General features: G+C 41.0%; 2 protein-coding genes, 2 long non-coding RNA genes, 1 other non-coding gene and 1 pseudogene across 6 annotated transcripts; 3 read left to right on the forward strand and 3 right to left on the reverse strand.

Annotated features, from left to right (window-relative positions):
• Positions 1 to 42,404: 42,404 nt before the first annotated feature.
• Positions 42,405 to 42,542, forward strand: LOC116271154. The gene has a single exon (XR_004179591.1).
• Positions 42,543 to 52,897: 10,355 nt separating this feature from the next.
• Positions 52,898 to 60,687, reverse strand: LOC103878701. Its single transcript, XR_001896280.3, has 4 exons — positions 60,598 to 60,687; positions 60,235 to 60,412; positions 55,384 to 55,712; positions 52,898 to 54,097 (listed from the first exon to the last, which is right to left on the reverse strand). It is a non-coding gene; the product is annotated as an uncharacterized LOC103878701 (long non-coding RNA).
• A 77-nt stretch (positions 60,688 to 60,764) lies between these two features.
• NLK (nemo like kinase) lies at positions 60,765 to 218,561 on the forward strand. 2 transcript variants are annotated; one of them, XM_003912533.4, is made up of 11 exons: positions 60,765 to 62,345; positions 147,104 to 147,233; positions 157,054 to 157,109; positions 184,488 to 184,594; positions 186,874 to 186,959; positions 191,761 to 191,970; positions 195,645 to 195,746; positions 208,290 to 208,376; positions 213,169 to 213,367; positions 214,267 to 214,360; positions 216,777 to 218,561. In XM_003912533.4, exons 1-11 carry the CDS (start codon positions 61,888 to 61,890, stop codon positions 216,829 to 216,831), a joined length of 1,584 nt encoding a protein of 527 aa, XP_003912582.3. In that variant the 5' UTR covers positions 60,765 to 61,887; the 3' UTR covers positions 216,832 to 218,561. The 2 variants fall into 2 exon arrangements, with proteins under 2 accessions (XP_003912582.3, XP_009188196.2); XM_009189932.3 differs by lacking the exon at positions 208,290 to 208,376.
• On the reverse strand, positions 140,415 to 140,585 carry LOC116271028 (annotated as a pseudogene).
• Positions 218,562 to 276,602: 58,041 nt separating the features above from the next.
• On the reverse strand, positions 276,603 to 281,477 carry LOC101007402. Its single transcript, XR_004179375.1, has 2 exons — positions 279,917 to 281,477; positions 276,603 to 278,233 (listed from the first exon to the last, which is right to left on the reverse strand). It is a non-coding gene; the product is annotated as an uncharacterized LOC101007402 (long non-coding RNA).
• A 3,009-nt stretch (positions 281,478 to 284,486) lies between these two features.
• Positions 284,487 to 285,709, forward strand: LOC101007056 (leucine-rich repeat-containing protein 37A-like). The gene is given in 2 exon segments (XM_009189933.4): positions 284,487 to 285,437; positions 285,439 to 285,709. Coding segments are annotated over 2 exon segments (1,215 nt in total). The 5' UTR covers positions 284,487 to 284,493.
• Positions 285,710 to 288,358: the final 2,649 nt, after the last annotated feature.

Below are 288,358 nucleotides of genomic sequence, written 5' to 3' on the forward strand. Positions count from 1 at the left end.
GATGCTGCCACTTACTAGCTATGCCACTGGGCAAGCCCATTAAATGGAAAAGGAAAGATGCAAAAATTTGTTGAGGGCCAGGGTGTGGTAGCTCACACCTGTAATCACAGTGCTTTGCGAGGCCAAGGTGGAAAGATCGCTGAGGCCAGGAGTTCAAGACGAGCCTGGCAATATAGCAAGACCTGTCTCTACAAATAATAAACAAAAAATTAGCTGGGCATGGTGGCACATGCCTGTAATCTCAGCTGCTTGGGAAGCTGAGGCAGGAGGATCCCTTGAGCTCAAGAGTTTGAGGTTACGGTGAGCCATGACTGCACTACTGCACTCCAGCCTGGGTGACAGAGCAAGACCCTGTCCCTAAAAAAAAAAAATTTTGTAACATATTGAATGCCTTGTATAAGTTAGGATTTGTTTTACTTGTAAATGACTGAAACCCAACTCAAACAGGATTAAGCAAAAAAAAGACAGTTTATAGTTTCAGCAATCAAATGATCCTGGAACACTGGAACAGATCTTATAGGCTTCTGGCAAGGCTTGAGACCTTGTAGACTTCCAGGGGGCTGAGCAATGTCCTCAGGACCCATTTTTGCTCTCTCCACCTCTAGCCTCCACTTTTTCGGTGTTGGCTCCATTGCCATGTGGGCTTTCTACTTAGGGTAGAAAGGCGGCTGCCTAATCTCCAGTCGTGTGTACGTCATGCTGCATATACCGACTGTCAAGCTCCCATCCACTGGTAGGGAAAACCAGTCTCTTCCCCAAAACACTCACACAAATCCTAGGCTTCACTTTGGACCAATCTAGGTCACGAGTCGCACCCCTGAACCAACAGCTGTGGCTAGGGGAATCCAGAGCACTGGTCAGCCATGCTTGAGTCACTTGCTCACCCCCTGGAGTGAAAAATGAAGCCTGGTCCAGGGCTCATGAACTACAAATGCTGTGTGGAGTGGTTTCCCAAAGAAAAAGAAGGAACTATTACTGAAACAAGGTACAATGGGTAGCCAAAAACACAGCAAATGCCTGCCACACCTACTATCTGCCATGCTCTTGGTACTTTTTTTTTTTTTTTCATTAAACTCTTGCAACGGTGTAACTTAGCCTTTCAGAATCACAGTTTCCCCTTTTTAAAATGAAGATAATGATACCTAGTAAGACTAGCTACTACTTCTCTGGTACTTTCCAGGCACTGGGCTAAATGCTTTATGTATGCCAACTCATGTGATTATTTATATCATAAGATTATTGTTGGACATAAATTAAAATAGATGACATAAAATGTCCTAGGTGTAATACCTGATACATAATAGGTGATAAATGTTTAAATGCATTTTATTTTATCAGTCCTTCAAGGACAGTATTAAGCACCTAACAGGAGCTTATTTTAAAAGATGAACGAATTAATCTGTGTATGAAATTATTTCTGCATTTACTCATTTATACTCTACCTAGTTGCACAAACGATTTGATATACAGGATATACATTCAATAATATAGCACAATATAAACAGATAAATAAAATCAGGACCAAGGAATATGTGAATTAGAATAGAATAACAAGATAAGGGGAAAAATAAAATGCATTAAGGGATGTCATGGAATTAGTTTTTGAATTTGAGGCTTCGAGTTTCCTGGCAACCAAAGGGAAAAGTGAAAACCCATTGGTTTCTATCCTACAGTTCAAGAATGAAAAATAAAATCATTCCTCTGGGAAGATGATTTAATGAACTGGCTTTTGAGATAAAGGAATTCTTTTTGGGCAGTTGGGGTAGCGGAGACAGAAACAGCTACTGAAATACTCTATTTAAGGTAAAAACTGTAGTTTCTTTAGCACAGGAAGTAATTGGCAAGAAAGCACCTCATCTTTTGTGGGGCAAATGCCTGATGTACTTTTGATAACAGAATGAGGTGCCACTTTAGGCCTCTGATACAACAGTCAAATCCCTTGAGGTGAAATGCCTCCCACAGCCTTGGGAGGGACTTCCCTCCAACAGACGCCATCTTCAGAGGGGAGGCAGGAAGCTAGTCTCCAGAAAGTGGAAGACCCTGCAGATCTGACTTCCATTCTCAAGAAGAGACCCAGGAGCTATTCTCCCTGAGGCCTAAGGAGGAGAAACAAAGGGGGTTTCCACCTGGCAGCTCCCCTCGACAGGATAACTCCTCTCAGCTACAAGGTCCCTGCCTGCAGCCAGGAAAGAGTTAATTGCAGTGACCCAAATCTGCAGTCCCATTTTCAGCATGCTGAAAATTACTTTTTAATCCTGGCTTTTAGGGCTTGCCTGGGGAGCCATCTGCTGCACCCTCCCCCACCTCGGGCACACAGGATTACTCCCACCTGCCCGCCTAACGTGCTTTTGTGGGGCCTAATTCTGCTCCTGCCCTTCCAGATCATAGTAATTTGGAGGATGACAGTTTCATTTGTGGGGTAGGAAGAGAGCAAAGATTTTAAAGCAACAAAAAGCAAGGTCTTCCAGCCCAGATTAAATAGAAAACAATTTGAAAGGTCAGAATCCACAGAGGTGCAGGTCTGCGATGAACAGACCCCCAGCCTCAGACATGCCATGCCATCTGTTGCAGGCATCTGGGGCTGGGCAATGTAGCACTTGGTTTTTTTCTGGGTTCCAATACTTAGAGGCCAGAGGGTTCCAAAAGTGGGTGATGCGCCCATGACTCGGCTTGTTCCATCCAAGGAAACTGAACAGAAGTCCCTAAACCCCCACTGGAACAAGACCTAGAGATTATGCCCTAGTCTCTCAGTCCTTCAGCACCTCTCTAGACAAATTTAGGGAGGCCCCCTACTGTGTGCCATGGTCTGCACCCTCAAGGACCTAACTACGCAATGAAGGAGAGATGAGTCATAAAGAGTACCCAGTGGGATGTATGCTGTGATGGGGCCTTTGACCTGAGCCTTGAAGAATAAGCATTTACCAGATTGACAAGGTGAGACAGGACCTTCTAGAGAAAGGGAATTGGATGGACAGAAGCCAGAGACGGGATGGTGCTTCTGAGGAGGGTACAGCAAAAAAGGGTCTCACCTACATGGCTGGGGGAAGTTATCAGTTACATGGGTACAATCTCTGAGAAGTCAATCTAGCAATAATCTTTGAAATTACAAACACACATATCCTTTCACCCAGAAATTCCGCTTTCAAGAATTTAACTAGCAGATATACTCCCACATATGCAAAATAACATGCTTACAAAATGTTATTCAATGCAGCATTGTTTGCAATAGCAAAAGGTTGAAAATGACCTACATGTCCACCAACAGGCTGGTTAAATGAATTCTAGGACATTCATATAAAGAATACTCTGCAACGGGAAAAAGAATAAAGTAGTTCTTTATGTTCTGGTAGGAAATCATCTCCAAGAATGTTGTTAGTGATAAAAAGCAAGGGAAGTAACCAAATGCAATGTGTGGACCTTACTTGAATTTTGATTCAAACAAAACAGCATTTGTTGAGAGAGAGAGAAAAAAAAACCAAGGAAATCTGAATGCTGACTAGGTAGCTTATGGTATTAAAGAATTATTGTTTTCTTTTACATGTGTAGAGGTTGTGTTTTTTTTGCGGGGGGGTCATTTTGTTTTAGAAATATATGCTGAAGAATTAATAGATGAAATTGTATGATGCCTGGAATTTGCTTTAAAATAATCAGGGGGAGAGGGAGAGGAAGTGAAGATACAAAAAGATCGGCTGAGTGTGGATCATTGTTGAAGTGGGTTGATGGCTATATGGGGGTTCACACTGTTTTTTCTACTTTTGTATATGTGTGAAATTTTCCTACAATAAAAGGTTCTTAGAAAGCAAGGTGCAGACTGGTGTATTTAATATGCTGCCACCAAAACTAAAAAGAGCAGACTGGCCGGGCACGTTGCCTCATGCCTATAATCCCAGCACTTTGGGAGGCTGAAGTGGGTGGATCATGAGGTCAGGAGTTCGAGACCAGCCTAGCCAATATGGTGAAACCCTGTCTCTACTGAAAATACAAACATTAGTCGGGCATGGTGGTGTGTGTCTGTAGTCCCAGCTACTCAGGAGGCTGAGGCAGAAGAATCTCTTGAACCTGGGAGGCGGAGTTTGCAATGAGCCAAGATCACACCACTGCACTCCAGGCTGGGCAACAGAGTGAGACTCTGTCTCAAAAAAAAAAAAAAAAAAAAGAAGAGCAGACCCTCACCAAACAATTGTGTATATATATAATATGTATATAGTATGTGTGTGTATATACATCTTATGTATGCAACATATATACACATTATATATATAGTATATGCATATATAGTATGTGTATATATAGTATGTATACATATAGATATATTGTGTGTGTGTGTGTGTATGTGTGCATCTGTGTATGTTGAATGAATGAATGTCCTTCTGGGACCTATCAGGTTATTTAGGTCCTGTTTATACAGTTAAGTTTAAAAAATAAGTATTACATAATGTGAAAAATGCGGGAATACAAAGGAGGAAATGAATCATCTTTAAGGGGGAGAGGGGCTGGTTGAGGAATGTTGCTGGAGACGAGATGACGTCTGTGCCGCATCCTGAAGGGTGTCGAGGAGCTTGGCAGGTGAGGAGTGTGAGTGAGGAGTCAAGCATTTTATACTGAGGAAAGAACAAGAGCAAAGGTCAGAAAATTTAAAGAACAGATCATGTTTAACTAAAGACACTGCTTTTGTATTATTACCCAAATCATACTATTGTCTTATATAGAGAACTTTAGCCACGCCTCTTCAATTCAATTCAAAGGGATTTATACATCCACACATGCAAAAACAGTAGGAACAATATACTTGCCTATTTGCTTACATAGGTATAACAAATCTCTGAAAGAAAACATACACAGCTGCTAAAACTGTTTGCCTCCAGGAGGGTAGACTCATGGCTGGGGGACAAGAGTATGAAGGAAATTTTTTACTGTTTTATTTTTTGTATCTTTTGAATTTGGACCCAAGTAAATGTATTATCTTAAAAAAAAAAAAAAAGTCCAGGTGCAATGGCTCACGCCTGTAATCCCAACACTTTGAGAGGCTGAGGCAGGCGGATCACTTGAGGCCAGGAGTTTGAGACCAGCCTGGCCAATATGGCAAAACCCCATCTCTACTAAAAATACAAAAATTAGCTGGGCATGGCAGCACGCGCCTGTAATCCCAACTACTTGGGAAACTGAGGCAGGAGAATCACTTGAACCAGGAGGCAGAGGTTGCAGTGAGCAGAGATCATGCCACTGCACTCCAGCCTGGGCAAAAGAGTGAGACTGTCTCAGAAGAAGAAAAGGAAGGAGAAGGAGAAGAGGAAGGAGAAGGAGAAGGAGAAAGAGAAGGAGGAGGAGGAGGAGGAGGAGGAGGAGGAGAAGAAGAAGAAGAAGAAGAAGAAGAAGAAGAAGAAGAAGAAGAAGAAGCAGCAGCAGCGGCAGCTAAAATTTTAAAAAATAATAATAAGATTTGGAATTACAGAGAGCAAGGCTGAGTAGCTTGGGTAAGTTATTTACCCTCTATGTCTATGAATTTATTTTCCTATCCAGGGAATGGGGACAATGACATTAGTATCACCTCATGGGAGTGCTGTGGGATTAAGTGAAATAATGTATTAGATAAATGTATTAAATAATGTATCTAATTAAATACTAATGTACTACATTAAATAACGTAATAAATTATTCACAGAGGGCACCTTTATAAACACCAGCTGACATTAATGCGAAGCCAGGACTCAATCCGTGACTCTGATCCCGCATTCCAAGTTCTTCCCACTCTAAAGGTAATCCACCTGACTAGCCCTCAGGCTGAAGATAGCAAAAGGATCAGTGGGATCTCTCTGAAGCTTAGCAGCAATGGCCTCATGGGTCTTTATTGTCCATGGTCAGCTCTGCCAAGAAGCACATACAAACATTTCTCATCAGCTCATGGATATTTTCACTGGCCTTGTCTACTCCATGAAACAACATTTGGAGGTCAAATGGATGAAAGGTGTGGTCTTGCCTGCATGACTAGGATCAAGTGTTTCCCTCTGAGACACGTGATTCTTCCCAGAGCCGTTACCAGGCACCTAGGTCCAATAGCAGAGAGCCCTGGCCTAGAAGTAGGAAGGTTTGTGGCCCAGGCATGGGAGTCAAGAGATCTTAGACACTATTGGCAAGGCATATAGCCTAAAGTGTATACCTTAACCTCACTGAGGCTCAGTTTCCTCATCTGTAAAATGGGAATAAAAATACCTGCCCTAGCTATCTCTTAGGGATGATATGAATAATTAATGAAAGAGATATGTGAAATTAAATTTTCTAATTTAGACCCTAGACTATGGGATCTTCTTCAATCCATTCTACCCAGGCAGAGTCTTTGGTTCTACCAATATGTAAGTTTTAAAATGTGATCAAAGGAAAGCCAGAGCTATCACCTTCAGGTTCCTGAAACTGTCCTCCTCTCCTCTGTCAAAGAGATTATAGCACACACAGGTGGGTAGGGAGGATCCTAAGCACCATAAATACGTGTAGGCAATATCCATATCTCTCAAATGTTTGTCCTTGGTGAGAGCTGCAGCTGTCTTTTAGTATGGCTAAATGAAGTAGGGGAAAATCAGAAAAATGCAAATGAGATTCTTATTTTAGGCAAATCAATCTCAGCAATGCTCATATCTGATCAAGCTTATCTTTAGGACGATCATTAGGATAATGGATTAATGTGAAAGCTTATTTTTACCCTGTCTGCTCTCACTCTTTGAAGACCCTTCAAACCTCATCTTGATTCTGCCAGACACCCCAGGAGGAAGGGAACTGCTTACCAGTCAGTGTAGTCCCCAGCATTCGTTTTGGGGTGGACGCTGGCAATCATAGGGTCCAGCTCACCACAAGGTCAGCCAGTACCACACTGCCCCCACCTTTCATCACATGACCTGAGACAGCTGCAGCTACCCTTGGACTCCAGGGTTTTTTTTTTTTAGGAAGTCCCAGAAAGAGATGAGAAAGATATGGGGGATTTTCTTTACAAGGAGGTCTTTGAGGGACCTGAAGTGCGATAAAGAGATTAAGAGAATAAGCCTTGAAGTCAGGCAGTCCTGGTTGAATCCTAGCTCTCTTACTTACTTGCTATGTGAACCTAACTTCCATGAGCCTTGGTTTCCTCATCTGTAAAATGGAGATCATATTGCCATCTACTTAACTGGGGTGTTGTGAGATCTAAATGAGAATTATGTGCATGCAGCACTGAGTGAAGTATCTGACATGGGGTAAAAATGAGAGCTACTGAGCACTTAATAAAGCACTGTCCCAAGTTCTTTATATGTATTCATTTAATACCAGCAGCAACCTTATAGTATGGGTGTTATAGCCCTCTTCTTTAAAAACAAAACAAAACAAAAAAGGGGGGAAAGGAAAGCCTGAGAAGTTGAGTGACACAGCCAAGGGCCAAGATTTGAACCCATGGCTCTAGAGCCCAGTGCATCACTCATACCCTACAGCTCTTGCCAACTCACTGGCAAAAATGGAGAAGGGTCTTTTGCTGGCATAGAGGCTGGACTTGTAGTGAACCCCTCTAGAATTCTATGTAATTAGAAACAGAGGGCACCAGTTCAGGAAGGAAGAAGCAGGTAAAGGAGAAGGCACAGGGGCCCAGAGGTTTCACTAGGCAGGAAGGAGAGAGAGGCAGCAGGATCCTGTCCACAAGCAGCCATCCCAGAGCCACTTTCTAGAAGGACCAGCCCCTACACAGAGCCCCTGGCACTGCTGTCCAGAGCCTGAAGCCCAGCTAAGGCTTCTCTTCCCTGCATATTGAGAAGGGGGCTGGGGAAACATCCTGGGGCTCTGCGGAGATGAAAGTCACAGCACACCCTAAAAGCCTTTCTCATCTCAAGCATTCGATCACTGTATCAGAGCCATTTTGAGACAGGAAAGTGGGAGTCCACCTTGGGGCAATGACATTTGAGTCTGAGTCCAAAAATGTTTGCCTATAGACGTCAAGAAAAGCTCAGATTCTCAGAAACAACATAGCAATTAAGACAAAAGATTAAGAAATTCAGGCCTGTTTCAAGTTCTGGCTCTAACACTTACTAGGTGCATAACTTTGAGTGATCATCCTAACCTGGTGCCTCAGTTTTGTCTTCTGTAAAATAGGGCTAATAATACCTACCTCACAGGATTTAGGGAATTAAATAAGAAATATAAATATAGAGCCGAGATAGGGTCTAGCATAGAGTAAGTGGTTAATGAGTAGTAAGTACTTATCATTATATGTGGTGGTTTTAAATTCCTAAAAGACAAAAAGATATACATTCAGTTGACCGTGTGTGTGTGGAATGGGGAATGTGCATATACTTACAAATAAACATGCGTTTATAAGTATTTCCCCCAGCACATCCCTGAAAAACCAGTATATACTCGGACATTCCTTTAAATCAAAATCAAGTCTATTCCACTTCCTCCTCAGTCCAGTGAGGTGTGCAAGGCATCAGTTATTATCCCCAATTTAGAGATCAGGACCCCAAGAGACTTAGCAGCATCTAAGTAGCCTGCTCAAAGGTTCAAGGCTAATCCAATGTCTTCCCTATCTTTTCTTAGCCTTCCTGACAATTTGTGTTCACTGCCCCCTCTAATTCTCTGTCCAGGCTAAAAGATCGTGAATTCCACACCCCTCCCCGCAATGCAGCCTGATTATGGGAGGGAAATGCCTGAGAAGAGTGAAAGGAAAAAAGAAAGAAGATAGAGGGAAATGAGATAAAGGGACATGTGGCCTCATTCTTCACTGTCCCAAATTCCCTTTTCAAAGTCATAAACCTACACCCACCTCTTTCAATCGCCCCCTCCATTCTTGCCTCTGGCCCTGTGTCCCTGCCTTGTCTTCCCAAGGGCTGCAGCAATATTTCAAATGTTCCTCCTACAGCTGGGTGCCTGCACTGGTTTCTGGGCTCCTGGCATCCTGAAGCCCCACCCTGATGCTGGTTCCACACGTGCCTGTGCACATTCAGGGCTGTGAAGGGTCAGTGGTCCACGTGAAATTCCAGGAAGGAACAAGCCTTCAGGGGCACTGTCCTTGGCTGGTTCCTACAGCACTTCCTTCCTTGTACCCCACAGAGCCTTTGGCATGTAGTGTCACGTGTTCATCTAAGTACCACTGATGGTTTTGATTTTCCATCTGAAGAGTGCACAGAAGCTGGTCTTGGACAATAAAAGCAAAGGTGAAGGTGCCAGGGAGGAAGGATCAGTGTGAGGAGGGTATGGAATGGTGCATGCAAAGTACCAGCACAGCGCCTGGCACAGTATAGACTCCTCACACAGAGGGCTGTCCTCCCTGCCCCCAAGGAGATCTCAGAGGCCCCCCTCCTGCCAAAGCTGCATTTCAACTCCTCGCATACACTTGGGCTTCAGTCCATTACACATGGAAATTTGGCTTCATTGATATAAAGGGGCTAATTATCACATGAGACGTAATTACAAGACAGGAAATGGATTTATAGACGCCATCAGTGGGAGGGGAAGTTGCAGCGGCTGCTCGGACTGCTCTGTGCTCCTAAAGGGCTAAAGCTGTCCCCAGCGGACAGGATTCTTTGCTTTGCTGAGAAATGTGCTCCTAGAGAGGTCGGCAGTACTACAGATTTCTGGAAATCAAATCTAGTTCTGTCTCTGATTTTGTTCCACAATTGGCAATGTATTCCCACAGGATCTCTTCACATAATAAAAATCATACTTAAAATGTAGTTAGTCTTAAAGGAAATATTAAAAGAGAAAGATAAGTCATACAATAGATTCTAAAACTAGCCCAAAGGAGAAATGGTGGGTAGAAACTGTACAGCACTAGTACCTGCTTTTCTTTGAGGTTAGATGAACAGAAAGAGCTATATTTGCCAGACACGGTGGTGTGCACCTGTAGTCTCAGCTACCTGGGAAGCTGATCGCTTGAACCCAGGAGTTCAAGGCCAGCCTGGGCAGCACCCTTTCTAAAAGCAGGGGAAAAAGAGCTATATGCCTGCTAATTAACCTAATAAATAGTCCCTTATGATTTCATCTTTCACCTTAAAATCATATATCTTAATTTAGACACACATACACACACAGAAATGTAAACAGACAATAGGTATAAGTGAAAAGGCCCTTCGTCATTGATAACCAAAGATAAGAAATTAGTACTAGTTAATATTTAGGGAGCACACTCTGTGCCAAGTCTGCGCTTTGCCTGTCTTATTTGTTCATCTTCATAACAGTCCCATGAGGAGGGTGCAGTCATAATCCTCAATTGATAGCTAAGGAACTGACACTTAGGAAGGTCAACCAAGGTGGCCAAGTCCATACCATAAATGCCAGAACAAGGGTTTGCACACCACTTGTCTGAACACAGAACCTGGATTCTGAAGAACAATGATACAATTTCTCAAATTAACAACAATATATTCTCAAGAATCTTAAAAATAAAAATTTTTCAATTTAAAAAAAATTTAAGAAAAGAATCTTAAGACTATCACTCCCAGAGACCATGCATTTGACTCCTGATCACCTATCTTTACGAAATAATCGAAAATACAGAAAAAGCTTAATGCATAAAGATCTTCTGAGCCGAGTAACTTGATTATAATGGGGAGAAATTGGAAACTAAATGATTAGCAACGAGGGAGTGGTTACATAAATTACGGTACATCCATAAATGGAGTATTATTCAATAATTAAAATTGATGTCTCTAAAGAGTTTATAACAACGTGGGCAAAAGTTTATGCTTTGTGAAATAAAAATGGCAGGATTCAAATAGGTATGCGTTACAATCTCTACAAAAAAAAAATACGTAAAGAAGGACATCTAAAAGGAAACATACCAAAATGTCAGTTTGTCTTTTTTTAAGCATAATTACTACTTTAAGAAACCATATTCTGTCTTTTGTGACAGCTCTTTACTGTTTGCACTCTTAACTGTGTTCCCTAGGCCCTGCCCACGCCTGTGAGGACTTTATGGTGAGGTCTTGCTTATCTTTCCTCACAGATGTGCGTTTAAAAGAACCACTCTCATCATAATTTTACATTCCTGTAAGTGTAAGCGTTCACACAACGGGCTTCCCTTAAGCAGAAGATATCTATGCCAAAGTTGCTTCCTTTGTCCTGGCTGATGACATCAGGTACAGAAGACCAAGGAAAGGAATGCCTAAGGGGCAGGGCTATAGGTACTATTAGTCTCCTCCACACCTGAATGGTCACTGGTTCATTTATTCATGCACACGACAAACTTGTGCTGCGTGCCTACGATGTGTCAGGCAGCACCACTTTGGGTTCTGAAAATGTAGAAATAAAACACCCAGGTCAAGCATAGTGGCTCATGCCTGTAATCCCAATACTTTGGGAGCCTGAGGTGGGCGGATCACTTGAGGTCAGGAGTTCAAGACCAGCCTGGCCAAAAGAGTGAAACCTCGTCTCTACTGAAAATACAAAAATTAGCTGGGCATGATGGCACACACCTGCAATCCCAGCTACTCGGGAGGCTGAGGCAGGAGAATCACTTGAACCCAGGAGGCAGAGATTGCAGTGAGCAGAGATCATGCCACTGCATTCCACCCTGGGTGACAGAGTGAGACTATGCCTCAAGAAAAAAAAAAAAAAAACTGTCAAAAGTTTGCCACGTGGCTCTACAAGCATCTCTGCTGATCATCTAGGAAAATCCAAGGAAGCCAAGGCCAAAACAAGTAACTGAGACTGTGTGGCGAGTCATTGGCTGGAGAAAGAACTAGAAACCAAGTCAGGGTCAGGTGCACTGGCTCAAGCCTGTAATCCCAGCACTTTGGGAAGTCGAAACAAGGGGCATTGCTTGAGCTCAGGAGTTCAAGAGCAGCCTAGGCAGCATTGTGAGACCCCAATCTCTACAAAAAAGAAAAAATTAGCTGGGCATGGTAGTATGCGCCTGTAGTCCCGGCTATTTGGAAGGCTAAGGTGGGAGAATTGCTTGAACTTGAGAGGTTGAGGCTGCAGTGAGCCATGATTGTGCCACTGCATTCCAGCCTGGGTGACAGAGCAAGACCCTGTCTCAAAAAAAGAGAAAAAGAAGCCAAGTCACCCAGCACTTTGCAGTGGGCAGAAAGGGATATGAATTCTTCTTGCTGGTCTAAGATAGCAGCCTCTTTGTAAAAATAACAGTAATAATCAGTTCTGTTGGTAGTTTCTGGTGCCTGTGGTGGAATGACAAGGACACTAGCATAAGTGGCCTGTCTTCCATGGGCCAGGCTTGTGCCTAAGACTGGTCTTCCTAACACAGATGGTCCACCTGCGTGGTTGACAGGCTTGGTCCGTCTAGAAGCATCATGCTGCTCCTGTGCTTCCAACCCAGGAGACCGCGTCACACCCCCATACCACAGGAAGTTCCACCCCAGGGTAGAGTGAGAATTAGACAGACCTGGGTTCTACCCCCTACTCCACCACTTTCTGGCTGGGTGGCCTTGGGCAAGTTTGCTGCCTCTTCTGAGACATAAGGTCCTCAGGAGATTGGTTGTTGTGAGGAGGAAATGGGATAATGAGTGAAAAACCTAAAGCCACAGCATCACTGGAGGCAAGTTCAGCCTGCTCTTGGAATTGGTTCCCTCATTCTCCTCAGGCCAGGTCAGAGGCCTCCAGGCCACTGTCTCCAAAGACCCCTCTCAGACAAGAGCACTGACCCAAGGCTACTCTCGAGCAGTCTGCTCACCTGAATGGCCCATGAGAGACAGTCTGCCATTTTAGCCTCTAACACCCACTGCTTTCTGAAGCAACAAGGCCTACCTTATAAGACAGTGGAGAGAGATCTGCCAGCCTGGCAAGGCAGCTGGGACCCCAGATTCAGACCGCCAAGAGTCTTGGGCCTTCAGTAGTCAGGGTCCTGCGAGGAGACAGAAGCAAGAGCTCAAAGGCTCCCGTGATGCAGCCTTGACCCAGAAGAGGATTTCCCTGTGGAAAACTGCTGGAGTGCCACCACAAGGCTGTGGGACAATAGAGAAGGGCCCATGAGGAAGGAGTGGAGAGAAAGGGAGAGAAACAGAAGGTAAATCTCTGGAAGGATAGTTGGGGAGGAGATAAGTGTGTGGGCTTCAGGAACAGAGGAAAAAGGGTTTTGCTTGAGTGACCTTGGCCAAGTGTTTAAAATCTGTGTTTGTTTGGCTGCCAGAACGGAGGGAGTGACACTTCCTATTGTGCAAAAGGTATGCTCTGGGCCCAGAGATTCAGAGAGGTGTTCCTAAGGAAGGCCAGGCAGCTGACCAGACGGGCATTTCCTTTCATCAGCTCACCACAGTCCAGAATCTGTGCACGGCCTGGGAAGCTCCCAGACCTGGTTTATTGGCACATGGATGGTTCACTTCTCAGGAGTCAGTGTCCAAGAGCACAAGAACTTGAGCATAAATCCCAGAAGGCCAGGGAGCAGACTTAATTGGCACAATGGCTCAGGGAGTATGCTCCCACCCAGAGACTTGGCATCCCAGGGATCTATGGAAGTGTCTTGCTTGTGAAGCTTGGAATAAGAGTCTATGACTTGCTTTATTGATCTCAATCAGGGTCCCCTGTCTAAGTGGCTTGTGGACCTCTCACCATCCTTCCATAGCATTGCCACAGAAAGGCAGGTCTCCATTTGGTTAGCCTCCCTCTGTTCTCTTCAGTGTTTGGGCACCCCCAAGTTCTTTGGGTTTCCTTTTCCATCCTACCAGGCCAACCACTTGCCTTCTGTTCTCCCTGCCTTTCCCAAAAGAACGGACAGCAAATTGCTTGGTTTCCACTTTGTACTTACAATCCCTTTGGGAATGCCTCCCTGGTCACCTTGAATGGCATTGGAGGTAGCGGGGAGGGAGTCTCAAACTCTTAGGTCACATCTTCACAGGCTGATTTTTATTTCACTGCAAGTGGCTATTCTCACCCATTGTGTAAGGATCTAAAGAGTCTGGTTCTCAAACGGAAACTTTATTTTCCATATCTTCATCATCTGGGTAGGGGAGCCCTCATTATCATGTATGGGTAACATTTTCTTTACAGGGTGGAGGTGAGGATTAAATGAGGTAGTAGCATGTGTGTGTATTGGTATTTGAGTTCTTAGGCCAATGTCTCACAAATAACTCAATAAATCACCATCCTACATCTCCTACCCACTACATGACCAATATGTGAGAGGAGAAAAACAAACACAAGAGCCTCAGCATCTTAGTCTTCGCCAGGAATAAAGCTGGGCTATGGAATAGGAAGGAAGAGGACGCTGAGGAACAGACATACAGTTTTGATATTTTTCCCCATCCAAATCTCATGCTGAATTGTGATCCCCAGTGCTGGAGGTGGGACCTGGTGGGAGGTGTTTGGATTATGGGAGCGGATCCCTCATGACTTGGTGCTGTCTTTGTGATAGTGAGTGAGTTCTTGTGAGAGCTGGGCATTTAAAAGTGTACGGTACCACCCTCGCCACTCTCCCTTCTTGCTCCTGCTCCCCCTTTGCCTTCCACCATGATTGTAAGCTCCCTGAGGGCTTCCCAGAAGCCAAGGAGATTCCAGCCTCCCATAAAGCCTGCAGAACTGTGAGCCAATGAAACCTCTTTTCTTTATAAATTACTCAGTCTCAGGTATTTTTTTATAGCAATGCAAAAAAAAAAAAAAAGGCCTAACACAAACAGTTAGTGAAAGAGGGGAGCTACAGCTCAAATTTTCTCTAATAAACACAAGATCTTTATTGAGTCTCTCCTCCTGGGCTAGACACTGTATTACAGCACCTGCCCTTAAGAAACATAATGAGGTCTAGACACATCAAAAATCCAATTATGTAATCTAAGTGTCAAGGTCTGTGGATATAAAATGGGGTCCCATTAACTTTTATTGCCCACATGACAATGACCTGGGCTCCCACCTCATCCAACCTCCCTTACAAAAGGCATTTCCCAGTTATTTGGAGCAGTCCTCAAGGGCATATCTTATATACTCTTAAAACAATCCACCTACTTACAATCACCACACAGCATCCATCATATTCTCCTTCTTCTATTTCAGGTGCCCTGTCCCATGTCACAGCCCTGGTAACATTGGAGGGAGATTCTTAGATGCCCCTTCTGAAATCACCAGTGATCTTTGGAGGGTACCAGCTCCTGGTGCTCTCAATATCACCACTATCTAGAGCCCTAGCTCTGTGTCGGTGTCACATTTTGCCTCATGGGCCCCAAAGCAGCATTCTTTGAGCTCAGAGTCCATAAAGCATCTCACCAAGAAGATTCAGACCTGCCATTCTTCCCCTCTATGCCCCACTCCCTGCAAGCAACTTACCATGCCCTAACCCAGTGAGGGCGTATGTGGAAATAGCCAGCCAGATAACCTTTGCAGCTATTTGATCAACCATACCTACCAACCAGAACAGTAAAATGGTTATGCACCTGGTTTTGAAGACAAGCAGTCCTGGGTGCCAGAGGCAGCAGCTCTCCTGTTTGTTAGCTACTTGACTTAGGTATACCATATCTTATACTCTGAGCTGTTTCTTCATCTGTAAAATTGAGATAATCATGGTAGCGACTTGAGAGAGCAATTGTAATAATTAATTGACATAAATCGTGTGAAGCACTACTTCCCAAACTATTTCCCATTATAACCAGTGGAGGGCTCCTGTTAAATCTATGGGTTCCAGGGTTTTACACCAAGCCTAGTGAATCAGATCTTCAAGGAGGGGTTCAGAATCTGTATGTTGAATGAGTGTCCCAAGTGGTTCTTTTGAGCTTATGGGAAATGCTCAGTAAATAGTAGCTTTGCAAAGTCACAATTTACATTACTGGTATCTATAGTCAGTTTAACAATGATGTCACAATTTCCATCAAGAACAATAAGTACAATGTTTTACTTCTCGATAACAAAAGGGCCATTCTGAGATTTTTTTTTCTTAAAGCAGCAGTCTCCTCCAAAGGTAAATTAAGGTCTGTAAATTTAGATTCAGAAAATGATCTGCAAATATTATTTTATTTTATTATTGTTTCATTTTTTGAGACAGGGTCTCACTCTGTCACCCAGGCTCAACCTCCTCATTGCAGCCTCGACCTTCCAGGCTCCAGTGATCCTCCCTCCTCAGCCTCCTGAGTAGCTGGGACTACAGGCATGTGCCACCATGCCCGGCTAAGTCTTATATCTTTAGTAGAGACGGGGTTTTGCCATGTTGCTCAGGCTGGTCTCGAACTCCTGGGCTCAAGCAATCCTGCCTTGGCCTCCCAAAGTGCTGGGATTACAGGCATGAACAACCACACAGGCCCATAAATTTTAAATGAGTACTTATCCTGCTTTTACCTAATGTTTCAAAAACTTTAGGGACTGCTCACATACAGCTAGCCCTATTATATCATATTCTCTGTAGGGTCTTGTACATAATGATCATCTTCAGAATTATGTTAGGTTCACATACGTAATGTCAACACATGTACAATTTTCAAAATATACCAGACTCAAAAACATAACCCTTGCAAACCTTGGAAAGTGTTCATATACATTTTACTCAATTTTTTTCATCCTCTTAAGTCTTCCACCCAACTGTGATCAATCAAGGCTATCTTTATAATCATGGAATTTCTATGATCTTTTCTACAAAAACTTTCATCTCATTTCTGAAGCATCACTTCTCTTCTAATATTACCTAGTTTTCCAACTCATTACGCTGATACTTTCTCCTCAGTGTGAAATTACTGACATCAATGAGGTGTGAATTCACCCTCCTGGGTTCTGCTCCTGTACGAATTCTCTGGAGAACCATGAGTCATGACTTCTAGATGAGACGCTTCGCCCATTTTTGTTCATTAACTTCTTGAAGTAAGCTGTCTATAAGAGTTTCTCTATGTCAAATGAGGGTTGAGCTATATTTGAAGGTTTACCCATGTTTTGTAGACTACAAGCCTTTTTCATACGAATCTTCTGATGTTCCAATTCCCTTTTGAGGTGGTCTGTGGTATCTCCACTGGCCTTTTATTTGTGCATTTGTTTTTGAGAGGGGCTCACCAAATTGCCCTCCACAGCCCTACTTGGGGGGCTCTGCTGGCCCCTTCCACCCACCCAGATCACAGCAGAAACATGGAAGGCAAAACTTCCAACTTGGATCCCTTCCAGGAATAATAGTAATATCAACTATTCTGCATTCTCCTCAAAGCTCTATCTAAACCATCCCATTTAATCTTTAAAATGGCCCTTCAAAGTGGAGATTATTACAATACTCACTTTAAATGTTTGGTTCAAAGAACTTAAACAACTTGTTCAAGGTCGTTGAGCCAGTAAGTAGCAGAGCCTGATCCTTTGGACACTAACTATAGCTTCCAATCTCCATACAGTTGCCCTAATTCCCTCTCACCTTTCATCTTCTCCCTAGTGACCTAATGGGAGCCCCAATCTTGCCAAGAGAAAGTCCGTAGCCTTTAACAGTTTCAGCCCAGCTTGGCACCAAGACCTTGCCCAGTCCAGCTGGACTTGCATGACAGAAAGGCTTTATTCTCCAGCCCTGTGTTCCTCCACAGCCATTCTCTGACAGATGAGGTCATTCCTCATAGAATTACTTTCTGCCCCTCCAGCCATACTCCCCTAACTTCAGTGCCCCTCAACATGCTGTAGTCTCCCAGTTCCAATTATCATCACCAGGCTGAGTGGGCCCTTGGAGACACCTCTAGGCAGGAGAGGACTAAGTTAAAAGTCCAGGGCAGCAAAGATACTGTATTATCTATCTCTGCATAACAAATTACCCCAAAGTTTAATAGTTTAAAACAAAAAAAAGTTATTATCTCCCAGTTTCTATGGGCCAGGAATATGAATGAGTCTTAGCTGGATGCCTCTGGCTCAAGTTCTCTGAAGAGGCTATAATCAAGCTGTTGGCCAGAAACATGGTCTCATCTGAAGACTCAACTAGAGCTGAAGGCTCCAATCCCAAGCTTGCTCGCATGGTTGTCATCAGGCGTCCATTCTTTGTGAGCTATGAGGCTAAAGATCTTAGTTCCTTGTCACACCACATCGGCCTCCCCAAAAGACTACTCACAATATGGCAGCTTGCTTCCTCTACCACATGTGATTCAGGAAAGACAGCAAGAGAGAGCACACCCAGGGTGCAAATCACAGTCTTTTTATCACCTAATCTCAGAAGTGCCATTCTATCATGTCTACTGCATTTTATTTGCCAGAAGTGAATCATTAGTCACTTAGTGGAAGGAAATTACACGAGAGCACAAATACCAGGAGATGGAGATCATTGCCGGAGCAGGGGTTGCAGGATGGTCGGGACTTGGTAATCCTACTGCAGGGAAAGCCACTGAAAGCCCTCGGCCCAGTACTTGCATCTCAAGATGTCCAGAATAAGAGATCATGGCTGAGCATGATGGCTCACACCTGTAATCCCCACACTTTGGAAGTCCAAGGAGAGAGGATTGCTTAGGCCAGGAGCTCAAGACCAGCCTGGGCAATATAGCAAGACTCTGTCTCTACAAAAACATGCTTTTTAATTAACCAGGTTATAGTGGTTCATGCCTATAGTTCCAGCTACTTGGTAGGCTGAGGCCAGGGGATCTCTTGAGTCTAGGAGTTGGAGATTGTACTGAGCTATAATTGTACTATTGCACTCCTGTTAGGTGACAGAGAGGGAGACCCTGTCTCAAAACAAAAAAAGAAAAGAAAAGAAAACCAAAATAAGAGATCACGATCTCAGTAACTGAATCCTATGGAGAAGAAAGAATGGGGTTCTTTGTTTCCAGTCTTGGCTCTGCCACTATTTGATTTGCAAATCTGGCAGGTCACTTGGCCTCTCTGACCTTTGGTTTTCCTCCAAGGAAGGAACCCCTAGAGACAAAGATCTTGTCTGATTTACCTCTGTATATATCAAAGACCTCACAGAGCATTTGGCACACAGTCAGAGCTTAATGAATATTTGCTTAATTAATTACACTATGTTGAAAGGTTGTGAGGATCAAACAATACAGTTGAGTGTTGTAAGTCATCAGATCACAGAGACCTAGTGCTACAAAATCTTAACCATGTGAAGGTCTTATCGTGAAACAGAAATGGACTAAACCATGCTAAAGGGCAAAAAACTATTAGTTTGGTGCAAAAGTCATTGTGGTTTTGCATTGAAAGTGATGACAAAAGTTGTGATTACTTTTGCACGACCTAATACCATTCTCCCATCTCCCTGTGTCGGAAGCAAGGTTCTTCTCTTCCTTCCTCAAAATGGAATGGCCCTGAATTACCTGTTGTTTACATGATGGCTTTTCTTATCTCTTTTGTTTCAGACTATGCCTACTATAACGTTTTTTTTTAATCTAAAGTGTTTTATGACCCCCTCATGGAACCTAAGTTATCCTGTCTCATAAATAAAATGTAGACAACTTGAGGGCCCTCAAAGCATAGTGGTAGACTTAAGAATGAAGAAAATATCTAGAATTGAGGACAACATTAGTGGTACTATCCATTGTAGGGAAAGAAAGTCCCAGGAAGACAATGATTGGATGCATCTTCTCCTACTCTTCATCATGGGATCAGGGTTTTTGTGGGATGGAGGAGACAGAATAAAGGTGGAAAAGATAATAGTGGCAAAAACTTATCTATAATGTCTCTGTAAAGTCTCTTCTCCAATAATCTTGAGATGTCACATCATTTCCTCCTGTGTAACCTCTTGCTTCATAAGGACAATACATTTCCCAAATCTCTGCAAGCTGAATTCATTCCTCTGCATAACCTAAAAGGCCACAACTAAAGAGAAAAGCAACCCTGTACAAGTAAAGGAGACAAGAAGGGAATGTTCATGGAACCTGTGAGGCAGTGTGTATGAATGCAGGACCCACCTGCACCAGGTCACCTAAGGTACTTAGGTTAAAATTCAGATGCTCAGTCTTTACTCCAGCCCTGCTGAATCGAACTCTCTGGAGAAGAGGGAGGAATAAGAGTAGAAAATCTGTCCAGTGCTCTTTGTTGGGAAGGTGGGAAGAGTTGAGAAAGATCTGCGCATGGCAAGTTTCCAGCCAGGTAGAGTGTTATCCAAAGCAGACAGACTGGAGATGCAGGTCTGCCCTTGAAACCACTAAAGGTCAAGGTAGAGATGCTGAAATGAAGGTCATCTTTAAATTCTAAAGAGCAAGACTGAAAGCAAGAGACCATGCCAGTGGATCAGGAACTCAAAAGATTCTTTCATCAGTCAGGGGCAGGAGAAGGTGGAAGGCCCTAATAAGTGCTGGTAACAGAAAAGGATTGTTATTTGTCATGGTGGTCTGGTCCATGGGTGGGTCTGCCTAGCCTAAATGTTTTTCTTCAATTGTTGCACACCCAAGAGGAATGCTGTCCCGGCCCACCATTTCCCCTGCTGTCACCTTCCACGACTCTAACTCAGATTTGCTGAGATTGACAGAGCTGCCAGGGGAGCCAGCCCGGCTGTCTGGTGTGTGTAGTTAAAAATAATCTTTAGAGTTTGCTAAGCTGGCTTCTGAATATCTGTGGCTCTAATTAATGGGTGATCGTGATGCTGTTATTTGAATTTGAAAACTACTGCTTCCAGAATGCATTGTTGCCCCAGTTACTGTCTGCCAAGCCACCGTCTATTGTCCCCATCACCCGCTGGCCCCCACTCACCCAATCTGTCACCTCCAGGGACTAAAACCTGTGCTTGATCCACTGGATTCTGAGTCTTGGCCTGGTTACCAAAAGATACCCTGAAAAACAGCTTGAACGCAGAGAATAACGAGGGAGCTTCATCACAGCTTATTTTACTTATTTATTTTTCTCAGGGATTTCTCTGCTTCAGCCGCCTCAGGGGGCAGGTACAACAAAATGACAGAAATGAAAACACTGAGCCACATTAAAATGCTCTACCAGCAACAGCCAGATCCTGAGCCTTTGAGAATAAGCTGACAGCAAGTGCAGCTGTCCCTCTACTAGCGACACGAGTGTAGGCTGATTGATGGTTTTGGGCTTAAGCCCAGGAGTTTAATGATAATGATGATGGTGGTGATGATAATTATTATAATAATAACTAACTTTTATTGAGTGTTTTCTATGTGCCAGAAACTGTTCTATGCGTTGCGCATATATCTATCTGCATCTCTCTATATAATATCTACATATCTAAAATCTTATTTAATTCTTACTGCAGTTCTATGAGGTACGAAATATTATTATCCCATTTTACAGAGGAGGAAGCTGAGGCCCAGAGGATTTCAATAACTTGGTAAATGAGTTGTGGGGCTGGGACATGAATGGTTTCTCCTTCATCATTACTCAAGTCTTCCGCAGAAATATGATGAAATATATTGCAGAAAAACCACCTCTGGATCCCTACTGTTTGAATCCATTCCTGAGTTCACATACCAGTTCTGATATTTACTAATGGTGTGACCTTGGCCTCAGTCTTCTCAACTACAAAACGGGGAGTCAAATGCCTCCCTCATTGTTTCAGTTGGGTCCTTTTGAGTGTGAATTACAGAGTCATTCAATCAAGTCACCTCAGGAAAAGGGGAATTTATTGAAAAGATATATGTTGTACTAATATATTTTTTAGAACCACAGTATTTGAGTGCAAGAAATAGAAAACCAACTCAAACCAGCTTAATCCAAAAAGGAGGTTCCTTGGCTCACATAACTCAGAAGGATGAGATGAGGTGTGTGTGAGAGAGAGCTTCAGGCCTCTCTGGATTTGGGGCTCAAATGATGTGCCTGAGCAACTTTGTCACCCTTTCCATTTCTAAGTTCTGCTTCTCTATCTGTATTGGACTTGTTCCTTGCTGCTATAGTTGGGCTTCCTCCCTTGAGCCTGCAAAGATGACCACAAGCAATCCTAGCTTCCACGAGCCGGGAATAAGCAAGCGAAGAATCTAACCAAAGTCTTAGAGACAGTGCAGCCCTGCTGATACCTTAATTTTGGACTTCTAGCCTCCAGAACTGTGAGATAATAAATGCCTGTTGTTTTAAGCCCCCCAGTTTGTGGTACTTTGTTATAGCAGCCCTGGGAAGTTAACACAGTCCCCTTCTGTTTCCTCACCTTGGGAGGTGAGAGCTGGCAGGTGATCCAGCTTCGCTGTGTTGAACTTCATGTATGCGACCGTGGCATCTGCTCCTTTTTATGCCTGGCCACCTCTGCGCCCATAAACCTGTCACAGAGGGAGTCCTGAGACTCACGTCCACAGCATGGATGCGGACCCAAATAGTTCCTCAGCCTGGCATTCCTTAGCACAATTAAGTACCAACCAGATACAGAAGATTGCAACCCGCACGCCATGCTTGATTCTCAGTAGATAAGCAAGCTAAGTGTCCTCCCGGAGTGCAGTTCTGCCTCGCCCAGTCACAGATCTGCTATCATACTTTGCTCCTCAGGAGTCTTAAGATTTTTTGCATTAATGAGACTTTAATGGAGCAAAACACGTAGTGACATCTAATGGTGCGCAAGATAAACTGGGCCAGAGGACAAAAAAAAAAGCTTGGTAATAACCACATAAATTATTCTACAAAGCCCTACTTTAGAAATTCTTAACCCCTCAAACCCTTCCTATACCTTATTTTCCATATCCAAACAATTGCCAAAATCTGGCAATTCTACTTTTCAATGAGCATTTCAACAAGTAGTTGTTGAGTGCCCACTGTGTGCTGGAAATTGCTCTAGGAACTGGGGACAAAGAGGTTGAGCAGAACAGATAAAGCACTTGCTTACACAGGGCTTATATGCTAGTGGGGACCTGGCAAGAGAGAAAGTAAGCAAATAAATAAATAGATAAATACTTAATATGTCAGGTGGCTAGGTGCTATAAAGAAAAATAAAAGAAGATAAAAGGATAGTGAGGGATAAGGGGACATTTTCACATAGGACGGTCAAGGAAGGACCATATGATGAGGTGACATTTAAGCAGAGACCTGAACAAAGTGAGAGAGGGATTGCAAAGTGCTAGACCACGCAGATGTCTGGAGGAAGAGCATTCCAGGCAGAAGAAGTATAAGAGACCTGACATGGAAACAGGCATGTGTTGGAATAATGGCAGGGAGGCCAGTGTGGCTTGAATTTGATGATTGATGGGGAATGGTAGAGAATGAGATACGAGAGGTAGCTGGGGGCCAAATCACGTAGGGCCTTGGAGACAACTGTAAGATGGGTCATCCTCTGCATGAGATGAGAAGCCACTGGAAGGTTTGAGCAAATTCACTGCAGCCTCAAACTACCAGGCTCAAGCAATCCTCCCACCTCAGCCTCCTGAATAGCTGGGATTACAGGCACACACCACCACATCTGTCTATTTAAAAAAAATTTTTTGTAGAGATGGAGGCTTGCTATATCGTCCAGGCTATTCTCAAACTCCTGACCACAAATGATCCTGCCACCTCAGCCTCCCATAGTGCTGGTATTATAGGTGTGAGCCACTGCACCCAGCCAGTTTTATCTATATCTTGAGGGGCAGGAAAGTCCCTTAGTTGGCATCTGCCTGACATATAGAAAGTGTGCAGGCCAAGCATAATAATCATGCCTATAATTCCAGTGCTTTGAGAGGCCGAAGTGGGAGGAGAGCTTGAGGACAAGAGTTTGAGACCAGCCTGGGCAACACAGCAAGCCCCTGTCTCTATCAGAAAAAAGAAAATGAATAAAAGAATTAGTTGGATATGGTGCGTCCACCTGTGGTCCCAGCTACTTAGGAGTCTGGGGCAGGACGATCACTTGAGCCCTGGAGTTTGAGGATGCAGTGAGCACTAATTATGCCATTGCACTCCAGCCTGGGTGACAGAGAGAGAGACTGTCAAAACAAAACCCCACAAAACAAAAGTGCTCACAATGTTCATTATTAATATGATTAGTCGAATGCTTAAGTCCCTTCTTACAGAGTGCTGTTTAACTTTCAGCTCAACTCCGAAAAGCTGACTATGAGATTAAGTAGGGGCTCCCGACTCTTGGCCCACGCTCTTCTCCTTATCATCACCGACTGGGTCCTTTATGCAGACCACAATGGATTCACTACCAACAGAACCCACTCCACGCCGGTGCAGTGGCTCACGCCTGTAATCCCAACACCTTGCAGGGCTGAGGTGGGCAGATAACTTGAGTCCAAGAATTCGAGACAAGCCTGGGCAACATGGCAAAACTCCATCTCTACAAAAAATACAAAAAATTAGCTAAGTGTGGTGGGGCGCATGCCTGCGTTCCCAGCTACTCAGGAGGCTGAGGTGGGAGAATCATCTAAGCACAGGAGGTCAAGGTTGCAGGGAGCTGTGATCACGCCACTGTACTACTCCAGCCTGGGTGACAGAGTGACCCCCTGTCTCAAAAAAAAAAAAAAAAAAAAAAGAGAGAGAGAGAACTTACTCCTTGGATTAAACCATGCCCAGTTAAACCATGCCCAGGCTACTGACAATGACCATCAGGGTAATGTATAGGTCTCAGCAACAGTGCAGGAGGATGAGCAAGAGATGTGGCAAAGGTAACACTAATTATAATGATCACTTCTAAAGCCTGTGGCTCTGAGCTCCCACAGTAAAATCCTAGGTTCCCTACCCCTTCTCCCTCATCCTAAGGCCCTTCTTCTTCCTCCCTTCTTCCACCTTCCCCAGTCCCAGGAGAGTCCCTGAAGGGTCCACTGGCCTTTTCATTACAGAGATGAACATTACAGAAAGGACTTACGCAGAGGACACTGCCTGGAGGGACCAAGATCAGAGACTGAGTCCAAGAGCAGGAGCTGGGGTGACCAGCCCACTGTCAGTCATTCTCTCCTTTTCACTGAATTGGTCTGTATTTTGAGCATGATATTAAAAAAAAAATCCTTTGAATTTCCAAAGTGCTTTTACATCCATTATTCCAAAAGATGTGTAGAGTGTGTCTATTTTGCAGATGAAGCAGCTGTGCTTTGAGAGGGTAAGGCATTGCCAGAAGGTCACCCAGCTAATTACAAAGGATCTAGGGCCAAAAGATGGTTCCCCCCCTTGGACTTGAGTCTCCTGTTGGCTGCCATCACCAATGCTTCGCCAGCGAGAGTGACTCCCAGTCTCTTGGTGGAGGATGGGGGAGCTCCGATTCAGAATATGGAGAATTTTCCAGATGTCAACATTTTAGCCTTAACAAATTTATTGAAAACACATTTCTTCAAAATAATTTATTCCTAAACAGTTAAAGCAGGGGGAAAAGGCAGTTGTCAAAGAACGAATTGAACAGACAGGATAACAGACAGGTTAAGGGGAATAATTAGAGGCTTTTTCTCATTGTTCAACAGCTTCTTTTTCAGGCCTGTCAATCACTGTTTATCACACTTGAACCAAAACAATGATTTTTTTTTTTCCTCTCTGAGGCCAGGAGGACCTACTGGGGAGATAGTGACTAACACTGAGGCAGGATCAGTGTGTCATACAGATTGAGACTGCAGCAGCTTAAAATTGTTTATGGCAGCACAGAAACTAGGAGGACCATGCCAATGGGAAGGGCCCATGCCAGTAGCTACTATTACATCTGGCAGAAAGAGGTGCAAACATTTTCCTGAGTTCCTATTTGGGCAGGTATTCTTTATTTAAACTTCTCAACAAACTTGCCAGGTGGACACTTTTACTCCCATTTCATAGATAGAGATACTGAAGCTCTAGGTTGTTAAAAAGCTTGCACACACAAAAAGAAAAAGTGCACGGCTCCAGTGCTAACAGAACAGCACCATTCCAGAAGAGCTGTCCATGGACACAACTAGTATGGGTATTAGGATCCCAATAGCAGGCTGAGGTTCAGGCAAGTCCCTGTCCCACTGGGACCCTAGGGACTAAGAGCAACCAATCTGGCTCCAAATAAGCCATGAAGCAGAGGAAGACCTAATGCTTAACTTGGGGCACAGGGTTAGGGAGGGAGCTCACCCTTGGCAAAAGAGGTGCCTAAACTGGTTAGTGGCACAGTCATGTTCCAAAGCGCATCAAATGAAGTTCTGAGCCTTTGGATGAAGCTTAGCCACCTTGGAAGAAGTAAGCCTGACAAAGGGAAAGAATGAAGGGTGTTAAGTGGGTGCAGAGGGAGGAGCTTACCCAGGAGGATAAGAGAAGACTTCCTGGAGGAAGGGGTGGCCGAGTTGAGTGGTAGCTACGTATGTGAAAGTGGAGAAGAAGAAAAGAGAAAAGAATTCCCAGCAAAGAAGACAAGAAGCAAAGACACACATGTATCAAAAGCATCACAAAATGGGGAGAAAACTATAGTTGGATATAACTTGAGTGTTAAACTTGAAGCAAGAAGTGGCTATTAATAAGCCAATAGCTGATAATAGCTAACGTCTACTGAATGCCTACCACATTCCAGATTTTCTCAGAGTTTTACATATAGTATTCATTCATTCATTTCACAAATATATATTGAGTACTACAGGGATGGCTGTATGATGTGAGGGTGAAAACTTCCAGTGCACATTGAAAGTGTGGGGCCACTAGTTCAAAAGCAGGAAAAAGCTTTTTACCTCCTTCTGTGGTCTCTCTCCACTAGTCATGGTATTTTCCATTTGCTATTTAAGATTGCATTCCTGGAGCACAGGGATACCGGCAGGGCAAGTACAGACCCTCACAGCGACCCACTGCCCTGCCCTGAGACTTGGATCGTAGGCCACACATATGCCCAACTCTGACCCTCTTCTTGTCTATGCCCAAGGCCCCTCTGAAGCCTAAGGTGGCAGTTGCTGAGAAGGAATGAAAGAGGAGGTAGGTGAGAACCCATCTGGAAAAGGTGAAGGACAACAGAGGCAAAATCGCATGCAAATTGGAGCACCAACCTGTGGAGCATGCTCCAGTGTCCAATCAGACTCACTTACAAAACACAAATGTAAAGATCAAACTCTTGAGAATTTCAAGATGGCAACCACAGAGCATTAAACTCCAAGTGTAGGGCCCCCTATCTGAGCACGAGCCCCATGCACCTGCACTGGTTGCATGCCCTTGAGCCTATCACTGGAGTACCACCATGTGTTAACTTCTGCTCTGGACTCTAAGATACAGCAGTGAATAAGACAAAAACATCCTGCTGTCTTGCAACTTACATTTAAGTGAGGGGAGCAAATCAACAAAATTAATGAGGCAAATATATGGTATATTTAAGGGTCATAAGTACAATGGATGAAAATGATGCAAGAAGAGAGTATAGTCGTGCTGGAGAAGGTGCAGTTTTTAAGATGGAGGTCTAGAATAGGCTCATTGAGAAGATGACTGTTGAGCAAAGGTTTGAAGGAAGTGAGAGAATAAGCCAAGAGCACAGGTGGGGAAAGACTGTTCCAAGCAAATAAAAGAGCAAATGTGAAGGCCCTGAGTCAAGAGTATGCTGGCTTTGTTCAAGGAAGGCAGTATAGATAGAATGGGACAAGTGAAGGGTAAGAGATGCAATCAGAGAAGAAGCAGAGGTACAGATCATGTAGGGCCCTAAGGTCATTTTAGGGACTTGGGCATCTCTGAGTGAGATGAGAATCTGTGGAGGGTTTTAAGGAAGAAGTAATATAACCAGACATTTTAAAAGAGTTGCTCTGGCTGCTATGTGAAGAAGGGTTGACTGAGTTGAGTCTCAAATTCTGAATGGTAACAATACAAGTGAAAGTGAAGGATGAGGACAGGAGAAGTAGCATGAACTGGAGAGTATTGCAATAATCCTGGTGAGAGATGACAGAGATTTAGACCAGAGTGGCATCAGTGGCAGATGTGAAAAGTGATCTGATCTTTGCACGTATTGTATTTTGTTTTGGGGGGCGGCTTTTTTTGTTTTTGTTTGTTTTTGAGATGGAGTCTGGCTCTGTCACCCAGGCTGGAGTACAGTGGCATGATCTTGGCTCACTGCCAAGATCTTGAACCCGCTGCCCAGGTTCAAGCGATTCTCCTGCCTCAGCCTCCCGAGTAGCTGTAACTACAGGCGCACACCACCACACATGGCTAATTTTTGTATTTTTAGTGGAGAAGTGATTTCATTATGTTGGCTAGGCTTGTCTCAGTCTCCTGACCTTAACTGACCTCAGCCTCCCAAAGTGCTGGGATTACAGGCCTCAGCTACCACATCTGGCCCCATGTATTGTATTTTGAATCAATACATTTTCCCCCAAACTAGATATGGGATAAGAGAGGAAAAGAGGAATCAGAAGTTACTCCAGAAATTCTGGCCAGAGCAATTGGAAGAATGTTGTCATTAACTAAAATGAGGATGAATGTGGATGAATTCTCCTGGTTTCAGGAGAAAACTGGGAATCAGATTTCAGACAGGTTGGGTTTGAAATGCCTATGACACTCCAAACAGGGATATACAGTAGACAATTGCACGTGAGTCTGAAGTTTGGAGGTGAGGTATAGACTGGAGATAGAAATACGTGAGTAGTTAGTATAAAAATGGCATTTTTAAAACAATGAGACTGAATGACATCTCCAAGGATCTGAATGTATGCACAGAGAAAAAGTTTAAAGACAGCCCTGGGGTACTCCAACGTAAGAGTTTAAGACGAGGATGAACCAGAAAAGGAGATTGAAAAGGTGAGGTCAATGAGATGAAAGATAACCAGGAGGATGTGGTGTCTTCAAAGCCAAGTGAAGACAGTGTTTCAAGAAGAGGTTGATCCTCAGTGCAAAATGCTGCTGATGCATCGTTATGAGGAATGAACCACAGTAGATTCAGTGGTGTGGTGGGAGTGAAATCCTGGCTAAAGTAGATTTAAAAGAAAGTGAAACTGAACCAATTCATTATTTTGAAAATTAGCAAGCAAATGGGAAAAATACTCCCAACATCTATCCTCGTTTTCCTCAAGGTAACCAGAGTTAATGAGGAGAAGTTTCAGGTAGATGTATTCAGCTAGCAAATAATGAAGGAATGAAGGCCTACTGCAGTAGCTCATGCCTGTAATGCCAGCACCTTGGAAGCCCAGGAATTCAAGACCAGCCTGGGCAACCTGGTGCAACCCCGTCTCTACAAAAAATACAAAAATTAGCTGGGGATGGTGGTGCACCCATAGTCCCAGCTACTTAGGAGGCTGAGGTAGGAGGATCACCTGAGCCTAGGAGGGTAAGGCTGCAGTGAGCCATGTTCATGTCACTACACTCCAGTCTGGGCCACAAAATGAGACCCTGTCTCAAAAAAAAAAAAAAAAAAAAAGGAAGGAATGATAGAATATCATTTTTGCAACTCCTGATGAATGAATGGATCTTGACAACGCTCACCAATGGCACTACAAAAATAAATATTACTTCCAAATAACAAAGAGCCTGAATCTGATTAAGCCTCTAGTTCTGACTATCAATTTATAAAAACCACAGGGAGAGAGGAACCCATTTAGCAACACCACCGGGATGCAACAGGAAAATCCAGTCTGGGGGAAACTCTACAGGAAAAAAATGGTCTTGTTTCTTCAATAAAAACATTGCAAAAATGAAAAAAAGGATGAAGAGAGAAACCTATAAATTAAATGAGATTTAAAGGTACATCAACAAATTACAATGAATGATTCTTATTTATATCTTGATTCAAACAAACAACACTGAAAAAAAACCTGACGTTTGAAATAATTGAAAATTTGAACACTGACTGGATTCTTGATTATATTAAAGAATTACTGAGGCTAGGCACAGTGGCTCCTACCTGGAATCCCAGTACTTTGTGAGACTGAAGCAGGAAGATCACTTTAAACCGAGAATTCGAGACCTGCCCAGGCAACATAGGGAGACCTCCATCTCTACAAAAAAAAAAAAGTTTTAAAATTAACCAGGCCTGGTGGTGTGTGCCTGTAATCCCAGCTATTTGGGAGGCTGAGGTGGGAGGATTGCTTGAACCCAGGAAGTCAAGACTGCAGTAATCCAGTCACACCACTGTACTCCAGACTGGGTGACAGAGTAAGATTTCATTACTACAAAAAATAGGGAAAAAATTACTGTTGTTTTTTGGATATGATATAGTGTAAAGTTTTTTTTTTTTTTGTGAAAGAGCACCTATCTTTTAGAAGTATATGTTGAAATTTCTACAGATGAAATTGTATGCCTGAGATTCGTTGCAAAATAATCCAGGAGAAGAGGTGAGAGATAAAACATTAGCCATAAATTTATAAGTATTGAAAATCAGACGATGCGTACATGAAAATATACTAAGTCTTTCTATCTTTGATGTATGTTTTTTTGTTTGTTTTTGAGACAGAGTCTCACTCTGTCTCCCAGGCTGGAGTGCAGTGGTGTGATCTCAGCTCACTGCAGCCTCCTCCTTCTGAGTTTGAGCAATTCTTCTGCCTCAGCCTCTCAGGTAGCTGGTATTACAAGCACGTGCCACTACACCTGGCTAATTTTTGTATTTTTAGTAGAGATGGGGTTTCACCATGTTGGCCAGGCTGGTCTCAAACTCCTGACCTCAGATGAACTGCCCGCCTCAGCCCCCCAAAGTGTTGGGATTACAGGCACAAGCCACTGTGTCTGGCCTTCATGTATGTTTGAATCTTTCTATAATAAAACGTTTTAAAAATCCTTTCAAAGAGTTTTGCTGTAAAGGAGATCAAAGAAATGAGGCAGTAGCTGGTACTATGTAATCCTCAAGAACAACTCTTTGAAGAAGATACCATTTTTATTATTCTCATTCTATAGTTATGAAGACTAAGTTAAGTAACTTGTGCAGGGACACACAGTAAAGGCAGAGCTGGGATACAAAACCAGGTAGTTTGGTTCTAGAGCTCTCGCTCTTAACCACTGTACTATGTTCATTACATTAAGTGTGGGGAAATAACATGGTCAGCTTTGCATTTGGGATTATGCTGACAGACTTGTAGAGGACAAAATTGGAGGCAAGGGGACCAGCTAGGAGTCTACTGCAATAGTCTAGGCAGGAGATGATGGTCACCTCCACCACAGAAGTGGCAGTAGAAATGAGAGAAGTGGAAGAATTGCAAGGATATATGGAGGTAACACCGACCAGGAGAGCTTGGCAAGGCTAGAAGGACGAGAATGAGGGAAGAGTCAGTTATGGATGTCTGATTTATAGCTTGGGTCAGTGAAATCACTGAGACAGAAAGGACAAAAGGAAAACTAGGGTGAGGTAAGAAATGAATTCATTTGAGACTATTCAGTGCTGCCAGTGCTCCCTATTGGGGAAGATATCAGAATTGAGGTCACCTCCATTTATTGGCAGAGTTGGTCTCACCTTGTTAGTAACTACAAATGGTGGGTTCCTGGTTGAGGAGGAAGGTAAGCACTCTTTTCACCAGATGCCCCTCTCAGGCAGAGCAAAGGCCATGAAGTTAATGTAGTGCCTCCAGATTCTGGCCTAAATAACTCCTTCCTGAGTCAATTTCCTAGGGCCACCCTCTTTTCCAACCAATAAATATGGTGCTTGGCTTTAGCCCTAGGAAAATTGCACATGGTAAAAGGATAAATCTTGAAAGTTAGACATATTTCATATACAGAGGTTGAGATTTCAGGAGGATGTCCACTTACTAGTTATGGAACACTGGATAAATTTGCTTAACTTTTCTGAGTTTTTGTTTCCCCCATTTATGTATTTATTTACTTATTTATGTATTTATTTGAGATAAGTTCTTGCTCTGCCACCCAGGCTGGAGTGCAGTGGTGCAAACATGGTTCACTGCAGCCTCAACTTCCTGACCTCAAACGATCATTCTGCCTCAGCCTCCTGAGTAGCTGGGACTACAGGTGCACACCACCATGTCTGGCTAATTTTTAAACTTTTTCTAGAAATGGGGTCTTACTATGTTGCTCAGCTGATCTCAAACTCCTGGATCCAAGCGATCCTCCCACTTCAGCTGCCTAAAGTGCTGGGATTACAGGCATGAGCCGCCGCACCTGGTCAGTTTCCCAGTTTAAAATGAGGAGAGTGGCCGGGTGCAGTGGCTCATTCCTGTAATCCCAGCACTTTGGGAGGCTGAGGCAGGTGGATCACTTGAAGTCAGGAGTTTGAGACCAACCTGGCCAACATGGTGAAACCTCGTCTCTATTAAAAATACAAAAATTAGTTGGGCATGGTGGTGGGCACCTATAATCCCAGCTACTCAGGAGGCTGAGGCAGGAGAATCACTTGAACCAAGGAGGTGGAAGTTTCAGTGACTGGGATTGCACCACTGCACTCCAGCCTGGGTGACAAAGCAAGACTTGTCTCAAAATAAATAAATTAATTTAATTAAATAAGGATAGTGGACTGGGTGTGGTGGCTCATGCCTGTAATCTCAGCACTTTGAGAGGCTGAGGTAGGAGGATTACTTGAGACCAGAAGTTCAAGGCCACAGTGAGCTATGCACTCCAGACTGAGTGGCAGGGTGAGAGCCTATCTCCAAAAAGAAGAAGAAGAAGGAGGAGGAGGAGGAGGAGGAGAAGAAGAAGAAGAAGAAGAAGAAGAAGAAGAAGAAGAAGCAGCAGCAGCTGTATCTTAAAATTAAAGAGTGATTGGAAGTAAATAGTCTATCACGGCAGTTGGGTGCTCGGTAAATGCCAATTTTATACCTCATACCCTCTGTGACATTCTTGGGATGTGATATCTCCAACTCCTGATGGTGTTTGTGAGTCATATTCTATGTCTAGACAGAGCAAGGACAGCAGGTTTTGATGGCCTTACCTGATTCGAGTGCATTCCATCCTGATCCATGAATACCCTAAACCCCATTTGAAGCACATAAATTCACAAGGTAAGACTCTCCCAGGACTCCAAGATTGTTTCATGCACTGTTGCTGCCTGTAGCCTCACAGTGGCAACCGGCTGGGGTCGTCAGCACCACGTGTACGGACAGCTCCTCCCCCAGGACTTTCTTAACTCTAATTCCAGAACCTGGCCTCTGCCCATGGTTCTGATCAAGATTTCCCTGCCTTTCTTGCCCTTCTTGCCATAACTTTAAGTACTCAGGCCAGAGTCCACAGGTTTGGCATACCAGAAGGTACCTGAAGGCATCTGATTCCAAAACAAACCAGGTTAGACAACATTTTTAAAGCCTGCTCAGGTAAATACATTTTCTAAACCTGTATCACCAACTTTTTGGGAAAGGCTGCATTGTTATCTATTGAGGCTGATTCTGACACAAAGCTTATGTTTTGAAAACAGTATAACTTCGTAAAGTTTTTTAATGAGCCCCTTCTGGGTTGAAATTAATGTCTTTTATAGTTGCATTCTCCCTGGCTTTATTTTCCATGTCTTAGGAAAATGCTTATGTAGCTGCCTCAGCTTCCCACAAATTATCAAGGGAATTAGGGCACATTTTGGGTTGCTTGTTCTTTGGCCTTATTTTGAGAACATGTTACTTAAATAATTCTCTATCTTCTCCCCAAGACAGGTGTGGACTATGGGGGTAGGAGAATAATAACTGTTGCCATGGGGAGTAATTTTTGTTTTATTTAAGAGAACTAAACTGAAGCATACCTACACTAACAAATAGAGCAGACTCTCAAATTTTAACACAAAGCCAAAGTGTGTGTGTGTCTCTGTGTGTGTGTGTATATATATGTGTGTGTGTGTATTTTATTTTATATATATATATATATATATATATATATATATATATAGAGAGAGAGAGAGAGAGAGAGAGAGAGAGAGAGGATCTCACTCTGTCACCCAGGCTGGAGTGTAGTGACACCATCTTGGCTCACTGCAATCTCTGCTTCCCAGGTTCAAGTGATTCTCCTGCCTCAGCCTCCTGAGTAGCTGGGATTATAAGCATGCACCACCATGCCCAGCTAATTTTTGTATTTTTTTGGTAGAGAAGGGGTTTCACCATGTTGGCCAGGCTGGTCTCAAACTCCTGACCTCAAGTGATCTGCCTGCCTCAGTCTCCCAAACTGCTGGTGTTACAGGCATGAGCCATGGTGCCTGGCCACACATTCTTAAATTGGGGTCTTTCTTCTCTAAATTGGGTTGTGGGCTGACAAAGGTACTCTGGTATTAGGACACCTAGAGGAAAATTCCCATTTAAGAGTTCCTAAGAGTACTGAACTGACCCTACTTCTGGAAGGCGAGAAAATGAGCCAGCATTTACCGTATAACAATCATGTACACAAATCTCAAGTCACAAAGCTTTACAAATGCTATCTCAAGGAGCTGTTACAGCAACTCTGGGAGGAAGGTGTTACTATCACTGTTTCACAGATGGGAAGCTGAAGTTTGAGGAGGGGTCACAACTTACTTAAGACCACTCAGTTTGCAAGTGGCAGAGGCAAGATTTATGCTCATGTCAGTCTTAACACCAGACTATAGTGTTAAGCCACTGTCTGTGACATCAGAAACTCCAGTAGGGCAAAAGGCTCTGATGGCGTAATAGGGATTGAGTGAGGGGCCTGAAGTTGCTGATTCCAGGATGAATGTGGGAGTTTCAGGAGAATCCTCTACATCTGTGAGCCAATGCCTCTCTAAAGTTGTCTTAGAGGCACAGGCTGGTGCTAGGACAGCTGCATTAGAATCATCTGGTGGGCCTGTGAAGAATGCAAAGACCTGGATTCCATTTCCAAAGAGTCGAATCCAGTAGGTGATATGGTTTGGATGTTTGTTCCCGCCTAGTCTCATGTTGAAATGTGATTCCCAATGGTGGGAGGTGATTGGATCATGGAGGCAGATCCCTTATAAATGGCTTAGTATCATCCCCTTGGTGATAAGTGAGTTCTCACTGAGTTCATGTGAGATCTGGTTGTTTAAAAGAGTGGCACATCCTGCCTCTCTCTTTGTTGCTCTTGCTTTTGCCATGTGATGCACCTGCTTCCCCTTTGTCTTCCATCATAATTGGAAGCTTCCTAAGGCCCTCACTAGAAGCAGATTCTGGCACCATGCTTCCTGTAAAGAACCATGAGCCTATTAAACCTCTTTTCTTTATAAATTATCTGGCCTCAGATACTCCTTTATAGCTATACAAATGGACTAACACAGTAGGAGTGTAATAGAGCCCAGGAACATCAACATTAAAAGATTTCTAAGTGATTCTGATGCATAGATAGATTTAGGAACCACCACTGCCCTTGGCAACATTTATAATCCTCAGGGTTCCTCCTTCTCTCTTTAGTTGTAACACAATCCCCAGGGATTCAGAGCCAAGACAGTTCTGAAGGAGGAGCTATAGTCACCATAGAAGTGATCACACATGTGCCACTGCACTCCAGCCTGGGCAACAAGAGCAAAACTCTATCTCAAAAAAAAAAAAAAAAAAAAAGGGTGATCACACAGATTCAGACTGGTTAGAACAGAGTGATTCTCAATCAGAAGCAGTGGTGGCATGTGTCAGTACCAAGGACACTTTCTCAAACTCAACACACTCACCTCAGTGGAGAACCACTGCATTAGGACTGTTTGGTTCTCCTAGAAATTAGCTTATTGGGACATAAGAGATAACTGTTTGCTCAGGGATCAGTGTTAATCACTTCTGCATTATTACAGAGAAGCCACTGCTTTCTTCATCATATGGCACATCTTCCAGGAGGACTATCTCCAGGAATGCCTCGTGTTTTGTCCATTACAACTAAAGGGGGTTTGCACTTGGGGGTTCTTGTTAGACTTTTCTGGTTAGACATCTGATACTTCCTTCTTTGGGTTTTGAGTGGTCTGAGACATGTCAATAGCTTCCTGTACACTGAAGGAGGTCCGAGATCAAATGGCCTTGGGTATAAAAGCACATCCACGTGCTGTGTGAGTGGTGGGAACTATGGTGAACTGTCCAAGGGAGAGGCTACTTCTCAGTTTCAGTCTATTCTTGCCATGCAAAAATGCAGGATCAGTATTACCAGAGCTTCTGATATGAGAGAGAGAAAAGGAGACAAGGAGAGGGAGGGGGAGAGAGAGAGAGAGGCATAGAAAGAGAAGAGAGAGCAGGTACGAGGATTTCTAAATATTGGCTCAAATGAAAATTTAAAAATATGTGGGCCAAACAAAAGATTTATGTAGTTCACATCTGGCTATGTGTGCCAAAGAAATAAATTCCATTTTGGAAGCTGCAATTCCAAAGCACTTAGTCACCATGCTATGTTGATTTGGCCACCTCTCAGGGTGAACCTCTCAGTGTGGTCTTTGCTTTTAGGGAGAGAAATTGAGGGAGAAAGGTGGGATAAAGCCAGTTCTTACCATCACCAACAGGCTTTGGTAGATTGTTCTAAAGCAACTTACTGACACACTGACAGACTTAAATTTCCACTGCTGAAAACCACTCATATCTTACTGTTGTCCAAACCCAAAGAATCAAATGGCCAACTCAATGCTGTTAGAATTTTAATAGTAATACTAGTTCCTCTTCCTCTTGTCTTCCAAATCTCCCATGGAAAAATGATCATCTCTATTGACAAGCACTGCCATCTGCAATTGGAGTAATCTGAAGCTGGTATTGTACTCTGCTTATCTCATCAACCCAGATTTCAAGGAGTTGAGGGATTTGATCATTTATGAAGGGGATTCGACCTGCATTTCTACCCTCTACCACCACAAAGTAAATTGTGAAGTCATTCGCCCTTTTCTTCATTTCTAAAACCCGGTAGTGTCCATCTTTCCTGTTGCAAAGAAGTAGTAGAGAGGCAGAATCAGTCTGGAAGCGACAAATATTCTTTTTGCCTTGCAGCTCCTACTTCCACCAGTTCTCTTCTTTCCCACTCTCTGGTGGGTGAGAACTCTGGTGGGTAAATGTCTTTCCTGAGAAAGAAAGCCTCAACTAGGTGGGTGGTTCTGAAACAAAAATAGTGGCAAAGACTTGGCTGATGGAGAAGTATCCAAGGCAGTTTTGTGGGATCTTCCTGTCCCTTCAAAAGCAACTGGGCTCTGGATTCATATATTAAAGGGATAGTTCCTTTGGTAAGCATCTCTGTGTGTCAGATTCCTGCCCAGAGCCAGTAGCCCCACTGAAGTATATGATAGTTCTCACAAGGATGGGAATGGAGAAAGTTTTTCAGAATCGCCAGCAGAGATTATCCAAAGTATGCATGCTTGTCCACTCCACCCACCCCAATCCTCTGGTCTATCAGAATTAGCTTGGGGTGGGATTTTAACCATATAAAGTTCAGAAAAATCTTCATAGATGATTTTACTTCACTTGATTTAGTCCTAATCGAAAGCTACTGAACAGAGAATTATCCAGCCATTTGAGTTACTTTGGGAGTATTGTGGCTACCTGGAGTCTATAAATGAGGTGCCCATCAAAACACACATACACACACACACACACACACACAATGGGCCTTAAATAAGCTATGGATGGGATTAGACATATGCTTAGTCACCTGAAGGAGACAGGGGCAGCTCCTAGGTATAATTGAAGATATTATCAAGCCTAAAGAATGTGCCGAATTGAATGGATGATAGTGCAGAGGAAAGAGAAGGTTGGTCAGTCAAGAGAACATAGACAAAGGGAAGCCACTGAAGCAAGGACTGGTAGTGCCCATCCCTGAAGGAGCCTCAGCAATTAGACCTTAAGTATCATGAACCATTGGCAAAACCATCACTATCACAAAAAGGATGAGTCAGGCCACCTGAAGCTGATGTCAGTAGGCATCTATCAGCCTAATATCTCTGGTGCTAATTCCTTGCTTCTTCAAACAACCTTCTGGACCCCTCTCTTAAAGGAAGAGAAAACACTGGTCTATATTTCTGGTCCCCAAGACAACAGTCTTTCATGGTGAATAGCTTTTGATCAATCATGATTTGGCATCCCATAAAGCTTGATTCCAAGTCCCTGCTTGATATGGCCTAAGCTTACTCTTCAACCTTATCTTAAACCACTAAAGATGAAATTATATAATCTTCTTAAAAGGACTTTTTGTTTGTTTTGTTTTGTTTTTGTTTTTGAGAGGGAATCTCACTCTGTCTCCCAGGCTGGAGTGCAGTGGAGTAATCTTGGCTCACTGCAACCTCTGCCCCCTAAGCTCAAAGGTTCCTCCTACCTCAGCCTCCAAAGTAACTGGGACCACAGATGCGTGCCACCATGCCCAGCTAAGTTTTTGTATTTTTGGTAAAGACAGGGTTTCACCATGTTGCCCAGGCTGGTCTCAAACTCCTGAGCTCAAGCAGTCCAACTACCTTGGCCTTCCAAATGTTACAGGTGTGAGCCACCGCCCCAGACCTTCAAGGACTTTTTTTTTTTTTAAGATGAAATTCCCAAACATAAAATTAACCATTTTAAAGTGAACAATTTAGTGACATGTATCACATTCACAATGTGGGGAAACCACTACCTGTATCTTCAAAAACATTGCATCACCCCAAAAAGAAATCCCCTAGCTATTAAGCAGTTTCTCCCTATTCTCTCCTGCCATCAGCCTCTGGCAACCACCAATCTTCATTCTATCTCTTTGGATTTTCCTATTGTGAATATTTCATGTAAATGGAATCATGCAATAGATGACCTTTTGTGCTTGGCTCCTTTCATTTAGCATAATGTCTTCAAGGGTCATCCACATTGTAGTGTGTATCCGTACTTCATTTCTTTTCGTTGCTGAATAACATTCCATTGTATGGATATGCCACAATTTGTTTATACATTCATCCATTGATGGATATTTGGGCTGTTTCCACCTTTCAGCCATTGTAAATAGTGTTGTTGTGAACATGCATGTACATGTCTTTGAGTAGCAGACAAATACAGTCCTCATTTATATACTTCTTGGAATTGCTGGGTCATATGATAATTCTGTATTTAACTTTTTAAGGAACCAACAAACTGTTTTCCACCACGGCTGAACCATTTTACATTCCCACCAGCAATATAAGAGGGTTCCGATTACTTCACATCCTGATCAACACTTGCTATTATCTATCTTTTCTTAATTATAGCCCTCTTAGTAGGGTCATTCCCTAATAACTAATGATGCTTAGTATTTTTATGTGCTTGTTGGCCATTTGTACATTCTCTTTGGAGAAATGTCTATTCAAGATTTTTCCCATTTAAAAAATGTATTTATTTATTCTTAGAGCCTGGATCTTGCAATATTACCTAGTCTACACTTGAACTCCTAGGCTCAAGCGATTCTTCTCCTGAGTAGCTGGGGCTACAAGCACATGCGACCCTGCCCTGCACTTTTTGCCCGCTTTAAAGTTGGGTTGTTTGTCTTTTTATTGTTGAGTTGTAAGAGTTCTTTATATTCCAGATAGTAGACCCTTACCAAATATATAATTTACAAATATTTCCAACCATTCTGTAAGTTGTCTTTTTACTTTCTAAAAATATCCTTTGATGCACGAAAGTTTCCAATTTTGATGAAGTTCAATTTATTTATTTGTTTATTGCTCATAATTTTGGTGTTCTATGTAAGAATTCATTGCCAAATCCGAGCTCATGAAGATTTATCTTTGTTTTCTTCTAAGAGTTTTGTGGTTTTAACGCTTATATTTATGTTATTAAAGCATTTTAAGGCAATTTTTGCTTATGATATGAAGTAGGTATCCAACTTAATTTTTTTGTATGTGGTTATCCAATTGTCCCAGCACCATTTGTTGAAGAGATTATTCTTTCTATATTGTATGGACTTGGTGTTCTTGTCAAAAATCAGCACCATAAATGTGTGAGTTTATTTCTGGACTTTCAATTCTCTTCTATAGGTCTACCCTTATGCCAATACCACACAGTTTTAATTAGTGTACCTTTGTAGTAAGTTTTGAAATTGGGAAGTATGATTCTTCCAACATTGTTCTTTTCCTTCAATATCATTTTGGCTATTTTAGGTCCCTTGCAATTACATTTGAATTTGAAGATTGGCTTTTCCATTTCTGCAAAAAAAGTCATTAAAATTATGATAGGGATTGCATTGAGTATGTAAATCACTTTGGGCTGTACTGCCATCTAAATAATATTAAGTCTCTAACCTTTGAACAAGGAATGTCTTTCCGTTTCTATAGGTCTTCCTTAAATTTTTTCAGCAATGCTCTCATAGTTTCAGTGTACAAGTCTTTCATCACCTTGTTTAAACTTATTCCTGGGCATTATATATCTGGGGAGAATGCCAAAAAGGATCATTCTTACTGGTGTGCAGAGAATAGTCTTCACAGGAAAAAGATTAAAAGCAGCAAGATGCATTGGATATTCCTGGTGAGACATGATGATGCCTTGGGCAATACGTTAGTCTCAGGAATGGCAAGAAGAGGTTGAATTCAGGATAACTTTGGAAGGTACAGCCAAAAGACAAGACTGACTGAGATATGGGGAAATTCTGAGTCAAGAATCACTTCAAGGTTTTTGATCTAAAGCAACTTACTGACACACTGAGTAAGTAATTGGTGAATGATGGTGTCATTTACTGAGATGGAGAACACTGGACAAGGCACAAGGGAAAAGAGAACTTAATTTGGACAAATTGAGTTTGAATTGTCTGTTAGAGATGGTTATTGTTTATCACCATTTATAATTGCATATTCATTTGTTTATTTATTATCATTATTATTATTATTTGTAGTTTCGATGGCTAGAAATGTTTACTTTATTAACTGCTGTGTCCCTCAGTAGACAGCAAACTCCATGAGGGTAAGAACCAAATCTGTCTATTCACTGTTGTATCCTCATACCTAACACAATGGCTGGCACATAGTAAGTTATCACTAAATATTTTTTAACAAATCAAAATGCAAGGCCAGTCAGACATACTGGGTGCGTCTGTAGTCCCAGCTACTCAGGAGGCTGAGGTGGGAGGATCACCTGAGCATGAGAGGTCAAGGCTGCCAAGACTGTGCCACTGCAGTCTGGCCTGGGCAACAGAGTGAGACCCTGAAAAAAAAAGAAAAAAGCCAGGGCAGGTCCAGGTGGTCTTTCCTATATTCCTAACGTATAATACTACTTTCAGGTGTACATTCTTGTTCTTTACTTGTTACTGCATTTCCAGTACTTTTTATTTTTGTAAGAAGTGAGGTTCCTTTATTCAAAATTTGACAAATCATGAAATGCCTCTCACCCCATCTCCTTACTCCTTACACTTTACCTTTCCATCCATGTGATCTCTGGCACTATGCCATGACTTAACAAATGCCAAGAAATGTAAGAAGAAAAGACCTAGTACTTCTCAATAACAATAGCTAATATGTATTGAGTGCCAATTATGTGTCAGGCACTGTGTAAAATGCTCTGTATCATCTCATCCAATGTTTCGAACAAATGTATCAGCACAAAACCTGAAGTGTTGTTGCATCTTTTCAGTTTTAGGGTCATATGCTTTGGAATATGAGCTTGTCCACACCGTCAAAGGGAAGAGTTGAGATGGGTACATGAATTTACTTAAGTGAATATATATTAATGTCATTTTTTAGAAAGATGCTGGCTCTGCCAGCATAAATAAAGCCTTGGAGAATCTTGCAACTGGGCAAATGAGTAACTTTAAGGTACTCATAAAAAAAAAAAAAAATCCATCAGGCACAGCCTGGGCAACATGGCGAAAACTGCCTCTACAAAAAATACAAAAATTAGCCAGGTGTGGTGGTGCCCACCTGTGGTCCCAGCTATTCGGGAGGCTGAGGTGGGAGAATCAGCTGAGTCCAGGAAGCCAAGGCTGCAGCGAGCTCTGATTAATCGCACCACTGCACCCGAGCCTGGACAACACAGTGAGACTGTCTTAAGGAAAAAAATGCTGAGCACGGTGTCTCAACACCTGCAATCCCAGCACTTTGGAGGTCAATATGGGAGGATCGCTTGAGCCTAGGAGTTGGAGGCTGCAGTTAGCTATGATTACACCACTGCACTCCAGCCTGGGCAACAGAGTAAAACCCTGCCTGAAAAAAAAAATCCCAAATTTGAGAGACATTCTACAACATACCTTACCAGTACCTCTTAAAATCTTTAAGGTCATCAAGGACAGGAAAAGTCTGGGAGTGTCACAGATCAGAGGAGGCTAAAGTGACATAACAACTAAATGTAATGTGATATCCTGGCTGGGATCCTGGAACTGAAAAGGGACATTTTTTAAAACAGTGAAATTGGATAGTGTGTGGAGTTTAGTTAATATTAATATACCAGGGTGGAGTGGCTCATGCCTGTAGTACCAGCTACTCAGAAGGCTGAGGCAGGAGGATCGCTTGAGTCCAGGAGTTTGAACCCATCCTGGGCAATATAGCAAGACCCTGTTTCTGAAAGAAAAAAAAAAAAGAATATATATATATAAAAAACAATGTACCAATGTTGGTTCTTTAGTTGTGACAAAAGTACCTTAGTAATGTAAGATGTTAGCAATAGGGGAAACTTTGCAAGGGGTATATGGGAACTCCAATCTGTTTTCACAACTTTTTTGGGAATCTAAAACCCTTCTAAAATAAAAAGCTAATGAATAAAAAAGGGTACAGAGATCGGGGCCAGAGCAGAGATGACACATTTCAGATCTGTCATCCCATGCAGCGCCCCCGGGTGGACTTATCTATGTGACCTCCCTCCAAGTCTATTCATCCCTTAAAGAGGCATGTCCGAGATGTTGCCCTCTGCACAGTGCTGGGTGTCCAGGTCTGCATAACAGCTCTGGGGAGCTTTGCTGCTTCAGCGTCATCCCAAGGAGAAACCTTTGGGAGGGAAGCAGACATGGGTGTGAATTCAGGCAAAACACTTGAAACCTGGAGTGGAAGTTCAGTCTCTTAGAATTTTTTATTGGCAAGGACCTTAGGTGCTTGTCTCATTTTTGTGGATCGGGACACTGGGAGGCTCCCTTTTCTCCCGAGCCATGGCTGGAGGCCAAGACCACCCCTCGAGGATCATTGTCAGGACCACCACGAGCTGGACAGCCCCGTTTTCCTACCTCAGATGTGAAAAAGAAAAAAAAGGAGAGAAACTGGGGCCCAGTAAAATTGAGTAATGTATTTAAAGGCCATTTAGGGCTAGTCATGGTGACTCACACCTGTAATCCCAGCACTTCGGGAAGCTGAGGTGAGAGGACTGCTTGAGCCCAGAAGTTCAAAACCAGCCTGGGCAGCAGAGTGAGACCCTGTTTTAACAAAAAATAAAAAATCAGCCAGGTGTGGTGGCACATGCCTGTACTCCTAGCTGCTCAGGAGGCTGAGGCTGGAGGATCACTTGGAGCCCAAAAGGCCAAGGCTGCAGTAAGCCATGATCACATCAAAGAAACGGGCCCAGTAAAATTGAGTAATTTATTTAAAGGCCAGTTAGGGCCAGTCATGGTGACTCACACCTGTAATCCCAGCACTTCGGGAAGCTGAGGTGAGAGGACTGCTTGAGCCCAGAAGTTCAAAACCAGCCTGGGCAGCAGAGTGAGAACCTGTCTCAAAACAAATTAAAATAGACCAGTTAGTAGCTTCAGACACATTTCTCAACAATGTTAGTTTTTTCAATGTTAATGTAACATCTTCCCCTGCCTTTTAATGGATTCTTACTCAAAACCCTAATACATAGAACAGATAGGAAGAGAGCTGTTCTGTCTAAGGAAAGAGGTGGGAGCCTCAGTTCTATCTACACATTTACGTTTTACTACCTTCCAATAGGTTAGTAAAAGGATTCCATAGGGTTCCGAAGAGTTCTATAGGATTTCTGTGGAACTCTTGGAAGCAGAGTTTAAAATCTGTAGCACTTTAAGGCTGCATATTATTCCGGTATGGGGTTATTCTGCAATTTACATAACCAGTCCCCTATTGCTGGCCATTTTATTCAGTCAAACTCTCAATTTTATGAACATTCATCTCTGCACTTATTTCTATTTTATCATGATATGGAATTTTTGGGGTAAAGGTATTTTAATGCTTTCAAGACATACTAACGAATCACTCTCCAAAATGGCTATAAGAATTTACAGTCCCAGCAGCAGTATATTCACGAGTGGCCAATTTCCCTATAAAAAAATCAACACTGGATTTTAACAGTATTTTTCATTGGCCAATCTGATACAGAAAAAAATGGAATCTAAGTATTGTTCAAATTTGCATGTCTTTGATCATTACTATGGCTAAACTTTTGGGGTGAATTTTATTGGCTATTTAAATATTTTCATTTGTGTTCTTTGCCCATTTTTTTCTATTTGGATTTTTGTTGTTGTTATTGTTTTATAAAATTTATTCACAAACTAAGACTAAACTTTTTTTTTTTTTTTTTTTTTTTTTTTGAGACAGGGTCTTGCTCTGTCACCCAGGTGGGAGTGCAGTGGTGTCATCATAGCTCACTGCAGCCTTGAACTCCAGGGCTCAAGCCATCCTCCAGCCTTAGTGTCCTTAGTAGCTGGTACTACAGGTATGCACCACTATGCATGGCTTTTTTTTTCAGGGTCTCACTTTATTGTCCAGGCTGGTCTCAAACCGGGGCTAGGCTCAAGCAATCCTCCCACCTTGGCCTCCCAAAGTACTGGGGTTACAAGCATAAGCCATGGTGCCCAGCAACTCTTATCTATAAGTAAAGATTTCTGAGTGTTAAATTTGCCTTTTGCTTATCACATAACTTTTAAATATTTATTTCAAATCTAGCAATCTTTTTCTTTACAGTTTCTGCTGCAAGCTAAATTTTGTTATTATATTGAGAAATGTCTTCCCTACTCCAAACATTTTCTTTTAGTGGTAATTCCTCAGTGGTGGGGGGATGACTGGAGTGTAAAGGTACATACATCTAAAATAACTCCAGGACATCTAAAGGGCAGCTTCACTGCCCGAGCTCTAGCTGATGTCCTTTCTTCTCCCTGAAGCTTTCAGCATACTCCATTGCATGAAGATTTGGTCAGTCCAGATTACTGAGGAAGAATCCTGTAATATTTTGTGACATCTTTTGTTCATTTTTATTTAATTTCCACTCCTGTTCCTTGAACACAGCTTCTACAAATTTACTTGCCAGACACACCTCTAGATAATAAGATATAAAGTGAACAAAATGAAGACCCTGCCCTCATGGAGTTTATAGTTTGAGTAAAGGAGGACAGAAAATAAAAAAAAATAAGGATGTAAATATGTAGTTTGCTAGTTGGCAATAAAGGATGCTTTGGAGAAAAATAAATCTGCATCAGAGGGATAAATATGCAGTACTTACTACATTGTGTTGTAACTCCTCCCCACTAGACTGAGTGCTTTTGAGGTCATAGATTTTGTTTTATCAATCCCTGTAGTTGACTAGTCCAGTGCCTGGAAAGAGCACATGTCTAATAAAAATAGAAAAGCAATATAGGTTACACCTGAGTGAGGCTGCCTTGGCCCAATTCAATCTCTGCCATCAGTTAATCATGACCTTGAATAAGGTACTCAGTTCTGTATGCCTCAGTTTCCTTACCTTAAAAATGAAGACTGGCCAGGCACGGTGGCTCACGCCTGTAATCCCAGCACTTTGGGAGGCCGAGGCAGGTGGATCACCTGAGGTCAGGAGTTCAAGACCAGCCTGACCAACATGATGAAACCCCATCTCTACTAAAAATACAAAATTAGCCAGGCGTGGTGGCACACGCCTGTAATCCCAGCTACTTGGGAGGCTGAGGCAGAAGAATCACTTGAACCTGGTGGGGGTGTAGGTTGCAGCGAGCTAGATTGTTCCATTGTACTCTATCCTGGGCAACAAGAGTGAAACTCTGTCTCAAAAAAAAAAAAAAAAATGAAGGCAAAGAAGGTACTATCCTCATAGGGTTGCTAAGAGAATTAAATAAGATAATATATTAAAGCACTTAAAATTGTCCCTCTGCATAGGTAGTACTCAACAAATGACAACTGTTATTTCTCAGCAATGGTCTGTAATCTGAATGCATTCCAACAACATGGACCTTAGGGCAATGAAAATAATTTACTGTCAGTTGAAGATATTGCTAGTGCTAGAGTCCGCTTCTGAATTGACACCAGTATATCACGCAGCTCAAATGCTATCTGAGACATTTACCCAGAACATGGCAGCATGAGCAACTGACACAGTCCCTGGCTGTCCTTTCATGAACTTCAGACCCCACTGTGCATCCAGCAGCCCACCAGAATGGAGGCTCTCTGCCTTGTTACCAGGTTTGGGAATATGGCATTAAAAATAGGATTGTCGAGCCAGATGCAGTGGCTCACACCTGTAATCCCAGCACTTTGGGAGGCCGAGGCAAGCAGATCACCTGAGGTCAGGAGTTCAAGACCAGCCTGGCCAACATGGCGAAACCCCATCTCTACTAAAAATACAAAAATTAGCCAGGCATGGTGGCGCACACCTGTAGTCCCAGCTACTTAGGAGGCTGAGGCAGGAGGATTGCTTGAGCCTGGTAGGCAGAGGTTGCAGTGAGCCAAGATCACGCCGCTGCATTTCAGTCTGGGTGACAGAGTGAGATCCTGTCTCAAAAAAAAAAAAAAAAAAAAAAATTGGATTGTCCAGATTTATTTGGTGATAACATGTTCTGACAGTATTTAGCCTACAGGCCATGTACATTTTCATCATCTCTTCTCAGTGAAAGGATTGACTGGAGCGATGTCATGTGTCTAGAAATATTGCCTTCTAAATTGTCAACAAAGTAAAAGAGAGTCATTTCTTAAATTTGTCTGGGGATGCTGTAGTTTGCAAAGCACTCTCCTATCCATTATCATTCAATCTGCAGCAAACACTCCGGAGAGGCAAGACAGGGTGATCATTTCCATTTAACGGCGATGAAATTGAGACTTATATAGTTAAGCCTCAGCCAAATTCTTCTCACTCATGATTCTGTCTCTATGCCCTACATGAGGTTTCTCACAAATCCTGGGTTCCCTCAAACTAGTCAACATGTTGACATGGACCCTTTATCTTGGTATTTATCAATTTTTATGTATTTTTCAGCATATCCAAAACTTCCCCATGTTTAGAGCCACAAAGTGTATAACTATCTATTTTTTTTCAGGTTAGGTGAAGCCGACCTCAATCCACTGGAGCAGCATGAACCTTCTGCACTCAATACCTTACAGCTCTCTGTCATGGGGGCCAACAACCCCTGGTTGTAGGATGAAGGCTAGAATTCTGAAGTGACTCCAAACAGGTCCATAGTTGCCCTGAGTAATAATGATGACAGTCGATCTGTTACCATGGCACAAATCAAGGTGTACTGGAAAATATACTCTGCTGTATACTCAGGTCAGTAACTTTTAAAAAATTGGTGGTGTGTAGCACACTGAAATAAGTTTGCTAACTTATTATACCATGTAAGGATAGTAAATCATCATCATCATCATCAACATCATCATCAAATAACAATATAGGGACATTTTGACAGCAAGAAGGTAGGAGAAATAGGATCTCAGAAGAAGGGACAGTACATTTAGCTTTACGAAGAACTCACAAATCATCCTAATATTTCCTGTTCTAACGAGGTCTGTGTAAAACACTTCATCAGGCACTTGCTCTAGGGCTGGCATTTGAAATCACTGCTCTGGGAGTTATAACATCATTTCTACACTTTTTGGCCTGGTATCCTTAACTCCTGCTATGTTCAGAGCCGAAGAATTCCAGGCCTAAGAAGATAAAGTATGGACTAACAATAAAGGTTCTCTGCACATCTGAGATGGCACCAAGACTTGTGAATCATTCTTTCTGGATATACTATTAAAAGCAGTGGGGGCCGGGCGCAGTGGCTCATGCCTGTAATCTCAGCACTTTGGGAGGCCAAGGTGGGAGGATCACGAGGTCAGGAGTTCGAGACCAGCCTGGTCAGCATGGTGAAACCCTGTCTCTACTAAAAATACAAAAAATTAGCCGGGCATGGTGGCATGCACCTGTAGTCCCAGCTACTTCGGAGGCTGAGGCAGGAGAATTGCTTGAACCCGGCAGGTGGAGGTTGCAGTGAGCCGAGACTGTGTCACTACACTCCAGCCTGGGCAACAGAGCGAGACTCTGTCTCAAAAAAAAAAAAAAAAAAAAAAGCAGCGAACATGATATAATTAAGTATCATTTGGAACAGTACATTTGTTTTTGTAGTGGTTGGAACAACATGTTAATCCCAGGAAGTCTTAGCCTGGGAATAATTATGGAACCTGCAGTTAGCAGAGAGAAGTGCCTGATTGGATGCCACAAGTTATTGCAACTCATGGAGAAGTTGTCATTGATAGATGAGATCCTGACCTTTGTATGTTACCAATACCCACATTAAAAAGCCCTATTGTGAACATTTGGGTGGACATTATTATTATTATTATCATTTAGAAAACAGGGTCTCACTCTGTTATCCATGCTAGAGAGCAGTGACATGATCATAGCTCACTGTAAGCTCAAACTTTTGGGCTTAAGTAATCCTCTCACCTTAGCCTTCTGAGTAGCTAGGACAACAGGTTCATGCCACGATGCGTTGCTTATTTTTTCGTTTTATTTTTTGGTAGAGTTGGGGGTCTCTTTATGTTGCCCAGGCTGGTCTTGAACTCCTGGCCTCAAGTGATCCTCCCACTCAGCATTCCAAAGTGCTTGAGTTACAGGCATGTGCTACTGTTCCCAGTCCAGACATTATAAATATCATTATAAAGTGAAAAGCATATTACTAAAAAAAGCAAGAGGAGAGAGAGAATATTTTTTGAGTGTCTATCATGTGTCAGACACATGCAAGCAAACCAAATACCATTCACAATAACCTTCAAAACTAGCTATCCTTATTTTATGAGTGAGGAAATTGATGTAGATGATAGAGAACTAGAACAAGATCACATAGCTGGAAAGTGACAGAGTTCAAGTCTATTTGAATCTGAAACCATGCTTTCTGTATAATATTACTAGGGAAAAGAGAACCAAGACCTAGAGTCGCACCATCTTTTAGCATGGTGAAATATAAACCACTGGAACCAAAAGTACTCGCAGATTAAAACTAAAGGGGGACTTCTTAAAGCTGATAAATACCATCTATGAAAAACCTACCAATAACATTATTCTGAATGCTGAAAGACTGAATGGTAGAAGACTGTTTCCTAAGATTGGGGACAAGGCAAGGAAGTTTTGCTCTCATCACTTTTATTCAACTATTCATTGGAGGCCCTAGACAGTGTAATAAGTCAAGAAAAATAAATAAATGGCCTAAATATTGGAAAGGAAGACATAAAACTGTTTTTATTTATAGATTAATAAGATTAGAGAATCCTCACAAATGTAGAAAGCAAGCCACTAGAACTAATAAATGGATTTAGCAAGGCTGCAAAAAGAGTCAATATAAAAAATTCAAGTGTATTTCTATATACCAGCAATGAACTACTGGAAAATAAAATTTAAAAGCCAATGCCAGCCTGGTGTGGTGGCTCACACCTATAAACCCAGCTCTCTGGGAGGCTGCAGCCGGAAGATCGATTGAGCCCAGGTCAATCGAGATCAGCTCAGGTAACATAGCAAGAGAGACCTCATATCTACAAAGACAAACAAAAAAGAATCCACAGCTCATGGAACTTAAAATATTTATTGGATGTAAATTACAACTCAATAAAGTTGATTTTAAAAATAAAAATTAAATTTTGCATTGAAAATTTAAAAAATAAATTCCTACTTGTGTCCTTGTACTAGCAACTGTAAAGAAAGAATTGCACAGACCCAGTCTCAGGTTGTGAACATGTGCTCTTTATTTGGAAATGATGGCCTACGCAGGTAAACAGAGGTAAAATGTCTGACCAAATGAAAGAAACTAATTGCTCCAAGATTTGATTTTTATTACTAGAGTACTACTTAAAATCTGAATGTATCAACAACAGGTTTTGAAGGCAGGAGACAAGAGTAAAGTCACAGGGACAGCCAGTGGAGAGAATTAATGAGGCCATGAGAATCTCACATAGGGCAGTAGGAAAGTCATTAAATGCTCTCCTATCTTCAATCTTGAAAGGGTTCCTGAAAGGAATCAAGACTGAAGGCTTTAGGAGAGAAGATATGCACACTCTAGCAGCCAGGAGTTCTGAGGTTACAGTAGGCATTTCCCAGTCCAGGAGAGTAATATTAAACAGAAATATTGTGTAATGGATGGACCCATTGTAGGCATGTATCCTAAAGAAATACTGGGCCAGGCATGGTGGTTCGTGCCTATAATCCCAACACTTTGGAAGGTCAAGGTTGGAGGATTGCCTGAGCCCAGGAGTTCAAGACCAGCCTGGACAACATAGTGAGACTCTGTCTCTACAAAAAAATTTTTTTAATTACCCGGGTGGGCCCAGTGTGATGGCTTATGCCTGTAATCCCAGCACTTCGGGAGGCTGAGGTGGGTGAATCACAAGATCAGGAGATCGAGACCATCCTGGCTAACACGGTGAAACACCATCTCTGCTAAAAGTACAAAAAATTAGCCAGACATGGTGGTGCACACCTGTAGTCCCAGCTACTCAGGAGGCTGAGGCAGGAGAATCGCTTGAACCCGGGGCGGTGGGGGGTGCAGAGGTTTCATTGAGCCGAGATCACTCCACTGCACTCCAGCCTGGGCAACAGAGCAAGACTGTCTCAAAAAGAAAAAATTACCCAGGTGTGGTGGCATGTGCCTAAAGTCCCAGCTGCTCAGGAGGCTGGGGTTGCAGGATTGCTTGAGCCTAGGAAATTGAGTCTACAGTGAGCAAGGATAGTGCCATTGCACCTCCGCCTGGGTCACAGAGCCAGAACTATCTCTTAAAAAAAAAAGTTGTACACATGCATAAGAAAACATGGATGGGAATACTTATTGAAGAGTTGCTTGTGAGAAAAAAAAAGAAGAAATGAGAAAGGATTTAACGAAGTAAGGCACAAAGTCACATCTGTTTTGGAGCAGATCCTATCAGTTCCCCACCCATATGACCTAGCACTTACCATGTCTGTGTATGTCAACTGACTTCCAATTGATAGCACAAGCACCTCCTTGACTGAAGGCTTTTTCTGGCCACCAGAGCCCTCTCTGCCCAAGTGTATGGCAGGCCAAAAGTCCTGAGTCAATGTGCCTCTGAAGTAGCCCTCGATCAATGGCAGATGGAAGTCACTGGATAAATACTCCAGCTTTCTTTAGGTAGAAGCGTTGGACAGTTGTGTACTACACTGGCTCCCAGTTTCCCCATGGAGTTGAGCTCCGGTTTTATGTACAGTGATGACTTGCTTGAAAAAACACCCTTTATTGGCTTCCTTCCCTTCCCTGTCTCACTTCCGCATTACCCTCACCTCCCACATAAAGTAATTGCACTTAAATCCTGTCTCAAGGTCACCTTTCAAATTCACCATTATGAAAGAACAAAGCACATTAATAAATAGATTATGAAAAGATCCTCATAATATATTAAGTGAAAAAGCATTTTATAGAACAATATGTATAGTATAATAGCATGTATTTTGAAAACACAAAAAATAGAACCATACTTCATTTTTTCTTGAGACAGTCTTCCTCTGTCATCTAGGCTGGAGTGCACTGGCACTATCTCAGCTCACTGCAACTTCTGCCTCCTGGGTTCGAGTGATTCTCATGCCTCAGCCTCCCAAGTAGCTGGGACTAGGGGTGTTTGCCACCACACCCAGCAATTTTTTGTATTTTTTGTAGAGACAGGGTTTCACCATGTTGACCAGGCTGGTATAGAATTCCTGAGCTCCAGCAATCTGCCCACCTCAGCCTCCCAAAGTGCTGGGATTACAGATGCGAGCCACAGCACCCAGCTGAGAACCATACATTTTAAAATGTGCATGTGTGTGTGCAAATGCCAAGAATCTATTCATGAATTACTTGTGATTTTATTTTATTTTATTTATATTGAGACAGGGTCTTGCTCTGTCACACAGGCTGGAGTGCAGGGGTGCAATCACAGCTCACTGCAGCCTTGACCTCCTGGGCTCAAGCTACTCTCTTGCCTCAGCCTCCAGAGTAGCTGAGACTACAAGTGCCCACCACCATGCTCAGCTAATTTTGTTTTTATTAGTATTTGTATAGACAAAGTTTTGCCATGTTGCCTAGGCTGGTCTCAAACTCCCGGGCTCAAGCAATCCTCCTGTCCCAAAGTACTGGGATTACAAGCACCGCACTCGGCCACTGCACTTGCCCTGCTTGTGTTTCTGAAAGTAAATTTAAAATACTTCATAATGGATGGAAGAGCTCAGTTTACATCAGCTTAAACCAACACTGGGCACTGGGGATGCCTAGCAAAATAGGAGCCCAGTCTCTGCCCTTGGGGAGCTTGTAGAGCATTAAAGGCAACAGATGAGTAAACATCTGCAAGGCCAGGTGGCAAGTACTATGACAGACATAAGCAGAGGGACTGCAGTAACCCAGAGGTGGGGCCCGACCAGCCATCTGCAGAAAAAATTCATTCCTCCCCTACCTGCCCTGCAAGTCTTAGGTACACTTCAACCCGAACGGCTAGAGCTCAGTCAGCAGAGCTGAAGGTATAACGATTAAGAATTAAGCAAATCAGGTACTTACCACCCAGTCAGAATACAGTTTTAATGGAAGGATAATGACATCCCTGGAGCAATGTCCTGGAGCAGGAATTTATCAGTGTTTCTAGCACCCCCAGCAATTTCTAGCGGACAATTACATTGACACATTGCCCCTAGTTTTTCAGATCTCTCACCAGCCTCCCCTCCAGGACCTCCCACCCCTGCCCCATGCTCTGAGATCAGTCCACCGAGCAACCTTCTGCTGAGGATTTAGCTTTCCAGGGAGGCTTGCTAAGGGAAGAAAGTGTACTTGAGGAGGCAAGCGTTACAACCCAGCTGTCACTGGAAGGCAATCAACTGGCCGGTTTCTTGCTTCTGGGACCTTATTACAAGGCCCCTTAGCCCAGTCGTTCCCAACTTTGCTGCATATTAGAATCTACTGGGGAGCTTTTCAAAATCATGATGCCTATGTCATACCTCATACCTACGAAGTTGTGTGTCAAGTGAGGAGGAGGTGACCAGGCAGTGGTGTGCTAAAGCTGGCTGCTACCTGTCTCTGGAGAACGTATTGTGTACATCTCTTCCCAATTCTGTCTTCAGTGATGTCATACTAGTAGCTTGAAATTAACCATGGCCGGGCACGGTGGCTCACGCCTGTAATCCCAGCACTTTGGGGGACCAAGGCGGGTGGATCACCTGAGGTCAGGAGTTCAAGACCAGGCTGGCCAACAGGGTGAAACCCCATCTCTACTTAAAACAAACAAACAAAAAAATTAGCCAGGCGTGGTGGCACATGCCTGTAATCCCAGCTACTTGGGAGGCTGAGGCAGGAGAATTGCTTGAACCCAGGAGGCAGAGGTTGCAGTGAGCCAAGATCGTCCTATTGCACTCCAGCCTGGGCAACAGAGCAAGACTCTGTCTCAAAAAAAAAAAAAAAGAAGAAATTAACCATGATTGAAGTTTTTATGCCATGGATATTGGTTATAAATCAGGGCTTTCTTTTCTTTCTAAACAGCCGATTGTTAAAATATTTACCAGCATACCACTGAAACCAGGCATCAGTAATTTTTGAATACCCTCAGGTGATTCCAATGTGCAGCACAGTCTGGAAACCACAACTGTCTTAGTCTTTCCCAAATAATGCTCATTGTAGTCTTGGATAATTTGGTTTCACCTGCTAACCCCCGCAATAGCTTTTTAAGGCTGTGTCTGTCTAATCTGGGACCACTGTCTCTGAGGACTTTCAGCAAGGACAACTTTTATTCTGCCTTGGAGGCTGAGCCCTGTAACATGGTATATTGGGGTGGATAGGAGGTAATTTTGTGTATGGTTCATTGCTGCCCTTTTGATGAAAAGTACCTTGTTGTATTTGGATTCTAAGCTGAAAATAGATCCACAGAATATTGTCTGTATAACATTATGAAACCTTCCTCATTTCACTGATGTGTCCAATGCATGTGAGTTATACTTTCATTTATTAAGGCTTAAGATGTCAAAGTGATAAAGGGCACTTACAAATGTTAAGCATAACAATTTTGTAATCTATTTTTAAACTTTCTTTTTTACCAGCTTTAAGATAAAATGTTCACCACTCATCTGGGAAGAAGGAAGTTTGGGACATTGCCTGACTCACATGGCCAAGGACATGGGTCAGGGCTGAGGTTTGGTCCTGGGGTTTGGAGCTGGGATAAATATCCCATCCAGGGACTGAAAGATGCAGAGGGATAAGATGAGGCCAACATCCTGAGATACATGCAAAGGGAACTCTCCTGGGGCTCAGAGCCTGTGTTGTTAGGATGGGAAGAGGCCCAGCTGTGGGGGAAGAAGGACCAGGTGGTACATGAACTTAGATTTGTCTGGCCTCCCCCAGTCCCCAGCTCGTTGCCATGTCCTGTCTCTATCTTAGTTGCTAATGGCTCCCTGACTGATTCTTCCACTGTCTTGTCTGGCTTCTCTTGTTATACCTTCCAGTAGCTGATCCTGAACATACACGTTGTCCTTCAGCAATACCAAATGCCTGTGAGGTTTGTAGCCTTGCTCCCACTCTCTCTTATCAAGCCTGCACCTTCACTTTGGCATTGATGACTTTATCCCCTGTCACAAGACTGATGGAGGGCCTGTAGGGGCTCAGAAAAATGGATGAAGGAAGATGGGAGAAGCATTTTACAATTTACTAAGATTTAAGTATCACACCTCATCTCCCCAGTCAACTCCCCAAACAGACAAACAGAAGAGCACTGGAAGTGAAGATACCAGGAAAATAATGACAAGTAAGCAACGTACAAAAGTGAGGAAAGAGGCCAGGAGTTGTGGCTCATGCTTGTAATCCCAAGACTTTGGGAGGCTGAGGCATGAGGATTGCTTCCACACAGGAGTTTGAGAACAGCCTGGGCTGTCTCATAGTGAGACCCCATCTCTAAAAATTAAAAAAAAAAAAGTGAGGAAGGGAACTACCGATCCCAAGTGGCTACTCTGTGTCAGGCATTGTGCTAGATATTTCATATAGTAATATATGACCTTAGTTAATTTTCTCAATATTACCTTCTACTGCAAAATAGGTGTGATTATACCCATTGTTCAGATGAGGAAACAAGCTCATGTCAAGTCCCCAAGGTCAGACAGCTAAAAAGTTTTTCACAGAATCACATAAATAAGATTATATACATAAGAGTGCATGTTTCAAATAAATATTGCAGACATTGAATGTCTAAATTCTTCAGGGGAGAGAGAGATCCAGATTGACTTGTATCAGAAAAACACTTCATGAAAGATCTAAGGCTACAGCCCAGTGCAGTGGCTCACGCCTGTAATCCTGGCACTTTAGGAGGCCGAGGCAGGCAGATTCTAATGAGCAACAAGGCAAAACCCCAACTCTACAAAATACAAAAAAATTAGTCGGCTGTGGTGGCACATGCCTGTAGTCCCAGCGACTCAGGAGGCTGAGGTGGGAGGATCACCTGAGCCCAGGGAGGTCGAGGTTCTTAAAAAAAAAAAAGACGACAAAGAAGAAGATCTGAGGCTCCAACAGCAAAGCCTTAAAAGTGAGTAGAACTTGAGACTTGAGTAGAAGAAGAGGTAGAAAGATAAGCCAGGCCCCAAGCGTAGAGACAGAGAATGGATGGGGTATGACCCAGAGGAATGTGTGTGCTAAAAGGTCAGAGGTGATCCTACTGCCTTCTGCTAACAGTTTTGGGTAAGAAATGTTAAAAAAAAAAAAGTGTCATGCACCCAGTGAGGGGCGTCCCTGGCTGCCAGGCTTGAAAGGGTAAGAATTATCTGCCTGTCCTTCCCGGTACTCCATAGCATCACTTCTTTGCCCCTTCCCTCCAGCCGTGGGGTACAGTGGGAAGCCAGCCAGCCCCAGCTTTGTCACTCACTAGATGTGTGAGATTTGGTAAGGTACCTTGCCTTCCTGAGTCTGTTTCTTCATTTGCAAAATGGGACATATTGATGATTGATCACATGAGAGAACAGGTGTTGAGCACCCAGCACTGTTGAATATGAGTTGCTCCTTTTGTAGTCCTTTAATCTTCCTGGGCCTGGTCCAAGTTCTGCAAAGTCTCTGCAGACAACTTATGGGGTGAGCCAGTTCTTGGAAGAAAGGGAAGATCACCTCCCACTTCCTGCACATTATATTCCTGCTTATGCATTCTGATGTCCTGCTTGCTTTTTTAGGCTCTAAGTGCTATCCTGCTGACTCACTTCCGACTTCTCGTTCATCATGCTCAGCTCCTGAAAATGGAACAAAATGGAAAAGGCCGGAAATTGTACTGTCTGATGATATGTTTAAGGGGCCAGCCACTCCACGTGGATGGAATGCTGGGGACGTGAACTGAATGGTGCCCAAAATGATTTCTTCACTGGACACTTGGGACACTTTGCCTTGGATTGTAATACCTGTACTAATAATAACCATCCCACTTACTGCCAGCAAGCCCCAGGCTATGTGCTTTCCATGGATTGTCTCTTTGAATTATCACAACTGCAGATGTCAGGGAACCTCTCTGTTTCACAGACAAAAAAAAAAAAAATTCACACTAAGATAGGTTAAGGAACTTGCCCAAGGTCACACAGCTGGTAAGGGACAGATTAAGGATTCAAACCCATGATCTAGATTTGTGCTGTCTAACATAGTAGCTACTAGCCACATGTGGCTAATGAATTTTCTTTTCCTTTTTTTTTTTTTTTTTGAGATAGGGTCTCACTCTGCTGCTCAGGCTAAAGTGCAGTGGCATGATCACGGCTCACTGCAGCCTTGACCTCCCTGGGTTCAGGTGATCCTCCCACTTCAGCCTCTTGAGTTGCAGGGACTATAGGCACATGCCAGCATGCGTGGTTAATTTTTTTTTTTTTTCAATAGAGATGGGGTTTCACTATGTTGCCCAGGCTGGTCTTGAACTTCTTGGCTCAAGCGATCCTCCCACCTTGGCCTCCCAAATTGCTGGGATTACAGGTGTGAGCCATCACACCTGGCCTCTTTTAACTTAGTGTGACTACTAGAACATAAAATTTCATATGTGGCTCTCATATTTCTCTAGGACAGCACTGATCTAAACCATAAACATTATTAAATGATCATCAGACCAATGATTTCCCAGTGTTTTTGATAAATTTTTGAGCACAACTCCTCAATTTGTATATTCTTATTTATTCATAAATGCTATACATTTGTACTACTCTGTAATATTGTGTACATTATAAAACATTGACAAAATGGATATTTTTAAAATATGAAATAAAAAAAATAGAAACAGAAGAAGTTGTACTAATTTCTTCCAGGAGCCTAGTGGGTCACTTTGTGCACCCCCCACCATGGTGTGCACACACCATTTTGGAAATTCTTGCACCCAGAGAGACTTAGAGCTCCTGGGGGCAGAGATTTTAACACAGATTATCCCTGACTTATGATGGTTTGATTTTTCTAGTTTACCATGATTTGAAAGTGATGCCCATTCAGTAGAAAGTGTACTTTGAGTCCCCTTTCAACCACTCTGCTTCTCTTTTTTTTTCTTTTTTCTTTCTTTCTTTTTTTTTTTTTTTTTTTTGAGATAGTCTCACTCTGTTGCCCAGACTGAAGTACAGTGATGTGCAAGCTCCGCCTCCTGAGTTCACGCCATTCTCCTGCCTCAGCCTCCCAGGCCGGCTAATTTTTTGTATTTTTAGTAGAGACGGGGTTTCACCGTGTTAGCCAGGATGGTCTTGATCTCCTGACCTTGTGGTCTCGCAAAGTACTGGGATTACAGGCCTGAGCCACCGCGCCCAGCCTCAACCATTCAGCTTTCATTTTCACTACAGTATTCAATAAATTATGAGATATTCAACATTTTATTATAAAATAGACTGTGCTAGATGATCTTGCAGAACTGTAGGCTAATGTCAGTGTTCTGCGCACGTTAAGGTAGGTTAGGCTATGATGTTCAGTAGGTTAGGGTATTAAATGCATTTTCAATGTACAATGGGCTTGCTGGGATACAAACACATCATGAGTCCAGGAGCATCTGTACATCTATCTCCTCTCACTCAGAGTTGAAGTTAGCACCGTGCCTAGATATAATCGGTGCTCAATACATGTTTGTGGAAGGAATAAATAACTCTTAATGTACAATTGTTTTCTCGTGGGTTAGATTAATTTATTTATTTCACATGTATCAAGCACTTTCCATGTGTTATTATAGTAGTATACTAAGCGCTGAAAAAGAAAGTTTACAAAGACTAAGCTTCTTTACTCTAGGCCTGTGCTTCTTAAGCTCTAGTGTTTACAAGAATGACCTGGAGAGCTTGTTAAACAGATTCCTCCTCTCCTCCCCCAATTCTTTTCAGTAGGTCTGAGGTGAAACCAGATAATTTGCTGAACATCTAAGAAGCTTTTAGGGAACTACACTTTGGAGGAGAGTGCTGTGCACTGGAAAATTGGAACCGTCTCAAATATTACGTGAGGGTGAGTGTTGAAGAGAATTTATATTGCATTTTCACTATTTGCCAAGCATGTTTAAATATATCACCTCATTTAACCCTTGTATCGACCTCATGAGTCATGTATTATTATTTCAGTTGAGACGACTGAGATTGAGAAAGGTTAGTTAAGTTGTCTAAGCTACAGAGTAAGTAAATGGCAGCGCTTGGGTTTGTACCCACTTCTGCACTCAGTAATTCAGGCAAATCTGTAGCAAGTGTCTTCTTTTTTTCCCAGGCACTGTCCTAAGGAACTGGGCATACAACACTGAGTGAGACAGACAAGCTCTCTGTCCCTGGTCAAACTCAACAAGCACTTAAAATATAGATATGAGGGAGGCAGTGTCATGGAGATATACAACAGAAACATATACTCTAGAACAGAGTTAGAACTTTCCAGGAAAAAAAGTAAAATTTACATGAAGACCTGAGGGATGAATTAGAGCAGTGAAGGATGGGCGGGAAGTGTTTTGGGCTGAAGATATGCATGAAGGCTTGAAAGCATTCAAGGAGCTGCAGGAAGTTCAGAATGTCTGAAGTGTAGAGAGTGGAGGGGAGAGATAAGACCCTTGAGGTAGGTAGGCAGAAACCAGATCATGCCAGGCTATTTAGGGTACAGCCAGCCTTTTTTTTTGGACAGGATCTCACTGTCACCCAGGCTGGAGTGCACTGATGGGATCTCAGCTCACTGCGGCCTCTACCTCCCTGGCTCAAGCTATCCTCCCACTTCAGCCTCTTCAGTAGCTGGGACTAGAGACATGTGTACCACTAATTTTTGTATTTTTTGTAGACACAGGGTTTTGCCACATTGCCCAGACTGATCTTGAACTCCTGAGCTCAAGGGATCCACCTACCTTGGCCTCACAAAGTGCTGGTATTACAGTTGTGAGCCACTGCCCCTGGTCTCAGATTTGTATTTTTTAAAATTTGCTATGCCCCCAGAGGGGGATGGATCAAAGGAGAGCTAGCTTGTAGGCAGGGAAATGGTTAAAGATGTTAGTGGTGTAAATTTGGGTAAATGCTGTGTGACTGGGAAGAAGCAGAAGTGAGAGGGATTTAAAATTGTTTAAGACTTGATGATTCAGCTTGGGCAACATGGCAAAACCCCATCTCTACAAAAAAAATACAAAAATTAGCCAGGTGTGGTGGTGTGTGCCTGCAGCTACTTGGGAGGCTGAGGTGGGAGGATCACCTGAGCCCAAGAGGTAGAGGCTGCAGTGGGCTGTGATCATGCCACTGCACTCCAGCCTGGGCAACAGAGACCATGTCCCCCCACCAAAAAAAAAAAAAAAAAAAAAAGACTTGATGATTGATTGATTGGAAGGGACAACGTGGACAGGCAAAGGAGGAATTGAAGATGACCTCCAAGTTTCTGAGTAAACTATGCAGTTTCAGTAGGGATAAGGTTCTGTAAGCTTATTATTTCACATTTTAAAAGAAGGGTAAATTCAGATAAATCAAGTGATGTAAAGGAAAGATGCTATTTTAGTAAGATTTCAATGACAGAAACTTACTTGATAGAAAATATGGGAGAGGCTGGAGGCGGTGACTCACGCCTGTAATCCTAGCACTTTGGGAGGCCAAGGTGGGAGGTGGGAGGATCTCTTGAGCCTAGGAATTTGAGACCAACCTGGGCAACATATTGAGACTCTGTTTCTAAAAAATTAAAGAATCAGCCGGGCATGGTGGTGCACATCTGTAATCCCAGCTACTTGGGAAGCTGAGGCGGGAAGATTGCTTGAGCCAGGAGTTGGAGGCTGCAACGAGCTAGGACTGTGCCACTGCAGTCTAGCCTGGGTGACAGAACGTAACCCTGTTAAGAAAGAAAGATGGAAGAAAAGTATTATTTTTGTGGTCAAGTTTACTTTTTTGTTTTAATTTGCACCAACAACTTTATCATCTGTTGACAGTGGAGTTCTGAATGCTGGAGATTCCTCCTCTTTTTGCCAAGATCAGGATTAACCATGGAGAGGACCGGCCGTAGACTATGAACTGTCAGTCTACTGAATTTCTTTTGTGACTGTCTTCTTGTTGAGTGACCTTGGACCTTGACTTTCTGAAGCTCAGCATTCCCTTTTTCTTCCCCTATTTTTGCCCCACACTTTACATCTTAAGTGGTATATTAGACGGCTCGGGGATCGGTGGACCAGTGGTGATTTGGGGTCCGCCTTCTTCGTCTAGGTCCCGCCCACTTTAAGACCCCACCCCTTTCCTAAGCCCCGCCCCTGGAAGAGGTTGTCTCGATATGACAGCAAATTCTCCACAATCCTGTCCTAGAGGAGCTATAAAGGGTGGGACTTACATCAATCTTTTTTTCCATTTGTCAGGTCAAGTGTCTATCTGGCCCAGGTGCCCGCCTACTTCATTTTCAACCCAAGGATTGGTTACTCTGTTCTTTGCCTCTGGCTCATGATTGGTTCTTTCATTCCGCCCCTCTCTTCCAGCTTTTGCAGGCGGGATTAGCACGCAGCTTCCTGCTCCTGCCAAAAAATAAATAAATAATAAAAGAAGAAAAAAGAGGAGAGAGGCGAAAGAAAAATGTCACAAAGATCTTTGCTTTTTCATTGGCTTTAAGCCGTGTCGGTCAAGCCAAACTCTGCCTTTGATTGGTCTTTCTATCTGCCCATCCGGGATCGGGGGCGGGATTTCCCCAGAAGACCCACACCTTGTTGCCACTGGCCGAACAGTGCGCCTGTCTGAAGCTCCTGGCCCAGGATTGGAGGCGGTAGCGGACAGGTGGGCGTGGATTGGCTAGGGCAGCCGGTCAGTGCAAGGCGGGGGCGGGGCCTCGGCGGCTGGTTGCGCGTGTCCGCCGCTGGCTCCGGTCTATCCGGCTTTGCTAGGGGAGGTGAGTCCGGCCGCGGCGGCACCGGCGGCTGAGGAGGCGGCGGCTGAGGAGAAAGCGGCCGCGGCGGCTGAGGAGAAAGCGGCCGCGGGGACGGAAGCCGGGTGGGGGGGAGGGGGGGAGACGGAGCAGCCTTGAGCCCTGAGGGGCCGTCGCGCGGGGGACCCACCCGCTCTCCCCCCCAACCCTCCTCAGCAGAAGCAGCCGGCGGCGGGGGCAGGAGTCAGCCCGCTTCCGACCGTACTCCGCCCGCCTCCCGGGGCTCCTATTCTTTGGCCCCGGGACCCTAACCTTCTCCCGGGGCGGTTCCCGCTGTCTGGGCGTCCGAGCGCTGCCCACATCTTTCATTCTTCCTTGCACCTCCTTCCCTTCACTTTTGCCCTAGCTCTCTTTCTCCTCTCTGTCCTGCTGTCGCCTCCTCTCCTCACTCCAGCCTCCTTCCCTGGCTCATTCTGCCCAGGAAAGTTTAGAACCCCCGCCCCCCCCTCCCCAATCAGGTCAACCTGACTAGGAGTAGGGGGAGATGTAGGAAGGCCTGAGAGTTCGAGGGGGGGGGGACGCTGGAAGCTGGTTTCCCAGAAAATTTCCCCCCATCTTCTCCATTTAGGGTAGTGGGAATTTTTTTTAATCCTGTTTTTGAGGAGGTGGTAGGTGTTTAGAAAAGGATGTGGGAATGGAAGGGGTAGATGATTCAACCCTCTTTCAAGATTCCAAGGGTGGTGTGTTACCTGATCCTTTTCGTGTGTGGAGTTCAGGGGGTCGGGAGGTTTGGCCTTTATTCCCACATTCAAAGTTGGAACCTCCCCCAAATTAAGAATGGAGTTTTAGTACCCACTTGTGGCAGGAATCCTGGGGGGAAGGGGTCCTTTTTTCCTTTTTCTTTTCTTTTTTCCTTTTTTTTTTCCTTTTGGCAACCCACACCCTTCCACACACGCTCACCCCAAAATTAAACACCAAGATCCTCTAACTTGTTTGGATTGACTGATGAAGACATAAAGCCAGTTACGCTCTATGTTTTTTGAGGTGGAGTGAGTGGTTTTTCTTCATTTTTAAATGGCCAAATGACAGCTTGACCCAGTTTGCTTTCCAATCAAAGGGCATTTATTTTGAATGTCTCTTTGTGGCGCAAGAGCCAACGCAAAAATGATGGCGGCTTACAATGGCGGTACATCTGCAGCAGCAGCAGGTCACCACCACCACCATCACCACCACCTTCCACACCTCCCTCCTCCTCACCTGCACCACCACCACCACCCTCAACACCATCTTCATCCGGGGTCGGCTGCCGCTGTACACCCTGTACAGCAGCACACGTCTTCGGCAGCTGCGGCAGCCGCAGCAGCGGCTGCAGCTGCAGCCATGTTAAACCCTGGGCAACAACAGCCATATTTCCCATCACCGGCACCGGGGCAGGCTCCTGGACCAGCTGCAGCAGCCCCAGCTCAGGTACAGGCTGCCGCAGCTGCTACAGTTAAGGCGCACCATCATCAGCACTCGCATCATCCACAACAGCAGCTGGATATTGAGCCGGATAGACCTATTGGATATGGAGCCTTTGGTGTTGTCTGGTGAGTATCCAAAGAAAAACACAACCTCTCATGGTTTCTTCTGATGGTTGTGATTGGGTGAGTGCATCCCTCGTGGTTTTCTCCATGTTGACCAAGGTGGAGCAAGCTTCTCAACCCAACTGTAGGAAGCCACCTTCACTAATGTGGTAATGCATTGGCTGTCTAGGCCTAATGCATTGGCTGTCTAGGCTCATGGCAAGTTTTGGTGGAGCACCTTCTCATGAGCAACACACATAAGTTTGCTGTCTACCAAACTTTTCTGTTAGAACCTAAGCAAGCCACTGAACACAGCATCAGTAGATGAATGTATGGAATACTAACTCCTACAAAGACCTTGGTCATTTCGTGTGTTTGATTTAGTTTGGATCGGTTGCCCAATGGCATTAAGTGTTAGCAACTGATCCAAACTGAATTCCTTTATAATACTCTTGTCATTACGATATACTTTGCGTAACTACTTTCCTATCCTTCTGTCTTTTCACTCCTTATTTTGTGATCTTGATCTCGAGCAGAAAGATAGGATTCATAGTTGAACCAGTTAAGATCATTGCTTGAGTGGTTTATTTTAAACCATGCAGCTACAGTTGAGAAGTATGTAGCTGTAGCCTTTTGATAAGAATGCATTAAATATAGCATCACACATGAGTACCACAAATGAGGTTAGTAGACTAGCTATGCAGTGGCCCACATTCAGTGTAATGTTTTAGTGTCATTTAGTGCCTCTTAAGTTCCTATTATCTGTTGGTCAGTTGCTGTAGTAGGAAATAATACTTTTTAAACAAATGACACTGCTTTTGCTAGTGCTAGGACATTTGTAAAAGCCTAAGGGCTTCTTAAATATAACATTTTGGTCTATTTGGTCTAACCTTAAAAAGATTAGTAGTTTATAATAAAATATGTTTATTCCTGTCAAAACTAGAATGAACCGGGTTTTCTCCCAAGGACTAATGATTACACTTTGGATAGATGAATTGATATTTTCAGTGCATTCAAAAATTGATTCTTGTTACTGTCTAGAAAAGCCCCCATTACCACAGGAAAATGAACTCTTTGGAACTGGCCCGGTAAATATCTCCTTTCGTTATTGTTTTTGAGGCTAAAATTGATGGGTGCATCGTTTATGCATTTTAACCGGCCATCTTATTTATATTTCAGATTTGACAATCTAGGCTACTAAGTGATCTCATCCATTTTTTAAAAAAGCTAGTAGAGTCCAGTATTTTCTCAGCTAATCCCCAAGGAAGTTTCTGCTGCAGCGCAGCCCTTTCTCCAAAGTGTGTGGGATTCAAGGTGGGAAAGAGTATAGCTGGTAATGGTGCCTCCGTCATTCTGCTCAGGGACCCGCCTGTTCCTGCCTTCCTCTCTCCCTTCCACAGACTATCTAAGAGATTTAACTGTGAACTTCCTATTCTTGCCTAACTCTTGAGGATTTCCAAGCTTTGGTTGGGGGATGGAGCAGACAGGAAAATGGTTGTTCCTTGGTTTAAATTTTGTCATTGATTTACTAATAACTTTTAGCACTTTTTTGGATCCTTTTAGATGTGGATGCTTGCTGGCTTTTTTAGTGCCTTACATACAATGCTAAAAACTAGGGATACTGAAAGGGAAATGGGTTGCAGCATTCTTGAATATATTCAAAGGGCATTTTTCACTTACATTTCTATCAAAAAGTGATGTGACTTGTAGCAGTTTTAAGTTAGGTGGCAAGGGAAGATTTTTAAATTTTATTTATTTTTTTAAGGAAGGGGGCAATAAAGAACTGGAGTGCTGAAACATCTCACACAGCAAACGTTCTGCTAGTGGGTACTCTGAATCTCTGATATATGAAAGCCCAAATATATTTGATTTGAATCCATTCTAGAGTTATTTGATTGACTGCTCTACCACCTATGGAGTTTGTCTCATGTACTTGAAGTACACCTCTGTGCACCATCTTATTTCAGGTTTGTCTTGTGTCACTGACTACAAGACAAACCTTGTAAGCTCCTTGAGGGTAAGGATTGTCTACTGTAGTAATCCTTTTCTCCTCAGCGCCTAGCACAGTGCTTTGGCATCTTTGCTGCTTGGTTAATTGATCTAGTCAGGTCCTTCTTTGTTTTGGCTTAAACAACAGAAAATTACTTCTCACAGTTCTGGAGGCTAGAAATCCAAGATCAAGGTACAGATTTGGTTTCTTTTGAGGCCTCTCTCCTTGGCTTGTAGATGGCCGCCCTCTTTCTGTGTCCTCACGTGGTTCAGGTCTTTTTTTTAAACCAAGTTTTTCTAGTTAACTATACTGAGTGTGTTCATCAGCTGTAACAGGTGAAATACAATTTGGTGTGAAAAAAGAAAGAGTTCCAGGTGTATGTTTTAGTATGCAAATACTTTTCTATTTTTATATTTACATGTCAATGACCTGCTGTCTGAATTGCTTATTATATTTGAAATTTAACTGTTGTATGACCTAAGTAAGACTGTTCAGAGATTTGAAAACCAAACTACAGGGATTTACACTAGTATTCTGAAACCCAAGGTAAAGATATTAGTGAGGTTTTTTTTACTTTTTAACTGAAACAGAATCTATCTTTTTAATTTAGGAAGTACCTTATGAATTGGAAACAACTTTTTTCTAAAATGATTATAATGGAACATAAAAATATTCTCCCAATATTACATCATTTGATTCAAACCACCACATAACTAACTACCTGGGTATTATAAGATTCACTTAATTCAAACATATATTCATTTAATGCATTTTGCAAGTATTCTTCTGGAATAGCATATGACAAGAAACTGTATTTTGCCCCCATTTCCTTGGGGACATATACCCAGGGGTACTAACTGATGGCTAAAGAAGTGGCATGCAATTTTGAGAGAGATTGTTGTTTCTCCATGTAGACAAGGAGAGATATTTGTAGAAGTGATGCAGCATTTTACCAGATTTATGACTGAACAATTTAGTCTAGCTGACTTGATTTATCTTTCTGTTGAATTTAACTAGTGGAATAACTTATCAGTATTGGATAGTTGTGTAAAAGTAGTGAATTACTCATTAGCTTTCTGGTAAAGATGGTGCTGTGACAGTTCAATTAAGGTTTCATTAGCAACTGTCTGCTGTATTTTATCTCAAAGTAAGAGTTCCAGTTTACCTGGTAATGTGATTGTGGGATAGCGTGAGATAACATTTGTTGCCACTGATAGAACGTTGTTTATGGGTTATCAAAGTATCATATATAATTTGACCTTCTGTGTGAGACATTACAGCCTCCAAACATCTACATGGACATTTTCATAATGTGAAAACAAAACACAAAGCACCCCACAAATAGTAACTTCAGTCATTTGGTGAGTAATATAAATCTACCTTTTTGTCTGCAGTTCACATTTGCCAGAGGAAAATGCTGTGGTTAAAGAGGTAACCACTTTGGGACAAAGAGTTTCAGGGGCTCATAATTTTGAGAGAGAGAGGAAGTTGACCACATGAGAGTGGTTTGAGGATTGCTATGCCTAGACAGTTTTTGACATTGGCAACTTAACATATTAGAGATGGAATTAATGGCACATATTGCCACCTTGGTAAAAGTGAGTCTGGGAAAAGCTTTTTTTTAAAATAAAATTAGCGTTTTGGTTTGTGATTTGCCTGATTAATTAAAAGATCAAAAAGCCTGGGATTCACTTGCTCTGTTGCCTTTGTGTACTCCAAGTAATGTCGGATGTCTTTGGATTTTATTATTCTAATAACTTCAGCAGGTTACTTTTATCTGTCTTTCAAAACTGTAGTAATAGTTACTTACTAGCTCTGTGATCTTGATAAATTATTTGACTTCTCTGTTCCTTATCTATAAAATGGGGATAATAATAGTATTTATCTCAGGATTGGTGTGAAGATTAAGTGAGGTAATTCTTGTAAACCAATGATTACACTGTCTAGCACGCAGTAAGCATCAATAAATGTTAGTTGTTTTTGTTGTAGTTATTGTTGGTAGAAAAATCAAGCTGTTGTGTTAATGTGCATGGAAGTGTCTTCAGAGATTGTCAGATTTATCAGGTGAAATCAGCATGTAGACTATTTTTGGAGGCATGACTCTAAATAACATAGCATGTCCCCTCAGTTGTACTGTATGCCAGGGAGATTTGAAAACGGTTGAATTTAAAGCCAAGGGGAAAATACTCTGTGCTGTCCTGTCAACTAATAAAAAACAAATAAAAATAATACACATTTGTATGGAGTTTGTAGGTGTTTTAGTCAGATCATCTGCACTGTTTTAGAAAGTATTATGGCTTTATATACTGGGAGGGAATTATTTTTTTCATTTCAATGTAACAAGTGAAAGACATCCTTATTGTCGAAGTTCAGCTTTAGTAGAGATTCACTTTGCTTATGTTTGGATGAAAAGGTGTGAATTGCTGAAGATCCCAGTGAGGTGGGAGAAATACAGTGATTTAACAAAAAAATTATTCAGTATAAGCCCTTGTGCATGGTAGAGATTGTCTATCTTGCTCATCTTGTGAACATGAGAAGCATCTTTTTTTCTTATGTTTTCTCTGGTCCTCTTACTCCATATAACAAACTGTAATTTGGAAAAATGGAGAATGCTTTTGGGATGTGTTTGGGGAAAATTCTGGAGTAAGTTATATCAGAAAGAGTAGTATACTAAAGGGCATTTTGTTATTAACTGTGTTTTACAGGTTAAGAATCTATAGCATTGAGAAGTTTCTCCACTATCAGCCAAGATTAACAGCCACAGCTGGATTCTTTGGGGGCTCTGCTTTGTGAAAAGAGCTTTGAAGAAGCAGAGCCTGCACCATAAAAAGGAAACGGTTGCTCTTCTAGACATAACAAAGCATCCGTGTGAAACTAGAAATGTGGAAATCTGTATTGTTAATTTTAACTACAAACGAACTTACTTTTAGAAATTACAGGTTCATGATCATAAAGTAGATAAAGCAAAGAGTAGAGAATAAAAGTAACCATCTAATGATACTGCACCCACTTCCTAGTGGTTGAAACTCCATAGCCTGTAACATTGCAAGTCATTTTGTACTTAGACTCCTGAAAAGATTATCCAAATTATGTTCAAAAAACAAAACCACAGCACAAAAAATAAACTTGTTTTATTCTTGCGGAGAAATTTCATGTTATACTGTGAAATATTAATTTAGAAAAAAAGAGAATTTTTTTTTTTTAAAAGGCATTTCAGAAACCTTGCCCTTTCAAACAAGCTGAAACAATATCCCTCAACATTAAATGCCATCTTTTTAGCTGTCAGTACCACTGGGCATGTGTCCTGAAAGAGAAATGGGGGCAGATGTAGTTCCCTTTCATATGCTATACCAGAGCAAAAACTTTGTAAAATGCATAAGTGCGTTAACTGAATATGTGTTTGAATTTAAATTCTGGGTTTTTACCTTCAAAGCACAGGCAGCTGTAGATACAAAAAGTCCTGTAATGGAGTACTGGAATGTTTCATTGTCTTCACAACTAGGAGTGTCAGAGTTTTCTCTGCCTTCTATATTGTAAAACTGAGTGGCTATTCTTGTGGTTTTTATTAGATTTATTTATGTCCAAGCAATTCAAGAATTAACTGTTCATATACTGTATGTTTCCTTAATATGCTTATTTGGTTTCTTTGGAGATTGTCAAGGCCAAAGAAACTTTTCATTTGTCGTCCAGCCAATAAATGGACAGAAGCTGTTAGAAGCTCTTTAATTATGCATCTGTTTGGGTTTTAGTTCTGAGTCCCTTTGTCTCTATGCTACCCCAGTGAATTATTTGTTGATTGGGTCATCTAATACAGGTCAACAATAACTAAAATAGCTTGTCAGTGTAATCCTGATGTTGCTTAGGGGTAACAGAGTCCCTGAGGCAACAGTTGTAACACTGTCAGTGAGCACATAACAAGTTATGATAGACATAGTCAGTAGTTGTAAGGTACCTAGTGCGGAAACAGAAAAAGCTGGTACTCTGACATTATGGAAAGATGACTTCTAAGTGAACTCTACTGAGATTGAACTTTAACACTTAGTTGTAATGGTGTGAGTAGAGGGAGTATATACGGGGGTGTCTGCCACTGATAATGATTGGTGCTCTTTACCTAAACCCAGTTTTGAAATAATTTGGCTAATTGAGTCGTATCTACTATGAGGCAGTGAAAGTTTTTTACACCTTTGGAACTCACTAGTCTGTATATTTTTATTGTCACTTTGCTGTGGACCAGCACTTTCGCAGGCACCAAATGGGGATATTTAGTCTCATAAATAATTTTGCGAACCTCTATTAAGCTGCTGCTGCTGTTGTCTGTATTGTGCTTAGTACTGAGGTATAGGGATGTTTAAGTCACCATATTGTTTTGGAGGAGTTGACAGTCAAGTAAACAATACGAACAATGACACATGCCTACTCTCAGGGTGTCCTCAGCCTTGGTGGAGAGGTGAAACTAAATTTGAAACCATTAAATAAAAACTTAAGAATATATTATTTTCAGGCTGGGCACAGTGGCTCACACCTGTAATCCCAGCACTTTGGGAGGCCGAGGAGCGGATCACCTGAGGTCAGGAGTTCAAGACCATCCTGACCAGCATGGTGAAATCCCATCTCTACTAAAAATGCAAAATTAGCCAGGCATGGTGGCACATGCCTATAATCCCAGCTACTCGGGAGGCTGAGGCAGGAGAATCGCTTGAACCCGGGAGGCGGAGGTTGCAGTGAGCCAAAATCTGGCTGTTACACTCCAGCCTGGGCAACGAAACTCCATCTCAAAAAATGTGTATATTATTTTCACTTGTTCTTACAATATTCAATTATTGTGTGTTACTATTTGCCGGGCACTGTGCTGGAGATAAGGATTAAAGGTGATTATGACCTACTGGGGGAAATAGATTTGTAAATGGATTATTATCCATTTATAGTGCCATAAATGCAGCAATAGAGATAGTCCCTGGACATTAAGGGAATGTAGAGGAGGGATGTCTATGGAAGGTCAGGATGCTTCCTAAAATAGGTAATTCTTCAATGAGTTTTAAGAATGAGAGTCAACCAATGGGGAAGGGCAGTGTAGGTGGAAGGGCCTAAATGTAGGAGACTACAGGGCTGGAGATGCTGAATGTGCAGTGCAGTGGGTGGTAGGAGGTGTAAGCTAGAGCTCAATCATGGAGAGGTTGGAATGTCATGGTTGAGTTGAGGCACTAAAAACAGCTTTTTATTAATAAAGCATATGTGTACATATAGCACATGAACAGTTAAATGGCGTATCTGTGGTATTAAGATTTTATGAGGGGAATGATTAGGAAAAAAGCCTAAAAAGGCTCCTTAGGCGGTCAATGATGAGAAAAGGTTAAAACTCTGCAAATGGCAACTACTGAAAGTTTTTAAGTAAGAGAGACTTGGTCAGATTTAATTTTTTTTTTTTTTTGGCTACGTAAAATAGAAGAGTAAAGAGAACTGAGATCTGTCTGAGTCTTAGGGAGTGTTCTGTGTTGTAGGTGGAAGAAGCTACTGGAAGCAGAACTAAAGAGCAGTCAGGAAAATGTGTTCACAGTGATTGATAATCTAAGTATGGCAGAAGATTGTTAGGAAAATGGGAGTGATCTTTGGTGCTAATAAAAAGTCAAAGAAGGCCAGCCATGGTGGTTCACACCTGTAAACCCAGCACTTTGGGCAGCTAAGGTGGGCATATCACTTCAGCCCAAGAGTTTGAGACCAGCCTGGACAATATAGTGAAATCCCATCTCTACTAAAAATACAGAAAAAAAAAAAATTAGCCTGGTGCGGTGGCATGCACCTGTAGTCCCAGCTACTCAAGAGGCTGAGGTTGCAGTGAGCTGGTATCGCACCACTGCACTCCAGCCCGGGTGACAGAGTCAGAACCTGTCTCAAAAAAAAAAAAAAAAAAAAAAGTCAGAAAATTAAGATGGAGAAAAGGCCATTGTATTTAGTGAGTACATCATTGACAGCATTTGAGAGAATGATTGTGTTTGATTGTTTTTCCCTATACTGTGTATGTTTGATTCTAAAGAATTCTTAAGTATTCAGTATTACTTTTTACAATTTTTTAAACTTATTAATACAATTCTTCCAAATCTTAAGTTTTTTTTTTTTTTTAGTTCAATAAACCAGAGAACTTAATGTTCAAGGTGCCATTTCCTTGGGAAGGATTTTTTTTTTTTTTTTTTTTTTGAGACAGAGTCTCCCTCTGTCACCAAGCTGGAGTGCAGTGGCGTGATCTTGGCTCATGCAACCTCCACCTCCCAGGTTCAAGGGATTCTCCTGCCTCAGCCTCCTGAGTAGCTGGGATTACAGGTGCACGCCACCACGCCCAGCTAATTTTTGTATTTTTAGTGGAGATGGGGTTTCACCATGTTGGCCAGGATGGTCTCGATCTCTTGACCTTGTGATCGGCCCACCTCGGCCTCCCAAAGTGCTGGGGTTACAGGCATGAGCCACTGTGCCTGGCCTTTTTTTTTTTTTTAAACAATAGGGTAATAGATTACTAAACTAAACTTGTTAGGAGACAAGGTTCTGGTCTTAGCCTTGCTGCCAACAACACTGTGACCTTGGTAAAGTTATCTAAACTTTCTTAGCCTTGGTTTTCTCATTTATAAAATCCTGTGTTTCCTAAGATTCTATTATAAAATGGTATTAATATTTGCACGGCGTAGTGGCATTGGAGTTTGCTGGTGACCACAAGACAACTTTCTCTCTTCAGGACTACAGTGTTGAATAGCTTCTAAAATTGTTTAAAGGAGGAATGAGATAAATGTCACCCTGTTCCAGTGTGGTGACTTTTATAGTTTTCTAATTTGGGATCAGATTTTAAATGTTCATTTTTTTCAAGAGACTTGTTTTCTTCTATTATGAGTTATTGGTAAGGACTATACGTGTAGTTTAGCTGTGGAGAAGAGCAGGCCTATTTGCAAATGAGCAATCAATTTCTTCCTACATGTCCATTTGATACTACTATTTTCTTGATAATATTTACCTTTTTAGTGTTTTAGACTTTAAAAACTTGCTTAGTTTCTTATAAATCTTATAATAGTTTTCTTATAATATTTTGAGTGATTTTTAAATTTTTAAATAAAATTTAATGTTCAGTATTTTGTCATCTTTTGTGTGTGAGTAATCAGGTAAGTTGATTTGGGGGCCAGTGCTTACATTAATTTGCAAGTTTCTTTAAAACAAATATCTTTCCAGGAGTCTCCTTTAAATTCTGAATTTGGGTAAGAGACTTACTAGTTTGCATGTGGGCCTCCCAGAAAATGAGCTTTGACACAGCTTTAAGGCTGTAGTAATTTAGGGCTTACAGTGCCCAAAGAGGGCACTTCCTAAAGCTCTTGTCCAAGTCACCCTCAGCAAACCAGCAGTGCTATCCAGTAAATACATAGTGAAAGTATGCAATCTTAAATTTTCTAGTGGCCACAGTAAAAAAAGTAAAAAGAAACAGGTGACATTAATTTTGGTAATGTATTTTAATTCTATATCCAAAATATTGTCATTTCAACATGTATTCCCTATAAAAATTATTAATGATCTGTATTACTTTTTTTTTCCATACTAAGTCTGCAAAATCACTGTGTATCTTTATGCTTAGAATATGTCTCAGTTTGGTCTAGCCACATTTTAAGTGCTCTGTAGCCACGTGTGGCTATTGACCAGCACCAGCATATTGATCTCTGGCTTTTTTTTTTTTTTTTTTTTTTTTTTGAGACAGTCTTGCTCTGTCACCACACCTGGCTATTTTTTTTGGTTTTTTTTTTGTAGAGATGGGGTCTCACTTTGTTGCCCAGGCTAGTCTCAAACTCCTGGGCTCAAGCAGTCTGCCCACCTTGACCTCCCAGAGTGCTGGGAGTACAGGCGTGAGCCACTGCACCTGGCCTCTCTTTGGCTTTTGTTGGATTACATACTCATTTCTGAACCAATCACTGTCAATGAAGATAAGGTTACTTTTGGAGCAATCAGATCCACTTCTGGACCTGGAGATGGAGTCAGTTTTAAATGGGAGGGATGAATACCAGCAGTGAATGCCAGGAATGCAGTCATTAATGACCAAGATATTGCATTTGTCTGACTTATGTCAGACTCAGAAGAACTTGACTGGGTACATTTATGGAACAAACTGGAATAATGATCTCTATAGAGAAATCCTGTCTGCCCTGAGTTATTTGGAGGCATTTTTCCTTTTCTTTTCTGAAGCTTTGTTTGCCTAAAGTAGCAGAAGGTAAAATTGGTACCTGATCCTTCATGTTTGCTTTCCTTACCAATTAGAGCAGATATCTCCTATTGATTTCTCTTTTTATCCTCTCTGTGTTGTGGTTTTGTTATCCGGATAAGGTTCTCAGTCTTGCTTTCAATGTAAGTAGTATAGAGCTCAGTAGTGTCAAGCAGCAGACTTCTTACAGGGGAGTGGACAACACAGAAACTTTTTGTTTATCCATTCTTTGACCTAAAATTCTTGCTCTGAGCTACAGAGAAAAGGTGAAAAGAGACATTTGAACAAATAGATAAAATTAGTTATTTGACCCAGATTGCAGCTTTTCTTCCCGTCTGCATGGATAAAAATCATCCTCCAATTTACATAAGCAGGTGATTTTTCTTACATGCTAATTTTCTTAATGTACCATGGTAGGGAGTTGCAGATTTGCAAATTGTGTAAGTTAATTGAAATAAGCCAGGTGACTTTATTTCACTGTATTATCTTACCAGTACAAAAGTAACCAAAGGGTGCGATTATCAGGTGATTGTCTCATTGCACATCTAAATTAACAGGCAGCGTGGTGCAGAGGTTTTTCCCCACCTTCTCCACTTCCCTCTCTTTTCTAATTTTTTAAAATAGGAAACTATTGATTTCTGTATTTACTTCACTAGAGCTGGAAATTTAGTAGTACAGTTGTGGAGGAAATTTGGACTTTATTAAAAGTAATCCAGAAGCTATAAAAAATTGGCAAGTAATGTGGATATTGTGCAGAAGAAGGGGCTTGATTTGAGTTTGAATTGCCTCAGAGAATTATGTGAGCATCTTCAACCATGTTTAATTGATTGGCTTCCTCTGTTCATTTTCCCAGGTTCTGCATGTTATAGTAATTGGGGTTATTCTGAAGTTAACTGGGTGTATACCATAGCCAGTGTTCAAAGTAAATATCGACAGGCATTCTTTTAAAAACACAAGCTAATTGATTATAACAATGTTTAAAACATTTTAATAAAATATAAATTTTAGAAAGGCACAACAGTTGGTTGTAGGGATTCTTTGCAGAAGATTTATGAGGACAAATAATGTCAACCAACAAAGCACCTTTCTTTATTAAGACTTTCCAATATTAAACTTAATAATTAATGTTACTTAATTTCTCAGATGTTATAATATTATTCACTTAGTGATATGTACAGGGAATAAATCATACTCCTTATGCTTTGAAATAATGACTTAGAAAAGAATCATAATTTTAAGCTAGTAAAAGTTGGGCCAGTCTTTTTTCAGACGGTGTCTTGCTCTGTCACCAGGCTGGAGTGCTGTGGCATGATCTTGGCTCACTGCAGCCTCTGCCTCCCGGGTTCAAGCAATTCTCCTGCCTCATCCTCCCGAGTAGCTGGGACTGCAGGCACACGCCTCTATGCCCAGCTAATTCTTGTATTTTTAGTAGAGACGGGGTTTCATCATGTTGGCCAGGATGGTCTCAATCTCTTGACTTCGTGATTCGCCCACCTCAGGCCCCCAAAGTGCTGGGATTATAGGCATGAGCCATCGTGCCAGGTTGGATTTATTTTTATTTATTTTTATTTTTAGTATAGTGGTGCCTTGAACTCCTGGGCTCAAGTGATCCTCCCACCTCAGCCTCCTGAGTAAGCTGGGACCGTAGGTGTAACCCACTACACCCAGCTGATTTTTTTATTTTTTAAGAGGTGGTGGTCCTGGGAGTCTTGCCATGTTGTCCAGGCTGGTCTCAAACTGCTGTCCTCGAGCAGTTCTCCCACCTCAGCCTCCCAAGTAGCTGGGATTACAGACATGAGCCAGTGTGTCTGGCTGTTGTGGGGATTAAATGAATTATTATATATTTAAAGTCTTAGAGCTATGTTTGGCATTATGTAAATGGTAGCTATCATAATTATTATTACTGGTTTCAGTGTAAGTGAAAAAAAATAGTACCTCCTGAAAACTTACTAATTTAGGGAAAATAAACAGCTTTTGTGTGATGGTTGACAGGTATCAGGTATGTGACTTCACTAGAGATTTTTTTTCTGATTAACTCCAACTGTTTTTGAAAAATTCATTCAAATTCTAGAATGCTTTCCAAATGTAAAATTTTCTTTAGCACATAAAAGGAAGGTTTTTTTCTTTGTTTTTCACCCTCCTCCCTATTATCAGAGTAATAGTATGTTTATTGTAGGACCCTTAAAAAACACAGAAGAGCCGAAAGGAAAACCAGTCATTTGTAACCTACAACTCAGAGATAACCACTGATAGCATTTTGGTGTATTGTTTACAAGACTTTTACCTGGAATGTGTGGGTGTGTTTGTAGATTTAGAGTTGGGATCATGATCACACTGTATTTACAATTTTGTATCCTGTTTGTTTCACTAACATTGCAGAATGAGATTTTGGTCTTTTGAGGGCTTTTTCATTCTCACAAGCCTAGAGCTCTGCCTCAAAGAAACTGGAGAGTTGTAAGATACTTTAGAATGCATCTAGTCTAGCTGCCTCATTTTATAAATGGGAAAATTGAGACACAGAGAAGCTAAGAGATTTGTTCAACGCTGCAAAGCTGGTTGGGGGCTGAGCCAGAGATTTTGCTGTTTTGCTACTTTACCAGTAATATCTGTCCAACTAAATGCCTATTGAAAATGGAGGAAGTGTTCTTATAAAAACAAAACAAATAAAAAATGAAAACTATATATAAATGAAACCAGGAACATGCATCTGAGAAAAACCATGGAATATTTAGATTAATCTGTTGGTTATTTTGTGTGGGCCAGTGACTGATTAAATGTTGTCTGATTAAATGTCACAGACTACAAGATTTTTGTTGAAGAACAACTCAGTCTTTTCATGTAATATGTAACTAAGATGTATATCTATTTTGAGCATATCATTCTCCCACATATTTTTTGAAAAGTTTTAAAACCTCAGGAAATTTGAGAGAATTATATGATATATCCGGAAACCACTCTTCTAGATTAACATTTTGTGACTTTTGCATTACCTACTTTTTTTTTTCTTTTTTTTCGAGACGAAGTTTTGCTCTTGTTGCCCAGGCTGGAGTCCAATGGCGCGATCTCGGCTCCCTGCAACCTCTGCCTCCCAGGTTCAAGCGATTCTCCTGCCTCAGCCTCCCGAGTAGCTGGGATTACAGGCGCGCTCCACCACACCTGACTAGTTTTTGTATTTTTAGTAGAGACGGTGTTTTGCCATGTTGGCCAGCCTGGTCTCGAACTCCTGACGTCAGGTGATCCGCCCACCTTGGCCTCCCGAAGTGTTGGGATTACAGGCGTGAGCCACCACACCCGGCTGCGTTACCTACTTTCAGGCTATTTCTACAGAACTTGCGGAGATTGGGTTATGATTAATTTAAGACTTATACAGTGTTAAGAAATTTGTGGTCACTGCATCAACTCACTGTTCCATGTAATGAGTTTTGTAAGCTCTCCAACTAGAGAAGGAAGTTGAAGTTTTAAAGCTTGTGACTATTTTGGAATGCTGTTTATTCTCTTAATAATTAAAACAAAATTCAGTGTGAATCAAATGTGTAAATGAAACATGTGCCAGTCAAAACTAAGCTTCAGGCAGTATGGAAATATTCCATTCTACAAACTTTTTTGTGTGTGTGTGGTTTTTATCTCAGGTTGAGACTTAAGGTAACATTTTCAAAATAGTCTAAGATCTGGTTTCACAATTCTATGACAGAGGGTATGATTTTATTGTTGAAGTTAAATTTTAAGTTGTAGGTTTCTTTTAAAGTAAATTAACCTAATGCAGTCATATGAGCTGATGATGCTGTGATTTGTGTCACCCAATTCACTGCTCTGTATTTTCAGTACGAAATAATTCCTTTGTTAAACTCATTTTCAGTAAATGAGCCATTGTTTCCCCAAGGGTAATGATTATTTCCCCTATATATAGTACAAAGCCTTAAGAAATAGATTTTTAAATCTGAAATATTAGTTAATGATTGGAAAAGGCTGAAATCGTCACTGTATCAACTGTATGTGTGAAAAGGGCAACTGCTGTGTTTGCTGCCTAGGCTATAATATAAGATACTATGTTTACAAGAAATCAAATGACAGCAAGCCTTTAAAAGTGAGGTCTTTCGGCTTAGACGCAAAAAGGGTGGTTCTGTTGAGTCAGCCCAGCTATTTCATTGCATAGTTTCGTAATGTAAACACCTAGAATGAGGTAGCTGGAATGTAAATCTAAATGGCTCATGACAGGTAAGGAAGTACATAGGCAGCGGTTACTGGTGTTCTTGATGCAGTTGATATCAGTATCTGCAAATAAATCACTGACTTAAAGTACCTCAGCAGGAAAGACATTAAATAGGGACACTGTAATGTTTAACTGGTATAGGTGCTGAAGGTCCAGTTATCAGAATGTATCAGCTTATCTCGGTAGGTGGGCAAACTTTAACTAGTTTTTGTACCCTGATTTTCTTTTCCTCTTAAAGTAGATACTCATTCTTGAAGACAATCTGTTTCTCTCAATGCTAATGAAAGTGCTTATAACCACTTGTGACACATTCTCAACCCACTGATCCACTAAAAATGATGAGAGATTCAAAGATTGGGGTCATGTCTTAGTTGCTTCTTCAGAGCCTAGCATGGTCCCATGGCTGGTGCTTGTTGGTTGTTGAATTGGAAGTTTCTAGGCTGGACATGGTGGCCCATGTGTGTATTCTCAGCTACTCCGCCTACTTAAGAGGCTAAGGCAGGAGGAGCTTTTGAGCCCAGGAGTTTGCGATTTTGGTATGCAATGATTGCTCCTGTGAATAGCCACTGCATCTAGCCTTGTTGACATAGCAAGACCCATCTCTATGTAAAAAAGGAAGAAAGTTTCCAATGCTGAGTTTGTATGTGATGCTGACTCTCAAAGAAGAGTACCGTCAGCAGCCAGGCGCCGTGATTTACACCTGTAATCCCAGCGCTTTGGGAGGCCAAGGCAGGTGGATTGCTTGAGCTCACGAGGTCAAGACCAGCCTGGGCAACATGACAAAACCCCATTTCTACTGAAAACACAAAAATTAACTGGACTGGTGGTGTGTGCCTGTAGTCCCAGCTACTTGGGAGGCTGAGGTGGGAGCATGGCTTGAGGCCAAGGGGCAGAGTTTGTAGTGAGCTGAGATTGTGCCACTGCACTCTAGCTTGGACAACAGAGCCAGATCGTGTCTCAAAAAAAAACAAAAACAAAAACAAAAACAAAAAAACAAAAAAGTACTATAGTTGGTTCTTGCCATTATGTATTAAAAGATCACCATTTCTTCACACACTGGCAGAATTTTTATGAGAGAACACTTATTATTTACTATTTATTATTATTATTATTTAGACCCACCCCATGGTAGAAGTTTTGTTTTCTTATGTTTGGATTCTTTGTTTTTTTTAAGAGTAAGAGCCCTAATCTAAAAATAGTGTATGGCAACCAACTATGTGTCCAGAAATAGTCCTTTATTTTGAAAAGAAATAGTCCTTTATGTATACTGTTTTCTATAATCTACATAAAGTTAAGAATGCTATTGAATTGTTTAGGGAAAATATGCTTTTCTTTGCAGTACTGTGATCTATGTTGGAAAAATAGATATCCAGTTAATAGAAACTGTGTCCAAAGTCTTATCTAATATAATGAAACATACCAAAGTAGTCTGTGATGCTCGAGGAGAAAAAAAAGTTCAATTCTAAGCTCTTTATTCTGTTTTATAAACTTAAGAATAAATAGCAATTTAGTATACACTAGAGATCCTTTTTCAAATTAGTGAGCAAAGAATGGCTTATTCCAGTGGTAAGGTGGCATATGTTTAACAAAAGGCTCTCTGAAAAATAAAAAAGCTGTGGTTTGTAGGGTTTGCTGATCTCTGTGGTATAAATACTATAATGGCCAATTTCAAGCCACTAATGTGAAGTCATTAAATGCTGAATTGGAGAAAGATATGCACTAGCACGTCCTTATGTAGTATTTTCACCATATAGATAAAATAGGTGTTAGATAACCTTAACAGCATCAATCATAATAAAATAACTAGGGAGTGATGATTCCTGAGTATTTGTTACCTTAGTTTTAAATATGATTTATTTTATTCTAAGTTTATATAACATAGGTTTTTATGGTTATGTTTCACAGTCAGCTTACAAAATTCCAGAAAAATGTAACTGTCATGAGCAGTATGCACCAGTTCCAGCACACTAGTTTATTTTGTACCTTTGTTGGGATACTTAGCAAGCAGTGGGGAAGAAATACAAAAATGAAGTCCAAGTGGATTAAAGATTTTAAAAAACAAAGCCAAAAAATAAGAAAATATAACTTTTTATAAGATTGGAGGGAAAGACACTATTGACTTCAAAGCAAGAAAAGAACATCAGATTTCTCTATGAAGACATCTAAGATGTGTATTTGGTGAAATACACCATAAGAAAATGCCTAAAAGAAAAAGCAAAAACTAGGGGGAGGATATTAGCAATATATGTGAAAAATAGAAGTTAATATCTTTAATGTTAAAAGAGCTCTCTTTTTTACTTTTTAGAATTAGAGACAGGATTTCACTATGCTGCCCAGACTGGTCTCTAACTCCTGAGCCCAAGTGATCCTCCTGCCTCCGTCTTCCAAAGTGCCAGGATTACAAGCATGAGCCACCACACCCAGCCTAAAGAGCTCTTAAAATCAACAAGAAATAAACTTGAAGAACCCAGCAGGCAAAAGCTAGAGAATGAGCACATAGAAGAAATACAAATTGTTGAAACACATTAAAGGATTTTCACTTTCATTAATAAAAATACAGAAATAACACTTTTAAACTGCTAGATATTTTAAAGTAATAATCCCTCTAGTTGTTGCAGATGTAGTGAAACACCCACACACACTCAAGTTTTTTATGATAGCATGGATGGATGGAGAGCAGTTTCTCAAAATTGAATGCACATGCTCTTTGGAGAAATCATTGACCTTAGATACAAAGATGTATTTATAAGGATGTTCATTTACTGTTATTTATAATCTTCCCAGATTAAAAGCAACCTAAAGGTCTATGAGTAGTAGAGTGGTCATCTTTGAAATATACCCACAATTTATTAAATGAAAATCTGTGTCAGTGACCCCTTAAGATGGGGTCTGGCTCTGACACGCAGGCTGGAGTTCAGTGGTGTGATCATAGCTCACTGCAGCCTTGAACTCAGGCTCAAGCGATCCTCCTGCCTCAGCCTCCTGAGGGCCAGTTGGTTTTAAATAGACTCCTCTAGTAATCAAGTTGCTGAGAGTTGGAGGTTGATGTGCTAGTTTATCCAGTTTCAGTGTTTTACCATTCTGTAATTCTATGAGCTATTTTAAAAAGGTGTCTGTAACCTTATAGTTAGAAGCAAATTGGAAAAAAGACATTAAAAGAAAAATGGTCTTGAACGAACCCAGAGATGATTTTTCTGCTGCCTTAGTTATGATTCAACAGTGCTAGTGACAAAAGTAGCACTAGCTAATGTGTGTGATATTTCAGTGTCACTTGAGTTTCTAACGTGAATTTGAGAGTAATACAAGTTATTACATGGTTTGTGGAGGCCTCAACTGTAAGACACTTCATGGTATCTGGATGTATTCTAAATACCAAGAATATGAAAGTGGCTGAGAGTCTGTTATTCCTTAAAACTAGAAATGCATTTTTATTTCCTTAGAAGTTTTATTTTGTGGCTTGAAGATAGAGGAGACACAAAGAGATCATTTTGTCTGGTATACTAGATTAATGCCCTAGTAATTGGTGATTTCTATCTCCAGTTTTTCTGTACATGGGATGTATTTCTCAAATCATTTTATATATGTGTGTGTGCATATATATATATATAAAAATATATAAATTTTTTTTAAGAAAACAATGCCACCATGTCAGCTTTAGTTCAAGCAGTTCCTTCCCCTTGCTGGACTTTCCATCCATCTAATCCCTGAGCTCGGGTTCCAGACCTGCAGGTGCCTTCTGACCCTTAAAAAAATGCCATGTACTTTAGTGGGGAAAGTTTAGGAAGTGTTGCCTATTGAAACTGCATAAGTAACACTGGGATATTAAAGTGCCAAAAAGAGCAAGAGTTATAGATGGAGCAGCCTGTTGGCATTTTTCTGAGGATGTCTAGAATGGTGACTCCATAGTCCTCATTTAGTGGCTTAATTCACAGTTTTATTGCCCTCATGATCAAAAGAGTTCTGTGTCTAATACTCACTTTTTGACCATTTCCTATCATTTGGTTCTCTTTTTCTTAATGTAAATACCATTATTGAGCTTCATATAACACTTAGGAAGCTGCTCAAGATGACTGAAGAGTCTTGAAATGAATGTATAGGTTTTTAGTCCTTTTAAAAATCAAAACCTGGAATTGTACAGTGTTTTAAGAAAACATTTTTAAAATTTACTATAAAGTGTGCTGTTCAGATAATGATGAAAAGTTTAATATTAAAGCCATGTGTATTATAATCTGAGTCACACAACAAATCATAGGATAAATAACGTTTTTCTTTTTTGAGACAGAGTCTCGTTCTGTTGCCCAGGCTGGAGTACAGTGGCGCAGTCTCAGCTCACTGCAACCTCTGCCTCCCAGGTTCAAGCGATTCTCCTGCCTCAGCCTCTTGCATAGCTGGGACTACAGGTGTGTGCCACCACACCTGGCTAATTTTTGTATTTTTAGTAGAGATGGGGTTTCACCATGTTGGCCAGGCCGGTCTCAAACTCCTGACCTCAAGTGATCCACCCTCTCAGCCTCCCAAAGTGTTGGGATTACAGGCATGAGCCACTGCACCCTGCTGGGATAAATAACTTTTATCAAAAATTATTAAATTAAGACAGATTGCCTATATTTTTATTTTTTATTTTTGTTTTTGAGACAACTATATCGCCCAGGCTGGAGTGCAGTGGCACACGGTCATGTCTCACTGTAGCCTCAACCTCCCCGGGCTCAGGTGATCTTCCCATCTCAGTCTCCCAAGTAGCTGGGACTATAGGCCTACACCACCATGTCTGGCTAATTTTTTTTGTATTTTGTAGAGATGGGGTTTCACCATGTTGTCCAGGGTGGTCTCAAACTCTTGGGATCAAGCTATCCGCCCACCTTGGCCTCCCAAAGTGCTGGGATTACAGGCATAAGCCATGGCAACTGGCAACATTTTTATTTTTAAGGAGTCATTTCTTATCTTTTTCTCTTTGTTACATTGTTAGTTTGATAACGCAGTGAGAACATCTTAACCCCAAATAAACATTGGCGAGCACTCTCAATGTTGGCTTATAGCATACTTCAGTTTAGTTTAATATGGCATCCAAGAGGAAAAGGAATTTAAAATCGAGGATGATTTATATATATACACAATGTTTTCATCAGTCTATTCATTTTCTCATCTCATTTCTCAGGGTTTGGGTTTTAAAAACAATACATTTTTTGAACTGTTTTGTAAAAAGTATTCACTAAAATTTAGCTCTCCTAAGGGGAGGTAATTTTACTGTCTGATAGTTCTTTTATGTTTTGTCTCTGTTTACATAAAGTTCCTAATTCCCTTTCTCCAAAGATACTGTTTATATAGTCAAACTTGTAGAAGTTTTATTCCCTCACCCTCATAAAAATTCAGTTAGTAATATGGAACACCTTATTCCTTACTCTTTATTCTCTGGAGCTTTGCAGCAAATAGGAGGTTAGCAGAAGAGAATTGTGACAAAATGAGAAAGGCTTAGAAGTGCATTTGGAAGCTAAGAATAATTAAACTGAATGAAATGAGACAAGAGTGTTGATTTACCTGTTGAAAAACTGCAAGCCTTGACAAAAGGTAAAATAATGTTTTATGGAAAACCTACCAAAGTAACGGGTCTGTTCTTTAGCCATTTGAATAGTTTAAATAGCTGTGATTTCAGTTAAGTAGTTGGGTGAATGTTCAGGTTTGAGATGTCAAAATAATTTACTGAACATAAATATAGGAGTTTGCAACACTTTTATTGATAATTTGTCAGGAACATAGTAGGCTTATCACATTTACTGATCAGAGGAAGTCAAGAAGGATGGCTAACATAGTAGATAACAGGTATTCAGAGAGCTGAATTTAGAGTCATCTTTAAGTTAGCAAACTTTTTTTTTTTTTTTAAAGAGACAAGGCCTCACTGTCTTGAACTCCTGGGCTCAAGTAATCTTCCCACCTTGGTCTCATGAGTAACTAGGGCTTACAGGCATGTAACACCAAGCCTGGCTAATTTTTTAATTTTAAAATACTTTTTGTAGAGATGAGGTCTCTCTATATTACCCAAGCTGCTGTCAGACTCCTGACCTCAAGTGATCCTCCTGCCTCATTTTCCCAAAGTGTTGGGATTAGATAGGCTTGAGCCACTGCCCCTGGTAGTTAGCAGACATATTTATTGAAGGCCTGTATACTAGGCTTTGAGTCCTGAGGGTAGACTGGGAATAAAATTAATATCATACAAAGCAGGTAAGGCAGACATTTAACACATTATTTTTTAAAAAATATTTTTCAGGGATGGGGTCTCATTATGTTGCCTAGGCTGTCCTTGAACTCCTGGGCTCAAGCAGTCCTCTCGACTCAGCCTCCCAAGTAGCTGGGACTACAGGTCTATGGAACTGAGCCTGGCTTAAACAAAACATTTTAAATGTGCAGTCTCTTAAGATAGTCTACCTAGATTCACATTCTGCTGTTTTTTATTGGCCATGTGCCATTTGGCAAGTTGCTGTACTGCTTTGTGTCTCAGCTTTCTCTTCTATAACATACAGGTTATAATAGTACCTATCAGAGGTTCTTATAAAATTAAATGTGATAATGTATATAAAATGCTACAGTGGCTTACCTGTAGTCAGCATTCAAATATTAACTGTTTTAATTGTTATCTCTTAGCACTTTCCATCTTTGTTTTATGGAGAAAAACAGAGTGATTAATTAGAAAATCCTAATTTAACCTAGTCCAAATTATAAGGTCAAGGAAGCTTCCTTGACATAATTCCTACCCGGGGGAAACTTATACTTGAATATTTATAAACAAATTGCAATTAGCATATACATACAGATATGTACAGAATGGTTACTGTGGCAAGATATAGATAGGATACGAAGGGCCTCAGTTTGTACAATTCTGATGAGACAATTTTTACATTATGTTATGAATGGTACCCCCTGCAGTTGGCAGTGTAGTTTTTTTCTAGGCAGTGTAGGCCTGATTAGGGGAGTGATATTTGAGTTAAATTTTGATGATGACAGGGGATGAGGGGGAAGGGCACCTCAAGCAGAGGGAATTTCATGTACAAAGTCAGTGAATAAGAGATGACAGTATTTGGGGACCTGAAATTGGTTTATTATGGTTAGAGTGTAGGATGAGTGTGATTGCTAAGAGAGGAGAACAAGAGGTTAGATTATGAAGGACCCTCTTTGCTATATTAATACCTTGAGATTTTATCTGAATCTGGGAAGCTATTGAATGACTTAAAGAAATGATTAAAATGATCAGATTTATTTTTTAAAAGTGGCTCAGGCAATACTAAGAAGAATAGTTTGGAGTAGCAACAGGTCTAGAAGCTGGGAGAAGGTAGTTGTAGTAGTCTAGGTGAATGCTACTCCTATTGTGGACCCGAACTTTATTACAAGTTGGCAGCACAAGATAAATAAATACATTTCTCCTTATCCCATAACTTGCTTGAGGCTCATCCCCAGATATTTAGAAACTTTTATGGCAGTTTGACATGGTTCATGGTATATAACATTTGTTGGGCCTTCAGTGTTCTCTAGCAAGTCTTAGACTTGTCCCAAGTCAGCTCATTTCTCCACTGCTCACACAGGTATTTCAAACTGCTACCACTTTCCTCAAGTTCCTACTCCACCTCTTCCTCAGTTTCTACAGATGACTTCATTCCCCTATTTCACAGAGAAGATAAAGCCAAAGGATGCAGGAACTGGGTAACTTCCTGGTACACCCACAGACGAAGTTATGTCAATGTAGCTTTCCTCTACTTTTCAGTCTCCAGATCTTGTTCTCTTCCAGTTTTTCCAGAGGCTCCACTATTATCTTCTTTCAGGTGTTCAACCTCTGCCCCTCTCCCTTTCATCTTACCCTGTAAACTTGCTCAAACCACCACATCCCTAAATTCAACACTTATCCTCTAGATTACCAACCTAACCTCTTTCTTTCCCTTCACAGCCAAGGTCCTTGAAAGTGTATTTGTCCATCGCTGTTTCTACCTCTTCATTTCTCATTTATTCACAGTCCACTGTGCAATAATTTCTACATATACCATACAGCTCAAACTGCTCTGACAAATACATGACCTGTTATTAACTAACAGTTAACTACCAAATCCAGTGGGCACATTTCAGTCCTTACGATTTATGTTGCATGTACTAATAGTTTGTTCTTGTTCATTGTATTAATATATCACAACTTTAAAAGCCTCTTCACCTGTTGATGGACATTTAGATCATTTCTAGTTTTTGGTTATTACGAATAAAGTTGGAATGAATATTCATTTACAATATTTCTGTGGACATAGGCTTTCATATCTCTTGGGTGAATACCTAGGAGTGGAATGACTGGTTCAAATTACATGTTCAAGCTTAAAAGAAACTACCAAATTGTTTTCCAAAGTGATTGCAATTTGCATTCCCACCAACAAGGTTATAAAAGTTCTAGTTGCTTATGAGCATTTGTTAGTATCCATTTTTTTCTTCCTAATTTTAGCCATTTTAATAGGTATGTAATACTGTTTAATATTGCATTTCCCTAATAACTCAAGATGTTGAGCATCTTTTCAAGTGCTTATTAGCTATCTCTGTGTCCTTTTTTGTAAAATATCTGTTCAAGCCTTTGCCCATTTTTTAATTGGGTGGCTTTCTTAATAGTAGGTTTTGAATGAGCTTTACATATTCTGGATGTAAATCCTCTTTCAGATAAGTGGCTTGCAAATATTTTCTCCCAGTCTGTAGTTCTTTTTTAAAAAATTCTCCTTAATATCTTTTGCAATACAAATGTTGTTGAAGTCCAGTTGATCCACTTTTTCTTTTCAGACCATAACTTTTGGTGTTAAATCTAGAAACTCTTTGCCTGACCCAGGTCATGAAGAATTCTACGTTTTCTTCTAAAAGTTGTATAGTTTAATGGTTTACATTGAAGTCTGTATTTCATGTTTGGGTTAGTTTTTGTACTAGGTGTGAAGTTTAGGTAGACCTTTATTTTTTATGTTTTTTACAAAAAGCACATCTATTCATTTATTGAGGTTTTAACAGTTTTTATGTACATGCAAAATGCTTGCACACAAAGTCAGCATTCTGATAATGCACTTTCATGGAGTCAAATTTGCAAAACATGCATAAAACAAGTTAGAACTCTCTAAAAGTCTCTATACAATTTATACCTCCAGTATTGGAAATGATGGGAAGATTAATCATGGCACAAAGAAGTGTTAAAAACTGAAAAAATTCAATGTATTTTAAAAAACTGATATTAGGGATAGATCTGGGCAGTTTGCATGGAAATAGTTCATAAGATCTGGTCAAACATGATGCAACTATCCTGTGATGATGACTTTTGGGATCTTAGATGTTAGGGATTTAGACTGGGGATTTTGCTCTTTTGGGATTTCAACATTGAGGATTATGGCATTCAAAATTGTGTGTTTTGGTATTATGATCCAAACTGTAGGTAGACCTTCTTTAAAAAAAAAAAAATTGTATGGTCCGGGCGTGGTGGTTTACGCCTATAATCCCAGAACTTTGGGAGGCCACGGCGGGCAAATCACCTGAGGTCAAGAGTTTGAGACCAGCCTGGCCAACATGGTGAAACCCCATCTGTACTAAAAATACAAAAATTAGCAGGACATGGTGGCACACGCCTGTAATCCCAGCTACTCTGGAGGCTGAGGTAGGAGAACTGCTTGAAGCCAAGAGGTGGAGGTTGCAGTGAGCCGAGATGGAGCCACTACACTTCAGCCTGGGCTACAGAGCGAGACTCCGTCTCAGAAAAAAAAAAAAAAAAAAAGTATGGATGTTCACTTGTTCCAGTACCATTTGTTGAAAAGTTTGTCCTTTCTCCATTGATTTGACAGAAGTATAACTTTTCTCAAAAAATTAATTGGCCATATTTGTGTGTCTCATTTCTTCTTCAACCTATAGATTATTTAGAAGTGTGTTTTTAATTTTCTTTTTTTCTTTTTAGTCAAGTGCAGTAGTCAGAAAGGGGAAGGAGTAAAATAAGGAGTTGTATTTGGAACTGACTGAACAGTCGGGAGAACTTTTAATACCTTCAAATGAGCCTGTTTTTAATTTTCAAAAATGATATTTGTTTTTAGGTTACTATCTTGTGAGATAATTTTGTTGTGAATAGAATATGTGGTTTGCATGATTGATACCATTTTGGGGGCAGAATTTGTTGAGATTTACCTTGTGGTCTTGTATGTGACCACTTTTTATATATATCCTTTTGAACGGGCCGGGCAATCCCAGTACTTTGGGAGGCTGAGGCAGGCGGATCACGAGGTCAGGAGATCAAGACCATTCTGGCTAACATGGTGAAACCCCGTCTCTACTAAAAATACAAAACATTAGCCGGGCTTGGGGGTGGACGCCTGTAGTCCCAGCTACTTGGAAGCCTGAGGCAGGAGAATGGTGCAAACTCGGGAGGTGGAGCTTGCAGTGAGCCAAGATCGCGCCACTGCACTCCAGCCTGGGCAACAGAGCAAGACTCTGTCTAAAAAATAATAATAATAATAAATAAGTAAATAAATATCTTTTTGTGTTTAAAATGTATATTTATTCTGCAGTTGATTAATGTTTTGTATATGTCCACTAGATAAAGTTTGCTAATTGTATTTTAATTTTTGAAATTTTTTCTATTTTTTAGAGACAAGATCTCTTTCTGTTGCCCAAGCTGGAATGCAGTGGTGTGATCGTAGCTCACTGTAACCTCAAAATTCTGAGTTCAAGTGATCCCCTGCTGCAGCCTTCAGAGTAGCTGGGACTATAGGCATGTGCTAATTTTAAATACACCAGGCTAATTTTAAAAATTTTTATAGAGATGGGATCTCACTATGTTGCCCAAGCTGGTCTTGGACTCCTGGGCTCAAGTGATCCTCACGCCTCAGCCTCCCAATGTGCTGGGGTTACAGGTGTAAGCCACCACACCTAATCTTTTTTGATGTGTTTCTACTATAGTAAGCACCACCCAATCAAGATACAGAACATTTTATCACCGCAGAAAGTTCACTCAAGTAAATTCTACCATACATCCCCCTTCCCCTGCCCTAGGCAGCCACTATTATGGTTTCTATCATCTTTGATTAGTTTTGCTTGTTCTTAGGTTTTATATAGATAGAATCATACAATATGTATGTACTCTTACGTGCGAGGCTTCTTTCACTCTACATAATATTTTTGAAATTCATCCATGTTGCTTGCACATATCAGTGTTTTCTTCTCTTTTTATTACTGAATCATATTTCAGTGTATGAATATAGCACAGTTTGTTTATCCATCCTTCTGTTCTTTCCAGTTTTAGATTATTCTTACATAATGTCTTTTTGTGGATATAAGTTTTTATTTCTCTAAGGATAAATATCTAAGGATGGAATTGCTGGGTTGTAGAGTACATATGTATTTAACTTTATTAAGATTGCCAGAGCAGTTTTCCAAAGCGGCTTTACCACGTTGTACTACTACCAGCAAAGATGAGAGTTCTAACTCACTTGCAAATCCTTGCAAAATTTGATGGTCTTTGAATGTAGCTATTTTAGTGAGTGTGATGTAGTATCTCATTTTAGTTTTAATTTGCATTACCATGATGGCTAATGGTGTTTGCCACATTTTCATGTATTTATTGGCTGTTGGCATGTCTTTTTTTTTTTTTTCCTGAAAATTCTGTTGAAGTTTCCTACCCATTTAAATGATTGTTTTGTCATTATTATACTGTAGGAGTCTTATTTTTTTTTTCTGAATACCAGCCTTTTGACAGATCAATCTATTGTATTTTCTCCTCCTGTAACTTACCTTTTCATTTTGTAAATGATGTCTTTTGATGAACAGAAAATTCTATTTCGAGAAGTTAAGTTTATCAATTTTTTCTTTTATTATTGGTACATTTTTTTGGTTCAGTGTAAGAAATCTTTGTCTAGCTGGGCACGGTGGCTTGTGCCTGTAATCCTAGCATCCTGCGAGGCCGAGGCGGGCGGATCACCGGAGGTCAGGAGTTCGAGATCAACCTGGCCAACATGGTGAAACCCTGTCTCTGCTAGAAATACAAAAATTAGTGAGGCATGGTGGCCTGTGCCTGTAATCCCAGCTACTCAGGAGGCTGAGGCATGAGAATCACTTGAATCCGGGAGGCAGAGGTTGCAGTGAGCCAAGATTGCACCACTGCACTCCAGCCTGGGTGACAAAGCAAGACTGTGTCTCAGAAAAAAGAAGAAATTTTTGTCTAGTGCCAACGTCATGAAACTATTCTCTTTTGTTTTTTCTAGAAGTTTTAGGGTTTTAGTGTTTATGTTTAGGTAAGTTTTCCATCTGAAATTAATTTTTTTTTTTTTTTGAGACTGAATCTCGTCCTGTTGCCAGGCTTGAGTGCAGTGGCGCGATCTTGACTCACTGCAGCCTCCACCTTCCAGGTTCAAGGATTCTCCTATCTCACTTCCCGAGTAGCTGGGACTACAGGCACGCGCCACCATGCCCAGCTAATTATTTTTATATTTTTAGTAGAGACGGGTTTCACCATGTTGGCCAGAATGGCTTGATCTCTTGACCTCAGAATCCTCCCACCTTGGCCTTCCAAAGTGCTGGGATTACAGGCATGAGCTACCATGCTGAGCCTGAAATTAATTTTTGTATGTGGACTAAGATAAAGAGTTGAGGCATTTTTGTTGTTTTGTTTTTTAAAATGCTAATTTTAAAGTAAAATACTATTTGTAAAATACTAATTTTACCTATTCTCACAACGTCTTTCGTTAAAAAGATTTTTTTCACCCTTGTTGAATAGCCTTGCTTCACTGTGGAAAATCAATTGACTGTGTAAATACAGTGAAATTCTAAGCTTTTCTGTTTCATTAGTCTTTTTGTCTAGTCTTATGTTAATGCCACATTATCTTTATATATTGTAGCTTTAGAGCAGGATTTTTCCATCTCAGCACTATTGTGTGATAATCAAAAAATTTCTACAGACAATGCCAAATGTCCCCTAGGGAACAAAGTCACCTTCAGTTGAGAAACATTATTTTAAAGTAATTCTAGAAGTCAGATAATGTAAGTCTTTCAACTTACTTGTTTTAATCAAGGTTATTTTGGCTATTCTAGAAGGCTTTGTGTTTTCATATCATTGCAGAATTAGCTTGTCAGTTTCTATAAAAATCTGTTGGGATATTTATTGGAAGATGTCAACTCTATAGATCAAATAGAAGACAATTCTTAAGGAAGTTGAGTGTTCCAATCCATGAACATGGTAAATCTCTCCACTGTTTTTTTGTTTTTTTAACAACCTTTGTCAGCCACTCTGATCTCCATTATTTATGTCTTTAGTTTCTCTTGGCAGTGTTTGGGAGCTGCATTTTAGAGGTCTTGCACATGTTATCACTGAGTGTTTAATATTTTTCAATGCCATTAGAGGTGGTATTTTTATTTTCAGTTTCACTGTCCAATGTCATTGACTAGTTGTAGGCCCTCCTGTCCTGCCTTCAACCTTACATTCACTTAAGGCACCATGTTACTTGAGGGTGATCCCTCTCAGCAATCTGGCTGTATCCTACATGAAGGCTTCATCAGAAAGAATTGGCAGAACAGGTCTGGAGAGCCTCAGATTTTAATTAATTAAGTCAACTCTCTTCAGCCAATGAAAGGTTGGTAAAAGGTTATTTTGGTTTCTCTTCCCCTGCTTTCAGCATCCAGTTTGCTCTTCTTTCCACTGTGGCCCAGGGATGAAAGGAGCTTAGAGTGTTTTCTCTTAGCAAGGGCTTCTCTCTCTCTGGAGTTTAGTTCATTTACATTCTTTGAGTTCTCAGTTTTCTTACATACAACCAGCCAACTAACCAACCAACCACCCAACAAAAAGTATGATTTCATTGCTTATCTCACCTTTCTCCTTGTTATGCAAAGTATCATATTTCTATGTTCTAACTGGAAGTGGGTAACCGGTTTTCTTTGTTCTGTCTTTTGGTAGATGTTTTAACTTCTTTTTTATTTTTTTTACTTTCAGCTTTACTGTTCTTATATTTTATATGTCTCTGGTATATAGCATACATTTAAATTCAGCTTTTTAATCTAGTCTGACAATCTTTTAAGGGGAAACACTTAATTCATTTCCACCAGTCGTGTGTACTGATCTTTCTTCTTTTTTTTTTTTTTTTTTTTTTTGAGACAGGATTTTGCTTGGTCACCCAGGCTGGAGTGCAGATGTGCGGTTTACGGCTCACTACAGCCTCCAGCTGCTGTGCTCAAGCGATCCTCCCACTTCAGCCTCCCAAGTAGCTGGGACCACAGTCACGTGCCACCACGCTCAACTAATTTTTTAAAACTTTTTGTAGAGACGGTCTCACTGTGTTGCCCAGGCTGGTCTCAGACTGCTGAGATGAGTGCTCTGATCTTTTTAAATTTGTCCCTACTACCTTATTTATATATTTCATATGTTCTGCTTCTCCTATTTTTCTCTTTATTTGCCTTCTTTTGAATTGCTTGAGATTTTCCACTCCTTATTTGTAAGTTTCATACCTTATTTTGTTCTTTTAGTGTTCTTTTAGTTGCCCTTGAAATTTTAGCATGCATGCTTAAATTCCATGGGTAATAAATATTGTTTATTTTCGAATCTGCCTGGTCCATTTTAATAGTCTCCTATTCTGTCATACTTGTTCCCCCTTTTATATTTTTTCACATTAAAAATATTTTATGTTTGCATCTGATAATACTTTTATCTGCTGTCTTTGTTGGTCCAGTACATTGGCTCTTACTCATAGGTGCTTGTTTCTTTGGTGATTTTTTAAAAATTGTGAGCTCATGACATTAGAACTTTATTTTTTGTGATTTTTTTGAAGCAGGGTATTAGGTTTTTTTTTTTCCAGAGATGATTTGAGTGTCTAGTGTTACTATCTACTTTTAAGCGAATTTTTGACTTGAGTTTTTCAGGCCACACAACTAGTTTGAATTTAGTCACAAAGGGTGCAGACTTATTAAGAATTCACAGTGGGGACATATTTCTGTTTCACTCTTCTAGCCAAGAACCAAAGCCAATAAAGACCCTTATTCTCATTATCTCCCTCTGCAGAATGAGCTTGTACCTATTTCACTTGCTAAGGATGCAGACTTTTGGGAGACTTCTAGTATATTTGTAAAGGTATAGTTAATCCAGTCTCCTGGGAAAGGCCCCAGGTGGCCTCCTGTCAATCTCAGCAAGTAGCCCATTAAAACCTAGGCTTTTGTCCACCAAGGATTGGCCAATAACTCCAGGGAAAACTGTCTATAGTGTTACTCACCTTTGTGAATGTATGTTTCTTTCTTGTTTCTGCTCTCCAGGAATTTCTTTGCTTCCCCCTCAAGGTTAACCATATATTTTATCCAGCATCTTTGGATGCTTTTCCATCTAATTTACTTTTACTCTCTACTCATATCTTTAGGAATTACCTCTAGCTGTTTTTGAAATGTGGCAAGGGGAAAAATAAAGTCCATAATCAGTCCTGTCTCCCAGTTTAGAATGTCTTTTCCTGTTTCAACTGTGATAAATACATCCTCCTCTTCACTCACTTCAGATGTTCTTCTCTTTAGGTATTCTCCCCATCTGGCTCAACTCCTACCCCTATATATACCCCTGGTAGAATGAATTACTCTCTTACGTTTGTTTCTGTACTTCTTTATATATATATATATATATATATATATATATATATATATATATATATACACACACACACACACATATATATATATAGAGAGAGAGAGAGAGAGAGAGACTGGATTCTATTTATTTCTATGTTGCTAGCATGTAATATGCATTCACTAAAGTTTGTTGAATTGAGTTTTCAAAGTGTTTATAACCAACTCTTGAAATTTTAAGCTTCTAGCTAGGACGGTTATGACTTAATTTGCTAGTTTTAGAAAATAACTTTTAAAGCAATTAAAGCTTATTCAACACTTTGAAGATAAAGTAATTTAATTTGGTATTTGGTAAATTCCTTGGGCTAGTCCTATTTAAGGACAGATTAAAATATGATAGAAGTGTTATCTTACAATCTCCAGATGGGCTGGGGTGATGTAATTTTGGAGCAAATGAACATTCACATCCCAATTCTAAATCTGAGCTCACTTTAAAATTATATACTTATGGGATGATCTGTGCCACAAACCACCGTAACACACGTTTACCTATGTAACAAACCTGCACATCCTGCGCATGTACCCCTGAACTTAAAAGTTGGAGAAAAAAGTTATGCACTTTGTATCTGGAACATCGAGGGGAATTTTTGCCTTTGGGTTACTACTTTTAAAAAATAATTTTAAAAAGTGGATGCAGTGATAGATTTTAGAGCATAACAATTACAAATGGAGAAGTTTCCCAAATGACCTTGATTACTTTGTGTGTGTTGGGGTAGGGGGTTAAGGAGGTTGTTTTTCTCCTGTTGCCTGAATTTAAATGTTTTTTCTATGGTGAATTACATAATTATTTTGTGGCCGTTATATATTTGTCCTGCAATTTTTGTTTATTTATTACGAAAAGAGATCTAAGGGCCTTTAGGTGTCCATTGGTGAAGCTGATTTTGTAAACATGTATTTCTTTTGCCTAGCATCTTTTCACATATTTGAAGATATATAGATGGGAAAAGAGCAGTAGGATGAGAAAGGGAGGTGAGAAGAATACTTCGTAGAGAGCAAAAACAGGTAAGGAAAGTAACTAGTGCGGTGGTCAGGATGACTTAACAATAGAGGGAAGGCACAGGTCAGAGAAGAAGGCAAGAGGAGGTGCCAGCACCAGAGGTTGGGAGATGGACACCAAGCTGGCTCATGATGAAACAAGCTGGCATATTTCACTTGTAAATGTTTTTATAATATGCACTTTTCATTTTAACATCTCCAAAATTAGTATGTTTCTTAAAATTGTTTGCTTTTTCTTTTTGTTGGTACATAAAATAATGGCACATTTACCATTAGTGGCATTTTACAGTTAATGAAACATGTTATAATTTTACATTGCTCACAAGGAGTATTGGCTGTAGTTTACATTATGTGATCTGGCAGACAAACTAGTTTTTAAAAACATTCAGAAACAGACTCAGCATTCAACTGATTTGGACAACTGATTGATGTTATTCCAATAGCAACCTCTCTCTAGGGTGATTCATGTGAAACTAGCAACTTCTTTTTGTAAAAGGTCTGACACTGGACAGGCTGTGTTTGCAGTTGCCACAAATTCTGAATCAAAGGCAAGTAATCATTAGGTGGAAATCAAAGTAACCTTTCTCTATCCCTGTCATTTGAGGGGCTATTTCCCTGAAGCATGTGCAAATTATTTGTTAGGCAAGAACAACTTGTATGGCAACTTCTTAGCATTGCTTAGACAACATCTCTGTACAATTTGTGCCTCAAGTTCATCTCTGTTTTGTATTCTTGAGTCTCTTTGGAATTTTGACACAGCAATTGAACTCTCAGACTTACTTATTTTACAAAATTGGGCATTTGAGTGAAAAATGCCTCAACTTAAAAACTATTCTTAAGTTTTCTTCTTTTGCTTTGGCTACTCTAAAGCCTAGAGTCAAATGTGCAGCCTCCTCAGTTAAGGTGTGTAGAATTTCTTAGCTTATGTTTTGGGTACAGACCACCTTTTTGGTCCCTTCACCCCCACTTCATAAGCTTCCTACCCCTTTTTCCCCCCTTCCTCAAACCCTTATTCCTCCTCTTCCTCCACCCTTCAATCTTATATTGTATGATTCCGTCATAGCTACCTCCCATCTGTTTTGGAATGGGGTGGGATATAGATAAAAGCTAAAAACATAAACAGATAAAATCTATCTTTAAAAAACATTTGCCCATACAGTTAAAACAGCACATTGAAATGGTGAAGTGAAAAGCCCAGTTTTGTTGTCCTTTTTTTGTATATGTCTTAAATGAGGTGAGTTGTTTTGAGGAAAAGCGAATTTTGTTTTGCCAACATTTGTGATGGCTTTAGTGTGTTGGAGCTAAAAAGGATTGTGAGCTCTTTGAAGTTATTTCTAAGTTAGAGACACTAGATTTTTAAAGAAAAGGATAAAAATTTGGATAACTTTAAAAGATGTAATTACTGTCAAAATACCATAGACTAGGTAGCTTATAAACAACAAAAGTTTATTTCTCACAATTAGGGAGACTTGGAAGTCCAAGATCAAAGCTTCTGTAGATTTGGTGTCTGCTGAGGGCCCATTTCCTGGTTCATGGATGATACCTTCTCAATGTGTTCTCATCTGGTGGAAACTGGAAGGCAGGTCTTTGGGGCCTTCCAGTTTTATAAAGGGCCCTAATCCCATTCATGAGGGCTTCACCCTGATGATATAATCACCTCTCCCAAGGTCCCACTTCCTAATACCATCATATTGGTAATTAGGATTTCAACATACAAATTTTCAGGGGACTCACATATTCAGTCCAAAGCAGTTACTGTTGATTAGCTGAAATAATGTGACAGAGCTATACTCTTTTCTAACAGAAAAGGTACTTTTAACTTTTCTGTTAGTAATTTTAGTGTTTTTCCTGAGAATGGAGAAGGTAAAAGAGTATCCCCATTTTTGTGCATCTGTGTATTAAATTGGTATGTGACTAAAAGAGGGCCTATGGTTTATAAAACAGTGAAAACAAAGAAGTGGAGTAGAGAGGGTTAGTATCATTGGTTCATGCAGTTTTTTAAACATCTGTCCTAATCTAACCAAATTAAGTGCAATGTAGTAATTGGACTTGTATTACCATATTTTGCCTCTTCCTATTTCTTCTGCCTCTGAAGTAACATTGCAGCTTGTAAGATTGACAATTATATTCGGTGTGATATAAGTAAAATTTGCTAATTTAATGCTGTATGTCATGCCATTTTTTTTTATTGTTTCTTCTTCATGATGCTTTCTTTAGTTAGTACTCTTGTTCCTTTTACTTTTTCTCTTTCTTTGCTTTGTACTTCTCTTTTATTTTGGCTTTGTACTTCTTTCCCTGCCTTCTTTTCTTATCATTGCTGATAAAGACGTGCTTGAGACTGGGAAGAAAAAGAGGTTTAATGGGACTTACAGTTCCATGTGGCTTGGAAGGCCTCAGAATCATGGTGGGAGGCAAAAGGCACCTCTTACATGGTGGTGGCAAGAGAAAATGAGGAAGATACAGAAGCAGAATCCCCTGATAAAACCATCAGATCTCGTGAGACTTATTCACCACCACGAGAACAATATGGGGGAAACTGCCCTCATAATTCAAATTATCTCCCACTGGGTCCCTCCCACAACATGTAGGAATTATGAGAGTAGAATTCAAGATGAGATTTGGGTGGGGACACAGCCAAACCATATCACGAGCCCTTGAGGATAAAAGTCATTCCTGAGAATTAGTTGTTTTGGAATACTTAAATTATAAACAATTTCTAAGGCTATTAGGCATCTGACACTATCAGTTAATGCAAAACATTAATCTGGAGATCAGGCATCTTGATCAGTTTGATGCCAAGAATGCCATTATATTAAACTTTGCATTAATATGGAGGGAATTAATAAGAAAATGTTTGGAAACTTTAGCTTGTTTTGCCAGTGATGTGTTATAATTCATTCATACTGGAAATAATAAACTAACTCTAGATTTTCATGTTTTTATAGTATTAACCTTACCTTAAATTCCTATCTTAGGTCTCTCTCATAAGTTTCGAAGAAAGAGTAATTCTTTTTAACAAATATATAGATGCACAGAAAGTTCTGCTTCTTTCTCAAGCATGTTATAGTTACAGAAAAATATGAAACAGAATTCTTAAAAGGATGTTCTTCCTTAAGGTATGCATTTGTTATTTCACCAATAAAAAGAATTCGTAAAAAAAGTGGTATTGATTGAAGCTTATAAATGCCTCTACTCATTCCATCAGCTAAAATTATGAAATGGTATGCTGCTTTAATCCAGAAAGTACTGTACATTATTTTTTTCTCCCAGAAAACATATGTGATTATTTTTTGTAATGGCAGCTGAATAGGGGTTTAGATCATTGCATATCCAGTAGGAGGAAATTAAAATTTAATTGTCAGAAGGTTTCCTGAAATAATATGCCCTTTTTGAAGCATTGAAATAAAAATGACTGTAAAACCTCTTTTGATTATATGATAAATTAGATCTTTTACCATTAAAAAAATTAACAGACTTTATTTTTTAAGTCAGTTTTAGGTTTACAGCAAAATTTGGAAAGTACGGAGTTCCTGCCTATCTCCCCTGTGCCACACACACAGTCTTCCTCTTGGTAGCAGTATTGAACCTGGCCCAGGAAATTGTTGAAGACTTTGTTGGGGGTCATTCCATCTGTGGCACCAGTAAATTCTATCACTGTTATCTCTTTCTGCCAGGATTGCTAACCGTGTTCTTATTGTAGTTGGTCACCTTATAGCCACTTTCACCCACTTTCCATTTTATTTTGCATTCATTTTCAGGCTTATTGGAAGATTAAATAAGATGATACATGTAGTGTGCCCCAGTACAGTGCCAGACTCAGAGTAGTCAATTTGGTTTATATCACCCTCTCTATAAACTACAGGGTTTATAAACCATGGTTTATAGCACCCATTCTCTCAATTGTGAATAAAGTTCATCTGTAGTCCTAGCAAGGCATTAAAGGACCCTTAAAAAAAGACCTTAGCCTCCCTTCTCAGATTTATTGTACTCTTATGGATTCTTTTTATTGTTAAAAAAAAATTGACCATTGTAACCGTTTAAAAATTATACAGTATAGTTGTGTTAGCTATATGCACATTGTTGTGCAACAGATCTCTAGAACTTTTTCGTCTTGCGAAACTGAAACTACCCATTGAATAACAACTTCCCATCCTCCCTATCAACTCCTGGAAACCACAGTCTACTTTCTATTTATATTCATTTGACTACTTTAGATACCTCAGTAAGTGAAATCATGCAATATTTGTCTTTTTGTGACTGGAATATTTCACTTAGCATGATATGCTCAACGTTCATCTATGATGTAGCATATGATAGGATTTCCTTTTTTAAGGCTGAATAACATTTCATTGTATGTATATACCACATTTTGTTTATTTATTCATTGATAGACAAATGTTTCCACCTCTTGGCTTTTGTGAATCTTGCTGTAATGAACAGAGATATGCAAATATCTCTTTGAGATCCTGGCTTCAGTTCTTTTGGATATATGTCAATAAGTAGGATTGCTGAATTATATAGTAATCCTATTTTTAAGTTTTTGAAGAGCCTTCATACTGTTTTCCATAGCAACTGGACCATTTTATATTCACATCAGCAGTGTACATGGGGGGTTCCAGTATTTTCACATTTTTGCCAGCACATGTTATTTTATTTTATTCTATTTTTGATAGTGGCCATCCTAATGGGTGTGGGGCAATACCTCATTGTGGTTTTCATTTGCATTTTCCTGATGATTAGTAAGGTTGAGCATCTTTTCATATGCTTGTTGGCCATTTGTGTATCTTCTCTTTTGCCGATTTAAAAAATCAGGTTATTTTGTTTTTGTTGAGTTGTTAAGAGTTCCTTGTGTATTCTAGGAAGTAACCATATATGATTTGCAAATTTTTTTTCCCATTCTATAGGTTGCGTTATCACTCTGTTGATTGTTTCCTTCGCTGGGCAAAAGTTTGTGAGTCCCATTCATCTGTTTTTGCTTTTGTTGTCTGTGCTTTTGGTATCATATCCAAGAAATAATTGTCAAATCCAATGTCATGAAGCTTTTCCCCAATATTTTCTTCTAGGAACTTTATTGTTTCAGGTCTTATGTTTAGATCTTTAATCCATTTTGAGTTGGTTTTTGTATGTGGTATAAGCTAAGGATCCAACTTCATTCTTTTGCATGTGGCTATCTAGTTTCCCCAGTATTATTCTTAATCTCCAGGTAAACGACTTCAGATCTACAAACTGCTGAAATTATGTGCAATATTTTGTGCATGTTTGTGTATGTCTGCGTGTGTCTGTCATTTTTAAAGAAGAGCTTCCAGTCAGGCACAGTTGCTCATGCCTGTAATCCCGGCACTTTGGGAGGCCAAGGCAGGAAGATTGCTTGAGCCCAGGAGTTTGCGACCAGCCTTGGCAACATAGTGAGACCCTATCTCTACAAAAAGTTAGACCGGGCACAGTGGCTCATGCCTGTAATCCCAGCACTTTGGGAGGTTGAGACAGGAAGGTTGCTTGAGCCCAGGAGTTCAAGACCAGCCTGGCAACATAGTGAGACCCCCATCTCTACCAAAAAAAAAGAGAGATCATTAACTTTCATCAGATTCTGAAAGTGATTCCCAACCCTTACCCCCAAAGACTAGGACTATGGCAATCTAAAACAGGTAATTACTTAAATTTACTATAGGGCCTGGCTAGGGGAAACTGTGGTTGTTATTGGTACAGAGCACACTTATGAATGAAAGGTAAGTTCATGCTGCCAATGAAGTGAGAAGCAGGATGGGACCAATATCACATGTAGCATTTGGAGGCACTGGAGCATTTGAAGTTTGTTTGCAGTTTCTCATGGACAAGGTTATCAGCTTAGTGCGTAATCATGTCAAATATTTTGAAAGTTTGTTGAAAACAGAAAACCAAACATCCAAAATGTTAGAACTAGTTGCTTGTAAAAGATTTATTTGGTGTAAGTTAATGTTTTTAATTGTGTGCCTTTTGTTCAAGGAGCTTAGTTCCTTGAAGTAATTAGTTTAGCTTTCAGATCTGTTTGTGGTTTTTTTTTTTTTCAGACAGGGTGTTGCTCTATCACCCAGGCTGGAGTGGAGTGGCCCATTCATGGCTCACTGCAGCCTCAACCTCTGGGCTCAATCGATCCACCCACTTCACCCTCCTGAGCAGCTGGGACTACAGGCACAGGCCACCACACACCTGGCTTTTTTTTTTTTTTTGTAAAGACAGAGTTTCACCATGTTGCCTGGGGTGGTCTTGAACTCCTGGGCTCAAATGATCCACCCGCCTCAGGCTCCCAAAGTGTTCAGATTAGAGGCATGGGCCACCATGCCAGTCCTAGACCTGGTTTGTTGTTGTTGTTGTTGTTGTTGTTGTTTTGAGACGGAATCTTGCTCTGTTGCCCAGGCTGGAGTGCAATGGTGTGATCTTGCCTCACTGCAAGCTCCGCCTCCCGGGTTCACGCCATTCTCCTGCCTCAGCCTCCGAGTAGCTGGGACTACTGGCGCGCACCACCATGCCCGGCTAATTTTTTGTATTTTTAGTAGAGACGGGGTTTCACCGTGTTAGCCAGGATGGTCTCGATCTCCTGACCTCGTGATCCGCCTGCCTTGGCCTCCCAAAGTGCTGGGATTACAGGCGTGAGCCACCGCGCCCGGCCGTTTTTGTTGTTTTTGAAACAGGGTCTCACTTTGTTGCCTAGGCTGGAGTGCGTGGCGTGATCACAGCTCACTTCAGCCTTGACCTTCCAGGCTCAAGTCTCCTGAATAACTGGGACTATAGGTGTATGCCACATGCCCAGCTAATTTAAAAATTAAAAAAATTTTTTTAGAGATAGGGTCTCACTGTGTTACCCAGGCTCACTTTTTAATGAATAAGTGATACTGGTTATATGTTTTTGATAGGTGTTAGTAATTATAATACAATATTAAATAAATTTTAGAAATGACAGTGTGTCCACCTCTCCCCACCACTCTTTAGGAAAAAAATAACAAATATAAATTAAAAGAACTGGAAGAAAGTCTCTTTCATTGTGGGGCAAGATTGACTAAAAGCTTACCTTTGAGCTTTATTACCTGAAGCCTCTGTTGTTAACCCTTCACATGGGCCAATGATGTGTACACTGGGGTAACAAAGGTAATCAGGTTTTGTATTCATTTTAATGTTACCTGTTACCAGGTTTGCATTTGATATTGACATCTCCAGGCAAATTCCCTGTCCCTAAGAAAATCAACCTGCAGGAGCATGTGTTAGGAATGCTTTTATACCCCTCATCACTGAACACTTGACAGTTGCCCAAAGGGACACTTCTCCCCTCTGAAATTCATGGATTTTGTTTTGTTTCCTTTTGAGATAGAGTGTCTCTAGGCCACCCAGGCCAGAGTGCAGTGGAGCGATCTCGGCTCACTGTAACCTCTACTTCCTAGGTTCAAGCAATTCTCTTGCCTTATCCTCCTGAGTAGCTGGGATTACAGGGGCCCACCATTATGTCCGGCTAGTTTTTTTATTTTTAGTAGAGATGGGGTTTTGCCATGTTGGCCAGACTGGTCTCGAACTCCTGACCTCACATGATCCACCCTCCTCGGCCTCCCAAAGTGCTGGGATTACAGGCATGAGCCACTGCGCCTGGCCTGAAATTCATGTTGTTTTTTAAGTAACTCCTTAAATAGAAATGTTCCATCTGCAACTTATTAAGACTGGCTTCTTCTGACAGACCTGGCCAAAGAAAATAGCTTTCTGTGTAATCTTGTGTTTCAAGAACATTATTAGCTGTTAAAAGGGGGGAAAAGGGAGGGATATGTGTGCTAGCATAGCATAAAACTTTAATTTGACTTACCTAAATTATAAGGAAATACTTTGGCAAAGTGCATGTTTATATGTCCCAGCAGCCTGAATGTGAGTTTCTGCTAATACGTTCATCCCCTTTTTATCAGTTCCCTTTGTCTGAAATCGGGGTGCCTCCCTGTCCTTGTGAATAGGAAGCTGGGAAAAAGAGTAGGTGGGGTTAAAAGGGAAGCACAATCCCCTGTGTTTCCCACAGCTTTTCTTATTGCAGGATCAGTTTGGATTGTGAGCTGAAATTGAAGAGCAGAATTTGATGTTGACCTCTAAAGTTGATGCCCAAAAGGGTTTATTTGTCTTCACTAAAGCCTGTCTTTTTGAATTGAGTAGAGTGCTTTGGCTGTAAAAGCTTTGAAATGTAAACACTTAGGAAATAACATGCTTGTAATGTCTTAAGTAATATAACATGCAGGTGCACATTTTAGAATTTTCTCATTTATCCTAAAAGATACCTAAATAGACATTTAGGAGGGAATTTTTAGCCATAAGAATCGGCTATACTATGTAGTATAATGCCAAGGTTTCCATTGTGGCCCTTCCTAAAAAGTATTTTGGTTGGTCATAAAAACTATATGCAGAAGACTATTTGGAATAATAGTCATCACATGGTTTAGAAATAAGTAGAGTAAAAATCTGTTGTTATGTTATTAAATCTACATTTTCCCACACTGTCCTTATGATACCATTCCTTCTGCTGCTTGACATGTAGAAATCAGCTTGTGCATTTGTTTTCAGAATTACGAGCACCTGTGAAGCAGCTTGATCTGTAGAATCTAATTTTATTTGTTTAATTATTAGATGAAAAGTTCTGGATATCAGGATGGGTGTCTGTCCCTTTTGTATCTATGACAGTGCCTAACATAGCACCTTGTAGGTGATTGATAAATATTTGCTGAGTGAATAAGTATGTATCATCCTTCTTTGAAAAATACATGAATTTGTGGAGACTTTGATTACTTTTTAACCAAATATGTTTTTGGAACACAGAAGAATATTATTTACATTATACTGACAGGATGTTACTATTATATCACATTAGGAAAGGCAAAGCTTCCTGTACTCGATTACATAAATTTAAAATATAGTGTCTGAGCCTTTGTAGTGAATGCTAACCAGGAGTGTATATCAGATGTCTAAGTTCCCAACCCAGAACTGCTAAACCCAAGTCACAGCAGATAGAGACATCCATTTTTTAAAAGTTCTACCAATAACTCTAACGGATTGAGGGTACATTTTATGATTGTTTTTGTTGTTGTTGTTGTTGTTGTTGGTTTATATGTTTGTTGTTCGCAGTTAACCATTCTTTGACATGGATTTATAAATATTTGACATTTTGAACATAAGTCTTGTGAACATTGTTTTAAATCTCTGGCCATTCAATAGATGCTGCTTTAATTTTCTTTTAGAGGTGGGATTTTCATACTCCCAGATAACCATGAAAATTATTTGTATGACCCTTAAATAATATATAGGCATGAAGACACTATACAGAAGTAATCACAGAGGAGTGGTTTAAGTTATGTTAAGTAGTCCTCAAAATCTCACCCCACTCCCACTAGAAAGCAAACTTCCACGAGTCCTGCTTGTGCCTACCACACATGAAAGGAATGAGCCATATCATGATAACAGCTGTGAGGGCTGTGTGGACGACCCATTAGCCCAGTATTCAAGAAGACTAAGGCCCACTTGAGTTAAGTATAGTGGGTTTAACACTGGACTCAGAGGCAGCAACCTAGCTTGCCTCCTAAATTCTGCATTTAATAGTTGTGTGACTATGAACACCTTCTTTTAAGTACCTGTGAGTATTGTTTCCTCGTCTGCAAAGTGAAAGACCCTACATTACATGGTTATCATAAAGATTAAATGAGATAATCTTTGATGTAAAAAGGTTTAACACAAGGCAGGTAGTCAGAAAATGTTGCAGCAAACACTTATTGATAACCTTCACTGGTTTATTAAGATGAAATAAGTTTCTTGAGTTAGGAAATACTGTTTTGTTAAGTGTCTAACTCAAAGTCTGAAAGCTAGTGAGTGATAGAACCAGGAACAAAAAGAATGCAACCTTCTAAGTGCCAATGCAAAAAGAGGTAGTAATGGGGGTAAGTCTTCCAGGCTTCTGAATTGGCCTGGGCGGTGACTTGTCAACAGTGCTATACATTCTGTCCCATTACCTTTTCTTTTCTTTTTTTTTTTTTCCTTCAAGATGGAGTCGTGCTCTCTCACCCAGGCTGGAGTGCAGTGGTGCAATCTTGGCTCACTGCAACCTCTGCCTCCCAGGTTCAAGTGATTCTCCTGCCTCAGCCTCCTGAGTAGCTGGGATTACAGGCACCTGCTACCATACCCAGCTAAGTTTTGTATTTTTCGTAGAGATGGGGTTTCACCATGTTGGCCAGGCTGGTCTTGAACTCCTAACCTCATGGTCTGCCCGCTTTGGTCTCCCAAAGTGCTGGGATTACAGGCATAAGCCACCACGCCCGGCCCCTGTCCCACTACCTTTTCTATTTTTTGCAGTATTGTTCCATGCTGCACAAAAGTTTGTGAAAAAACACAGATCAGTACATCAAGTTTCAGTATATGACTAATCTAATTTTAGCCATTAGAATCAGCTGTACAGTATAGTCCAATGCCAAGGTTTCTATTGTGGCCCTTCCTAAAAAGTGTTTTGGTTGGTCATAAAAACTGTATGTAGAGGACTGTTTATTTGAAAGCATAGTCACATGGTTTAGAAATAAGCAGATGAAAGTCTATCTTTATTTCAGGTGCCCAAGATTTGTAATCCATCAGGTTAGGTAAAAATTACCACATTTTATGCCTTTTCCCCTCCCCTACCTTAGCCCCTGGTGACACTATTCTGTTGGCACATGGAGTGAATAAAGTTTACATCAACCAGCAGAAAAGAGGTTTCCATTATCATCCCCCAACCCAGAGCATTTTTTGGAGTATTCTTCACAAATAAGTAATTAAATTTAAACTTAAACTAGAGAAGAAAGTACATACAGTCATGCACTGCATAATGATGTTTCAGTCAATGTCGGACCACATACACAATAGTGATCCATTAAAATTATAACAGCTGAAGGCTGGGCGTGGTGGCTCATGCTTGTAATCCCAGCACTTTGGGAGGCCCAGTTGGGTGTGTCAGTTGAGGCCAAGAGTTCGAGACAAGCCTGGCCAACATGGTGAAACCCTGTCTCTACTAAAAATACAAAAAATAGCCAGGCGTGGTGGCGTGCAGCTGTAATCCCAGCTACTCAGAAGGCAGAGACAGGAGAACCGCTTGAACTCAGGAGGCGGAGGCATCAGTGAGCTGAGATGGTGCCACTGCACTCCACCCTGGATGACAGAGCAAGACCCTGTCTCAAAAAAAAAAAAAAAAAAAAAGGTAGAACTGAAAGATCCTATTACCCAGAGCCATCATAGCCATCATAAAGTCATAGTGCAACGCCATTACATTTTGGCTGTTTAGATCTGTTAGATACACAAATTTGTCACAGTAACATGCTGTACAGGTTTGTAGCCTAGGAGCAATAGGTTATACCATCTAGGTTTGTGTAAGTACACTCTGTGATATCTATGACATCATATGACAAAAATCACCTAATGACACATTTCTTAGAATGTATCCCTGTTGTTAAGTGACACATGACTAGTGAAATTGCCACTTTTTCCCCCAAACCAGTAATACTTTTAAAAGGTAACTGTAGTTTTTTAAATCATGTGTGTGTGTTTTAATAAATAAGACATTTACGTAATTCAAAATTCAAAAGATACAGAAGGATTTACAGGTTTTCTGTTTCATCTCTCTCCCAGTTACCAACTGTCACCCAGTTACCCCTTTTAGAGGCAGTGAAAAACAGGTTACTAGTTTCCTTTTAAGGATCCTTGCTGGAAATCACGTAACAATTTCTTTTATGTTCCATGGGCTAAAATTGAATAATATGGGCATAATAGCTGCGGAAGAAAAGGAAAACACTGTCTTTTAGTTGAATGCATTGCTACTTTGAAAAAAATTGAAGTTCTGTTTCTGAGGAAGGGGGAGAGAATGTGCTGCTAGATGGCATCTAGAAGTCTTTGCCTAAGATTAAGAGCTGATGTATACTCACCAATGATGTATGAAAATACAGTTTTATAGTATTATTGTTATTTTTTTTACCAAACATACATAAATGAACTTTTATAAATTAAAGATTTTGTTTTTTGCCTTAACTTCATTTTTAAAAATATCTTAAAATTTATTTTTCAAGATCTCATGAGGTTGCATTGCCTTCACTTTAATATCTAACTCCAGCATAAGTCAGTATAAGTGACTTTGTGATGAGTCACTTACATCTCATTTAAAATTGAGAGTTAAGGCTGAGAGTGGTGGCTCACGCCTATAATCCCAGCACTTTTAAGAGGTGGGAGGATTACTTGAGACTAGAATTTCGAGACCAGCCTGGGCGACAAAATGAGACTTCATCTCTAAAAAAATATATATATAAAATATTTTAGCTGGTTGTGGTGGCGTGCACCTGTAGTCCCAGCTACTCTGGAGGCTGAGGTAAGAAGATCACTTGAGCTCAGAAGTTCAAGGCTGCAGTGAGCTAAGATCACATCACTGCACTCCAGCCTGGGTGACACCCCGTGACCTTGTCTCTAAAAAAAAAAAAAAAAAAAAAAAAAATTGATATTGAGTATATGGCAAACAAAATAATTTTGTAAGGATTATGAGTGAATCTTTTGCTGTTAGATAAAATAAATGAGTTTTCAGAAATGGTAAAGTTAACCACCTTACATTTATGTGAAAATTACCAGTACATTCTAACATGCTTCGAGTTTGTAATTTCAAATATTATCTGATTTAATTTTTTTAACTTTTATATAGGCTGTCTATATGTGCCAAATTAGGGAAAATTTGGGAAATGTGGGTCAGAGATGAGTTAGAGCTATGTGTAGGTATTAACAAGTGGTATTTGAATTGGACTTGGTGAGAAAGATTTGGTTGTATCTTGGTTCTTTTGAGTATTTTATACTTGATCTTGAATATCAGAGATACTGTAGAAATGCTAATCATTCACCACTGTTGTATAGAGGGGTGTAAATCAGAACAGAAAATCATTATCTCACCAATGGGAATATTTCAGCTAATGGAAATAGTAGATGGGGCTATGGTATGGAAACAGATTAGGTAAGAGCATACAGGCATATTTGGGGAATAGCTATTGTCTAGTTTGTCAGTGGAGTAGAATATATGTAGAAGAGAAGGAAAATAAAACTAGAAAGAGGGATTGGGCTTTGAATGTTAGGAAATTTGGATTTTATTTATTTTTTGTTCAAAAATTTGCTCCACGTTTTTTAAAGTGACCTTGTTTGTATTAGATCAGTATATTAGGTAGATGGTTAGCTTGGATGATTTCTAAGATTCCTTTTGGTCCTGTGAATCTGTAACCCATGATGAGGCTGAGCTTTAGACATGTCACCTCTTCGGTGTCATCATGAGAGATTTGATAATCAGTCATAAAGTTTATAGCTTAATATGGTGAATGAAGTCACCAAGGAGGAAAGGAAAGAGAAATAAAAAGGTTGAACATGAGAATGTCAGCATCTAGGAAGTGGTTCCCTCTCCACATCTCTCCCCCTTGGAATTTAGTTTTGAAGAATTCAGGTGGCTTTGTCTTAGAGTTTACCACAATCTGTATTTTACTGTTGCATCCATGTGGTATAGCATGTTATTCTGCTCTCTCTTCTGTTCATTGGTATTTTAATCTGGAGGCTTGATCACATTCGTGTTTCTGTTTATTTGCTTGTTTGTTTTTTGATGGGTGACTATGACTACTTCACTAGATAGTGCAAGCGACCTGTACTTAATCAGGAGGCACATAATGTTGGATCATCTCTTCTTTTTGATATATATTTTTTAAAATTTATTTATTATTATTATACTGTAAGTTGTAGGGTACATGTGCATAACGTGCAGGTTTGTTACATATGTATACTTGTGCCTTGTTGGTGTGCTGCACCCATCAACTCGTCATTTACATCAGGTATAACTCCCAATGCAATCCCTCCTCCCTCCCCCCTCCCCATGATAGGCCCCGGTGTGTGATGTTCCCCTTCCTGAGTCCAAGTGATCTCATTGTTCAGTTCCCACCTATGAGTGAGAACATGCGGTGTTTGGTTTTCTGTTCTTGTGATAGTTTGCTAAGAATGATGGATTCCAGCTGCATCCATGTCCCTACAAAGGACACAAACTCATCCTTTTTTATGGCTGCATAGTATTCCATGGTGTATATGTGCCACATTTTCTTAATCCAATCGGTCACTGATGGACATTTGGGTTGATTCCAAGTCTTTGCTATTGTGAATAGTGCTGCAATAAACATACGTGTGCATGTGTCTTTATAGCAGCATAATTTATAATCCTTTGGGTATATACCCAGTAATGGGATGGCTGGGTCATATGGTACATCTAGTTCTAGATCCTTGAGGAATCGCCATACTGTTTTCCATAATGGTTGAACTAGTTTACAATCCCACCAACAGTGTAAAAGCGTTCCTATTTCTCCACATCCTCTCCAGCACCTGTTGTTTCCTGACTTTTTAATGATTGCCATTCTAACTGGTGTGAGATGGTATCTCATTGTGGTTTTGGTTTGCATTTCTCTGATGGCCAGTGATGATGAGCATTTTTTCATGTGTTTGTTGGCTGTATGAATGTCTTCTTTTGAGAAATGTCTGTTCATATCCTTTGCCCACTTTTTGATGGGGTTGTTTGTTTTTTTCTTGTAAATGTGTTTGAGTTCTTTGTAGGTTCTGGATATTAGCCCTTTGTCAGATGAGTAGATTGCAAAAATTTTCTCCCATTCTGTAGGTTGCCTGTTCACTCTGATGGTAGTTTCTTTTGCTGTGCAGAAGCTCTTTAGTTTAATGAGATCCCATTTGTCAATTTTGGCTTTTGCTGCCGTTGCTTTTGGTGTTTTAGACATGAAGTCTTTGCCCATGCCTATGTTCTGAATGGTACTACCTAGGTTTTCCTCTAGGATTTTTATGGTGTTAGGTCTAACATTTAAGTCTCTAATCCATCTTGAATTAATTTTCGTATAAGGAGTAAGGAAAGGATCCAGTTTCAGCTTTCTACTTATGGCTAGCCAATTTTCCCAGCACCATTTATTAAATAGGGAATCCTTTCCCCATTTCTTGTTTCTCTCAGGTTTGTCAAAGATCAGTTGGCTATAGATGTGTGGTATTATTTCTGAGGACTCTGTTCTGTTCCATTGGTCTATATCTCTGTTTTGGTACCAGTACCATGCTGTTTTGGTTACTGTAGCCTTGTAGTATAGTTTGAAGTCAGGTAGCGTGATGCCTCCAGCTTTGTTCTTTTGACTTAGGATTGTCTTGGAGATGCGGGCTCTTTTTTGGTTCCATATGAACTTTAAAGCAGTTTTTTCCAATTCTGTGAAGAAACTCATTGGTAGCTTGATGGGGATGGCATTGAATCTATAAATTACCTTGGGCAGTATGGCCATTTTCACGATATTGATTCTTCCTATCCATGAGCATGGTATGTTCTTCCATTTGTTTGTGTCCTCTTTTATTTCACTGAGCAGTGGTTTGTAGTTCTCCTTGAAGAGGTCCTTTACATCCCTTGTAAGTTGGATTCCTAGGTATTTGATTCTCTTTGAAGCAATTGTGAATGGAAGTTCATTCATGATTTGGCTCTCTGTTTGTCTGTTACTGGTGTATAAGAATGCTTGTGATTTTTGCACATTAATTTTGTATCCTGAGACTTTGCTGAAGTTGCTTATCAGCTTAAGGAGATTTTGGGCTGAGACAATGGGGTTTTCTAAATATACAATCATGTCATCTGCAAACAGGGACAATTTGACTTCTTCTTTTCCTAACTGAATACCCCTGATTTCTTTCTCTTGCCTAATTGCCCTAGCCAGAACTTCCAACACTATGTTGAATAGGAGTGGTGAGAGAGGGCATCCCTGTCTTGTGCCAGTTTTCAAAGGGAATTTTTCCAGTTTTTGCCCATTCAGTATGATATTGGCTGTGGGTTTGTCATAAATAGCTCTTATTATTTTGAGGTACGTTCCATCAATACCGAATTTATTGAGCGTTTTTAGCATGAAGGGCTGTTGAATTTTGTCAAAAGCCTTTTCTGCATCTATTGAGATAATCATGTGGTTCTTGTCTTTGGTTCTGTTTATATGCTGGATTATGTTTATTGATTTGCGAATGTTGAACCAGCCTTGCATCCCAGGGATGAAGCCCACTTGATCATGGTGGATAAGCTTTTTGATGTGTTGCTGAATCCGGTTTGCCAGTATTTTATTGAGGATTTTTGCATCGATGTTCATCAGGGATATTGGTCTAAAATTCTCTTTTTTTGTTGTGTCTCTGCCAGGCTTTGGTATCAGGATGATGTTGGCCTCATAAAATGAGTTAGGGAGGATTCCCTCTTTTTCTATTGATTGGAATAGTTTCAGAAGGAATGGTACCAACTCCTCCTTGTACCTCTGGTAGAATTCAGCTGTGAATCCATCTGGTCCTGGACTTTTTTTGGTTGGTAGGCTATTAATTGTTGCCTCAATTTCAGAGCCTGCTATTGGTCTATTCAGGGATTCAACTTCTTCCTGGTTTAGTCTTGGAAGAGTGTAAGTGTCCAGGAAATTATCCATTTCTTCTAGATTTTCCAGTTTATTTGCGTAGAGGTGTTTATAGTATTCTCTGATGGTAGTTTGTATTTCTGTGGGGTCGGTGGTGATATCCCCTTTATCATTTTTAATTGCGTCGATTTGATTCTTCTCTCTTTTCTTCTTTATTAGTCTTGCTAGTGGTCTGTCAATTTTGTTGATCTTTTCAAAAAACCAACTCCTGGATTCATTGATTTTTTGGAGGGTTTTTTGTGTCTCTATCTCCTTCAGTTCTGCTCTGATCTTAGTTATTTCTTGCCTTCTGCTAGCTTTCGAATGTGTTTGCTCTTGCTTCTCTAGTTCTTTTAATTGCGATGTTAGAGTGTCAATTTTAGATCTTTCCTGCTTTCTCTTGTGGGCATTTAGTGCTATAAATTTCCCTCTACACACTGCTTTAAATGTGTCCCAGAGATTCTGGTATGTTGTATCTTTGTTCTCATTGGTTTCAAAGAACATCTTTATTTCTGCCTTCATTTCGTTATGTACCCAGTAGTCATTCAGGAGCAGGTTGTTCAGTTTCCATGTAGTTGAGCGGTTTTGATTGAGTTTCTTAGTCCTGAGTTCTAGTTTGATTGCACTGTGGTCTGAGAGACAGTTTGTTATAATTTCTGTTCTTGTACATTTGCTGAGGAGTGCTTTACTTCCAATTACATGGTCAATTTTGGAGTAAGTACGATGTGGTGCTGAGAAGAATGTATATTCTGTTGATTTGGGGTGGAGAGTTCTATAGATGTCTATTAGGTCTGCTTGCTGCAGAGATGAGTTCAATTCCTGGATATCCTTGTTCACTTTCTGTCTCGTTGATCTGTCTAATGTTGACAGTGGAGTGTTGAAGTCTCCCATTATTATTGTATGGGAGTCTAAGTCTCTTTGTAAGTCTCTAAGGACTTGCTTTATGAATCTGGGTGCTCCTGTATTGGGTGCATATATATTTAGGATAGTTAGCTCTTCCTGTTGAATTGATCCCTTTACCATTATGTAATGGCCTTCTTTGTCTCTTTTGATCTTTGATGGTTTAAAGTCTGTTTTATCAGAGACTAGTATTGCAACCCCCGCTTTTTTTTGTTCTCCATTTGCTTGGTAAATCTTCCTCCATCCCTTTATTTTGAGCCTATGTATGTCTCTGCGTGTGAGATGGGTCTCCTGAATACAGCAGACTGATGGGTCTTGACTCTTTATCCAGTTTGCCAGTCTGTGTCTTTTAATTGGAGCATTTAGTCCATTTACATTTAAGGTTAAGATTGTTATGTGTGAACTTGATCCTGCCATTATGATATTAACTGGTTATTTTGCTCGTTAGTTGATGCAGTTTCTTCCTAGCCTCGATGGTCTTTACATTTTGGCATGTTTTTGCAATGGCTGGTACCGGTTGTTCCTTTCCATGTTGAGTGCTTCCTTCAGGGTCTCTTGTAAGGCAGGCCTGGTGGTGACAAAATCTCTAAGCATTTGCTTATCTGTAAAGGATTTTATTTCTCCTTCACTTATGAAACTTAGTTTGGCTGGATATGAAATTCTGGGTTTAAAATTCTTTTCTTTAAGAATGTTGAATATTGGCCCCCACTCTCTTCTGGCTTGTAGAGTTTCTGCCGAGAGATCTGCTGTTAGTCTGATGGGCTTCCCTTTGTGGGTAACCCGACCTTTCTCTCTGGCTGCCCTTAAGATTTTTTCCTTCATTTCAACTTTGGTGAATCTGGCAATTATGTGTCTTGGAGTTGCTCTTCTCGAGGAGTATCTTTGTGGCGTTCTCTGTATTTCCTGGATTTGAATGTTGGCCTGCCCTACTAGGTTGGGGAAGTTCTCCTGGATGATATCCTGAAGAGTGTTTTCCAACTTGGTTCCATTTTCCCCCTCACTTTCAGGTACCCCAATCAGACGTAGATTTGGTCTTTTTACATAATCCCATACTTCTTGCAGGCTTTGTTCATTTCTTTTTCTTCTTTTTTCTTTTGGTTTCTCTTCTCGCTTCATTTCATTCATTTGATCCTCAATCGCTGATACTCTTTCTTCCAGTTGATCGAGTCGGTTACTGAAGCTTGTGCATTTGTCACGTATTTCTCGTGTCATGGTTTTCATCTCTTTCATTTCGTTTATGACCTTCTCTGCATTAATTACTCTAGCCATCAATTCTTCCACTTTTTTTTCAAGATTTTTAGTTTCTTTGTGCTGGGTACGTAATTCCTCCTTTAGCTCTGAGAAATTTGATGGACTGAAGCCTTCTTCTCTCATCTCGTCAAAGTCATTCTCCGTCCAGCTTTGATCCGTTGCTGGCGATGAGCTGCGCTCCTTTGCCGGGGGAGATGTGCTCTTATTTTTTGAATTTCCAGCTTTTCTGCCCTGCTTTTTCCCCATCTTTGTGGTTTTATCTGCCTCTGGTCTTTGATGATGGTGATGTACTGATGGGGTTTTGGTGTAGGTGTCCTTCCTGTTTGATAGTTTTCCTTCTAACAGTCAGGACCCTCAGCTGTAGGTCTGTTGGAGATTGCTTGAGGTCCACTCCAGACCCTGTTTGCCTGGGTGTCAGCAGCAGAGGCTGCAGAAGATAGAATATTTCTGAAGCGAGTGTACCTGTCTGATTCTTGCTTTGGAAGCTTCCTCTCAGGGGTGTACTCCACTCTGTGAGGTGTGGGGTGTCAGACTGCCCCTAGTGGGGGATGTCTCCCAGTTAGGCTACTTAGGGGTCAGGGACCCGCTTGAGCAGGGAGTCTATCCCTTCTCAGATCTCAACCTCCGTGTTGGGACATCCACTGCTCTCTTCAAAGCTGTCAGACAGAGTCGTTTGCGTCTGCAGAGGTGTCTGCTGCTTTGTTATTGTTTACTGTGCCCTGCCCCCAGAGGTGGAGTCTACAGAGACAGGCAGGTTTCCTTGAGCTGCTGTGAGCTCCACCCTGTTCGAGCTTCCCAGCAGCTTTGTTTACCTACTTAAGCCTCAGCAATGGCGGGCGCCCCTCCCCCAGCCTCGCTGCTGCCTTGCCGGTAGATCACAGACTGCTGTGATAGCAATGAGGGAGGCTCCGTGGGTGTGGGATCCTCCCGGCCAGGTGTGGGATATGATCTCCTGGTGTGCCTGTTTGCTCAAAGCGCAGTATTGGGATGGGAGTTACCCGATTCTCCAGGTGTTGTGTGTCTCAGTTCCCCTGGCTAGGAAAAGGGATTCCCTTCCCCCTTGCGCTTCCCAGGTGAGGCGATGCCTCGCCCTGCTTCAGCTCTCGCTGGTCGGGCTGCAGCAGCTGACCAGTACCGATCGTCCGGCACTCCCCAGTGAGATGAACCCAGTACCTCAGTTGAAAATGCCGAAATCACCGGTCTTCTGTGTCGCTGGCGCTGGGAGTTGGAGACTGGAGCTGCTCCTATTCGGCCATCTTGCTCCGCCCCCCTCTTTTTGATATTATAGATGTTGATGATTAATACCTAGATCCATTAATTTGTTAAGGTTTGCAAAATGATGATAATCTAATTCTGCCATTTCTTCTGTATTTATTAGCTGAACAGTTCTATAAAGTGAAACTTCATTTTCTATTTGATTACTTTTTGGTAGGTATGGTTTCTATAAATGATGGGATAAACGAATAATTTGCTTTATTCATTTTCAAAATAATGAATTGATCCATTAGCATCCTCTGACAGTGACCAGTTAATTAACTTATGGATTTAAGTTATATTTCATATCGAAAAATATTTCTTACTTTTCAAATATAAAAATATTTGGTATTTTGTTTCACTGAAATCATTGTCTTCATTGGTATGCAAATTGTTATTTTGGCCACTGGGCTCCTGAGTCCTTTTGACATAATCTTGGTTGCTTAGATTTGACAACATGTTCCAGGCTCATCTGTACGTTTTCTAACCCAGACCTGGAATCAGCCATTTCTCCAAGGTTCCCTTAGCACTAAGGTACTCATTGCTTGGGTTTGTCATTGTTTCTAGGCTTTTTTTAGTGGGCAAATCTTTAGGATAAAATGATACCAGGAGTTCATACTGATACTTCAAATTCAAGTGATTAAAATTCTGGTCTTGAATCACCTTTTTCCCATACAAAGTATTGGGTACCTTGGTTTTCAGTGGTGCCGGAAATGATAGAATTAGAACTTCACATAAGTATTCATTTGTTCACCTCACAGTGAATACACAGTACTCAGAATACCAGCACCAACAATGTGATTAATGAAAACAGGTTTAGATTATGTAAAGAACTTTGTTAAAACCATATGGTTTGGTAAGTTTGATGTACGTATGCACATGAAACTATTGCCTCAGTCAAGATTCTGAACATATTCATCACCACAAATTCCTCTACCCCTTTGTAATGTTTTCTTTTTACACCTTTCTCCTCCCACTGTCATCTGTAGGCTTTTTGTCACTATAGATTAGTTTTCATTTCCTAGACTTTTATGTAAATAGAATCATATAAAATGAACTCTTTTTCATCTGGCTTCTTTCACGCAGCTTATTTATTTTGAGATCTATCTATGTTGTTGCATTAATTAATAGTTCATTCCTTTTTTATTGCTTAGTAATCTGTTGTAGGGATATACTATAGTTTTTTTGGTTTTGTTTTTGTTTTTTTCATTACTGATGAACATTTGAGTTATTTCTAGTTTAGAGCTATTAGAAATAAAACTCCTTGGACATTCATGTATAAGTCTTTGCATGGACATATGCTTTCATTTCACCTGGAATGAAATGGCTGGATAATAAGCTAGGTGTGTGCATAATTTTTTTAAGTTAAATTGTTTTCCAAAGTGGTTTTACCACCTCACATTTCCACCAATGGTTTGTGAGTTCCAGTACCTCCATATCACTGCTGTTACTTAGTATGGTTAGTTTTTTAAATTTTAGATATTTTAATGTTTGTGTAGTGTTACTTGTGGTTATAATTTGCATTTTGCTGACGACTAGTAATCTGCCATCTGTATGTCTTTTTTGGTGAAGTATCTGTTCAAGTCTTCTCTCTACTTTTAAAAAAATTGTGTGTGTTTTTTTAATTGAGCTTTGAGGGTTTTCTGATGTCTGAATACAAATCCTTTATCAGCGACATCATTTGCAAATAAGTACTCCTAGTTTGTGGCTTGTGTTTTTATCCTTTTAACAGTGTCTTTTGAAGAGCAGAAGTTTCTAATTTTAATGACTTCCAATTTATCAGAATTTTTAAACTGAGTCATGCATGTTATACCCCCATTTTATCTTTCTTGTTGGCTTTTTAGTTGTAACTGTTTGCTATATTGTTTTAATGATTGCTTTACGGTATATGGTATACATCTTTAACCTATCACAGTATACCTTCAATTGGTATACTATTTTATGCATAGCATAAGAACCTTACAGTAGTCTATATCCATTTCTCACCTTCCAGCCTTTGTGCTACTGTTGTCATACATTTCACTCTTACATATGTTTTAAGCCCCACACTACATTGTTATTTTGCTTTAAACAGTTATCTTTTAAGGATATTTAAATAATACCAAAAGTCTTTATATTTACCTGTATTGTTGTTGTTTCCTGTGCTTGTTATTATTTTCATGCTCTTCATTTCTTTGTAGATATACAGCTTTTCATCTGTTAGTCATTTTACTTCCTTTATGACTACTTATAGTGCCAGTCTGCTGGTGATAAATTCTTTTAATTTTTTTTAATGTCTGAAAAAGTCTTTATAACATCTCCATTTTTGAAAGTTTTTTTTAGCCACATGTGGTAGCTCACATCTGTAATCTCAACACTTTGGGAGGCTGAGAAGTGGGAGGATCACTTGAGGCCAGGAGTTTGAGATCTCCTGGTGGAAACTTGTTAAAAACATAGTGGGAGCTTGTTAAAAAATAATAATAATAATGGAAGTTATATTTGCTGGGTATGCAATTTTAGGGTGATTTCCTTTAAGTACTTCAAAGATGTTACTCTGTTATTTTCTAGGTTGTTTTGTTTTCAATGAGAAATATGCTATAATCCTTATCTTTGTTCCTCTGTGTGTAATATGTCTTTTTTTCCTCTGGCAGCTTTTAAGATTTTTCTCTTTATCAGTGGTTTTGAGCAATTTGATTGTGATGTCTAAATGTAATTTTCTTCATGTTTCCTCTTGGGATTCAGTGAGTTTCTTGAATCTGTGGGCTTATAGTGTATTGATATAGTGGAATACTATACTATATATATGAAATAAATGTACCAGATCTAGATATGTTAACATGGATCAATTTTATTTCATTTTATTTATTTACTTGTCACTGACTTGAAGCACATCAACATGGATAGATTGTAAAAATAAGGCTGATTTGGGAGAAAGCAAGTTATATATAAAAGCTTAGGCCAGTGTGAGCCATTTATGTACATTTTAAAAACATAAAACAACCATATTTTTGTGGCTACTGTCATATGTATCAAAATTTAAAGTATGAGTATCAAGGATTCACACCAGAGCCAGAATAATGGTAAACTCTGGGACAGATTCAGTTAAAGATGCAGTCTTTGGATGGATCTGTAGTAGCATTATGTCTTAATAAAATGTATCTGAAGCAGATGTGGTAAACACTTTATCTGAACAGTGAGTACACAGCGTTTAATTTCTACATTTACACACGTCTAAAATATATAATTATATTTATATATATACACACACACATACACAAACACACACATATATAAAATCATTGATTTGAAAAAGGTCAATACAGTTCTTGTAGCTTCTATTGCTTTATTAGACATAAAATAACCCCTTCCACATAGTTACATTTCAGTAATCTACCAAATAAAAGTTATTGCCATAGATGTAAGACCTGTTTCCTTAGAATGTCATGACCAGAATTTCCACAGTAATCTCTAAAATGAGACTCCAGTGAGACAATCTGATCTGTGGGTCATTTCCTTTATTGTTAAGAGACCCTCGTTAATTTCATTTTGCGGTGTCCCAGAAGAAATATCGCAGGTGTGCAACTAATCCAACTAAGACAGATAATACTGGGTAATGCTCCCTTCGTACTCCTTCTTTTTATTAATGTACTTGTTACCCATCTTCCAAAATAAAGAGTCTTTGTCATACTGGCATCTGATTTTTTTTTTCTTTTGACAACCAGCTTGTCTTCTGTCTCTTGCATTTCATTTTAGCATCTTTTGATATGTTGCCAGGTAGGCACCCCTTGTTGAACAAGAAAGACCTGGAAATCATTAGAGCTAACAATATACAAGTTTTTCTTAAATGTGCTGCCAAAGGGCATAACCTTTTTGGATTGGTGACATGTAACACTTGCACAGCAGCTTTTTCCTCCCATTTCTAATGGTAAAAAGTAAAATAGCCTTCTGTCAGGACCAACTTTTCTTTGGTCGCATGCTTCTAATCTTAATGCATTAAGACTGGTGTGTTGCTCAGAGCTTTTTTTAAAGAAACCAAAAAAAAAAGGGGGGGGGGTTTGGGGGGACAAGGAAAGGTAAGGAAAGCCTACTCAGCATTTTCATTTGTCTTCCAAAAAGAATTTACATTGAAATGTAATGTTAACAGTTTCAGAAAACTTGTGGATATACACATTTCTTTACAGCAAATGGAAACAAATTTAGAACATTTAGTTAATATGTGGGAGCTCTTCCATTTTGGTAATACTTATTTTTCTTTTTAGAGGAAGCCATAGTTTGTGAGGGAATTTTCTTGTTCCCATTAACTATATAAATATTTTAGAATGGTCTTTTAGTATTTCTGTTTCCTGTCTTAAAGCTGTTCCACCCTCAGGCTCAGGCAACTGTGTAACTGCTTGATTTCTAACCAGATTTAAGTTAGTAAAGCCTTCCCCTTCAACAGTCACCTATAGTGTAACAAGTTCAGGGAGATAATAGTCAAACAAAACAGACTGTATCCTGCCTCAAAGTAGAAAGAGCTAAGCAACTAAGTGACTTGTTTTTATTTTATTTTATTTATTGAGACGGAGTCTCACTTGCCCAGGCTGGAGTACAGTGGCACCATCTTGGCTCACTGCAACCTCTGCCTCCTGGGTTCAAACGATGCTCCTGCCTCAGCCTCCCGAGTAGCCGGGACTACAGGTGCGTGCCACCATGCCCAGCTAATTTTTATATTTTAGTAGAGACGGGGTTTCACCATGTTGACCAGGACGGTCTCGATCTCCTGACCTCCTGATCCACCCACCTCAGCCCCGCAAAGTGCTAGTATTACAGGCGTGAGCTACCGCACCCGGCCTAGTGCCTTGTTTTCTTGTTTTATTTTTAAAGTTTTCCTAAACCAGGTTTCTGAGACTAAGAGTAACTTCATTAGTTGGGAAGGTAGTTGCAGGGAGGAGGGGACATGCATTAACGAAACAAAGGGCTTTCCTTTCTTTGAAATATTCTTATGACCAGATGCTGGAAAAATATACAATGGATTTCTTAAATATAATTCTGGCTCTGAAGTACATACATACTTAATGAAACCAAAATTGAATGCTCCTAAAGTAGGCTGATCTATATATAATGGCATTTCCAAAAGTAGACCTTTTGTGGGCGATCTCCATTAACTCTCCCTCAGTATCTTAACTGCATATTCACCTTACTCCATAGGCATTCCAAGAGGAATAATTTATAATAAAAAAAATTCTGTGAAATATGATTGTCATCAAAGGGTTCCTTGGAAGATATGGTGGGAAAGCTTTGTAATTGCTGCTTCACAGAACTTCACAGTTGAGGGAGAGCAGTCTGGTATAGTAAAAAGAACATACACTGTAGAGTCCAACAGACTTTAATCCATTCCCAGTTCTGCCCCTTATTCTTAGGATGGAAGCAATCTGACATCAGCTCTCAAACTACTTGAGAGTTGCTTGTAACACGTGGCAAGTTCGTTAACTTCTCTGTGCATTAGTTTCCCTGTTTGAAAAATGAAGGTAACAATTCTTCCCATGAAAATTGCACACTAAATTCTCACCATATATTTCATTTGTTCACCTCATTTATTTGCGTTTTACTGTACTAATGGTTTCTGCTACTGTTAACAATTGATGAACATTGTGTCAGGACTTATTCTATTGTCAGACTGCCCTAGTCAGGATATGATCTGCATTATAACATTAGAATTTCAATCCAACATCTCTAGAAAGAGTATGACAAAAGTTTGCAAAAAAAAGACTATTATTTAATAGTGTAGCAGAAAGAAGCTGTAATATTTTTACTAGAATATGATTATTCACAGATGCTGATGAGCCATTATATTCTCATCAGATGATACTTAATAACTTGTGAACAAATAAGATAACTTGTTTTTATTCATGTGAGATGATATTAAGCTCTCTAGAAAGGCTGTAATTCTTCAGAACGTCCTAGAATTTACTATGTAGGGAATGGTTAGATTCTTAAGATTTCTGAGCAAAAACAACCCCCAAAACAAAACCAAATTACCCAAGTAGTTTGAGAGATCATGTCAGATTGCTTCTGTCCTAAGAACCTAAAAGCAAGAACACATTTCAATAAGGCTGCCTTTTTCTTTTGCACCTTTGAAATTACTGCCATGGATATATTTACTATTAGTGCATTATTAACCCAGCTATGGCCACTTGCCTTTTGCTGACCAAGTTCAAAGCTTATGTACCAGAGAGGGAGGTAGTACTGGGAGGGAGTTCTTGACAAAGTAGCTACTGATTTGCATCTATGGTAATATATAATGTAAAGTCAGTCATCAAAAGATTAAGTATCTGAAAATGATTATTTCAAACATTGCCATCCCTAGGGGTTTGCTGTAGAGGCAAATTATAGTCTTTGAGGCAGGTGGGTGCGGGGGAAGAGAGACAAAAGCTAGTATTTTTATACAGGTGAAAATAAGCATCTGGTAAAGGGAGGTTAAGAGTTGGAATTCTTGGATTACAAAAGTTCAACTTATACTGGCTAAAAAGTGGGTATGTTGGCTTCAAGATGGATAGAGTAGAACTAGGCTTTGATAGTGCAAGACTTGAATATTGTCAAGACTCTTGACTCCTTTCTCTGACTTTCTCTGCAAATTTGTGTTTATTTTTTAAATTGTTTTCTTCACATGGCAGAGGTAGTTCTCAGTCCACATATTTACAGCTCTTCTTTAACCAAAGTGGAAAGGGACCTGACCTAGCTCCAGTTTTCATAATATCTAAGTCTTTTTTGATGGTGGAGAATGTAATTTCCTTACCAGAATAAAATTAGAAGGAAAAATTGGGAAGATACAAATAATTGCCACCTCATGTGGAAGTCATAAGTGCTAGAAAAGGATTGTCATCATGAGCAAAGAGACCATGAGTTAATACACGGTGCTAGCAAATGTTACATGATACTATTGTTGCTGCCTTCCTGTGCTAGTCCTCCTGCTTTATCCCCATACTTCCCCTCCATAGTGCAGTACTCCCTCAAACTGGGAGGGTAGTCAACTTGGACAGCGGCCTGGACCCTAGGGAAGAGTTTGCTGAAAAGTCTACATGGCCATGTTATCAGATTCATTCCATTCCTAATTCAGATTAACAGCTTCTACATGTGATGGAATTGTATTACTTTCTAAAAAAAATTTCAGACTGTAACTCAGCATAGTTGTGGAAGAAATTCAGAGCTTGTGGGAAAAGATGCATCTCTCTATCCAAGTCTCACTTCTAGAGGCAAGGATCCCACTACTCAGGATTGTAGTATAATTGTACACTTTAATCTTCAAGGGCTTTATTGTAAAGCAAGGTACCAGTATTATTATTGGTGCAGATTATCCTATGATTCCAGATTTCTGCAATTACAATATATATAGTTGAAATGATTATTCCATTAAGCAATCCACTTGCCTCCTGCTGTGACCCTTGCTATGGTGTAACTTTTAATGTTTCTGGTTTTGCAAAAGAAAATCTGCATCAATCCTTAAAGTTACATTTAAAATTTACATCAACAGTACAACCAGATGGCATTCTGACACTCACGTAAGTATTCTAGGATTTTTCTAAAATAGCTGGCTCAAATAGAAAAGTCATCTTTTTCCTATGTGTGTTCCTGTCCTTTTCTCTTGTTGTGTGTTCTAACTGTTGCAATTATATTAAAATCATAAAACCAGAATGGAGAATTTATTCCAAAAATTCCCATGCATTTCTCCATCCAATCTTACTTCCTGATGCAAGGACCCACTGTCACAAATGAATTGTAATTGTACATTCATGATGACGTCTTGCTTATTAAATAGTGACATTCAAGAAATTGTCAGCACAAGCATTCTTTTATAGGTCAAGGATGTACTTATTTTGAAAACGTTGAAAAATAATGGTAATTATTTAACTGATTTCAGAAGAATCTATTTCAGTGGCATCCTGGACTTTCTACTGACTCACTAAAAATAGGGATTTTTGAAGATGATGACAAAATTCATAAGTCCTTGATTCTACTATGTAAAATTATAATTTTACACAAGAAAAAGTACAATGTGGTTTACTTTTAGCCTAGTTTACCATTTATTAAGCCAAGAAAATGTAAGCTAACCAAAACCTTGCAGAACTGTCGTTATTGTGACTCAGTGGTATAGACTTGTTTACAAAAATGAAATGTTCTTGTAATTTTTTTTATCCTCCTGCAATATAGTCTCAGCTCTCTAGTCCTAAGGAGCTATAATTGAAGGAATGTTGAAGGAGAAAAAAATGTCTGTCAACAATTTGCATTTGGATGGAGAAGATTATGGGAACTTTAATACTGGAATCCTGACACCTGGGCATCGAAAGGGAAACTTTCAATGGGTCCTTGCTATAAATTAATCAAAGCCCTTGTAGATCTTGAAGATGCTTCTCTAGTTTCCCACTCCCCTATCTATTTCCAAACAGCAGAGAGAATAGGAAAAATGATTTTTCAACATCTTAATTTTCTTCAATAAAGAAATAAGCCCCTAATAAAAATCAACTGTTAACAAATCACTGGTGTCAGAGAAACAGTTTAAGAAGAAATCCCTTACTATTGGCAGATAAAGAATCGCTTCCTTTCTGCTCGAAAATAAGAGGTGCATTCTTCTTCCAGCAGTTGCCTTGTAGCATGCATAAGTGAGACACTGAGGGGTCTAAACAGTGATAGGATGGAGCCTTTCCCTTGTTTTCATGCTTTGTGTTACCTAGCTGTGTCATTTATGTTACAGTACAACATCCCGTCACCACCATCTCTAGCCAGACTTAATGAGAGTAAGTTTTACTCTTTTTCTGTCTAATGAAACTTCGCTTGAGCCATTTCCTTGTATTTCAGTTTTGTTTGGGATATAACTTAAAAATGAGGCACCAAAGTACAAAATGTATACGTTATTTTTATTGTGTAACCTCTGAAGGCAACATTAAAAAGTGTTCAAATAACAAAATATTTTTTGATTATAGAAGTTTTAAAATTATACTAATGTTATTAAGAATTGGCCATGCTTCTAACTGTAATTGTTTCTTTTATTAAGAAGGTTTAATAAATGAGTTTTATTTCTTGTGTGGATATCTGTATTTAACTTGGTTTCTTTGACTTGGCATTACACAAGTAAAATTCAAGTTTCCTTTTTCTGCAGTCAAACTTATATATATGTATTCTCTTCTTTGAATTACATAATGCTGAGTTGTAGGAAAAATTGGTTAAGCATAGTCCTTGTGAACCCAAGTTGTATTTCAGTTTTATAAATGAATTATCCTTACTCAGTTTGAATATCTGAACCTGGTTGGATTGGGAAATGTTGTTTTAAAGCAGGCATGGTGAATTATTTACCTTAAATAATTAAAAGTATATTGCATTTTTTCTGTTTGAAATTACCTATAGTTGTTACAGAAGTATAAGGCAGCTTACCTACTGTTGATATGATTATAATGACAGATACTTGTACATTTTCAGTGTCTTCAAGTAAGATGATTGACTCTTAAGTTTTATCAACTAGGAAACCCTTGAGGATATATCACTTTTCAGTTGTGATTCCTGCCTTTATTAGTCTCCTTGACAAATCAAATTTCCATTTTATGTTATAGTGTGGGTTTAAATTCACCAAGCTTTCATAAGGATCCTGTTCCTTTTCGGTTTTTCTTTAAGTGAATGTTTACAGGGTAATCTAGCTGACAAAAGTTTGTTTCTTGGCACTTTGCATTTGCCACTTCTGTAATTTTTTAAGGTGTCGACTGGTTGTTAATAGATGAGTGTTCCTTAGAACTACAAATGACCAGATCCAGCACTGTGCCCTTTTCTTTTTATAGATAAGGGAACTGAGACCCAGATAATAAAAACCTACAAAGTGTACCCTAGAACCTTCTGTTACTTCTTTATCTACCACTGGGCAAACTGTAAGTAAATAATTAAAATAACTGATTCAATTTGTGAATCAGAGCTCTCTTGAAATGATACAGTTGCTCATGTTAGATCTTTTGTGATAACAATGATTGAGGTCCAAAGGTAATTGTTTAAAAAATTGTCATAAGAATTAGGCAGAACGGGTAGCCTCATATGCCCGTGGAGTAAAAGAGAGTAGAAATTATGAATTATTTTTCTTCTAATAATATAAATCTGTTGTGATAGTTATTACTCATTTATTTGTACCATAACGCTTCCAAGTAGAAGGTAAACATTTTTGTGAAAGGTACCAGCATAAAATGCAGGAAAGGGGAAGAAAACTGACATTGAGTACGTCTTTATTCATCAGTAAGGACACATGTATATTATTGGCCACATCGTTTTAATTGGATGGATATTTCGTTATTTAACCAATCACCTATTGTTGGGCATACAAGTTTTTTCCCAGTTATTTTTCACAGCTTTTCATTACCATTCTTTTTTTTTTTTTTTTTTTGAGATGGAGTTTTATTCCTGTTGCTCAGGCTGGAGGGCAATGGCGCCATCTCGGCTCACGGCACCTTCTGCCTCCCGGGTTCAAGCGATTCTCCTGCCTTAGCCTCCCAAGTAGCTGGGATTACCGACATGCGCCACCACACTTGGCTAATTTTGTATTTTTAGTAGAGACGGGGTTTCTGCATGTTGGTCAGGCTCGTCTTGAACTCCCGACCTCAGGTAGTCCACCCACCTCTGCTTCCCAAAGTGCTGGGATTACAGGTGTGAGCCACCGTGCCTGGTCTTCATTACCATTCTTGTACAGGCTTATTTTGTCTGATTGTTTCTGTAGTAAACATTTCCAGAAGTAGAATTGCTGGGACAAAAAGGTCCCCATTTTTTAAGAGTTTCGATAATACAATGCCAAATGTTAATTAGGTGTACTAATTAACACCTTTCATCACTAGTGTAATTCTTGCCAAGTCTATGAGAAAAAAATAATATCTCCGTTTCAATTTTATTTCTTTTATTAGTGCAGTGGAGCACTATTTGTTTTCTGATTTTGTGTTCCTTTTTTAAAATTAAGATTTTGTTTACATACAAACCATACATACATACAACATACAGTACAGTTTTATTTTGGTAATTATATACAATCATGGAACCACCACCACAATCAGAACATTGTGGGTCTTTCACCCTAAAAAGTTTCTTCCTGCTTCTTTGCAACTGGTCCCCTCTCCCATCTGCAGCGCCAGGCAACCATTGGTCTAGTTTCTGTCACTATAGTTTTGTCTTGATACAAGTCATTTTGTAGACATTTATATTTTCAAATAAATGGAGTCATATAGTAAGTAGTCTTTTGTGTTTGACTTTTTTTACTTAGCATAATGTTTTGAGATTCATCCATGTTGTATTAATATTTCATTTGTTTTGTATTATTGAGTTGTATTCTTTAATATGGGTGTACCAACATTTATTTGTGTGTTCGCTTGATTAGCATCTGGATTCTGCTGAAGTTTTGGTTTTTATGAATCACACAATTGTGAACATTTGTGTGCAAATTTTTACATAGCTCTTGGGTAAATACCTCTTTTTTACATTGCTCATTTCAGATTTTACATTTTACCATTACATAGGTCTTTTTACATTGCTCTTGGGTAAATACTTAGGAATGGAATTGCTAGTTCACATGGTAAATATATGCTTAACTTTATTAGATACTGCCATTCTGCTTTCCAAAGTGTCCACACATTTTGCATTCCTACCAGCAAATGAGGATTTGCTCCAAATCCTCATGACCACTTATTATTTTCAGACTTTTTTTTAAAACCATGAGCTCATGTTTTATTGGAATAGAGAAGCATGGCCATAATTACAATATAGTATGATTAGTGCTAAATATGTCAGTCTTTTAAAACTTCAGCCATGCTAGTGGCTGTGTAGTAGAATCTTACTGTGGTTTTAATTTGCATTTCTCTGACTAGTGATGTTGAGCATACTTTTATGAGCTTATTGGCCATCTGCATAAAGTGTGGAGGCCTTTCCTCAGTTTTAATTGGATTATTTATGCTGGATACAAGCCCTTTGTCACACAGGTGTTTTAAAATAGTGTCTCCCATTTGGTGGCTTGCCTTTTCATTTTCTTAACAGTGTATTTTGAAGAGCAAAATTTTTTTATCTTACGAACTTCATTTCATCAATTTTTTTTTCACTTTCATAGTTTTTGCATCTTTGTGTTCCAAGAAATCTTTACCTAACCCAAAGTCACAAACATTTTATCCAAATGATTTTTTTCCCAAGTTTAATCAGTTTTACCTTTTAAATTTAGTCCTGAAAGGGTAGCCTCATATGTCTAAGGTGGGGTAAAAGAGGGTAGAAATGATGAATTATTTTTCTTTTAATAATAGAAATCTGGCCAACTGTGAAGTTGTGTATAGTGTGAGAGTAAAGGTCGTGAATCATTTTTCTCCATGTGGATATCCCATTATTCCATCACCATTGGTTTAAAAAGCTATCTTTTGTTCTGTTGAATTACCTTGGCCTTTGTTGAAAACTACTTGACATATAAGCATAGGTCTGTTTTTGGACTTCGTTTTCTGTTTTATTGACCTCTGTGTCTATCATTATGCCAATACCACCACATATTGATTTCTGTAGCTTTATAATAAATGTTGAAATCAACTAGTATAAATCATTCAACATTGTTCTTCAAAATTGTTTTACCTATTCTAGGTTCTTTGCCTTTCCATACAGATTTTTAAATCAGCTGTTGCTTTCTTCAAAAAAGCACGCAGGATTTTGATTGGAATTGCGTAGAATCTAAAGATCAATTTTGGGAGGTTTGTCATTTGAACAATGTTCAGTCTTTTAAGCCATGGACATGAATCCATGGGCATGGTATATTTCTCTTTATTTAGGTTGTCACTAATTTCTCTTTGCAGTGTTTTGTATTTCTCAGTGTACAAGTCTTGCACATCTTTCATTAAATTTATTTGTATTTTTTTGTGCTTCTTTTGTAAACAGAGTTGGGTTTTTTTTCATCTTTATCTTGTGATTATTCAAAGCTAGTATATAGAGATGCAGTTGAATTTTATAGATTGACTTCATATCCTGGAACTTTGCTGCTTTCATTTAGTAGTTCTAGTAGCTCTTTGTAGGTTTCTTAGGATTTACTACATGTATGATTTTATCATCTGTCAATCAGTACATTTTAAGTTTTTCCTTTCTCATCCGTATGCCATTTATTTATTTACTTGTTTACTTATTTTTTTCCCCATTGGCTAGGGACCCAATGTACATGCACTTTTACAATTGCTATGTTTTCCCGATAAATTAGCCTTATATAGGTATAAAATGTCTCTATTTCTTATATAAATTTTATCTTGAGATTTATTTTATCTGATTCTAATATAACCATTTTAGCCGCCTTATGCTTACATGCTATATTCTTTTTCATTTATTTACTTTTAACCTATCTATATCTTTTGTTTAAAGTGTATCTCTTATAGACAGCATATGATTGGGTATTCTTTGTCCATTATGATAGTCTCTGCCTTTTAATTGGAAACTTAGTTTATTAATCGTTAATGTAATTAGTGATGTATAGTGAGGTTTGGGTTTACCTTTTTGTTGTTGTTTTCTGTTGTTGCCTGCATTTTGTTTTTATGTTCCTCTTTTCCAGCCCTCTCACTTTTGGATTATTTGAGACTTTTTTTTTTTGAGATAGAAAAGCTTATATTAACTAATCTTTTTAAGTGATCTGTAGACATTTACTGATAGTAATTGCTTTAATCAAACATTTGTTGGATATTGTTGACTTATATTAAAGTAGAAAAAAGTTTTTGGCCAGGCGCGGTGGCTCACGCCTGTAATGCCAGCACTTTGGGAGGACGAGGCTGGTGGATCACGAGGTCAGGAGATGGAGACCATCCTGCACAATATGATGAAACCCTGTCTCTACTAAAAATACAAAAATTAGCTGGACGTGGTGGTGCGCACCTGTAGTCCCAGCTACTAAGGAGGTTGAGGCAGGAGAATCGCTTGAACCCGGGAGGCAGATGCTGCAATGAGCTGAGATCACACCACTGCACTCTGGCCTGGCAACAGACCAAGACTCCATCTCAAAAAAAAAAAAAAAAAGGTTTTACCCCCTTCAGCTAGAAATATTTTATGTATTTGGGATATTTCTGAGTTCGGAGGGATGTGATGAGGTTGCGAAAGAAATTTAGCAGATTTAGAAAACCTAATGAATAAAAGTTCATTTATTATAGAGTCTGGCTTGCATTTTTTTCTTTGTAGTTTCTTCCATGGGACAGAAGTTTACTTCAGGGGGGCATCAGCTTTGTCTTGTTCCTCTTTATATGTGTAGTACCTAGTGATGGCTAGTTAGATGCCCAGTAAAGGTATGTGGAAAGAGTAAATGGTTTGCAGGTGGCTATTGTGTCTGTCTTTCTGCTATAAAGCATTCATGTGGAGCAACTCTGCAATTTCTAACAACCTTTTGGTAGTAATTATCCCTTCCTATATATTTCCTTTCATTCTTCTGAGGGGGAAAAATGGCAAAAAAAAAAAAAAAAAGGTTGAGGAATGGTGGAGTGAAGGGGAAGTTTTGTTATATGTGAATCCTAGTCCGTTTCTTGCAACTTTGTATAGAATAATATGCTATCTGAGAGTAACAAGAATGAGTCCTGTAGATTGTTCTCTGGAAGTATAGCTGAAGTTCCATAAGCCAGCCACCATTGATATTATGCATTACGTGCATTTTTACCATGATTTAAAATCTTTTTGCACTCAAACTTTCTGAGATTGTGCTTTACCCTTTTTTCTGAACTTCGGAGCTTTTGCAGTGTGAAAATTTTTGTTTGAAAGTTGTATTCATCCATATATATTTCTGTGTTTACATATAAATACATGCAAATTTACAAAGCTGCTTCACATAGTCAATATATATTTAAGGTCTTAAAGATTCAATTAAGGGAAGTTTTGTGTATGTGTATTTACAAGTAAGATAATGATTTTGGAAATATGCATAGATTTTGAGCTTTTTGTAGTTATCACAGTGGTAGGAAATTAATGTGTTAGTAATGAACTTTTGAAGCCAAGTTTTAAATACTTCAAAAAAATCTAGTGTCTTCTTAAACTTAGCAGGTGCGCTCTCCCTCTCTATAGTTTAAGGTCTGATTAAGGTTTGTAATTTGAAAACGTAAGAGATAGTGGCCAGTTACGTTAAAGTACCAAGAGAAATAGTTTTAAGACTGGTAAGCTCTTTGAAAAATGTATTCTGACCACTTTACCTGCTAATTTTTTGACTGATACATTTATCATTTTGTTGTATACACTCACTGTATTTATGTTGTTGATTACCATTATTATTTAATAAATGAAACATTCCAGAATTCTTTTTCAACTTGAAAGAAATTTCCCATTGACCCTTTGTCTAGTGATAAATATGTTTATTGCCTGATATTCATTTTATTACATTATTCACTGAAATTCGTATATTCTTTAAGAACAGAGCAGGGATTTTGAGATGTGGTCTTGGAGTAGAATTATGTAAAATGCTTTTCCTTTTTTTTTTTTTGAGATGGAGTCTTGCTCTGTCGCCCAGGCTGGAGTGCAGTGGCGCTATCTCGGCTCACTGCAACATCCACCTCCCGGGTTTACGCCATTCTCCTGTCTCGGCCTCCCAAGCAACTGGGACTACAGGCACCAGCCACCACGCCCAGCTAATGTTTTTTGATTTTTTTTTTTTTGTATTTGTTAATAGAGACGGGGTTTCACCGTGTTAGCCAGAATGGTCTCGATCTCCTGACCTCATGATCCGCCCGCCTCAGCCTCCCAAAGTGCTGGGATTACAGGGGTGAGCCACCACGCCCGGCCTGTAAAATGCTTTTCTAACCAGTTTCTCAACTAGATCTTGGCCATTTCTCACTCTAGTTTCTGGGGATTTGTAATCCAGTAATAATTGCTATATATAAACAATTTTTTTTCTTTATCAAAGTGGGGCCAAGTCAGTGGAAGATAGGGACTGGACTTTAGTTTTTGTTTTTGTTTTTTGAGAGCGAGTCTCGCTGTATCGCCCAGACCGGAGTGCAGTGGCGCAATCTTGGCTCACTGCAACATCCGCCTTCTGGGTTCAAGCAATTCTCCTGCCTTAGCCTCTTGAATAGCTGGGATTACAGGCGCGCGCGCCACTATGCCCAGCTAAATTTTGTTTTTTAGTAGAGACGAGGTTTCACCATGTTCGTCAGGCTGGTCTCGAACTCCTGACCTCATGATCCGCCCGCCTTGGCCTCCTGAAGTGCTGGGATTACAGGCGTGAGCCACTACACCCGGCCGGGTTTTAGTTATTTTTATTGGATGTTGTAAGTAGTAAATTCAGATAGACTTTTTTGGCAAGCACACTTGATGTTTTTTGCCCATATCACTTTGATGGTTAGTTTCATCCTTCTTACTGGGGAAATGGACAGCAAGCAGACCAAGGCTCTCAAGAGATTAAAAAATGAGGATCCATGTGGAAGTAACTTGCAGTTATTTAGTAAAAGGGGATAATAGTATTGAAATGTTCTTACATGAAATGCTGTAGATTCAGGGAAAATTCCCTTTTCACCCCTGGGGTGGTACTTTGGATATTATTAATAATAGCCAAAGAAAGAAACTAAGAACAAGTTGATGCTGTGCTGTCCTAGTTCTAAATCCATTTTATAGTTTTCTTATGGCCACCTTTCCCAAACTCCCACACTGAAACTGTTGCGTTATTGAATCTCAGTTTTAGTTCTGTTTGACTCCCATTTTAGTTCTTTTGATTTAGTAGCCTTCCATTATTCAGGTGGTTTTCTGTTACGTGTTCAATTCCTCAGTAAGATGCCGGGCTGCAGACTATTTTCCTGTATTCAGCTACATTCTGCATGACTGTCTCTGATTACTACCTTGAATCTTCACCTTGGTTCAAGGTTTCTGTCACAGCTGAAGGGAAAGGAAATAGGTACCTTTTTTCACCCAGCACTTTTTAAATTTATATCCCAAAGGAGGATTAAAAATCCTCCTAACCATGTAATATATACCTGAAATTCTAGCTGTGGTAAAACAGGTGACTTCTCTAACATGGCTAATGAGCTGTAGCAGAAGAAAATATATCCTTCTTTACCTGAGATTTCATAGTTTGTGTATATGTAGTTTGTGTATATTTCATAGTTTGTGTACCAGTTTTTTTTTTTTAATTGGTAGTATAAACGCTTAAAAACTGTTGTTTGATCCAAAGACTGGTGTACTTCACATATAAACCTGTAATGGTGTTTTCATCTCCTTCCTCCAGTGAGCTGACTTTTCAAATGGGAGAAAATATGAATTCTTTTTCAGAGGTTGCCGATGTCATTTGTTAGTAAAAAATTGATTTGGGAAAAAGTAAGTTTCATTCATCAGATAAACCCCTGTCAGTGTTTGAACAGTCAGTTCTTTCTCCTGCCCCTTCTTAAGTGAGCTATAAAGAAGACTTGGTGATTCACTCATAGGTTGGCCACAGAAGAAAGCCTTCGTTATCTCTTGCTAGCAGCTTTTGAGCCTACCTCTATGTCTCCAGGTGGATCTGGAGTAGACATTGTTAGCTAATGATGATCACTTTACTCATTTAGAGTCGTTCTGCTCCCTGCATCATGCCAGCGGGCTTCAGTGCTCAAAGCCAAGGCCACAGCCCTGTGTCAGACATTTTGTTTGCAATGTTTGATGTTGCTTTTGTGGGTGATTTATTTAATTTCCATTATTGCTCTGTTTACCATTGTTAAAAATCAAGAGTAAATTGCAGTATTTGTCCCATTGCATTTTTTCCAAATATGTTTCCCAAAAACTTATTCTGTATCTAAAGCATCCATGTTATGGTTGGAGAACCTAACATGAAATAGATAGAATAATGATTTGAGTATCTCACTCTACGTATTTTATTGAAAACATACCTCAAGCAACATTAATGTCATCTATTTAGCTTTCAGAATAATTTTGCGTATTTAGAACTTATCTTCAACTAAATAAATTCTTTTATACAGTGTGCTTTATTTATATTAACACTATAGCATTTCAATTTATATTACCATTTTATAGTAATTTCAATTCATATATAATGAATATAAATAAAATATTCTAGAACTTTTGTAAAATTGAGGTATGTCTTATATACTGCTTCTTATATGCTAACAGATATATTCCTTGTAACAGGAAAACAAGGAATGCACAAAAACCAATAAATAATAGAGCTGTATAGCAAACACTTGAATAAGAGATAATATCTCACTATGAGAAAAAAAAACAAAAATGTAATTGCCATCAGTAGTGTAGTAAGATAAATTTTTAAGGGAATGAAATGGAAGTAGTAGGCCTGAGCACTTTGCTTTAGACGCACAGATTTGAATACACACAATTTTGTAGTAAATACTTTCGACGTAAATTTTACATACAGCATCCTCAGATTATGATGCAATAAAATTGGAAATGAATAAGAAAACAGATTTTCAACCAAATGAAAAAGAAATACATACTACAATAAAACTATACTACTTGAAAGACATAAAAAATCCCCCTCACCAATTATCATGAGGCTGGCATAGCTTAACTCATAATTTTGTTCAACTCTACATGCCAATTTCAACAAGAAAAAATAGAGTATATATAATGTACTGGTTAATCCCAAAAGGACTTAAGAAAAGAACAGAGTAAGATAGACAAAATTAAGATGAAAACTACTGAAATGAATAATTAAAAAATTTTTTAACTTTAGAAACTAGATAACAAAAATTAAAAACACTACACAACTGGGTATTTTGAATACACTAGTTGCAATAGGAAGCACAAGAATCCTATGGAATCACTGGTGAATATTTTTAAGTGTGTAATATGTATATCATAGGTATAGCTACTAAGCCAGTCACAGTGGCTCACGCCTGTAATCCCAGCGCTTTAGGAGGCCATGGTGGGTGGATCACCTGAGGTCAGGAGTTCAAGACCAGCCTGGCCAACATGGTGAAACCCCGTCTCTACTAAAAATACAAAAATTAGCTGGGCATGGTCGCGGCGCCTGTAATCCCAGCTACTCGGGAGGCTGAGGCAGGAGAATTGCTTGAACCTGGGAGGCAGAGGTTGCAGTGAGCCAGGACCATGCCCTTGCACTCCAGCCTAGGCAGCAAGAGCGAAACTCTGTCTCAAAAAAAAAAAAAAAAAAAAGGAAAAGGAGAAAAAAAAGAAATAGCTACTAAACACTGAAGTAAATTGAAGTTTACCCAGTTTATTTTGTGAGGCAGACAGGTATGGTGCCTACTAAGGTCAGAACATAAGATTGAAGGCAGGCTTGTTGATGAATATAGATGAAAAAACTCTAAGAATAATGTAAATAGAACACATATTAAAAGGTATCCAACAGTTAAAAAATAATATTCACCATGACCAAGTGAGATTTAGTATAGAAATTCAAGATTGGTTCAGTGTAAGTCAAACTATTAATATAATCCATTTCATTACTAGGAAAAATAGTAAAATCAATTAAAACAATGTTCATTGACCTGGGATGGGATACTGTTCTAGGCACTGGAAGGATACAAAGAGACATATATCAGTAGAATCCTTGTGCTCTCAAGGGTTTATAACCTAGTACATTAAAAAAGAAAATTAGTGAAAATCATGATGTGCCCCAAATATTTGAAAATATCCTAAAAATGTCTTATAAAAATTAACAGACTGGGCGCAGTGGCTCACACCTGTAATCCCAGCACTTTGGGAGACCAAGGTAGCTGGATCACTTGAGGTCAGGAGTTTGAGACCAGCCTGGCCAACATGGTGAACCCTCATCTCTACTAAAAATACAAAAATTAGCCAGATCTGGTGGCATGTGCCTATAGTTCCAGCTACTCAGGAGGCAAGAGAATCACTTGAATCCAGGAAGCGAGGTTGTAGCCAAGATCACGTCACTGTGCTCCCGCCGGGGCAACAGAGGGATACTCTGTCTTTTAACATACATTCCTGACAATTCAAAAAAGTATAAAAGAAATGTAGGGTTTTTCATATATATTTGTAACTAAGATTTAACATTAGCCTAAAAGGAAAAGTAAAGGCATCTTCTGTTAAAAAGTAAAATTAGCGGTGCCTCATATCAAATGTTAGCTATTATATAAAAGTTAAGAAAACAAGGTACGGATATATGCAAGAAGGAAATTAAACTATCAGAATTCAAATGATTGTTATATATCCTGAAAATCTGAAAAATTAAGCAGCATAATAATTGAATTTAGAATGTTGCAAATTTTAAGTAAAGCATGTTACTGTATTTTAACAATAGATAATATAGCAACAAATATATACCCGTTTACAGTGACACACATAAAATACTTTAACATAATGTTCTGTGTATATGTGAATACTAAAACTTTAATAGCAAGTATGAAACAAGTTTGAATAAATGGAAAGTTGTACCCTGGCTAGTGGGAAGGCCAGATGTATTAAAATCACATGCTTACTATATATTAATTACTAGATTTAATATTTAACCAAAATACCAATATAATATCTTTAGAAGCCTTAATACCAGCAGCAACGTTACCTGAGAATCTCAATTCCCCACCCCAGACACAAGGAATCTATCTACGTTTTAAGATTTTAAGATTTCCAGGTGATTCCTGTTTGTTTAAATAAGTGGTTAATATGTGACCTATTTGGATGAATGGGAAAACTATATATCAAAGGGGATAGAAGGAAACTGTACAGAATAAAATCAGAATAGTGCCTATAATATTGTAAACAGTTAATATTCTATGGTGATGATTTTTGTCCTAACAACTTTATTGAGGCATAATTCATATACCGTAAAATTTACCCATCATACGTATATAATTCAGTGCCTTTTAGTTAATTTATGATGTTATACAACCATCATGACCACCCAATTTTAGAATATTTTCATCACCCCAAAGACTTGCTCGTTAATAGTAACCCACTCCCAACCACAGGCAACCACTGAAATGTTCTGTCTCTACACATTTGTTTTTTCCAAGAATTTCTTGTAAGTGATATAATATATTATGTAGTCTTTTGTGTTTGACTTCTTTCACTTAGCATAATGTTTTTGAGGTTTATCCATGTGGTAATAAATAAAAGTTTGTTCTGTTGTATAGATATATCATAGTTTGTTTATGCATTCACTAGGTAATGGATTTAACACTTTCCAGTTTTTGACTATTATGAATAATGCTGCTATGAATATTTACATATAAGTCTTTGTGTGGACTTAAGTTTTCATTTCCCCTGCGTAGACACCTAAGAGTGGAGTTGCAGGGTCATGGTAAGTTTATGTTTATTTTTTTAAGATGCAGGCAAACTGTTTTCCAAGGTAGATGTGCCATTGTACAGTCTTACCAGTCATGTAAAAGGGTTCCAATTTTGATTGGGATTACATTGAATCTATAAGTCACTATGAGGAGAATTGTCATCTTAACACCATTGAGTTTTCTAATCCATGAATATGAAGTGTTCCTTTATTTAAATCTTCTCTGATTTATCTCAGCAATGTTTTGTAGTTTGCATTCTATGTCTTACACTTCTTTTTAAAATTTATTCTTTAAGTATTTTATTCTTTATGATTCTGTTGTGAATGAAATTGTTTTCTTAAGTTCATCTTTAGATTATTTATTGCTTACATATATATATATATCTTGGAATATTTTCATTTGGACTTATTTTTGAAGGATAGGCTCTTTTTAGTCGGATATAGAAGTTTTGCTTTCTCCACTAAAATATGGCATTCCACTGCCTTCTGACTTCCATTATTTCTGATGAGAAGTCAGTGATTTATCATATTGTTATTTTTCGCTTGGTATTTTTGGAGTTTTTCTTTGACTTGAATTGATGTTTGACTATGAAGTGTCTAGGCATGGATTTCTTTGTGTCTATCCTACTTGGGTTTTGTTTTTGTTTTTTGACAACTTTTTGGATCTGTAGATTATTTTTCATCAAATTTGGAAATATTTCAACCATCATTTCTTTTCTTCAAATACTTATTCTGCCTCTTTCTTGCTCCTTTCCTCCTGATATTCCCATTGCATGCATGTTGGTATCCTCAGTATTATTGCATAGATCTCTGAGGTTTTGTTCATTTTCTCAAACTTTCTTCTTTGTTTCTCATATGTACTTTTCAAATCTAGAATTTGATTTTGTTCTGTTTTTGTAGTTTCTACTTCTGTGTTGATATTCCCTGTTGAGTCATTGTCACCGTATTTTAATTTCTTAAACAGGTCTCCTTTAATTCTTTGAGCATATTTATGATAGCTAGTTTGGGAGTCTTTTTCTGAGTGGGACATCTGAACCCACTCAGAAACAGTTTCTGTTTGTTCGTTTGTTTGTTTTTTTGATCTGTTGCCCAGGCTGGAGTGTAGTGGCGCAATCTCAGCTCACTGCAACCTCTGCCTCCCGGGTTCAAGCTATTCTCCTGCTTCAGCCTCCCAAGTAACTGGGATTACAGATGCATGCCACCATGCCTGGCTAATTTTTTTTTTTTTTTTTTTTTAGTAGAGACAGGGTTTCACCGTGTTGGCCAGGCTGGTCTTAATCTCCTGATCTCAGGAGATCTGCCCACCTTGGCCTCCCAAAGTGCTGGGATTACAGGCAATAGCCACTGTGCCTGTCCAGAAACAGTTTTTATTGACTTTTTTTTTCACTTGAGTATGGGACACATTTTCCTGTTTCTTTACATGTTGTGGAATGTTTTTGCTAAAAACTGGACGTATTAGATAATACAGCGTAACAGCTCTGGTTCTGATTTTCCTCGCCCCTGACAGTTGTCATTATTGTTATTATATATAATTGCTTATTCTTAAATGACACATGCAGACTTAATGTGCAGAATCTCTCTCCCCACTGAGGTGTAGCCAACTCGGGTCTCTGTTCAGTTTTGTTTTTTTTTTAATTTTTAGCCTAGCTTTCTTGGAGTCCTGCTTGTGTCTGCATAGCTGAGTGGTTGGCTGTTGGTTAAAGGTGCTCGAGCATTTTGAGCTAGTAAGGCTTATATCTTTTGGGGTGTGTGTGTGTGTGTGTGTGTGTGTGTGTGTGTGTGTTGGGAGAGCATGTAGTTTTCAAATTTGCCCAGCTTTTATTTTCTGCTGAGCCCTCTCAGTTTTTCCTCACATGCAGGAAGCCTCTCAGTCAGCAAGAGATCTATGGAGAGTTCAGGCTCTCTCCAGTCTCCTCTGGACATATATTCAGCCATCAGTTAGCCAGGACTGTGTGGGGAGTTTAGCCCCCCTCTGTGACTCTCTCATTTCCAGAATCTGCTTGTTAAATTTCTGGATTTCTGATAGTCTGCCCTTCTTCTCAACCAGGACAGTAGCCTTTGAATAACAGAGTATAGGCTTTCTCTGTTCTTTTCTAGTTGGGTTTAATGCTTTGACCCCACAACGCTACTGGGTGTGGGTTTTTTGCCCTGTCCTTCAAATCATGTTAGCTCCCTGTGACAATGAAGCTGCTGGGTTTTGTAGCCAGCCTTGCCCAGGAACTATCAGATGTACTGGTGCTTGGGTAGGGTGTGGCAGGGGTGGGGTAAGAAGCAACCCCAAGCTGTGACTCCCACTATTCTTACACAAATTTCAGCAGTTTTTTGTAAAAACACTTAAATTTGTCATTTGACTTTGGCCATTTTCTGGAGTCCCAAAATGGCTGTTCTTGACACTTTTGTCTAGTTTTATAGTTGTTTTGAGGGGAAAGGATTTGCTGACCTCTTCAGTTTGCCACAGCTGGAAGTCCTGCCTCCTGTTTTGTTTTGTTTTTGTAATATTTTTGGGTTTGGTTATTTTTAACAGGCTAATTGAAAACCTGAAGCACATCTATATGTTGTAGCTGCTTCAGCGTTTTGCTTCACAATGGAAGAAGTTAGGAGATTGTGATTAGATTAGGGGTGGGGCTGTAGTCCTAAATTTGCTGACAGCACTTTCCTGTGGAATGCTTCCTAATAATGTATTCTTGTGTAATGATGAAGAAAATGTTTATTTTTTTAAGCAAGCAGATTCCTTTGGGATTCTACTACAACATAAAAAAGACATTATAGTATGCTCGTTTCTACAGAATGAATTTGGCACAGGGAAAGAAGTGACAAAGGTCTTTGGGCTGGTATAGATGTATATCTATATGAAAAATAATGGAAAGACTCATCCTTTTAAAAAGTTACTCATTATACAGGTTTAAGCTAAAATACTTTTTTTGTGCTAGAAAATTAAGCTGGGCAGTTTGCCTTTTTAAAAAACCTTTCTAATTTAGTAACACACATACACAAAATAAAATGTATAACTCAGTGGCATATCACAAAGTGCAGACTTCTATAACCACCATTCAAGTGAGATACAGGACATCACCAGTACCCAGAAGTCCCCTGTGCCTTCTGGATCCATACCCCAAGAGAGGATTCTTGGATCTCACACAAGAAAAAATTCGGGGCAAGTCCATAAAGTGAAAGCAAGTTTACTTAAGTAAAGGAATAAAAGAATGGCTACTCCATAGGCAGAGCAGCCCTGAGGGATGCTGGTTGCCCATTTTTATGATTATTTCTTGATTATATGCTAAACAAAGGGTAGATTATTTATGCCTCCCCTTTTTAGGCCATATAGGGTAACTTCTTGGTGTTGCCATGGCATTTGTAAACTGTCATGGCGCTAGTGGGAGTGTCTTTTAGCATGCTAATGTATTATAATTCCAGAGGTCACTCATCACCATCTTGGTTTTGGTGGATTTTAGCTGACTGCTTTACTGCAACTTGTTTTACCAGCAGGGTCTTTATGACCTGTATCTTGTGCTGACTTCCTATCTCATCCTGTGACTCAGAATGCCTTAACTTCCTGGTAATGCAGCCCAGTAGGTCTCAGCCTCATTTTACCCACCCCTTACTCAAGATGGAGTTGCTCTAGTTCAAATGCCTCTGACACTCTACCATCGTTGTCCTCCCCTCCCAAGATAATCACTATCCTAACTTTTATGCTAACTACTTCCTTTCCCAGCAGTTTCTGTCTCCTAAGTGTGCATCCCTAAACATTATAGTTTAACTTTGCCTTTTTTAAAAAAATATTATGGAAATGGTATCTGGTAGTATATATTTATTGTGACTGATTTCTTTTGTTCAAAATTATGTTTGTAAGATTTGTCTATGTTGTTGCATATAGCAGTAGTTTATTTTAATTGCTGGAGAGTATTCCGTTGTTTGAATATACTACAATTTGTATACTGTATATTATATATTAAACATTCTCTTTGTGGATATTTAAGCTATTTCCAGTTTTAAGGGTATTACAAATATTGCTGCTCTGAATATGCTTGCATGTGTCTTAATGTATAGATATGCATATTCCTTTTGATTATATACCTAGGAGTCAAATTGCCAGGTCATAGTGTATATATATTTTTGACTTAATAGATAATGTCAACTTGTTTTCCAAAGTGATTATAACAGTTTACCTTCCTAAACTATAAGAATTTCCATTGCTCTTCATCTTAACAAAACATTTGCTATTGTTAGACTTTAAAAAAATTGATTTGTAGGATTCTGTATACATCTGGATAAGAGCCCTTTGTTCCTTATAAGTGTTGCGGGCATCTTCTCCTATGTGACATGCATTTTTACTCTCTTAACAATGTAGTTATGAAAAGACGTTCTTGATTTTAAAGTAGTCAAATATATCAATATTTTCCAGTGTGATTAGTGCTTTTTGTGTTCAACTGATGAAATCCTTCCCTGCCTTAATATCATATTCTTCTATATGTTATCTTCTAAAAGCGATGTGATTTTGATTTTCACATTTATATCTACATCCTACCTGGAATTCATTTTTGTGTATAGTGTGAAGTAGGTTTGGAGGTTCATCTTATTTTTCCATGTGGATATTTCATGGTTCCAATAACATAGATTGAAAAGATACTATATCTGACAGGGTTCAATCAGGAGAAAGAAACCACACCAGTTATTTAAACAGAGTTTAATATGGGAAAAAATGTTAATTAGGTATAAAGTTGTCAAGTAGATAACTAAAAATGCAAGAAGAAAACACATAAGATATCACAAAAGTAGCGGTTTGCACCCCACAACAGGAAGAATAAAGGCAAGAGGTTGGAATTATTAAATTTAGAACCCCATGATGTCTGAGGAGAGGATACTGGCTCACTGATGCTGGTATCTGGCATGAAAGATGTGGTGAGGCTAGTTCTGCAAGTTTTGGCAGAACTATAAACTGAATTCAGCTACTGCTATAAGAAGGTACTATTGCTGGGAGTGAAGAAGTATTGCTTGGGTGTCACAGAAACAAGAAACAGACAGGAAGCCCATAGGAGGAGCAAGTCCCTTCTTCCTCCTCCAGCCTTGCAGTCTCCCTCTACAACCTTCTGTTGGCAGAGCCTAACATGGAGCCAGTTGGCAAAACCAAAATGTGGTTTGTAGAGTTTAGCTCCACAGCATTATAGAGCAGTGTTTAGGTGGATGGGTTTGAAGCTGAGAGAGAATAGCTTAATAACTGACACAACCTTCCTGTCTCCACTGCTCTGCAGAGCCAACTTTTTGGTAAGTCAAGTGTTCATATAGGCGATAGTCTCTTTTTAGATTATATTTCTATTTCATCTATCTTTGTACCAAAATTACACTATGTAAATTACTGTAGCTTTATTATGTCTTCATACCTAGTAAAGCAATTTTTCAAAACCGACCTATCCTTCTTGAAGTGTTTTAGCTGTCCTTAGAACACTTGAATTTATAGAAAAACTTTAAAACTACTTCATCTATCCCCCCATCAATTTGGGGGGAACTGAAAATTTTACAATGTTGAGTCCATGAATATGATACATCTTTCCTTTTATTCTTTAATTTTGCTCTGTAATATTTTTTAAACATCTTGTATAGAAGTCTTGTGTAGCATCTGTTAGCTTTAATCCCAGATATTACATATTTTTAATATTATAAATAGTATTTTTTATAAATTTCATTTTATTTTTATTTTGAAAATTTCAAACTTACATTATTTTCCGTTTGTATAATTAGACCCCATTATACCCACCACCTAGATTCAGTATTTAATAAGATCTGCTTCATTTGTTTCAACTATTTTTTTATTGTTGCTGAAGTATTTTAAAACAAATCCTAGATCTCATGTCATTTCACCTATTTATACTTATAAGTATGCATCTCTAGAAAATATGGACATATTATTTATAACTAATTCTAAGCCATATTCACATTTCCTCATTTATATTTTTAAAATTTTTTATTTTATGTATACAGAGCTAACATGGTTTTCTTCATTGAGTGGATGCCTTGGATAATTCATTCAACAAAGATCATTTAGTCCAACTTAATGAAACCTATATCCTTCACGTACTGATGGAAACACTGGCAGCACCTATTGAGGCCATGTTTCAGGATCAGAGCATGCTGGTTTGAGCAGATGCAACAAGTGTGAGAACCCCGGCCGAATTTTCATGGGTGGCTCCAGTAGAGCTGCTGGTGACCCATCTTGCTTTCAGGAGTGCAACCAGGCGAAGGGCCTCTTTTATTTCAAAAATGTTTTTTACTGTTGATATGTTCAATTTGCTTTTAACTTCAGGCATATTGTTCACATTTTGTATTAAGTAATTATTAAAATATTAGCCATTAAAATATTAAAGTATGCTCTATGACAATTCAGAACAAAGTTTTCTGATGTGAGCTTTATTTCTAAATTCATTAAGATTTTTGACATCTGCAAAGCCACACTGTCACAAACCTACCATGTGAATAAAACTGTCTTTTTCTTTCAAATGTTTTCTATCCTTACATAAACCTAATGTGCAACAAAAATTGCCATTTGTTAAATACAAATTTTTTTCTAGTCCTCAATGTTCCTATTACTGAACACATATCTTTCAGGAAGTCATCAGTGAGATTAAAAGTAAGTGCATTTTTGTGTGACATATTTTTAGTTTTACTTGCCCTTTGTAACCTCTTCTTGCCTAGACAAAGTTGTTAAAATGCAAGAGGGAGATGTAGTTGTGAATTATTTTCATTTGTGGCTTTTCCTAGAAACCTTTCCTTCATTGTTTCAACTGGTTTTCCTCCCCATGCAATATTCGTAGGTCTGTTTCTAAGCAAGGACTGTGACTAGTGGGCCATGAAAACTACCTAGACTTGGCAGACTGGGCTGTATCATGTTCACCCCCTAACATGAGAAAATCTGGCATGGCAGTTTTCCTGCAGGCAGTTCAATACTCCTCGTAGACATATTGAACAGTGACTGAGGAGGAAGTCTCTGTATCTCCCCAACATCTACAGTATGGATGGAACTAATTAATTCATGATCTAAAAAACAATTAAATATTCCCAAGACCACAAGAATTATCATAAAATGATTTAGCTACATTTTAACTTATCCAGTATTATTGGTGGGGACTGAAAGGGTCTTAAGAGTTAGGTTTCACTCACTAGTACTAAGTACTTGAAAATAAATATGACAGCTTGATACTGGATGGCTTACCTGTTCCTTATCCTTCCTCCATTATCAGCACCCTCAGGTGTCTCACTACAGATCAGAATGGCCCAGTGCTGTCTTATCTGCTGAGATCTTTGCTATTTTTAGTTCATTAAACACAGAGTTAGAGGATGTTTAAGTTCTTATTTAACTCTTTGAGTCAAATATAGATATTTTGCTGCTCCTAATATTATTTGCTCCTCCTAATATTATTCAATATTAGGAGGATTAGGAGGATATGAAGAAAAGAATGAACTGTTTCTCAGCCTTGGTTTATCTGTTGTATAAGGCCTTTTTTCTTTGTAATACAAATTAGCAAATTTGGGAATCATTTTATATATCCTAATAAATTGGAAAAGGATATCTTTCTTAATGCATACAGCTAACCCAACAATTACCAAACTTGGATAAACAAACAAATGAGAAAAGAACTCAGCTAATAGGATACATTAAATATAGAAGATGAGAATCCATTTTTTATTTATGTGTGTTTTTTTTTTTTTTTTTTTTTTTTTGAGACAGAGTCTCACTGTGCTCCCAGGCTGGAGTGCAGTGGTGTGATCTCGGCTCACTGCAAGCTCCACCTCCCGGGTTCACGCCATTCTCCCGCCTCAGCCTCCCAAGTAGCTGAGACTACAGGCGCCCGCCACCACGCCCGGCTAGTTTTTTGTACTTTTAGTAGACACGGGGTTTCACCATGTTAGCCAGGATAGTCTCGATCTCCTGACCTCGTGATCCACCCGCCTCAGCCTCCCAAAGTGCTGGGATTACAGGCTTGAGCCACTGCGCCCGGCCTATTTATGTGTTTTGAATGGGGGAAAAGCCTAGAAAGATTTCTTCTAAATTGTGTACAACTCTATATAATGTGGTGGAGTGCACACAAATTATAGCCTGTTAAAATTGCAATTAGAAAGACCAGTGAGAAATAAAAATAAATTTGTTATTCCATAACTTACTACATAAATTTCTTATGTATCCTTGAACATAAAACAAGGACCAAGGTACAAATAGGATACATTTCCTAGACTTGTTTGTTGTCAAAAATTTTGCCCCAGTTTGCTATTGTTTTCTGAAACAGACTTAATCTAAATACAAGTAAAAATAAGGAAATGAATTTCAAAATAAATGTGAAGGCAATAATCTAAATATTTAGAGTGTAGTTAGGAGGTTCTATTACTGAGATATGTACTGTATTGGTGTAGTTGACATATTGTAGTATGTGTAGCAAGAAATGGAGGATTGCTGATTACAACTTTATGTGAATAGAATTAGAAGAACCTGATTTTCTTAAACCAAGTTGAAGCACTTTTTAAATTATATTATGTATTTGCTTTGAATAGCTAAAAATATGTATCAGAAACATGAACTTTAAAACTGCTAAAACATGGGGGATTCTTCACATAAAAATGAAAGAGAAACAATTTCTTGGAGATTCTTGCTGTCTAGTTTAAAGATGTTTTAAGTGACATTTTAGTGGCTGAGAAAGTATTCCCAGTAATAAGTTTCACTTTTGTTTCATTACAACTTTTCTGCTTGTCAGTAATTTAAGCAGATTTGTGGCAGTGTTCAGTTTTCTGGGATTAAGAAAACTCAACAAAATGACCACAACAGATCTAAAATGCTTCCTGTTTTGTTATTGTACTCTTTTGATCAATTCCATATCTCTCTGAAAAATGACTTGTGGATTCTTCTGGCTTTTTAAAAAACAGTTGAATTTGTGAGGACAAAGAAATATTGATAAACTCTGGACAAGTGTAAGGAAGGATTCTTTCTCATGACTCTTAAACATGCTGTTTGAAGTATTAATTTAAGACTTAGAAAGTAAACTCCTGTTAGTAAAACTTGACTGTTTAAGAAGGGAATCAGATGAAATGACAGATGCATTGTCTTATTTAAGGCATCCAGTGTTTAGCAGAGAAAGTAACTGCCCCAGAATTGTAGGTATAAGGATGGCTCCTTTTTTTTCTGAAATGAAGAAACTTGTCCTAAGTGTTGTTCATTATCTCTACAGCTGGAACTTCATTAGCAAGTGCCGTTAGAATAACCAGGGTATTGCAGCAGCAGAGAAACTAAGCGCCTCAAGCCTTTGAGTAACAAGGAAAATAAAAGAATTCCTATATAACATGCCTCCACACTTATCTGTGTTCTGTGGTACTATTTGTGCTGAACCAAAGCATCTGCTACCTCAAGTTAAGAGAGAACAAACTCAACATGGCATGAAATTACTGCACTGCCATTCACATTCATTAGAGTTATATTGTTGCCAGCTACAGGCATGACTGGCTTTTGCATGAATAATAAAATACTGCTTTGTGAATTTTACTTTAAAATATTACAAGACACAGTACTCACCTTGAGCCTGCGTCAAGTATTTTCAGGAGTGGGTTTATCTCCTTTAGTGGCTTTTCTAACCATAATAGGGTGACCAGTAAGTAGTAGTCAGAAGTTAGGAAGAAGTATTGTATGAGGCCTTTGGAAAGGGCATTGTGTTAAATCAGTTTACCTCATGTTTTAAAACTAATATTTATTGTGCCTGGCTAACTGTTAAAGATACGAAAATTATTGTCATTTGGCAACCATCGTAATAATTGATTCCGACAAAAATCGTGAATGGATACTAAAGTTAATGGATCAAAGTTCAGTGAGGAATAGGATATTTACACAGTTACAAAGGGAAAAAAATTGTAACCTTATAGTGAAGAAACCTGGCAGACACCTCATTCAAGTGATTAAAGTTATCAGCAGTAATGAGACCTATTGACATTATATGCCTCCTGAGATGATGCACTGAGAAGGCATCAGTTCTTTGTTGTTTCTGTCAAAAATGGGTAATCTGAATCTAGTTATGAGAAAACACCAAACCCAAATTAAGGGCTAGTCTTCAAGGTAACTGGCCTGGTATATATATTTCAAAAATGGCAGTCGTGAAAGACATGCCAAATAACTTCTAGATTAGAGAAGACCAAAGAGACATGACAGTTGAATACAATGTGTTATCTGAAGTTTTCCCTTTTTCGTATTTCATTGTTATTTTTCTCTTCTAGTAGCTAGATACTGGAGTAGTATATTTAAACAGAAAAAAAGTACGACTAATAGTTTGAATATAGCAATATATCAGTGTCCCCTCCTATTTTCTAGTTTATGTGGATTTTAATCAGTATTGCAGATTTGGCGGGGGGGGGTGTGTGTGTGTGTGTATGTGTGTGTGTGTATGTGAGATACAGGGTCTCACTGTGTTGCCTAGGCTGGTCTAGAACTCCTGGCCCCAAGTGATACTCCTGTCTCAGCCTCAGCCTCCCAAAGTGCTGGGATTAACAGGTGTGAGCCACTGCACCCTGCCTAGGTTGGTATTTTTTAAGCAACAGTCATGAATGTTAGGTCTCCTGGCCTACTTGAGTTACATATGAAGCTATTGAAAACTCACAATTGCCTGTAGTCCCAGCTACTCAGAGGGCTGAGGCAGGAAGACTACTTGAGCCCAAGAGTTCCAGGCTGCAGTAATCTATAATTGTGCCACTGCACTCCAGCCTGGGTGACGGTGAGACCCTGTCTCTAAAAAATAATAATAATAGATAATACTTGTTTTATCAAAATTTTGGCCAATGGAAGAAAGTGAAGCCATCGTGTTCTTAAAAAATACTAGAATACTCAATAGAGATAGCACTATGTTAAGGAAAAAAAATACTAGAATACATAATTTCAGAGTTTCACGAGCACTTAGAAAAGGAAGTAGTGATCACTAAAATGAATCCATAAAGAAGTTTGATAATGGTTTTTAGACAGATACGTAGATAATAGGAATTTTTATTTTCAGGAAAGCAATTTGATGAGTGTCTGATTTCCTGAGTGATTGTAATTCATTGAATGAGTAACTGAATATCCATACCCAAGATTAATGATTGAATGTCAGTCTTGTTGATGATTTCTAGTCTTCTATCTGTTGCAGAGATCTATTCTCAGTCCTATTCTAAACTTTAATTAATAACTTAGAAAGAGACATTAATGCCACATGAATCAATTTTTTTTTTTTTCGTTTTTTTAAAATACAGACACAGTCTTGCTGTATTGCCCAGGCTGATCTCAAACTCCTGATCTCAGGCAGTCCTCCTGCCTCAGCCTCCCAGAGTGCTGGGGACACAGGCATGAGCCACTGAGCCCAGCCTCAAATTTTAAAATGACACAAATTTAGGAGGAATAAATACTCAGAGCATTGGATGATCAGAACAGGGGCTGAACGAATAATAGCTGAAAATGTTAGGCAGGAATCTAGCCAAATAAATTGGACGGAAATAAATTCTACCAGAACAACCAATCTTAGTATGATAGGTAGAAGGAAAAAAAAAAAGCTCTAGGTTAGTTAATTTATGGAAAGTCAATTTGCCAAATGACCAATTGGCCACGTATACTCAATTTATTGGTATTTATTTTTTCTTTCTTTTTTTTGAGACAGAGTCTCGTTCTGTCACCCAGGCTAGAGTGCAGTCAAGAAATTTTGGCTCACTGCAACCTCCGCCTCCAGGTTCAAATGATTCTTGTGCCTCAGCCTCCCAAGTAGCTGGGATTATAGGCACCCGCCACCACACCCAGCTAATTTTAGTATTTTTGGTAGAGACTGAGTTTCGCCATGTTGGCCAGGCTGGTCTCAAACTCCTGACCTCAGGTGATCCACCCATCTTGGCCTCCCAAAGTACAGGGATTACAGGCGTGAGCCACTGAGCCCGGCCTGATATTCTTTTAACTATTTGGTTAATATGTATCAACTGGGTTCAGTCAAAAAAACAGAAACCACACTCCTATTTCAAACATAGGGAAATATAATACAGGAAATTGGTTATATAGGCGTTAGAAGGCTAAAAGGGGCGGGTGGTGGGGGACACAGTTGTTAAAGAGATAGTAACTACAAGAAGCAACTACCACACTAAGAGCTGGGAAATAAAAGGGATGAAGTTATCATTACTTGGGAGCTAGAGGGATCCCTAAGCTGGCACCCAGACTTCTAAGGAGGGGAAATTGTTCAACTGCTGCTTATATTGAAATCTGTATTACTAAAAGATGTTCATATACATAAGAAATCAAAATATTTAAATTGTGTTTGAACATGTCTTCCCTCTCAATGTAGTTCTGAAAATAAAGCACAAAACTAATTTGACTTTTATCAAATTAATATTATCTATGCGGCTTCTGTATGTTTGTTTTTTCCTGTCTTTAAAATGGCTTTACCACTAATACCTCTCCTACCTCAGATGTATAAAGTGACTTCTCAGAAAGAGTAATTGTTTATATAAATTTAGACAGGGAATTTTTTTTTTAAAGCATGGCAGATGACGTGGGTGACCAAACATTCTCTTTAATTGTTAGTATGTACTTTTTTATCTTTCTCACTGACACCTTAAGCTTCATTAAGTGGACTTAATGTTGAGTGTTTTAAGATAAAGATATTGTCATGATCTGAAACATTGGAAAACAAGGTGTGGAACTGATTTCTCTGTTTTTTTTTTTCCCCCTTCCCCAAATACTGCTTCTTTAGGTCAGTAACAGATCCAAGAGATGGAAAGAGAGTAGCACTCAAAAAGATGCCCAACGTCTTCCAGAATCTGGTCTCTTGCAAAAGGGTCTTCCGGGAATTGAAGATGTTGTGTTTTTTTAAGCATGATAATGTAAGTGAAATTGGTATTTGGGGGAAACTATTTCCTAAGCCGCCTGCATTCAATTAGTAAAGAGCAAATGAGAGTTTAAAAGGGCACCTATAAGTAAAATTTGGAAATTGGCTACAGTTTTATGCCAAAATGTGAAAAGAAATAAGCGCACCAGTGAGGTTATAGGAGAATACTTATTGTTAGGCTTTCAATTCATACATTCTTATTGGAAGAGATGCACACACACAGAGTTTTCTAAGCTGTAGTCTTTCAGTGCTTTGCTCTCCTTTTATATATACTCTTTATGTCTCTCTATGACTGTCTTAAATTTTCACTATTGAGATTAGTGGTTTTCAACCTTAGCATATTAGACACACCTGGGGAGTCCATTTTATGGGCATTTTATTTGAAGGTTTGAAAATTACACTATGAATTATATGACATGCACAAGCTCTAAACCTCAAATCAGGAGTTTCACATTGGCTTCTGGAATGTGGTGTGCACTCTCATTTGTCAATCTGAATGTCTTTTTTAATTCTAAGAATACAAGCTATTAAATATGTTTAAAGCCCATAGAAAAGGAGCATGTATTTGTAGGGAAAATAGGTTATTAATAGAAACCACAACCAAGGTTTTTATTGAGGTGCTTGGAAACCTGAGACAAATTGGACCCTTTTTGTGACTGAACAATGAGCAAGTGTAAGTGAATTCAAGTGAATTCTAACATTGATTGATTGACAGATAAATATTGATTGATGCAAAGCAAATATTGATATTTAGCCAAGGAATAATACTAATATTCAACACAAAAATAGAGTGTAGTGATTTATGTAGTGAGTGATTTAAGTGGAAATAATTGACCCTTGGTTTTAAGTGCTTTATCTTTATCTCATAATATTTTAAATCAGAGATTAAGTTAGAGATGTGGGAAACAGTTTCTCCTATAAAAACAGTACATCCCAGTACATCCCTTAAGTTAACATAGGCTAGCTTATTTTTGGCTGTGTTTAGAGATGTGAAGACTTACAGACAAATAGACTCATTGTGTTTTGACAGAGCTTCCCTTCAACTAATCCTGAATTAAAAAGTTGATACATGTAAAATTTACCTGGAGGTTGCCAGCATTAGAATATGTTTTCATTTTCATGTGAAAAGAAAAACTGCATCAAATTCTTTATATAATACTCAACCTATGCTATTTTAATTGCCACAATAAAAACATCAGAAAAAAAATTATGATTTCTTATGAGTCTGAGTGCTTATTTGCACAAAAAACTTGAGAACTTTGGCCAAAAGTTTGGTCTCACTTAAGAAGCAAATTTGCAAAAGTTTGAGGTATTTGTTAAAACTGGAGTACTAAACTTACCATATGGTTCACTCGAAGCTCCTTGGTATGACATATTTCATTTTATTGATTATTCTTCTTGAAATTCTCTTGCCTTAATTTTTTTTAAAGGGTATTGCTGTGTTTTAGTCGATTGGAACTGCCTTGCAATGTGCTTGTTTTAATACATTTCAAAATACCACTTGAAGCCGGAGACAATGGCTGCATCTGTATCCTAGCTACTCAGAAGGCTGAGGCGATAGATCACTTGAGTCCAGGAGTTCAAGACCAGCCTGGACAATGTAACGAGACTTCATCTCTAAAGAAGAAAGTTTTTTAAATTAGCTGGGTGTGGTGGCACAGATCTGTAGTCTCAGCTATTTGGGAGGCTGAAGCGGGAAGATCACTTGAGCCAGGAATTCAAGGTTGCAGTGAGTTGTGATCACCCCTGCACTTCAGTCTGGGTGCAGAGCAGGACTCCATCTCTAAAAGAAAAACCACAACACAAAACAAAATACCATTTGAGTTACTATTGTACTACCAATTCCTCAGATTTTAGAAATAATTTAGAATAATGTCTAGTTATTTATTAGTTATTTCTTGACTTTACCTTAGTGTGTCACCTCAGTATCAAAGAGTGCAGACCTTCTTTCATCGTCAGAGACTCAAGTAAAGGTGTCCATGATGAAGAAATATCCGAAGGGTGGCATCAGAAATTTGCTTACTCAGGGCTGGGTGCAGTGGCTCATGCTTGTAATCCCAGCACTTTGGGAGGCCAAGGCAGCTGAATCTTTTGAGTCCAGGAGTTCAAGACCAGCCTGGGCAACGTTGCAAAACCCTGTCTCTACAAAAAATAAAAAATTAGCTGGGTTTGGTGGCACACGCCTACATTCCCAGCTACTTAGGAGGCTGAAGTGGGAGGATCGCTTGAGCCTGGGAGGCAGAGGTTGCAGTGAGCCAAGATCACGACACTGCCTGGGCACAGAGCGAGATACCATCTCAAAAAAAAAAAAAAAGAAAGAAAGACAAAAAAGAAATTTACTTACTAATGATGTCAATGGCTTGCTATATTCAGACCAACCTTGGCCTCTTCTATAAAGGAGGGGTGGTATAATAAACTGCTGTTTGTCTAGTTGGTATTTTTGCTCAAGACTCATTCCTAATAACTAATTAAGTTACAAACACAGTGTCAAAGGGAGCAGTGTAAGAAAAATAAACTGAATTTGTGAAAATCGCACCGATTAAAACATACAAGCAATTCTAATACAGTTTCTAAGAGCTATGCTTTAAAGTCAGAACTAGGTTTGAATTTTGGTTCTACTGTTTTTTACTGATGCATCTTGGACGTTAACTTCTCCAAGCTTTAAGTTTTTTCATATTCAAAGCAGGCATGGTAAAAGCAGAAATAACTGTATATGATTGTTGCAGAAACTAAATTTTTTTAATGCATATAAATCTGCTCAACACACACACAACCACTGTTTGGAGCTGCTGAGCTCTATCATAGAAGAGTGCCTGTGACATCTGTCAAAGTGTTTAAAAGTGAGGCACATAGTTGAAGATGGCACAGCACCACTATTTTATATATAATGGATCTCTGCTATCTCTGAGATCTATTTCCAAAAGGATCTCAGGGCCAGCATACCTAGTATGTGTGGAATGCCAGTCTAAGAGACAACTGGTATTTGATCTAGTTAAGGCAGCAAATGTTTATTTATTGTGTCCTATATAAGGAGTGCAGTGCTAGGTCATGTGGAAGATACAATAAAGACTTAAAACACTTCCTTTTTGAAGAGGTGTGTTTAATATTGCTGTGTGTCAGGAGATATGCTAGATGCTTTACATATATTAATTAATTTACTCCTTAAAAATCTTGTCAGATAGGGCTTGTTAACCTTACTTTGTGGAGGAGGAACCAAAGGCTTGGAGTTACGTAACTTGCCCAAGGTTAAGGTGGCACAGACTGGACTGTAAATCTGTCTTGCTGTAGAACCCATATTCATTAATTCAGTAAACATTTGTTATGCACATCCTATATGCCTAAACTGCATTAGCTTCTGGTGTCTTTATCTTCAAATAGTTGAAATTATTTTCATAATGTGATAACTACTATGATAAAAGTACTATGGGAGTGTTGCCTCCCTGGTTAAACATTAAGCCAGGACAGCTGTGTGCATAGCAAAGCTCTGGACAACCGAAACCTAGAAATGTATTCAAAGATTCCCTGGATAGGGGGCCTTAAAACACAGACTCATGGGTCTTACCTTACACCTAGTAAGTTGTAATCTCTGGGATTGAGGCCCAGGTATCTGTGATTTTTTAAAGCTTCTCAGGTGTCAGGCGAGTACCATAATAAGAAGAGAGAAAAATTGTTGCGAACTTAGAAACTCAAAGATGCGTCAAACACAGAGAAGAAAAATCTTAATATGAGCCTTTTGAGAACAAGATTTGATTGAAACAGAAAGGGATGTCATGACAAAAATGGCATTTAGAAAGATTTTGGTCATTTTAGGAAGGTTGGATTTTAATTTGGATGGCTTTTTATGTGTCAGAGAATAGTAACAAAGCCTGAGAGGCTTTGGATTTTCTTTTGAAAGGAACCTTCAAAGTCACTGTATCAAATTCATTGATTTTAGGTGATCTGACTGAATTTTTACACACATACACACACACATCTGAGTACCTACTTCGCCATCTTAAAGAACACATTCACCTTGATGAAGTAACTTGGGGAAACAGAAATGGGTTTAGCTTTCTAAAAATTGGTGTTTAGGCTTATTACTAGTATCTGTCTGAGCTTTTGTAAAATCTGGCAGAATCTTCTGTCTACCCACCTATGCATTTGTGCTTGTGTGTATACACATGCATAGTTATCATATGATCAGCAAGGAAAGTGATGATTTAGGTTTTTTGGATCTTTGTGATGAAAGCTATGAATCCTCTCAGAAAAATGGACATATATACAATTTTAATGTCATTTTAGGCTTTCACTTGTCCTCTAAAGCCCATTTAGAGCCCCCTTAGGGTCTGTTGATTCCTGCCAAGAGCCCCTGTGACACAAGTCTTGGACGTTTTTCTTGTCTTTAGACAATAACACTAAGTATACAGTAGGCAGCCATTCTATTTGAAGAGTGAGTGAGTGAATGAAAGTGACAGAAAAAAAGAAATCTAAGGGCCTGGAATGATAACTTCTGTGATCTCTCTCTTGGGGTTAATTTTTCTTGTCCTAGCTCTGGAGTGCTCCAGAGAGGGCTAGAATGAGACAAAGAAACTTCATTCATTTTCCTTTGTGTAGTCTGACCTAACTCATACAACACCCCTTTCGGTTCATAAGTAGGTTACAGAATCATACAATATGGGAAAAACAGATATGGCCTATCTCTTAATACAGACATGCTGTTCAGACATTGGTAATACTAAGTGCTAACTAATAATAACTGTTGTGCTGCTAAGGAGTTGGAAAAAGCAAAGGCTGCTCTAGAGGTATGTTACTTTTCAAGGAATTTGGTTTTGTTTGCTGTGTGCCTAAAGTTTGTGGTTCTGGGCAGATTACTGTCACATTTAAAATAATACGGTCTCCCATGTTCATGGATTGGAAGACTCAGTGTGATTGATAGGTCTTTTCTTCGCAAGTAGAGCTATACATTTTAGTGTAATCTTAATCACAGTCCCAGCAGGGTTTTATGTTTATATGTGTATGGAAATTGACAAACATCCTAAAACTTATGGAAATGCAAAAGATCTAAAATAGCCCAGACAATCTTAAAGATGTTAAATAAAGTTAGAAATTCATACTACCAGGTATTGAGACTGTTGTCCGATATTGAGACTGAATCCAAGGAGCAACAGAAACAGAAAGTTTCTAAACTGGCGTACCACATACATGTTCACCTGATTTGCAAGAAAGGTGCCACTATAATCCAGTGGGGAATGGATGACCATTTCAATAAACAGTTCTGAGTCCATGAGATATCCATATTTAAAAAATTAACCTTAGCCATATACCATATACATAAATTAATTCAAAATGGATCATAAATCTGAAAGGTAAAATAATAAAACTCCTAGAATAAAACATAGGCAAATATCTTCATGACTGAGATAAGCAAAGATGTCTTAACTGGACAGATAAAACAGCCATAAAAAATTGTTAAATTGGACACCATTAATGTTAATTTTTGTTAACATTAATATTAAGAACTAAATGTTCATCAAAAGTTAAGAGAATGAAAAGACAGACCTCAGACATATATCCAATAAAATACTTATTTCCAGATATATTATGGGCTAGAACAATTTTTAAAATAAATATTCAGTGTTTGAAGAAGACAATTAGAAATAAATGTTTTACTTGATATTTTTCAGACTGAATCATATATAAAGAGCTTCTATAACTGAAAATGTTTTGCCCAAAGACTTAATGAAAAATTTCACAAAAGAGGATAACATATCAAAGTGTTCAAAGTCATTATTCATCAGAGAAATGTAAATTAAAACGACATTGAGTTAACCCTATGTACCCAACAGACTGGCTGAAATTAAAAAGACTGACAATACCAACTGTTGGCAAGGACATAGATCAACTGAAACTCTAATCCATTGCTAGTGAGAGCATAAATTTGTAAAACTACTTCAGAAAACTGGCAGTTTGTACTAAAGCTAAATATACACCTACCCAATGACCCAGCAATTCTGTTTAGTATACACTCAAGAGAAATGAATGCATATATTTACCAAAAGAGTGTACAAGAATGTTCGTAGCAGCATTATACATAATAGCTAGAAATTGGAAACAATATGAATGTATGCCAACAGCACTCTGGATAAGTACTTTGTGATATAGTCCAGTTGAATAATAGCACACTACACATCACCAAAAAGGATAAACCACTGATTCACACAGGAACATGAATGAATCTCACAGGCATAACAGTAAATGAAAGAATCTATACACAAAAGACTTTACTCTTTATTATGCAGTTTGTGTAAAGTTCAAGAACACACAAAATGAATCTTTGGTGACAGAAGTAAAAACAGTGCCAGGATGGGTTTTGACTGAAAAAAGGGCAAATGGGCCGGGCGCAGTGACTCATGCCTGTAATCCCAGCACCTTTGGAGGCCGAGGTGGGTGGATCACGAGGTCAGGAGTTCGATACCAGCCTGGCCAACATGGTCAAACCCCCTCTCTACTAAAAATACAAAAATTAGCTGGGCGTGGTGGCGCATGCCTGTAGTCCCAGCTACCTGGGAGGCTGAGGCAGGAGAATCGCTTGAATCCAGGAGGCAGAGGTTGCAGTGAGCCGAGGTCATGCCACTGCCCTCCAGCCTGGGCAACAGAGCAAGACTCCCGTCTCAAAAAAAAAAAAAAGCAAAGGGGCTAAAATGCCTAATTTCTTAACCTGGGTGGTATTTACATGGAAATATGTGTGTATATAAAAATTCATCAAGTTACAGTCAGGATTTGTATACCTTATATTGTATACCTTATGCTACAACTCTATAAAAAATAATAATATAGTCTCTACCGTAAAAAAACTTAGAATCTAGAATCTATTGTGGGGAGAGAGTGAGAAAAGAGTAGCTCCTTTGCTAAATGGGATTTAACTGTTTTCCTTATAGGTGTCTTATTATTGTCTTTGAGTCTTTGGCAGAGTAGAAACTCAATAAATGTTGATTCTATGAATGAACAGATAAATTTCTTGTCTTTATAGTTAGGATTGAGACAATTATTCACAGCAATTAGTTATTTTATTGATAAAGGGCTGACTGAAACTAAGCTATTTTCTTATGTAACCAGTTTATAGTGAATCTTCTAACATCACGGAGGTTAAAGTCCTAAAAAGCAGCTAACATAATGAGCTTTTATGTTTCTTAAAAGATTTGTGAAATGTGCAGAGACACTGTTAAGAAATGTGTTTGGCAATGACTATCATTTAAAGACATAACTTTAATTCATGTTTTAATTAGACAAGTTTGCTTGCTTTTTTTGTATTTGAAATCCTTTGAAGAGTGTGGTATTTGAGGATATTTCAGCTCTTTACAAGCCAAAGTCTTTATAAGCGTCCACCTATTTATATCTTAAGGCTAATCTCATGTACTTTATTCCCTCAAATATTACTGGGGTTTATAGAGGATCTCCAGCTATTTAAATGAAGTCTGGGGTTTCGAACTCTGCCACTATACCTTCTCACTTACTCATTTACGTGCTTTTGAGATTCCTAGATCATTACTGATCTAAATACTGTTTTTACCACCTAGAAGCACTGTAGAATGCCATCCTCTGATAAACATTTTGGAGTAGAAAGAGCAGGAGGATAAAACAACAGGCGTTTAAAAAAATTCCAGGCATAGTTTAAAATATTGTACCTTTCGAACTAACAATCACAGCTAAATGCTGTAGTGCAAATGTCTATCCCTATTTTATATGGCTTTTTTTACAAAAGGCCTCATCAAATATGGAGTAAGAAAGCCTCATTCTTCTCTATCAAGGTTTAAAATGTATGGTTGTCACTTTCTTCTAGATAACCTCTAATTATAGCAGATAGATTTGAAGTGTAAAATAGCTTTGTATAATGGACACTGTCACTCATTGCTTTCTGTTTCCCCCTTAGACAGGATGTGTGTTGCTCAGATACAGAGTTTAGAGTCCGAAAGATGTCAAGTAAAACACTAATTTCTAACTGCCTTCCTCAGTTGTCAGATATTCATGTTAAAAATTGTTCTGGCACATAATGAGAAATTTATGTGAATTTATTGGTTTAAAAAATATAACTGGCTAATTATAGGTTTAAAAAATACATAGAAATGAAATAATGTATCTGTCATATGAAAAAAATTACTCCTCAAAGAAACTGGAAAATCTCTTATTTTCTGTTTATACCAGAATTCTAAATATAAACATTTTAATTCAAAAGGAAAGATAGATACTCCTTATAAAAACATCTAAACTATTTAAAAGCCTCTAACTGGCTTTAAAGTGAGTGAAGAATTTTTCATTACAATAGGCTTTAATTCATAAAATAAATTTTTGCTTAAAATTTATAGTGAGAAATGCTTGACTGAAACAAGAATAACCTTTAAAATGAACCAAGTTTCTTCTACACATAAATTGCAAGAGGAAATGAAAAAGAAATGGTGGAGAAACCTTTGGATTATCAATCATACTATGTAAATCTTATTTAGCTCCTGATTTAGACTAACAAACTGTTTTTTAATATGAGAAAATAGGAAATTTGAGAACTGGATATTTGATGATGTTTTTAAACATTTACATTTTAGATTTGATCATTGTAATTTTAAACTTTTTTTTATTAGAGATACTGATTATGACTGAAATAAGTTTGGTATATGCTTGAGAATTATATAGGGAGAGTAAAGGATAGAGATGAAATAAAAATGTTCATGTGTGTGAATAACTGAGGCCAGGTATTGATTACATGGGTATTGTTTATACTATTCTGCCCACTTTTATATGTTTGAAGTTCTCTATAATTAAAAAAAAAAAAAAATTTAAGCTACAGATAATAAAATTTGAACTGGTACCACACAATTTATTTCCTGTTAAGTAGTTTCTTCCATGTCCTTTGAGCTTGGTATTTCTCATTAACTTAGCAAGACAGCTGGGAGGGGATTTGTTTGTTATGTTTTGATGGCAGAAGTTACACGGGTACTCTGCTGCTTTTATAAAGGACTTGCATCATAAAGTCTTTTTTCCTCACCCTAGTGACTTCTTTTCTTACAAGAATCTTGGAATAAAATCGAAAATGCTTAGTATGATTTAAAGACTTTAGTGTAGTGTATTTCATACCTTCCTCTTCTACTTTATGTTAGTCTATTTTCTTACTACCCTCTATATTGCATAAGCACTGGTTTTTCTGTTTCTAGAATCTGCCTCAGTGTCTTTATACTGCCTGCCTGTCGACCAACTCCTACTCAGCCTTCAAATTCTAGAGTAGTGTTACCCAGGGAAGCTTTTTCTCTCTACCCTTCTTTACATTTTTCCTCCATAGTAATAGATGTTGTAATTACATATCTGTAACTATTTGTTTGTTTAGTGCTTACCTCTTCTGTAGTCATGAGAGCAGAGATGATGCCTATTTTGTTCAACAGGATAATCTAAAAGCTTAGTGCTTGACAGGTAGAATGCACATAGTAAAGGTTTGTTGAACAGAGGAATAAAGGAATGAATGATAGATGTGGCTCCTCACACTCTTTAGTGTAACGTTGATTCTTTAAAATAGGACGTTTATTTTAAAAACTCTCTCCTGTGCAGGGATTTTGGTAGCATGTGGTGTAACCCAATTGCCTCTCTCATTGTGTAAGTCTTTTGGATAGTAAGTTTACAAATCCATCTTAATGTTTAGGACTGTGTTTCTTGACAGATGAATTTAATTTTCAGTGGGCAATTGTAACTAAGCTTTAAATCATTAAAGAGTTGTTAGTATTTACTTGCTTTTATGTTGAATTTTGTTTCCTTTTTAGTTCTCTAAATTTGACTTTTTTTTTTCCTTTTCTCAGGTACTCTCTGCCCTTGACATACTCCAACCTCCACACATTGACTATTTTGAAGAAATGTATCCTAACCAGGGAATGTGAAAGAAGGGGACAATTTTTAAAATTAATTTGTTCTTCTAGCACCTTTTGGGGTTCATGCCTTCAAGTATTTTAAATCTCATCCTTGCAGAAGTGATTGAGTACCTGGAACCAGGTAATTTTGAAATCCTAAGTGTCTGGCAGAGCTCAATATTATCAACATATTCTATGTGGTGATGCCACAGAACAGAAATCTGAACAGATATTTAATCCCCACACAGCCTTATGAGATAGATTATTACCATCCCCATTTTGCAGATGAAACCATTGAGGCAGCTTTGTTGTAGTAGAACCCAGGGAAGTGCTTTTACCACTATGCAACAGCTGCCTGTCAGTTAAGAGAGTAATACTGCCCTTTTTTATAACACTTAGGGTAAGATAAAAATTACAGGATTAATGTAAGTTAAGTTGTCTTACGTTCCTTAGAATGGTGGTGGTGGTAGTGGTGATATTGACCTAATAGCCTTTACTTATATAATTTTTATCAGATGCCAGGCACAATTCTAAGCTCTTTACACATGTGTTTAATTTAATCCTACAAACATCCTCTGGGGAAGGTATTATGATTATTCCCATGTTACAGAAGAGGAAATTGAGGCACAAAAGGTAAGAAATTGACCAAGATCACAGAGTTAGTAAGTGTGGGGATGGAGATTTGGTTCCAGGTATTCTGACTATGTAGTCTTGCTTTCAGCCCTTACCTATGTGATTCTCAGGATAGAGCCCTTAACGTTCTCCTGTTACTACTGTTAATGTTTAAAAATAGTATGTTAGACATTGTGAATAATAATGAACTATAAAATAATGATAAAATAATGCCTGGTGATAGCTCCATGGTAATAATAAAATAATGCATGGTAATAGCTCCTGGGACTGTGCATGAAAAAAACTGAGACATAAGTTAACCTCCCTGACATTCCTGGGCAAAGTGTTACCAGTTTCCATTCCGCATTTAACTTGGTAAAACTTTAAATAAAAGACAGGAAATCCTAAGGCATTGATTTTGGTAAGCTCATGATTATGCAGTTTATTCAAACTCTAGGCTTTTTTATTAATACTTTAGACCTATGACTCAGAATGGAAACCTATGTAATAGTGAGATACTTTTTCTGATTCAGCAGTGAGGTAATGAAAATCTCATTCTTACACAGGGAAGAGTAATTCCATATGAGGTTGTTATCTTTGATAACTTCCTGAGAAAATAGGAACAATTAAGAGCTTCCCAAGATAACTAAGCTGGCTAAGGATTTGGGAAATCTTATATGGTAATAGAATTGTCACTGATCAACACTGCTGGGATGTTTTGATCTTTTAAACCAAAAGCTCTTGAATGCTAGTCAGCCCTCCATAGATGTGAGACTGCATCCATGAATGGAAAATATTTGAAAAAAATAATAATAAAAAATAAAAAGTAATATGGCTGGGCACAGTGGCTCACACGTGTAATCCCAGCACTTTGGGAGGCTGAGGCAGGGTGGGCAGATCGCCTGAGCCCAGGAGTTGGAGACCAGCCTGGGCAACATAGCAAGGCCTTGTCTCTACCAAAATTACAAAAAAAAAAAAAATTTGCTGGGTGTAGTGGCACATGCCTGTTGTCCCAGCCACTCGAGAGGCTGAGGCAGAAGGATCAGCTGAGCCCAGGAGGTCTGTTATTCTCATGGTTACAGTTTATTATAGCAAAAAAGATACAGACTAAAATCAAGAAAGGAAAACAATTTAGAGAGTCTGGCATGAAGTTCCGTTTGTCCTTTCCCAATGTAGTTGCATGGACAGTGCTTAATTCTCCCAGCAATGATATATGACAACATGGGCAAGTGTTGCCAACCAGGGAAGTTTACCTGAGCCTTGGTGTTCAGGGTTTTTATTGTGGGTCAGTCATATAGGCATGAAGCACCCATGTGAGTGACCTTAGCTGCTCAGTCTCCAGCCCTCCTTTTTCCCTTCCCCTCCAGGGGTCAAACTAATACAGCATAGCCCAAGGCCCAGGCAAAGACAGGTATTCACCATGTATCATATTGTTAACATAAACTATCTGGCATGGCCAAAGCCCCAGGTATACTAAGATACTATTATCAGGTGGATATTGCAGTGACCCAAGGTTATTTCCCAAAAGTCCGGGGCCAGTCTTGAAGACTTTTGGAATGGGCAGGGTTTGGACAGCCCAGGTCTGCCGAGTTAACCCTTTACTGCACATAGGCCATATGGGAGGAAAGAATGTTTCTATGTAAGTTAATTGGTGAATATGGGTATATTGAATAAAAGCCAAATATATTTAGGTTCTCTTCATTGAACACTTAGTTAATTCATTATATCCATTTTTTACCTTATAGTTCAGGCACGTATTGTTTATATCAGGCATTAATTTTGGTACTTGGTTTGAAAACTGTGTATGTGCTTCTGTAAGATAAGAGTTCTCAATCACTTGTTATTATTGGCCATAATTTAATTGAGTCCAGGAGATGTTTGATTCATCATTATTTCAAATAACAGAGGGAAAGTTAGCATAGTTATGGTTTAAAACCATGAGCGATATAGGTGGCTTAGTAGCTGTTGGTAGCAAATTTCAATCCATTTCATCAGTTAGAATGTTTCTTTGAAATTTTCCTCCTCAAAATTGTTTATAGATGTTTAAGTAAAGAGCCTTTGTCATAAAATATTCATGGAACCCTCTGGTATACCATTTACTTAAATGTTTTACTTTATTTCATCCTGTCATATCACTTAATTTTTTAACTTCAGGTTAAAAATTTGACTCGTTACTCTCACAGTAATTAACTGACTACAGATGGAAAAATCAAATCTTTCAAACCTAAACTTCAGTAGTCTTCTGTTTTCTGCCTTATAATTCTTAGCTATATGTAGAAGCATGCCTAGAAAAAAGGTAAGCGTTTTCCAGTAATGGTGTCGATTGGAAAAAACTGAATCCTTTCAACATAAAAAGGAATCATACCTATAGCGGCCACAGGATTATAAAGACTTTTTAGGAAGGAATGGTTTAGCTTGGAGTACAGGATACTGAAAAGTTGTATTATAGAACAACTATTAAATGAAAATGTAAGAAATACCTTAGTTACGTATATGCTCTGCCTTCGCTGCTGATTCTTTTAGTGTCCTAAATGGGAGAGTTTTCTGTGTCCTTTGTTTTGTTCTGAGACGGAGTTTCACTCTTTGTTGCCCAGGCTGGAATGCAATGGCACAATCTCGGCTTACTCCACCTCCTGGGTTCAAGAGATTCTCCTGCCTCAGCCTCCCAAGTAGCTGGGATTACAGGTGCACGCCACCATGCCTGGCTAATTTTGTATTTTTAGTACAGACGAGGTTTCACCATGTTGGCTAGGCTGGTCTTGAACTCCTGACCACAGGTGATCTGCCCGCCTTGGCCTCCCAAAGTGCTGGGATTACAGGCATGAGCCCCTGTGCCTGGCCATGTGTCCTCTGTTTTTGATACAAATAAATTGGTTGTAGCCGAAGCAAAAAAAAAAAAAAAAAATTCCTCAGTTTCCTTACTCTCTTTTTTCTCCTTGAAAAATAAAAAACCTATTACCTAAAACTTAAAAATGTTAAAGATTAATAGGACCTCAAGTTACTATATGAATTCAGCATACTATATTATCTATGTCAGCAGCTCCCTCTGTAGTATCTCCGAAATATGGCATACACATTACAAATGGTTTTAGATGTTTTTTAATTTGGAGGATTATTGTGTCTACAGATTTTGGAGTAGGTAATATTTTGAATTTTAAATAAGTGATCCTGGAATTATGCTTTTAAGAAACTATTTTGAGGTCTGTATGAAGTTCTGTTGTTTTAGGCAAGTTGTTAGTATATTGTTATACATCTAATGAGTTTTTTAATACTTAGTTGAATGGGTCAGTACATCGAGTCAAAAATATATATTTATATTAAGTTGTGAGGGAAAATAAATAATCCTAAGTAATTATCCACTGTACATAAAGTACCACATCATTACACTTTTTCTAAGATTAGAAAAGTTGGGATATATATCACATATTCAAGTTTTAATAGACAAACATTTTAAACCAGCAGGCGCTTTTAAACCTAATATAATAGTTAATATAATTTTAGAAAATTTGAATTCTATGTGCGTTTTGGTATAATCAAATGTGAAGTAAGAGTATCGGTGTATAGTGTCTGCGGTTAATCATGTATTTCCTAAAGAAACTGAAACTGTAATAAAATTATTACATCATGCTCCCCAAAAATTTAGTGTGGATTTTGAAACACCAGGCATTTTTAGATAACTTCTTGAAGCAACAAAAAAAAGTCAATATCTAGACTGTAAGTTTTTGTAAATCTGCCTACAGGGTTCAACAGATGTAGGACAGACAAGTCAGATGTGAAAGGAGCAATAACTTCTATCATGACCTCTGTATCTTTTAACTTTTTGTCTTCATAGTTTTTAATCTATCTAGGAAATATATTATTTAATAATTTTAAAGATTATGTATTTTTCTGAGCTGATGTTTTAGCTTTTAAAGGATTACATTTTTCATTTTGTACTTTGAGTTTCTATTTGGAAATCTGTGTAAAAACAGTTTGGTACTTAATTACTTTGAGCCTACTGAAATTTAAATCAAGAGAAACCAGTTCTAATTGTTTGATTAGAAAACGGAATTTATTATGCTTCAGTTTGGATTCTGGATGCTCTACAATGCACATTTACAGGCCCTTTCCCAGAAAGCACTAGCTACCTACAGGGTTGGAAATAAAAATTTGGTTTGGTTTGGGAAAAGCTTATTTTTGACTTGAAGCATAACTTAGCATTTTATGAAGATGAACATGGGTGGTGTGAGTCTTCTATGCTAGAAGCAATTACATTCTCAGTGGAAATGAGAGGTCTAGTGGAGTGTCCGTACACACTGGTTTGTTGAGACGGTCTCGGATTTTACTTGATGTTCTGGCATAATTATTGTGAGGTTCTCACTCTCAGAAGTGTCACTGTTTGTATGATAGGTTTTGCCTGTGCAGGCAGTGTTTTAAATAGGAATCTCTTGTCATAAAGACTGAGGAAACCTATGTGTCCATTGCAGCCAGTAAGAGTCTCTAGTGCTTTGAAATAGCTGTATAACCCTCAGGGAATCTTAGGAGTCATTGAAAAACTAAGAACAATGGAAACAAAATGCATATATGCTTATGTAAGTGTACTCTTTCTTCAATAATGGTACTACTAAGGACCAGAAATTTATATCCCGGCAGCTTTGAAGATTCCCATATTGTAAGAACTTCCCGTTCATTTATTCCATAAACATAAGCATCAACTATGTTTCCAGATTCAAGACATTCTGTCTGTTTTATTCATTGTTACATTACCAGTACTTAGAACAGTGCCTGACATAAAGTAGGTACAAAATAAATATTTGGTAAATGAACTAATAGATGATTTCTGGTCCAGGTTTATAATCTAGTGGAGGATACAGTCACATAAATAATGACAATAATATAGGTTGGAAAGTATAATGATAGAAAAGAACTGGCCAGGCATGGTAGCCCATGCCTGTAATCCCAGCACTTTGGGAGGCCGAGGTGGGTGGATCACTTGAGGTCAGGAGCTCACGACCTGTCTGACCAACATGGTGAAACCCTGTCTCTACTAAAAATACAAAAATTAGCCGGGTTTGGTGGTGTGTGCCAGTAATCCCAGCTACTCAGGAGGCTGAGGCGGGAGAATCTCTTGAACCCAGGAGGTGAAGATTGCAGTGATCGTGCCACTGCACTCCAGCCTAGGTGACAGAGAGAGACTCCATCTCCCCACCAAAAAAACAAAAGAACCAAAGTATCCTGAGAGCACTGGGGGGTTCTCATTTTTACTCTCCCCCATTTTAGTTTCCCACTGAATTACTAGAAAAACATTTGATGATTTAAAACAAAAAAACTTTCACTTACCCACTATCACTGATCCTTTCTTCTTATCTCTGAAGCCTAGAACAGAAATTTAAAGAAAGGAAAAACCAAGAAAGGTTGATAGAACAATCCAGGAACAGATAAATTCCTGACCTAACCACCATTTTTGTCAGTATCTGGTTAACCTTGCTTATTCATTCAGCCAAACCTTTAGCACTACTGTTATATATGACATTGTACTAACCTCTGGGATAAATACAAAGATGCCTTGTTCATTTATTTTAATTTTAAAAATGTAATATGTGAGATGCTATCCTAAATACTTTATTCATATCTCCAATTTATAGATGAAGAAACTGTAGCTCAGAGAGGTAAATAACTTGTCCGAGGTCACATAGAAGTAACAGAGCTGTGATTTGAACCCGTATTGTATAGTCCAGTGGGCCAGGAGTACTCTCAACCCACCATGCTCTGCTGCCTCTTAATGCTTTCCCGCAAGGAAGATACTATAATCAATGGGGGGGAGATGAGATGAGATGTAAAGGGATAACTAACATGTGTGGTAGAATGTGCCAAAAGAATATAGTAAGGTGGTGTGGGACTTTAAAAGGAGAGACTACTTCAAGCAGAAAAAAACCATAGGGAAATTGTGTGGAGAAAAGACATTTCAGATGAGCATTGATGGATGAGAAGAATTTGGACAGGTAGCATTTAAGAGGATGGATATTCCAGATGGTGAGACTATCAGGAGCATTATTAGGGAATGGTAAATCATCTAGTTGACCAGAGTTTGATATGCAGAAATAATGAGAAATTAAGCTAGGTTGGGCCAAGTCATGGGGGATTTTGAATGTTGGACTAAGGAAATTGGTCTTTATTCAGTTGACATTGGGCCCCAATGAAAGATTTTTGTGATGAAGAATAACAGAATCAGAAGTGTACTTTAAAAACTTAACAAGGAGTTTGTATTTGATAATGGAAAGGTTCTGGAAATAGTGCCAGTGGTTGCACAACATTGTGAATGTGCTTAATACCACTGAATTGCACACTGAAACATGATTAAATGATCAATTTTGTGTGTATTTTAACGTAATTTTTTAAAAACACCATAACAAGGACCTGACTGTTGGAGCTGAGAGGCAGTGACTGTCGTGAAAGAAGAACAGAAGGATGTTTGGCATCTTCCCAGATGGTTTTTCATGATGCTCAATGTTTGTTTTATGCCCTTTCTAACTTTACCCTCAGCAAAGATGTACCAGCAGGTAATTCAAAATATGGTTGTTGCCATCACCTTTAAGGAGTTCATGGTGTAATAGAGATGATAGACAGTTTTCAAATAATTATAGTACCAGAGTAATCAATTTTACAATAGAGACATTAAACAAATTATCTTATGGATAAAAAAAAAAAAATGCCCTGCACTCCTTCTCTACTCCCCTACTCCACCCCCCAAAAAAGAGCTTGGAAGACTTACCTGCAACTTAATAATTTTCATAGAATAAAACATGTTCAGTAGTCCTTCCAGCATCAATTCATATAAGAACAATTACATATTAGTAGGATAAGTATATTTTCAGTATTTCTAGTAACACTCTCATTTTTCCACAAAATTTTAATCCATGTCTAATTCCTGTTCATGGGTCTGTGTAACCCTTTTTGCATAGCTTTTCTAATTAAATAACAATATGAAACAGTGCTAATAGATGGTACAACTAAGTGGATAATCTAATATTCCTTCTGTAAGAAGTAGAAAGTGGGTACTGTGAACAAATGTATTAGATACTATGTTGTATCATCTGTCTAGACAGAGGAGGGAGATCCTTTTAAATGGACCACCATTTTATTTCATCTCTTCTCAGTTCCCATAAAAAGTACTCAGAAACAGACTCTTTGATATACTTTTCCTAAACTTTTCTTGTAGATTTTTGTTCTCTGTTTATTTTGAATCTTCTCTGTTCTTCCGAACTGTTTCTTTTAGTAACTTTGTCTTTTAAAATCTCCGAGCACAAATGAGCTACACTGGTGATGGGTAACACTGGCTAGGTAAGGACTAGCATCTGTAGATTGGTGTGTTTAGAGACTTGTAACACTGGTAGCAGTCTGCTCTCAGGTTTTAATGACATTTGTGCAGCTTTATAATAGATCATACTGGAGTAAATGCTCTCATTCTGTTGGGCAGAAGGACATTTGACACCAAATTGTCTGGACATGGACGTAAGTTTCTCAGACCTGTTAAGGAAAGGTTACTCGGGTCTAATTTGAGGGTTCATTGTCTTTTGGAGGAAGTGTTGATATTCATTGTATTGGCAGTAAGAAGGACAATGAAGTTATATGACTGATAACGTTCATCCCTTACCTTCTGAATGCATTGAGAGATAATTGAAGAATTTGCCCTTTCTCTTCATGAATGAAGAAATTGATACAGTAAAATGTTCCTAATCTATGTAGAGGCTCCTCTTTCAAATACGGTTTTTTATACTCCAAAAAACAGTGACATTCCAGTCACTTTGGCTTCTGTTCCTCAGCTCTTAATCTCTGGGTTTGTGTACATGTTCATTTGCTTTGGAGGGTTATCATGGTGGAAGATTAATCACCAGTCTCTACCATCTATGTTTGACAGACACAGAGCTTGCCTTGCCTTCTCCAGAGCAGTTTCTAAAGGAGAGAGCTGAAGTTCGAAATAACATCATTTTCTCTAGAATGCTCTTCTTGTTTTATTACATACATGGTGATAGCCTTAGTGAAAACTCATCTGACAGATCTTATGGACTGTAACAGAATGACAGCTTTCCCGCTTTTTTCTTTTTTTTCTGGTGATTGGATTGATTTTTTTTTTAAGTCAGTTTTAAATTACAACTGAGGTAGTTTTAATTTTTGACATTCTATACAACAAATTTGTTACTTTACAAAGAAAAGGAATCTGCCTTTGCCTGGGAAAGAGATTGTCGTATTCAAACGTTTTAACAACATGACCTTTTATTCCATTGATTTCTATAGAGAAGCACAGGCATGCTTCAGAAAAGGTCAGTGATTCTAATTGAAGCACACCGATTTTTTTCTAGTTGCAAAGGCTCCCATGCTTTTTGTTGCAGAGAAGATGATGAGATTTAAGGCTGACCATTTGTTACAAGAGAACACAATTCTCTCTGTGACACATTGTTGTTTTTCTTTCATGTGGAAAGCATTGTTTGAAATCAACCATATCTGTAAACCAGATTGTCATTATCCACACTATTCAATGCCTTCACTTTTATTTCAGATCAGCCAGTTTCATATCTGAGTACTAGGTTGAAATTTCCTTCCGCTGTGCACCTGATTTTGGAAGAAAACAAAAATGTGAGCAGAGAGATTTTATTAAGTCTCACACATTTATGGCTGTAGATTCTTTTTTCAGACAGGAATGGCAGGATTTCAGAATTTGTGTTTAAGGTGCCTAAGCATGTTAGTGCTTAAAGTGCTTAACCATGTTATCACTTAAGCATGTTTTAACTGTCATTCATGTACTTGTCATATAAGAGAATCTATGGCTTGAGGGGGCCAGGCTTGGGCTTCTATGTACTACAGTTTATTAAACCAAATTTACTGTGTCTTTTGGAAAAGTCACCTGACTCATATTTGTTCCAATATATATCACATTGAAGATGAAAACTTTTTTTTTTTTTTTTGAGACGGAGTCTCGCTCTGTCGCCCAGGCTGAAGTACAGTGACATGATCTCATCTCACTGCAACCTCCACCTCCCGGGTTCAAGTGATTCTCCTGCCTCAGCCTCCTGAGTAACTGGGACTACAGGCACATGCCACCATGCCTGGCTAATTTTTGTATTTTTAATAGAGACAGGGTTTCACCATTTTGGCCAGGATATTCTCGATCTCCTGACCTCATGATCCACCTGCCTCGGCCTCCCAAAGTGCTGGGATTACAGGCATGAGCCACCGTGCCCAGCCGAAGATGAAAAGTTTTGAAAAAGGATTGTAGAACCTTTGACCCATATGGGACCTACTTGATAAATATTTAATATTGTAAGATTTCTTTTTTTGTAATCTGGCTTAGCATTAGTTTCTGTCCATATTAAATGAAGAAAGAATGATTAAGTTTCCACTATCTGAAATCAGTAGAGAGTTTAGGAATTAAAGTAGGGTTTTCAAAGCTTTCTGTCCGTATTCATTCTGTAGGAAATAATTTGATACAACACGTTCCCATTTTCTTTTCCCAACTCAGATAAACCAAGTAAATACCTTTATTTTGCTATCTGAAAGTTTTTAACACATCATTAGAACATCATACAACATCAGTAGCTCATTGCACTTGGAACATTAAATATGTTCTCAGACTTCAGTTGAGCAGGGAAGCCAGCCCACTGTCCTTCTGAACTCTAGATGGCAAAAGCTTTTGACCTGATAGTTTTTTTACATAAGACAGTATCACAACTTTTTTATAAGCACAACTTGAACTGTCCACAGTGGTTAGGAGTCTGTTATCAAGTGTTTATTCAGCAGTGCTTTATTATGACATACTTACACAACACCTTGTCATTAGTAAGCATTTATTTTTAATACTTTGTAAATTCTCCCAGTTCTTATTGACTCTCTAAATGCTGTGTAATGAATCAGCTTTATTTTTCCTCTTTTTTTTCTGAAAGGTATAAAAAATGTAAGTCATAGTATGTTGGCAGGCCTGAACATGGGAAGATGGAAAATTGGCCTCCATCCATAGACGACATAATTTTCTCCTTCAGCCTGAGATCCCAAGGACCACTCCCCTTACAATGCCCTGTAGTGAAAGTCACATCACCTCTTTTAGTTCATTTAAAAGGCCTTCCTGTCTGCATAACGATTACTTAGGCTTTAGTGTATAGCAAATCCTGAGATTGTTTTAAAGAATTGTTTAAAGTTCAAACTCAACAGCTGGATTTTTTTTCCTCTCTGCTTTGAAGAGAGTCACTATAGTTGGAACAACTTATTCACGCTAGCTCTTTGAAACACCTGTGTTCCAAGTGAAGCCAAAAAAACAAAAAAAAAAACAAAAAAAAAACCTAAAGCTTGAATCTAGTCTTTTCACCTCTCCATTAAAAAATAAATATATCTCTAAAACTTCCCAGCTGGTGGGAATGAAATGCTGTCAGTGCTCCCAACTGTTAGACGGTAATATTGAATAACAACAAAGTCACACTTAATTTGAGCTTCTGAAAAGCCTCATAACCCCATTATCATTCTCCTGAACTGCTTAACCTTCTGGTTAACCTTCTGATTATTAGCCTCTTGACATATTTAATTCAGGTGTGAGAGTTTAGCGAAGCTCATGGGACTGTATTTATTTCATCTTTTTGTCATGTCCCACTGTGTTGACTTTATTTTTTAAGGTTGCTAGACACCAGGAGGCATGTGTTTCGTGGAGACCTAGAGGTTTCAGAAGCCACTAAATGTATCAGACTTGCCATAATTGGAGGAAATGGAGAATCAGTGGGGCTTTTAGGCACTTCATAGACCAGCTGAGTCTCCGGCTATCAACTGAATTTATTTGAGAGCAGTACCTCAGGAAACTTAATAGACTTATAGCACACTAGCACAAATCTGAATTTTAGCCAGTGTACAGTTTATGTATGTACTGCTGATATTATTTTGCTCTCTACATATTCTGTGCCTGTCATTATTAAGTATTAATCAAAAATATTGAATTGTATCTTTGGCAGTGGGTTTAAAAATTATATGTTTAATTGATAGTTTACCTCACTTAGAGATGGCAGGAGAACCAGATGGTAGAAAATAGGATCAAGTTGAAGTGGTGTTTTTTTTCCCAAAGAAAATATGATTTGCATGAGTAAGCAAAGTTTTGGGGTTTTTAATGTGTGCTTTTGTTTTGGGGGGATATGGGGACTTTAATCAGTTATAGGATATTAATATTTTTCTGTAATTAGAGTTAAATATGAAGAATATGAATCTGATAGGTAATATTTATCACCCTGAGCTCAAGACTAAGAAACCCTTCAGGTTATTAACCCTTTACCAAAACCAGGAGTTACCCTGTGTGAAGGTTCTCAGAGGTCTCACAGAAACTAGTACTTTTAATTGTTCCCTCAAGTTCCCATCTGTCAAAAATGTGTCCTGTAGGAAACCTTTCTTGGTCTAAGAAAGGGCTTTTTGTCCTTATATGAATGAATGAGTAAACTCTAAAGGAATGTGCCTGTCATGGACATGTTTTTGATGCCAAAAACCCTGCATGAGACCACATTAATAAAAAGTGAATAAAGTTTTTCTCCTTCTTCAATGGTGATATACTTTTGAGATTACCTAGTCTTTCCTTTTGAGATCACAGTGGCTTAAAGGAGCTTTTTTTTTTTTTTTTTTTTTTTTTTTTAAAGACAGAGTCTCACTCTGTCACCCCAGGCTGGAGTTCAGTGGCATGATCTCGGCTCGCTGCAGCCTCTGCCTCCAGGGTTCAAGGGATTCTCTTGCCTCAGCCTCCTAACTGGGATTACAGGTGCCTGCAACCACACCTGGCTAATTTTTGTATTTTTTAGTAGAGACAGAGCTTCACCGTGTTGGCCAGGCTGGTCTTGAACTCCTGATCTCAGGTGATCCACCCATCTCAGCCTTCCAAAGTGCTGGGATTACAGGCATGAGCCACTGTACCAGGCCAAAAGGAGCTTTTTTGAGCGGTCACCAATTTCTTTGTTCCTTATATTCTTTTGTTTTTTTTCCCTGGAGAGAATGTTGGAAAGAAATAGAGGCACAATCATACATTTTGAAAAAGCCTATGGACTTTGATATTAGGCAGCACTGAGTTCAAATCCTGATTTTTTCCTCCACTTACTAGCTTTTTGACTTTCAAAAAGTTATTTGATACTCCTCCCTAAGCCTCAGTTTCCTCAATGGTAATGGAGATGATATTCTTACAGAGCTATTTTTAAGGAATAAATGAATTAACATATGTAGAACATTTGGCATACCACCTAGCATGTATTGATGTGTAAAAAAAACTCATTTCCCCTCCTCCCTCATATAATGATGATGATGATGATGATGATGATGATAGCAGCTACCACCTAATTCATTTTCTGTGTGCCAGGCATTTATATGTGATTCTAAATCCTAGCAGTAACTCTGTGTAGTAGGTGTCCCTGTACCTGTTTTATAAATGCAGAAACAGACTCAGAGAAGTTATTTAACTTGCCTAATGTTATCAGGCTACTAAGTGGCAGAGTCAAGATTCTAACCTTGGTCGTTTTGATTCCAAAGCCTACAACAAACACACCACCTCCCACTGCTGAACCTGTTAACTCCTCATTTAAAATCAATTTCCAGGCCTTCTCCCTCTAAAGTAGAATTGTTTTGTTGTTACCTCTTCCTTTAGTTTTCTATTTTTGAAGTTTGCTTTATCTTTTGAAGGACAGAGTACAAGAACAAGGGCTGTGATCTAGTGCCATGTCCACTGCACGCTAGCTAAGACCTTTGATTAATTTCTTTACCTCGCTAAACCTCTTTGCTCATCTATATAATGGGAACCCATAATGGGACTTACTTCTTACAGTAATTAGGAGTAGGTGAGGCAAAATAAATTTAAAGCTGGATGCCTAACACAGAAAATTTCAGTAAATTTAAGCTGTTTTTCAGTCAGACGACTTTGTTCATTTACATTAAAATATTTTTGCGCCTTCTTGCCCTCTCCTTGATTTTTACATGTCAGTGTCAGTCTTTTTCCAACCTCTTGGCTATTGCCTTGCGTTCATCCATCTTTTTTCTCTGTCTTGTCATTAACATGTTCTCTACACCCACTTAGTACCCAGTCAGTGTTTATTGATGCTAATGATGATGGTTAAACAAAGATGCTGTTGGCACCAGTCCTGCAGGCTCTGAGACTGCCTGAGTAATCATGACTTCCTAAAAACAGAAAAGTACTCAATCATCTTATTTGTAATTGAAGGTCAGAATTTGATGTCAGCATTTGTTTCTGTGGTGACTGTGTAGCTTTTTCTGAAGAATTACCTTTGACAGTTGGGGTAGTCAGTATTTCTGGTGTGAGGCTGATTATCATGCATTCTTAAATTACTTCCTAAAATAGATGCAGCATCGTAGAGGTGGGTTAAACAAATATTGATCATGGTACAGATCTGCTTTAATTGGAGCAAGAGGTCAGGAGAGGCTTATCATTGAGGTGTAGATGGCTGCCAAGCTATAGATTAGTTTCCTGGTCTTCTTGCCCATAATCTTTTTTGCATCAGAGAAAATTGTACAGGCCTATTTTTAATTCTAAGCACCCCTCTTTGTTCTCTCCCTTTTTGATATCTCTAATATGTTCCCATCTAATGTCCTTGATCTTCAGAAGATGTCTCATTTCTTGCTTTTTCTTGCCTCAAATTCTGTCCTCCATGAAAACGTTTTCTTCTCAGCAAACTTTGTGGGAATCTGCTTATTATATTTGGGCACTGTCCACTAACAGTTCAGCTGCTGACACTGGTTGCATTATTCTAAAGAATGTCATGTTTTTAAGGTTGAATTTGAAACCCATTAATGGTGACAGGCTTCCATAATTTTAATATCCAAGTTTTTTAATAAAAGGAAGGAAATGGAAAAAAATATTTTTAAGATAAACTTTTATGCGAATAAAAAGAAGATTGTAACCAAATGCAAATAAATACCTCACTGTGGCATATTTCATTTGGTAGAAAGTAGAAATTGTTATTTTTTTACACTATCTAATTATTCCCAAACTTATATTTTTAACTTTTATCTACCATCAAAGGCCTGTCCTATATTTCCAGCAATCTCTAATTTAGACCTTAAAAACAAATCTGTAAAGGGCTAGTCCAAGCCCTGTACCCCCCCTACACACATAAAAGTAGCCAGGAGTTCCTTTTCTTTTGTACACATACATATAAACATTTATACGTATGTATACACTAACTTTTTAGTTCTCATGCACTTAAAAAATATGAGGGGATATGAAGCTATTTAAGCATATATGATTCATAAGTGCAGGGAAAATGTTTCTTGTATTGTCAGGATTATTTTTATAATTTGACTAAAGAAGGGTAAGAGGTAAAAGACTTGAAGGAAGTAAATACTCAGGAGGTGGAAAGAGACACTGAGATAAAGAGAATGAGGTAGCAAAGTTTGCCTCTTGATTTTTTTATCCTTTTTATTTTTAAGTCATTGGCCAAAAGGTTATCATTATTTGTCAGACATTTCTTCACTAGCAGTTTAGACTTATTATGTGGAAATAGCCACATGTTGTTATAAGGGTTAAATGAGGTGACCTATGTTAAAAGTGGCATGGTAAGCTCAAAAATACTTTTCAGCAAACAGATAAATCCTCTGCAAATGTGGGATTATTTCTTATTTGTGGTTGTGTTCTGCCAGTAACAGAACTAAAACTAAAATTCAGGTGCTGGAAGAAATGAATAAAAGTACTTGGGTAGATTGAGCAGTTACTTCAGGTGTCTTTGGATTCAATTTCTTCCGAAAGGAAATACTAAACCTCAAAAAGAGAAAAATTAGTTTTTTAGCATAACTTGCTATTTGTGTTGTGGAGATTCATGAAATAGTTCATATAAAGTACTTAAAGAAGTGTCTTGCAAATAGTGAGCATTCAATAAATGTTCATTTTATTTTTATTACTTTTCATGTTGTTTATAAAAAACTTTTTTTTTTTTTTTTTGGAGACAGGGTCTTGCTCTGTCGCCAAGGCTGGAGTGCAGTGGCAATCAGGGCTCACTGCAGCCTCGAACTCCTGAGCTTAAACTTAAAATCCTTTCACCTTAGGCACAAGTAGCTGGGAATACAGGTGCGCACCACCACAGCCAGCTAATTTTTAAATTTTTTTTGTAGAGACAAGATCTCTTTATGTTGCCCAGGCTGGTCTCGAACTTCTGACCATAAGTGATCTTCCTGCCTCGGTCTCCCAAAATGCCGGGTTAATAGATATGAGTCACTGTGCCTGGCTTAAATAAATTGTTAAGGATGAACCATTTTAGGAAACCAAATATGAGTGTATATGTTTTTTATACAGTATAGATAAATTGCCAACTAGTTTGCACATCTGATGCAGTAATTTGTAGGTGCTGAAGAAAGCTTTTTTTTGATGGTTTCTCACTTGTTGAAATCTCTTTAGTTATTGGAAATTAGTAATTCTAATTTAGAGATTTATCTCTTTAGAAGAATATATCTTTGTTGTGCAACTTTGTTGCTTTTATTCCTGGTGGCTCTATGATGGCAAGTCTGGCTTATTCAATTCGAACCTAAGGAACTTTATGAGATGAATAGCCGTAACAGTGTTGTAATCTTTGAGTGAATTGCAGTTGCTTATTTAATTGTCTGTCTCCCTTGTTAGGCTGTTGAGTTTCTCAGTGAAAGCAGTGAGCTGTCTTGTACACCACTGCATTTCTAGTATCTAGATTGGCATCTTGTACATGCTGCTATTCAAAATTTGTCGAAGAATGAAGACAGTGACTTCTTATTTGGAAAAAACATGGCAAGGGAGGGAATACCACATTATGTAATACAATATTGATTTTCTGATTTTGCTTGAAGCCTGGTTTTTGCAACATTTAAGTAATGGCAGTCTTATGTATTTCGTTTTCTCTTTTAATAGTAAACAAATAGAGGTAATATAACTTCATGGAAAGGGTCAGACTTCAGAATCATTACAGTCTAGATTTAAATGGAAACTGTGTAGAGCAGCTTAACCTCTCCCAGCCTCAGTGTGCTTATTTCTTAAATAGAAATACAGCAGCTATAAAGTAGGTGTTATGAAGATTAAATGAGATCACATATGAAGTGGCACATAGTAGCTTCAAATATTAACATCCTTTCTCCTTTTCTTCTCCTCATAGCCCATAATTAAGAATAATTCAACTGTTTTTTGTTTCATAGAAACCTGCATATGGTGGTGATATTTGGTTAAGAAATTGGAATAGCAGACCTGTAAAGGCAAGTTTCCATGGGAAACAGCTTGGCGGGAGTGGAGAGAGCACTAGATGAGGAGTCAGGAAACCTGAGCTAGTCTTGGCTTTTTACTGACTGGGAATGTGACCTTGGGTAAAGAATCTAAGCTCTCTAGCCCAAGTTTGTGTTTCTTTTAAGTGATATTCTCCAGTGACTAACATGAGAAAGCAGTAAAAAAGCTCGAAATATTATTTTTAAAAATTAACTCTTTAAAACAATACAGAGACATTGTTATTTCTCTTGGGCACCTGAGACATCAGAGCTATCCTCCTCCCCCACCCCCACCAAAACATTTGCATCATTCAGGGTTTTTTTTTTTTTTTGAAGCAAATCAGTACATTTGGAATCCATATTTCATGGAGCTACTTAACTAATTGCTGCAATCAGCAGCAATTTGTTTTATAGTAGGGCTGTTCAAATCACTTTGAGGTTGGCATACCATGCACAGTGTGTTTTTAACAATCATATTTTTAATGGCACGTTTAAATAGGAGAGGTGGTTAATCTGCTCATATTCTTCTGAAAGCCTTAACTTTGGTCCTATAGTTTATCTTCATCCAATAGTAACTTAAAGGGCCATAGCAAATTCATTGACCCAGTGGGTGCACCAGCTGTTGGAGTGGCTGTCCCATTTAGAAAGACCGGCAGAGGGAAGGAGCACCCTGTTTCCACTCTTGTTTGGAGACCCTCGTTAAATTTCTCAGAAACAATAATCAGATAGATGCTGTTCAAGTTAATGGCACCTCTGAGTCCCTGTCAAGAGAGCTTTATTTAATGTGCAACAGACCTGGAGTGATGCAGGTGCCGTTTCAGGACCTCATTTAATTTAAGCTGCTTTAGTTGGCATGGCAACTAGTTGAGACATCTGGGAGACATTATGCTGGGGATTGAGACTTCAGAGGATTTCTGCTAGAGCAAAGCAAAAACCGTATCATAAGGTGGTGTGTATTGCTTCTGAATTTTTGAAGCTATATTGTTAGAGCTTCAAATTCAGGAATTATTTTCCAAAGAAAATTTTAAAATGTTGGCCTGGTTGTTACATTGTTTTCTATAAAGAAAAACACTGCATTATTCATGGAGTGAAAAATGTATTTCCCCTAAGAATTTACTTTGCTAAACTAAAGCTTGACAAAACGTATTCTCTGCAAAGTGGCTGTTTTAATCACTTTATAAAAATCCTATATTTAAAATTTTCCAGTCTTTTATGTTTAAAAGATACTAAAGAAAGGGAAAGCATTTCTGCACAAGGGTAAATGGGAAATGGTAGAGGTAGACAGGAGCTCTATGTATTTTGCCCTGAACTTTCCAGTTAATTAAAGTTAATTAACCTGCCCCTATTCTTTTTTAACCCAACCTGTCATCTTCTCAAGAAGCAGAGATATAAAAGTAGCATTATTTTAAACTCTCCTTTCTTAAATATTATAATAGATCATAGAAGGTTGAATGAAAGGTTTTTGAAGTTCATGGATCCTGAAGATAGTGACATAGTGATGTAGTCATTTGTGCTTAGCAGAAGGCCTGCTAGTTTATATTTTGTGAGAAAGTATGCATGTGTGTATGTGGTCTTAGTATGAAGGAATTGACTTACCATTTGAAATCATGCTCTATATTCATTTTGAATACCTTTTCAGTTTTTTGATATCTGGTAATACTTTGCTCAGTGTTGAATCATATGAAAGTGTTATTGTTGGTCAAAAATAGTTCAGTTTGTCCATTCAAATCCAGCAGGTATAGGGTGAGCAACACCCTGACCTGATAGGTTTCATAATGCTAGATGAAATGTCAGATTTCTTTTTCTGAAATGAGTACTTAGTTATAAAATATCTGCTTAGAACAGTACTCCCTCCAGTCAGTTTTCCATTTTCTCCTTTCTTTGAAAATGTAGCCACTGTTAGAAGAAAGCATATGACATTATTTCATGCTTATTCTCTGTTTTTGGCTTTTGTATCAGTTTATTTCATTTATAAATTTATAAGTCAAAGCAAGATTTTCCAAGTGCCAGCACTGTGGTTTCAACCTGATAAACTTGAAAATTAAGATGTTTTCTCTCCGCTGCTTGCGAGCTTACCAACTGTCACTACTAACAGTAAGGATTCTGGCATCACAACTTGGCTGCCAATTTTGAAGATATGTGAAGTAGAATAGAATATAATCTGTTCTTCACATCCATGGAAGAACTCTTCAATCCTGGCAAAAGCAAAAAAAAAAAGTCAATAAACTCAGCAGATCTGACTGACATCCCATACACATAAATGCTTTATACTTTTTTTTTGAGACAGGGACTCACTCTTGTCACCCAGGTGGGAGTGCAGTGGTACAATCATGGCTCACCGCAGCGTCGACCTCCTAGGCTCAAGTGATCCTCCCACCTCAGCCTCCCTAGTAGCCGGGACTACAGATGCATGCCACCATGCCCAGCTAACTTTATTTTTTTTATAGAGACAGGATGTCGTTAAGATGCCCAGGCAGGTCTTGAACTGGTGAGCTTAAGTAATCCTTCTGCCTTGACCTCCCAAAATGTTGGGATTACAGGCATGAGCCACCATGCCTGGCCATTGGTACTTCAGGATTATTATTATTATTTTTTTTTTCCTGTATAAGAGCTCAAGTTTCGGCCACGCCCGGTGGCTCACACCTGTAATCCCAGCACTTTGAGAGGCCGAGGCAGGCAGATCACCTGAGGTCGGGAGTTCAGTACCAGCCTGACCAACATGGAGAAACCCTATCTCTACTAAAAATATAAAGATTAGCCGGGCGTGGTGGCACATGCCTGTAATCCCAGCTACTCAGGAGGCTGAGGCAGGAGAATAGCTTGAACCTGGGAGGTGGAGGTTGTGGTGAGCTGAGATCATGCCATTGCGCTCCAGCCTGGGCAACAAGAGTGAAATTCCGCCTCAAGAAAAAAAAAGCTCAAGTTGATAACTGTCTTAGTCCATCCATTCTGCTATAATAAAATGCCGTAAACTGAGTGGTTTATAAACAACACTAATTTATTTCTGACAGTTCTGGAGGCTGGGAAGTCCAAAATCACACTACTGGCAGATTTGGTGTCTGCTGAGGGCCCATTTCCTAGTTGACAGTCTTTAACTATAACCTAACATTGTGGAAAGGACTGACAAACTCCATTAGGCCTCTTTTTATAGAGAGGCTCTCCCCTTATGACCTAATCACCTCCCAAAGGTCCCACCTCTTAATCACATCTTCTTGGGGGTTAGCATTTCACCCTATGAATTTTTGGGAAGACACAGATACTCAGAACATAACAAAACACTTAATACAGGGATGGCAATTGTGAAATTTTTGTTTTTGTTTTGTTGTTTGGGTTTTTTCTGTGTAATGGTCCTTTGTTTCCTCTCCCTTGAGAATTCTGGAACCAGTGCAACTCAGGAATATTGGGACTTCTGATTAAGACTTAAAGGTGCAAGCAGCAGTTTTTTTATATCACCATCCTGTGAATTCCTAGTGGAAAAGAAATTTTCAGTACATACTAGCAGGTTAATATCCTTACTATGAGAAGCAGTATTACAAAAAAATTATCACCCCTGTAGAAAATTGAGCAAAGGACAGGAACAGTTTGCTCTCTTGCTTTTCCTTTTTTTTTTTTTTCTGTCTTTCATGGTCACACATATGTGTGGCCAATAAACATGTAAAGAGTTTTCATCCTTAAAACACAGTGGATAGAACATAAATCTTTACTACCATTCCTTCCTGTAGTCCCCTTAAATTTCACTAAAGGGTTAAAAATTCAGACTAGAAAAGGCAGAAATCTAAGGTGGCAGTAATGAGAACCCAGAAACAGGTTGGTTCTTGCTACAGAATGTCAGAAAGTCTCAGGAATTAGAGGCATCAATTATCTCAGAAAGTGGGGATACAGGTGGGCCTAAACATCGGATTGGTTGCAAGACTGTTTTAGAAGTAGTAAGATGCTCAGATCTTCCCCTACCCTGCTGGAGACGAAAAGTTTATTCCCTGGACACCCACTAACATAGAATTCTGGCAGCCTGACCTATTCATCCTAAGAAGGAAGATTGGAGAACTCTTCTGAATAAATGCTTGACCCAGGAAGGAGGATCTATATATAATTGAGGGTTCCTCATGAAATAATACCTTAAAGCTCTAAGCACTCCCACAGAGCTACATAATAGTGAAACAATAATATTGTAAACATCCAGTGGCAGGAGATGACTTAACTCCTGACATATTACGTAAAATGGAGTACTATTTAAGCATGTAAAATGATATAAAAGAATATATATAATATCATGGAGTTTACAGTATTTTAAAACTTTTTAAAAGTATATATAATATCCTCAGATCCACATAAAATTCTATGTATAGGATGTTTATCTCAAGGTTATTTAAAATAGTTAAAAATAGGCCAGTCTCAGTGGCTCACACCTGTAATCTCAGCACTTTGGGATACTGAGGTGGGCAGATCACTTGAGGTCAGGAGTTAAAAACCAGCCTGGCCAACATGACGAAACCCCATCTCTACTAAAAATACAAAAATTAGTCGGGCACAGTGGTGTGCGCTTCTAATGCTAGCTACTCGGGAGGCTGAGGCACGAGGATCGCTTGAACCTGGGACATGGAGGCTGCAGAATTCTGAGCCGAGATCACGGCACTCCACTCCAGCCTGGGTGACAGAGCAAGACTCCATCTCAAAAAATAAAATAGTAAAAAGTAAAATTAGAAATAGCTTTTTAACAATGATCACTTGGTTAAATGAATTATAATATATCCACACGTTAGAACACTATGCAGTCATTAAAATTCTGCATTATTAGACCATTGAATGCGATAAGCAAGGAATTCCTTATAAATCATGCTGCTATAAAGGCATATGCACACATATGTTTATTGTGGCACTTTTGCTATTCACAATAGCAAAAGACTTGGAACCAACCCAAATGTCCATCAATGATAGACTGGATTAAGAAAATGTGGCACATATATACCACGGAATACTATGCAGCCATAAAAAAGGATGAGTTCATGTCCTTTGCAGGGACATGGATGAAACTGGAAACCATCATTCTCAGCAAACTGTCACAAGGACAGAAAACCAAACACAGCATATTCTCACTCATAGGTGGGAATTGAACAATGAGAACACTTGCACACAGGGCAGGGAACATCACACCCCAGGGCCTGTCAAGGGGTGGGGGGCTGGGGGTGGGATAGCATTAGAAGAAATACGTAATGTAAATGACGATTTGATAGGTGCAGCAAACCAACATGGCTCATGTATATGTAACCTGCACATTGTGCACATGTACCCTAGAACTTAAAGTATTAAAAAAAAAGGAACAATGTATATAATACCAGTTTTATTTTAAATATACATGCATGTACTCATGCAGATTATTTTCATCAGAATGTTATAGTTCACCCAAAGAGGTAGAATTCTGGATATTTTTAATATTCTTGCTTTTTAAATATATTTTACATTTTCTACAATGAAGTTTAAGAAAACTATTATGGAAATTTTCAAAATATATAAAAATATATACAAAATATGCAAAAATATATACAAAAATATGAGAGGTAGTAGTATGTAAGTATATAACTTATGTACCTCATGCTCAGCTTTAACAATATTTAATCATTTTGCCAATCTCATTTCCTCTATTCCTTTTTATTGAGGGGAAGGGAAAGGAGGGCTGGAGTATTTTAAAGTAGATAACCAAGCATCACATTATCCCACCTATAAATACTTAAATGTGAATTTCTAACAGATAAGTATCTTGAAAACCCATTATGCCATTATCACACCTAATAAAATTAGCTAATTCCTTAATATCTGTTCTCTGATTGCCTCAAGAGTCACTTTTTGAATAAGGATCTAAACAAAGTTCACATGTATGTATGGTTATTATGTCTCTTGAGTCTCTTATCCCAAACATTTCTGCCTGCCCTTCACCCCATAACACACATTTTTTTTGTGGCAGTGGGAGGGGGATGGTCATTGATTTGTTAGATAATTTTTTCCTGAAGAGTGGTCCACATTGTGTGTTTAGCAGATTGCTTCTTCTTAATGTCTTGTTTTTTAATTCCACATATTTCTAGTTAACTGGTCATTAGAGCTAGATGATTGATTACATTCAAATTAAGTTTTTGGGGGCATGAATACTTCTAGACAGTGTTGTGCATATCACAAACATAATATTCTTGTTCCACATTAAATTATGCTAAGATTGAGTGGTGGATTGAAGTGATGTCAGTCTCACACTCATCCTTTTCAAGTGATTTTACCAGCCATTGATGGTGCCTAGCTCCAGAGATTGCAAAACCGTGATTTTTTTCCTAATTCTATAATTGTTTCTGCATTTATTAGTTGAAATTATTCTATAAAGAATGCAATGAACATTTAGTATATTTTGTGATAGTTGTGGGGGTTTTTGTTTTTTTTGAGACAGGGTCTCACTCTGTTACCCAGGCTGGAGTGCAGTGGCAAGATCAGGGCTCACTGCAACCCCTGCCTCCCGGGCTCAAGTGATCCTCCCACCTCAGCCTGCTGAGTAGCTGGGACTACAGGCACCAGCCACAATGCTCATCTATTTCTTAAAAAAAAAATTTTTTTTTAAGACAAAGTCTTGCTCTGTCACCCAGGCTGGAGTGCAGTGGCACGATCTCAGCTCACTGCAACCTCTGCCTCCTGTGTTAAAGTGGTTCTCCTGCCTCAGCCTCCAAATAACTGGGACTATAGGTACCCGCCACCACATCAAGCTAGTTTTTGTATTTTTAGTAGAGAGACGGTTTCACCATGTTGGCCAGGCTGGTCTCAAACTCCTGACTTCAAGTGATCCACTTGCCTCAGCCCCCCAAAGTGCTGGGATTACAGGCGTGAGCCACCGCACCTGACCTATTTCTTGAATTTTTTATAGAGATGGGATTTCTCCATGTTGCCCAGGCTGGTCTCGAGCTCCTGGGCTCAAGCAGTCCACCCCCTGGGCTTGCCAAAGTGCTGGGGTTACAGGCATGAGCCACCCACCTGGCCTACTTTATTAGAGTTTTTAAAAATGTTACTTTAAAAAAAGAATAAGAAAAGAGGATAAATCCAAAATTGCATAGAACCATTGAAGCAATGTTAGACATGATCAGATCTAAAAGCTTCACTACTATGTAACCATAGGCAGGTTGTCTTCTGTTAATGTCAGTTTCTTTATCTAAATTTAGGGTACCACTACATACCTTGTAGAGTAACTGTGAAAATTAGATGAGATTATATATTTAAAATACTTAGTAGAGTACCTAGTACCTAACAGGTACTCAATATACATTAATTCATCAAATATTTATAGGGACCTACTATGTGCAGACACTATTCGAAGAGTTTGGGATAGATTTGTGAACAAAGACAAAAACCCTTGCCTTCATGGTGCAGGCTTGGCAATACAGACAGAATAAACATAAGGAAATTATAGGATAATAACTACTAAGGGAAGAAGAAAAAGTAAAGCTGTGCAAGGGGATAGCAAGTAGACAGGGAGTACAGGTTGTTACACAAACCTAGATGGTCTAGCCTATTACACACCTAAGCTGTGTGGTATAACCTATTGCTCCTAGGCTACAAACCTGTACAAGTGTACAACCTGTTACCGTACTGAATACTGTAGGCAGTTTTAACACAGTAAGTATTTATATATCTAAACATATCTGAACATAGAAAAGGTACAGTAAAAATATGATATAAAAGATAAAAATGGTACACCTGTATAGGGCACTTAACTGGAAATTGCTCTGGGTGTGTCAGTGAGTGGTGAGTGAATCTGAAAGCCTAAAACATTACCGTGCATTACTATAGACTTTATAAACTCTGTGCTGTTAAGCTACACTAAGTTTATTTTTTTCCTCCTCCCCCCCCAAGTTTCTTTTTTAATGTTTCTTTAATATAAATTAACCCTAGCTTACTGTAACTTTTTTACTTTCTAAACTTTTTAATTTTGTTAAATATTTTACTCTTTTGTATTAACACTTAGCTTAAAACACAGGGACATTGTACAGCTATATAAAAATTTTTTTTTCTTTTTATTTATTTATTTTTCTCACTCTGTTGCCTAGGCTGGATTGCAGTGGTGCAGTCATGGCTCACTGCAACCTTGACCTCCCAGGGTCAGGTAATCCTTCCACGTCAATGTCCTCAGTAACTGCTGGGACTACAGGCGCAAGCCACCACACCTGGCTAAATTTTTTGTAGAGTTGAGGTCTGAGTTGCTTTTTCACTTTTTAAAATAAGACACAAACATATACATTAGCCTAAGCCTACACAGGGTTAGTCACCAAGACACCCCTAGGCAATACAATAGGACTTTTCAGCACCATTACAATCTATGGGACCACCTTTATACGTGTGGTCTATCATCAACCAAACATCATTATACAACACCTGACTGTAGTGTCAGAGTGGTTGAGGTAGGCCTCATTTGAAAGATAAAATTGGAGCAAAACCACAAAGGACGTGAAAGAGTTAACAAATAGATGTCAGGAAGTACAGTCTGTGAAGAGGGAATAGCTAAGGCCTAAGGTTGGAGTGTGTCTAGTACGTTCAGAGAATATCCAGGAAGAAAACAATAGAAGAGGTCAGAGAAGTAAGAAGGCCAAGTGATTTATGGCCTGTGAGACCATTTTAAAGACTGGCGTTTGCTCTTAAATGAAATGGAAAGCTTTTGCAGAAAAATGACATAATTTGGCCTTCATCCTACAAGATCATTCTGTGACATGCATCCAGTTTTGGATGAATTGATGGATGGAAAGAGCAATAGTTAGATGTGTGACAAAACAAATATAGCAAAATATGCAGTGTAGATTCTAGGTGGTAAGTGTGTATATGGGTCATCTCTGTGTAATTTTTTGTGTGTTTGAAAATTTTTTAAGAAAAACAATTTGAATAAAAACATTAAAAACTGTAACCCTGATGTCATTATTTAACTCTTCATCATTTTATAGAATAATTTTAACATGTCACTGAAAACTGTCCTATAAGTGAATCCTACAAGCCAAATATCATTTTCTCATTAACTTTCATTACGAAGTAGAATATATTTCTTTGGAAAGAATCTGGATGATAAAACCTAAGACTAAAATATCTTAGAATGTCTAATAAAGCCTTAAAAATTATATTTCCTATATAATAAAGTAAATTTCAGTATATAGGCAAAATAAAAAATATAATAGTAAAAAAAAATTATCCTGGCTGCTGTGTTTTAGAAATATAGCAGTCTTGGGCCAGAGTAGTAGCAGTGGATATAAGAAGTGGCGTTAATTCTGGCTAAATTTTGAAGGATTTTCTGAAAATTGGAGGTATAGTGAAAGAGAAAGGGCGAGTCAAGGATAACTCCTTGATGTGGTTTGTGGTGCGAGCAACTAAGAAAGATTTGGACAGTTTTGGACTTGTTAGTTTGAAATGTCAATTAGGTATCCAGGGGAAATAATAGGCAGTTTGATATACAAGTCTGCACTTAAGGAAAGAAGATTAACTAGAGAGAGAAATTTAGGAGTCATCAGCATGGATATTATTTGAAGACATGGGACTGGATCCAAGTATCCATGAGTATGGATAGGGAAGAGGACTGAGGACCAGCAGCCATGGGGCATTTCAACGTACAGTGGTTGAAGAAAAAAGGAGACTAAAGCAATTTGGAAAAAATGTCTCGAGGAGGAGGGAGTTTTCAATTGCTTTTGTCAAAGGCTGTTATCATTTCTCCTCCCTGTTCCCAAGTTATCCCCTTTCCTACTTGTTTTTGCTAAAACATTAAATTAGAAATTGCCTTAAGAAAACTTAATACTTTATAATTATAAGATTTACCATACTTTTGCTTCTCTAATGTATCTAACACTCATGTGCTTCACAAGAGTCTTGGATTCCATATCTCCATGGCTCTCCAGGCTCCAGCCTTTAATCATCTGCCACGTGTCCATTGAGCAAAAAACCCTAGACATACAACAGAGTACAACGTATAGGAAGCTTGAAATCTACTGGTGGTAGTGGGGAGGGGTGTTTCATAAATACATACAAAGTTAAATAATAAAAGAACTAAATTACTAAGATTGTGGAGAGACTTAACTAATTACTTTACATGTGTTTAGGAATACCATATTTTATAATGAAACAAGCCACGGCCCTTGGATAGGTCGTGATCTTTTCCATTGGTGTCATGGTGGTCTAAGATGAGATCACCAACCCCCATTTGTTTGGATTCAGAGGACATTCCTGTAACATGTCTAAGTAGAACTCAAGACTGTTTGGTCGTCATACTTTTCCTGGCCTGGCTGTTATTTAAAATGTTTACCTTTGGTTTTGTCTTTTATAATGGTGATTATAAGGAAATCATTTGGTCGTTTACTCCTGCTGACTTTTAAACATGTAAGTTCTTTTGATTTTAGTAGTGTTTTATCTTGTGAGGGCTGGAATTCTCACCTATGTCATGCTGTCTAGAAGCTTTCTTTGCCCATTTTTCCAGCCTTGAGAATGGAAGTTATTTTTTGGATCTGGTCACCACTTTGAGGGGGTAGGGGACTGAATTCGTTGAACTCTCCTTAACTTAAAACTTCAAGATATGTTGTCACAGAATTGATGCAGAGTGACCTACATAAAATTATCGTCTCTCCTCAACCACTCAGCTCAGATCATGTCAAAGTTTTTCTTTATCAGATTTTGCGAGGTAAGATTTCTTTATGAAGAAAAAGGTGCTGTCACACTGTAAATGAAATGTTTTGCTTCTCATTTAGACTTTAATCTGACCTTCCAAGGTTTTCTTCTTCTCTAAAGACTTTTTTCTTTTGACAAAGCATATTTTATAATTTCTATATTTAATGTTAATGAAGAAGCTTTTTAGGGTTGCCAAATATTTCTTGTTTTCAGTAATGAAAGAGAAAGCCCTGTCAAATTCATTAGGCAGTTGAGTGGGCTAATCTAGGTGAATAAGCAGGATGGTTTGTCACAAGTTCACAAAACAGCCTTTAGTTTTCAACAGAATAGGAATATGTGTCATCAGACGACTCAGGTGAAAAGTGACTATATCCCCTATGGATGACGTCCGTCCTGCAAGCCAACAGTAGGTGGGCCTGTCTGAGTATTGGCTGGCATACCTGAAGCCAACTCCAGAGAAACAAAATGACCCTTAAAACCAAAGTAGATTGGGAAGACCAATAAACAGAGCCAGCTAAATAACTCTAGACTGGCTCATTAAAGAGCACGTACTTGACTGAGAAAGGATTTGGGCCAACATTATTGACACTTCTGGCCATCAAGTATGTCCATGAGAATTTTGCCTAAAACAGCTTTCTTACCTAGTAAGTAAAATACTTCCCCCCACACCCGCCCCAGAATTCATAGAATTAAGAGATTCTTTACAGCGATTGAAAAATAAATGCCAAAAGGATGAAAATACATAAGCTTTTTTTTTTTTTTTTTTTTCCCCAGACAGAGTCTCACTGTGTCGCCCAGGCTGGAGTGCAGTGGCACAATCTCGGCTCACTGTAAGCTTTGCCTCCCAGGTTCACGCCATTCTTCTGCCTCAGCCTCCCAAGTAGCTGGGACTACAGACGCCTGCCACCATGCCCAGCTAGTTTTTTTGTATTTTCAGTAGAGATGGGGTTTCACCATATTAGCCAGGATGGTCTTGATCTCCTGAGCCTCGTGATCCGCTTACCTTAGCCTCCCAAAGGTCTGGGATTACAGACGTGAGCCACTGCACCTGGCCACATAAGCAATATTAAAACTAAAAAGCTCACCTCCAGGCCAGGCGTGGTGATTCATGCCTGTAATCACAGCACTTTGGGATGCTGAGGCAGGCAGATCATCTGAGGTCAGAAATTCAAGACCAGCCTGGCCAACATGGCAAAACTACACTCTACTTTAAACAAATACAAAACTTAGCCGGGCATGGTGGCGCTCGCCTGTAGTCTCAGCTACTTGGGAGGCTGAGGCAGGAGAATCAAGTGAACCTGGGAGATGGAGGCTGCAGTGAGCTGAGATCGTGTCACTGTACTCCAGCCTGAGCGACACAGTGAGACTCCGTCTCAAAAAAACTAAAAATGTTCACCTCCAATAGATTTGTTCATATTCTGTGGTAGGGGAAAATGGGGAAGATATTGGCTCTTTTTGTACTTGTGAAAAATGTGATTTGCTACATTTTATCCAAAAAAGACTCAGCCCATTAGCCGGATATGGTGGTACATGCCCATAGTTCCCGCTTCTCAGGAGCCTGAGGTGGGAGCATGGCTTGAGCCAGGAAAGTTGAGGTTTCAGTGAGCTGTGATCATACCACCACACTCCTGCCTAGGTTACAGAGTAAGACCCTGTCTCAAATTAAAAAAAAAAAAAAAAGAAAGAAAAGAAAAGGAAAAACGCACACAATAAGGACTCAACGTTGAGGCTGGGACCTTTAGCAGTACTGAATGAAGGCACTGGTCTTCTAAGATGTCAGAAATATTTTTAAAGTGGTTCATTACCCTCCTGATTCTGAGTGGTAAAGAATACTACTGACAGTGTGGGCAAGTTCCTGAATTTTGTCTTACCAGTGAAACACTTGTCCTGGGAAAGACTCCATGTGGGTTAACGGAAACTGTTTTGTTGGAGAAGGCTCCGAGTTGCAGGTTAAGAGTATCAATAACAGCAGTCCAATAGCCACACTGACTAGCAATCTAAGGTTATTAATATGGTCTTAACTCGAGTGCCTAAGAAGCTTATCTGTATTTAAACCTACATAATTGTTGAAATTATAGACATTATCTCTACACTTTGCAAACCTTTGGTGACATTTTTACTGTAGCAAAATTATGGTATTTTGAGGTGAGACTAGCTTTTAATAATGTTCGTTATGCAGTTATTTAGGGAACAATTTTAAATCCTCTACTGTTTTCTTCCAAGGTTTTTAAAAAATTATTGGTTGAGTAAAAGGAATTAAATATCTGCAATTAAATCTGTTTGTTATTTCAGGTTTGAAATATCTCCATTCAGCTGGCATTTTACATCGAGACATTAAGCCAGGGAATCTCCTTGTGAACAGCAACTGTGTTCTAAAGGTAGCTTTTCAGTTTATTTAAATACCTGAGAAAAATCAGAATGTCAAGGCAGGTTAAAGAACAACATATTTTTGTGAAAGAAATAAGTTCATTTCCATTACTTTACCAAAAGTTAACCCAGTTTTCTCCATATCACTACTCATAGCCATAGTAATAATTTGTAGTCCTGCCTCATGTTCTTTTCATGATAGTTTGCCTATGTTTTAGAAACTCTGAAATTGGAATTACAGTGTAGCTAGAAAGAATAGAGAAGGTGACTCCTTTACAGATTGTTCCATTATTAAAAGAAGCACATATCAGAAGAAATATTAGAACAGCAAGCATCTGTTTATATAAGAGAATGAAGTGTGACTTTTAGGAAGACCATCTACATTTTTACACAGCTAACATTTCTATATGCTGTTTGACCAAGGTAGCAAAGTCAGAAGTAGAAACATATTTAAAAGTGATAGTGCTGGCCAGACACGGTGGCTCATGCCTTATAATTCCAGCATTTTGGGAGGCTGAGGCGGGCAGATTGCTTGAGCCCGGCAGTTCATGACCAGCCTAGGCAAACAAAACCCCATCTCAATAAAAAATACAAAAATTAGCCAGGTATAGTCATGCATGCCTGTAGTCCCAGCTACTCAGAAGGTTGAGACAGGAGGATCGCCTGAGCCCAGAGCATCAAGGCTGCAGTGAATTGTGATCATACCACTGCACTCCAGCCTAGGTGACAGAGTGAGACCCTGTCTCCAAAAAAAAAAAAAGAAGTGAAAATGCCAAACCAGAAAAGGGTAATAGGCACCTATTCAATGTATTTCCATAATGTATAGTAGCCAATTCTTAATTATTCCTCTGAAGTGGAATTGGTTACAGAATTATATTTAGTAGTTCCAAAATTTCAAGTCATCAGTTTCAGTTTTACTTCTCTTCCCTAGTACAGCCATTTCTTTCATTTGAAAAGGGGCTTGCAAATAGCAAAGTCCACATATTTGTATTTCCCTACCTCTAATACAGATGTGTATTGGCAGAACTCTTGAATAGAGAGAGGTCCACTATATTTTTCCTCATAATAGAAATTGGAAATAAGGGCCTTTAACTGCTATATTTGAGAAGAAAAATAAGTTTTTAAAATGTTACCCACTTTAAAAATAATCAAGACTATCATTATTACTTAGGTTGCTGGTGGTTAAACTAAGTAATAAAACCAAATGTATAAATAAAATTCATTTTTTATTTTAAATGATATCTCTGAACTGTAGGTCAGTTCTCTTGAAAAGCTGGTGGATGATACTGCTTATGAATGAAAGTTCTCCCTTTGTTATAGCCTTGAAGAGCCTTCACCCTTATTTTAGCTCTAGAAAGACGAAAACCTATTTTTCATATTTTCCCTAAAAATAGCTGATGTTGTAATTCAGTCTTTTGTTTCCACAGAGAAGTTAATTGCCCCCAAAATCTAAAGTATTTCTTCTATAGGTTATTGAGTTTTTCCTGCCACCTTTTCACTTTTTAAAGAGAACTTGCAACTTATCCCCATAATTGTTTTTATTTAAAAAAAAAAATTTAAACCTTAAAGTTAGAAATTTTTTTGTCCTATTCATACCTAATCAATCTTATGACCGTTTAAGCCAATTTCTTCTTCTTTTGGTTTTTGATTGGAAGACTTCACACAGGATTTTGTGCAAGACCTGTCATGTTTGATGCCATTAACTGCTTGAAGTTCATTTTCCAAATTGTCTGTTATGGTTTTATAATGTCGGACGGTATGAATGGGCAACTAAAGGAAAATGCCATTCATGAATACACAACACACAAATCAGAACAAACCAATTTTGCTCCACTCCTTTGACTCATCTTACAGGCCTACTTTTAAAAAGCCAGAATAGAGTGCTAGACTACAGACGCTAGTTCTTTCTTCTCAAACATACAAATACATTGAAGATCATTATAACAAAATCGTTTTTAAAAATCGGTATCCTTCCATATTGTGAATGTGTTTTGTTTCCTATTAAGCACAAGATGGATAATTTTGCTGGAATTTTTTTAGTTATCTGATCATGTTAGCTTCCTATTTTGGACTCAGGTTGTCTTCCAGATAAGTTACTAAAAATGACAAATCATACTGATGTTTTTAATAAGGAATTTGCTTTATAACAGAAGTCATTTTTTGTTGGATGGGTGGTTGGTTGGTTTTTTTCATATACGAGAAAAAATTGTGTTCTTTCCTTTTGTCGGTTTAGTTTTTTAAAATACCCTCAAGAGTCATGGCCAAGTAATAGAGTTTTAAAAATATTATATGTTATTTTGGCCGGGCGCAGTGGCTCACGCCTGTAATCCCAACACTGGAAGGCCGAGGTGGGCGGATTACTTGAGGCCAGGAATTTGAGACAAGCCTGGCCAACATGGCAAAAACCTGTCTCTACTAAAAATATAAAAATTAGCCAGGCGTGGTGGCGCGTGCCTCTAGTCCCAGCTGCTCAGGAGGCTGAGGCACGAGAATCGCTTGAACCTGAGAGGCAGGAGTTGCAGTGAGCCGAGATCGTGTCAGTGCACTTCAGTCCGGATGACAGAGTGAGACTGTCTCAAAAAAATATATATGTATATGTTGTTTGAACATATTTGATGAACTTGGGCTTTTGTTGTTATGTTATATGGTTTATCTGTATAGTATGGAAAATTTTCCTGCATTCTTAAGTTGTTAAGATGGTGGCTTCATACTGACTCATTCCTACATACACATCTGAATTCATTTGATGTAACCAGACATAGTAGATTCAAATCAGAAAGAGGGGATTGCCAAAAATTGGGGAGTAAACTTTGTTTTCTTTAGAACGGAGTTTTCAGATTTTCTTTTTAAGCTGCCAGAACTCTTTTTCAAATAAAATCTCATATGGGGACTTCAATTTAGAAAACAGATTTAAAATCGTATTTTATCACTTGCAATATTGTGACTTGTAAAGTTAATCAGTGAGAACACTGGAGTTTAGATGGCCATTACTATCTGATCTCATCCTCAGTGCTCCTAGTTGTTGTGTTTTGATTGCCCCATATCAAGAAAATTTTAATTCCTAAAGATAAGCAGTAGTTGCTGGTGGTGGCACTGCTGCTGTTTATTAATAGCTCACCTTGTAACCCTCAGCATACTTTTCAGTTGAGCAGAAATAGCAAGAAAAGATTTATTTCTAAGTTTGTATAGAAGTTAACCAGTTTTTGTTACTTATTACTGTATCTCCAGACTCTAACATACCATCTGTAATATAACAAGTACTAACTTAAATATGTATGGCATGAAGAAATGAATGAACCCAGTAGCATTAGTATTCTACAGTGTACTACGTTTTAACGTATTTATACATTTGAGTGTGAATTTGTATTTTAAATAGATAAGTACATGTGAAGTTTGGATATAATATTTATGGAATGCCTAAAGTCAGAACTAGATTCCACTGAAGTCAGTTTGAAACCCATTGCTTTAAAGAAATTTATATATATTTCATAAAGACGACAGGCATAGTCTCCGCTAAGGAGCCTTCAAGATACACCCCTTTGTCTTATGATATCTTTGTCTATAAACTAGTCTTGAAAGTAGTTGGTTTTGTCATGGTTTTTAAATTTTTTTTAAAGATAGGGTCTCAATCTCACTCTGTCTCCCAGGCTGGAGTGTGGTGGCACAGTAATAGCTCACTGTAGTCTCAAACTCCTGGGCTCATGCAGTCCTCCCACCTCAGCCTCCAGAATAGCTGGGACTACAAGTGCACACCACCACGCCCAGCTATTTTTTTTTTAAATTGTTTTGTAGAGTTGAGATCTTGCTATGTTGTCCAGCCTGGTCTTAAACTCCTGATCTCTCAAGCAGTCTTCTCACCTCAGCCTCCCAATCCCTGGGGTTACAGGCATGAGCCACTGTGCCTGGCCAACAGTTGGTCTCTAAATCAAACCTAGAAGTATGCAATTGGCCAGGTGCAGTAGCTCACGCATGTAATCCCAGCACTTTGGGAGGCTGAGGCAAGCAGATTGCTTGAACTCAGGAGTTCAGGACCAGCCTGGACAACATGGCAAAACCTCATCCCTACAAAAAAAAAAAAAACACAAAAATTAGCCGGGCGTGGTAGCATGTGCCTGTAGTCCCAGCTACTCAGGAGGCTGAGGTGGGAGGAGCCTCAGATCGATCACGCCACTGCACTCCAGCCAGTGAGACAGAGTGAGACCCTGTCTAAAAATAAATAAAGTCGTTTATGTTCACCTAGTTTTTTTGCTTTGATTATCAACTGAAAACAGACATGTTTTTATTAATAAAGATGAGAAGAATATTTTTAAGAAAATGATGTAAGTTTGAGACTTTTTTCCTCTCTAACCAAATAAAACCAGATTGTATATTGACATAAATATACTATACCTGTATCATTAAAAGTGTTTCAGAGTGGCTGGGTGCAGTGGCTCACGCCTGTAATCCCAGCACTTTGGGAGGCCAAGGCAGGTAGATCACCCGAGATCAAGAGTTTGAGACCAGCCTGGCCAATATGGTTAAACCCCTTCTCTAGTAAATACACACACACACACAAAAAATAGCCGGGCGTGGTGGCGGGCACCTGTAGTCCCAGCTATTTGGGAGGCTGAGGCAAGAGAATCCCTTGAACCCGGGAAGCGGAGGTTGCAGTGAGCTGAGATTGTGCCACTGCCCTCCAGCCTGGGTGACAGGGTAAGACTCCGTCTCAAAAAAAAAGTTTCAAAGTTCAGTGCCCTATCAAGGTTTTGATGTTTTGTTTTACTCTTTCATTTGTATTTGCTTGACAATGTTTTGACTGCCTTTTCTGTTTAGATTTGTGATTTTGGATTGGCCAGAGTGGAAGAATTAGATGAATCCCGTCATATGACTCAGGAAGTTGTTACTCAGTATTACCGGGCTCCGGAAATCCTGATGGGCAGCCGTCATTACAGCAATGCTATTGACATCTGGTCTGTGGGATGTATCTTTGCAGAACTACTAGGACGAAGAATATTGTTTCAGGCACAGAGTCCCATTCAGCAGGTATGATTTCAATTTAAGGCTTTAGTTTCAATTCTATTACAGATTTGAAGGAAAAATCTATCCTGCACATGTGTCTTGGGCTTATTCATTATACTGTCTAATTTGCTTTTAGGAAATTTTGTTCACTTAAAATTTAGAAAGTTATAAAAGTTGAAGATTACAAAGAGATTCATTTTGTAACTCATGAGCCTTTAGAGTGTGTATTGACTTTATTTATTTATTATAATTATTATTTTATTTATTTATTTATTTTTTGAGACAGAGTTTTGCTCTTGTGGCCCAGACTGGAGTCCAATGGTGCCATCTTGGCTCACTGCAACCTCCACCTGCCAGGGTCAAGTGATTCTCCTGCCTCAGCCTCCCAGGTAGCTGAGATTACAGGCGCTGCACCACACCTGGCTAGTTTTTGTATTTTTAGTAGAGACAGGATTTTGCTGTGTTGGCCAGGCTGGTCTCGAACTCCTGACCTCAGGTGATCCACCTGCCTCAGCCTCCCAAAGTGCTGGGATTACAAGCATGAGCCACCGCACCCGGCCTGTTGACATTATTATATGCACTGATGCATAGCCGCGAGCTCTGCTGTGACAATTTGCACAGGCATAATCTTCAGTTGTTAGAAGGCCTCTTTTCCTTCTAAGTGAATGGCTCTGACTTGAAAATGTATTGGTGACTTAATGTACTTACACTTTGTGCTTAGAATGTAAATTTTTATTGTGTTGATTTCTTGAAATCTGAACATTTAGGAAAATTTCTAACTTTTATTATTGGACTAAAATATCTAAATATGGCAGAGAACATCAGGAGATGATTAAAATATAATCTCAGAGAATCCTTTAGAAGCTACTTTGTTAGCTACATGTTACTTTAATTGTCTTTAAAGGTAATTATTCACTACTACACATATTTTCTTGGGATAATTACTAGGTATTTTTATTAATTCGCTTGCATGAAAATAATGTAGTAACCATGAGCTCAGATTGGTGGGTTCAAATCCTAGCTACACCACTTATGTTAAATCTTGAGTAAGTTACTTAACCTCTCTCTTCCTTTTTTTTTTTTCTTCTTCTTTTTTTTTTTTTGTTTTTTGGCCCCTAAAACTGTTCTGAGGATTATTGTACAATGAAGCAGGAAAGCTGAAAATGGGGCCTGGCACATAGTAAGCACTCTGTAAATGTTTGCAATTACAATGGTGGTAGTGTGCCAGGACGCTGGGGATACAGCAGTAAATAAGACAGCGTTGTTCTTAACCTTTGTGAAACTTTCACATGAGACAAAAATAAGTATGCAAATAAATATGATCCCAAGTAATGGAAGTTCCATAAAGAAAAATGTAGCCAGGTTAGGGATAGAGAATGGTGGCAGAGCAGAGCAGGCACTAAAGGATTCTCTGAGGAGATAACATTTCACCCACATAAAATGAGGCAGCAAGATGCTGAAGAAGTTACAAGAAGAGGGACAACCATCATAACAAAGCCCCTGAGGCAGGAACAAGCATGGCATGTTGGAGGGATGGCATGTGATGGAAGACGCTGTAGGAGATGAGGTCAGAAAGTGAGAAAGAACCTGGCCATGATGACATGATAAGGCCTTAAGATTTTATTCCAAGTGTGATAGAAAACGTAAATGAAGGTTTTGACCATAGGAATATTAAGATTTGATTAATGACATTTTAAAAGATCACACTGACTACTGTGTCTTTGTAAATAATTCAGGCACTTGACCAAACAGAATTATTTCTTTTATGCTTTTTCTACAAAGAATTTTTACCTAATAGGTTAGAAACTATATCTGCTTTTATCAACATTTAAATTTTTCTATGCTATACATTCAAACTGTCTTTTTTAAATTTTACATCTTAAAAATTGATTCTGGTGTTAAAAAATTATGTACATATAATATGTAATCTCATGTTGGGTACTGTTGACAATACTCACTTTTCAATTTCTTTAGAAAGTAAAGTTTAACAGACTTAACCTATAAGACTCTCATATCTGGACATAAGCTGTCATAAAATGAATGTGACTACTACCTTGCATACAGAAAAGCTTAAGTAAAAAATAATAATGAGGTATTCAAATCCTATATATGGAACAAGAATCTTGAATTGCTGCTGCAAAAAATATGTGAGGGAAAGTGTGAAGCAACTGGACTGGAGTTCAGATATCTCATTTGCTAGAGAAATACATAGATCTTCAGTTTGGCAGTCTGACATAGCCACTACGGGAGAATTCATGTCTGTCTAATTGTTGGTGTGTGCTGGGGTGAGAAACGAAGATCTAAAATAGGAAAAGGCTCTAACTTCTAATGGAATTCATTATTTCCTGTTGTATTTTCTCTGTATCTTTGAGATTTAATTACCCAATACTAACAGACATCATAAAAGTGTTTCTCATCTATGGAGCTGACCCATTTTAGACAACTTTCTGAATGTTTCAATTTGTTTTTAGAAGCTAGTCATTTCCTTCTGCCTTTAGTGTGGTTATTAGAGATCCAAAAGTATCACCTACGTCCTTTTCCCAAAAAGCTTTGTATAGAGATCTTTACTTCTGTGGAAAGCAAGCTTCTCAAGTTTCTCCATTAACCTGTAGGGTGGTGATGCTGATGGCTACCCCATGGTTTAGATAAATAGTGCTTTATATTCGGCAAGCCCAGAACCAGGAAAAGAAGTGTTCTCTAGGTAAGAATTTCCCATCCTGGAGGAATCCAAATGAAATGTTACTGATAATTAGTTATGAAGTTAGAACAATTGTGACACTACAGAATATTGGTAAGATAGTTTGCTACCCAAAGACTTGTTTGCAAGAAGGCTGTTTTATTGGTCTCTTTTATTGTGTCCAGCTAACTAAATGCGGTCTTATGCAGTGTCATATTTTCTAAGTATCACAGTTTTCTGGCAGTGTAAGAAATTTCTAGCATGACTAGAATGTAAAGGATGTACACTGGCCCAAGCATGGAGAGCTTAGCTTTCATTTCAGGTGTGAATGTTTTCAGGATTTATTAAATCACAGGTGTCCGATTTGTGGATTAGCTCCTTGGTGAGCCCGCATCCATTTGAAGCATCAGAATCCATTCATTAACTGTTTGGAAAGAATAGTCATTAGCCATCAATAGAAGAGGAGTTCAACTCTGCAAAGATCTTAGATGCTATAGTATCAAGAAAACAGGGCAGACAGATGCAGACTCCCAAATTGCTCTAGTCTTAGAATGTCATGCTTATCAAAACATATTTCTATATTTCTATCATATAAATAGGAACTTTTATATAAATAAATAGGAACTTTAATAGGAAAAATAGGAATGGGATATATAGGATAATCCTATATATATTATAAATAATAGGATAAATAGGAATAGGATAAAGAGGAACCTTTAAATAATAAATAGGAATAATAAAATAACAGGAATTATAACAAGATTATTTGTTTTAAATATTAAGAATAACAAATTAACAGGAATATATTTAAATTCCTTTATGTGAGGAATTTGTTATAAATTCCTAGAATTCTTTTTTAATAGGCCAGAAAGTGAAAGTAGGGGCTCCTGTCAGTTAATCTAGAGCTTGTCTTAAGTTTTTTTCCCCCAAATTTGGTCCACATCTCTAAGGCTATGATTTAAGAGTAATGAAAAGTTATTTCCATGAGATTGCTATCTGTCTGTATTTTATTTCCGTATAGTTGGATTTGATCACGGATCTGTTGGGCACACCATCACTGGAAGCAATGAGGACAGCTTGTGAAGGCGCTAAGGCACATATACTCAGGGGTCCTCATAAACAGGTGAGAGGACGGGGGAATATTTTTCTGGTAACTGTTGGGGCAAGATTTCCCTTCCAATAGAATAATCTATTAAGGATTTTTAAGCAAATGTATTATTTGTAGGGTTTTTTTTTTTTAACATCATGGTCCTAAGTAAGAAAATGTTCAATATTTGTCAAACTAAAGAAAATCTCATTCCTAATGTCGTGAGAGAAAGTGCGTATTTTTGTAGCTCCTTTGCTAATAAATTACCCTTGGTTTTGTGTCTCCTGATTTATTGGTGTCTATGAGAAAAATTACCGGAGTTGGAGCTTTGACCTCAATGCCATAACCTACTACATGTATATCAAGATGTCCTTTCCAAATACTGAGCCAAAATACCTGGTATTTCTTATTCCAGCCAGGAATGTGAAGCTGTTGCTATTGCATTCTTGCTACTGACACAGAATCAGGTGTGAATGTTGTTAGAAAAGAAGTATGAAGATAGATTGCCAGATTTGCATTCAGTATTACTTACAACTAGCCAAGTCACTGCTGAGAAAGACAAGATGGTTTTTTATCTCCACCTGTTGATTTAGCAGCAGTTTTTACAAGCACTTCCTAATCTCCTTTGGACAGAACAGCTTAATGATGTGAAGAGTGAGTAAGGGGAATACTTTTCCTAGGAGCAACAATGAAAACAGAACAGATAAGACTTGAATAGGATGACCCAGCAACAAATTTTCCTGAGTTTTGCTTTCTTTTGAATGGGACATTTAGATTATCTGATTGATGGTACCAAATGAGAGTGAATTTGACACTCCTCCTCTCAAACTGTCAGCCGGACATTTACAAAGGGAAGACCTCACCTTCCCTTTGTGGTTCTGTCTTTGTAATTCTAGTGTGACTCCAGAGCTTTTGTTGTCACAGGCATAAAGGGCAATGAGGTAAAGTGTGTTCTCTTCTAAAACCAGCCCAGGCTAGTAAATAGAGATGCATGCTTGTATGTTAAATAGCCCCCGATGGTTACATCTTTCTTTAGTATTTGGTTTAGAACTAGAAAATAATGAGGCCCAACACCCTTAGAAGAGCACAGTAAGTCTTAACCTAGAGAAAGGTTCTATATTATAGAAGGAACTAACAAGATCTATTATGTTCCATTTATTGGCCAGCATCAGGAACATTAAACTAATTTACTAATGCCTCTTGGTAAATGTGTCCTTAGAAGTAGCAAAATAATTGTCCTTTTTCACTGACTTCATTAATTAGTAAATCTTGCCTGGTTCAAGGTAAACAATAATGAAAAGTGAAGAAGATCAGACGCCCTTGTGCTACCCTTCTGTCTCTAGAGGAGTTTTAACTGTTGTTAATGGTTACTAGTTAATTAATCATCTGTGTCAAAGAGTTGCTAAACAGCAACCTGAAGAACAAGATTTCCTGAGGAGTTTCCTGTCTGCTGTCTAGATAGAACGGCTGGAAAATGTAATTTACTGCACCAAAAGTCACTGTGCACTGTTCTGAGCATTCTTGGCAATTGAGTACTTTTTCTGTGAAAATTTAAAAAATCTGTTAGTTGTAAAAACCTAAGGCTTTCCATGAAATAAAAAAAGAGTAAATATATTATTTTGTAAAGCGAAAGAAGAGGAAAGGAAAATCCAAAGTTCCACTATTATTTAACTAGTTAAATAGGTTGAGATGTCTAAACAAATCACTTCTTAGATATTTTGCTATTAATTGGCCTCTTAACATAATCCCTTTGCTTATCACTGACTTTAGTGATGACCTTAAGGGAGTACTGTGGTAGAAGTTAGGGTCAGCCCTTTCCAGTCTTGGTGTCGGAATATTTTGATTTTGAAGAGAAGACTGATGGAGTGAAAACTAGTTAGGAGGCCATTTCTGCTTAAAGGCTAGATGCACTTTACAGAGACTTTAAATTCTTTAAATGGCTTTTATCCACTGCTAGAAGTGGTCTCCTTAGGCAGATGTTCATGGTCTTTTAGCACTAATCCAGCTAGATGTGTATAAAGTTATACCAACCATATATAATTGAATGTAAAAGAACCTAGCATATTGCCTGCTTCTACTTTTCCTTCAGCATGGAAATTGAGTTTTTGATCTATGTTTGCTAGTTGATCTTTATCATCACTGCTCTTAAGATGTCAACAGGTTCTTGAAGTGCTTTACTTAAGCCACCAATCAGATTCTACCTTTTCACTTCCCACTCCCTGCCCACTCACCAACCACGTGATACATACCCTATGCGCCTCTTGTTGGCCTATTAACAGCTGCTTGAAGGTATCGCCATTCATGTTATAGCTATTTACAGCTGAGGTTGGAAGACACCTACACACAAATATATTTGGTATATAGACACCTGGATTTTTTTTTTTACTTTACAAGATTAATTTGGTCTTTGGAATATGCAATATAGCTTATGTTTCTGTACCTCATGACTTTTCTGCAAAATGTATAGGGTTTAGCTTAGTGCTCTGTGCAGATTATGTACTCAGTTTATAACCTCTGGACTGTAGTGATTAAGAGCGTAGTGTCAGCCAGGCGCGGTGGCTCACACTTGTAATCCCAGCACTTTGGGAGGCGGAGGCAGGCGGATCACGAGGTCAGGTGATCAAGACCATCCTGGCTAACGTGGGGAAACCCCATCTCTACTAAAAAAAATACTAAAAAAAAATTAGCCAGGCGTGGTGGCAGGTGCCTGTAATCCCAGCTACTCAGGAGGCTGAGGTAGGAGAATGGCATGAACCTGGGAGGTGGAGCTTGCAGTGAGCCGAGATCATGCTACTGCACTCCAGCCTGGGCAACAGAGCGAGACTCGTCTCAAAAATAAAAATAAAAAATAAAAAAGAGTGTAGTGTCAATCTCGGTTTCACCATGTTGCACATGTTTTGAATGGTGAACTGGGAGTGGTACAGTACGGTTTTCAGACAGATTGAGTATGAATCCTGGCTTTACTAGTACCTCCCTTTGTGACTTAGGCAGATTATTTAACCTCTGTGTATATCAGTTCATTCATTTGTAAAATGGTGATTAAAAATGATTTTACCTCATTAAATTGTTATAATGAGAAAAGAGCTAATGCATGTAAGGAGAGCATAGAATAGTGCCTGGCACATACTAAACATTTAATAAATATTAACCATTAAAGTTATGATTCCAAAATAGCAGATGAAGCTTGTGACTTTTAAAAAATTATACATTATGATCAAGTGGGGTTTATCCCAGTAATGCAAGGATGGTTCACCTACAGAAAATCTATTAATATTTTAAAACAGAAAATCTATTATTTTATAACATCTTAAATGAGAAAAATCATGTTTATCTCAATGTAGAAAAGGCATTTGATAAGGTTCAGTCTTTTTTATGCCTTAATATAAAGGATCTTTACAAAAATCTATAGAAAAATTTGGGGTGAATTTCTTTTAAGCTTACAAACAATACAGAATGAAGTATATAACACTTTACATGAAATAAAAAGGTGTGCACACAGAGCCTCTGGCTTTTAGAAAAGACTCCCAGTAATCCTCAGTGATGCTGCTTAGGCCAATTGGAGGTCTTCATTTGGGGGTCTAACTGGGGCAAATTCTATCTCACTGTATTTATTTTAAATTACTTAATATAGGAATATTAGATTGATGGTGTTTAAACTCATGAAGAATACTTCTAAAAATTCAATACAAGTTTTTGAGTTTGGACTGAGAAAAACTAAGCTTCTTTCAAGTAGTTTTCATTTAAGTAATTACTCAAAGTTAGACATAAATTATTTTTGTTCATAATTTCTAACAATAATTAGAACTTTGCTATGTACTGAACACTTCTTATATACTAGCTCATTAAATTCTCACAATAACACTATAATGTACCATTACTATTCCTTTTTACAGATGGGAAATGGAAGATTAACTGAAGTTAAATAACATGCTTAATGTCATAAGCCAGATCTTAAAATTAGGTTTCCTTAACTCCAAAATATATGTTCTTAGCTAGTATACACTGCCTGGCACTTACGTCTTCACAGCAGATTTATTAAAATTTCATTTGTATATATGCATGTAATCTGTGAGAACATATAAAATAAAAATTTTGCAGCAAGTTAATTATCTGCAACTACCACCCCAATCCCAGTCTCGTCTGGATTAACTTGAGAATATCTTTCTGGACATATATTCACATATTTATATTCATTTATTTACATATATTTGTATAAATAGAATATGAGACTTTTAAAAACATACAAATACAATGGACCCTTAAGCAATGCAGGGGCTGAGGTGCCAACTCCATCCTCCTAACCCCCTGCCTACAGTTGAAAATCCATGTATAAGTTGATTAACACATTTTGTATGTTTATATGTATTACATACTGTATTCTTAAAGTAAGCCAGAGAAAATAAAATGTTAAGAAAAATCATAAGGAAGAGAAAATAAATTGACTGTTTGTAAGTGGATCATCATAAAGGTCTTTATCCTCATTGTCTTCATATTGAGTAGGCTGAGGAGGAAGAGAAAGGAGGGGTTGCGAGACGAAAGTGGTGGAGGAGGTGGAAGGAGAGGCAGACACACTCAATATAACTTTTATTGAAAAAAATTCACATATAAGTGGTCCCATGCAATTCAGACCTGTGTTGTTCAAGGATCAACTGTATACATATACGGAAGGAGAACCTAATTGACTGTCATCTTAAAGTCATAGATTAATGTGTCAAATTAATGTATTTGTGTTGGTTGGTTAATATAAGTGCTTCTATGTGGCATATTTAGTCAATATGCCAGTGAAACTTAGTTTAAACTGGCTTAAGCAAAAAAGGGAACTCTTAAAGGCTCATAACTGAAAAATCTTGAGTACAGCTGACTTCAGGCCCTGTTGGAATTCAGGTTGTGAGATGATCTTCCATGCCAGGAATCTGACTCTCCTCTGCTCTGTTTTCCTGTATTTTGACTTCATTTCCAAACAGGCTTTCCCCATGTGTTTGCAAAGATGGAGCTAGCAGTCCAGGCCTACATTCTATTACCATAACAATTCTTCTGGAAACAGCTTCCCAAATAGCTCCAGAAAAAATCTTTGAAAGACTTTTTATTAGGAATGTGTTTGGCTGTAAGTAGTAGAAAATTATAGTGGTTTAAGAAATAAGAGTACACTTTTTCCTTATATCAAGAGGTTTCCTCCATAGTCTGGAGCTGATAGAGTAGCTCACTTGTGTCAAGGATCCAGCTTTTTTATTTTCTGCCCTGCCATCTTTAGAATGTTGCCTGCATACTATATGGTGACCGGTTACCATATAGCTGTAGCTTGTCCAGAAATCCTGTCAATATTCAAAGCAAGAAAATGGAGGAAAGAAGGTGCATTAGCAGTATCTGTTCCCTTAATCAGGAAAGTAAAAGCTTTCCTAGAAGCCTGCTTAACAAACTCCTGCTCATAATGTCATCGTCCAGAACTGTGTCATATGTGGCCTCCTAGCTGCAAAACAGGCTAAAGTGAGTATTTAGCTTTTCTATTCTATATAATAAAGTCAGATAAGGAAAAGAGGGTTGAGGGTGTATATTGGGTTAGCCATCCCATTTTCTGTCCCTTGTCTGTTTCATGACTGGAGCCAGTCATGGTGCTCAGGGAGGAGGATATCATTTGATTGGCCTGGCCTGGGTCAGGTGCCCATCCTTAGGAGTTGGGAGATTGCAATCAAGCCTAACCAAACGACTTGGTTTGGGAGTGAAAGGGGGTGGTTCCCTAGAAGTCAGGGAATACTGGGCAGAATAAAACACTGTGATGTTTCAAGTTTATTATCTCTCTTCTACAACTCAAAATCTTGAATGAAGGGAAGTATAGCTGCCACAGCCCTTGTATCTATTAAAGAAGATAGTTCTTCAACTGACCTGTTGATAGGATTGAAAAGTCTATTGTCTGCTCTTAGTCCTTTTGTTCTTCTCTTATAATAAGGTTTAGGTCTTCAGTTTTCCTCAGTTTGTTCCCACCTAATTGTGTCAGAAATAGATAACAATATTTTTGCTCAAGTGAAGATAGTCCTGTCTCCTGACAGGAACCATATCTTACATTTAGCAGACTCTAAGGATCTTAGAGAGTTCATTCAGTTCAAACTTATTTTATAGGTGGGGGTTTATGTCACCCCAGAGTGCTTACTATTGTGTACTCACTGTGCATGCTCATTTAATGTTACTGACTGATCATCGCAGCTTCTTTGCTGCCAACTAAGGTCTAAAACTTATATGTAGTTGGATGAAAACTAATAGGAACGTCTGCTCAGGACACTTGCACAGTTCAGCTGACTCTGCTGTAGCAAGCAGCATGCTGCAGTTAGCTTATGATGACTGTGGCATATTGTTTAGGGCCACTCACCCAAGTCCGGAAGCTCATCTTTGCTTCATTTAATTAATCATAGTCATTAATAGAGCACTCTTTATACCCCTTCCTGTCCTCATGATTCAGCACTGGTACCCACTCACTCCCACATTGCTAAGTTACTTATAAACTTGCAGAACAAACAGAAAATGGAGCAGTTTATTTTAAAGGAGAAAATTTAACATGGGTGATTGTTAGAAGAATTGGCAAAAATATTTCCAAATGAGATGTTTAGGGCATTTTTTTTTTCTTTTGAGACAGGGTCTTGCTCTGTCACCCAGACTAGAGTGCATAGCTCATTGCAGCCTCAACTTTCCAGGCTCAAGCAATCTTCATACCCGAGCCTCTCGAATAACTGGGACGACAAGCACATGCCACCCTGCCTAACCTATTTTATTTTATTTTATTTTATTTTATTTTATTTTATTTTATTTTTATTTTTATTTTAAGAGAGAGGGTCTTCTGGCTGGGCATGGTGGCTCATACCTGTAATCCCAGCACTTTGGGAGGCCAAGGCAGGCGAATCAGTTGAGGTCAGGAATTCAAGACCAGCCTGGTCAACATGGTGAAAGCCTGTCTCTACTAAAAATACAAAGAAAATTAGCCAGGCGTGGTGGTGGGCACCTGTAATTCAGCTACTCGGGAGGCGGAGGCAGGAGAATTGCTTGAACCAGAGGTTGCAGTGAGCCAAGATCGTGCCACTGCACTCTAGCCTGGGTGACAGAGTGAGACTCAAAACAAAACAAAAACACAAAAACCAAGAGACAGGATCTCCCTAAGTTGCCTAGTCTTGACTTCCTGGGCTCAAGCAGTTCTCCCACCTTGGCCTCCCAAAGGGTTATGATTACAGGCATGAGCCACCGTGCCCAGTCTAGGGCATATTTCTAAGCATTCTGACTTTTTTTTTTTTTTTTTTTGCTTATTCAGATTGATTCTAATGCATTTAAGAGAAATGTAAACTTCTTGTTTGTTGCTGATTTCCTGGCCCAAATGGTTTTAACCTAATGGCTGGTGAGTTAGAGGGAAGAATGTGAACTTAGAAATGCAGTATCTGTAGCACTTCATCTTTCCTGTGGAGCCAGTGCTAGAAACTAAAATTTTAATGGTTGTCTTTCTGAAGAAGCATTGGTATGAATAAACTGACACAGAAAAGGAGAAAGTATGTAATATGACTGTTCTAGGCTGAAATTATGCTTTTATGTTTATTGTATTTGTTGGGGTGTGCTTCTATAAAGAAAGGTGAAATTTGGTGGAGGGAGAAATTTAAAATTTCAGGTAGCCTTAACATCCACTAATTTTATTTTCTCTAGCCACTCATTCCATACCCAGTTGTCTTCAAGTCTTAAAAATTCTGCCTTTTAATTTGTTCTCTATCCCCATTCACTGGTATATAGAACTACTTATTTGCCTGTCTTCCTTGCCCACCACAGGAGTCTTTTTCATCTTCATTACTTCAATAACTAACCCAGGCCCTGACATTGGATAGTTTCTAAATGAGTATCAATGATATTAGGAGGTAAGGATGTGTGTACTGGTGCAGTTTAACAGATAAGAAAGCCAAAGCCTGAGTGACTTACCGAAGTCTAGTAATGGCAAGGATAGGATTCAAACTCATGTCTTCTAGTACTTCTTCCAGTATTCCCTTTGCTAAGCTATGACATACTTTCACCACAAAAACAGGATGAGTAGTTTCACTTTGAGAGTGGAAGGGAAAGAACTGTTTATGGTGAGACAATTCAGTTGTACGAATTGTCTGGAATTTGGCTGCCAACCTGCACAGGCTAGTAAAAAAGAAGACAGCTATTCACAGTAAAAATTTTTCTGGAATATCAAATTACTTCACTTTACACAGTAACAAAATTCTTGTGTAAAACACATGTAAATTAAGTTATAAGTTGAAGCCTCTCCCCCATCACTCTCCATCTCTCCTTATTTTGACTGATACAGATAATTTCAGAGCTTTATAGACTCACACATTTCTAAACAAGAAATACTTAGGCTGGGCATGGTGTCTTACACTTGTAATCCTAGCACTTTGGGAGGCCAAGATGGGAGGATCTCTTGAGCCCAAGGGTTTGAGATCAGCCTGGGCAACATAGGGAGACCCTATCTCTCCAAAAAAAAAAAAATTTTTTTAAAGTTAGTGAGGGCCAGCTGTGGTGGCTCAAACCTGTAATCCCAGCACTTGGGGAGTCCAACGTGGGCAGATTGCCTGAGTTCGGGAGTTCGAAACCAGCCTGGGCAACATGGCGAAACCCCGCTCTACTAAAAATACAAAAAATTAGCCGGGCATGGTGTCAGGCGCCTGTAATCCCAGCTACTCTGGAGGCTGAGGCAGGAGAATCGCTTGAACCTGGGAAGTGGAGATTGCAGTGAGCTGAGATCACACCACTGCACTCCAGCCTGGACAACAGAGCAAGACTCTGTCTCAAAAAAGAAAAAAAAAGTTAGCCAGCCATGGTGGCACATGCCTGTAGTCCCAGCTACTCAGAAGGCTCAGGTAGGAGGGTCACTTGAGGCTGGGAGTTCAAGGCTGCAGTGAGCTGTGATTGTGCCACTACACTTCATCCTGGGCAATAGAGCAAGACTCTGTCTCTTAAAAAAAAAGAAAAGAAAAGAAAAGAAATACTTCTCTTTTTATTACCAAGGAATAGCAAGTTGGTCTACAGATACTTGAATGCCAAATATGCTGTATGGGCTCTGTGCATATATGTAATTTTTTTATCCAAAGTAATCAAGACTCACACAAGGCTGGGTGCAGTGGCTCACACCTGTACAAATCCCAGCACTTTGGGAGGCCGAGGAGGCCAATGAATGGCTCAAGCTCAGGACTTTGAGACCAGCCTGGGCAACGTGACAAAACCGTGTCTCTACAAAAATACAAAAATTAGCTGGGTATGGTGGTGCGCACCTGTAGTCCCAGCTACCTGGGAGGCCAAGGTAGCAAGATCGCTTGAGCCCAGGAGGTGGAGGTTGCGGTGAGCTGAGATCACACCACTGCACTTCAGCCTGGGTGATAGAGCAAGACCCTGTCTCAAAACAACAACAACAAAAAAAGACATACCATTTATAACTAAAGTAAACTTCAGAAATCAGATGGTCCAACACCCTCATTTTATACTTAAAAGATACCAAGGTTGAGACATGTTGATTTATCTAATTAGTTAGTGAGGACACAGAGCTAGAACCTCCATCTAATCTTATCTCTATTACTCTTTGATCCTGAAGAAAACTTATATATAATGAATAATTACCTCCTGATGATTCTGAGGTATCTTCTTGGTGCGTTTGTTGTTGTTGTTGTTGTTTTTGGGGGGGATTTTCCTACGTGGCTTTTGTTTGAAGGAGGAAGATATATAAAATTATTGACATTAAATAGTTGTCCTAGCGGAATTCTGAGGCTATGACTAAGGTCCAAGGAAACCCTTTAGTGTTCTGCTTCTCCTGTTTCTGGTGTTGTGGAGAGCTTGACCCAATGAGACCTGTTTGTATTGCTGTTCATGCTGCTGTTTCTGGCCTTCCAGTGCTCAAATGGCAGGAGCTTTCTGTGATATTTTGAATTTTCATCTGCTGACAAACCAGAAAATACAAGGCAGACTACCCACAGGAAATTTATATAAGAGTTTGCAAGTAAAACTTCCTTCCAGTTTGCCTTGAAAGTAACACAGTGTTGGTGAGATGGTCAAATTCTCCCAAATATAAGCCAGACTGCCTTCCCCCCACCACCCCACCCCTTTTTGAAGTTCTGCTCTCTTGTTAATAGACCATTCATGTTGTAGTAACAAAATGTAAATGCCCTGACCCTAAAGTGATATGATGAGGCAGTGTCTGCAGAAGAGATCAGGACCAGATAAAGATACCACACAGTTCACAGATGGCTTTTAAATTGTTTTTCAAATTAGAGAAACATATATGTTTTTAAAACTCTCTTTTTAGTTTTTCCCACAAATATAATCATAGTGAAGCAGTCTGGGCGTTATACAAAACAAGAAGCCCAGGAACTATGAAAGGCTGCTCTAGTCTGAGATTATATCCTAAAAGTTCAAAGTTTTATAGGGAACCCCTGAAGAAACAGAGGATGTAAAAAGGATTTAGAGAAGCTGGGCACAGTGGCACGTGCCTTTGGTCCCAGCTACTTGGGAGGCTGAGGTGGGATGATCACTTGAGCCCTGCCTGGGCAACATAGCAAGACTCCATTTCTTTAAGAAAAAGAAGCAGCAGCAGCACTTAGAGCTAATGGGAAGAGATCGGATCCAGATAAAATGTAGTTTATGGCACTTGAGTCTCTTCACTTTCCCAATCTTAGTGAAGGTCAGGGGTCATTACTCCTAAAGTTAGGTTTTCTTTAGGCTAGGCTTTGACTTTTTTTTGTTTTTAGAATCTCATTCTGTCACCCAGGCTAGAGTGCAGGGGCATAAGCACGGCTTACTGCAGCCTCAACCGCCTAGGCTCAAGCAATCCTCTCAACCTCAGCCTTCTGAGTAGCTGGGACTACAGGCATGTACCACCAGGCCTGGCTAATTTTTAAGTTTTTTGTAGCAATGGCATCTCACAATGTTTCCCAGGCTGGTCTCAAACTTGCAAGCTCAAGCAGTCCTTCTGCCTCGGCCTCCCAAAGTGCTGGGATTACAAATGTAAGCCACAGCACCCAGCCTTAGCCTTTGACTTTATTGTTATTTGAGTTGATTTTCATAGGCTTTGACCTACCAAACTTTCTGACCACAGAAAGGTTACAAGTAGACGCCAGGTCTAAAACTCATTAGGAAAATCATTTACCCCACTAAGAGATTAGTTTGTTTTTTTTTTAAGTGGTGTGAAAGTCAAGCCAATAATAATTTGGCCGTAAGTCTAGAACTTTCAAAGCTTGAGGAAAAAATTCTCTGCCATGCGGTTATATTAAGCATTGGAAGACAGGGAGTGTCTAAACATTTTTTGTCACCTTCCTTAATTCTGCCTTTTTTACGTTAGAGATAAAGAATTTACTTGTGTGAGAGACAGAGCAATGATGCCATTTACCTGCTCTGTCCCCTGACGCTTCTAGCAGTAAAATGGAAGCTTTATAAGCCCTATGGCTTCTCAGGTCGTTAAAGCCACCTCTCTGCTTCACGGAAGTCAGATATGGCCATGTGGATATGCCTACCACTTACGAAGGCAATTATTGAGTAAGAAATCAATGCTAAAGACAATTCAGATTGAACCAGTGGTGTCAAAACCAGTGGTGTACTTTATTAAAGGTTCTGTAAGTTCTTGCATGTCCTTTGGCTCCTTTAGGACTAGTATCTCAGCACCTTTTATGGTAATGTCATAAGACATAGTTTACATGCTTATAGTTTACGTGCTTTGCATGTGGCCCAGGTTTTAAAACCTTTCAATCTTTTCTCTCCCACCCCTAGGCGTGTTTGATTATCATTCTTGCCAAAGCATTTAAGATGTAAGGCTAAAACCCGTTTTTGGCCATGCTCTGAGCCCACATTGTTTCTATAACCTCAAGCTTCTGTACCTCATTGGGGGTTTTGCGCTTTATTTTGAAGCCTCCTGTGTACCCATGATAAATAAATGTGCATGCCTTTTCTCCTATTTAAAAAAAAAAAAAAAAAAAAAAAGATGGCTAGCAGGAGTGCCATATTTACAATTCGTTTTCATTTTTTTATAGGCTCTTTTGTGCTTTCCCCTACAGTGGGTAATCATGCAATATAAAAATATACGGGGCCAGGCGTGGTGGCTCACGCCTGTAATTTCAGCACTTTGGGAGGCCGAGGCAGGCAGATCACTTGAGGTCAGGGGTTCGAGATCAACCTGGCCAATATGGTGAAACCCCCATCTCTACTAAAAATGCAAAAATTACCTGAGCGTGGTGGCACACACCTGTAGTCCCAGCTACTCAGGAGGCTGACCACAGAAGAATTGCTTGAACCTGGAAGGCAGAGGTTGCAGTGAACTGAGATGGTGCCACTGCACCCTAGCCTGGGCAAGAGAGCGAGACTCCATATCAAAAGAATAAATAAATAATAAAATAAAAAAATAAAAATGCTACGGGAAGTTAGTAACAATTGTTGCTTTTGAAGACTGGTTAATGAAGGGAAAACTCATTCTCTTCGAGTTTAGACACACATTGCCTTTTGAGCTGAGTACTTACCTTGTCATAAGTTGGCTGTATTCCATAGCTGTTTACACAGAGACTCACTTAAATATTTGAATTTTTAATTTTTTCACAGCCATCTCTTCCTGTACTCTATACCCTGTCTAGCCAGGCTACACATGAAGCTGTTCATCTCCTTTGCAGGATGTTGGTCTTTGATCCAGTAAGTAGTGTTTGTTTTTATGTATTTTTAACGAATTACAAATACATGTGTTCGAGAGAAACAGTGTGGTTTTGAATAGATTGGCAATGTAAATAATTACTTTTCAAAACATAAACTTCAATCCCCCATATCATATGTATCATGCACGCTCATCACACAGAAGTTTGATTATTAACACATAAGAATCTAGGGGAAGAGATAAGGAGCTGGATCTTATGTACCTCTTATTTCTTATCTCAATATTTGTAAAAGGAATTTGACACCAAGTTAAATCAAGACAAAATAATTTTTTGTTTGCTTTGAGACAAGGTCTTGCTCTGTCACCCAGGCTGGAGTGCAGAGGTGTGATCTCAGCTCACTGTACCCTCAACCCCCCAAGCAGTCCTCCTACCCCAGCCCCTTGAGTAGCTGGGACTACAAACATGCTCAGCTGATTTTTAAGTATTTTGTAGAGAAGAGGTCTCACTATATTGCTCAGGCTGGTTTGAACTCTTGGGCTCAAGTGATCCTTTTGCCTCGGCCCCCCAAAGTGCTGGGATTACAGATGTGAGCCACCACGCCCAGCTAGGACACAAAGTTTTTTAAGATTATTTGAAAAAAATCTGACCATTATATTGCATAAGAAAATGTTTGCTCTGGGTTTTTGAGATGGAAGCTTTTCCCAATACCCTTTCTGGACTTGACTCTTCTGGAACATACTACAAATTATACTGTAAGTTCAGCTCTTCATTTATTCATTCATCCAAAGAATATTTATTATTCATATCTATGCCGATAACTGTTGTCAAAGAAGACTTACAAATGGAAGCGTTTAGAAAAGAAAATTTAACTTGCTGAGAATACAAAGTCACCAAATACAAAAAATACCAGATATTTAAAAGATAAAACAACCACAAAATTACCAGAGTTACTAAGTTTACGTTGGTCCATTTGTAGTGAGAAAGCTGCAACTTTCTCAGAAGATATCAAATTCACAATCCTTCAGACATCAGCACAGCAAAAATTAGGGATAAAAATAATTCTGTTAGAGTCCTGGTTTGTGAGAAACAGTCAAGGTTTTTTAGTTTGGGGGACCAGAACCAATTAGGGTGACCCAAGTTATTTTTGTAATGTCTCAGGGTACAATTTAGATTGCTTATGTGTTTATTTTGGTGTTTTTTGCTGTTGTTTTCTGTTTTTTACTGTGGTGTATTAGTCCGTTTTCATGCTACTGATAAAGACATACCCAAGACTGGGCAATTTACAAAAGAAAGAGGTTTAATTGGACTTACAGTCCCACATGACTGGGAAGCCTCACAATCATAGTGGAAGATGAGGAGGAGCAAGTCACGTCTTACATGGATGACAGCAGGCAGAGTCAGAGCTTATGCAGGGAAACTCCCCTTTTTAATACTGTCAAATCTCATGAGACTTACTGTCACGAGAACATCACAGGAAAGACCTGCCTCCATGATTCAGTTACCTCCCACCAGGTCCCTCCCATAGCACCTGGGAATTCAAGATGAGATTTGGGTGGGGACACAGCCAAACCATACCATGTGGTATGTGAAGTGCTTAGTGATACTATAGGCCTGACAAAGGCTTATATTCTTATGGAATATTCTTATGGAACCTATATAAGTAACTACACAGTCCATTTAAAAATAAAGAAATTAGGCTGAGCATAGGGCACAGTGACTCACACTTGTAATCCCAGCACTTTAGGAGGCTGAGGCGGGAGAATTCCCTGAGCCCAGGAGCTTAAGACCAGCCTGGGCAACTTAGGGATTAACAAAATTAAAAATTTTTTAAATTAGCTGGGCGCCGTAGCACTTGCCTGTAGTCCCACCTACTCAGGAAGCTGAGGTGGGAGGATGGCTTGAGCCCAGGAGGTTAAGGCCAAGGCCACAGTGAGCCATGAGCTCCCCATTGTACTCCATCCTGGCAAGGGAGACAGAGTGAAACCCTGTCTCAAAAAGAAAGAAATTAATTTATTTAATGCACACTACATAATAAATAACCGTTTTTATCACTGTGTTATTAACAAAGCCAACAAGTTTGTTACTTTGTTACAGAATTATTTTTAAATTGGCCTGATGCTTTATTCGCTTTTGATCTATATTAAGGATTTTTTTTTTATTTCCAGTTCTGAGAGTTCAATCAAAACAAGAAACCATTTAAAGAAAGTTTTTTTCTGATTGTAACCTGTTAAATTGAAAGTCAGAAATACATTAAGAAGGAAATGAGGTGTGTGTGTGTGTCAGGGTCTCACTCTGTGGCCCAGGCTGGAGTACAGTGGCATGCTCTCGGCTCACCGCAACCTCCACCTCCTGGGTTCAAGAGATTCTCCTGCCTCAACCTCCCGAGTACCAGGGATTACAGATGTGTGCCACCACACCCACCTCATTTATTTTTATATTTTTGGTAGAAACAGGATTTCACTATGTTGGCCAAGCTGGTGTCGAACTCCTGACCTCAAGTGTTCCACCCGCCTCGGCCTCCCAAAGTGCTGGGATCACAGGCATGAGCCACTTTTTAAATATCCATGAAGAACAGACCATTGACCATATTTAAATCAGTGTATTTATTTAGTCCATTTAGTCTGAGGTAACTAGTTATTCTTGTTTTGTTGATCTTGGGTTAAGCAGTCTACTGCCATGGCATGTCTGCTCCTGGACTGAAATGCTGACTCAATTACTTGATTGAGTCTAAAAGGCAGGTGTCTGTGGTGAGATACACATACACAGACAAACACACACACACACACACTCTCTCTCTCTCTCTCTCTCTCTCTCTCTCTCTCTGAACATCCATAATCTGGAACACTGAGTGCCAACATAACAACATAAATGACCTGACCTCAGTGACAGGTCACCGTCAAAAAGCAGGCATACAACACACAGTTTGTTCAGTATCCTCAAGGGAAAAAAGACCCTCCAGCCTCCTTCAGCTGTGATTCTGTCTTCCCCAAGCATATCCAGATTCCCCCATGCAAGTGTCCCCACAAAGGGTAATAAAATGGCATATGTGCAGGCCAGATGCACCAATGACAGGTTCCCCACAATGTCCCACATGCTGCCAAGACCTATGGGCATTACTTACTGTATTTTTTGCCTATTCTGTGCTCTTTGGAGTAAAAGTATTATTGAAAATGTCAAAAAGTCCTGCAGATAACCCAGCAGGTAACTGATTTTTTTAAAAAGAGGAAGCATTTATGTTTATCTATAGCACAGAATGCCAAGCTATTGGAGAAACTGGACAGCAGTGTAAGTGTGAAACATCTTACAGACAAGTATGTTGTTGGAATGATCACTATATAACCTAAAGGAACAGAAAGATAAACTGTTGAAGTTGTGTCCTGAAACTCATGAACAGAAGTTAATGAAAAATAGAAGGAAGGGGAAGCCCAGAGCTCAGAGGGGCCCAGGATCAGGCACGTATACCGTCAGCCTACTTGTTCCTTTGGGTTCAAACAGTGGAACACTATCCCAGTGGAATCTCTAGGAATAGCTATCAAAGGACTCAGACTTTTTTAGAAAAAAAAGAAAAGGAAAAAGTTTACTTGCTAAGAATGCAGGGAAGTCAGACTTCAAAAGAGCTAGATCACCAAATACAAAACATAAATTTATTGAAAGGAAAAAAAAACAAGGTTATCAAGTATACATTTGCCTGTTCATGGTAGATAAACACCCGCTTTCTTCTGCGATTATCTTATCTTGAAAGGTCATGATATGCCTTTTTACATCAGCATAGCGAAAATCAGAGATAAAAGTGTTTTTAGGAAATCCAGGTTTATGAGGAACATTTTATTATTATTTGGGGACCAGAACAGTTGTTTTTGGTTTATTTGAGAACAAAAGTGGTTTTCATTCTTAAATTGTGTAATGTAAAGTGCTTGGTCATATTGGAATCAGGGCAAAGTGTGTGTTCTTGTTTTTGTCCTACTCTGTACTATTGAGTTCATGCTTAAATCTTTAAAATTTACTTTCAGTAGTACACATATGTCTACTGAGCTAAAAGAAGGGACAGTTTCTTTAATTTTTTTCATGGAGTAATGTTAAAAGTTTAGATTTTCAGGCAAACTTAAAACTTGTATATTAAGTATTCTGATCTAAAGTGACAGAAAATAACTAGGCGCAGTAGCTCATGCCTGCAGTCCCAGCACTTCAGGAGGCCAAGACTGGAGGCCAGAAATTCAAGAATACAGTGAAACCCCATCTCTACAAAAAATTTAAAAAATAGAGTGCCAGAAAACAAAAAGATAGACTAGATTCCTGATATTCAGACTGAGCTATATCTCAAAACATGGCAGTCAGACCACTATCTGCTGCCTAACTCCAGCAGCTTTTGCCATCATCCATTTGGTATTCTAAGAGAATAAAAATTTCAAGCAGCTTTGAAAATTGCCACTGTGAACACATCTTCTGGATGCTGACACATATTTAGAAAATATAGCCTGTTATTTAAAAGGTAAACATAACCCCTTCAAAGCGCTACATAGTTAAATGTCATGATATTTGTGATTTTTGACCCTGCATACATCTATTTCAATGTAGTAATTTCTCAGAATTTTAGAAGCAAGGCACTTCTAAGTACTTTATGATGGTAGATAATAACAGTAGTTGTCCTAAATCATACACTCCCTCTGCTACTATGTTACCCACCTCTAAATTTAATTATCCCTCTTTGGACGTGATGTACTATAAATTATATATATGCTGTGTAAAGCAGTTAATGTGTCTTTTGAAAGATCCTATGTGAACAGTCATATTTATCTGTAGTGTTGATGTGCTGGTCTCTAATTTGATTTCAGTCCAAAAGAATATCCGCTAAGGATGCCTTAGCCCACCCCTACCTAGATGAAGGGCGACTACGATATCACACATGTATGTGTAAATGTTGCTTTTCCACCTCTACTGGAAGAGTTTATACCAGTGACTTTGAGCCTGTTACCAATCCCAAATTTGATGACACTTTTGAGAAGAACCTCAGTTCTGTCCGACAGGTTAAAGGTGAGTATCTGTTTTGGCCTTCGGCCAGGCAATAGGCCTAGTAACATTTTCCATTAGGTGGCCGTGAAGAGCTGAGATCTGGATGGTAACCAAAGCTCCCCTCTATGTTTATTTTACAACCTTGCATATACCTATGTGTCCAGGGCATAACAAAGCATATTTAATATTATATCCAGGTGAAGGTTGGGGAGATGAATGAATATTTTGTTCTTATTTTCAAAGTTTATTTAGTGAGTATGACTCAAAATATGTTTAATATGTATTCACTCAATGTCATCTCATTGATTCAAACGTATTGAACTTCTTTATATAACATACAAAGTTCCATAGAGCATAAACATTCACTGTGGGAATTATTCCTTGGATGATGACAAGAGAAGGGAATTTCTGATAGTGTACTCATAAAATTTTGTGGCAGGATCTTCTATTGGGATACAGTGGGAGTAATGACATCCAAACTTCTGAGTGATTTTAGTGTCTGCTGTAGGACATTTTACAAGAGAGAGGGTAGTCCCCAAAGTAACCACCTGAAACTATACACCTAGATACAAACTGAGGTCTTTAAGTGATCTTCAAAAAGGCAATAATTGCCAGCAACTTAGAAGAGTTCACTCATAATGCCAAACTTGTGAAGTCTCTCTCAAATTTATAGACTCTTCCCACTGATGGAGTTGCAGTCTGTGTAACGCCACTAGTACGTTTCTTGCTTATATTTAGCAACAGCTGTCATTTTAGTTTTAGGAAGTTCAACTGAATTCTGCTTGATAGATGATGTGTGTGTTTGATTCAACTAAATCAGTAGGAAATGCTTTTCAGATGCTGGCTAGAGTTAGCTGAGAATTCACTGCTCCCGGGCTTGCAAATTGTCATGGATTGTGTGATGTTTGTTTTATCCACAGAAATTATTCATCAGTTCATTTTGGAACAGCAGAAAGGAAACAGAGTGCCTCTCTGCATCAACCCTCAGTCTGCTGCTTTTAAGAGCTTTATTAGGTAACTATATGTATTTCTAACATTCTTGTTAGAATTAAAAGGATGCCAGTGTTACTTCATTATTCAGCATTTTTCTGTTTTTATTTAGATAACATAGATAAAAGATGCAACAGAAAGTTTCTGTTATGAGGTTTGGCTTTAGTCAAAAGTGTATTAAAACTGTAAGCATCTGGGCTGGGTGCAGTAGCTCATGCCTATAATCCCAGCACTTTGGGAAGCCGAGACAGACAGACCACCTGAGGTCTGGAGTTTGAGACCAGCCTGACTGACATGGAGAAACCTCGTTTCTACTAAAAATACAAAATTAGTCAGGCATGGTGGTGCATGCCTGTAATCCCAGCTACTCAGGAGGCTGAGGCAGGAGAATCACTTGAACCCAGGAGGCAGAGGTTTCAGTGAGCCAAGATCGCACCATTGCACTCCAGCCTAGGCAACAAGAGCAAAACTCCATCTCAAAGGGAAAAAAAAAAAAAAAAAACACCATAAGCATCACATTTTACACTGGTGCCAGTTGACTGTGGTTGCTTTGGCGATTTTTTCCCCAGATGACCATTGTGCTGCCTCATCAGGTACGTGGCGATCCTACTGCAGCATTAGTATGGTGGCCACCTGTCCTGGAGTTAGACGTGGTCATCTCAGTTCCCACTACCATTCCCACTCCCTAGTAATAACTGCAAGCAAGAAAATAATTTTTGTATGTGCAGGTGGACTGCTGGTGTAGCCTATTTAGAGGAGAAGTCAAAAGGCTTAGTGTAGCCTATTTAGAGAAGTCAAAAGGCTTATGGTAGAGCTATGAACCTATGTTGGAAGTTACCAGGCTTCATTCTCCTTGTCTTTCTGTCCTTTCCTTCTCTTGATCTCTTTTTCCTTAACTCCTTATATATTGGTCAGGGTCTAGTCAGGAGAAATAAACCATTTCCCTATAATATGAATGGGGAAAATTCAGTAATAAGAATTGTTAACAAGGAAAGATGATCAACTGCTAAAAGGCATAAAGAGGATTCTGAAGGCTGCTGAAGTAGCAAATGCAGAAAGCAGCCACTCCCTGTAGACTGAGGAGAGTAAACAAGAAAGAAATTAAGAAAATTAAGAATTTAGAAGAGGGTCCTCCATGTAAGGACCTCTTTGGAGAAGGTATGGCTGCCACAGAAACAGGAACACACAGCACAAGGGTGGTGCAGAAGAGGAAGTGTGCCAGCAGGTGTGGGCAGAACTGGTCCATCAAAGACCACCTGCCAGGAGAGTTCGGGTGGACCAAAGCTGAGCCTTCCACATGACCAAAAAAAAGCACAACAAACCAAGGAAGGGAGACTGCTTCCTGATGCTGCAGCCTTGCAAATGCCCTTCCAGCACCCTGTGTTGACAAAAGCTAACATTAAGCTAGGTGGAAAAGGGGAACCATGAACAGGGTCTGGCTCCAGTATCACAAAGCAGGACAAAGGGTGGATTCCGATCTGAGTGGTGACAGTCTCTATCTTCCCTGCTGCCTTTCTCCTCTCCTTTTTCTCTCTCCCTGATGCTCTTTCCCTTTAATCATATTAAAGTTGGTTGGATTTGTTGGGCCGCAGTCAAGATTTTATGCTTAAAGTTTGTAAAATCGGGTGACTTTCATTTCTTCCATGTATTTTTCTATTGGAAGAAAGAGTTAAGTTGCATTTTTATTTATCTGTGGTTTTAAATTACTTTGTTTTACTATTTTCCCCTAAGAGTCAGTGACCCAGTCAGTTAGGCAGTTTAACGGCTTAGGTGCAAATGATCCTGGGCCTTGGGGAAACAAGGGGTTATACTTTTCCCTCTCAAGTTTGTAATCTAATTAGCAACCTTAGACATAGGAAAAAGCCAATAACAGATCTGTGGATAACCAATGCTAAATGATTACCTATACTTCTCCATTAATACCTGATAAAAGAATGCTTATAAGGCCCATTCAAAATAGGCCACTGTATTTTGAGAGGCTACTTTTAAATGGATAATTCTACATCCCTTAAGGTTATTTTCCTGATTGATTATTGAAATTATTACTTGTAATACCTACATTTACTTTACACTTTCAAGTAGGCACTGTGGAAAAACACTTCACATCTATTATCATTTATTCATCACAGTATCCTATGAGGTAAACAGCATCATTCCTTTCCAAATGAGAAGAGATTAAGGCACTTGCTCAGTGCCATACAACTAGTAAATGACATATTGTTTTCGAGCCTGCATATTCACCACTATACCAGATTGCCTCTCCATAGATAACAGGTCCATAAACAAGCAACTTAGAGCAAATTCAACTTCAAAGAAACAAATAAAAATCCAGAAGTGGACTTAATTTTTTCAGAGGAAGAGAGGAAAACAGGTAGTAGTGAATTACCCTTTTGTCCATTGTGACATTACAACTAATTTCTCCATCTCTGTTTTCTTCCAGTTCCACTGTTGCTCAGCCATCTGAGATGCCCCCATCTCCTCTGGTGTGGGAGTAATGGTGGAAGATAATGTACTACTGAAGATGTAATGTAGCTTTCCACTGGAGTCTGGGATTTGCAATTCTGGAGGTTAATCATGCTTGTACTGTAATTTTACTAATGAAGTTTTAAATTAACAACCACTACTTGTATGATATGAATAATATTTAGAAATGTTACTAGACTTTTAATCTTGTAAAGTGGTTGTGCTTTTAGAAGAAAAATATTTTACCCAGAGTTGCACATGTTTTATGAATTTAGTGCAGCTGTTGTGGCTCACCTCAGAACAAAAGAGAATTGAACCAAATTTGGGAGTTTGGGATTTTATGTTTTTGTTTTGTTTTTCTTTTCTAAAATGAAGTGAGATTGTTCACACACACACACACAAAGGACAGTCATACATTTTGATATTTGAGCCATTCCTAAAGATTTGGGGTTTTCTAAAACTAAAGAATCTAGAAACCTTGCCTGCGACCAATCATGGAGCCACATGAGCTGATCGTGGCTGCACCTGGGGGGAGGGTAGGGAAGAGGGGCATGCCACCTAATGATCAAGCCCTATAATTAGCTTCTCATTAGAGCCGTGATGGTGATGTGTGCTGTCTAAAATCCAATGTTGTGGGTAGAGAGAATGAGTTTGTGACTAGGAGAGACTAAACTTTTGTTTTCCTTACCCAGTATAAATATATATATATATATTTAATCTATTTTTATTAGAAGTTTTTCTGCTCTTTCTTACATAAAAGAACCCCAAGCATGCATCTTTCATGTGTGTAAATAATTCATTTCTGGGCTAATTTCAAAAGAATCCCAACATTGCTGTATAGAAAGAGAACTAGCTTGCACATTTTAGGTCTGTGAAATTTTGTGAGACTTTTCCTGCACTGGACAGTAAAAAAAATAATAAAAGACAAAAACAAATTAAAAAAAAATTTAAGCCACAAAAAAGGCACATAGGGAATTATGTCAAATGTGTTTGTGTCCTTAGGCAAAGCTGTGGGAGTCTTGAAATGTCACAGTAGTAAATAACTTATTACTTTTTGACAAGTTCTTTTTTTCTGTTGGAACACTGAATTCTTCTGTGCATATGTACATATGAATACAAATCGAAGGCCTCTACCTCCTGGAGTTATACAACTTGGCTTGTTTACCTCCACATGCTGATGATGACTATTTTTTTTTTTTTTAAGTTCAGTGTGGAGACTTGAAACTTGAATGTCCCTTCCAACTTTTATATTAAAAATAAAAAGACAAGAAAATTGAAGATCATTTTTCACCTGTACAAGGAATACTAATGGATCGTCTTAAAATTGGTCTAGGAAAAAACCTTGGTGTGTGTTATGGACAATTAACTGTTAAAGTTATTGTAAGTTATCTGTATTTAGCAGAGTATTTTCAACTTGAGTGATCTGAGCTGAATTTGAAGACTATTAATAAGTTATGTTTGGAAGTTTTAACTTCAATGAAGTAATTATTTGCTGTGAAAGAAACAAACATTGAATTACTAAACAAAGATGGTGCAATATCTTTGTTTTTTTTTTATGAGGCTCCTGAGAATCAACCCAACTGAAGCATTTCAATTCACTTGAATGAGAAACGTGTTTAGTATCAAAAGAGCCCAAGAAGACACTGGTGTGAAAGGTACAATCTCAGAGGTTGGTCAATTACCGTGGCACACTTTCTGGTCACTTTGTACAATGTAGATTTGAAGTACAGTGGTGAAAACATTAAATGTGACATTTGAAAAAGTTGTCTCATCTGTTTTATTTCAGTTTCTTTTGTTTTCTCTTCAGTACAACTCGTATCCTGACTTTGCAAAGTTTTGAGACACTTCCTATTTCCACTTTGATCTTTGAGGAAATAGGTTGTTTTTAAAAATCTTCTCAGAAACTTTAGACTGACAACATATTGAAAATTTAGTTAAATCAGTATCAAAGACGTGACTTAAATACACACAATATAGAAGTCTTTTTAGACCTTAGAGTCTCTAATCCAGTGATTTTCAAACTTTTTTTTCTTTGAAGCAATATCTTGGAGTCCAATATATTAAACAAATAAAAGTAGATTGCTTTGTATGAAGCAGACTGGTAAAGAGGGACTTGACACCTCCCTCCTCTTCACTTCTGCCTCCTGCCCCTAGCAGCCCAAAGGTACTTTCAGCTAAGGAAGAAGTCCCAGCCCAGTGTTGGTGTAATCAAGGCCTGAAACCAGCCTGCCTAGCTTCAAAATACTTTCCCTGAGGCTAAAGAAACATTACTCTTGAGTTTGTAGGTGGTGTGTACTTCTCCCTATCTTTTCTTTATTTAGCAAAATGAATGGATTTTTTTTCCTGACATTGAGGCAGTTGACTATTCTAACTCGTGTAAATTAATATAAATACATTTATTATTTTATTCATTCAACAAAATTTTGAATACTTACTAAGAATTACTTGTCAGGAAGCCAGATTAATATCACCAATGCTTAGATAAGGAAACCAGTTTCATCACTTACAAGAGATCATTTTGAGTTATACATACCATTTTGAAACTAAATTCTGGCCGGGCATAGTGGCTCACATCTGTAATCTCAGCACTGTGGGAGGCTGAGGTGGGTAGATCACTTGAGGTCATGAGTTCCAGACCAGCCTGGCCAACATGGTGAAACCCTATCTCTACTAAAAATACAAAAATTAGCCAGGCATGGTAGGTGGCGGGCGCCTGTAATCCCAGCTACTCAGCAGTCTAAGGCAGGAGAATCGTTTGAACCCAGGAGGTGGAGGTTGCAGTGAGCTGAGATCGTGCCAGTGCACTCTAGCCTGGGCAACAGAGCGAGATTCTGTCTCAGAGAAAAAAAAAACAAAAACTAAATTCCTTTACAGATAAGTATTTGGGAAAATATATTGACCTGCTCTTACTGAAACCTACTTAGAAAACCAAGGAGATTTGTTCCTTATTGCTTTATTTTTGGGAATTGCAAAACTGTGGAGTTCCCAAAGCCAATAGAGTCAGTGTGGACAGGTAAGTTAGGGCTATATGACCTACAATTTGTATGCAGTTTGAGAACATGTGGAAGATGCAGATTATCTCTTGCGATGACTCATAAGGTTTAGAATTTTTTTTCCCCTCTGTGCTATGTTATTTAAAATATTACTTTATATTAAAATAAAAAATAAAGAATAGAATACAAAATTTGAATTTTGAAATTAAGACAACTTTTAAGATATTTTCAGAAAACAAATTGAGTTTACTATCAACAGAGCCTCACCAAAGGCAGTTCTAAAGGGGACTTACTTTACTTCAAGAAGATGATGTACTTCAAGAGGAAGAAAAAGAATAACTAAAAGCAGATCTTCGAGAATGGTGAACAAAGAAATCGGTGAACACTTGGGGGAAACTAAGCAAACACAGATTGCATATAATAATAATAATAATATCTGGTTGTGGGGATGATAAATTACAGCAGCATTCTTTAAACTGGGGTACAGACACCCCTAAGGATAAACGAAGAATCTCCAGGAGGTACGTGGGCACATAAGTTTGTTTGGGTCTGCTTGAGACAGAGTTTTGCTGTGTCACCCAGGCTGGAGGGCAGTCGCAGGCTCAACCTCCTGGGCTCAAGTGAGCCTCCCACCTCAGCCTCCCAAAATGCTGAGATTACAGATGTGAGCCATTCACCCAGCCGAGCACATGTACTTTTAAGAGAGTCAACTTCACTAACTTCTTTTTTTTTGAGATGGATCTCACTCTGTCACCCAAACTGGAGTGCAGTGGCACAATCTCAGCTCACCACAATCTCCGCCTCCCAGGCTCAAGCGATTCTCCTGCCTCAGCCTCCCAAGTAGCTGGGATTACAGGCACACGCCACTACCACCCAGATAATTTTTGTCTTTTTAGTAAAGACGGGGTTCCACCATGTTGGCCAGGCTGGTCTCAAACTCCTGACCTCAAATCACCCACCTTGGCCTCCCAAAGTGCTGGGATTACAGGGTGAGCTACCGGACCCAGCCATCTTCACTATTTTTTTTCCTCCATTCTCTTTTGGAGTTTTATTTTCACATCCTTCTTCACAGTTATCATTCTCCCACTTATAAAAGAAAGATGAATTTCTTACACATCTTAGGTATTAATGTGGTGCAATATACCTAAGTATAAAAACTTTTTGGGTTGCCAACTAAAGGGACGATTTGAAACAGTTTTTGCTTATAGAGACCTCACCTCTTGCATCTCACTACTGTCAGGTAATCCATCAATCCTGAGAGAGAACCCCTGGAAAGTAAAGCTAAGAGAACATTAGGAAGAAATACTGGGACTGGCAATATTTTATTTCATTCAGGCAGCAAATTTGTGGCACAGCTGTGTCTGACTTAAAATTGAGAAGTGAGATGGTTTTTGTGGAAACATGTATAAAACGAATGTAGACCTTTCCGAATAGAAAGTAAATCGGTTTTGACTGCGTGGTTTGCCAGTTAGGACTTTCCAGTAGTGTATGTGGTAGACGTGTTCTGTAATTAGAATGAGCCTGAATCTACAGCCACAAAGTTTTGGCAAAAATATATTTAAAGCAAAAGATTAAAAATTAACCAAAAATATTGTAGAAATATTGGCGAAGATGTGAAGAAATTGGAATCCTTGTGCATTGCTACTGAGAATGTGAAATGGGGCAACAGCTGTGGAAAATGGTATGCCTGTTCCTCAAAAAAATTAGAAGCCAGGCACAATGGTGTATGCCTGTAATCCCAGCTATTTGGGAGGCTGAGGCAAGAGGATTGCTTGAGGCCAGGCGTGGTGGCTCACGCCTATAATCCCAGCACTTTGGGAGGCCGAGGCAGGCAGATCACCTGTGGTCAAGAGTTCAAGACCACCCTGGCCAAAATGGTGAAAACCCGTCTCTACTAAAAATACAAAAATTAGCCAGGCATGGTGGTGGGCGCCTGTAGTTCCAACTACTCAGAAGACTGAGGCAGGAGAATCGCTTGAACCCAGGAGGTGGAGGTTGCAGTGATCCAAGATGGCACCACTGCACTCCAGCCTGGATGACAGAGTAAGATTATGTCTCAAAAAGAAAAAAAAAAAAAAAACTAGATAACCAGAAAATATAACAGTCACTAAAAAGAAAAAAAAGTTATTGAGTTGTACTGAGTTCTACTTTGTGTTCAATATCTCTGTGTGCTGGCCATGGAGATTATCAAAACAATAAAATGTCAAGGTGCCTATGGTTCATGGGGATGGAAATATAAAGAAATCACAACATGGTTTCAACTCTGCTCTGAGACAGAGTTGAGTGCCCTGGAGTACTCAGGGGTGACAGCTAACCCAAAGCAGGTGAAGTGGTCAGGTAAGCTTCCCTGGGGAGCTGAACTGAGGATAAATTAGAGTTAGCCTGGCAAAGAGAGGTGGTCTGATCTATGCTTTCAGTTACGCTTTTATGACATGCACACCCATTTTAACGCTTGTACGGGCAAGGCTGTTGACCTTTCTCTTTGTGAGTTCTTCCAGGGCTTTTACTCTCATAAAGCTCTCTTTCCACAAGAGGTCTGATGATTCTGCTTCCTGTTTTTCCATAGTTCGATGTATTTTTACATTTAACTCTTTAGTCTACCTGGAAGTTATTTTGATGATTGGCAGTGGGATGAGACCCTTGTGGAAGGATGAAGAGGCAGAAACAGGAAGAAACGTCTTCATTCTGCTTCCCTTCTTCCTGAGTCGGTGACTCTGGGGTTCCCACCAGTCACCTTCTCTCCTCCCTGTGGTGTTTCAGTGATGGGTGAGTGGGAGGGTGTGTGGCTGCAGCCCTGGGTGATTGGAGGTGATGGTCCAGTAGACCATGTTGGCCTGAAGTAGGAGGGATGCAGAGCAGACTGTTATGAGGACTGCCAGCATGGGGACTGGACAGGGCAGATAGAGGTGTATGTGCTACCTCTCCCCGCCCATCGCTGCCACCCAACTGGCTTGGCCTCATTCTCTCTGGGAAGCAGCAGGAAGGCGGGAGTGGGTCATTTTCTTGTTTTCTTCTCTCTCTGCTGTCACTTTCCACCCCCCTCTCTGATGGATGGCACAGGCTGAGTCACAGCTAACGGCTTTCTACGGAGCCCTTGGAACTAAATGAAACTGCTAACAAGTGCCTGGGTAAATGAGTTGCCGCCCCTGCATCACTCTCCCCCTCTATCTCCCTGTTCTGATGAAGGCCATGGAGCAGGCCACAGGCTGCACAGCAGCTCATGGACACTGGAGACACGGAATGGGAATGAAGAATGGGGCCTGTCACCCTAAGCCAGGAAGGCAGGGTGGGGCGAAATGAGAGGGCAGAGGTAAGCACTGGGGAGAAGCATATGTGGAGAGAGAGTTGGTGAGAATTGTGGAGAAGTGTGGGGAGAGGCAGGTGGCAGAGATGTGAGCAAGAAGGAAGAGGCATATGTATCAGGGTGGGGTGGGGTGGATTGATGGTACCCGTCTATGCCAGGCACTGGGGCACAAAGATAGGAAGCCCCTGCCTTGTCCTTGAGGAAACCTGGTTGCTGCTTTTTTTTTTTTTTTAAACAGGGTCTAACTCCCGTCACCCAAGCGGCTGGAGTGCAGTGGTGTGATCTCGGCTCACTGTAGCCTTGACTTTTTGGGCTCAGGTGATCCTCCCACCTCAGCCTCCCAAGTAGCTGGGACTACAGGCACACGCCACCACACCTGGCTAATTTTTTTGTGTTTTTAGTAGAGATGAGGTTCTTATGTTGCCCAGGCTGGTCTCAAACTCCTGGGCTCAAGCGATCCGCCCACCTCGGCCTCCCAATGTGCTAGGATTACAGACGTGAGCCATGGCATCCAGCCTACCCACTGTTTAAGTTGTCAAAAAGAAGCCTGTGACACGAGCTTTACTATTCTCTTTTTACAGTGAGACTCAGAGAGGCCAGGCAACTCTCCCAAAGTCACACAGTGGAGAAATGCGAGTGGGATTCAAACCCAGAACATCTCACTCCAGAATCCATACCCTTTCCACCACCTTGACATGTTTGTAAGTACATGTCAAGGAAAGACATGATCAGAAACAACTAAGAACAGATCAGTCTGGGTTGCTGTGATTTTCCCCGTTGATGGAATTATTTGGTTAGGGATGGAGGTGCCACAAGCTCCTCGTGTCTGGACTTAAGCAAGGCACACAGCAAAACCTCTTCTGACATCCTGTGGACACGGGGTGATATGTGGGTGAAATGGCTCAACGGCTGAAAGAATTTTGTTGCTGTTCTTGTTTGTTTGAGGCAGAGTCTTGCTCTGTCGCCCAGGCTGGAGTGCAGCAGCCTGATATTAGCTCACTGCAACCTCTACCTCCCAGGTTCAAGCGATTCTCCTGCCTTAGGCTCCTGAGTAGCTGGGATTACAGGCACCTGCCACCACGCCTGACTAATTTTTGTCTTTTTAGTAGAGATGGGGATTCACCATGTTGGCCAGCTTGTCTCGAACTCCTGACTCAAGTAATCTGCCCACCTCAGCCTCCCAAAGTCCTGGGATTACAGGCTTGAGCCACTGCGCCTGGCCAAGAATTTCTGATTAGATGAGAGGCTGTTTCTAAATGCTCTAAAAGTTTCTAAAGTCCATGACTGAAAGTGGGAAGTGGCGGCTTTGCACCACAGGGCTCTGCCCCTGGTCCTGCTCTGTTGAACCTTTTTTTCCTTATCCTCTCCTCCATATTTATTTCTAATTATCGACATCATATATGTCTGCTGTAGAAAAACAGAAACTATGGCTAAGCCAAAAGAAAGAAAAAGCATCCTGATTCTCATCAGCACCACTTGCTGAACAGCCATTTTCAATTTGCTGTAACTTTGAACGTTTTTAGAATACAATATTAGGACCTGAAACCCACAACAAAAGAACTCACCGTTCACATTAAGGGTGCATGCTGCCAGTCTCTTTATTGCAAACAATAGCAAGGAAATGTAGCATGTTATTGGGTGCTAACAATGAGCTGGCAACAGTCCTGTGCTTCTGACAGGCATTATTTCATTCAATCCTCCTAACCCTTTACGGGCACTTTAAAGACCTGTTTTTCACAGAGGACAAAACCAAAGTTTACAGATGTAATAATTTCCTCAGGCCACAGAGGCTGGTTGAACACTTGAGGCAGGGTTTGAATCAGGTTTTGTCTGATTCTGGAGTGGGGCTCTGAGCGACTATGGGATGCCTCCCTCCAAAGGTGCCTGCAGGTTCACCTGGACCCATCCACCACTATCTGCCTTTCCACCCCGCCCTCTTACTGGGAACTGTGCAGGACAGTCCAAATCTCCCCGTTGCTTCTTTTCTGCTTGCACAGTAGCATATGGGGACATGACTTAGAATGTGATCCCATACCAGGCACAAAACCCAAAGATTCCTGATCTGTCAGTAGCCACCCATGGGTGCTTATTTTATAATAGGAGGGTGGCTTGCCTAGGAAAGCCAGGAATTTAAGTAACAAACGCTTGTTGAAAACTTACTGTTTTTCAGGTTCTGTTCTAAGCACTTTAGAAATAACTTTTTCTTTTTTTAATGACTTTTTTGGCGGAGTGCTGTGGCCCACGACTGTAAATCCCAGCACTTTGGGAGGGTGAAGCAGGAGGATCACTTAAGGCCAGGAGTTTGAGACCAGCCTGGGCAACACAGTGAGATCCTGTCTCAACAAAAATAAATAAAAACAAAAATCACCAAGGTAAAGTGGTGCATGCCTATAGTCCTAGCGACTAGGGAGGCTGAGGTGGAATGATCGTTTGAGCTCAGGAGTTCAGAGTTACAGTGAGCTATGACTGGGCTACTGCATTCCAGCCTCGCTGATACAGTGACAGCCTGTCTCAAAAAAAAAATTTTTTTTTTTAAAGTAACATAAAGTTGACCAGGCGTGGTGGCTCACGCCTGTAATCCCAACACTTTGGGAAGCCAAGGCAAGTGGATAACCTGTGGTCAGGAGTTCGAGGCCAGCCTGGCCAACATGGTGAAACCCCGCCTCTACAAAAAATACAAAAATTAGCCAGGCGTGGTGGTGCACGCCTGTAGTCCCAGCTACTTGGGAGGCTGAGGCAGGAGAATCGCTTAAACCAGGGAGGCAGAGATTGTAGTGAGCTGAGATCACACCACTGCACTCCAGCCTGGGTGATAGAATGAGACTCCCTCTCAAAAAAAAATTAATAATAATAAAGTAACAAAGTAAAATTGACTCTTTCGTTGGTGTACAGCTTTATGAGTTTTGACACATGTATAGATTCCTAGAGCCAACAATGTCTGAATAATGAACATTCATATACAAAAAGAGAACTTCAACCTAAACATCACACCTTATACAAGAATTAGCTCAAAATGGATCATATATCTAAAAGAAATGTAAAATGATAAAACCTTTCGAGAAAAGTAGGAGAAAATCTTCATGACCTCAGTTTAGGCAAAGAGTTCTTAGGCTGGACACCAAAACCATGCGTTACAAAAGAAAACGATTGATAAACTGGACTTTATCATAAATAAAAACTTTTGTTCTATAAAAGACAATGTTAAGAAAGTGAAAAAAACAGCTACAGACAGAAAGAAAATAGTTGCAAATCACACACTCAACAAAAGACTTGTATTCAGAATATATAAAGAACTCTTCAAACTCAACAATAAGAAAACCAACAACGCACTTAAAAAAAAAATCATGAACAGACAGTGCACTAGAGAGGATATAAAGATGGCAAATAAGCACATGAATAGATGTTCGACATCATTAGACAATAGGAAAATGCAAATTAAAACCATCATGAGGCGCCACTATCCACATATTTTAGAATGGGCAATATAAAAAAAAATCGACAATCCGAAGTACTGAGGGGGGGCAGAACAGTTAGAACTCTTGTCCACTAATGGTGGGAATGCAAAATAACCATCCCAGAAAACACTTTGACACTTTTTTCTGAAGTTAAGCACGCAATTACGTATGACCTAGAAAACTCTCTCCAAGGTATTTATCCAACAGAGATGAATATGCCCACATGATAGCAGCTTTTTTTTGAGACGGAGTCTTGCTCTGTCACCCAGGCTGGAGTGCAGTGGCGTGATCTCGGCTCACTGCAACCTGCGCCTCCCAGGTTCAAGCAATTCTCCTGCCTCACCCTCCCAAGCAGCTGGGACTACAAGCACGCATCACCACACCCAGCTAATTTTTGTATTTTTAGTAGAGACAGAGTTTCACTATATTGGCCAGGCTGGTCTCAAACTCCCGACCTCATGATCCACCTGCATTGGCCTCCCAATATAGCAGCTTTTTCCCGCCCCCCAATATAGCAGCTTTATTCGTAGTTGATCCACACTGGAAACAGCCCTAATGTCTTTCAATGGGTGACCAAGTAAACAAACCACATTAATATATTGGGATATTTACTGCTCAACAATAAAAAGGAATGGACTGTTGATACACAGAACAAATCTCAAAGGCATTAGGGGGGCCGGGCGCGGTGGCTCACGCCTGTAATCCCAGCACTTTGGGAGGCCGAGGTGGGCGGATCACAAGGTCAGGAGATCGAGACCACAGTGAAACCCCGTCTCTACTAAAAATACAAAAAATTAGCCGGGCGCGGTGGTGGGCGCCTGTAGTCCCAGCTACTCAGGAGGCTGAGGCAGGAGAATGGCGTGAACCCGGGAGGCGGAGCTTGCAGTGAGCCGAGATCGCGCCACTGCACTCCAGCCTGGGCGACAGTGTGAGACTCCCTCTCAAAAAAAAAAAAAAAAGGCATTAGGGGTGGACAAAGCCTGTCTCAAAAAGTTACACACTGTATTATTCCAGTTGTATGACATTCCCTAAAAGATGAAACTATAGCAATGGTAGTGGGTGCCAAACATTAGGGGTGAGAGGAGGAGTGACCACACAGGGATAGCTCCAGGGAGTCCTTCGGAGTGATACAGTCATTCTGTGTCCTGACTCCAGTGGACACAGTCTAGGAATCCTTTCTCTATTCAGTTGCTTTTGCACTTTGGTCAAAAATCAATTTGCCATATTTGCGTGGATCTATTTCTGTATTTTCTATTCCGTCCCATTGACCTAGCTATCTGTCACTCTGTCATTTCACCTGTATCACACTTTTTTTTTTTTTTAGACAGGGTCTCCCTCTGTCACCTAGGCTGGCATACAGTGGGTGCGATCTTGGCTCACATCAGCCTCCACTTCCCGGGCTCAAGCAATTCTCATGCCTCAGACTCCTGAGCAGCTGGGATTACAAACATGTGCCACCACGCCCAGCTAATTTTTTTATTTTTAGTAGAGATGAGATTTCGCCATGTTGCCCAGGCTGGTCTTGAACTCCTGGCCTCAAGTGATACTCCAGCCTCAGCCTCCCAGAGTGCTGGCATTAGAGGCATGAGCAACTGCACCTGATCTTTTTGTTTGTTTGTTTGTTTTTTTAAGAGACAGGGTCTCGCTTTGTCACCCACTCAGGCAGGAGTACAGTGGTGTGATCATGTAACTTCAAACTCCTGGGCTTAAGCAATTCCCCCACCTCAGCCTCCTGAATAGCTGAAACTATAGGCACTACCATGTCCAGCTAATTTTAAAACAAATTTTTTTTAGAGACAGGGTCTTAACTACATTGCTCAGGCTGGTCTTGAACTCCTGGCTTCACGTAATACCTCTTGCCTTAGCCTCTCAAAGTGTTGGGATTACAGGTCTGAGTGACCCAGCTGGGCCTAAGAGTATTATTTTTTTAACTGTGAGTGAATTTTGAATTTTTGTCACATTTTTCTCTATCAATATCATCATTTGATTTTTTGTTTGTTTGTTTGTTTGTTTTTTACTTTTGAGACAGAGTCTCGCTCTGTCACCGAGGCCAGAGTGCAGTGGCACGATCTTGGCTCACGGCAACTTCTGCCTCCTGGGTTCAGGTGATTCTCCTGCCTCAGTCTCCTGAGTATCTGGGACTACAGGCATGAGCCATGACGGCTGGCTAATTTTTGTATTTTTAGTAAAGATGGCATTTTGCCATGTTGGTTAGGCTGGTCTAGAACTCCTGATCTCAGGTGATCTGCCCAGCTCGGCCTCCCGAAGTGCTGGGATTACAGGTGTGAGCCACTGCACCCAGCTTTTAATTCTTTTTTTTTTTTTTTTTGAGACGGAGTTTCACTCTTGTTGCCCAAGCTGGAGTACAATGGCATGATCATGGCTCACCGCAACCTCCACCTCCCAGGTTCAAGCAATTCTCCTGCCTCAGCCTCCCTATTAGCTGGGATTATAGGCATGTGCCACCACGCCCAGCTAATTTTGTATTTTTAGTAGAGACGGGGTTTCTCCATGTTGGTCAGGCTGGTCTCGAACTCCCGACCTCAGGTGATCCACCAGCCTCGGCCTCCCAAAGTGCTGGGATTACAGGCGTGAGCCACCGCGCCCGGCCCTGCTTTTAATTCTTTAGGCTGTTAATATGCTGAATTACAGTGATTGATTTTTGAATATTGAACCAGCCCTGCATTGCCAGGATAAATCTCACCTGATTGTAGCATTTTTAAAATATATATTCCCGAGTTCAGCTGGCTAGTATTTTGGTTTTGTTTTTCTTTCTTTCTTTTTTTTTTTTTTTTTTAATTTTTGACATGGAATCTCACTGTCGCCCAGTCTGGAGTGTGGTGATGCGATCTTGGCTCACTGCAATCTCCACCTCCCTGGTTCAAGCTATTCTTCCTCGGCCTCCCGAGAAGCTGTGATTACAGGCGTGCACCACCATGCCTGGCTAATTTTTGTATTTTTAGTAGAAGTGGAGTTTCACCATGTCGACCAGGCTGGTCTCGAACTCCTGACCTCAAGTGATCCACTCACCTCGGCCTCCCAAAGTTCTGGGATTATAGGCATGAGCCACCGCGCCTGGTCAGCTAATATTTTGTTGAAAATTTTTACATCTGTGTTCATGAGAGATAGTGATCTGTAGTTTTTTTCCTTAAAATATCTTTATTTAGTTTTGGTCTCAGGGTAATTTTGGCCTCATAAAATGAACTGGGGAGTATTTTCTCTTGTTCTATTTTCTGGAAGAGATTGTGTAAAATCAGTGTTATTTCTTTTTTCTTTTCTTTTTTTTCTTTTTTCTTTTTTTTTTCTTTTTTTGAGACAGAGTTGTGCACTGTCACCCAGGCTAGAGTGCAATGGTGCGATCTCAGCTTACTGAAACCTCTGCCTCCCAGATTCAAGCAATTCTCCTGACTCAGCCTCCCGAGTAGTCAGGATTACAGGCACCCGCCACCACGCCCAGCTAATTTTTTGTATTTTTAGTAGAGATGGGGGTTTCGCCATATTGGCCAGGCCGGTCTCAAACTCCTGACCTCGTAATCTGCCCACCTCGGCCTCCCAAAGTGCCGGGATTACAGGCGTGAGCCACCGCGCCTGGCCATTTCTTCTTTAGTTATCCCGCTCTACTGCACACTTCCTATGATTGTGTCCGTGTTCAGGGCCAGGTGGCAGGAGGATACAGAGAAAAGAAAGCTATGGGGGTTCTCCTTCTTGGGACTACAACTCTTTTGAAAAATAAACACACACACAAGTATGTGTGTGTATGAATGTGTGTGTGTGTGTGTGTGTGTGTATATATATATGTAGTCCAGGCTGGTCTCATACTCCTGGCCACAAGTGATCCACCTCAGCCTCCCACAGTACTGGGATTACGGGCATGATCCACTGCCCCGACCCACAACTCTTGATCAGAGGGAGAAAGATTTCCATTCCTCAAAGTTTTGGGTGTCTGTGGACCCTGCAGTCACTGATACTACCGTCACCACTTTTACTCCCATGGAATTGTCTGGGGGCTGGAGCACGGGAGAATGAAGAAAAGAAAAATTGAGCTCCTCTTCTCTCTCTCAGTACTCGACCTTCCCTTTCCATTCCTCGAGGCAGAGCCAGCATTTCTCCTGTTGATCTTTCTTTCTCTTTTTTTTTTTTTTTGAGACGGAGTCTCACCACGTTGCTCAGGTTGGAGTGCAGTGGCACAATCTCAGCTCAAAGCAACCTCCGCCTCTCGGGTTCAAGTGATTCTCCTACCTCACCCTCCCACATAGCTGGGACTACAGACACCCGCCACCACGCCTGGCTAATTTTTGTATTTTTAGTAGAGATGGGGTTTCGCCATGTTGGCCAGGCTGGTCTTGAACTCCTGACCTCAGGAGATCCACCTGCCTCAGCCTCCCAAAGTGTTGGGATTACAGGCATGAGCCACTGTGCCCGGCCCTGTTGATCTTTCTCATCGCCCCAGTGCCCATTCTGGATTTGAGGCTGTCTTGTATCCAGGCTGGGGAATATCAGAGAAAAATGGGAAACTCGCTTCAGCTCAGTGGAACACTGACTTCTGACTTTCTTCCCCCATTTCCCCGCTATGTTTACTTTCACACTCCTCAGAGAGCTGCCCTGTACATGTCTGTCCATGTTTCACAGCAGCGTTCAGTGGGAGAGACAGAGTGGAGGGTGCTTACTCCATCTCATCTGGAATAGCTTTTTAAACTGTCACAATTACATGAAGTAGGTATTATTGTTATCTATATTTGACAGATGACAAAACTGAGGTTCCTAGAGGGTAATTTTCCCAAGATCACACAGCTAGTCAGTGGCCAACCCAGTCATCCTAGCCCCAGAGTTTGTGGTCTGAGCCGCTAGTTCTGCAGCTTTAGAAGGAGCTGAACACAACAGTTCTGTGGGGTGAGATATGGGGCTCATGTGTTATGGACAGGGCCTGATATATCACTTCCTTTAACCTGCATGGTGTATGAAGGAAGAGTGCATAGTGTTTAGGGAATTGCTTTCTTCTTTGATGAAGATCTGGACTGTGGTGGGATAGGAATAGACTTCTGTCTTTAAGACATATGCATGTGTGTGTATGTGCATATACATGCTTATATATATGCCTGTGTGTAAGCCATGCGGCCATTGAAAGTGAGGATGTGGATCCATTCATTCAACAAGTATTACTTGAACCCCCACCATGTATCACACATTATTCTAGGCACTGAGGATACATCAGTGAAGAAACAGACAAAAACCTCTGCCCTCATGGAGCCCCCGTTCTAGTAGACAGACAATAAACATACAAATAAATCAATTACATAGAGTGCTAGAAAGTGGTAAGTCCTAGGGAATAAACAGGGCAGATAAGGAGGATTGGGAGTGTTGGGGTAAAGGGCTGGATATATTTATTAACACGAAGTGATGTCTGCCATGTACTGTTGAATGCACTTCCTAAACTGCGATTTCATATGACTTCTTGGTATTCCAGGGGAAACTCATCCAGTAAAGTTCAGCCCTTTATGAAGAATTCCCCTGTGGTCACATTCTGATTCCTGGACCTGCTGCCACCCTCAGAGCTGCATGCTCCTTCTTCAGACTTTCTAAGAATGACTCAGGTCATTGGTGGAGTGAAGCCAAGATTTCCAACTCAGTCACCCAAAGAGACGGAGATACCATTCATGGAGCTGGAGATCCTGGAGATTTGAGAATTCAGATAACAAGCTAAGATAAGGGTGAGCTACTGACTTGACCTCTCTGTGTGTCAGTTTTATATCTGTAAAACTGGGCTAATGATGGCACATTATGTGTGGTGAAGACTAAGATAATAAGTGAGACGTACCTGGAATAGTACTTGGCACAGTGTAGGCACTTGAGAAATGTTGATTTATTATTTTTGCTTTTAGACTGCATTAACTTTAAGCTGACTGAGAGATATCCAAGGGGATATGTCTAGAAACAGTGGACAATGTGGATCAGGAACTCAGCAGAGGAGCAACGACACAGATTTTAGGGGAGGTTAAAATCTTGGGGGTGGATGACAACTCCATGGTGGAAAAGAGAAAGAAGAAGAAAAAAGAAAAGAGAGTCAAAGATCTCAGCTTGGGGAGCACCAATATCAAAGGGAAGAAACAGGAAAAGCCAGTAAAAAATCACTTTTTGTTTTGTAGTTACAATGGCTAGAAAAAGAAAGAATTATTTTAGTTGTTTCTTGGTTGTTTTTTGTTTCTCAATAGATAGTTTAGTTTAAAACTTTTTATGGTACTGGTTGACCTCTATCTCCTCATTCTTCCCCACCACGCCCTGCCTCTGGTAACCACTGTTCTACTCTCTGTTTCTTTATATTTAGCTTTAAAAAAAAAATCCACATATAAATGAGATCATGTGGTGTTTTTCTCTCTGTGTGTGGCTTATGTCATTTAGCTAATGCCTGCTAGGTTCATCCATGCAAATAAGTTTAGACCTCTAATATACAGCACGAGGACTCCAGTTAGTAATGTTGTATCGCATGCTGGAAATTTGTTAAGAGAGCAGTTTAGGTGCTCTCTTAGATACACACATGCACGGAACTATGTGAGGTGATGGATATGTTAATTCGCCTGATCCTAGAAATGACTACTACTATGCATAGGTATATCAAGATATCATGTTGTATACTTTAAATATGTACAATAAAAACCAAACAACAAAAACTTCCATTTTTATTGTAAAACAAAACACTAATATAGAAAACCAGGTAAAACAGACCAGGCATGATGGCTCACACCTGTAATCCCAGGACTTTGGGAGGCTGAGGCAGGTGGATCACCTGAAGTCAGGAGTTTGAGACTAGCCTGGCCAACATGGTGAAACCTCATCTCTACTAAAAATACAAAAATTAGCCAGGCGTGAGGGCATGTGCCTGTAATCCCAGCAACTCAGGATGCTGAGGCGGGAGAATCACTTGAACCCAGGAGATGGAGGTTGCAGGGAGCTGAGATCGCCCCATTGCAGTCCAGCCTGGGCAACAGAGCAAGACTCTGTCTCAAAAAAAAAAAAAAGAAAAAGAAAAAGAAAAGTATGATGAGGAAGCTGCATTCCTTCTTGTGCTCCTATCCCACTGGCCAGAACATAGTCATGTGGCCATCCCTAGCTACAAGGCACTTGGTCTCTGTTTTGCTCCATTTTCCCCAACCTCATGTCATCCAGTCTCTGTCTTCTCTGCCTCCAGACTTACCTGTCCCTTACCACAAGCTTGATGAGTTACAAGATGAACACCCCAAACCCCTGGTCAAGAAATAGAACTTTGTCAGCCCCTCCCCACCCAGAAGTCCCTCTGTGTGCCTCATCCCAATCACAGCCCCACCCCGGACCCACTCCAAAAGTGGCTGCTACCAACCTGACACTTTCAATTATCACTCCTTGTTTCTTTATGGTTTTATCTCCCATGTGCATTTCTATACACTATAGTTTAGTCTCGCTTATTTTAAAAATTCCGATTTTTTTTTTTTTTTTGAGACGGAGCCTCACTCTGTTGCCCAGGCTGGAGTGCAGTAGCACGATCTCGGCTCACTGCAACCTCCATCTCCCAGGTTCAAGCAATTCTCCTGCCTTAGCCTCCTGAGTAGCTGGGAATACAGGTGCACACCATCATGCCCAGCTAATCTTTGTATTTTTAGTAGAGATGGGGTTTCACCATGTTGGCCAGGCTGCTCTTGAACTCCTGACCTCAAGTGATCTGCCCACCTCAGTCTTCCAAAATGCTGGAATTACAGGCATGAGCCACCATGCCTGACCAAAAATCTGATACATTTTAAGGTTCTTCTTCTTCCTTATCCTTCTTCTCCTCTACCTCCTCCCAGTCCGCCTACTCCTCTTCTTCTCACCTCAACATCATTGGGTATAAGATTTCTCTTTAAAGGTTTCTTCTAATCTGAAGTTTCCTCTTCTGTCTCTTTCTTTTTCTTACAACTTATCTGTAGAAGAATCTGGGCTGTTTGACGTCTCAAGTTTCCCACAGTCCAGATTTGGATGACTGCATATTCATGATGCAGTTCAGTAAGTTCCTCTGTCCTCTATTTCCACAAATTGGCAGCTGGATCCAGAGGCATGATCAAATTCAAGGTTGCTCCATTTGGCAAAACTATAGGTGCTGGTGTGTTCTTTAATCAGGAGACTCATAATGTCTGGCTGCCTCTCTTTTAATTAATTAATTTATTTATTTTTGGAGATGGAGTCTCATTCTGTTGCCCAGGCTGGAGTGCAGTGGTATGATCTCAGTTCACTGCAGCCTCTGCTTTCTGGGTTCGATCGATCCTCCCCCCTCAACCTTCTGAGTAGTTGGGATTACAGGTGTGCCTCACTATGCCCAGCTAATTTTTTTGTATTTTTAGTGAAGATGGGGTTTTGCCCTGTTGGCCAGGCTGGTCTTAAACTCCTGAACTCAAGCAATCTGCCCGCCTCAGCCTCCCAAGTGCTGGGATTACAGGTGTGAGCCACCGTGACTTGCTCTCTTTTTATTTTTTATTTATTTTTATTTTTCTGTGGAGATGGGGATCTTGCTGTGTTGCCCAGGCTGGTCTCAAACTCATGGCCTCAAGTGATCCTCCCACCTCCTCTGCCTCCCAAAGTGCTGGGATTACAGGTGTGAGCCACCATGCCTGGCCATCTCTTTCTTTTGATGACAACAGATATTGATACTCAATGAGTAGATCCATTAATATGCTGGGGAGGGCCAGTGGTGATAAATGGTGATGATTTTCTAATTCTATCCTTTGTCTTTATTGATTGATAGAATAAGTTCATAAAGAATAATTTGCCCTCATCTGCTGTCTGGCTATCCAGTTCATATAGGATAGTCAAGATAAATGCTTGATTCCTTGTCTTTATTTATTCAGTTTTCAAGATAATGAAAAATATTAAAATGAACTCATAATTATATCATCATGAACTCAAGTATTTAAACATGTTTGACAGGTTTCAACCCATTACATTTTATTTATTATTATTATTATTATTAGTCAAAATCCTGCCCTCTTGCCCAGGCTGGAGTACAGTGGTGCGATCATGGCTCACTGAAGCCTCAACCTCTCAAGCTCAAGCCATCCTCCCACCTCAGCCTCCTGCATAACTGGGACTACAGGAATGTACCATCAAGCCAGCTCTTTTTTTTTTTTTTTTGAGATGGAGTTTCACTCTTGTTGCGCCCAGGCTGGAGTGCAGTGGTGCAATCTTGACTCACTGCAACCTCCGCCTCCCAGGTTCATGCGATTCTCCTGCCTCAGCCTCCCGAGTAGCTGGGATTACAGGCATCCGCCACCATGCCCAGCTAATTTTTGTATTTTTAGTAGAAACAAGGTTTCACCACATTGGCCAGGCTGGTCTCCAACTCCTGACCTCAGGTGATCCGCCTGCCTCAGCCTGCCGAAGCGCTGGGATTACAGACATGAGCCACCATACCTGGACCAAGCCAGGTAAATTGTTAAGGTTTTTGTAGAGATGAGGTCTCACTATTTTGCCCAGGCTGGTCTCAAACTCCTGGGCTCAAGTGATTCTCCTGCCTTGCCTCCCAAAGTTCTAGGATTACAGGCATGAGCCACTGCACCTGACCCCAATCCATTACAATTATTACCCTGATGATGCTCATTAAGTCCATCTTTGGCCAGAGGGAGCTTATTCAGTTGGTTCTTTTGTCCTTTGGACACGCCCACATGCCCGGAGCCTCCTTGTTTTGTGGTTTGACAACGTGTTCCAGCCTCAGCTTGTGTATTTCCAGTTCCAGAGCTGGGCTCTACCACTTCTCCAAGAAATCCCAGTTCATTCAGTTATTAAAAAAAAAAAAAAAAGACTGAAATCCTGCCATTTGTGACAATATTGATGAACATGTTGGGTTTTAATGCTAATTAAAATAAGCCAGACACAGAAAGACAAATACAACATGATCTCACCTATATATGGAATCTAAAAAACTCATAAACTCATAGAAGCAGAGAGAGGAACAGTGGTTGTCAGGGGCTGGATGAGGATGGGGAGATGGGAAGATGTTTGTCAAAGAGTACAAACTTTCAGTTATAAGATGAATAGATTCTGGGAATCATGGTAAAGCAGGGGAATTCTGGTAAAGTGTGGCAATTAGAGTTAATACTATTGTGTTGTTTACTTGAAATTTGCTAAGAAAGCAGATTGTAAGTGTCCTCACCACACACATACACACAAATAAATGGTAGCTGTGTGGTGAAGGATGTGTTCATTTGATTGTAGTAATCATTACATAATGTATACATATATTAAATAATCACATTGTACCCGTTGAATATTACAATTTTTTTTTGAGACAGAGTCTTGCTCTGTTGTCCAGGCTAGAGTGTGGTGGCACAATCTTGGCTCACTGCAACCTCCACCTCTGGGTTCATGCGCTTCTCCTGCCTCAGCCTCCCGAGTAGCTGGGACTACAGGCATGCACCACCATGCCTGGCTAATTTTTTGTATTTTTAGTAGAGATTGAGTCTCACCATGATGGCCAGGCTGGTCTCAAACCCTGGACCCCAAGTGATCTGCACACCTCACCCTCCCAAAGTACTGGGATTACAGGCGTGAGCCACTGCACCCGGCTGAATATATGGAATTTTTATTTGTCCATTATTCCTGAATAAAGCTGGAAAAAAGAAAAAAGAAAAAAGGAAAGGAAAGGAAAAAAAGACCAGTCTGGATGCTAGGGATGTTCATTGCTATTGGTTTCAACATTGTTTCTAGGCCTTTTCAGTAAACAGAGATTTCCAAATCAAATTCAGGACTGATGGGTGTTTATTTAACCTCTTCTATATTACATCTGTACTCCTTTCTTCCACATTGTAAATTCTGGTTCTCAAGGACACAGGAGATGAAAGCATTAAATATTCCATTTATTTTAGAATATGCATTTGTTTGATCTATATTATGCAGAAGTCTCACAGAATAACAATACTGACTGCCACCACCAGTTACTACCGAAAACAGTTGAGTTTTTTTTTTTTTGCTTATGCTACCCCTTTGCTCCCCCTGCCCACTTTTCTCTGGTTTTACTATATATAGTTAGAGTATATAACCATTACATAATACACTTTCTTCCTTTTAATCCCCATTTAGTATTAGTTCTATGAAACTAAACTTCATGCTTATCACCAGTCCTTATGTCAATGTCTTTCCAGTCATTTTGGTTGTCAGAGGTTTATTCTCTAGGAGATTCCTCAGGAAAGGCACATGAGCATGATATTCCCTGAGATCCTGCATGCTGATAATAGTTTGGTTATGCATTTGAAGATCAGTAGAGCTAGGTATAAAAATCTTTGGTTCACGTTTTCTTTCCTTGAGCATCTCAAATATACTATTCCATTTCCTTCTTGTGTAGAGTATTGCTGTCAAAAAGTCTGATTAGGCTGGGCGCAGGGGCTAGCACTTTAATCCTACCACTTTAAGAGGTAGAGGTGAGAGGATTGCTTGAGCCCAAGAACTTGAGACCAGCCTGGGCAACATAGTGAGACTCTATCTCTATAGAAATAAAAGAATAAAACAATATTGTCTGGGTGCGGTGGCTCGTGCCTGTAATCCCAGCACTTTGGGAGGCCAAGGTGGGTGGATTACCTGAGGTCAGGAGTTGAAGACTAGCCTAGCCAACATGGCAAAACCCCATCTCTACTAAAAATAAAAAAATTAGCCGGGCACAGTGGCAGGCACATGTAATCCCAGCTACTTGGGAGGCTGAGGCAGGAGAATCACTTGAGCCTGGGAGGCAGAGGTTGCAGTGAGGCAAGATCACCCCACCGCACTCTAGCCTGGGCAACAAAGTAAGACTCTGTCTCAAAAAATAAAATAAGGTCCCTTCCAAGATTGCCAAATTAGAACAGCTCCGATCTATAGCTCCCAGCGAGATCAACACAGAAGATGGGTGATTTCTGCATTTCAAACTGAGGTACCTGGTTCATCTCACTGGGTCTGGTTGCACAGTGGGTGCAGTGCATGGAGGGTGAGTTGAAGCAGGGTGGGGTGTTGCCTCACCTGGGAAGTGCAAGGAGTTGGGGGATTTCCCTTTTCTAGCCAAGGGAAGCTGTGAGTGACTGTACCTGGAGGAATGGTACACTTCTGACCAAATACTGCACTTTTCCCACAGTCTTCGCAACCAGCAGACCAGGAGATTCCCTCCCGTGCCTGACTCGGCAGGTCCTACGCCCACAGAGCCTTGTTCATTGCTAGCGCAGCAGTCTGAGATCGACTTGGGATGCTGGAGCTTGGCAGGGGGAGGGGCATCCACCATTGCTGAGGCTTGATTAGGCGGTTACATGCTCACAGTGTAAACAAAGGAACAGGGAAGCTTGAACAGAGCGGAGCCTGCTGCAGCTCAACAAGGCCTACTGCCTCTCTAGATTCCACATCTCGGGGCAGGACATATCTGAGCAAAAGGCAGCAGACAGCTTCTGCAGACTTAAACGTCCCTTCCTGACAGCTCTGAAGAAAGCAGTGGTTCTGCCAGCATGGCATTCAAGCTCCAATAATGGACAGACTGCCTCCTCAAGTGGGTCCCTGACCCCCATGTAGCCTGACTGGGAGACATCTCCCGGTAGGGGCCAACAAACACCTCATACAGGTGGGTGCCCCTCTGGGACAAAGCTTCCAGAGGAAGGATCAGGCAGCAATATTTGTTGTTCTGCAGCCTCCACTGGTGATACCCAGGCAAACAGGGTCTGGAGTGGACCTCCAGCAAACTCCAACAGACCTGCAGCTGAGGGGCCTGTCTGTTAGAAGGAAAACTAACAAACAGAAAGGGATAGCATCAACATCAACAAAAAAGACATCCACATCAAAACCCCATCCATAGGTCGCCAACATCAAAGACCAAAGGTAGATAAAACCACAAAGATGGGGAGAAACCAGAGCAGAGGCTGAAAATTCCAAAAACCAGAACACCTCTTCTCCTCCAAAGGAGCACAACTCCTCACCAGCAAGGGAACAAACTGGACAGAGAATGAGTTTGACAAGTTGACAGAAGTAGGCTTCAGAAGGTTGGTAATAACAAACTTCTCCAAGCTAAAGGAGCATATTCTAATCCATTGCAAGGAAGCTAAAAACCTTGAAAAATGGTTAGATGAAGGGCTAACTAGAAGAACCAGTGTAGAAAAGAGCTTAAATGACCTGATGGAGCTGAAAACCACAGTACAAGAACTTCGTGAAGCATACACAAGCTTCAATAGCCAATTAAATCAAACAGAAGAAAGGATATCAGTGATTGAAGATCAAATTAATGAAATAAAGCAAGAAGACAAGATTAGAGAAAAAAGAGGGAAAAGAAAAGAACAAAGCCTCCAAGAAATATGGGACAATGTGAAAAGACCAAATCTACATTTGATTGGTATACCTGAAAGTGACGGGGAGAATGGATCCAAGTTAGAAAACACCCTTCAGGATATTATCCAGAACTTCTCCAACCTAGCAAGGCAGGCCAACATTCAAATTCAGGAAATACAGAGACCACCACAAAGATACTCCTCGAGAAGGGCAACCCCAAGACACAGAATTGTCAGATTCACCAAGGTTGAAATGAAGGAAAAAATGTTAAGGGCAGCCAGAGAGAAAGGTCAGGTTACCCACAAAGGGAAGCCCATCAGGCTAACAGGGGATCTCTCAGCAGAAACCCTACAAGCCAGAAGATAGTGGGGGCCAATATTCAACATTCTTAAAAGAATTTTCAACCCAGAATTTCATATCCAGCCCAACTAAGCTTCATAAGTGAAGGAGAAATAAAATCCTTTACAGGCAAGCAAATGCTGAGAGATACTGTCACCACCAGGCCTGCCTTACAAGAGCTCCTGAAGGAAGCACTAAACACGGAAAGGAAAAACCAGTATTGGCCACTGCAAAAACATGCCAAATTGTAAAGACCATCAATGCTATGAAGAAACTGCATCAATTAATGGGTGAAATAACCAGCTAGCATCATAATGACAGGATCAAATTCACATATAACAATATTAACCTTATTATACCAGATGCAAAGGACGAGTTGACGGGTGCTGACGAGTTGATGGGTGCAGCACAGCAACATGGCACAAGTATACGTATGTAACAAACCTGCACGTTATGCACATGTACCCTAGAACTTAAAGTATGATAATAATAATAATAAAAGACAAATTACATAAAAAAATAAAATTTAAAAAAAATACCAAAAAAAAAAAATATTACCCTTAAATGTAAAAGGGCTAAATGCCCCAATTAAAAGATGCAGACTGGCAAATTGGATAAAGAGTCAAGACCCATCAGTGTGCTGTATTCGGAAGACCCATCTCACGTGCAAAGACACACATAGGCTCAAAATAAACGGATGGAGTAAGATCTACCAAGCAAATGGAAAGCAAAAAACAGCAGGGGTTGCAATCCTGGTCTCTGATAAAACAGACTTTAAATCAACAAAGATCAAAAGAGAGAAAGAAGGCCATTACATAATGGTAAAGGGATCAATTCAACAAGAAGAGCTAACTATCCTAAATATATATGCACCTAATACAGGAGCACTCAGATTCATAAAGCAAGTTCTTAGAGACCTACAAAGAGACTTAGACTCCCACACAATAATAATGGGAGACTTTAACACCCCACTGTCAACATTAGACAGATCAACAAGACAGAAAATTAACAAGGATATCCAGGACTTGAACTCAGCTCTGGATCAAGCAGATCTAATAGACATCTACAGAACTCTCCACCCCTAATCAACACAATATACATTCTTCTCAGCACCACATTGCACTTATTCTAAAACTGATCACATAGTTGGAAATAAAACTCTCCTCAGAAAATATAAAAGAACAGAAATCACAACAAATGTCTCTCAGACCACAGTGCAATCAAATTAGAATTCAGGATTAAGAAACTCACTCAAAACCGTACAACTACATGGAAACTGAAAAACCTGCTCCTGAATGACTACTGGGTGCATAACGAAATAAAGGCAGAAATAAAAATGTTCTTTGAAACTAATGAGAACAAAGACACAACGTACCAGAATCTCTGGGACACATTTAAAGCAGTGTGTAAATTTATACTACTAAATGCCCACAGGAGAAAGCAGGAAAGATCTAAAGTTGACACCCTAACATCACAATTAAAAGAACTAGAGAAGCAAGACCAAACACATTCAAAAGCTAGCAGAAGGCAAGAAGTAACTAAGATCAGAGCAGAACTGAAGGAGACAGAGACACAAAAAGCCCTTCAAAAAAATCAATGAATCCAGGAGCTGGTTTTCTGAAAAGATCAACAAAATAGATAAACTGCTGGCAAGACTAATAAAGAAGAAAAGAGAGAAGAATCAAATAGAGACAATAAAAAGTGATAAAGGGGATATCACCACCGACCCCACAGAAATACAAACTACAATCAGAGAATACTATAAACACTCTACACAAATAAACTAGGAAATCTAGAAGAAATGGATAAATTCCTGGACGCATACACCTTCCCAAGACTAAACCAGGAAGAAATTGAATCTCTGAATAGACCAATAACGAGTTGATGGGTGCAGCAAACCAACACGACACATGTATACCTATGTAACAAACCTGCACATTGTGCACATGTACCCTAGAACTTAAAGTATAAAAATAATAATTTTTCTAAAATAAAAATAAATAAATAAAACAATATTAAAATTAGCTGGATGTGGTGACTTGCCCCTGTAGTCCCAGCTCTTCAGGATGTCCCTGTCCTCTCACACACACACCCAAAAAAAAACAAAAGTGACGGTAACATAACTTTGTAGAGACAGGGTTTCTCTCTGTTGCCAGGCTGGAGGGCAGACACACGTTCACAGCTCACTGCAACCTTGATCTCCTCCACTCAAGCAATCCTCCCACCACAGCGTTCTGAGTAGTGGGACTACCAGTGCATGCCATCACATTCAGCTATTTTTTGTATTTTTTTTCTATTTTGACCATCCATGTCAGAATTTTTTTTTTTTTTTTTTTTTGTATTTTTGGTAGAAATAGGGTCTCTCTATGTTGCCCAAGCTAGTCTTGAACTCCTGGGCTCAAGCAGTCCACCCACCTCAGCCTCCCAAAGTGCTGGGATTACAGGCATGAGCCACTGTGCCTGACCAGGGCTATATTTCTAATAATAGTTTTGTATGGGATTTGATCGTAATACTTTTACTGTGCTGATTTTTACGTGAAACAAATTTGCCTAAATTTTCAGAAGGAGGCTTCATCAGAGAATTTTTCTAACTTCATGGATCTCTTCCTTTTATTGTTTTCATGAAGTGTGAAAATGACGGTGGCTTTGGTTTGAGCTTTTTCTGGCTCTGTTCCTCTCCCCCTTTTATCTGAATCTCTCTCTCCCCTTTTTCTTGTCTCTGGGCTGCTTAATTTTGATCCTGCTCTTAGTGGTTTATCCCCAGTGTGGGTTCAGTTCCGCAAGGGAACCCTGGCAGGTTGGTGCTGAGAGCTCAGGGGACAAAAACTTCTCCAGGCCCTTTAGACTTGAACAAGGGCATTGGTGCCCTTGCCCTTACCTGCTATTGTGATGGCTGTTTCAGCAGCTGTGTGCCACCCAAAAAATGCTCATCACACTTTCCAGGGAACACCTGTTGGCTACATCTCAAGTCATACAAATCAGAGGCAAACTGAAGTGTGTATACCCCTGCATTCATCAGTCATTGGTTAAAGCTGCCCCTGGGGAATGGGGAAGTCCCAGGCATTTCCAGAGTGATGCAAACCAATTGGTCCTGGCAGTCTGAGGGCACTCCTGTGACTAAAAGTTTCCTTCATTCGCATGGTCAAGAATGGCTCATTTTTTGTACAGCATGGTGACTATAGTTAATAATACTGTATTGTATACTTGAAATCTGCTTAGAGAGTAGATCTTAAGGGTTCTCACATGAGAAAAGGTAACAATGTGAAGTGATGGATGTGTTAATTTGATTGTAGTAACCATTTAACAATGTGTACATATATCAAATCTTCACACTGTACACTTTAGTATATACAATTTTATTAGTTAATGATATCTCAGTAAAGCTCAAAAATGGCTCATTTTTACATTTCCATTTGGCATTGCGTTAAGGGTCATGGAAGGGGGAAAATAGAGGAGTGAGAGGGTACCCCCATTCCTTGTAATAGCACATTTTGGGAGTGGCACACATCACTCTTGCTCACATCCATTGGCCAGAACTTAGTCACAAGAAGCCACTCAGCTGCAAGGGAGACTGGGAAATGCAGTTTTTAGCTGGGAAGCCGCATGCTCAGCTAAATTCTATTATAAGGGAAGAAGGGGAAAATAGATACTGGGGACTACCTGGCAGTCTCTTTCACTAAGAATGATGGGAAAGAGTGAAAGGAAAAGATGTGTGAGGTAGGGCAAAAGGCTCCCACTTCCAGGAAGGGGGTTGAGGAGGAGGAGGCTGTATGCTGAGGTGAAGCCATGCAGCCTTCATTGTGGTAAGGGACAGGTAAGCAGAGAAGACAGAAACTGGGTGACATGAGGGTTGGGAAAAATGGAGCAAAACAGAGGTCAAGTGCCTTCTAGCTAGGGATGGCCACATGACTACATTCTGGCCAATGGGATAGGAGTACAAGAAGCAATGCAGTTTCCTCGCCAAACTTTTCTTCTTCTTCTTTTTTTTTTTTTTTTTTTCTTCTTTTGAGACGGAGTCTCGCTCTGTCACCCAGGCTGCAGTCCAGTGGTGCAATCTCAGCTCACTGCAACCTCCACCTCCCAGGTTCAAGCAATTCCCCTGTCTCAGCCTCCTGAGTAGCTGGGATTACAGGCAAGTGCCACCACGCCTGGCTAATTTTTGTATTTTTTGTAGACAGGATTTCACCATGTTGATCAGACTGGTCTCGAACTCCTGACCACATGATCTGCCTGCCTTGGCCTCCCAAAGTGCTGGAATTACAGGTGTGAGCCACCGCACCTGGCCTCTTTTTTTTTTTCCTTTGATTTCCAATTTTTAAGTTCAGGGGTACATGTACAGGATGTGCAGGTTTGTTACATAGGTAAATGTGTGCCATGGTGGTCTGCTGCACAAATCATCCCATCACATAGGTATTCTGCCCAACATCCATTAGCTATTCTTCCTGATACTCTCCTTCCTCCCTGACTTCTTTGTTTTATTTTGAGATGCGGTTTTGCTCTGTTGCCCAGGCTGGAGTGCAGTGGCACAATCTCAATTCACTGCAGCCCTGACCTCTCAGGTTCAGGTGATCCTCCCACCTCAGCCTCCCAAGTAGCTGTGACTACAGGCACACACCACCATACCAGGCTAATTTATTTTTCGTTTTGGTAGAAACAGGGTCTTGCTAGGTTGCCCAGACTGGTCTCAAATTCCTGGGCTCAAGTGGTCCCCCCGCCACAGCCTCCCAAAGTGCTGGGATTACAGGTGTGGGCCAGGAACCTGTCCTTCACCACACCACACTCTTCAAGGGCAAAATTGCTCTCTCCTTCCTTGCTTCTCATCCCTGTGCCTGGAATATGAATGTGGGGTAGTGAACTTTTTTTTTTTTTTTTTGAGATGGAGTCTCTCTCTGTCATCCAGGCTGGAGAGCAGTGGCACGACCTCGGTTCACTGCAACCTCCGCCTCCCGGTTTCAAGCGATTCTTCTGCCTCAGCCTCCAGAAGAGCTGGGACTACGGACAAGCGCCACCATGCCCGGCTAATTTTTGTGTTTTTAGTAGAGACAGGGTTTCACAATATTGGCCAGGCTGGTCTCGAACTCCTGACCTCGTGATCTGCCCGCCTCAGCCTCCCAAAGTGTTGGGATTACAGGCGTAAGCCACCATGCCAGGCCCAGTAATGAACATTCTTAAACTATGTGGATGGGTGCACAATCTTGGAATAACAAGACAGATGGTGCTTGGGCTCCTTGTAGATCAGAGGCACCCTACCCCCCAGCTGCCAGCTTGGACCCTTACATGAGAGAGAAATAAATATCTATGATATTTAAGTTACTGTTATTTGGTCTCTATTAAGGCAGGTACACCAATATTTTAACTAATATGTTCACTTGTTGACTGATCGATTCAATAACCTAAGAGCCACCACGTACCAGCACCACATCATATACCAGGAGCACAAAGACACAAGTCCACAGGGGCCTGGTGAATCAGGGAGCTGACCGTGTCTGAACCAGGTCAGAACTGCTTCTCCTTGAATCCATACCTCTTTCAGGACTTGAGCTTCTGCACCAGCAGCACAAGCCTCTTGAGACTGTTAAGCCCTAGAAAAAGTTTTGGATTCAGACTGGGAACAGGGGCACTCATGTGGAGGGGATGTGCACAGAGCTTCTAGGAACTGGAGCCCAGTGCCCCTCACAGTATCTGATTTCAGGCTTCACAACACACACCAGCATTTGATTTATATTGGTTTTCAAAAATTCGCCGGTTGTTCTTTAAGCCATTAAATAGAAATACCCTGGCCAGGCATGGTGGCTCACACCTGTAATCCCAGCACTTTGGGAGGCCAAGGTGGGCAGATCACCTGAGGTCAGGAGTTTGAGACCATCCTGACCAACATGGAGAAACCCTGTCTCTACTAAAAATACAAAATTAGCTGGGCGTGTTGGGGTATGCCTGTAATCCCAGCTACTCGGGAGGCTGAGGCAGGAGAATCACTTGAACCCAGGAGGCAGAGGTTGCGGTGAGCCGAGATCGCACCATTGCACTCCAGCCTGGGCCACAAGAGCAAAACTCCATCTCAAAAAGAAAAAAACAAAAAAGAAATACCCTATAAAACATTCAAACTATATTGGAAATATATACAATACTGGAAAAGCCCTTGTTTTGATACAAGCAGGTCTGAGTCATTGACCAGTCTTTTGAAAAAGTCAGTTCAAGTGGGGAATCATAAAAACAGACATGTATACAAAATTCATATTCAGGCACTAGTTTTTCTTTGGGTATCTTGACTCAAATCCCCCTTTGACTTTCTTGCATAAATCACACCCACAATCCTGTAATTAATCACCTATTATTTTCAATTTATTTAAACTTAAAGACACTTGTGAAGCAATCTGATGTAGAACACTTCTAGATTTTTAGGATTTTCCCTGAATAGTTTATCCTTCACATCTAATTCAACATGTCAGCAAATCTTTGTGTATTACTTCCAAAGCATTTAATGTCATTTGCAAGGAAACAATTCTTCATACACTCATATCTCATCAGTTTATGTAATATTTAATTCCATTATATGATTACAATGACAATACACCTGGCATAAACAGGCTAGGGACACACCCAATCAACTCTTACTAAACAGACTACTCAATCCAGAGCAGAGGTAGCTGAGTTCTTGCTTTTCTAGACCAGGGGTTGGCAAACTATGGCCCTGTGGGCCTGTTTTTCTACATCCTGTGGGTTAAAAATGTCTTTTAGGGGCTGGATGCGGTGGCTCACACCTGTAATCCCAGCACTTTGGGAAGCCAAGGCAGGCAGATCGCTTGAAGTCAGGAGTTCGAGGCCAGCCTGGCCAACATGGTGAAACCCCGTCTCTACAAAAATACAAAAATTAACCGAGCGTGGTGGGGTGCACCCATAGTCCCAGCTACTTAGGAGGTTGAGACAGGAGAATCCCTTGAACCCGGGAAGGGGAGGTTGCAGTGAGCTGAGATCACAACACTGCACTCCAGCCTGGGCGACAGAGTGAGATTGTCTCAAAAAAAAAAATGCCTTTTAGGCCAGGCACGGTGGCTCATGGCTATAATCTCAGCATTTTGGGTGACTGAGGCCAGAGGATCCCTTGAGCTCAATAATAATAAAAGAATGGCTTTTTAAAGTGGTTGAATCTGTAAGTGGTTGAAAAAAACTTTAAAAAAAAATTTATGCCATGAAAATTATATGAAATTCAAACTTTAATGTCTGTAAGTAAAGATTTACTGAAGCACTACCACGTCCATTCTTTTTTTTGGTGTATTCAGTGGCTGCTTTCAAGCTACCATGGCTGAGCCTAACAGTGTCAACAAAGACTGTCTGGAGCACAGAGCCTAAAATATTTACTATCTGGCCCTTTACAGAAAGAGTTTGCCTACCTCTGTTCTAGAGCGAAGCCTGAGCCTTGGGCGCGCACCATGCCACAGGTATCTGTTACTGCGTTTTGCAGAAGCTTCAGGTAAAAGGGAGGGCTCCTAGGAGAACGCCTACCACAAAAAGTGAAAATTCCTTCCTTCTTGGCATCACTGTTTCCCAGACGTATTTCCCACTCTTCCCAAGGTAGCTTCATGGTTTGCTTCGTCACTTCCTTCCTGGGCTCAAGTGACCCTCCCACCTTGGTCTACCAGAGCACTGGGATTACAGACATGAGCCACTATACCCGGCTCTGATTTTTCTCTATAGCACTTATCAGACATATTCCATGTTTATTTATTTGTTTATTTATTTATTTGAGAGAGAATCTCACTTTGTCACCCAGGCTGGAATGCAGTGGCACCATCTCAGCTCACTGCAACCTCCGCCTCCCCGGTTCAAGCAATTCTGCCTCAGCCTCCCGAGTAGCTGAGATCACAGGTATGAGACACCACACTTGGCTACTTTTTGTATTTTAGTAGAGACGGGATTTCACCATGTTGGTTAGGCTGGTCTCGAACTCCCGACCTCAGGTGATCCACCTGCCTCAGCCTCCCAAAGTGCTGGGATTATAGGCGTGAGCCACCGCGCCCAGCCTCCATGCTTATTGATTTATTTTCTATTTCTATGTCACTAGAATGTGAGCTCTATGAGGGCAAGGGTTTTGTTTTGCCTGTTTGTTCACTGCCCTATCCCAGTCCCTAGATGAGTGCCTGGCACACAGCAGGGACTTCCTAAGTGCTTGTTGAATGAGGATGGAATTACTCTTGCTGTATAATAACCTGCTGTCTGCAGGACCCTGGGCCTGAGGAAATGCCTGCAGGTAGAAGGGCAGTGGGCCAGTGCTGCACAGTGCACAATGATCAGAGAGGCCTTATGTGTGGGGAGTGGGTACGGGCAGGTGGGTGATGGGGTGCAGAATTCTAAACCTCTAGGGATGAATGGCAGAGGCCACACCCTCTTGATGAGTGGCCCTTGAGCCCACCAGACAAGGGGAATTGTTGGCTGGGGTCCAGGTCCATGGTCTCCCTGACTTAGGGTGGCCTTGCCCGGTGCTCTGAGAATGGGGCCAAGGAAGTCCTAGTGATTCTGTCCCCTACCCTTCAAGGATAAGTTGGAGGCAGGCCCTGGTCTCAAACATCTACAAAAACAATTGTTTCTGAACTTTCTGCCCAGACACGTCTCATGGCCACTGAGTCATGCATCAATGATGGGTGTGGGTGTGTGGATGGAGGTAGCCAAGCCCATTGATAGAGGGCTGAGACACACTCCCCACTAATCAGCAAGTTAACAAGCTCTCCGATGAGGAGGCGGTGATTAATGAACCAATCGGCTTGCCCTATAATTGGGGAGTTAAATTGGAGGATGGGGGTATGATGGATAGGGAGAGCTTGGAGGGATGTGTGAGGCTGGCTTCTGGTCCACACTGAGACTACCCAGGCACCCATTTACTTTGGCTATAAATGAGGAAGTGACTTCTTCAGAGGATGTAGCCTAAATTCAAGCCATCCCATGCCCTTTAGCTTCTATAATGTCTCTCCTCTCTTCCCATCTGTCCTTGGACCCCATATTCCCCCAAAGACATGACGGGGTTCCAGGGATGTCAGATTCCCTGTGGGCATCTCACAGGCTCCATCTCTCTGCCCAGAATCAGTGCACTAGAAACCCCCTATCACCACCATGGTTAGTGCCGCAGGGTCAGAAGAGCAAACAGCCCCCTACTCTCTGGTATCCTTGCCCCTGTTAGCCTGCAGGGTCCTTCTGTAGGCCCTGACTCCTGGGATCACAGATGTCCTAACCAGCTCCCACTGCCCCCTCCATCCTAGGGTGCGCACCTGTCTTTTGTCTTTCCATGGAGGAGTGGAATTCTTTGATTTCTGCTGTCACCCTCCAAACAGGACAACAGCTGTCTCTCTGTTTGTCTCTCTGTATCTATGTTCTGGGAACCCCTCAGATTGAGGATCCCCCATGGTACGGCCATGTCTCTCCTTTGAGACGGGTTCTTGAAGGACAGGGCTGTGCCTTACCCCCTGGATGAGGAGTCTCTAAGAAGAATGATTTTTCTCCTTCCTCCAAAGGTAGGATCTATATCCCCTGTCCTGGTGTCCTCTTCCACCTCCATGCTCAGCAGGGCACCCTGGTGTTTCCTGGGATGTGGAGTCCCATGGGGCCTGACTGACTGATAAGGAGCCATTTGCAGAGAATGCCCATGATTGAACCCATAAAAGGGTGACTGAGAGAGCCCTGAACTCTCCCCCTCAGGAGAGCTCTAAAAATAGCACCCACAGCCATCTGTCCTGGGGCTGGAGGGGCTGGCTCAGAACCAGCGACCTGGACAAGTTGGCTCCTTCAGCCCCCATAGGCTGATGGGACATCTGGAAGTATTGGAAGTCTGGCCAGGCCAGGGAGAGGAAGCTGGAAGGGCTTTATGGAGAGACCTTCCCACAGCCCTCTCTCCTACCGGGCAGGTGGGTTTGAGGGGGTTGGCAGTCTGGAGGCCCTTCCCCTACTCAGCCTCTCGTAGTGGGTGGTGGGCCCCAGACATAGCCTTCGGGTCCCTGCTCCCAGGCCTGCCTCCTGCACCACATGGCTACTCCAGGTGCTGAGCCTTTCTGCCCCTCACAATTGAGAGGTCCTCTTCCTGGGGTCTGCCTCACCCTCCTTTTCCTGTTTGAATCATGGGTGACTTTGGCTGCTCCATCAGGGATTCAGTTTCCTCATCTGGAAAATGGAGATAAACTCAGCTCATTGTTTTGTGATGTCTGAAATTAGGTACTTACCTAGTGCACAGCAGGTGCTTAATAAACATGAGTCCTTTCCTTCAAAAGATCTGGGCTTCAGTGGCCAGTGGAGACTGCCATGGGCTGGGGACAGTGGCATGTGCTTGGGAAGCCTTGGCATCACTCAGGCCCAGAAGTCACCAGTACCCTGATTGACACCTGCATAGGGGTGGGGACATTGCCTGGGGAGGGGGCTCTATGCCACACATGGCTGGACCGGGGTCTTTGTGTGCCAGGCGGGATGCACAGGTAGCCGACTCAGCTGCTTCTGGTGGGGGGACTGGCTTCTGCCTCCTCCTGCCTCTTTCCCCAACTCTTTAATGGAGAGAGAACATAATGGAGTGTTCAGAGAGGTCTCTCCCCCAGGATACCATAAACTACAGGTCAGGAGCCAAGGTCAGGTGCTCCCACCCCTGCCTCCAGGAGAAAGACTTTCCCCCAGAGGTCCTGTCACTCCTAAGCCCTTCTCCAAGGTATTACTGAGCAGAGGCTGAACATGATTGTGTTTTGGAAAGAGTGGCCACAGATCCCACAGGCTGGAGGAAATGTGTCCACCCTCCCACCCTCCACTCCCACCCACGAACAGGCTAAGGAAGACAGAATCTCATCCCTGGTCCTAGGGGCTGCCCCAGGAGTCTAGGTCCAACCACTTCACTTCCTCAGGAGGCTAGACCTGCCCCCTGGGGGCGCGGGGCGGAGGGGGGGGTGGCTGTGGGCTGAACACAGGATTTAGGCTAGGTACCCCATCCAGTGGGACCCCAAATTTGAGCATGGCAGCTGCCCCCTCAGCTCCTGTGAGGTGGAGACGTCACACACTGGCTGGGTGTAAGCTCAGCGATCTGGCGGGAGTGGAAGGAGGAAGAAGGGCTCACCCGCTGCTGGCTCTCCCTCCCCGTGGGACTCCGTGGGACTCCTTTTCCTTTCCAGGAGGGGATATAAGCCCGGAAAGGAAAGCCCTGAGCAGAGGAGGCCTCAGCTTGACCTGACCCAGTGCAGCCCTTGAAACTTCCCTCGCCTTCTACCTCCTGCTCATCTGCTTCATAAGCTGTCGCTGTGAGCGGCTGGGGGCTCAAGCATGGTCTGGTACCAGGAAATCCAGGCTGTTTTGTGGGGAAACTAAGGCTGGAATGGTGGAAGCTGGGGGTGAGTGGTGGGAAACTGGATTGGAGGGGGTCATTGGAGGTGGGAAGGAGGCCCGGGAGTCCCCGGGAGTCCCGTTGCCAGCACAACCCTCTTCTCTAATTTACCTCTCTGGCAGCAGCGGTGCGGGGGCGGTTTATGTCAGGCAGGGCTTATGTCCCTCTGACAGATTAGGAAACTGAGGCAGGAGACGGTGCAGTGCCGGAGAACACACAGCAAGTTGGTTGCTGAACCTTGATCCGCTACCAGCCCCAGGGAGAGCGCCGGAGCCCGGCCCAGAGGGCAGCCGCAGCCTCCTGCCGTGGAGGATCGAGGCTCGGAACGACCCACACCCCAACGTCACCTTCCCAGATGGTGTCGGTGCGCAGGTCGTGGCCTACCATGGCCACAGTGCTTTTGGCCCTGCTCGTCTACCTGGGGGCGCTGGTCGAGGCCCACCCCATCAAACCCGAGGCTCCAGGCGAAGACGCCCCCCTGGAGGAGCTGAGCCGCTACTACGCCTTCCTGAGCCACTACCTCAACCTGGTCACCCGGCCGTGGTGAGCGCAGGCGCGGGGTGGGCCGAGCGGGACCCCTGGGGCTCTCCCGCTGCGGCCCCTCTCCACCGGGGGCGTGGTCAGATCTGACCACGCCCTTCCAGGCCCCGCCCCCAGGCATGGGAAGACAGCCCGGACACACGCCTCTCCAAAACGTTCTTCCCAGACGGCGAGGACCGCCCGGGCAGGTCACAGTAAAAGCGCCCCCGTCAAGTCACATAACATCCTGCCTCCGAGAGTGCGGCCTGGCCCCACCCTGGTACATCACTTACGACGTCTCCCAGGCTCGCCTCCCCAGATCGGATTCCTTTCCCTTCACTCCCGCAGGCCGGAGGCGCAGACCTGTGCTGAGGATCCCCGAGGCCTCCTAGGAGATCTGCAGACCACGCCCACCTCGTTTGCATGTTCACTCCCGACCCCGGAAACCCGGATTCCGCCTCCCGACGGCATCTGGGCAGGGATCGGGTACCGCAGTCCTGCGTCTCGGTGCCCTCGCCTCTTGAGCTGCAGGGCTGTGTGTGGTCCTTCCCTGGTCCCAAAATAAAGAGCGAATTCCACAGAAACGGAATGTGTGCCTTTGTATTTCCTTTCCTTTCCCTTCGTGGAGGTCTCGTGGAAGTGGAGGGTGGAGGCGTGGGGACCAGAGGAGCGAAAACCGACTCGGACAGAGGCTGGGGCGGGGGCGGGGGTTCCCTCTGCTGGGAGCCCAAGGAAGACTCGACCACCCAGCCTGGGGCTGGACAGCGCCCAGACCAGGGACTGCTGTGGAAGGAACTCTAGTTGAGTTGGGGCAGGGATGGATGGGGTTCTGGAAGAAGGGGCAGGGAGCGTGGACAGGAGCCTGCTAGGCAGCCTAGCAGAGTAGATGGGGACACGGCTGTCCCTCCCGCACCCAACCCCGTGAAACCAAGGACGGCTGGGGCCGGGCCGGGCACCAAGACCTTGGGGCACTTCCCTAGGAGCTGTATTAGTAGCGCCCAGGACTGGAGTGGCTGGCGGAGGCGTGGTCCAAGATGGGGCTGTGGAGGAAGAGCCGTGTGTGTGTGCTGGCGGGAGAGGCAGGTAATTTCTACCGTCCCCCTTCCCCGAGCAGGGCAGCAATGGGGAATGTGGAGGCTGCCCGATCGCTAAAAAACCGCCCTGTTGAATTCACACTCAGTGGATAAGTCACGAACTGTGCTTTCCTAGTGACAAGGCCATAGGGACACCCTCCCATGTACCGCCCCCACCTCCCCTGGACTAGATGCTGAAACCTAAAGGCGCTGTGGATGTTTAAACTCACCCTTCTGCACCGATTCCAGAGTCTGCCTATAGGGTGATCTTCCCTGACATCCACCCTTCCCTGCCCCTTTCCTCCAAGAAGCTTGCCTTGATTGCACAATTGCACTCTTCCTGCCTTTCTGGCTGCCCAGCTCTCAGGGCCTCTGCTCTATTCACTGAGAGTTTTGTCTATGTCTCTGTGTCCTGTCTCCCTCCTGGGGCCTCAGGAAGGAAAGGCCTATGTCTCCTTCCTCACATGCAGCCTCCTGTATCTATGGGATGTCTCCTGGGCTTCTAGTTCAGCAAGACCTACCCAAATCTGGCAGGGGACTAGGAGATGAGGGGGAGAATCAGGTTGAGGCCAACGCCTTTGACCCAGAGAGGGTAAAAAGGACCGGAAGACTGCAGGCATCCCTGCGTGGACCAGGATTTTGAAGTACTGTTTGCAGTTCCATGGCTCTGGAAGAATAGAAGACTCTAAAGCTTACTCTGCCGTAGCTGCAGAGTAGGTCCCTGCTTGGACACAGGTCCCCAGGGGGCCACAGGGCTCTGACACCCACCCTTCCCTGTGCTGCCCTCCAGCCTCCCTGGAGGTAGAGCTGAAAGGGTGAGGCTGAGGAGGCAGGTGTAGGTCAGTGGCTGTGTGGATTCTGATGCTCCATGCCTTTGCCCATGCCACTCTCCCTGCTTGCAGAGAGCCCTTTCCCTCTCTTCAGCCTGGAAGATACTCTCAGGATAGTGGTCACCTCCTCCCAGAAGCCTTGCCTGATTTCCTGGGGAGGGAGTTAGTTTCTCTGGCTGCCTCTCCCCACTCATTATCTTAGACCCACTTTCCATCCCATTTTGCTGCCTGTCTTCTCTCCTGCGATAGTACAGGTGGGATGGGAGCACACAGTGGCTACCCGGAGCTTCGGCTCATTGTGTGGGTGGGGAGTGGGATGATGTGTCTGTGTGTTGGTGTCCGTGATCCCCTATCTATTGGTCTGCCTGGGAGAGCTGTATTCAGTTTAAGGTGGATGGAAGAGAGACCTGGTATGAATTACGCTTGACCGCAGACAATTTCTGCGCAGCTTGACGTGTCTCATTGACCATCAGTGACATGGGTCCTCCTCATGTTCATTTTGAGGAGTGTTGAGCAGTTTAGGGTAATAATATTAATAACTACTATTAGTATAATAATAATGAAATAGCAATAACTACCTTTCCAAAAAGCACTTATTTATGTTCTAGACACTGAGCTGTTCATTTTACATATACGATGTTACTAGGATATTGGTTTAAAAAAAAAAAAAACAGATGGAATTAACAGTGACTTAAACAGGATGGAAATTTATTTCTCTTACCTGAAATGCAAGTGACATCTGGGGAGCTGGCAGCTCTGCTCTATGAAGGCATCCAAAAGCCCAGGCTCCTCATTTGTGGCTTCACCATGCCCTCATCTATGTCATTTACAGGACTGAAGACAGCCCGCCATGATCTCATCTGTGTTCCAGCCAGTGGCAAGTGGGAGAAGGGAGAGGGCAGGTGCTCCGGTTCCTATGTTGTATAATAAGTTACCCTAAAACTTGGCAGCCTCAAACAACCATTGTATGTCACTCATGAGTTTGTGGGTCAGGAACAGGAAGCGCTCACCTCAGCAGACTCACTTTGAGTCTCACATGCGAATACAATCAGAGGTTGGCAGATCTGCAGTTATCTAAATGATCCACTGGGCTGATGCTTGAGAAGGCTCACTCCCATGCTGGTGCTGGTGCTGGTTGTTGAGTTCAGCCATGGCTGCTGACCGTCGTACCTACATGTGGGTTCTCCAGCATGATATTCTTGGGGTAGTTGGATTTACATGATAACTGGCTTCCTGCTTATTTCCAGAGAATTGGATGAAGGTGGCATTGCTATTTAGTTTGCTAGGGCTGCCATAACAAAGAATCCCAGACTGGGTGTTTAAACGGCAGTTCTGGAGGCTAGCCGTCTGAAATGAAGGTGTTGCCAGGGTTGATTCCTTCTGATCTATTCCAGGCCTCTCTCCTTGCCTTGAAGATAGGTGTCTGAGCTGTGTCTCTTCACATCGTCTTCCCTCTATGCATGTCTGTTTCTGTACCCAAATTACCCTTTTTATAAGGAGACCAGTCCTACGGGATCAGGAGCTCACACACTGTAGTATGACCTTATCTTAACTAATTAGATCTGCAGTGATTCTCTTTCTAAATAAGGACACATTCTGAGGTAGTAGGAGTTAAAACTGCATCATATGAATTTGGCGGGGGGCGGGGGCATGCAATTTAACTCATAACAATTGCTTTTTGTGACCCAGCCTCAGAAGTCACATGGCATCATACCCCATACTCTGTTCGTCAGAGCAATCACAAGTGCACACATATTCAAGAAGAGGGGACATAGGCCCCACTGTAGAATCACACATGAGATAGGAGATATTTTTGTGGTCATCTTTGAAAAATATAATCTGCCACAGGCAGGCACATCCATTCCTAAAAACCAAAAGGCAAATCACTTTAACTTTCAGCCCATTGGTTAAAGCCTAGTCTCATGGCCCCACTTAGCTGCAAGGACAACCTACGAGATGTCTTTAGCTGAGTGTCTGTGTGCCCATCTCCAGCTCTTTGTTTAAAAACATTTTTATTTATAAATGGACTTTTTTGTTATATAACAAACCTACATATGTACCATCTCAAGCTCTCTGATGAGGAAAGGAGAACGTGGATATTTGGGCACCTAGCATTATCCGCTAGAAACATGATGTCCTTTGGATGTCATCTAGAAGTCATTGGTCCTATCTCTTCATTGAGACTGAGACAGGAGAATCACTTGAACCCAGGAGGCAGAGTTCGCAGTGAGCCGAGATTGTGCCACTGCACTCCAGCCTAGGTGACAGAGTGAGACTCTGTCTCAAAAAAAAAAAAAAAAAGAAAAAGGAAAAAAACCTCAAAAACAAAAAACCGTCTTGGCCAGGTGCAGTGACTCACTCTTGAATTCTAGCACCTTGGGATGCTGAGGCCGGTGGATCACTTGAGCCCGTCTCTACACAAAATTTAAAAAAAAAATAAAAATTGTGGTGTGGTGTGGTGGCACACACTTGTGATCCCAGCTACTTGGGAAGCTGAGATGGGAGGATCCCTTGAGCCAGGAGGCAGAGGCTATAGTGAACATGATCGTGCCACTGCACTCCAGCCTGGGTGACAGAGTAAAAGCCTGTCTCGAAAAAAAAAAAAAAAAGCAAGCCATCCCCCGGCTCCGGCTCCTCATGCAGCTTGGACTTCCTTGCAGAACTCTTGCTTCCTCATCTCCACCTGCTGCCCCCACTGCCCCCACCAGGCCCAGAACAGATGTGCAATAAATGACCACTCATTGGTCATTAACTGAAAGCAGCCGGGATTGCAGTCAGACAGCAAGGACCGGGGGTGTGATGGAGGACACAATGCAGGCCAAACTGCTGCCCTGGGTTTACGTATGTGGGGGCCCTATTCCCATTGCTCCTTTATCTGCCTCGTTCACTCTGTGACCTCAGGTGTTTCTGGGGTGTTCCTCTCCTAGGCTCATAGCACTTACTCCATCCCCATCACTGCCAGTGGCCATCCTCCTCGTGCCAGAGAGCGTGGTGTGGGCAGGGGAAGAGGCACCACCATCATATTCATTTAGTGCATCTGTAGGCCGGGAATTGGTGATTTCAGGGCAGGGCTCTGTGGCAAGCACTATGGGAGTTACTGAAAAGGAGTCCTGACCCAGACCCCAAAAGAGGGTTCTTGGAGCTCCTCCAAGAAAGAATTCAGGGTGAGTCCACAGAGTAGAGTGAAAGTAAGTTTATTAGAGAAGGAAGGAAACGAGGGCCAGGCCCAGTGGCTCATGCCAGTAATCCCAGCACCTTGGGAGGCCGAGGCAGGCAGATCATTTGAGCCTGGGCAAAAAACTGAGCCCCCATCTCACAAAATAAATACATAAAAGGGAAGTAAAGAAACAAAAGAGGGCCAGGTGCAGTGACTCATGCCTGTAATCCCAGCACTTTGGGAGGCCGAGGTGGGTGGATCACCTGAGGTCGAGAGTTCAAGGCCAGGCTGACCAATATGGAGAAATCCCATCTCTACTAAAAATACAAAATTAGCTGGGCTTTGTGGCACATGCCTGTAATCGCAGCTACTCGGGAGGCTGAGGCAGGAGAATTGCTTGAACCCAGGAAGTAGGAGGTTGCAGATGAGCGGGGATTGCACCACTGCACTCCAGTCACAGGCTACAACAGCGAAAAGAAACAAAAGAATGGCTACTCCATAGGCAGAGCAGCCCCCATGGCTGCTGGTTGGCTATTTTTATGGTTATATCTTGATTATATACTAATAAACAAGGGGTAGATTACTCATGAGTTTTCCAGGAAAAGGGTGGGAATTTCCCAAAACTGAGGTTTCTGTCTCCTTTTAGACCATGTAAGTTAACTTCCAGATGTTGCCATGATATTTGTAAACTGTCTGACACTGGTGGGAGCATCTCTTAGCATGCTAATGTATTATAATTCGTGTATAATGATCAGTGAGGCCGGGCATGCTCACGCCTGTATCCCAGAACTTTAGGAGGTCGAGGTGGGCAGATCACTTGAAGCCAGGAGTTCGAGACCAGCCTGGCCAACATGGTGAAGCCATCTTTACTGGAAAAAACAAAAAACAAAAAACAAAAAAAACCAGCAAGGATTATCAGAGGTCACTTTCTTTTATCGCCCTCGTTTTTTGCATGTTTGTACCGGCTTCTTTACCTCATTTTGTTTTATCAGCAGGGTCTTGTGACCTGTATCTTGTGCCAACCTCCTATCTCATCCTGTGACTAAAAATGCCTAACTTCCTGGGAATGCAGCCCAGCAGGTCTCAGCCTCATTTTACCCAGCCCCTGTTCAAGATGGAGTCACTGTGGTTCAAACGCCTCAGATAGGAACACATGAATATGAGCGAGCATTGCTGTGTTCTAGACAATCCCCATTGTCCCCATGCGTCAAGGGAGAGACCGGGTAGAGGTCATTGAATCATGGGGGCAGTTTTCCCCATGCTGTTCTCGTGATAGTGAATGAGTTTTCATGAGATCTGATGGTGTGCTCTCAGCTCACTGCAACCTTTGCCTCCCAGGTTCAAGCAATTCCCCTGCTTCAGCCACCCCTGTAGCTGGGACATCAGGCCCAAGCCACCACACCCGGCTAATTGTTGTATTTTTAGTAGAGACGGGGTTTCACCATGTTGGCCAGGCTGGTCTCAAACTCCTGACCTCAGGTGATCTGCCCACCTCAGCCTCCCAAAGTGCTGGGATTACAGCATGAGCCACCGCGCCCAGCCTCAGGCAGTTTTTTTATAGTATGAAAAATGGACTAATACACATGGACAGGCAGTATAGAAAGCACCTCCACTACCACTTCTAGATTGTCACCACATCTCTGAGAGGACCCAGAAGAGAAATCCGTTGTTTGTAAAGGAGAAAATGAAAGCGGCAGTTTGGCTGACATTTGTGGAGTACCTGTTATTTCTTAGGCACTTAGGTTTATCTCTGCGACAGAACAGAACTATAAGTGGCCCTGGTATCTGAGTCAATCCCTAGACCCACGTCTGTCAGGTGGGGCTGGGTCCCGACATGAATAGCAGCCAGAACAGTTCCCTCCAGGCCATGGTCCTGTGGAAGCTCCAACCCTTTTAACAAGGGTTGGAGCCTGGTGTCCCATGGGGGTAAGCTGCAGCCTCTACCCGCGAAACTCAAAGCCAGCCTGAGACCAGCCACCAGTTCACACCCTTGTTTTGCAAGTGGAAAACCTCAGTCCAGAGAAAGACCCAGGCTTGCTGAGACAGAACGACTTTCATATTTGCCTTGTGGAATGTGAGTTGTCCGGTGAAGTATTACTGCTCTTCTTGTTACCAGAAATCAAAATTAAGAGGATTGGCCAGGCACAGTGGCTCACGCCTGTAATCCCAGCACTTTGGGAGGCTGAGGCCGGCAGATCACTTGAGGTCAGGAGTTCGAGACCAGTCTGGCCAACATGGTGAAACCCCATCTCTACCAAAAATATAAAAAGTTAGTCGGCTGTAGTGGCACGTGCCTGTAATCCCAGCTACACAGGAGGTTGATTGGGAGAATTGCTTGAACCCAGGAGGCAGAGGTCGCAGTCAGCCAAGATCGTGCCATTGCACTCCAGCCTGGGTGACAGAGTGAGACCTCATCTCAAAAAAAGAAAAGAAAAAAATTGAGAAGATCAAGGCAGAACACTGATGTTCGCTGAGCCTTCCTTTATTCTGCTTATCTTGAGATGGACTTGATGAGCTCATTTTACAGAGAGGAAAAGTGAAGCTCGGAGAGGCTAAAGAAATTACATTCCCTGGCTCAACCAGGCAATGGCAGAGCCAGTATTTGGACCCAGGTCTGTCCGACTCTGAGCTCACCCTAACAGATCCCTGGAGTTTCACCTCCAGCACCCTATTCCCCAACAGTCCCCCCACCAACTTCTTGGTGTCCTGATCTGGGACAGCAGAACGTCAGCAGTGAGAAGTCCTTTGCTCCCTACTTGGGTGTCACCATGTCATTCGGACACCATCAGTTACCACCTTGGCCTGAGGAGGGGAAGAGACTTGGGGTTGGGAAGAGACGCTGGGCAGGGGAGACTCGGGGGGATTCTGGTGGGGATGGATTAGTGGGTTGAGAATCTAAGCCAGAATTGGAGACCTAGGTAGCTATGAGATCTTGAGCAAGCCTCTTTACCTCTGTGAGCCTCAGGTTTCTCAGCAAAAAAGTTGGAAATTATGCCAATACTTTGACACTCCCACTTAGAAAAAAATACAGTTCAGGTTTGGAGTTCGACTTTGGAGTTAGATTTTGTTCCAAACCCCGGATCTCCCACTGACTAGCTGTGTGGTCTGGGGCCAGTTACTTGACATCTCTGAGCAGACTTTGGACCCTGAATCTGTAAAGTGGGTTGTTGTAGGGATTTAGTGAGGTGACTGAGCTGGGAGCACTTTGGAAAAAGGGTGAGGCTTTATAAATGATGCTGGTTTTTAGCACTCCCCTGGAATGGGGGCTCTGGGATGGCTCCCAGAAACTGGCACCCCCTCAACCTTTCCCCTGAACCCAGGCACATTAGTTCTCATTCTGTATCCTATGTACCCACCAAACAGCTTTCTCCAAACCTGGCACCCCACTCCTTTCCACCTTGCCTGAGGACCTGAGGCCCCTTCCCTGTTCCCACCTTGTTCTAGTTCCAAACTGCAAAGGATGGCCTGAGTTTCCATTCTTCATCCTGGAGGCTCCAGCTGCAGCCTCAATCTTCTGTCCCGAGAGAATCTGTTTGATTTCGGTTGATCCTTGGGAGATGGGAGGGCCAGTTCCAAGGCCTGTGACCAAAACCTTTCAGTCATCCTGAAGTCCCAGAACTCCATCTTTCTTGAACCAAGCCTGCTCTAGTGCCCAAAGGGAAGGGGTGTCAGCGATGGGGGCCCACAGGAGACTTTTGCTGTGGTCCAGTTTTATCGACTATGCTGCTAGTCTGGCACCCCCAGCACTGCCCTGTCCCCCTCCCATCTCTGGCCCCAGTACTGGCGTTGGGAGTACCAGGGAGACAGTGGGAGGAGTGGGTAAGGGCTGTGGAGTGAGAGAGGCTGACAGGAGGCGAGGACTCTAGGGGACTGAGGGCTATGAAGCAGCCCAGCCGAGGGCAGGGACCTGTCCTTGCTTGGTCCAGTGACTGTTTATTCCTGACTCTGGGTAAGTGGGGCTCAGCCTGCTTGGGGCTCTGGAGGACTCCCCCAGGCTGGGGCCTGGGATGGAGGGAAGGAGTTGGTGCTTTGCAGGGCCAGGGGCCTTTGAAGGTCTAAGGTCCTGCTTGGCTCTTGCTCTGCATCTGGACAGACATGTCGCGCTAGAAGCCATCTGATGACAAGTGTGTGTGCGCACTCGTGTGCGTGGCTGTGAACTGGAATGTGTCCCTGTGTGAGTGTCTGTGCCGGTCTGTGCAGGATGACATGGGCAACAGTGTCTTCTCCAGGACCCATGTCTGTCTCTACAGATGAGTGGAGGGCCAGACCCACAAGGCCATGGATTTCTGTCCTTTGCTTCCCCAGTTCATTCCGTGTCCCGCGCCCTGGGTGTGCCCTTATTTCCCACTATCTACTGCTGCCTCCGAGCCACGAGGCCCTGGATGTCATGAAACATGTGTCTCCAGGACTCATGTCCCCATTTTCTCTGCTACACTTTTCTAACTTGTGAGGACCTGGCTGCTGGGCTGCTCACAGGACGGGCTCTCCATGCCTCCAAGGCAGTGTCTAGGAGGTGGAGCAGACAGCTCAGAGTGGCCCTTTTCTCTGCCCTCTTGTCCCAGGCTTGGAGAAATGGATGATGGGCTAAGGGGCTGGGTAGATGGGCCCTGCTTCCTGGGCATAGGAAAATCTGCAGCGCAGGCTCTTCTGCCTCCACCTCCCCTCTGCTTGCTCCCCAGATGGCTGCTGCACGCTGCTGCCTCTCCCTGCTGCTCCTGTCCACCTGTGTGGCTCTGTTGCTGCAGCCACTGCTGGGTGCCCGGGGAGCCCCGCTGGAGCCATTGTACCCAGGGGGCAATGCCACGCCAGAGCAGATGGCCCAGTATGCAGCTGAGCTCCACAGATACATCAACATGCTGACCAAGCCTAGGCATGTGCCATGGACAGGGGGAGAGACCCCAGCCCCTGGGACCCTGGGCCCACTCCACTTTCCTGGCCACACCTTATCCCCAGCCCAAGCCCCATCTCCAGCCCCAGCCCCTTCCAGGCCACTCTTGGGGAAACAGAGCTTCTGTGCTGACCAGGCCTGGGCCCATGTGCCCTGGGCAAGTGGGTGCCTACCGGCGGATATGAAACAGGTGGGTTGGCACCTGGGCACAGGGCTTCCATGTATAGGGAAAGAGACAAAGAGGACACGCTGGCCTTCTCAGAGTGGGGTCCTCCCATGCTGCTGCCCTCAGGTGAGTTTGACTCCCTGCCCTGTCTGTCCAGCTCCCTGGGGCTGAAATGGGGATGGTGGGACTGAATCAGGGCTTAAAAAGGTGTGGTGGGGGGTGGAAGAGGGAGAACAGGAGCCCAGGGCTGGCCTAAGGCCTCCTGACGGCACAAGGCCTGCCCCGCACACTGCCATGTTCCACCCTGTCCTCACAGGGAGCTCAGCCCGCTGGAACTGTAACGCTACCTCCTGCCTCCTACCACTCCATGGGCAGTGCCAGCCCAGCTGTCCCCTCCGCACTGTTGGCTCTGGCCGAAACTGGCTCCTTGTTCCCGCACAGGCTCAATAAAGCAAGTCAAAGCCACAGTCTATCCCTGTGTCTCTGTGGACTCCTGGTGCAGGGCAGCAGGAAGAGCTAAATGCATGGAGAGAAAGGGGAGGGCAGGGCAGAGGCAACGGGGAAAGCAGGTTGTGCTTGTAAATCATCCAGAACGTCCATGGGGTCATCAGTCACTCAGCTCATCCTCTCCACTTCACAGAGGGACAAGTTGTGACCAGAGGAAGGCAGGGACTCCTCTATGGTCATTCGGCAACCTGTGAAGTGGCAGTCTTGAGCTTGACTCTTCCCAGTTCAGCACCTGTAGACCCTCCCAACTCAGCGCCATGACAACCCTGCCCCAGGTGCACCAGTGCTTTCCTGTGGCTGAGGCAGCAGGAGCACCAAAATGTGATATGAAAGCATCCTTGGCATGGGGGTAGGGGATCAGCCCAGCACAGAGGCACAATTCTGGTGCTATGGCAGTCACGGCTGCATCTAGGGGCCTGAGCTGCTGTCCAGAAATCTGGAGAGAATGGGCTGTCCAGAGAGGTAGCGAAATCCTGGGCACAGGAGGTATTCAAGCTGCTGTGGAAGGGGAGGAGGCTAGATTAGCTGAGAGTTCCAGCCACTGCCATGAGTCCAATCTGTGGATTCCACACTCCAGCTCTGGGAGGGCAAGGACATGGATCCTGCCTCAGGGAGGACTGCTCGGAGTCCCAGTGCACCTGTCTTCCTGGCCGTTCTCAGGCATCCTGAATAGGTGGGGACAGAGCACACGTGCATGCGTGTGTGTGCGTGTGTGTACACGGGAGAAGTGAGGGAACTAGAATGTGTCTGGTTCCTAGAATGGCTTCTCCTGCCTCCCCCACACACTTGGCCTGAAGGGATGGGGTTATGCGTTTGGAGGATGAGGCGTCCACTTTCCTGGGCTCAGCACCTTGCACAGATCCCATGGAAATGACACCACAATTGTGTTTCCCCTCAAGTCCTGACTCAATCTGGTGTGTGCAAATGACCTGGAAGTAGAACCAGGTCCTAAAAGACAAAGAGCTTTAAGAGGATGCAGCTGCTTGGCTCAAATTGATTTTTTGTTTGTCTTTGGAGACAGGGTGTTGTTCTGTCACCCAGGTTGGAGTGCAGTGACATGAGCACAGCTCACCATAGCCTTCACCTCCTGGGCTCAAGCGATCCTCCTGCCTCAGCCTCCCAAGTAGCTGAAACTACAGGCACATGCCACCATGCTCAGCTAATTTTTTTTATTTTTATAAAGACAGGGTCTTGCTATGTTCCCCAGCCTGGTCTCAAACTCCTGAGCTCAAATGATCTGCTCACCTCAGCCTCCCAAAGTGCTGGGATTGCAGGTGTGAGCCACCGTGCCCGACCTCAGGTTGATTCTTAAATCCAAGGGGTGTCTGGATAGAGAGATGGCTTCAGCAAGAGAATGGTTTGAGTCTGAATAAGGGAGCCTGAAGTCCCAGCATTTTCTCTGGCAGCTTAAGGGGATGGGGTGTGAATGGGGAAAGGTGTGGATACTTCCTAGGTCCAGGAGTTCGCACCCTGAAGACATACCTGGATGTGAGAGTAGGATCAGGGCACAGGGCTCTGCCCCCACCAAGCCTCTCTGATGGCCATGGGAGCCCCCAGAAGAGAGAGAGCCACCCTCACACCCAGCTTCTCAGGGACAGGCCCTGGCCAGGTCCACCCCTTCCCCTGCTCTGCTCACCCTAGAAGGGCTCAGAAGTCCAGGAGGCAAAGGCGGCCCCCCATACTCTGCATGCTGAGGGGCAAAGGCACCTCTTCTTGTTCCTGTGCCAACTCTGACAGCCCAAGCTGGGCTGTTTGGTAGAAACCTGGGCGAGGTGGGACTGCGGGTGTGTCGAGCTGAAGCCCTCCTTTAAGGTTCCAGCTTCTCTCACCTTTGCCCTCCCTCTCCCTCTGCATTGGAGTCCCCCCCCCCCAACCACCCCCCGCCAACCCTGCTGGGAGAAGGTTGCTGGGGAGCGAGGGGAGGACCCCTCCACCCCACAGCTGAGGTCCTTTTCTCCCACAGCAGGAACTCCAGGGTTCCCCTTCCCTGTCGAAGAACTGGTCCCTCCACGGCCCACAGAAGTCACTGAAGCAACAGAGATTTGTCTTTATTGTTTTCATTGAGGGGATGAGGAGGAGTTGAGGCCCCTCTCAATATAAAGGGGCTGGTGGGGGGTCAGGCGTCTGGAGGCCAGGCCCCAGCCTGGAGAAGGAAGTCCCAGGGCGCCAGTATCTCCCTGCACGCCCGCCCCCGAGGGCTTCCTCTCGCTCCCACCCAAGCAGCCCCCAGTCCCGAGGCCCCTGATTCGGTGCCGAGTATACAGGCTGTCCTACCTGGGGCCTCGAGAGGAGGTTGGTGGTCGGGGTTCCGAGGTGTTCAGCCACTGGGGTTTCGTGGTGGTCCATGGAGGGGGTTTCGTAGCTTTCGGTAGGGAGGTGTTCGTGGCGTTCGCAATTTTCCTGTGGTTTTTAGATTTCTTCGAGCTGAGAACACGTCTTTGCAGCGGTCATGAGGCCGCTCCCCGAGCCCAGCTTGGGCCGCGATGCGCGTGGGTGTGTCCGGCGGCGTCCGTGTCCCCCAGCACCCTCCGCCGTCCTCCCTCCCTCCCTCGCGCCCTCCGCCGGCTCACCTGCTGTTGAAGAGCCTCCCCCACGTACTTCTTGATCCAGCCTAAGTTCAGCCAACTGGCGGCCATGGACTGCTGCGGCACCTGCAGCTCCTCGCCCAGGGCGCCCTCCGGCGGCAGCAGCAGCCACTTGAAGCCAGCTACGATCAGAGCGCATGCGCAGAGCGGAGCCGGCGTCTGGAGAGCTCGGGACTCACAGAGCCGCGGGCGGTCACGTGACTCCGCGGCTCCGGTCGGCCGGGGTCTGCCGAGCCCGGCCCGTAGGCTGCGGGTGTTCCGCGCGGTGGGCAGGCTTGGGTGCAGGGGCGCTCAGGCCGAGGGACGTGACTATTTCTAGGACACACACCAGTGCACGGACGCCCTAAGGGACATCCTGGTGCCCGGGGGAATGGTGCACACCTGGACATGCCCAGTGATGCACGCTGACAGCATCGAGGTAAAAATGGACGGGGAGACACACCCTAAGGTGTACGCACGAGGTCAGCGTAAAACCATTGGACAGCTCCCTAATCTCACCGACCTCTCTCCCGCAAATTTCTTACTTATCGCCCTCTTTTCTCCCTGCCGTTCCCTCAAAATGTCAGTCACGTTGTTCTCTGCCTGGAAGACCCTTCCTCTAGACAGCCTCATGGCCAGCTCTGTCGCCCCCTGGAGGCATTAGCTCAAAATCCACCTTTGCAATGGGTCTTACCCTGACACCCCTGTTTAAAATTGCAACCAGGCAGGGTGCGGTATATAACGCCTGTAATCCCAGCACTTTGGGAGGCCGAGGCGGGCGGATCGCTTGAGCCCATGAGTTCAAGACCAGCCTGTGCAAAAGACAGAGAGCCCTGTCTCTACAATTTAAATATATATATATATTGCAACCCAACCCCTCATCTTGCTCTATCTTTTTCTTGCTCTATTTTTGCACTTTTTTATTTTTTATGAATTTTTTTTTTTTTAGACAAGGACTTGCTTTGTTGCCCAGGCTAGAGTATAGCGTCGGGATCATGGCTCACGGCAGTCTCAAACTCCTGGGCTCAGGCCATCCTCTTGCTTCAGCCTCCCAAGTAGGTAGGTCTACAGGTGCACACAACCATGCCCAGCTAAATTTTAATTTTTTGTAGAGATGGAGTCTTGCTAGGTGGCCCAGGCTGGTCTCAAACTCCTGGCCTCAAGAGAGCCTCCTGCCTTGCCTCCCAAAGTGCTGGGATTACAGGTATGCGCAGCCACACCTGGCTGCACTTTCTAACTTATGTATTCTATACTTATTATATTTATGTCCAAGTCCCTTCCCTCAATGTAAGCATCATTAATCACAACTGGGCTCTTTGCTTATTTTGTCTATTGATGTATCACAAGCACCTAGAACAGTGCCTGGCACTTAGTAGATACTCGATAATACATATTAAATGAATGACTAAGTGTTACACACAGGAAAGCCAGTCTGATGATTCACACACCCAATGCACAGAGAATTCTGTGCCTGCAACACACCATGATTCAGACTATATGCCCATAAACGTGATGCACACCCCCAGAGCTCCTAAGCCCCTCAACCCTCTTTTAAGTGGGAACTCCACTCATCCCCACCACCCAAGCAGGGATAAGAAGCCCTAGTAGCTGTCCTGACCATCAGAATGGTAGATGAGGCTGCCCTTGCCTAACACCTTCATGCCCTTAGTGGGCCTGAGGAGGGCCCTTGGTGCCAGGCCCCATCCCCAAGCTCCTAGAGAATACAGCTGATAGGGAGCCCAAACTTGGCCACCAGACATTACCATGGTGCTGGGCAAGTGCAGAGGAGCACAGCAAAGCGTCTCTGGCCAGGACCTGAGGCCCTTTATATTCCTAAGGATCCATGTCCCCTTTCCCACTAAGGTTCCACTTCCAGCGCAGCCTTCTTTTCCTCCCTCTGTCATGACCTGAAAGTCCAGAACAGAGAGAAGGCGAGGGTGGAAGCACATGGGCTACCACCTGTTCTGACCAGGGCACAGTCCCTGCCAGGGGCCCAGAGGTGTGGGTGGCAGAGGCGGGGAGGCCTGGGGAATAGAGTAATGTTTTGCTCCAAGTATACAGATCCAAGGGAGAAACTGGCTCTGGGTTTGAGAGGGGGCTGTGCTTTTCCCAGGGGCTACTGTTTGGAAGGGAGTTATGCTGAGACCAGATGCCCCTCCCCATCTGACTAGATCCAAGGTGCCTCCTCTCCCTACAGGGCTGCTGTGGGGTCCCAGCATCCCTATTCCCCTCCCCTAGGCCTGCTGCCATGGGGAGGGGGTGGGGCTGCGGTTTCTGGTTTCAGGATTGCAGGCCCTACTGCACAGCTGGGAGATTTTCTCAGCCTGCTTGGCCATTTTGGAGCCCCCGAGGCATGACCTGCTAAGCCTTCTGGAGGGTGGTGGGTCTTGGCTGCCGGGAACTTAGGTCTTGGCTACCTCAGGCCACAGAGCCTCAGCTGTGTGGCCTCTCAGGTCCCCTCTACCCGTTCAATATTGCTACCTTTCTGGGGCAAGATTGTGAAATGTGCGCCGATTCTTCATGCCCACCCCAACCCCAGAAGGGGCGCACTAGGAAGAGCAAGGGCTTCTGGGTAGGAATCCTAACTTCACTATCTCCTGGCTGTGTGACCTTGATTAAGGGATGTTATCTCCCCTGAGCCTCCGCATCCTCATCTGTGAAGAGCTGGTTAGGACTGTTGTGAAGATGGATTTGGATTAGGTGGCTCAGCCTCTGGACAGCTCCTGGCACATGCTAGATGATTAACAGGCGTGAGCCCCTCCGTTCATAAAAGAAACCCCTTTCTCCCATCTCCACTTCTCCTGAAAGTGTCTCATCTTCTGGCCCCTTCTCCTTATTAAAACCTGCTCCCGGCCAGGCATGGTGGCTCATGCCTGTAATCCCAGTACTTTGGGAGGCTGAGGTAGGAGGACCACTAGAACCCAGGAGTTTGAGACTAGCCTAAGCAACATAGTGAGACCTTGTCTCTACAAAAATTTTTTTTAAAGCTAGGTGTGGCCGGGCATGGTGGCTCACACATGTAATCCCAGCACTTTAGGAGGCCGAGGTGGGCAGATCACCTGAGGTCAGGAGTTCAAGACGAGCCTGACCAACATGGAGAAACCCCGTCTCTATTAAAAATACAAAATTAGCTGGGTGTGGTGGCGCATGCCTCTAATCCCAGCTACTCGGGAGGCTGAGGCAGGAGAATCACTTGAACCCGGGAGGTAGAGGTTGCGGTGAGCCGAGATCGTGCCATTGCACCCCAGCTTGGGCGACAAGAGCAAAACTCCATTTCAAAAAAGCTAGGTATGGTGGCACATGCCTGTGATCACAGGTACTGGGGAAGCTGAGGTGGGAGGATTGCTTGAGCCTGGGAAATTGAGGCTGCAGTGAACCAGGATTGCACCACTGCACTTCCAACCTGAGTGACAGAGCAAGACTCTGTCTCAAAACAACAACAAAAACAAACAAACAAGCAAACCCTACTGTCGGTGAGGGTGTGAGAAACTCAATGTCAATGTCACTGAAGTTTATGGGATGGCCCATAGCCAAGTGAGACCAGAACTGCTTTTCTGTGGAGCCAATAATCTCTAGAAAAAGAAAGGAGATTCCCATGAGAAAGTTCCATAGTACAGGGTGGGAGGAGATATCTAGGGACCAGTGTAACCTAAATACCAGCAAACAGGCTGTTCCTTATCCCCATTAGTCACAGCCTGGTGCTGAACGTCTGCCTGCCCCTACAAGAGCTCAAATGATGTGTCCTTTTGCAGCCTCAACTGTCCTTACAAACCCAGGCTCTTTTGCAGGCACTGAGGGCTCTCATCCCCTCACTCTTCTGGACTCCCTTACTCATTCCAGGAACTGTGGAGGGGTATGAGGAGGGAGGAAAGGGGGAAGAGAGGAAAGGAGGAAGCTCAGAGGCTGCCTGCCACCCTCTGAGGGCAAGAGGCGGTGGTGGCAGCGCTGTGATGGGCAGGACAAGGGAATTTGACTTGAGGACACAGCTCCGGGTGGGTCTCCCTGTCAATTGCCCCTTAAACTCTGACTGAAAGCTGCCATTTAAATGGACCTTCCAAATTCACTGTGGAGCATGTGCCCAGATTCCCAGAGAGCAGCAGGACAGGGGCTCCTGCCTCCACTTCTCCGAGAAGAACACTGAGATGCAAAGAGAAGCTACTTAGGCACCTGGTGCAGGCACAACTGGGGCTAAACCCACCATTTTGACTCCAAGTTGGTGTGTGACCGTTTGGACCAGCCCATTTCCAGGGCCCCTGAGATAAGCCCTGTGGGCTTCCTGTGATTGCATGAGTATTCTCAAATGTCATTCTCTGCTACCCACTGTGGAATAGGCCCAGTGATCGTGACCTTGAGTCTCCTGGCTGACTTGCCCCAGACTGATCATCCCACCCACCACCGCTACTCCTCTCTGCTGGGGGTGGCCCAAACCTGGCCTCTCAGGGGCTCACTCCTTCCTACCTGCCCTCCAGTGCATCTGGGGTGCTGGTGACGTCCTGAGAGAGACACAGAGAGAGGCCATTAGTTCGACTGCAGACCATGGAGAGCAGCTGGCCTAGGAGGGGCTTGACTGCCCTGTACAGCATCACTGCATGTTTTTAAAAAGTCCCATAGAAGACCTTTTCGCTTGGTGAGGGAGTGCCATGGTGTCCTGCCTTCTCCTCTCTAGACTGCATGCTTCCCGAGGGCAGCTGGGGTCTTGTTCAGCTCTGAACCTCCAGCATCTGGCACAGTGACCAGCTCACCATAGGCCTCCATGGCTGCTTAGAGGGTGGGTGGAGGCGGGAGGGAGGCGGGAGGGAGGCAGGAGGAAGGAAGGAGCAGCAGAAGGGAAGGAGGGACTCATGGATAAATGGATGTGACCCACAAAGGGACAAAGGGACAGATGAATGAGCGAACAAATGAGCCAGGCATGGCCTGGCTCACGTCATCGGGCCTGGAAGCAGCTGCCGCCCATCCTCCCACGTTCATGCGCTTTGTTTCGCATGTGGGTGTGGAAGAGGCAGAGGGAGGAAACTGAGGGACCCCCACATCTCATCTGTGGGCTCCTCCAAAATGGGCTTGTGTCTCCTCCTCTCTTGGATCTTCCTTGCTCCTTTGCTCCCCCAAACCTGAGGCTAGGCCACACCTGGCCTTCAACTGCCCCTTATTACCTCCCAGGACTCTTCTTATCTGGGACTGTGCTAGGGCAGGAAGGGCAGTGTGGCCTGGACACAGGGGCCAGGGAAGAGGAAAGAGTGGCCTCTCCCAGCCTCCTCCTCCCCCCAGCTTTCTTCCCCCAGCCCTCCTCCTCCCCAGCCCTCCTCCCCACCTCTCCTGAGGGGGCCCATCCTGCCCTCCAGGCTACAGTTCCAGCACTCATGACTGAACTGGGCCTGAGGATGGAACTCAGGACGGCACTGGAACTGGAACAGGCTGAGATGTGCGGCTTCCCACAGGGTCTCAGCCAGGCCGGGGTCCCTCCAGCAGAGTTGCTTCTGCTGCTGGGAAAGCTTCAGCAACAGCAGGTCACACTGCTTCAGGTGGGCCCTGCCCTGTGCTGGGGCCACCGCGGTGCCCAATCCTGGGAATGGCGTCAGGACCTCCCACCCCATCAGGTTAGAGAGGGCGAGAGGAGGGAGATGGGTGAGGCTTGGGGGTGGCGTGGGGCACGTGAAGGGGAGGGGGCCTTCTCGGGGGCTTCATTTACTACCCTTCTGGGTGGCAGGCTGACCCCATGGGGGTCCCATCCCCATTTTACAGATTAGGAAACCAGAGTTCATGGAACAAGGGTTGCTGCGGGACCTTAAACCCAAGTTTTCCGGATTCCGGTCTCTGCTCTTCTTATCCACCCTGTTTCCCAAACTTGCCCAGTTAGAAAAATCATCTGGGGTGCTTATTAAAAATACACTTTCCCAGGATTCATGTTGGGCAATTCTGAGTCTATTGGTCTGGAATTGAGCCTGGGAATCTGTATATTTACCACATTCCCTGACTAGCTTTTGTGATCCAAGAAGTTTGGGAAATAGCGCACACTGTATTGGTCGCTGCCTGGCCAGGAGAGCCATATTCCTAAGAGGAGGCTGGTAGATGGGATGTGGACGTTGAGCAGACACCCAGCCAAGGTCCCCTGACATCCCTCTCTCCCTTACATTATGTGGCTGCCCAGTAATCCCATACCAATCTCACATGTTTCCGTACTTCCCAGATAGATCTTCAACCATCTGACCACTTGGTGCCTGGTACAAATAGATGTCTGGGGAGGGAAAGGGAGGAAAGGAAAGATAAGGGAAGGAAGGAAGGACTGATGAATGGTTAGATGAAGGTGAAGGAGCTGGATTCCCATCAGGCCATCAATCCCAGACTTCTTGTTCTCCTAGATCCAAAGTTCATTGATTCTGGAGCAAAGCTGCCAAATTCTAAGACTGACTTTCTAGCTGTGCGATTTCCTTGGTTTTTCTCTTCTGGAAATTGGGGACAGTGATATTTTCTACCTCCTAGGGTTGCTAGGAGGATTATATGAAATGGACTAACCACATGTAGGCCTACCTTCCTGCTAACTGGAGTTTCCCAAACTTCTCTCATTTTGCAATATGCTTTAGTCTCCAACTAAGCGGAGTCTCCCCTTTGTCCAGATGAGGAAATGAAGGTTTCATGAGCAAGCCGCGACTGGCTCGATCATTCAACATATCAACAGCAGGGTGGGAATTGGAATTAGAGCTCGCCTTCCCTCTTCCCCGAAGCTGTGAGATGGCGCTGCTGCTTCGAAATGTTTGCTGTCCTATACCCTGGTGCCCCAGTGTGGGTGGAATATACATCATTCCAGGACCTCCTGCCCATGAAGAAGTAACCCCATTCTGGGGCATCCTGACCGCATAGCCAGGGTAAAAGAGCAAAGGTGGGCTGGGTGTGGTGGATCACACCTGTAATCCCAGCACTTTGTGTGGCCAAAGCAGGTGAATTTCTTGAGTCCAGAAGTTTGAGACCAGCCTGGGTGACACAGCGAAACCCCATCTCTACTAAAAATACAAAAATTAGCCATGCATGGTGGCACAAGCCTGTAGTCCCAGCTACTTAGGGGGCTGAGGTAGGAGGAGGATAACTTGAGCCTGAGAGGCAGAGGCTGCAGTGAGCTAAGATCGTGTCACTGCACTCCAGCCTGAGCAACAGAGTGAGACCCTGCATAAAAAAAAAAAGAAAAAAAAGAAAAAAAAAAAAACAAAGCAAAGGTGGAAGCAAGGGATAGCTCTTAGAGCTGCTGCTTGGATGTAGCACTTGCCACTGTTGCTCAGGTGCCACTGGCCAAGGCAAGTCCTGTGGTCAAGCCAGGAGTGGTCAGAGAGGCCCACATCCCTCTGAGCCAAGGGCACAGCTCTCCTGTTTGGAGCCACCTGCCTTAGCCAGGACATCTGGCTGGATGCCACACCCTCTTTGTATGCCCCGGAAGTCGGAAGCCTCACCAGAGGGTATGCGGCCTGGCCAGGCCCCAGGTGCCCTCAGAAATCACTCGTAGATTCCAGACCCATCAGGTCCAGTCAACCCATCATGGAGCATATATCTGAAACCCCCAAGCAGAGATAGGTGCTATCTGGCCCAGTCTGGAGTTGGGCTCCTCTCCCAGACACGGTGACGGTAGTAACCCGTTAATAATTAATCTGGGGGCAAATCGATACATTTCCAGTCCACCAGGTCTATACCGAAACCCCTCCCTACAGCCTGGCAGGAAACCCTCAGAGCTTGACCCTTGACAGGTCCAGAGCAGGACAGGATGTCAACCCCAGCTGAGGAGACCACGCCTTGACTGGCTTCCAGTGTGGAGGGCAGCTTGGGGGCTGCGACTTCTGCTCACATATTTCCCGTGTTTCGGAAACTAGACCTCCCTGGTAGCAGCTAATTGACTGACAGAGGGGAGAACAAGCAGGGAGTGATGGAAATTTTGGTCAATGAGGCTGCATATCCTTCAAGACCTGCCTCAAATGCCATTTTAATAGCTATTATATAATTATAGCTACATTATATTTCATATGACATATGATATATAACACATTATTTTACTTTAAACCTGGGATACATGTGCAGAACATGCAGGTTTGTTACATAGGTACACATGTGCCATGGTGGTTTACTGCACCTATCAACCCGTCATCTAGGTTTTAAGCTAAGCCGCATGCATTAGGTATTTGTCCTATTGCTCTCCCTCCCCTTGTCCCCTACCTCCCAACAAGCCCCAGTATGTGATGTTCTCCTCCCTGTGTCCTTGTGTTCTTATTGTTCAACTCTCACTTATGAGAACATGCGGTGTTTGGTTTTCTGTTCCGATGTTAGTTTGCTGAGAGTGATAGTTTCCAGCTTCATCCATGTCCCTGCAAAGGACATGAACTCATTCTTTTTTATGGCTGCTTATTATTATTTTTGAGACAGAGTCTTGCTGTGTGGTCCAGGCTGGAGTACAGTGGTGTGACCTCGGCTCACTGCAACTTCTGCTTCCCAGGTTCAAGCAATTCTCCTGCCTCAGCCTCCCAAGTAGCGGGACTACAGGTCCCCGCCACCATGCCCAGCTGATTTTTGTATTTTTAGTAGAGATGGGGTTTCACTTTATTGGCCAGGCTGGTCTCAAACTCTGACCTCAAGTGATCTGCCCACCTCGGCCTCCCAAGTGCTGGGATTACAGGCGTGAGCCACTGTGCCCAGCCCAAGCTGTACTCTTGTCTGGGACTCCACTATAATGTGGAGTGAAGGCTCAAAGTTGGTTTGTCTAACTAAAGGCGTCATCCTTGATTATGACCTCTGACATCTGGAGAGTACCAGAATTCCCTAGGCTGCCCTTGGGGGGCCTAGGGAACCTTGTCTCTACAAAAAAATATATAATCATTAACCAGGCATGGTGGTGTGCACTTGCGATCTTCTTCCTTTGCGGTACAAACTTTTATTGCCTACTCAATTGCCTACTGGCCAATTGGCCAGGAACATGCACCCCGGTGTTTCAATCTCCAAACGCTAACATTTTGTCTAACAACCAAACTATTCAGGTTCCTTTAGTAATCCCTATTTCCTCCTCCACACATACCAGGTGGGCTGTACACTTCATTCTCTTCAGCAGGGCAAAACATCTCTGCTACACTCGGCACCAGGATAGCCAGTTGGCCCTTTCTTAGGACCCCACATTTTCCGCCTCATAATACTAACAATTGGCCCATGTGTACTCACCTTCCTATCCCACTTTCTCTCTTGTCCTGGCAACCACCCAGAAACACATTAATACCATCACTCTCTTCTCCCAGGTCTGATATCAGCGCCTCAAGGAAAACAGCTCCGGGCAGGGTGTGCTGGCTCACGCCTGTAATCCCAACACTTTGGGAGGCCAAGGCAGGCAGATCACCTGAGGTCAGGAGTTCAAGACCAGCCTGGCCAACATGGTGAAACCCTGTCTCTACTAAAAATACAAAAAATTGCCAGGCGTGGTGGTAGGTACCTACAGGCTGGAGGCTGGAGAATCACTTGAACCCATGGGGCAGATGTTGCAGTGAGCCAAGATTGTGTCATTACACTCCAGCCTGGGCAATGAGGGCAAGACTCCATCTCAAAAAAAAAAAAAAAAAAAAAGGAAACAATGATGAAGTTGAACACCCACTGCTTCAAAACCCAAACCTGAGTACAGCGCCCTATTCAGCAAGAAGCAGCCAGCCAATCAACAATGCCCCTCTTCCTTTGAAAGTAAAAGGCAAGAATGTTAGTCCAAACTGCACCATCTTGTAAGCTCCCTGCTATTTTGCAGACCTTGGTCAAAGTGAAACATTTCACGGGGGTTTGGGCCATGAGAAAACATCCTGCCTAACCAACTGACCACAAGGCAAAGGCCCAACTAAACAAACATCCCTATCATGTCTTGCTGGACAAAGGTCCAAGGAACACCATGATGACATCCTGCTGGAACAAGGGCCAGAACAGCCGCATCATGGGAACAAATATCTCATCAATATCCTGCTGGGCAGCAAGCCATACTGCCCAGACCCCTCCCACCCATACCTACAAATTGCCCCAGCCTGTAAGCAGTAGTGGACTCTGGCATTAGGCTGGTCCCACACTTCTGTAGGTTTTATGCTGGATGTAAAGCCTGCATTTGCGTTGAGCTGCCTTCTTTCTGTGTCTTTCTTTAGCCCTCGCCTTCCCTTCCAAACCTAACAGCAGTAACACATGGTACAGGTTTGTAGCCTAGGAGCCATAGGCCATACCACGTAGCCTAGGTGTGCTGTGGGCTACACCACCCAGGTTTGTGTAAGTATACGCTGTGATGTTAGTGCAAGGTGAAATCACCTAATGATACATTTCTCAAGCTCCTCCTCATATGGCAAGCAACGCATGACTGTATATGAAAGCTCTTAAATACGGATTAAGTTTCTAAATCTCTAAAAGAAAAAAGTCATTATTTACTACATATGGAATTTTTTTTTTTTTTCCCCCCTGAGACGGAGTTTCACTCTTGTTGTCCAAGCTGGAGTGCAATGGCGGGATCTTGGCTCACTGCAACTTCTGCCTCCCGGGTTCAAGCAATTCTTCTGCCTCAGCCTCCCAATTAGCTGTGATTACAGGCGCCTGCCACCAAGCCCAGCTAATTTTTTTTGTATTTTTTGTAGAAATGGGGTTTCACCATGTTAGCCAGGCTGGTCTCAAACTCCTGACCTCAGGTGATCTGCCCGCCTCAGTCTCCCAAAGTGCTGGGATTACAGGTGTGAGCCACCATGCCTGGCTGGAATGTTTTCTTAAAACATTCATTTCAGTGGGAACGTAATTTGGGGCTAGAGTCTTTTAACTTTCACCCCAAAGTTGCAAAGTGTTTCGAGGTTTTTCCCTGTAAAATAATTATTTTAATTCAATTTAAATAAAACCCATCAAGGAAACTTTAACCTTTTAGAAGTCTAGCTTCCTGTGAAATGTGAGAGGAAGTCAACACTGATCTCAGAAATCTGATTACAACAATAGATCTACCCCTTAATGAGGCGAGTCTTGAATCTCTTCCACTTCAAACCGTTAATCTGCACTATGTGCCTATGCTAGGCACTGGAGTAAGATGAAGCACCTTCTTGGAGTTCACATGCTATTGATTATGCCAGACAATGAGCAATAAAATAGGTAAGAATGGCTGTGGGGGAAGTCAGCTGGGTTCTAGTTACAGTCGTATTTCAGGAAATTATTTAATATGCTGACTTTAACAACCTAAGCCTCTTGTCCATGTGTGCACACAGGGTAGACCTCTGAAGAGTGGTGCTGTAATTTCTAGGGTAATGGCCGTGTTAAGTCAAGGCAGGATGACAGTTCAGCCTCATCCAAGAATAGTGCAAAGGGCTCTTCACTCGGATTACAGCCTTCTCTCCCAGACTGAATTGCTCACCCCACTGTGAACCCCCTAAATTTGAGACAGGTCTCAGTTAATTTAGAGAGTTTATTTTGCCAAGGTTGAGGATGCACCCGTGACAGCCTCAGGGAAGTCTTGACAAAATATGCCCAAGGTCATCAGGGCACAGCTTGGTTTTACACATTTAGGGAGACATCATGAGACATCAGTCAATATATGTAAGAAGTACATTGCTTCATCTGGAAAGGTGGGACAACTTGAAGCAAAGGCAGGAAGACTTAAGTGGGGAGGAAGCTTCCAGGTCACAGATGGCCGACACACAAACGGTTCCATTCTTTTGAGTTTCTGATCAGCCTTTGCAAAGGAGGCAATTCAGATAAGCATCTATCTCAGTGGGCAGAGGAGTGACTGAATCAAATGGGAGGCAGGGTGCCCTAAGCAGTTCCCAGCTTGATTTTTCCTTTGTGATTTTGGGGGCCACAGATATTTTCCTTTCACATTTCCCCCCTTTTCTTTTTAAAAATCTGTTGGAGAAAGCATTTTACAAGAAAATAAGTCTCTGGTCTCAGGTTTCATTTGATCTCTCATGGCTAGGATGGTTTATTACTTGATAAGTAGGTCCCAAAAGCTCATTTTTAGCAGGTTGTGAAGTCTCATGTCCTGTGAAGAGAAAATAGTGGGGAGGAAGAGAGGAAAAACAACAACAAACAAAAGAACAATCCTGGAAAAATTGATATAGGCCACATTACTCTGAAGTCCATGGTTTAGTAGGCAGGGATGAAAGTGGTTTATGTATGTAAACAGGTTGCTGTTATTTTCTTCTGAAGTTTAAGTTGTCTGACTTCAGTTCACAGGATTTTAAGAAAGCACAGCTTAGTTTCCAGTGACTCCAAATTAGGAAAAATGGAAAAAAGAAGGAAAAAAATTGAAAACATTATTTTGGAGACTTGTAACCAAGACAAATTAAATTTGGTGCAAGCTGTAGAAAGTAATCCAAATTGAAAAAAAAATAGGCAAGACTAGAATCTAACAACAGGTATACAATCATTTGGAAACAAAAGTTTTTCTCCAGTTTCCCATTTTACTAAAGACAAATCATGGTAGGATTCATTAGCTTATTATACTTGGTCTATATATTTGTATACAATGCAGCAAGAATAATTATTGTTTTTTTTTTTTTTTTTTTTTCATAGGCTTTTAAATTGCCTTTGATGGAACTTTGTTCCATAAGAGAAATCTAAGACTTTTTAAAGTCCAGCCCAGCCATGGATTGTGCCATCAAATACTCATGAGCTGGGTGAAATTTCCTCTCCTCTTGAGGTTCTAAGATAAACCTGGGGCTTCTGTGCCTGTCAGAAAGTGACATTCTTTACTTTCCACAGGTCAGAAACCCTGTTCAGGGACTGTGTACACAAAATATGAGGCTAGTTTTCCAGGTTTGATTCCTTAAAGGAAAGCACACCATTCCAGTCAAAGCCTTGGTAAACTAACCAATTTCTCCAATTGCATCCTGTTACAAGTGAAAACAGACTCTTAGTGCACTTATGCAAATAACTATATTGCCATAAGTTAAGAATACTCACAAGTAGTTTCCAATTCTGGAGAAATCAAGTAGAGAGAAACAAATATGCTCCAAATTTTGTTGATAAGAGTATACAAAATTGTTAAAAGCTTTCATTACCTCAAAAGAAGTTAAGACTCTGAAAAACAAAACAAGGGATCAGTAAACATATTAAAGAGTCAGAAAGATTGGTTAAATCTATGCAGCTGATTCCTGTTCTCTCATGTAGTTCATCAGTATCAACTCATGAACATTTTAGCTCTCCATGAGTCCTGAAAGTTTTCCCTCTATTCTAATGTCACAGTCTCCAAAGTTATCAGAAACCTGCATTCAAGAGCACCAGTTGGAGGCTGGGTGTGGTGGCTCATGCCTGTAATCCCAGCACTTTGGGAGGCTAAGGAGGGCAGATCATGAGGTCAGGAGATCAAGACCATCCTGGCTAATGCAGTGAAACCCCATCTCTACTAAAAATACAAAAAATTAGCTGGGCATAGTGGCAGGCACCTGTAGTCCCAGCTACTCGGGAGGCTGAGGCAGGAGAATGGCGTGAACCCGGGAGGCAGAGTTTGCAGTGAGCCAAGATCGCACCACTGCACTCCAGCCTGGGCAACACAGCAAGACTCCATTTCAAAAAAAAAAAAAAAAGCACCTGTTGGAGATTTATAGCAAGACCACCTTCTAAAGAGGACCAAAACAAGATAACAATTGTCCATGGATGAAAAAAAAGTTTTAAGGTAGCCATAGTTAAAAGACACAATTGACAAGGAAATTTGTTATCTCTGTGGCACATAATAATTGTAATATAACAATTATGATTATTATTGATAATGTACACTAAGTTATATCAGAATTACAGGAGTTTCCCATAATTTTGGAGCACATACCGATAACATATTTATACATATACAGCCCAAAGAAAACCCAACACCACTTCATATTTGACAATGCCTCCTGTATAATTTTTTATACCAAATAAGCCAAATTATGTCTTTTTGGGCTTTAGGGAAGCTAATATCTTAAAGGATTAATTAGATTAGAAAAATATATAATTCATAATTTGATTTTAGAAAGTTTGTCAAATATAAAAGGTTTAAAACACCTGATATTACAAAATAGGATCACAGGTCATTGTAAAGTCATGTATTTAATCGAAGTGGTAATTCAAGGATTAGAAAAACACACACACACACACACACAAACTGGTCAGGTGCAGTGGCTCATGTTTGTAATTCTAGCACTTTGAGAGCCCGAGGCAGGTGGATCACCTGAGGTCAGGAGTTCGAGACCAGACTAGCCATCATGGTGAAACCCCATCTCTAGTAAAAATACAAAAATTAGCTGGGTGTGGTGGCTGGTGCCAGTAATCCCAGCTACTCAGGATGCTGAGGCAGGAGAATCACTTGAACCCAGGAGACAAAGGTTGCAGTGAGCCAAGATTGTGCCATTGCACTCCAACCTGGGTGACAAGAGCGAAACTCGGTCTCAAAAAAAAAAGCAAAAACTTTCATTCTTTGAGGAGACAACTTTCTAAACAAAAAAGCCCTAATAAAAATAGCATGAAGCCAATTACATTTGTTTTCAAAATTTTACAAACAATCTATACAATTTAATCTTGATTATAAAATATAACTTCCATAAGCCTTTTATAATCTTTATAACCTTTATAATAGAGTTGGCTAATGCTTCTAGAAAACCTTGTTAATCTGACACAGGGGTCCATATACTGATTTTGCATCAGTGTGCCTTTGACATTAATTAATTTACAAAGAAACTGAACTTATTTTATCTTTGAAAATTGGCCCTTACAATCTTACATGCCCACCTCTTCTGCCTCAGGAACTGACTGAGATTTTGATGAGACTTTGATTCCATTCCTGGACACAGATTCAACTGGAGAGCTGCCCCTGGGGCCACAGGAGTTCACTGCTGCATACCAGGATCTGAATGACAAGCTGACTCAGCAAGAAAGGCTCCCAGAGGTGGTTCCAATGCTAGACTGGGACCAGAACCAGGCCCTAGCTCAGCCTCTTCACCTCAAAAGTAAGGTTCAAACTGTAGATCGAGATCAGGCTGCAGATCATCAGGCATATGAAATACTTGTTCCACCTCTAGACAGTCAGAATTCAAAAGCAACCAAGTTTATTGTGTTGATGAAAAGAGTCAAACTCTGTAAAATATTTGAAGAGGTTTATTCTGAGCCAAATCTGAGTGATCAGGGTCTGTGACACAGCCCACAGGAGGTCCTAAGAACATGTGCCCAAGGTGGTTGGGATACAGTTTGGTTTTATATATTTTAGGAAGGCATGAGACATCAATCAAATACATTTAAGAAATACATTGGTTTGGTTCAGAAAGGTGGGACGACCCAAAGTAGGGGCTTCCAGGCTACAGGAAGGGTGCCTGGCTCTTAGCTGGTTCTCTCCTGGATCTGGAAAGAAAGGAAGGAAAACAAAGGGGGCAAGGGGATTCTCTATAGCATGTAGATTTTTCCCACAAGAGACTTTGCAGGGCAATTTCAAGGTGTGGCAAGGAAATATATTTTGGGTTAAATATTTTTTCCTTGTTTCATAATGTTATGCCAGAGTCAGATTGAAAAGTAAGTCACGATCTATAGGGTCAAATAAAACCCATCTGATGGGAATTTATGGTTTGTAGGGCATGCCTCCCTTAGACTCCTTAGGTAGGAATTTGGGCAAGATAAAAACTCAGAGCTTAGTCCTCAATTGTTTTGCCCAAGAACCTGAAGAAAGATCTAGCTCAGCATTGGAGGCTTGCTAAGGTTGTTGGAACTCCACGCTGATTTGTATCAAAACCTCAGCATCAGAATCAAATTTTGCAGGCTGAGTATTTAGATTCAGGTACGGATATGAGTGACCATGGCTCGTGACACAGCCCTCGGGGGGTCCTGAGAACATGTGTCTGAAAGATTCTCCCTGGGGCCTGAAAGCCTGGGGAGATGAACAGCTCCTCCCTTCTCAGGCCCAGTCCCAAGGTGCAAGACCACTTGTGCCAGCACCGTGTGCCAGCAAGATAGCAGAAGCAGGAAGGGGGCTTGCCAGAAAACATGTACCCCTGCAGATCGAGAAGGAGGCCACCCGGGTACCACGTAGCAGTTATATCAGACTGGGACACTTCTTGTTTATAGGAGACTATAAAACCCCAGCCCTGTCCTCACTTGGGGCTGTCGCCATTTTAGGCCTCAGCCAGCCTGCACCCAGGCACTCATTACCTTGTGTTGTTTGTTGATGCACTCTCGGGGTTCAAACCAACACAAGAACCTTACAGTGCCCAAGGTGGTTGGGGTACAGTTTGGTTTTATGTATTTTAGAGAGGCATGAGGCATCAATTGAATACATTTAAGAAATACAATGGTTTGGTTCAGAAAGGCAGGACAACTCAAAGTGGGGGCTTCCAGGCTACAGGTAAATTTAAACATTTTCTGGTTGACAATTGGTTGAGTTTATCTGAAGACCTAGGATCAATGGAAAGGAATGTTCAGGTTAAGATAAAAGATTGTGGAGACAATGTTTTGTTGTGCAGAGGAATCTCTCAGCAGACTTCAGGGGGAAAGCAGGTTATAAATATTTCTTATCAGACCTAAAAGGGTGTCTGGCTTTTAGTTTATTCTCTCCTGGATCTGGAAAAAAAGGAAGGAAAACAAAGGTGAAAAGGGATTGATTCTCTATAGAATGTGGATTTTTCCCACTTGAGACGTGGCAGGGCAATTTCAAGGTATGGCCAGGAAATATATTTTGGGCTAAATATTTTTTCCTTGTGTCAGTGTCAGATTGAAAAGTAAGTCATGATATATAGGGTCAAATAAAACCCATCTGGTGAGAATTTATGGTTTGTAGGGCATGAGTCCCTAGACCCCTTAGGTAGGAATTTGGGCAAGATAAAAAATCAGAGCTTAGTCATCAACTGTATCCGGGCAGCCTGCCTCCAGAACTCCAGTGAACTCAGATAAGCCTCAAGGGCCCCCTGAGCAAGTTGGACTTTCTTAATTCCATCTAGACCCTGAGACTCAAAACCCAGAGACCCTTGAAGAGATCCAGTCCTCTTAGCTCCAGCAAGAAGCCCCAGCACAGCTTCCACAAGCTCCCTGAGGAGGTAGAACCTTCTTTAACCCAGCAGGAGGCCCCAGCTCTGCCTTCTCAGTCCCTTGAGGGAGTCCAGTCTTCTTCAACAGAACAGGAGTCCCCAGCACAGCAGTTAACTGCCTCTGAAGAGATTGTAGCTCAGCCATCAATACATCATGAGGTAAATGTCCCATCGAAAAGTTGGAATGAAGCTTAGCACTCACACTTGCCCAATGTCAAGCCAGGCACAGGCTGCCTCTCAGCCTCCAGAGCACCCCAAGGAAGTCAACTCTTCCTCAGCCCAATTAAAGGCCCCAGCTCAGACACCAGAGTTCCCTGAGGAGATGAAACCTTCTGCAACTCAGCAAGGGACCCCAGCTGAGCCTCCAGGTCCTCCTGTGGAGGTTCAACCTTCCCCCAGTGAGCAGGAGCAGCCAGTTTGGCCTTCTGAGTTTCCTAGGGGAGTTGAACCTTTTCAGACCCAGCAGGAGGCTCTAGCTCGGCCTCCAGAGTCTATGGAGAATGCAGCTCAAACTCCACCGAATCTTAGGGTGACAGTTCAACCTCCAGGCGAGGATCAAGCTCATTATAACTTGCCCAACATTACAGTTAAACCTGCAGATGTGGATGTTACTATAACTTCACAGCCTACCAAGGAGACTGAATCTTCTCCAGCCCAGCAGGAAGCCCCAACCCAGTCTCCAGAGGAGGTGGAACCTTCTGCAACACAAGAGGAGGTTCCAACTGAGCCTCCATGTCCTCCTGTGGAGGCTGACCCTTCCCCCAGTGAGCAGGAACAGCTTAGCCCTCTGAGTCTTCTGGGGATGTTGAATATTCTCCAGCCAGGCAGAAGACCCCAGCTCAGCCTCCAGAACATCATGAAGCCAGTTTCACCTCTAGGTCACCATCAAGCTCAGCATTCTGATTTGCCCAATGTCACTGTTAAGTCTCCAGATATGCAGCTTACCATAGCAACAGAGCCTACTGCAGAGGTGGGAACTTCTCCAGTCTATCAGGAGGGTACAGCTCAGCTCTCAGGGCCAGTTAATGATGTAGAACCTTACAGGGCCCCACCTCTGCCTCCAGAGTCATTGGAAGAGGCTAGGCCTTTATCAGTTCAACAGGAGACTTCAGTTCAGTCTCCAGAACCTATTAAGGATGAGAACCCCTCTGCAACCCAGCAGGAGGCTGCAGCTGAGCATCCATAGACCCCTGAGGTGGTTGAGTCTTCTCTAATCCAGCAGGAGGCCCCAACTCAGACTCCAGAGCTCTCTCAAGAAGTTGTAGCTCAACCTCCAGAGCATCATGAGGTAACAGTTTCTCCTCTAAGTCATGATCAAGTTCAGCCTCCAACATTGCACAATGTCACTGTTAAACCTGTGGATCACATGGTTAGCATGACTTGAGATTTCACTAATCAGGTTGAAATTTTAACCCAACAGGGGGCCCCAGCTCAGCCTTTAATGTCCCCTGAGCAGTTTCAACATTTGAAAGACCAGCAGCAGAGATTATAATTCAGCAGCTAAATACCCTTGAAAATGATGAACTTCCTCCAGTCCATCAAGAGCCCACAACTCAGCCTCCAACTGAGCTCTCCTCAGACTTTGAAGGTTCATTGAAAGGTGGGATGATATTTTCACCTCTAGATCTTTCTTCAACATTCAAAAGTAATTCAACTTTGCCTAATACCACAGTTAAAAATGTGAATATAGAGCTTCCCATACCTTCAGCAGTCACTGGAGGTTGAAACTTCTCCAGTCCAGCAGGACAACCCCCCTATTCCCACTGAGCAGGCTGACTTTTCTCTAGCCCAGCCTGATCTCCCTTCCCCATCTCTGCATTCTCCTGAAAAGATTGAACCTCCAGTCCAGTAAGAGGCCACAGCTCAGACCCCAGGTCGCCCTAAGAAGGTAGAACCTTCTCCAGTACAGCAAGAGTTCCAAGCTGAGTCACCAGAGCCCCCTAAGGAGGTTGAACCATCTGCAACCCAGTAGGAAGCCTCAGATCATCCTCCAAAGTCCACTGAAGAGGTCAGTCCTCCACCGCAGCAGGAGATACCAGCTCAGCCATCAGAGCCACCTGAGAAGGTCGAACCATCTCCAGTCCTACAGCAACCCCCAACTCAGCTTTTAGAGCCAGCTGAAGAGGTAGAATCCTCTCCAGCCTAGCAGGCAGGCCCTGCTCAGTCTTCAGAGCCCCCTATGGTGATAGAAACACCTCTGACCCAGCAGATGGCCCCATCTTTGCCTCCAGAGTTCCCTCAGGAGTTGGACCATATCTAACTCAGCAGAAGGCTCCAGCTCAGATTCCAGAGCCCCCTATGGAGGCAGAACCTTCTCCAACCCTGCAGGAGGCCACAGTTCAGACTCCAGAGTCCCCTAAGGACATAGAACTTTCAAGCCAGCAGATGGTACCAGCTCAGCTTCCACAGCCACCTAAGGAGGTTGCTGCTCAACCTCCAGCTCACTACGAGGTGACTGTTCCAACACAAGGTCAGGATCAAGCTCAGCACTCAATATTGCCCAGTGTCACAGTTCAACCTTTGGATCTGGGGCTTACCATCAATCCAGAATCCATGACAGAGGTTGAACTTTCTCCAACCATGCAGGAGACCCCAACTCAGCCTCCTAAGAAAGTTGTACCCCAACTTCCAATATATCAAGAGGTAGCAGTTGCGACACTAGGTCAGGATCAAGCTCAGCATTCAGTGTCACCCAGCATCACAGTTCAACCTTTGCACCTGGGACTTACCATAACTCCAGAACCCAGTACAGAGGTTGAACATCCTACACCCCTGAAGAAGACTATAGTTCCTCCAAACCACCCTAAGGTGACATTTCCACATCCAGACCATGTTCAGACTCAGTATTCAAACCTGACTCAAGCCACAGTTCAACCTTTTGACCGGGGGTTTACCATCACTCCAGAATCCACTACAGAGATTGAACCTTCTACAGCTCTGACGACTACATTTTCTCCTCCAAAACATCCTGAGGTGACACTTCCACCTTCAGACAAGGGTCAGGCTCAGCATTCAAACCTGACTCAACTCACAGTTCAACCTTTGGATCTGGGCCTTACCATCACTCCTGAATCCACTACAAAGGCTGAAACTTCTACAGCCCTGACGATTACAGCTCCTCCTCCAAAACACCCTGAGGTGACATTTCCATCTCCAGACAAAGGTCAGGCTCAGCATTCAAGCCTGACTCAAGTCACAGTTCAACCCCTGGACCTGGAGCTTACCATAACTACAGAACCTACTAGAGGTTAAACCGTCTCCAACCATGGAGGAGACCTCAACTCAGCCTCCAGACCTGGGGCTCGCTACAGAGATTGGACATTCTACAGCCCTGGAGAAGACTACAGCCCCTCATCCAGACCAAGTTCTAACTCAGCATCGAAACCTGATTAAAGTCACAGGTCTACCTGCTGAACTAGAATCTACTCAGGATTCATGGGTGCAGGCTGAAAGTTATGCTCAAAATAAGGCTTTAACTGCACAAGAGGGAACTGACTCAACAGCTCAAGTTTGAGGATTCTACAGCAACTCTTTTCCACGAAACAAATGATATGATTTTTTAAAATTAATTTTTGTATATATATATATATATTAGTTTTTTTGTAAAGATGGGGGTCTCGCTTTGTTGTCCAGGCTGATCTTGAACTCCTGAGGCTCAAGTGATCTGTCTGCCTTGGCCTCTTGAAATGGTGGGATTACTGGCACGAGCCACCACGCCTGGCTCAAGCGCCTCTAGATTCACAGTAGACACTGCACTAGCTGATCCTTCCCATTTCTGGTTCAGGTCCTTCATTTCATACGTTAAGGTGTGCTGACTCCCAGTCCATGGCCTTTTTGATATCTTTATGGGAGTAGAATGTGGCAAGATTTTTATTAGCCTCAAAGACTCTCAAAGTTTAAGAAGTATTGCCCTAAATGATTTTTTTTAAATATCCCTTATTAGAAGAGGAAAACCCACTATTTTTGTAGAAGCCTTTTGCTGTAGAACAATGGGATGGAATAAAGGTAGCTCACAAAATAAGGGAATATTTCTAATCTTGTTTTTTCTCTCCAAATTCTTGTATACAGGTCCAGACAGATAGGCATTGTTTCCTTTCTATTAGCTGAGGAAACAGGATGACAGGACTGGGGCATGTCATCACTGTCCTAAATGTACTGAAATCTTAACAACTTCAGCTGAAAAAAAGGCCAAAGCAGGCTGTGAAAATATATTTAAATGACAAACTTCAAAATGATCTATGCTAGAATCCCAAGGCAGGCAGGGAAAACTGATTCCTTGGAGGAAGGTAGTCAAAGAAATAAGCAAAGTGACCTAGACCCTCATCCAATTATGTGTGATGTACTTGGGGAGGGAGTAACCCCTTTCCTTTATTCATCTACGTATGTCCATGAGCCACGAGAACACACCTCTCCACATGAAGTTCCTCAATACAAGACCTCTGACTGCATCACGTAAACCCTCTTACAGGGGCAAAGTCTAGAGAATCTGAAGTGGTGAGCCTATATCTTAATTAAAGCCCTGAGAATAACCTTGAAGAAGACTGCCTAGTAATGAGGAACAATGGAAGAAGCAAGGAGCCTGGAATCAGGCAGACCTGGGTTTGAATTCTGGCTCTGTCAGTTTCTGGTGAAGTGACTTGAATAATGAACATGACCCTTTCTGGGTAGCATTTACAGCACAAGGGCATTTGGAAAATAAATGAAAGACAATGTATATAGCACCTAGCAGGGGGCTGGACACAGTGCCGGTGCTCAGCCATCATGATGTCACATGTACACTGGCCAGTGAGCATAAACCCTTGGGATGTCCAGAGGTGGTAAAGCCAGGAGTTCCAGAAGTGTGGGATTCTCAGAAGGAAATGGAGCTCTCTTCTCTAAAGGTCCTATTCAAGTTAGAAAGTAAGATACAATGCACACAAAGCCAAATTGTCATCATTCAGCTCCTATTACAGGGGAATGAAGAGCTTCATAGAAAATTACTTGCAAAGCTTGTAAGTGGTTTTGCCACTTATTAGCCATGTGAACCCAAGCAAATTACCCAGCATCTCTGAGTTTCAACTTCCTCATCTACAAAATAGGAATGATAATTGTATCCACGTCACAAGAGTTATTGGAAAAATGAAAATGAGATCTCATAGGAGGTAACATGTATTGAGCATTTACCATAGGCCAAGCACTATTCTAAGAACTTTGGACATGTTATCCTGTTGGAGGCCACACAAATGTTTCTTATGATTAGGCATAATTGAAGTCTGTCAGTAACAACATGAACCTGTGATCAATTAAGCAGCTGACCAATCATTACCTCCTCCTCCTTGATCTTGTTATCCAATAAATACAAAGGGCTGTAGAAGCTCAGGCACTGCCTTTGCTCACTAGAAGCAGGGAGCTCTCTTCTTCCCCATGCTAGCCTTTCCTTAAAACAGTTTATTTTGTCTTAAGTTTTCATTTCTACGTTCATCCCTTCATTCAGTCTTGCAATGACAGTCTCAGGCAGTAAGAGTAAGTGCTGTAATGATGATCTCAAGCACTTAACAGTAGTAACTGCTATAATGATGGTCTCAAGCAGTAACAGTAGTAACTTCTGTAATGACGGTCTCAAGTAGTAGCAGTGGCCGCCGGCCACAAGTGGCACCCAAACAGGGATATCAGGGTAAAAAAGAGACCTGAAGAGACCCAAAGGGACCTGAAGAAGCCTGCAAGGATAAATAGAGATAGAGACAAATAGAGATAGGTAGAGATGAGTAGGTAGAGATGAGATGAGAAGGGAGAGATGAGTAGAAAAAGAAAGGGACTTGCAGGAACTTGCAGAAACTAACAGGTACCATAGGAACAGACAGGGATAAAGACTAGCAAACACTAGCAATATAAGGTCAGTGCCCTAAAGAGGTACAAAAGTAGAGACTAGTAGAGACTAGCAATGACTAGCAGAGATTCTCAGGGATAGATAGGGTCCTATAGGGACTTGAAAGAGGACGGTCTGCTGGAGAAAAAAAAAAAAAAAAACCCTAAAGCCCAGAGGAAAAAAAACCTAAAAACCAACCAGAACAAAAAGTCTGCCAGCAGCAACATAAGATCAGTGCTCTAAAAAGGTACTGGTCAGTGCCCTAGAGGTACAAAGAATGGGAAATTTTTGAATCAGGGTAACATGAGGAAGAATTTG

The sequence above is a fragment of the Papio anubis genome, chromosome 17, assembly GCF_008728515.1.
Source record: "Papio anubis isolate 15944 chromosome 17, Panubis1.0, whole genome shotgun sequence".
Classification (NCBI taxonomy): domain Eukaryota; kingdom Metazoa; phylum Chordata; class Mammalia; order Primates; family Cercopithecidae; genus Papio; species Papio anubis.

Excerpts from the sequence above, each read along its gene's own strand:
- NLK (XM_003912533.4), top strand. The coding sequence starts at position 61,888 with ATGTCTCTTTGTGGCGCAAGAGCCAACGCAAAAATGATGGCGGCTTAC. Across the intron at positions 213,368-214,266 it reads TTCTGTCCGACAGGTTAAAG|AAATTATTCATCAGTTCATT; the intron begins GTGAGTATCTGT and ends TTTTATCCACAG. Across the intron at positions 214,361-216,776 it reads GCTTTTAAGAGCTTTATTAG|TTCCACTGTTGCTCAGCCAT; the intron begins GTAACTATATGT and ends GTTTTCTTCCAG.